Source organism: Dendropsophus ebraccatus, chromosome 4 (assembly GCF_027789765.1).
Source record: "Dendropsophus ebraccatus isolate aDenEbr1 chromosome 4, aDenEbr1.pat, whole genome shotgun sequence".
NCBI classification, from domain to species: domain Eukaryota; kingdom Metazoa; phylum Chordata; class Amphibia; order Anura; family Hylidae; genus Dendropsophus; species Dendropsophus ebraccatus.
The window spans coordinates 103,947,231-104,232,359 of record NC_091457.1 but is presented as its reverse complement, the minus strand read 5'-3'; the positions used below and the strand labels follow the sequence as shown (position 1 = coordinate 104,232,359).

General features: G+C 45.3%; 4 protein-coding genes, 1 long non-coding RNA gene, 1 other non-coding gene and 1 pseudogene across 9 annotated transcripts; 3 read left to right on the top strand and 4 right to left on the bottom strand.

Moving 5' to 3' along the window:
- Positions 1 to 10,551: 10,551 nt before the first annotated feature.
- On the bottom strand, positions 10,552 to 16,912 carry TMEM115 (transmembrane protein 115). Its single transcript, XM_069968682.1, has 2 exons — positions 15,667 to 16,912; positions 10,552 to 11,346 (listed from the first exon to the last, which is right to left on the bottom strand). Exons 1-2 carry the CDS (start codon positions 16,506 to 16,508, stop codon positions 11,169 to 11,171), a joined length of 1,020 nt encoding a protein of 339 aa, XP_069824783.1. The 5' UTR covers positions 16,509 to 16,912; the 3' UTR covers positions 10,552 to 11,168.
- A 126-nt stretch (positions 16,913 to 17,038) lies between these two features.
- On the top strand, positions 17,039 to 56,650 carry LOC138789837 (caveolin-3-like). 3 transcript variants are annotated; one of them, XM_069968681.1, is made up of 3 exons: positions 17,039 to 17,105; positions 54,503 to 54,742; positions 56,243 to 56,650. In XM_069968681.1, exons 2-3 carry the CDS (start codon positions 54,656 to 54,658, stop codon positions 56,579 to 56,581), a joined length of 426 nt encoding a protein of 141 aa, XP_069824782.1. In that variant the 5' UTR covers positions 17,039 to 17,105; positions 54,503 to 54,655; the 3' UTR covers positions 56,582 to 56,650. The 3 variants fall into 3 exon arrangements, with proteins under 3 accessions (XP_069824782.1, XP_069824781.1, XP_069824780.1); XM_069968680.1 differs by lacking the exon at positions 17,039 to 17,105 and adding an exon at positions 43,700 to 43,782; XM_069968679.1 differs by lacking the exon at positions 17,039 to 17,105 and adding an exon at positions 44,107 to 44,185.
- A 17,912-nt stretch (positions 56,651 to 74,562) lies between these two features.
- LOC138789836 (caveolin-3-like) lies at positions 74,563 to 77,356 on the top strand. The gene is made up of 2 exons (XM_069968678.1): positions 74,563 to 74,649; positions 77,018 to 77,356. The coding sequence occupies exons 1-2, from the start codon at positions 74,563 to 74,565 to the stop codon at positions 77,354 to 77,356; spliced, it is 426 nt and encodes a 141-aa protein (XP_069824779.1).
- A 3,968-nt stretch (positions 77,357 to 81,324) lies between these two features.
- On the bottom strand, positions 81,325 to 274,372 carry CACNA2D2 (calcium voltage-gated channel auxiliary subunit alpha2delta 2). 2 transcript variants are annotated; one of them, XM_069966573.1, is made up of 39 exons: positions 274,203 to 274,372; positions 234,893 to 234,974; positions 177,821 to 177,937; positions 134,287 to 134,346; positions 119,808 to 119,852; positions 119,590 to 119,728; positions 116,788 to 116,919; positions 116,558 to 116,615; positions 113,239 to 113,289; positions 112,212 to 112,311; positions 111,915 to 112,073; positions 110,718 to 110,825; positions 110,551 to 110,629; positions 110,418 to 110,467; positions 110,111 to 110,200; positions 109,943 to 110,026; positions 109,505 to 109,588; positions 109,276 to 109,350; positions 109,028 to 109,099; positions 108,882 to 108,953; positions 108,697 to 108,758; positions 107,402 to 107,478; positions 106,421 to 106,441; positions 99,190 to 99,250; positions 97,854 to 97,951; positions 97,516 to 97,606; positions 96,900 to 96,962; positions 96,547 to 96,650; positions 96,110 to 96,208; positions 95,224 to 95,318; positions 95,053 to 95,103; positions 94,752 to 94,823; positions 92,622 to 92,774; positions 91,479 to 91,531; positions 88,114 to 88,169; positions 86,581 to 86,704; positions 86,387 to 86,496; positions 85,051 to 85,133; positions 81,325 to 83,991 (listed from the first exon to the last, which is right to left on the bottom strand). In XM_069966573.1, exons 1-39 carry the CDS (start codon positions 274,301 to 274,303, stop codon positions 83,869 to 83,871), a joined length of 3,354 nt encoding a protein of 1,117 aa, XP_069822674.1. In that variant the 5' UTR covers positions 274,304 to 274,372; the 3' UTR covers positions 81,325 to 83,868. The 2 variants fall into 2 exon arrangements, with proteins under 2 accessions (XP_069822674.1, XP_069822676.1); XM_069966575.1 differs by lacking the exon at positions 106,421 to 106,441.
- Positions 98,147 to 98,355, bottom strand: LOC138790164 (U2 spliceosomal RNA; annotated as a pseudogene).
- LOC138790409 (U6 spliceosomal RNA) lies at positions 102,876 to 102,983 on the bottom strand. Its single transcript, XR_011363066.1, has one exon. It is a non-coding gene; the product is annotated as a U6 spliceosomal RNA (small nuclear RNA).
- On the top strand, positions 212,431 to 243,691 carry LOC138788565 (uncharacterized). The gene is made up of 3 exons (XR_011362617.1): positions 212,431 to 212,562; positions 216,260 to 216,599; positions 243,244 to 243,691. It is a non-coding gene; the product is annotated as an uncharacterized lncRNA (long non-coding RNA).
- Positions 274,373 to 285,129: the final 10,757 nt, after the last annotated feature.

Genomic DNA, 285,129 nt, shown 5'->3' with positions numbered 1-285,129 from the left:
TACGTAGTGTGAACCCAGCCCCAAGGTGTAAAATAAAGGGGGAGGGGGTGTTTTTTTTTTTTTAATTCAAACATTTCATTTTGTTATTAAAATTTTATTATTAAAAAAAAAAAAAAGTTTTTGAATTGTCTACTACAGCACGGCGCTTATGAATACAGTCTCCCCCGCTCCCAGCATCTAATTACAGATGCTGTCCGGGCGCGGGGGGGGCTCCGGTACATGCATTCCATAACGGATCACGGAACGTGGGAATGCAGCCTAAGGGTTTCATCCAACTTCTTCAGCCACTGGTAAATTCAAAGCAGAGAGTTCAAGTTCAGATGACCGCAAACGTACTTAAAGTTTGCTCATCTTTAATGAAGAGGCATGTGCTGCAAGTCTTGGCCTAAGTGTCAACACAGTACAACCTCTGTTCTGGTACTGTTACTGTTTAATATTTCTTATAGGTTGCCTTCTAGGTCTGACCTGCCCTACTCCTGAAAACAGCCACCACTAATCAAATGCAGAGTGTTTAGCTTTGAATCCCAGTGTGCTCGAGGTTCCTCTACAAGAAACCAGCTAGCTAACAGACAACCAGCAAAACTGGATGTTTAGGGCTGGGGTGTAAGACCACATTCAGGAGATACCTTGGCAGAATGGTATGCTGACATATTTGGTGGCATACCGACAGACTATACTAGATTCAGTGAGCTGAAAGTTGTCTACTAGTGACTACATTTAATCCATTTTTAAGAGTGTACTGTTTTTTGTTTTTTTTTTGGGGGGGGGGGGGGTTGTTGTGGGACTAAAAAGCAAAAGTGGCCTGGAATATATGCTTGGAAATGGACTGAAGAAAGTGCCTAATTAACTACATTTGGCCTGTTGAATTTAATGGACCTAGCATCATCAGTGATCTGCTAGTATGCTGATGCATCCCCCCAAACATAGGCTATTTAAAGGGGTTTTCCCAGGTTCAAAAATAATGGCCTCCTTGCCACCTCCAGCCTGTTTGCAGCCACCAGCAATGGGTGAGAAGCCAATATTAGCAATGCGCAATTTGCATAACTCATATTGATGTAACTGGGAGTTATGTAAATGTTGTAGCCATGCAAGCTGTCGTGTTTGCAAAACTCCCAAAGTTACGTATATTTCACATTACTGTCCATAAGAGTTCCACAAATTGTGTAGGGAACAAATTAATGGTGTGAACATATCCTGAGACAATTCATCAGAATATTGTCATCTCTTTAATTGATTAAAAAAAAAAAAAAAACAGCTACTTTCCTGCAAAGACGGCATCACACCTGTCCTCGGGTTGTGTGTGGTATTGCATTTCACCTACATTCACATCCATGGAACCGAGCAGAAATTGTAAGACCACACCCAAACTGAGGGCAGGAGTCTGGTGCACTGACAGCTAAAGATAACCCAAATTTATTAAACACACGTCATACTGCAGCAGACCTCTCCCTAAGGAGGCATTCACACAGTCCATGCATAGAAGATGTGTTATGGACCTCCATTGCAGAACTGTCGGCGGCATCATAATCCATTGCACAGGTGCCTGATCGGGTACGAACCACGGAATCCGCCAGAAATTATCTGAGCGGATTCCGTAGTCTGAAACCACCCTAAGGCCCAGTTCACACTGAGCAAAAACAGCGGAACCTCCAGTGTTATGGACCTCCATTGCAGAACTCTTGGCATCATGATCCATTATGATGCCTGGAGCTGTTAATCAATTTAAAACGACTCTGTACCCACAATCTAACCCCACCAAACCACTTGTACCATCGGATACCTGCTTTTAATCCAAGATCTGTCCTGGGGTCCGTTCGGCAGGTGATGCAGTTATTGTCATAAAAAAACAACTTTTAAATTTGCAGCCCCATTCCCAACGGGCGTTGCTTAGAATATCTGTGCCCTAACTTTGCACCGCTCCTCCGTCCCTCCTCCCCATTCTATTCATCATTAGGAATGGCACTGGAACATTTTCTCCTGTCTGAACATTGCACAGGTGCCTTAACGATACAGCCCATGTGCCGGGCTGACACAGGTGAGGAATAGGAGACAATCTGCCTGGAGCATTCCTGATGATAAAGAGGGTGGGGAGGAGGGACAGAGAGGTTGTGCCAGCCTAATGCATACACAATCTAGGCCACGCCCATTGGACACAGGGCTGCAAATTTAAAAGTTGTTTTTTAGGACAATAACGGTATCACTTGCCGAACAGACCCCAGGACAGATCTTGGATTAAAAGCAGCTATCTGAAGGTACAAGTGGTTTGGGGGAGTTAGATTGTGGGTACAGAGTCGCTTTAAATCTTTGTGCTGCAGTACTGACACAGCCGCACAGCATCATAATGGATCATGATGCCGGGGGTTCTGAAATTCTAGCCCATAGCACATCTTCCATGCAAGGACCATATTCATGGAACGTGTGAATGCCCCCTAAGACTGTTCACATCTTCATGCGCATTTCCGTTTTGCTGTTCATTCCTAGGAAAAAATAAAATGACGGCATTGCTACATCCTTCACAAGACAGACACCAATAGCAATGGCAGCATTGTCTCCGCCCGTGCCATAGACACCATTCCATGCACAGGCGGATTCCGCATTCTGCCGAAAGAACTGACCTGTTTCTTTCGTTGGAATGCGGGATCCGGCCAGCCACAGAATGGTGTTCATGGGATGGGCGGACAGGAGCGCCGCCGTGAACGGGTACGAACCACGGAATCCGCCAGAATTTATCTGCGCGGATTCCGTAGTCTGAAACCACCCTAAGGCCCAGTTCACACTGAGTAAAAACAACGGAATTCCGCGGAGTTCCACCGGGGAATCCTGCCGTGCTCAGTGTCCTGCAATGAGTGAAGGAGAGGGCACGCACACGTCCGCTCCCGCTGCTGTCTGCTCAAAGAATTGACATGTCACTTCTTTGAGCGGAGAGGGGAGGAAGGAAACGCAAGCGCGCCCTATCATTCACTCACTGCAGGAATTCTGCGGCAGAGCTCCGCCGTTTTTGCTCAGTGTGAACTGGGCCTACAGGCTCATGCACATGGGCAATAGACAAGGAATTGAAGAGGAATCTGCTCTTAATTTCTGCTTGAAATTCCTCCTTTAAAATATGAACAGAGCAATGTCTCATTGTGTTTAATGGGATTTCTGCTTTGTTGCTCACACTGCAGAATTTTTAAGCTGAATTTTCTGCTGCAGATCCGCTTTCTGCCCAAGGGCTCATGCACACTGAGCAATAGACGAGGAATTGAAGAGGAATCTGCTCTTAATTTCTGCTTTAAATTCCTCCCGTAAAATATGAACAGAGCCCCTATTCTGCCAGAGCTGAATAGGCGAGGAATTTCAAGCAGAAAACTTTCCTCTACAATTCCTTGAAAATTCCTCAGTGTGAACCTACCCTCAGAGGTAAAGGAGAAGAAGGAGAGCCAGAGAAGGATACACTGAAGGAGCAGTCAGAGAGGTAGAAGGAAAACTAGCAGAAAGCAGAGTCCTTGAGGCCAAGAGAGCTGAGCATGGAGAGGAGGAGCTGGTGGTCTACGGTGTCAAACATTGATAAGAGATCCCAGAGAATCAGCAAGGAGTAGTTTCCTTGTGCCTTGGCCTTAAGGAGATTGTTTGACACCTTGGTGAGAGCAGTTTCAGTGGAGTGAAGGGATCGGAAGCCAGACTGTAGGGGGTCAAGGAGAGAGATATCAGAGCTATAGTAGGTTAGGCAAGAATAGACCAGACATTTCAGGAGTTTAGAGATGAAAGGGAGATTAGAGACAGGTCGATAGTTGGCTGGACAGGATGGGTCTAGGGAAGGTTTTTTTTTCAGTAGTGGGGTTATTACAGAATGTTTGAAGGAGGAGGGAAAGCTACCAGAGGAATAGGTGAGTAGTGAGAGCAGGAGAGAGTGTGAGGGAATAGGGTCACTAGGAAAGGTAGTAGGACGAGAGTATAACAGGAGCTTGGAGACTTCTTCCTTTGTCGTTGGATCGAAAGCCGAGAGTGATGTAGTGAGAGAAGGAATAGGATCTATGGGACTTCGGGGCTGGGAGGTGATGTCAGAGGTGATAGTGTCAATTTTAGATTGGAAGAAGGAGGCCAGGTCTTCAGCACAGAAGTTAGGGTCCATTTACACAGAAAGATTATCAGACAGATTATCTGCCAAAGATTTGAAGCCAAAGCCAGAAATGGATTTGAAAAGAGGAGAAATCTCAGGCTTTCCTTTATGACAATCTCCTGACCCCCCGTTAGATCCCCCTATACTCACCTAATCGCTCCGGGTCCCGCTTTCTGATGCTGTCGGGTCACGGAGATTTCAGATCCCAAAGCCTGGTGCGCACGCGCACAGCAGAGTCCGACGCTCATAGAGAATGAATGGGGAGTCCGATGCTCCGTCATTCTCTATGAGCATCGGACTCTCCTGTGAGCGCACGCGCCGGGCTTCGGGCGCTCATATCTCCGTGACCCGACCGCATCAGGAAGCGGGACCCGACGCGATTAGGTAAGTATAGGGCACTCTAACGGGGGTCGGGAGCCTGTCACCCTGGCACGGGGGGTGACAGGTATCCTTTAAGAGAGTTAAAGGTATCGAAGAGGTGCTTTAGATTGTTGGGCAGTAAAGAGAATAAGGTCCCCATACACCTTCAACTCTAGTCAGCCACATCCGCTGCTTGGGCTCTCCTGACTGACCACTGACAGATGATGTTGGTGGTGATAGGGGTAGGGCTACAAGGGGCTCAGTGCGAGTGCTAAATAGTGCCCCCTGCCACTGACTACACCAGTATCTCAAGTCTGTGGAGCGAATACAGCTTGAGGTCATTCAATATATTTGTTGTTTTTCTGTTCGCAATTGCAAACAGGATACAGACCTATTCTGTGATGACATATACACATCTGTATTTTCTTTACGGATCTGTGCAGGGATGAAGGCTGCATGAAAATGGACGTCCTGTTTTTGTCCAAGCCTATAGACTTAAGACTGTATGGTTTGTGATTGAAGATGGTCACAAAGATTCATCCGTGTGCTTCCTGCAATCATGGACCATGGATTACAGTGGTATACACAGATGGGGGAGCGTGGCCTTAGTTATTTAGGTAGATTCTATGAGAGAAAAGATGCTAGAATCTAGTTTCATACAACACATAATATATGGAAGGAACATAGACCTCAGATCTCACCATGGTTTATCCAGAACAGCATTCCCTGTGTGGTGAAGATGACGTAGAGTCGATGACGTTGAGTGGACCAAGTTCTGTCACCAGGTATTCCAGTTCTGGAAGCTTGGACTACATGTCACAGTTCTGCATTTTGGGGGTTTTCTTAATGAACTGCATTTTTTATGTTACTGCACAAGTTCTCTATGGGACTGAGGTCACATGTCTTTTTTTATTTATTCAACAACTGGACTTTGTGGAGAGTTCTAGCTGGTAAATTGGTCAACGGTAGCAGTACTCACTGGTAATTTCACATCTTCACAGATCTTTCTGGAGGTGATCATTGGCTGAGCCTAACTAAACAGTAGTTCCCCGCCTTCTTTAGCATCTTTCACGTTTTGCTTTCCACTTCAAGGCTTTTAAGATCATTTTAGCTGATCAGCCTATAATTTTCTGCACTTCTTAATATGTTTCTTCCTCTACAATTAAAAAAAAAAAAACCACAGACACACAGCATATATACTTACCATCCCTCCCGTGTCAACACCGACCGCGTCCCCATGATCCTCATCTGCCGTCCTCGGATCTCCCTCACTTTCAGGTTGCAGTGCAGTGAATGCAAGTGCACCAGCAGCCTTTTCCTCTCACATTCACTGCCGTGGAAGACAGCAAGGAGGAAGAAAACCAGGTCCTACCCCCCCCCCCCCCCCCCCCCCCCCCACTCTGATGACATCGACCCAAGATGGCACCCAGGAGAGGAGGACGGAGTCAAGAGTGATTTGGTTTTGTACCTTATTTAACTTCCAGGGGGGATCCCTGCAGTGGAGAATCGGCTGTACTTCCTCTTGCACATGACTGCTGAGGCCTTTGGCTGGCCATGCACATTGCCCATGCAGTGAATATTAAAGAGTTTATCCAGCGCTAGAAAAACATGGCCACTTTTCCCTCTACTGTTGTCTCCAGTTCAGGTGCGGTTTGCAATTAAGCTCCATTTACTTCAATGGAACTGAGTTTCAAAACTCCACCCAAACTGGAGACAACAGTAGGGGGAAAGTGGCCATGTTTTTGTAGCGCTGGATAATCCCTTTAACATCACCTATACACTTCTGCCAGGCAGTTTGGTCCAGCGGCAGCACAGGCCTAGAAGCAGCAAGTGGGTTGAGTATTTTCTTTTTTTAAATCCTACCTTTCACTGCTAGCGAGACCATTTTGTTTTATAAAGGGCTGGAAAACCCTATAAAGGTATAACAGCAGTGATGTGATTGGTTGTAGCCAGGGCAGGACTGTTCATGGAAGCAGCAGATAACATTCTTCTGCTGTCTGTTTATTGCCTCTGGGTCAAATTATAACTGGAATGTACAGACTTCAGCATGGACAAGGTCGCGCAGCCATACAGGAATACCTGGAGGAAACCAACGATGAGATGAGTAATTGGTATAAAACTCCAGTCATCCAAAGGCTAAGTTCACACAATGTTTTGCAGCCATATTTTTGAGGGCAAAATACAGCTGTATTTTGGTCTCAAATTGATAGCTGTCCAAAAATATGTTGTGTGAACAAGGCCCTTGGCCAGATTCACATGCTGTATTTGTTAGCAAGACAACGGCCGTTGTTGCAGCTTGCAACACTGACTGTTGTTACAATACTCTTTTGTTTGATGTGTATAGAACAACGGCCGTGGTGTATACACCCTGTATACACTATGGCGGTTGTTCTCTGCGGCCGCATAAAATAACTGACAGGTTAGTTCAGTAAACAGCGTCCATACAAAAAGCCTGTGTTCACAGTGTAAAGTACAGCTCCCGGTCGCACTTTACACTGTGGTCTAAGGTAAATTGAAGTCCGGGCACACCCGAATGTGCCTGTGTTCAAACAGAAATCGAATGATGTTCATCCTGCCAATACTGCAGCATCTGCTGGGTGAACATGTCAGACAGCGGTCGTTGTCTGACATGGCCTTGTCAAACAACGACCACTGTTCTTACAGAATCTGAACATAGCCTAAAGGTGCATTATACTTCTAATCCTGCAATATTCTATGAGTACATTGTCTAGGTACAAACATTACTTATCTAGTACTGATCCAAATCACAGTCTGTATTATAACTCCAAAGCTTAAAGGGGTATTCCCCCCAAAATTATTTTTGCATTAATACGTTGCTCACCCGTAGCTTTCCACCTTTCCAATATAGTTATTATGGATTCTGCACAGTTTTGCTCTTATCTAGGTGCCCCCACCCCCACAGAATGCATAGAATCATCAGCTCTCAGTCCACTCCGACACACTCCCTGCTCCTAGCCCCGACCCTCCGAGACGGCATCACGTGTCCTCAGTCTCTTCAATGGGCCGGGTTAGTGCTTCTAACCCAGCACACTGAAGAGAGGGAGGGCACTGAGCCAGTGACAGCAGCTGCTGCTGAGCACTGTCACCCTCTCTGACAGCAGAGTGTACCCTGCCCCAAGCTCACCCCACTGTGTGCCCCCCCATCCCTCCCTCAGTAGAGGCCGTGGCGGCGTTCGCCCGCCGCTCTTGTGCACCTGCGGCGGTGTCCGCCGCTCACCAGCCACTTGCCGGGAGCTCCTGTAGGTGATCTCCCGGTGGCCACCCGCCGCTCACCGGGAGCTCCTGTGCGTGATCTCCCGGTGGCCGCCCACCCCCCGCTAACCCCGGAGCTCCTGCCACTCATCCGCCGCTCGCCTGCCCGCTCACCCGCCCCCCGCTCACACAGGAGCTCCTGCGGCGCCCGCCCAGTGCTCCTGTGCACCTGCGGCGGCGGTGCCCGCCACTCACCCGCCGGGAGCTCCTGTGAGTGATCTCCCGGTGGCCGCCTGCTCAGAGCTCACCCGGCCCCGCAGTCCCCCCCATCCCCCCTCATTAGAGCCCACAGCAGCGCGCTCGATCCGCAGCTCACCGGTGACTGCAGCCCCCCCCCCCCCCAGTAAAGCACCGGCCCACCCAACATCCGCACCCCCTTGCAACTCACCCAGCCCTCTCAGCTCTGCTACATCGCCCTCTCAGCTCTGCCACATCGCCATCTCAGCTCTGCCACATCGCCATCTCAGCTCTGCCACATTGCCCTCTCAGCTCTGCCACATCGCCATCATCAGGCAGAAGCATTGCATGATGGGAAATGTAGTTTCCGATCTTGAATATAGAACATCTTTTAGAAAAACTTGTAACTCGGGAACGGCAGCAGCTAGAAAGATGGGAGACGGCTCAAATTACTCAGGGGGACTTGGTGAGTAAGACCAGCTAGGTTTGGGAACATTAAATTTTTTTCGCTCTTGGGGGGGAATACCCCTTTAACTCATTATTTTACAGGTAGTGTCACCATACATATCTATTACTTATACGGTACTGATCCAGAGTTAGATCCTGTATTACACTTGAGTGGAAATAAGCATGCTGTTGGCATCCAGTTCCAACCAGCACAATAGTGAGTACATTTCTAAACAGGGTGTAACTCAGGATCAGTATAGCATAAGTAACATATGTACACAGCGAGTCCTTCTACATATGTTGAAAGTGATTTCCATTGGTGACATGGCAGACGTCTAGGTGGTATTTCGTTTCTGTCCAGAGTTGTGCCAGCATATACTCGGATAAGTACTCCACTGTCTCAGTGATTTGATGTCTCTGGTCATTCAGATGCTTGTGGCTGGGGGGCTGATACACTTGATGTAGCCCCACAAAAAAGTTGCAGGGTTTTAATGGCATAAGCCAGGGTTGGGGAACCTCCAGCCCTTCAGCTGATACAAAACTACAATTCCCATCATGCCTGGACAACCAAAGCTTGGCTGAATGTTCCCCATCCCTGGCATAAGCCATGTTTTAACATGTTCAGACTGAAGCAACCAGTGACGGTATCCCTGGCAAAAAAAAGAAGGGACTGTAAACCTTGTTCATTGCACAGATCGCTTTTTCTTGTTGAGTCCCTCATGTGCTCAATTGGCTTAGATGTTTTTTCTGAGCCTCATATTGTAACATTGTGGCAATCGACCTACCAACTGAGGGGAGAGTAAGGGTACTATTACACCAAGCGATTTTTTGACAACTAACAATAAACAATCTCAAACGACCGCTATGGAAATCAGCCCAAATACACAGAGCGATGATCGTTGGTCGTCTAATCGTTGTCTGCTATTACACGAAACGATTATCGTTTAAAGCCGAACAATTTAACGATTTTTTGGAACGATAATTGTTCCATGTAATACCACCCTTAGCCTGATCACTGAACACTAGCCTGTCCCTTCCCATTTGGCCCCTCAAGTATGTGCAGAAGTCAGTTTCTCACAATGCAGACATTTTTGTAAGATACTCCATAGAATGGTTTGTGGCACCTGTAGTTTTATACTAGTCAGCTTTCTAGAACTACACTATGGATGGGTGCAACTTGAGCATGTTCGTTGAGTCAGATCGTTCAGCATTTGAATACTGATGGCTGAAGAAGTTGGATGTCTGGGAAAACATGGGCTGTATCCAATCTTCTTCAGGCAGCCTTAGGCTGCATTCCCACGTTCCATGATCCTAACGGATCACGGACGTGGAATGCACGTACCGGAGTCCCCCCGCGCCTGGACAGCATCTGTAATGAGATGCTGGGAGCGGGGGAGACTGTATTCATAAGCGCCGCGCTGTAGTAACAGCACCACGCGGCTGATTCATTACAGCGCGGCGCTTATGAATACAGTCTCCCCCGCTCCCAGCATCTAATTACAGATGCTGTCTGGGCGCAGGGGGACTCCGGTACATGCATTCCACATCCGTGATCCGTCAGGATCACAGAACGTGGGAATGCAGCCTTAGGGCTGCATCTAACTTCATCACCCCTTGGTATTTAAATGCTGAACTATCAGACTCTAGCATACTTGAGTTGAGCTCATCTTTCAACATTTAAAAAAGCTTTTTCTTGCTTCGATATTGCAATGTAAGCAAATTTCAGATTTGGATCTTGTTAATGCAAGCTCTGCTGTGATTGGTTACTATGGGCAGCTAAGCCAGTTTTGATTTTCAGTCACAGGACATTTACCACTGATGTTACATAACTACAGGCCTGCACTTGTGCCCCATCCTTTTGGATCACCCTGGATTTCTCCTCCCTGCTGGATCCACTTCTGGATTTGGTATAATTAAAACCTGTCACAAAACAGTATGTGTGACATTACTGTAAATCAAGATGGAAAATATATACAGGATAAGAAATGTAATGTGACTGCTTTAGGTCTCTTCTGCACTATATACCCTCCTCATGACATGGTCGGGCCTGTGCAGAATGTAGACCCTATGGACCTTTTAAAGGTCTGCTGTGTTTAAGGGTCTGAAAGCAGCAGCAGTGGAGATCACTATACATAGCTGATAAAATGAAGCATGTCATTGCTGGCTTGTCAGACACACACACATATATATATATATAATTTCCCAAAAAAGTTTAATCCAGACAGAAAAATATCAACATTTACATCCCCCGGACCAAAAAATGTATATACTCAGAGAAAAAAAAAAGTCTTTTCCAAGGTCCAGCCAATCACTGCCCTCTCACGCAGAGCAACCACGCATGTCTCCAGCGAGACTCACCCATTTTTGGATTTACTGTCTCCAGGAACACAGAAGTAGGAGGGAGGGGGTTCTCAACAGTGATGGCACATTCCATATAAAGTGCTGCTTTATCCTGCCCAGTGATGCCCCTGATACCTGCTGGTAGTGTTTATTAGTGGGCAGAGGGTATTGGGGGGGGGGGGGGGGGTTGCTGTCTGTATATAGCGTCAAGTAAGCTTGGCTATGATGTGAAGTGTAGCAGGAGCAGAGCTGACACGATAAAGAATCGAGACAGATGGTGGAAGGGTCCCATGGGGTGCCTGAGGTTTCCACCGGGCAAACAATTTAATACCAACAGTGAGGGTAAAGGACCCTATGGGGTAAGACATGTAGTGTTTCCATGGTTCTCCTCCTCCAGAGCAGCAGGAGGCATCCACCACATGCTGGGAGATAGATCAAGGCTGGCCAACAGTTGACAGCATCCGCAGGTGTATTATACGATGGGTGTTGCGGCACTTGTCTCGGTGGCAGCAGACATCTCTGCTTTACCACCGCTGCTGAAGGATGCCTCATGTGACACATCATCTTCATCTTCCTCCTCCATGCTCGGCCATGATGTCTGGTCTTCTACTCGCTTCAACCGTTCATTCAGAGCCTTCAGAGCCAACTGCCTGCAGAGGAGACAAGATAGGAGGTAAGAGCAGTCACCTAATCTCATCTCTTCTTCTAGTAACAGAATTGTCCTGCTCAGCACATCTTCTAATAATTACACTGACCCCTTTAGGACAGCGCTAAACAATTATTCACTAAATAACACACATTACAAAGTTATACAACTTTGTAATGTATGTTATGTTAGTGAATGGCCCCCTTCCCCGTGTTTCCCCCCACCCACGCCAGACCCGGAAGTGTAGTGCTCTATACTCACCTGATTCGTGTCGACCCGCACCAGCCCTCCTTCATGCCGCCCCCCCCTCTGCGTCGTCGTCAGCTGCTCAGCAGCGATTGGCTGAGCACCGTTATGCTCAGCCAATCGCGGCTGAGTAGCTGATGATGCGGCAGAGGGGGGCCGGCATGAGGGACGGTCGGAGTGGTTCGGCCAGCCTCCTGAAGATTACATCATTGTCACCAAGATGGCGGCTGGGGTTGACACGAATCGGGTGAGTATAGAGCACTACACTTCCGGGTCTAGCGTGGGCGGGGGAAACACGGGGAAGGGGGCCATTTACTAACATAACTTGTAATGTGTGTTATTTAGTGAATAATTGTTTAGCGCTGCACTACCTCTTTCACTCCTCAGATCTTGGGTGGCGGAGAGGGTAGCTACTACTGGAAGAGGTGCGAAGGGGGTCAGTGCTGCCAACGCTTTCCACTGCAGTGAGTGGTTGAAAAACCTGTGAGATCACGGTCATGTGACCGTGACGTCATCATAGATCCCTTACCCATTGTATGTCTGGACACTGGTAATGCAAGGCTGGTATTATCCCTATAGTTTCTTCTACAGAACCCCTGCTGTGTGCTGATGTCAGGCACAGGTAGGGACCCTGTGCTTCACCAAACAGCAAGACGCGGCTACTCTAGACCAATATACCAATTTTGATCCAGTCTCGATGATGAATAATTTTTTCCCCATAACTTCCCCTTTAATTGTACCTATCTCACCCTGACATATATTAAACCCACCAGTCTGCGAGCAGTGGCCGTACTAATATGGCTGCGGGGACTATGAGCTGATGCTTTCTTGTGAGTTCTTTCTCTTCATTCTGTCTGAAGGGTGTTTAACCAGTCCCCCCACCCCCCAAACACTGGGACACTCTCTTATTAGGCAGGATATGCTGCAGGGGGCGCTGACAAACCTTATTAATCATCAGCATAACGGCCTCATGCACAAGAAAAGATCATCCCAACCGTGAAGCAGACACCCCCGGGCTCCCACCAGCAGAGGGGACTTCAAGTTGGCAAAATGCCAATCCTTGGCCCTTGTATCTGTGGTGCTGAGTCAGGCAGAGCACGCAGAAGAGTGTCCCAAAGCTGTCCTCTTCTGTCTGCTTCTACAAAAGTTGTCTGGATTTGAATTGCAAGTCATGTAACAAGAAATCGGGTCTAGATTTAAAGTGATTTTCCAGAAATATTTTATTGTATTGATATCTCAGAGGTGCCGAGACCTTGTTTCAAGGTGTCCATTCGAGACAATCCTCCGTAAACAACCTGGCCTATATTAGGATTGCGATGTGATGCACAACAGTGAAAAAAAAAAACAAATGCAATCACAAACGGTTTTTCACAGTCCTTAAAATCACTGGACGTATGAATAAGGCCTCACACCAGGGCATACCTTCGTGCGTCTGTGTTTAGAGAACTGTCTAGACATATAAACTGTAAGAAGTATTAGACTGGGTTCACAAAGCCTTAAAGGGGTACGCCATAGAATTTTTTTTTCTTCAAATAAACTTATGTCAGAAAGTAATACAGATTTGTAATTTACTTCTATTTAACAATCTCCAGTCTTCAAGTACTTATTAGCTGCTGTATGTCCTGCAGGAAGTGGTGTATTCTTATCAGTCTGGCACAGTGCTCTCTGCTGCCACCTCTGTCTGTGACAGGAAATATCCTATGGGGATTTGATACTGCTCTGGACAGTTCCTGTCATGGACAAAGGTGGCAGCACGGAGCATGGTGTCAAAATAAAAATAAAATACCACTTCCTGCAGGACATACAGCAGCTGATAAGTAATGGAAAGCTTTCAATTTTTAAATAAAAGTGAATTACAAATCTGTATAACTTTCTGACACCAGTTGATTTGAAAACATTTTTCCCCTCGGGAGTACCCCTTTAAGCAGTGTCCATCAGACATATACCCATGACAAATGCCACTTAGGGTCCCATGTTAAAGGGTATCAGTCACAATGGTGACCAGTGCAAAATGGAGTGCGGCTCATGCTGGAAGATTGTGCTTCCCTGTATACGTCCCACACTATCTTATTTCCATGCACATGCCCTCCGCTAATCAACAGGGTCAGTGTGTGACATATCCAAGGCAACATAATCTTCTGGGGTCAGCTGCTCCTCTACCCATGGTGCACTGCTTTGCATCGTGACAGGCACACTTTACAAAAACACTTACCAAACTGTACAGTCACTAAACTTAGTAGTACACTTTTGGCTTCCAAGGCATATGTGGGGTTCTATGCATCTATTTTAAGGGTACAAACCCACACACCGTATACACAGCAGATACGCAGCAAAAACGCAGCAGATTTGAAGCAGATTTGGTGGTGCAGATTTGATGCTGTGTTCAGTTATTTAGATCTAATCTGCTGCGTATTTGCTGCGTATCGCAGCAGTAAATAAGCTGCGTATACGGTGTGTGGGTTTGTACCCTAAGGGTACAAACCCACTTGACGTATTTGCTGCGTGAATCAGTCTTAAAAATAAGCAGGCAAAACGCAGGTTGGCTTTATACGATTGTTCTGCGTTAAAATACGCAATTGCGTATTTTTGAAGCGTGAAGCTTGTTGTTAGCAAAGCATCAGTTGTTAAAATACGCAATTGCGTATTTTTGAAGCGTGAAGCTACATGCGTTTTTCGCACAGGTTGTTAACAACTGATGCTTTGCTAACAACAAGCTTCACGCTTCAAAAATACGCAATTGCGTATTTTAACGCAGAACAATCGTATAAAGCCAACCTGCGTTTTGCCTGCTTATTTTTAAGACTGATTCACGCAGCAAATACGTCAAGTGGGTTTGTACCCTAAGGGGTAGTTCACACAAAAAATCGTTGATTTTTAAAGCGAGATCGGCGCTGGCGGCGTTAGAATCAATGGAGCCGCGTTATAAAGGGGTGGGGGATTCCTCCCACTGGGGGTGGCCTGGCCCGTCTCCAGTGCTTCAGCCCAGGCCTCATGGATAGAACGGCGCAGTACACAGGAACCGGGCCACGGTTCAAAGAATGTACTGCGGCAACGGCTTCCCTGCGCCAGCTGATGGTGCCAGAGATTTGTAATTTACCTCTATTAAAAAATCTCAAGTCTTCCAGTACTTATCAGCTGCTGTATGACCTGCAGGAAGTGGTGTATTCATTCCAGTGTGAAGAGCAGGAGAGGTGGTTTTCTATGGGGATTGGCTACTGCGCTGGGCAGTTCCTGACATCCTGGCAGTACAGAACACTGTCAGCCTGAAGAGAATACACCACTTCCTGCAGGACATCCAGCAGCTGATAAGTACTGGAAGACTGGAGATTTTTTAACAGAAGTACATTACACATCTCTGGCACATGTTGGACAAGTCGATTTGAAAGAAGAATCTAACCTGCTGATGGCCCCCTATAGTGCACAGGGTGCTGAGGATGAACGCAAGTCTTTTACCTTCATCCTCTGTGCAGTTTTAATGTAATCCTGTGTCTGGTAAGGCCATTTGGAGGGCAGGGCCTAACCAGACACAGGATTACACTACAACTGCACAGAGGATGTGCACAATAGGAAGCTATGAGCAGATTACATTGGCCTAACCTGCTGCTAGTTCCCCTATAACATATGCACCTATAACATCCCTTATGCTTAAAGTGACTGTACCACCAGGCCCAGGCTGAAGCACTGGAGGCGGCCGACCCACCCCCAGTGGGAAGAAACCCCAGCCCCTCCATGACGTGACTCCATTAGAATCAATGGAACCCTATCATAGAAGGACTAGGGTTTCCTCCCACTAAGGGTGGGTCGGCCCACCTCCTGTGCTTCAGCCTGGGCCTGGTGGTACAGTCACTTTAACGCAGTGACAAAGGAGCAGATGCCTATATAAACCAACCAGGTTCCAGCTTTCATTTTTCAGAGGCTATTTTAAAAATGAAAGAAGCTATTTGATTGGTTACTATGGGCCACTGCTCCTCTATACATGTTTGTTACCTCTCAGCCTTTAGTATACTGAGCAGTTGTAGAACTTTCCGTTCTAGTGATGTCTGAGGACAGGGAGGCAGCTCCTCCCCATACACTTTACCTTCTCCTTTCAGCGTCTTGGGGATCAGTGCCCGGTAAGCTGATGGTGATGGAGGATGGTGCCCCTACATCGTATCTCTTGACGGCTCGCGGGCAGAGTCGCAGTTTCACCAGGCCAGCATGCGTTAGGGTTCCTAAAAGAGCAGCAGCAGGTTGCAGGGGTGCCGGGAAGAAACTGGCAAAGGAGAAGTGGTCAGACATATCTCCTCGTCCACGGCTGTGTCTCTGGTAGAAGCGCAGGTACACCCAGCCAGAGAGCAGGCCCAGACTGTACCCCACCAGCACCTGACCAGGGATCAGCCCGGCCACAGTCAGGACTGTGACCCCCAGCAGTGCCAGCTGAGGTAGGAGCCGCACCCAGCGCTGAGGCTCCGCCAGCCCATCTCCAATCGTCTGTTTATGTGCCACTAGGACGGCGCCAGCGAAGGCCGGAAACCCATGGACCTGGGCAGAGAACAGGAAGTTCAGGTCGGCAGTCGCAGCATAGGCCACCAGGAAGAAGAGGGAGCTGAGGACCCCCACAGACAAGCTGACCACTCCATAGAAGAGCAGCAGCTCCGGGGCCCCCCACAGCGGCTCCAGCCTGCGCCCGGCCCCCAGAGTCAGCAGCAGATTAGCCAGGACGTCCCATAGGTGCAGCTCCACCAGTCCATGCGTCACTAGAGTCCACAGCCAGAGGTTGGGGGGCAACAGTAGTCCAGGGGTGACGGCCAGGACGTGAGCAGTGTCCACCCAGAAGGAGAGAAGGTAGAGGAGCAGTACTGCCCCCCACAGGCACTTCACCAGCACACTGCTCCCAGACAGCACTGACAGCAGGCGGCTGGCGGGGATGGAGTGCAGCATGGTGGCTGGGGTATAATATGCTGGGAGCCCTCAGCACTGGTCTCTACATGAAGGTGTGCAGGCAGGAGGCTACAGACAGGGGGCGCCCTCCCCTACACACAGGCCCCACTCACCGTGTCCCCCACATACACCACACCTGCACGGAGCGGCTGTGGGAGCTCCCCGACAGCGTCACCAACTTCCCCTCCAGGGGGCCACAGTGTGACCGGCCCTGCCCAGCGCCCCCTACAGCCCGCTCCTATGGTCCCCGCTGGCTGTGAGCCCCTGTGGTCAGGTGACTTCAGGCTCCCCCGCGGCCGCCCTGTCTCTTCAGCCCCCGCTGCCTCTCTCCTGCTCCGGGTTCCGGGCTGTACAGGGGAAGGCCAAACACATCCACCCGACAACGTCATCAGCCGCGCAGCGTACAAACACACAGCGCGCATGCGCAGCCCCTACCGCGCAGGCCTCTGGGAGTTGAAGTCTTGATAAGAGGGAATGAGGGAGGTGTACATACACTCTCAGTGCTGAAGCCTGGGTCACAGCTAAAGCATTATAATAACAGTCATGAATGATGACTGAGGTATTGAGGAGTCAGAGGATAAGATCAGCTTAAGACAAGTAAACAACATCTTCCTAGTCACTGACTGCAAACACTGAGACTGCTAAACTGAGTCATTGGATTCAAAGTTATTATAATGGAACTGGAAAACCACTGTAATTGAGGCTGCATCACTGTGTGAGAGTCCTCAGCTGTGCCCTGTGTGTGGTGAGAGTCCTCAGCTGTGCCCTGTGTGTGGTGAGAGTCCTCAGCTGTGCCCTGTGTGTGGTGAGAGTCCTCAGCTGTGCCCTGTCTATAATGAGAGTCCTCAGCTGTGCCCTGTGTGTGGTGAGAGTCCTCAGCCGTGCCCCGTGTGGTGAGAGTCCTGAGCCGTGCCCCGTGTGTGGTGAGAGTCCTGAGCCGTGCCCCGTGTGTGGTGAGAGTCCTCAGCCGTGCCCCGTGTGTGGTGAGAGTCCTCAGCCGTGCCCCGTGTGTGGTGAGAGTCCTGAGCCGTGCCCCGTGTGTGGTGAGAGTCCTGAGCCGTGCCCCGTGTGTGGTGAGAGTCCTCAGCCGTGCCCCGTGTGTGGTGAGAGTCCTCAGCCGTGCCCCGTGTGTGGTGAGAGTCCTCAGCCGTGCCCCGTGTGTGGTGAGAGTCCTCAGCCGTGCCCCGTGTGTGGTGAGAGTCCTCAGCCGTGCCCCGTGTGTGGTGAGAGTCCTCAGCCGTGCCCCGTGTGTGGTGAGAGTCCTCAGCCGTGCCCCGTGTGTGGTGAGAGTCCTCAGCCGTGCCCCGTGTGTGGTGAGAGTCCTCAGCCGTGCCCCGTGTGTGGTGAGAGTCCTCAGCCGTGCCCCGTGTGTGGTGAGAGTCCTCAGCCGTGCCCCGTGTGTGGTGAGAGTCCTCAGCCGTGCCCCGTGTGTGGTGAGAGTCCTCAGCCGTGCCCCGTGTGTGGTGAGAGTCCTCAGCCGTGCCCCGTGTGTGGTGAGAGTCCTCAGCCGTGCCCCGTGTGTGGTGAGAGTCCTCAGCCGTGCCCCGTGTGTGGTGAGAGTCCTCAGCCGTGCCCCGTGTGTGGTGAGAGTCCTCAGCCGTGCCCCGTGTGTGGTGAGAGTCCTCAGCCGTGCCCCGTGTGTGGTGAGAGTCCTCAGCCGTGCCCTGTGTATGGTGAGAGTCCAGGAGGCCCACCCTATATATGGCCTATCTCCTCGCTGGATATGGCGTCCTTTATCTTCATCCACAGGGACGTAATCTGCCGGCCCTAAAGCTGTTTCCTCTGGACCGTTCACATGTGGGCCTCCTGTATACCAGAAGATGCTATACATATATCATTTTTACATAAAGTAGAAAAAATAATCAGCGGCACTCACCCATTTGTGCAAGTTTATTTCAAGGTGCACAGCTGGAGGAAGTGTTAGTCAGACACGAGACGGCCGTTGCTGACCTGCACTCCTTGCAATCTCTCTCCCTACTATGTGACTAAGGGCCCTATTCCACCGGACAATTATCGTTCAGATTATTGTTAAATCGTTTGAATCTAAACAATAAATGTTCGGTTGAAATGCAGTTAACGATTAACGACAGAACGAGAAATCGTTGATCGCTTTATAAGACCTGGACCTATTTTTATCGTTGCGCTTTCGCAAAACTTTGCAAATCGTTCGCATTAAATGAGATGTTGTTCGGTCATTCGCAGTAGATACAAACGCAATAGCGAAGAAAAAAATTATCGCAAATACGATTATAAGTAACGATTATCGTTCCATGGAAATGAGTGAATGTTTTCAGGTCTTTCGCAATAGCGGTCGTTTGAGATCGTTAATCGTTAACGATTATGTGAACGATAATCGTCCGGTGGAATAGGGCCCTTAAGGGTACTAGGGATGGTCAGAACCTGAACTCTCGGCAATGATTCCCTCCGTGGAGCGGGTGGATACAGCCGGAGGACCGCCTGGAGAACTGGGATACAGCCTATGGCTATGGCTGTATCCCAGTTATACAAAAAATCTTCTTTAACCCCTTAAGGTCAAAGCCTATTTTCGTTTTTGCGCTTTTGCTTATTCCATTTTAAGTTTAAAAGTCCATAGTGCTTGCATTTTTTCACCTAGAGACGTATATGAGCGCTTATTTTTTGCGAAACCAATTGTACTTTGCAATGACAGGCATTATTTTTCCATAACATATTCTGCGAAACCGGAAAAAAATCATTTGCCCTGTCAAATTGAAAAAAAAACCAATTTGTTTTGATTTCAGGGAGTTTTGCATTTACGCCGTCTGTCCTATGGTAAAACTGACTTGTTATGCATGTTCCTCAAGTCGTTACGATTACTATGATATATAACATGTATAACTTATATTGTATCGGATGGCCTGTAAAAAATTCAAACCATTGTTAACAAATATATGTTCCTTAAAATCGCTCCATTCCCAGGCTTATAGCGCTTTTATCCTTTGGTCTATGGGGCTGTCTATCGGTACCTTGATTGCGCATATACGACTTTTTGATCGTTTTTTATTAAATTTTTTCTGGATTTGATGCGACCAAAAATGCGCAATTTTGCACTTTGGAATTTTTTTGCGCTGACGCCGTTTACCGTGTGAGATCAGGAATGTGATTAATTAATAGTTCGGGCGATTACGCGTGCGGCGATACTAAATATGTTTATTTATTTATTTATTTATTAATTTATATTTATAAAATGGGAAAAGGGGGGTGATTTGGACTTTTATTAGGGGAGGGGATTTTTTTATCAATAAAAGCACTTTTTTACTTTTTTTTTACTGTAACTAGAAGTCCCCTGGGGGACTTGTATATAGACAGCACTGATCTCTCATAGAGATCAATGCGGTGTATATACACAGCAAAGATCGATTAGATCGGTCATAGATTACTATGGCCTGCTGCAGGCCATAGCAATCTATTGCCGAGCCAGGATCAGCGTCATTCCGACGCTGAGGCCCGGCACGGGCAGAAGAACGGATCTCCCCCCCGCGATCGCATCGCGGCGGGGGAGATCCGTCCCACTAGACACCAGGGCAGTGTGAACACAGCATCTAAGTGCAGCTGTCAGGTTTGACAGCTGCACTTAGAGGCTTAATTAGCCGGCGCGGCAACGGGACCCGCGCCGGCTAATAGAGGCACTGCCTGGCTGCACGTGTCAGCCGGGATCAGCGCCGTTCAGAGCGGCACCATGACGTATCAGATACGTCATGGGTCGCTAAGGGGTTTTTAAAGCTTCTTAATTTATAATACTGAGCAGCTCCCTTCCTCTACCTAATAGTATAACTATATACATTGTTAGTTTCAGTAGCCTCTAGTCTTTGGTTTGTTTTTCCCTTGAGTTATTGACAAGGATATGTATAATTTATACCAGCTATACATATATAATTATATAAGGAATATACCTGGGTTATACCAGTTTAGCAGGTTGTTGCTGTCGTTCTGTGCTTTATACACCAGGTGGCAGTAAAGTTCCCTCAGACTCTCACATTCATCCTGTACATAGCAGGTGTGATGGGTTTATAATAAATAATACATGGACAAAAATATAAAACCGCAAAATACAGCTGCTTGGGATTGTGTGAGTGAAACAGTGACTCTCCCTCTCTCTCTTTCTAGTCTTTATTGTCATCATTCTCAAGTCAAAATACTATGGCAATATGGCATTGGCCATTAGGGTGTCCTTGGCAACAGTTGTTTTTTTTTTTGTCATTTTTTAAAAATGCTACCCTGTTACAAAGCCAAGAAAAATGCCAATGCTGCTCGTGGCGTTTCTTTCATGCGCTTGCACTTTTTTTTTGTATTTTTTCTATTCTTTTTGTGTTTATGTGTGTACTGTGCTTTGTGTGTCTTTGGCATTTTTCTGGTTGGCATTAGGACCCGAAGATGGACGTCATTGCTGAAGTCCATGTTTGGATCTTAATATTGACCCGAGCACACCCGTACCAGAAAGGAAGAGGTTCAGTGACCCCCTCTTTGCTGGGGTGAGCACCAGACCAGGCACACTAACTTATCTGTGTGCTGGGTTGCTGAGAGGAAAAGAGGGTGGTTTAAACTCTCTAATCATTCTACTGAACTCTATGAGAGAGAAAAACACCAAAAAAGTATGTAAGGCAGATTATAAACTTCTATTGACTTCCAGCTAACATCTGGACGCTGGAGTTTTATTTGGTGTTTTTGCCAAATTCTGAGGCAGTGTGAAAGCAGCCTTGGCAGAGTAGAACGATGCTACGCATAGCAGCTGCTGCTCTTTGGATTTAGAACTACTATGCGTTACATAATTAACAACTAATTGAAATGTGTGCCATGTAATAATCACTTGTGCAAGAAGTATGTACAGTTGCTGGAAGCTATCCTCATTAATAACAGCTCACGCAAGGGGATCCCCTTTAACCAATTACCCCGCCATGCATTCTAGGTCTTAATGCTCAAAAACATTTTCTGTTTTTCTATGGTCACCTTCAAAGCACTGTAACCTTTATTATGTTTCCTTTGACATAGCAAGATGAGGGCTTATTTTTTGCAGGACAAGTTTTATTTTGTGTTGCTTCCACTTTGGAATACATACAACTTTTTGATTATAATTACACTTCTACTTTTAATTTACTTTACTTAACCCACAAGCAGGGCCGGATTAAAGGGTGGGCACCTGGGGCACGTGTCCCGGGGCCCCCACCACATAGGGGCCCCCACCAGCCCGAACCCCGGAAGCAGGGTTCCAGTTTCAGGCTGGTGCATCTAGGGCAGGGAAACTCCATCCCGCGCCGCTCTGCCTCACAGGAGAGCGCGGTGCCTGACAGTTTCTGTGAGGCAGAGCAGCGCACGTCTTTTCTCTCAGGCGGGCCGTGTGCGATGACGTCATTTCATTGCGCGCCACCTGCCGGAGAAGACGTGCACTGCAGGAGATGACAGAGGACCTGGCTAGTGCAGGAGCGAGGAAAGGTGAGTGGAGTGTTGTTTTGTTTTTTTACCACCATCACTGGGTTACCACTGGGGGAAGGGGTGGGGGTCTGAAAGTGAACTACAGCTGCCAGCACACCACCGGGGGTGGTTGGAAGAGTGAACTGCAGCTACCAGGACATCAATGAGAGGGGGGGGACTACAGCTACCAAGACACCACTGGGAGGGGGGAGTGAACGACAGCAACCAGGACACCACTGGGGGGAGGAGTGAACTACAGCTACCAGGACACCACTGGGGGGGGCTACAGCTACCAGGACACCACTGGGAGGGGGGACTACAGCTACCAGGACACCACTGGGAGGAGGGGGGGACCACAGCTACCAGGACACCACTGGGAGGAGGGAGGGGGCAAAGCTACCAGGACACCACTGGGAGGAGGGAGGGGGCAAAGCTACCAGGACACCACTGGGAGGGGGGGACCACAGCTACCAGGACACCACTGGGGGGGGAATACAGCTACCAGGACACCACTGGGGGGGGGGGAACTACAGCTACCAGGACACCACTGGGAGGGGGGTGAAATATAGTTACCAGGACACCCCTGTAAGGAGGAGGGAGGGACTACAGCTACCAGGACACCACTGGGAGGGTGAGGGACTACAGCTACCAGGACACCAGTGGGAGGGGGGGGGGGGCTACAGCTACCAGGACACCACTGGGGGGACTACAGCTAGCAGTACACCACTGGGGGAAGGGGGGGACTACAGCTACCAGGACACCACTGGGAGGGGGGAACTACAGCTACTAGGACACCACTGGGAGGGGGACTACAGCTACCAGGACACCACTGGGGGGGACTACAGCTACCAGGACACCACTGGGAGGGGGAGGGGAACTACTGCTACCAGGACACCACTGGGAAGAGGAAGGGGGACTACAGCTGCCAGGACACCACTGGGGGGGGGGGGGGGGGACTACAGCTACCAGGACACCACTGGGAGGGTGAGGGACTACAGCTACCAGGACACCAGTGGGAGGAGGGGGGACTACAGCTACCAGGACACCACTGGGGGGACTACAGCTAGCAGTACACCACTGGGGGAAGGGGGGGGGGGACTACAGCTACCAGGACACCACTGGGAGGGGGGAACTACAGCTACTAGGACACCACTGGGAGGGGGACTACAGCTACCAGGACACCACTGGGGGGGACTACAGCTACCAGGACACCACTGGGAGGGGGAGGGGAACTACTGCTACCAGGACACCACTGGGAGGAGGAAGGGGGACTACAGCTGCCAGGACACCACTGAGGGGGGGGACTACAGCTACCAGGACACCACTGGGAGGGGAACTACAGCTACCAGGACACCACTGGGAGGGGCGAGGAAAGCTACCAAGACACCACTGGGAGGGGGAGGGACTACTGCGACCAGGACACCACAGGGAGGAGGGAGGGGGACTACAGCTACCAGGACACCACTGGGGGGGGACTACAGCTACCAGGACACCACTGGGAGGGGAACTACAGCTACCAGGACACCACTGGGGGGGGGGGGGGCTACAGCTACAGGGACACCACTGGGAGGGGGGGGGGGGCTACAGCTACAAGGACACCATGGGGGGGGGGCTACAGCTACCAGGACACCACTGGGAGGGGGGGAACTACAGCTACCAGGACACCACTGGGAAGGGGGGGGACTACAGCTACCAGGACACCACTGGGAGGGGAAGGGACTACAGCTACCAGTACACCACTGGGAGGGGGGGACTACAGCTACCAGGACACCACTGGGAGGGGGGGGGACTACAGCTACCAGGACACCACTGGGAGGAGGGAGGGGGATTACAGCTACCAGGACACCACTGGGGGAGACTACAGCTACCAGGACACCACTGGGAGGGGGGGCCACAGCTACCAGGACACCACTGGGGGAGACTACAGCTACCAGGACACCACTGGGAGGAGGGAGGGGGATTACAGCTACCAGGACACCACTGGGAAGGAGGGGGGGGGGGGCTACAGCTACCAAGACACCTCTGGGAGGGGTGGGGGACTACAGCTACCAGGACACCACTGGGAGGGGGGGTCTAATACAGCTACCAGGACACCACTGTGGGGTACTACAGCTACCAAGACACCACTGGGAGAAGGGAGGGGACTACAGCTACCAGGACACCAGTGGGGGGGGGGGCTACAGCTACCAGGAAACCAGTGGGGGGGACTACAGCTAGCAGGACACCACTGGGAGGAGGGAGAGGGACTACAGCTACCAAGACACCACTGAGGAGGGGGAGGGTTATTACAGCTACCAGGACACTACTGGGGATGGGGGGGGGGTTAACTACAGCTACCAGGACACCACTGAGGAGGGGGGTAGGGTAATTACAGCTACCAGGACACCACTGAGGAGGGGGGTTGGGTAATTACAGCTACCAGGACACTACTGGGAAGGGGGGGTTAACTACAGCTACCTGGACACCACTGAGGAGGGGGGAGGGTTATTACAGCTACCAGGACACTACAGGGGATGGGGGGGGGGGGGGTTAATTACAGCTACCAGGACACCACTAGGGGTTGACTACAGCCCCCAGTGGGAATCACTGGGGGTTAACTACAGCTACAAGAGCACTACTTAAGGGTTAAATATATTGCTTGGGTCATATGGTGGCACAGCAGGAGGCATTATTACTATATGGAGGGCACAGCAGGAGACATTGTTACTATATGGAAGTACAAGAGGGTGTATTATTATTTTATGGAGGCACAGCAGGGGGCATTATTACTTATATGGAGGTACAGCAGGGACATTATTACTATATAGAGGTACAGCAAAGACATTATTACTATATGGAGGTAAAGCAGAGACATTATTACTTTATGGGGGCACAGCAGGGGCATTATTACTATATGGAGAGGCACCGCAGGGGGCATTATTACTATATGGGGACAAAGGTACTTTATAACTGGGGCACAGCAAGGGGCATTATTACTATATGGGGACATAGGGAATTTATAACTATATGGGGGCACAGCAGGGGATCCCACATACAGGGGGCAACCCACATACCTACTTACTTTACTGGAAATCACACCAAGAAGTGGAATTACTACTGTTTGAGACCCTATGCGTTGGAAAAAGGGAAGGAAGTTGCTGAAAACTTGCGGAGCCTAAGATGTTTGTCTGACAGGTTCTAAAGAGACGAATTGTTGCTGCAAAAAATCATCACAGTGGTCTGGGCCAGATGGAGAGGAAACGGAAAGTGACACTTCAAATCAAAGAAGATGTCACCTGTGAGTCACTAAATGACATTTCTTTTGTATTTTTTTGAAAATTATTTGGTAGGGGTGCCCCGAGTTTAAACCAAAAAAAAAGGTTAGGCTATATTGCTCTAAGCCATAATTCCCACACTGTTTCTTCCTAGCAAAATCCCCCCCATTAACTAATCGATGTATTTCCACATGTTCAAAATCATTGGCCACCGGCTGTACATCGCTACGTTTAATAGTTATGTGCGACCGATGGCTGATCCAGCCTTATAATAGGCTCTGTAAGCGAGCGCCAATCTAGCAGAACAGCAATGCTTACCCAGGATATGAGGCCGTGTAATATGGCCCTAACACAGTAGGTAAGAACGCAGAGAAAGTGCTGGGTTTTCACATTGCATTGTTAATACAAACACAATGTGAGAACACAGGGCTGTGAGTACTCAGCCCTCCCCGCTCCTGTCTCTAGGGACTGGCATCTTCCTCTGCACTGCAGCCTCTAGTGACCATCATGTGCATAACAGAGGATGAAGCTGAGCCACACCGCCAGGAGCGAGGAGGGGTCTGTGCTAAGTCGCCTACAGCAGGCATGTCCAAAGTCCGGCCGGAGGGCCATTTGCGGCCCGCGTTCCGAACTTTTACGGCCCCCCAGGTATCCAGCTTGCTATTATCTGCCTGTGTTATAAAGCATATAGCATGTAGCATGTAAAATGGTCGGCCCTCGCACATGTTCACTTCATCAAATTTGGCACTCTTCGAAAAAAGTTTGGACATGCCTGGCCTACAGTAAGCTGACATCTGTATAGATCACGATATAGTAAAAAAAAAATATATATATATATTTTTTTTTTTGGGGGGGGGGGGGGGTTGTTGGGGGCCTCCACCAACCTTAATCCGGCCCTGCCCACAAAGGGACTCTGACAACTATCAGCAGATCACTGCTGTGATGCAATGTACTAGTCCCCTAGTGCCGGGTATCCTGCCTGTCAGCAGTGAATCTTTGCCTGAGGTGCAGGAAAAGCTAGCTCCACCTAAAGTTTTAATTATGTTTGGTATTTGTGCTGCACATATCCCCCATATACAGCCCAAATGAAGGTAGAAAGACTGTAGTTCCTAGATGACATATCTCAAGATTTGTATTTTCTATTTCTCTCCTATAAACTAATTTTTTCCTCTACTCCTTAAAAAAAGATAGTGAAAGAGCTTGATAGATGGAACATCCTGCCCCTATTTCTCATTGGCCGAGCTCAATAAATAAAGATGATGAGTTGTTCAAAGATGTTCTGCCCCTACAAACCATTCCCCTCCTTCTTCATCACCATGATGTATGACTTCTCCATCCAGCTTTTGTATGATTTTTATGAGTGTTCTCGCATTGCCTATAATAAATGATGTCTTCCTAGTATAGGAGGTAGGACTCTAAATGTCAGATATATTAAGTCTCTACAGTTTAGCATCCTTATTTAGACATCTTAAAGGGAACCAATCAGCACAATATGGATATGGATATGGTTCCCAGCAGCAGAGTATAGATCTATTGTGCAGCAAAAGATGTTTTATGACGCTGCGCAAAGCCAGGAGAGGGACAGCAGCTAGTCATCTGGGCGGGGAGTGGCCAGTGTGCAGTGTGGGAATGATTGACAGGCAGAGAAACCCATTTGTGGACTCTCTGCCTGTCAGTCATCCCCTCACTGAGCACTGACAGACAGAAAGCCGTGACTAGTCAAGGGCAACTCCCCACCCAGATGACTAGTTGCAGCCAAGAAACAGCTGTTAGGCACTCACCAAACGTGCATGTATGTTATTCACGTATAGTGAGTGCCCAATGGCTGTTCCTTTGTTTCATTGTGTGATTCGCCTTTCTATTTATTGGAGCACCTCCACTGTTGCAATAAGTCTGTACCTGGGGATACCTTGTGCGATGCCGACTGTCTTTCTTCATTTCATCATATTACTCCTAACATTTTTATCATCTATTGCTTTACCCATTACTCTTGTAATGATATGTTACATCGTATCTTGTATTCCAGTCCCCTCCAGAGCTGTAGTTACTATCTGTCTGGCTCTCACTAGGAGTCTGTCAGCGTTCTGCTGACAGACACTCCCCCTGCCAATGTATTGCATTGTGGGAGATGTGTTATCACCTGCCTGTTACCATACGTGTAGCTCCTGGCACGTCTTGCAGTGAGTCACCTAATGATGATTAATTACATTTGTGCTATTGTGACACATTGTGACTTCGGCAGAGTCTCGGCTTTTCAGATGTTATTGTTTGTTTTCACTTTTCTAATCATGAGGTGCGGGGAACACGGGATAAATGCAGAACATCATTTAAATCGCTGTGATTGGTTTCTATAGTAACCAGCATCCCGACTTTAGCAGTACATAGAGAAGGTGCCGAGATGATTGCTGGTTGGGGACATTCAGTAAATCGGCTGGCGGTAATATGGCATACATAAAATAACATCACAGCACATGTGAGCCATTAAAAGCCGACTCCAGTCAGTACTGATATTTAGGCTGGATCTCCTCATTTGCATTTAAGGACTTCAGAGAAAACACATTGAAAAAAATGGATGCTGGCAAAAGGCTTGACAGTGACAAGGATGGTCCAACACTCCAAGAGGAGAATAACATCTTCTGTATTCCTTATCTGTGGATTCACAAGTACAAAGTACAAACAGCGTTTCCTAGACTGAAGAAAGTTTGATTGTATGGGCCAATGAGTAGTGTATGTGTAAGCAAGTGCTGATCTGCTAGAGACTATTACACGGATCGGAAATCGTGCAGCCCTTGCCTTAAAGGGAACCAGTCACCCGGAAAATCAATGTAAAGACAAGGATATGTGCTGATAGATCACCCAGCACACTTCCCAAATATGCCCCTGTAACCTCTGTGCCCCCCTCAATTAGACAGTAATCTTACTTTGTTCAGGTCACGCGCTGTATGTAAATTTTTGCTAAGTAGTCCTGGTGGGCGTATGTAGTCCTGGTGGGCGTATGTAGTCACGGTCCGGGGGCGTATCTAGTCACGGTCCGGGGGCGTATCTAGTCACGGTCTGGGGCTGTAATCACGCCCAGAGGGGCGTGATTCGGAGGCTTGCGGTCCAGTGACGTCATCCGGCGGCTTGCGTTCCGCGTCGCGGCCGCGCTGACGTGTTCGGGAACCCGCGCATGCGCAGTACGTCAGTGTCGTCTCCCGCCGTACTGCGCATGTGCGGGTTCCCGAAGACGCCGGCGCGGCCGCGACGCGGAACGCAAGCCGCCGGATGACGTCACTGGACCGCAAGCCTCCGAATCACGCCCCTCTGGGCGTGATTACAGCCCCGGACCGTGACTAGATACGCCCCCGGACCGTGACTACATACGCCCACCAGGACTACATACGCCCACCAGGACTACTTAGCAAAAATTTACATACAGCGCGTGACCTGAACAAAGTAAGATTACTGTCTAATTGAGGGGGGCACAGAGGTTACAGGGGCATATTTGGGAAGTGTGCTGGGTGATCTATCAGCACATATCCTTGTCTTTACATTGATTTTCTGGGTGATTGCCCTTTAAGTGTAAAATAATAAACTGTATACATACCTCCCACTGTTCTTTTAGCTTCTCCCCGCAACTACTTCTCTGAAGTGACAGGCCACTCAGCCAACCACTGGCTGTGGTGTTGTCCCGTCTCAGCCAGTGATTGGCTGAGCAGCCTGTCACTGCAGAGACCGGCACAGAGGTTCCACTGGTGGCTGGCGGAACCCTGGGAGCGTGGACAGGTGTGTATACAGTTTAGTTTAATTTTTTACATATTCATCAACCTCAGCCGCGTATAACTATTATATGTAGCCGATGATATTTAGGCAGAATTTTTATTGGATTGATCATTTTCATTGGCTGATCATTGTCTTTATTGTATGGAGCAATAATCTGCCGAATAAACTTAATTCCTCAGATTATCGCTCTGCGTAATAGGGCCCTAAGACATCCTGAATATTTCATGACCTGCGTGTCTGCATTCAGTCCACCCGATAATCTCTGGCCATGCCTCTATCCACTCATATAATAAACTATATAGAAGATGGTAAATAAATTAATATTATTTAGATCTAGATTTAGAAATTAGATTTGGTTAAGGTAAGTGTGTTATAATCTATAACAGGGTGTCAAAGTCAGATACACAGTGGGCCAATATTGAAAAATTGGACAAAGTCACGGGGCAACTATGATATTTATTGAAGCGTGCAGATCGGCGTGCGGCCCTTCCAATGTTGTCGCACATAGTAGCCAGCCCTACCATTAGTTCCCCATAGAGTAGTCAGACGTCACAATAGTGCTCTATAGAGTAATAGTACTCCCAATATAATAGTAAGCCCTTGCAATAGTGCCCCACTTAGTGGTCAGTCCTCTCAGTAGTGCTCCACATAGTATTCAGCTACAACAATAGTTCCCCCTATAGTTGTTAATTACTACCCCCACTGGAAGACTGGGCTGGATCTTGGGCAGGACCTGTGTGGTGATGTCACCACGCTGCCCTAAAATGTGTTTCACTCACTTCAAGGACACAGGCTTTAAAACTGGTCTGAACGGCCATCCGGACAACCCAAATAATAATCTGCTGTAACATTGGTGGGCCAGCTCTAGGAAATCAATTGATGTCCTTGGGGGGGCCAAAAATAATGACACTGGGGCCAGATTTGGCCCGCGGGCAAGAGTTTGACATGTCTGATATATAATGAGGTAATAGTCACCTGGCTCAATATTTGTAGTAGTTACACTGATGACCTTGGTGGTATAGATGGCATAGATGACTAAATATACATTAAAGCACAAATATTTCTCCTTTAATAGGAATTTTTTCCTTTGAGTCCAATTAGGGGCAAATTGGGGGAATAATCCTTATGGAACTATTTTCCACTAGTATGGCCAATCGTCACTAAGTTTAGACTCTTGGGGGGGGGGGGGGGAGAGAACACAGGAAGTGCCGTATTTTCCATGATAACCAAAAATTTATGTAAATTACAAACTTGATTTATATCACATCTACTGCTGCTTTAGATTTTTAAACTTATAATGACAGGGACACTTTAAGATTTCACTATACAATAGGCAAAAATCGCATTTCTTTCATTGACATTTGCAACCAATTAATTCTATGTAAAGTAACCACATTCACATTAGCTCCACTGGAAACACTATTCTACAGCCACTAGTAACCACCCAAACATACCGTTAAACCCATTGCAAACAATAGGGCATTTTAACATAGAGAACAGAGTTGAAGAATAGGCTCACAGCTTGTGGGTTTCCTGGTTGGACATACAATAGACCTAGAATATAGTATCTAAAAAGGAGAGAAATATGTTGCTGGCAGGAATGAAGGAAATACAGCAAGGCATCTCAGAAATGTCCAGCATCCAACCTGGCAATTACGTTTCTGTGGTCTGTAGCAACAGATACAATCAAATAGTAAATATCAGAGGGAACTTTTCGATATTGTTTTATGGTGACACTCCAGTTTTTGAAGAGAAGGAGGCCCAAACATCTAGGCAGTTTTAGATGTAGTTTGGGAAAGTGTCAGCTATGTCTGTACAACCTCAAAACTCAACCATAAGATATTTAACCCCAGTGATGGCTCCTCCATATATTAATCCCAAACTATGACACTAAGTACGTAGGGCACATGAAGGAAGGTATAGCATGCAGTGTCACATATAAGGGCTCCACAAGTAAGAAATGAAATGGTAGAATATCAAACATATTTCCCAGTCCTTGAATATGGAATACACAACCCCTTCATGTGCTGCCAAACATTTCTTAGTGGTCCAGGTAACGTTAGCACTTGTAGTTATATGGCATTGAACCATAGTGGGGGTCGTCGTAGGTTCCTAATGCACAGAGGGGCCTTTTGGATGTATGTACAAATATGCACTTTCCTTTTGGTCTGAATAGAAAATGGATTTCTTAAATTATTAATAAAATGCTGACTCTGGAATAGGCATGAGTATATCAAATTGGTTTATCAAAGGGGTATTCTAAGTTATAATACTTATAAATATTTGGTTTAGAACAGAATAGGGAGTTGTGCATTCATGTTAATTCTCCATTCCTTGTCCATGGAGCTGCTGGAGACAGCTGAGGACTGTATTTTATCTAAAGCAGTTCCATAGACAATGGCGGCCACTAAAATCCTTTGGACTCACAGTCTTATTAACATGGGACCAATAAAGTAACAGTTTTTCATCTTATGTCGACCAAGTGCTCCTTTTGTGGCTATAACTTTGTATATACTTTTATTTGTGTTTCAGTTTCTCACCATTTTCAAGATTTCTGCATAAACTTGGTTGTGTGCCATATGTGGCCAATATGTGTCCAACTCTAAAAGTGTCCTGAAGTTTTTATACCAATTCTGTCTTGGCTTATAATGCACCCATTGTGCTTCCTGGTAACGTGCAAGTGTCGTGTGCTAATATGAATTATGGTGCTGGTGCTAATATCACAACCACATACTGTACCCGTCTGCATCATGGCCCAAAGGGAATTTCAGCCTACCCTCATCTGGGGTCTGGTGTCAGGGTATACAGGCTGAAGATAATGCCTACTTGGTGTCATATTGTATTGATATATGTGGTGTATTCTACGTGCTGTTGTTGTGTCCCACCAAGGGTGTTACCTGTCTGTACACGATCTCGCAAAATCCTGTACTTTAAAGTTTTAGTGGCAGTGAAGTATTACTTACGTTTCGCCAATGATAATTGTAGGGATCTTCCCGGGGGATGGTGTGTTTGGACACAGTTCAGGCAGCAAACTTGGGCTCATAAAACAGCTTTGGGTGTTTATTTGTAGCATAAACAGTCCAGTAACATAAATACGGCAACACTGTGCAGTGAGAATAAACAAAACAAAAAGTCCTGCCCGTCTGGGCGCTTACTAATACAGCAGGTTACCTCTCTGGCACTTCAGTGATCAGTATTGCGGGGTGTGAACAGGCCCCAGCAGCGGCTGTCTTCCCAGCTCTCACCAAACAGCATGCAGGCTGTTCACTCCTGGCTGAGAGAGAGAGAGCTGTACACTGAGCACAGCTTTTGCCTTCTCAGGCTGATTGGGATCAGAGCTCACCTGATCCCAAAACCCACACTGGATCGAGGGGGAGGGAATGGCAAGTCCCACTACCAAAACCTACCTGCCATTCCATGTAAGTCCAGGCCCGGCAATAATAAATAATAGCTCAGCAGCATAACACTGCTGAGCACAGATGCCTCCTGGACTCACCATCTCACACTGTGTATCAACCTGGGTGAGATGTACATCCCCTCGAGCACTTTACCAGTGACATGTCCACATATCCCCCCCCTCTTCTTCAGACCGGAGGGCTGAGCGTATTGTCCCCACAGGCAGTGTACCCTTGATAGGGCGTCAGCATTTGCCTGTAATTTCCCTGGCCGGTGTTCCACAGTGAAATTAAAGTTTTGTAGGGACAGAAACCACCTAGTCACCCTTGCATTCTTCTCCTTGTTTATTTTCATCCATGTTAGGGGGGCATGGTCTGTCACTAACTTAAACCTCCTGCCTAGTAGGTAGTACCTCAGGGATTCTAGGGCCCACTTCACTGCCAGACATTCTCGCTCAACTATGGCGTAGTTTTTCTCGGCCGGGGATAGTTTCCTGCTTAAGTACATCACCGGGTGCTCCTCGCCATTCACGACCTGTGAGAGGACGGCACCTAACCCTGTGTTAGAGGCGTCTGTCTGTACCAAAAACTCTCGCCTAAAGTCAGGGGTAACTAGCACAGGCTGTTGGCACAGGGCAGACTTGAGGCTTTGAAAAGCCTTCTCGGCCTCTGGAGTCCATGTCACCATTGCGGACTTCGCACCCTTTGTCAGGTCAGTTAGTGGGGCTGCAACTGAAGCAAAATTTGGCACAAACCTACGGTAATAGCCCGTAATACCCAGGAAAGCTCTGACCTGTTTCTTTGTGAGGGGTTGAGGCCAATTCTGTATTGCCTCGATTTTATTTAGTTGTGGTTTCACTAACCCCCTCCCAATAATGTAGCCCAAGTATTTGGCCTCCTCTAAGGCTAGTGCACACTTCTCTGCATTGATGGTTAACCCCGCATCACTTATGGCATCTAACACCGCCTGGACCTTACAGAGGTGACTTTCCCAATCCGGGCTAAAAATGACCACATCATCGAGGTAGGCAGCGGAGTAATCACGATGTGGTCGCAGAATCAAGTCCATCAACCTCTGAAAAGTGGCAGGGGCTCCATGTAACCCGAATGGCATCACTACATATTGGAAGAGCCCATCAGGGGTGGAGAATGCAGTCTTCTCTCTAGCCTTAGGAGTGAGTGGGATCTGCCAGTAGCCCTTAGTGAGATCGAGGGTAGTTATGTACCTGGCATTACCCATCCTTTCTATCAACTCATCTACCCTGGGCATGGGGTAGGCATCGAACTTGGAGATCTCATTTAACTTTCTAAAATCATTACAGAACCTCCAAGTTCCATTGGGCTTTGGGATTAACACAATCGGGCTGGACCACTCGCTCTGGGACACCTCAATGACTCCTAGGTCAAGCATACGTTTTACCTCGGATGATACCGCCTCCCTCCGGGCTTCTGGTATCCTATAGGGCTTAAGGTTTACTCTGCTTCTAGGCTCAGTTTCAATATGATGACTAATGAGATGCGTACGCCCTGGTAGGTCAGAAAACTTGTTTTTATTTTTCTGCAGGAACTCCTTAGCTTCCTGCTTCTGAGATACTGATAGGGTGTCACCAATCCTGACCGGAGGGATTGGTGGTGACAGATGACCAACAGGCTTTGTCGCCACCAAGGATTCCCTGTCTTTCCAGGGCTTGATCAAGTTTATGTGATAAACTTGGAAAGGCTTCCTTCTACCTGGTTGGTGTACCTTGTAGTTGACCTCACTGATCTTCTCTACAATTTCATAGGGACCCTGCCACTTTGCTAAGAATTTGCTTTCTACCGTGGGAACAAGTATGAGTACCCGGTCACCTGGGCTAAATGTCCTGATTCTTGCAGAACGATTGTAAATTCTGCTTTGGCCCTCTTGCGCCCTCTGGAGGTGTTCCCTTACTAGGGGCATTACAGTGGCTATACGGTCCTGCATTTGTGCTACATGCTCTATAACACTCTTGTATGGGGTGGACTCACTTTCCCATGTCTCTTTCGCTATATCCAATAAACCCCTAGGGTGACGACCATAGACTAATTCGAAGGGAGAGAACCCTGTGGACGCTTGGGGTACTTCCCTAATAGAAAACATCAGATAAGGTAGTAAGTGATCCCAATCACGACCATCCTTTTCCACCACTTTTTTTAACATATGTTTCAGGGTTTTATTAAACCTCTCCACTAACCCGTCTGTCTGTGGGTGATATACAGAGGTACGTAGGTGTGAGATTTTAAACAGTTTGCATAGCTCTTTCATCACCTTTGACACAAATGGTGTACCTTGGTCAGTCAAGATTTCCTTGGGGATCCCCACCCTGGAAAACATATAAAACAATTCCCGTGCAATTGTTTTAGAGGTAGTGTTTCTTAGGGGTACAGCCTCAGGATAGCGGGTCGCGTAGTCCAACACCACTAGAATGTACTGGTGTCCCCTAGCCGACTTTACAATGGGACCCACCAAGTCCATTGCGATCCGGTCAAAAGGTACCTCTATGATGGGGAGTGGGACCAAAGGACTGCGAAGATGCGACACTGGAGCGCTAAGCTGACATGTGGGGCACGACTCACAGTATTTTTTTATGTCAGCATAAATTGCAGGCCAATAAAACCTCTGGAGGACTCTCTCCTGTGTTTTATCTGTCCCCAAGTGTCCCCCAAGGACATGATTATGGGCCATGTCGAGTACCTGACGCCGGTACGACTTAGGCACCAGAAGCTGTTCCACCACCTCATCATTAATTTTAGTGACTCTGTAGTAGAGATCATTAGTCATAGAAAAATGTGGAAATTTTTTCTCAGCTTCTGGTTCCTGAGGTACCCCATTCATAACAGTGACCTGCTCTCTCGCATTTTTGAGAGTGGGGTCCTGTAATTGTGCAGTACCAAAATTATCCCTAGACACCTCTAAGTCTGGAACATTTTGCGCAGTGGGAGGAGCCTCTTCCTCACCAGCCAGGACCTGCAAAGGAAAAGCATCATATTCCTCCTGTACATTTTTATCATTTACCGTGGGTAATGCAATAGGCTTAGGGGTCTCCTCACTCCTTTCAGGGGATTGTTGTTTTCCCCATAGAGCCCAGAACAAAGGAAAATCACGCCCCAATATAACATTATGCATAAGGTTTTTAACCACACCCACTTCATATTGTACAGCGCCTAGTTCAGTCCCGACATTAGCCCGTACTATAGGGTAAACCTTTGTATCGCCATGTATGCATACCACACTCATATGTCTTGCTGGCACAAAGTCCCCAGTCACCAGGCTGGCATGCACCAGGGTGACAAGGCTTCCTGAGTCCAGCAACGCCTTAACAGGAAAGTCATTTACAGTAATGTTGCAGACTTGTGGTTCAGTCTCTAGTCCAGTGACTGCAACAAAAGACGGCTCCGCAAATAGCGACTGACGCCGGCTAGCGTCACACTCCATGGGCTCAGAGGTAAGAGGGCAATGGGCAGACATATGTCCCGTCTCGTGGCATCTCCAGCACTGGATAGGGCCTGGTCTCCTTGGCAGGGAGTCCTTTTTAGGGCCACTTAGCCACCGGGGTCCCCCACCAGTCTTTTGCCCCTGAGACACCTCCTGAGCGCTCTTCCCTCTATCAGCACCCCTCCACACTCCCCCAATAGATGGAAGTCTCTTACCAGATGATGGCACAGATCTGGCACTCCGGGGAGGTGACGGTGCTGCAGGAACATCACGGAGGTAGTCCTCGGTCGCCTGGAACCTCTCCACAAGGCTGACGAGTTCGTCGGCACTCCTAGGGTCGCCTTGTCCCACCCAGCGTTGAAGATCAGCAGGAAGGGCACGGAGGTAGCGATCCATCACGACCCTCTCTAGGATCTGGGCAGGAGTAGAGGTGTCTGGCTCCAACCATTTTCTTGCCAGATGAATCAGGTCGTACATCTGGGACCTCGCTGACTTGTCCAGACTGTAGCTCCAGTTGCGGACCCTCCGGGCACGGACAGCAGCAGTAACTCCTAGTCGGGCGAGTATCTCTGCTCTTAGCCGAGGATAGTCCTTGACCTCTTGCTCACTGAGGTCATAATAGGCCTTTTGAGGTTCGCCTGTTAAATAGGGAGCAATGACCTCTGCCCACTCAGTGGAGGGTAACTTTTCTCGCTCAGCCACACGCTCAAAGACAGTTAAGTAGGCCTCAATATCATCATCAGCAGTCATCTTTTGCAGCGCACGCTGCACAGCTCTTCTCACAGACAAAGTCTCTGGCGCGGCTGCTGCCACCAGCTGGGGATTAGCACCTGCAGACGCCTCTTGCTTTGCTATCAGGTGCTCAATAAGTCTCTGTTGTTGAGCCATTGCTTGCTGATGTGCAGCCATTGTCTGTTCATGGCGCAGATTAGCGGCTGCCTGATCCTGTTTAGCGGCTGCCTGAGCCTGTTGTTGTGCGGCCAATGCCTGTTGTTGTGCGGCCAATGCTTGCTCATGGCGTAGGTTAGCGTCTGTCAGAGCCTGTTGTTGCTGCATATTCACTTGCATTAACTGCTTCATCATCTCCTCCATGTTGCTTGACTGTTTTTGGAGTGAAGCCGCAGCCTTCACCCAGGACATAAGCAGCTGTAGCCAAGTTGATGCACACCGTTGCCCCTAGCAACCGTTTTGCCCGCTCCGCAGCACCAATTGTAGGGATCTTCCCGGGGGATGGTGTGTTTGGACACAGTTCAGGCAGCAAACTTGGGCTCATAAAACAGCTTTGGGTGTTTATTTGTAGCATAAACAGTCCAGTAACATAAATACGGCAACACTGTGCAGTGAGAATAAACAAAACAAAAAGTCCTGCCCGTCTGGGCGCTTACTAATACAGCAGGTTACCTCTCTGGCACTTCAGTGATCAGTATTGCGGGGTGTGAACAGGCCCCAGCAGCGGCTGTCTTCCCAGCTCTCACCAAACAGCATGCAGGCTGTTCACTCCTGGCTGAGAGAGAGAGAGCTGTACACTGAGCACAGCTTTTGCCTTCTCAGGCTGATTGGGATCAGAGCTCACCTGATCCCAAAACCCACACTGGATCGAGGGGGAGGGAATGGCAAGTCCCACTACCAAAACCTACCTGCCATTCCATGTAAGTCCAGGCCCGGCAATAATAAATAATAGCTCAGCAGCATAACACTGCTGAGCACAGATGCCTCCTGGACTCACCATCTCACACTGTGTATCAACCTGGGTGAGATGTACATCCCCTCGAGCACTTTACCAGTGACATGTCCACATAATATAGATATACTGTACTGTAAGTTTTGCACAGCTGTGGTGTCTAAAGGATTATTGTTTCTGTTTTGTGCACCAATGAGAGCACTTTCTATTTTTTACCTATCTCTAACCTTTTCTTTTTTTTTTTTTTTTCTTCTCACCTACTCACAGCACCTTTTACAGATGCTGTAGGAAGTTGTCACATGGGGAGAGTAAGAGACGGGACACACACAACTAGTCCAGCGTAGTGTAGTGTAGTCTGAGGTGTGGTAGTGGACGCACGCCCATGGGCCAGAGAGCATTTATTTCTTGAAAGCAGCACTTCCATACACTATGCAGTGCAGAACGCACACTTAGGGTGCCTTTACACCTACCGGATCCGCAGAAGTGAGATCTCACTTCTGCGGATTCGCAGCGAGATCAGCTGCGGATCCAGTATCAATTCACCCCTATGATAGCACATACTCGCAGCGGGATTGACATCCCACTGTGAATATGTGCTTTAACCCCCCCGCTGTCCGCAGCCCTGCCGCATCCCCCATCCCCGGCCGCATCAGCCCATCCCCGGCCGCATCAGCCCATCCCGGCTGCATCCAGCAGCCTGCATCCCCCATCCCCGGGCGCATCCCCTCATCCCCGACCGCATCCCCCCATCCCCCCATCCCCGGCCGCATCTTGCAGCCTGCCGCCGCCCGTATCCCCCCATCCCCGGCCACATACCCGCATCCCCCCATCCCCAGCCGCATCCTGCAGCCCGCCGCCGCCCACATCCCCCCATCCCCAGCTGCATCCCACATCCCCCCATCCCCGGCCGCATGCTGCAGCCCGCCGCCAAGAGCATACAGTACCTGCTCGGCGGTGCGGCTGCAGTGAGGCTGCCGGCTCCGGTCCCACTCAGATCAGCTGAGTGGGACCAGAGCCGGGAGCCTCACTGCAGTTGCGCCGCCGAGCAGGTACTGTACTGGTTTTGGCGGCGGGCTGCAGGGATGTGGGATGCAGCCAAGGATGGGGGGATGCAGGCGGCGGCGGGCTGCAGGATGCGGCCGGGGATGGGGGGATGCGGGGATGTGGGATGCGGCCAGGGATGGGGGAAGCGGCGGGCTGCAGGATGCGGCCGGGGATGGGCTGATGCGGCCGAGGATGGGCTGATGCGGCCAGGGATGGGGAATGCGGCGGCGGGGCTGCGGACAGCGGGGGGGTTAAAGCACATATTCACAGCGGGATGTCAATCCCGCTGTGAGTATGTGCTATCATAGGGGTGAATGGTACCGGATCCGCAGCGGTTCTCGCTATGAATCTGCAGAAGTGAGACCCGCTGCGAATCCGGTAGGTGTGAAGGCACCCTTAGAGAGGACAAGTCAGGGATCATCCCAGCCCACGTCGAGAACACATCTAAAAGTGCAGGGCAGTATCCTGAAGAAAAAGGAACTTATCAGGATAGGGTAAAGTTGCTAGAAGCCTACGTACTCTATCTCGCAGCGCGGATGTAACCAGAAACTTCTGACCACTCTGCTCATCCCAGGCAACACGGTGTGGGGCTTGTGTCACCCTCTAGGATGGGTCACCCAACACTGGTGGGCAATAGGTGGTGCAAAAACCAAAGAGTCAAAACACGGGCACAAGTATACTCTCTTCTTTCAAGTATTCTACTCATTCTATTTCTCAGGTTCCGTCAGAGCACAGTACTACTTTGGGTTGGGAATCTCTCGACATCCTCCTCTCTACTTCTCTGAACTTCTACCTCTCAGCACACAACTCAGCACGAATGTACTTCCTCTCAGCTCTCAATACCGATCTGGTCACTAAGGTCTAAAGTAACTTATCAAGCTGAAACACACTGTGCATTACTGTATCAAATATTCTGGCAGTAAAGAAGAGTATTTATTTTAACTGGACTCTGTGATCCTTATCCAAGCACTTACACAGCCATTGCATCTTTCTTGGGTCATCTCCACTTTCTGTGGGTGGCAGTACTGAATGTCTGGGTGAGTCACAACTCCACTCCTGACCACTGTGATAAGTACCCTAGGTGACCCTCAACCAGCCCGGCAGGTTACTGACTACAGGAGAAAGGGTATATTCAGCCTCACTAAAATAAAAGCAGGTGTGCCATCATACCGGTGTGCCCAACCGGCACTGGCGTCACAACAGCATAACACCTGGCTGAGTTATATCTTGACCACCCACTACACTAGTGGAGTCACACAGCACCATCTGGCAAGTAACCGGTCGCGCCTCTAAGCGGGGCGACACCACACTCCAGAGCAGAAAAAGTTTTCTATGAGGACTTTCTGCTGCTCTGGACAGTTTCTGTCTCGGACAGAGATGTCAAACTGAAAAGAATACATCACTTCCTGCAGAACATACAGCAGCTGTTTAGTGTGGGAAAACTTGAGATTTTTAAGTAGAAGTAAATGACAAATCTGTATAACTTTCTCAAACCAGTTGATTTGAAAGAAAAAGATTTTCACTGGATAACCCCTTTAAGCCTATAATCACCACTATCCATGAGACTATGTTCACATATAGTATTTAATTAGCAATATTTTTCCACAAATTGTGCAAATCGTAACAAAATAGCACTAATTAATGCTAATTAAACAATATATGTAACCGTAGCCTGATGTATCTGTCCTGTCAGCACATATACACAGAGAAGCAGCTGTGTGTCCATTCTGCTCAGGCCCGGCAGTCATGTCCAAGTATCTACTGCTCCAGTCTATTTCTTCACTTTACAACAGATAAGTATGCTGTGGTGAATTATCCTTAACCCATTCCCATCAGCAATCTGTATATATACGTTCCTACTGCACATACCCTGTGTATTTGGAATGTATGTATACGTTCCTGTACTGACAGGGGCTTCCTGATGTGAGCGGGAGCGCTGCAGAGAGAGCGATCCCGCTCACATCAGTGCCTGGGGCCGGAGGTAATAAGAGTCAGCTGCGATCCCGCAGCCAACTCTCATTAACCCCTTAAACGCTGCGATCTGCAGCGATCGTAGCATTTAAGGTGCTCAGTGACAGATCAAGCATCTGCATTGCATTGCATGTGCTGACAGACTGGGGTAAGCTCCTTACCTCCGTCCTGTCGGATCGGCGATCTATGTGTAGAGTCTGCTCTCAGGCAGGCTCTATACATAGATCGCCGATAACACTGATCTATGCTGTGCTATGGCATAGCATAAACCAGTATATGCAATCTAATGATTGCATATTTTACAGTGAATTAAAGTGTAAAAGAAAGATGTAATAAAAAAAAGTTTTTAAAAGTATTAAAGCTACTCTGTATCCACAATCTGCCCACCCCAAACCGCTTGTACCATCAGATAACTACTTTTAATCCAAGATCTGTCCTGGGGTCCGTTCGGCAGGTGATGCAGTTATTGTCCTAAAAAACTACTTTCAAACTGGCAGCCCTGTGCCCAATGGCCGTGGCCTAGAATAGTGTGCCCTAACTTTGCACCACCCCTCCGTCCCCCTTGCCCGCCCTCCTCATCATTAGGAATGTTCCAGGCAGGTTTTCTACTATTCCTCACCTGTGTCAGCCCGGCACATGGGCTGGATCGTTAAGGCACCTGTGCAATGTTCAGACAGGAGAAAATGTTCTAGGGGCATTCCTAATGATGAAGAGGGTGGGGAGGAGGGACAGAGGGGTGGTGCAAAGTTAGGGCACAGATATTCTAGGCCACGCCAATTTGACAAAGGGCTGCCAGTTTAAAAATTGTTTTTTAGGACAATAACTGCCTCACCTGCCGAACGGACCGCAGGACAGATCTTGGATTAAAAGCAGCTATCTGAAGGTAAAAGTGGTTTGGGGGCGACAGATTGTGGGTACAGAGTCGCTTAAAAAAAAAAAACTGTATAAACCCCCTCCAATAAAATTTCAAAAGACCCTCTTGCCAATTATAAAAATAAAAATATAAAAAAAGAAAAAACATATTACATATCGTAGTATGCAGAATTGTCCGATCTATTAAAATATAACATTATTGTTCCCGCACAGTGAATGGCGTAAACTGGGGGGGGGGGCGGGGGAACGCACCGGGATTGCTGATTTTATTAAATTATATATCACAAAAAAATTAATAAAAAGCAATCAAAATGTTTTTGTTGCACCAATATGATATTACTAAAAACTAGAGATCATGGCGCAAAAAATGACACCCCAACCAGCCTTGTCGGTGGAAAAATAAAAGCGCTATGGCTCTTAGAAGGCGGGGAGAAACATTGCATTTGTCTGACCCAGACTTTTGTGCATCAAAGGGCTCTGTCTTGAAGGGGTTAAATAGGGACTGTCGTTATAAATAAATAACATAAAATCAGCATAGGAGGTGATATAATACATCTTTTCAATTTACATAATTAATTTTTCTGCCTGTTTTCTATGGCTGTGTTCACACATATTATTTAATTAGCAATAATTATTGCTATTTTGCCCCTAATTGCACAATCTACGGTGAAACACTTATTTTTGTTGTGATTTTGACAGGGATGCGGCAAAAGTAGTGATATTTTACCGTAAATTAATGCAAATTAGTTAAATTAATTATTAAAGACTATGTGTGAACATAGCCCTAATGAAATACAATGTTATACATTCAGCCCCTAGGTGTCTCGCTTTGTGGAAAACTACAGTCGAGGCTCCGTCATTAAGGCCCTTTGGTCTTTAGTAACAGCAAAAAAAGAGACTAAATGAAGGCAGTGGTCAGCTGACTCAGCGAGGATGAATGCTGATTGGCCAGCAGCCATGCATTGCTGCAGATGCGTAAACTGACTGATAAAAAGGCTGCCAGCTTACAGAGATATACAAAAGCATGGGCAGCACAACGCGGCACTAAACAGGCCGCTGGAGCAGCATAATTAAAATAAAAAAAGACAGCATATATATTGCAAGCATTAACTATACATTTGCTGAGTTGTTTTTTTTCTTTTTACTTGTCACGTCATGTACACTTTTAGGCTGCGTTCACACTACGTATATTTCAGTCAGTATATGTATATTTTAGTCAGTATATTTCAGTCAGTATTGCAACCAAAACCAGGAGTGGATTAAAAACAGAGAAAGGATCTGTTCACACAATGTTGAAATTGAGTGGATGGCCGCCATATAACGGTAAATAACGGCCATTATTTCAATACCACAGCCGTTGTTTTAAAATAACAGCAAATATTTGCCATTAAATGATGGCCATCCACTCAATTACAACATTATGTGAACAGAGTCTTTCTGTGTTTTCAATCCACTCCTGGTTTTGGTTGCTATACAGCCTCACAAATACAGCCTCAAATATACATAGTGTGAACCCAGCCTTAGGCTGCGTTCACACTACGTATATTTCAGTCAGTATATGTATATTTTAGTCAGTATATTTCAGTCAGTATTGCAACCAAAACCAGGAGTGGATTAAAAACAGAGAAAGGATCTGTTCACACAATGTTGAAATTGAGTGGATGGCCGCCATATAACGGTAAATAACTGCCATTATTTCAATATAACAGCAGTTGTTCTAAAATAACAGCAAATATTTACCATTAAATGGCGGCCATCCACTCAATTTCAACATTGTGTGAACAGATCCTTTCTGTGTTTTTAATCCACTCCTGGTTTTGGTTGCAATACTGACTGAAATATACTGACTGAAATATACATATACTGACTGAAATATACGTAGTGTGAACGCAGCTAGAAAAGTAAGTCTATGGAGCTCATCTGGTGCAGTGAGCAGGGAAAGGCAGTGTACTTCTCTTAGCTCTATGTACAGATTGGATGAAGTCTGAACAAGGAAAGAAGGATGTCTGGCTCCAGATATCCAGTCCCATAAAAGCAAACTTTATTTGAAGATGAAACAGATACTCCTAGTCCAAAGGATCGACATGTTTCCGGCTGCATGCCCTTAAACCTGATACACAGTCACAATGATAAACCCCATTTAAAAATCTGTCCGGCGCGATCACATGTGTAAGCAACGATCTAATGACAGGGACACTAATCCACAGTCCTTACATATAACATTCTGTGGAAGACTTGTACTTTAATGATGATTCTCATCTATGGGGATTTGTTTCTCACATAAACAGAATATACAGACACTTGGACGCCGTTGCCAGAGAACATAAAATGTTTACATCAATTTACTGTTTTACAAGTCAAGTGCTTAACAACAGCTTGAAAGGCTCACACGTGTCTGCCATTGGCGTCCCAGGTATGCACTGACCAGACCTGCTAGCTGTTGACTCTTAGCTTTGGCTAGGGCAGGACAATTGCAGGAGTTAATTGAAGTTACGGGAGTAGCAGTTCTCGTATGACATTGATTTATTAACCCTTTTTGTACACCAGTACACATTTCTACAGTGTCTCGGCAACCAGGGGATATCGAGCAAGCACAGGATGTCTAACAATGTCTAAAGCAATAACAGCATGTAGGTAGTTATTTCACTTGTCTTTACAAATTGGGTCCCGTAAAACAATCGCAGTGTGCCAACCAGTTGCCATGGCAGCCAGATAACTTAGAAAGTCAAAGGGTGTACTAGGAGACTGCTGATTTGACAGTTCACTGCAATATAGTAGTATTGCAGTGAACTATATAAACAATCATAAGATTGCTGGTAAGTACATAATTCATAGTGTTGAAAAAAAGAGTCCATTAAGTTCAACCTATAACTCTACTGTGTTGATCCAGAGAAAGGCAAAAGAAACCTTATGAGGCTGATGCAAATTGCCTCCTTCTAGAGGAAAAGGTTCTTCTTGGTTTCACAGATGGCAATCAGAATAAATTCCTGCATCATCATCCCACCTTCAGAAACAGAAATCCATAGTAGCCAAAGTTAACAATATTATATTTATTAAGTATGCAGGCCCTTCTTAAACTTGTTCAATTAATTAAAGGGGTACTTCGGCCTGGGGGTATTTTTAAGCTATGGCCGGGTAGCGGGTGGTTATAGACGGCAGAGATCACTTACTTCCCCGATTTGAGCGCCGGGTCCCGGATTGCACCGCCCTGTACACCCATTGCATACACCCTGTACAGTTTAGCCTTTGTATATACAATGCCCAAAACTTTACATTATATTCCATTTACAGTTTTTTTTAAATATAGAAAAATCTCTTTACCTAAAAAAGTGTAAACAAACAAACAAACAAACCTACAATAGTATCGCTGCATTTTAAAACATAATGTGTTTGATCCTGTACTGTGAATGTTGAATGCAGAAACAATACCCAATTCCAGAGTTACTGATCTTTCATCGAATCACATCCCAGTAAAAATAGAATAAAAAGACATATAAGAGTTCCAAATATCCCTTAGTGATACCAATATAAAGCTCTGTAGATCTGGAAATAATAAAGTTATGAGTCAGGGTATATGACCATGTTCACACAACGTATCTGTGTTTTTGAATGAATGGAATAATGGCCAGAGCGTATACACAGAGTATTCGCCCCGGCCGGGATTCCAACCGGCCGCACAAAAAACTGACATGTCAGTTTTGTACAGCCACTATTCATTGAATAGTAGCTGCACAGAACTGTCAGTTCACACAATAAAGAGTGCAGCTCCAGCCACACTCTCCATTGTGGGCAATGGTGAATTGGGATGTGCACGCACACGGGTGCGCCCGCATCCGAATTCACCAAAAGTGAAGAACATCTGCCCGGTACTGTAGTGATGATCTTCACTGACACACTGTCATGCGGCGTGTGAACCTGGCCTAATAGAGCAAAAGAAAAAAAAAATAAGCATTTGTTTTTTTTGTGTGTGTGTGCACAGACGTCGTTTTTCCATAGACTTTAATGGTGCACATTATTATATTCAAAATGGTTGTGTTTTATACCTATTTTACCATCATATTTTGCTTTGATTTTACTGGGTGTAAACATATAAACACAGAGGGAGATAGACTATCCTGTATGTTTTACATCATAGCCAATTTGGAGTTGAGGTGTCACTGCTGTAGTCTCAAGCCTATAATGCTCTTGGGAAGCTACCATCATGTCCCACTGATGTATACCTTTCTCAGAAACATTAAACTTTATTTCATCCAGTTTTATTTTATTTTAACTTTTTTCATTTTATATATTCAAGTTAGTTTTTCTTATTTGTTTTTATTTAATATTTTAAGACTGCATTGACCTCCATACAACAAACATTCCCATACACCCACCACCACCAGGAATAAAAACACAAGACAAGTTCTTCCTTTGCTGGGTGGAGATCGGCCACAGCTTTTATTAACTTTCTTAACATTCTTCGTAAACCGGCACTCTCCAGTGCCAACTCAAAACCAAACTAGCAGCCGTGGTATGCCACCGGTGGACTCCCGCCGTACATGTCTGGCTGCTCCCAACCATCAATCAGAATATTCAGGCCAAGAAGGAGCCCTGTGACCCCTACACAGGGCTACGACCTCCACCCAACAGGAAGAGGGCTTGCTCGATCCTGTCCTGCAAACCCGATAGGAAAATGTCATGCCCAATTTCACTCAGGTGTACGCCATCCGATGACATCAAACCCCGATTATCACCCTCCAATTGGTGATGTCGGACAACAACCCCAGAACGGGACCGTACAAAACGTGACATTCTCGCATTGAGCGTCTGCCTGGAAAGCTCAATTGCCAGGGGATCCCTGGCGTACTGCCACACCACTCGAGGAACGACCTCTGACCACACCAAAATAAATTCCGAAAACAACGGACCAAACCTTAAAATGTCTGCACGCATAAGCGCCATAAGCTCATTGATCTTGGCGTGACAGAGGTCGTTCCCACCCGCATGCACCACCAAAATAACAGTAACCCCGGCAGTAGACATGACCTCCGAAAAAACCTGAGGCCAACGCAGCCCCCTGATGCCTCTCCAGAAAACTTCAATGTGACGAAAACCCAGACTCCTGCCACCAGGACGAATCTCAGCACGCTGTCCAGCCCGGAAGATATAAGAATGACCTAATATCCACACGGTCGGGGGCACCACATCTGAAAGAAAAACAGACATCAATTCACAGCAGCAAATCCGGCCTGACATAGCGAGCATAGCACGCCGAGCGCCAACGACCTATCCGCATTACCGCTGACTCGGGCAAACCTGCCCTCGCCGCCTCCGTCGGTGCCCCGATGCGGAAGGAGTGCGTACCATACTCCTTCGGAGACAAACCCAGCGCCAACAGCAATTTGCGCAACATATTTCTGAATTGAAAAATCGTAAGCGGCAAGCCATCCTGATGAACCAAAAAACGGTCAGAACTGACTCTAATTTTAACATAATCATCAATCAGGCGCACCGGGCAAACTGCGCCATCAACCGACCATAGCGGCAACCACGCACCCCGACCATATTGATCCGTTTTCGACCGACTAATTCTAATCCGCACCGACCCTTTCCCAACAACGACATCCTCGCTGCGCAAACCCCCCGGCTTCAACTTAGAAGGAGGTAAAAGCTCCCCAATCCGTAGTGCGCCAAAAAAGGCAAGACCGAAGGCCACGGCAAACAGAGCACTCTCATAGGGAGAACTGCAAGCCGCCGGGCAAAACTGAATCATGCGAACCAGTAACTGATAAGAAACTGGGCGCCGCTGATCAACCTTCACTTTCTCCTTTTTCCATCCCTTCAAGGCTTGCCTAATCAGGAAAGCCCTGGTAACATCCCCCCAACCCAAAAGCTTAAAGTAAAATTAAACCCCGGAAAGCTTACGCTGCACTACAAAGCCAGACGCCCCAGATGCCCTGAGAGCCAATACAAATTCAACAGTAACCTCCAACCTTACAGACTCGTCACCTGCTGCATCTCGACCCCGGACCAACGAGCACCACTCCTCCCACGCCTTACCATGCAATCTCCAGGTCGCAGGCGCCACTGAAGCAGCGATCATCTCCATCATCCGAGGTCCACTAGATTCCATAGCTGCTCCGGGCAAGGACAGCCCACCTCCTTGGCTCCAGGCAGGAGCGCTCTGAAATCCTGCCAATTAAAACGGGACAACGCATCAGCAATGGAGTTCTGAACGCCCGGTACATGACGAGACCGGAAGTAAATATTATAATCCAAACAGTGCAAAACCAAATGCCTTAGAAGACTAATGACCGGAGGAGAGGAGGAAGACAGGTTATTAATACATCGAACCACCCCCAAATTGTCCGACCATTGGCGAGGCGAGGGCCCCAGATTTCCACTGCCACCACGATGGGGAAAAGCTCCAACAAGGTGAGGTTTTTGCATAAACCCAACTCGCTCCACTCCACCGGCCATGCTTCCGCACACCAATCGTCACCTAAGACCACCCCAAAACCGGCAGAACCTGTAAATCAGTAAAAAGGGCCAACTCATCATTGGTCACTCTAGTACCCATTAACCTCTTAAGGACATATGACGTACCCCTACGTCATATGTCCTCACTTGCACTTCAAAGCTTTGAAGTGCCGCGATCCCGGGTGCCGCGAGTAGCCCGGGACCGCTGCTATTAGCGGGCACGGTCTGATCGCCGTGCCCGCTAATTAGCTAATCGGAGGCAGCTGTCAAAGTTGACAGCTGCCTCCGATTACCGGAGGCAACGTTTCCCTGGGGTCTAGTGGGGGAGATCGCTCCTCCGGGACCTTGTCCCGGTGGAGCGATCTCCGCTACTGATGCCGGCCGGGGACGCGTCCAAGATGGCGCCGTCCTCGGCTTGGCACTCGTTCGTTTTCGGCTGCAGCAGCCGAAAGCAAACGAGTGCCGATCTCATGGATCTCTGCAGCATATCTATGCTGCAGAGATCTCAATGAGAGATCCAAGTGTATATACTAGAAGTCCCCCAGGGGGGCTTCTAGTATATGTGTAAAAAAAAAAAAAAAAGTGTTGTTTATAGTAAAAAGCCCCCTCCCCTAATAAAAGTCTGAATCACCCCCCTTTTCCCAGGTTTTAAATAAAAGTAAACAAATAAATAAATAAATAAACATGTTTGCTATCGCCGCGTGCGTAATCGCCCAAACTATTAATTAATCACATTCCTGATCTCGTACGGTAAACGGCGTCAGCGCAAAAAAATCCCAAAGTGCAAAATTGCGCATTTTTGGTCGCATCAAATCCAGAAAAAATTTAATAAAAAGCGATCAAAAAGACGTATATGGGCAATCAAGGTACCGATAGAAAGATCACATCATGGCGCAAAAAATGACACCTTGCACAGCCCCATAGACCAAAGGATAAAAGCGCTATAAGCCTGGGAATGGAGCAATTTTAAGGAACGTATATTGGTTAACAACGATTTGAATTTTTTACAGGCCATCAGATACAATATAAGTTATACATGTTATATATCGTTTTAATCGTAACAACTTGAGGAACATGCATAACAAGTCAGTTTTACCCCAGGGCGAATGGCGTAAAAACACATTTCCCCCAAATAAAAGAAATGCTTTTTTTTTTTCAATTTCACCACACTTTGAATTTTTTTCTGGTTTTGCAGTGTACTTTATGCAAAAATTCAGCCTGTAATTGCAAAGTACAATTAGTGACGCAAAAAATAAGGGGTCATGTGGGTTTCTAGGTGGAAAAATGCAAGTGCTATGACCTTTTAAACACAAGGAGGAAAAACCGAAAACGTAAAAACGAAAATGGGCCCCGTCCTTAAAGGGTTAAGCAGGTGCGACCGTTGTATGAGCCAAGGAAATCCTTCCAGACTCTGAGGTCAGCCTTTAAAATGCCGGTGATGCGTATGTGGTGCTCAGGGAGGCAAATGCCCCTGGTAGCCAAAGACAGCCGCCTGCAGAAAATACGCCCCATCGGCATGATTCGGCATGCAAAAACAAGCAGGCCCAGCAAAGACTGCATCTGTTTAAGGGTAACCTTAGACACGACCAAAAACCCATCAATCAAATCCTCCAATTTCGCCAATTTGTCCTGAGGAAGGCGGAAAACGATGGCCACAGTATCAATCTCACTACCCAAAAAGAAAAGAACCGTGGCAGGGCCCTCCGTCTTCTCCAGCGATAAAGGGACCCCAAAACGTTTCATAAAAAACTGAAATGTAGACAACAGGAACTGACAAGAAGAATCATGTGGGGAACCTACAAAAAAGAAGTCGTCCAAGTAATGTATAATTGAACCGGAGCCAGTTTCATAACGCACCACCCACTCCAAAAAGGAGCTGAAAAGTTCAAAGAAGTGGCATGAAATGGAACATCCCATAGGCAAGCACATGTCATAGTAAAATCTGCCTTCCCACCGAAATCCAAGCAAGTGATGACAATCGGGATGAACTGTTAGCAGTCGAAAGGCAGATTCCACATCAGATTTCGCAAAGAGAGCCCCTCTACCCTCCCTCCTAACTAACATGACAGCCTTGTCAAAAGATACATAAGAGACTGATGCATCATCCGCTGAAATGCCCTCACTGACAGACGAACCTCTAGGATAGGACAGATGATGAATGAGTCTGAATTTACCTGGCTCCTTTTTTGGAACGACCCCCAAAGGGGAGATCCGCAGGTTATAAAAAGGGGGGGCATCAAAGGGGCCAGCGACCCTGCCAAGCGCAACTTCCTTGGCAATTTTCATACCTGTAACTGCCGAATGCTCACGAGCCGACTTTAAATTATCAGAAAACTGGGGTAAACTAGAATAATTAAACGGGATAAAGAAACCAAACTGAAAACCATCTAACAAAACAGAGGCATCCGAACTATTGGGGTAGCTGTCTAGCCAAGGGCGCATCGCGAGTACGCTCACCGGCGTCCTTGACCTCGGAAGGCGCTGTTCTATTAATCTGTCGCACCGAGGGCCTGGGACATCGCAAGGCAGTATGGGCTCCACCACATGAGGAACACTCATGCTTGTACTTGCACAATCCTGCGAAACGGCAACTGCCCTCATTAAAGAGCCAACAGGAACCTGGTCTGCGCACGGCCACCGATCCTGAAGCGGAAACTCCTCCGGGACCAGTGGCCGCGGCTGGAAAGGGCTGAACTTTCGGTGCCATCATGAGGCGGAGCCAAACATCTGTGGCCCTGACGCCCCAGCCGATCTCCGGCTGCAACGCCAGGCGCCGACAGAAGTGCTCATCGCACCGCCACCAGGCGGACCCCCCCATGCGATTTGTATGCACTGTAAATGCTGTCAAAATATACAAACAATTTCGTGCATCGTTCTGGGTGCTTCTGACCCATGACACAACCTAAAACCGAGAAAGTCTGAATCCAATTATTCATGGTCCTAGCCACTCGGGGCTTTCTAAATTCAGTGGCTCTATTGTTATCAGTGAAAGTGCGCCGTTCCTTATCCACCGTAAATTGGTCGGCTGAAATAAGGGACCAAATGTCCACATATTGATTCGCCCATATCTTCTCCCTAGTTTCCGCATCCAGATGCGCACCCAAAGGGCTGATACCACAGAAGAAGGCCTCCTTGTAGATACCAGCCCTAGGTGGGGGAGGCTTAGAAACCGTAGAAGCAGCCGGGACCACGCTCACGGCGGGTGGGGAAAGCTTACATAAAATGGACTGTAAAGCAGATAAAACTTCACTGTTACCTGACTCACCCGCACCCCAAGCTCCCGTGAAATTAAACTCACCGCTCCCCGATGCAACCGGGTCGGACAAAGGAACAGGCGGAGGAACAGTCGGTCCCACCGGGTCAGAAACGGGAATGGTCGCAGGAACAACAGCAGGCTGGGATGACCTCCTAGATGAGAGAGAATATTCCCGCCGTCTACGGTGACCCCTCGGGCTCCGACCAGCGACCTCTGAGGCGCTCGTTGAACCGTCAGAAGTCAACGGTGACCGCCAACGGGAGGACCTGGAACGCCTACGGCTTTTGGAGACCCTGGATCGTCGTCTTGAGGTGCGATAATGGTAACCAGACGACCTGCGGCGGTGGTAACGCCGCAGGCTCTGAGAGGCTGAGGAGGAGCGAGATCTGCGTCGGCTGGAAACACTCCTGCGGGACTCCGCTCAGGCAAGTGGGACTGGTAGCAGGGCCCCAGCATGGGGGGCTAGGCTGCAACCGGCAGGCTCAGGGGCAGCAGCCCCGCTGGCAGTGAGAGGGACAACTGACGGCAACGCGATTACACTAAGGGGAGGCTGGGCCTGGGCAGAAACAGCCATTTCACAAACTGCCGGGGTGCTGACCGGGGCAGCCTCTGGCTGACTATTAATGACCGGCTGCTCAGAGGGGATGGGGGCATCATCAGAGGATATACTGGCCGTTCCTCCCATCCTGAGCCAGGGAGAAGCTACAACCCGGCCAGAAAAGAAATCACTAGCAGGGAAATGCTGTGCAGCCGCCTGGACCGCACCGCCGGGATAGTAGGGGTTAATAGACTGCCGGCACTCCGGGGGGTGGAGGACAGCGCAGGCAGGGAGAGCTGAGGTCCCGGAGCGGGCGGGCGGGGGAAGGAGAACGCCGCCGACGGGAGGAGGAGCGGGAGCTAACCTGAGGCGGAGGGAGAGCAGATGCAGAGTGTACAGCAGCGCCGGCACGGCGGGACCTACCACGCGCCGAACCGGAAGCCGGAAGAGACAGGCTGGGGCTAAGCCGGTCGGGAGCACGTGTGCGCCTCGCAGAGCGCCGACCAGTCTCGGGGAGCGGAGGTGGAAGGGATACCGGAGGGGGACTGATCCCAGTCAGGAACCTGCTGAGCCAGCCCTAACCCTCCGTAGCGGCACGCGCCTGCAGCGCGGCCATTAAGAACTCATCAGCCGCAGCCATGGACGAACCACTTCAAAATCGCTAAGTGGTGCAGTGCAGTGGACCCGGGAACAGCTCTATATATACAGGTACCCTCCTCTTTCCCAGCGCAGCTTCCCATAGGCTAAAAAGACCGCCAAGGCCCAAGATTGGATACCGCAACAGTGATGAGGAAAGGAGGGAGGGAAGGAGAGAGAAAAACATTAGTTAGAACTTTTAACCCATTCCTGGCGGCAATAAGCATACAGCCTACAGAATATGGAGAATGGCACATGCAGTCCGCCTGCGCCCTTCTTAATCAGACGGGCACAACACATTCTTTGTTGTTTTGTAGATTTGTTTTTCATTTTTTTATTGTCATGTATTTAATTTAGTTTTATTTTTTGTATTCGTGTTTTGCCTAATGTGTACCAGTTATTTCATGGTTGTTTATTTGTATTTATTTTAGGTGTTTGTTTATTATGTTTCTGTTTTATTTTAGTTTTTTTATTTTGTTTATTGTCTCTATATACAGTAGATGTTTTCTCCATTTATGTTATTAAATTTGGATCGGGGAGCAGGTAAGACCTTTTCTGCTTTCCAGCCAACCCCTTTAATATGACAGGTCTATTGGTGCACAAGGGAATATAATGGGACAAAAATAGTCTAATAGTTTCCAAATGTGTACATTTTGGTCTACAATGTTTTTTAGTTCTGTAATCAATAAGTGTACGCTTGTGAAATATACCAGTTCTAGTCAACAGTAGGTTCTGTTTGGAATTTTTAAATCTATGAAAATGCTACAGTGAATGGCCACAACCACATGTCTTTCTTTGGCCGTCTTTTTGGATGATTTTTATTTTGTGGCCAAAAAACTAATTTAATAAAAGGTGTTATTTGGCTGCGAAATTACGGCTGTCCATAAAGACAGCTGTCAAGGTGCCAGACATGGCCTATCTCTGAATACCTCTTAGGCTATGTTCATCCAGTTTTATTTTATTTTAACTTTTTTCATTTTATATATTCAAGTTAGTTTGAAAGACCGGCCTTTCCGTGACCCGGCCTGGTCACGGAACTGCCGGTCTCTGCAAAGATTCATTGTGTGAACTGACAGGTCTTTCTTCGGCCGCAATTCACTGAATTCAATGAATTGCAGCAGCAGAAAACTGACATGTCAGTTCTTTGCGGCGCTGCGTGGGATCCCGGCCAGAGCGTATACTATGTGTAAACGCTCCGGCCGGGATCCCATAGAAGAATAGGCAGTGTTCCACCCCATACCAAGTGCGCCCATTGTTGCCGATGGCAACAATGGCTGTACTTTTACGTAGTGTGAACATAGCCTTAAACTGTATTTCAATAACCACTGACATAGCCATAAGATGTAATGTAAATGAGGTCCTACAGAGATCATTCATTCACAGTTTTAAACTTCTCGCTCTTCTATTGTTTGTAGACTTTGCACCAAGTAGATTCATGTGAGAGAGATGGATGTAGAAGTGTCACTAGTTCTAATGTATGTTAGTTACAGTCTCCTCCTCTAAGGGTGTGGGACCCTCTGTGTACTCAGAGATGTAACCAAGGACTCTACTGTGTGTGTGTGTGTGTGTGTGTGTATGTATGTATATATATATATATATATATATATATATATATATGTATGTTCCCACTATAATTTTTCCTCTCCGTTTGGTTTCCTGTCAGGGCAGTGACGGCTGTTGGTACATTATTCTAGTTTGGGTTACTAATTGCCCTTTGGGTGTGTCTTTAATTGAAAGTCCATTGAATTTAATAGTAGAAATGGTCAAAGAAAAACTGTGTGTGAACAACTTTAAAAAAAAAGTCCGGTGTTTGCAAAAGACATTTGAAAATAATTGTCATAATCAATATTTTGACTTCTGCGCAGAGAACGTCCGTCATTTTATACACTTTGTGCATTGGACGTTCATCATTCCATTGACCACATTTTTTTTTTTTTGAATGTCGTGTGAGCATAGCCATGGAGTGTATGTATTGTGTAGCATAGCCATAATGTAGTGAGCTTAGCTCAATAAAGCATTGAAGACTTCATTTTGTCTGGGAGCTGAATTCTCTTTTTCTATGAGTTGACCTGCTGAATGTAAGTGTAAATAATCTCCTCATTCTCCTCGCAGCAGATTATTTACGGTTAACCTTACATTACATCAATGCGGCAGCAGCTTTCAACATTTTAACCTTTTTCTTTGACCTCCGATCCCATTGTCATTGACTTTACTGACAACAGTTTCCACAACACCTGTTCTCAGGTACAGGGGAGTAACTATGGAAAGTCGCAACTTCTGCTGCTGTTTGATGCTCAGCCCCATGGAAACCTAAATCAGCAGCTTTATAAGAGGAGACGGAGGAATGTGGACACAGAGACTGATCTGACCTGACCGCAGAGAATTTCTCCAGCCATCATGGCCGAACCCAAGTCCATTCACAGTGAGCCCATGCCCCTCGACATGGATAACCGTGACCCTAACAACATGAATGAGCATGTCCGGGTAAGTGGTACAGAACAGATAATAGTGGTGGTGGGACACGTCCTGGGGGGTTCTTGTAGGTCCATAATAGGCCATTACACCTGTCATCTGTTGAGGGGAATGATTGTTTATAGCAGGGAATTTTGTAAAGAAGAAATTCTTAGCATTACAAATCATCTAAGGAATGTAAATTTGTAACTAATCGAATGTGTAACCTTCTAGTGAATGGCATCTTAATGTTTACTTTTTTTTTTTTTTTAATTTTTGCTGGATGTTAGCTAACAGGAATATCTTTGTTTACATGTTTAGGCCATGTTCACACGGCGTAAGAGACCGGCCGTTCCGTGACCTGGCCAGGTCACGGAGCGGCCGGTCTCTGAAAAGATCATCCCGGCCGGTACTGCAGTACCGGCGGGTGATCTTTATGGCCGTAGAGTTCTGATGCATCAGAATTTCCCACTGCATGTTATGAAGCGAGCGGCTGGAGCCGCTCGCTTCATAGAGTGCACTGACATGGGTTTCTGCGGCCGCTGTTCACTGAATAGCAGCCGCAGAAAACTGACATGTCAGTTTGCGGCGCCGCAAGGGATCCCATCCGGAGCATGTACTATGTGTATATGCTCTGGCTGGGATCCCATAGACAAATAGACAATGTATTTTTTCCTATTAACTACAGACGTTGTTGCAGTTGGCAACAACGGCCGTAGAAATACGAAAAAATGCATTGTGTGAACATAGCCTTAGCCTGTATACATCTGATCTCTCTCCTGCACTCATAGTTTGCTACAATGTATCAGTGCAGGTATCTGGACCTGTTTACCTCCCATACACACACACTGGTATTGCACTTATGTATTTTACCCTCTGCTATCATATGGGGCACAGGTGGCATCAGGGAGAGGGGCAGAAGGCTAGGAAAGCAATATTATGTACACTTAGAGGCTGAAAGTACGTATGGACCTAATACTTAAAAATAGCAGTTGTGAAAAAAGCCTTACATTTTTAAGCACAAGTTTTTAGGTATGTTTCAGTTTTACATGATGGTGCATTTTTGGGGTGTTTGACTTTTCTCAATTTTCAAGTGCATTTATGAACCAAAACAGCCCAAAAAGTATTACAATTGTGTAAAAAAAAAGTAGCCCCAAAAAGTACCATAAACTTATTATAGGTGATATAATAACAGCTGTAAGATTGATATGTGAACTGTCAAAAGTTTTCTCATTGAATTTAAAGGACAAAATGGACATAATATAGGCAATTTGTGAGGCATAAGATGGCTCCAAAACAAGAAAAAGGTGATTTTCCGCCTTCAAAATATTGACCGAATAATAAGTGTGAAAGGTCTGATAGTAAGGAGATATTGGTGACTATAAGCCAGATCTGTAATATAATAATATCTCCTGGGTCTTGGTAACCTCTTAGGATTACAGTCATGATACATTGCAATAAATAGACTGGACGTCCTGTGAACCCTCTGCTTATAGATCTTCTCTTTTCCTCTCTGTATCCTTTTCTCTCCAGGTTCTCTTTGAAGATGCATTTGGGGAGCCTGAAGGGTCTCACAGCATCCCCGGAGTCTGGGAAATGTCTTACAAAACCTTTGGTGGGGTGAAGAATTGCTGCTACATTGTGTTGTCAATCCTGTGTGGCTGTCCCCTGGCCTTCTGCTGGGCGCTGGAGTTCGCTTGTGTTCAGTGCTGTCACATCTGGTGTATCGGGCCATGTATAAGGATTTGGAACATGAACTTCTCCTGCATGAAGCTATTCTGGAGCTCCTGCATCCACTGCATGTGTGACCCATGTTGCGAGGCCTGCGGTTTGTTGTTCAGCCTTATCAGGGTACAGAACAAGAATGGATAACTCCTGCAGCCCCTCCAGGTCACCTGACACCTCCCACCCGGCACCTGATATAAGACTGATTAGCTACCCCTGCCCATATGTAATCATTGGTAAGCTCCAATTCATCCATCATCACCAAATACCAACCAAGGTCCAAGCTGCAGTTTCTGAAAATACTCTGTACATGAATAAAGAGGATTTTACACCAGACTCTGTTTTATCCATTGTATAACAAGACTTAAATATAACCAGCATCCCAATATTCTATGTAGCACGGTTTCCACCTTCGCAATAATGTCCCTGCTTTACTTACAGCAGAATAGGAAGGGGTAGCCATTTGTAGCAGAGTTTATCGGCCATGCTATTATCCACCTACAGACATAACACTATTGTGTCCTCCTCGTCATGTCTGCCTATTTTATATTGCCCCTATAACATTGGGTTTGCACACACAGTTTTCTGACCAATGAGACAAAACTTCTAGAAGTTGGACTTTGGGGGAGAACCAGTTCTCATCTTCTTGATCTGTTATGACCATCCTGGAGTTGTCTTTGAGATGCTGTTAAATAACCTGCAATTATTGTGATTGGCCCAGACATTAGGCATGGTCAGGTTTCCGACAGATGAGGCAGATTTCAGTCAGATCAACTAGCCATTGACTCATATCAATAAAAACTGACTTTGGTCTGATTGGACAGAAATTGGTCAGATAGGTCTGTATCTCACCTTGTTTTACTCACCTCATTGTACCTTCTGAGCCTCGGTACAGTAAACCCGCACATTTTTAGGTGACTTGTTAGAATAAGCCGTCATGAGTGAGTAAATGGGTAATAGCGCTATTTCTGGCCATTATATAACTTGTATATGGCATTTTACGATATGTGCAAGATAAGTAACAGCCAGCTCACCGGACACCACCGCTGCGCACGGTCCACACTCCAACAGGTGCTTGTGATTACTCCAAAACGATACACCGGACCAGCGAGTTGCAGTTGAATAGTTTATTTGTACGGACCCATAAGACCACAGGTATAACAGCAGTATTCACACACAGATGTCAACGCGTTTCTGATGCTATCGCATCCTTAATCATGACAATTGTAACTACGTGTGGAGCTAGCTTTTAAAGTCTAAGCTCCACCTCTCCCTGATGTCAGAGCATAATAAGTTACACATGTTGTATGGGTAAAGTAAATTAGAACCAACATAAACACTTAAAAACAATGCTACCGGAAAATACTAAACTAAAAGTGCCAAAAATTTACACTATTTACAAGGGGCTGAATTGTGTCTCACAGAATAATGCAACATTTGTCAACTTGTAACCATGTTAGATGCATAAGATCACAACAGTTATAAATTTAATAATACAAAAGTAGTTCACGTTTCAGGTTCAGGCCATTGGGAAAATAGGTTTGAAGCTGAAATATCCAAAAAGCTTCCCTCTGTTGTAGTCTGCTCCTTCTGTCACCACCCCTCGCTAGCGGTGGAACTTTTTCTATGGCATAAAAGCACATAGAATCTATTTTGCCCCCATGATTGTCCACGAAATGTCTGGATGCACCCGACAGATTTCTAGTTGTGCTGTGCCTAACATCATATATATGTTCTAGTATGCGTGTACAGAGACGTCTGGTTGTGCATCCCACATACATAATATTGCATACCATACAATATATGATGTATACCACAAAATCGCTATCACAGTTTAGAAATTTCTTAATAGCAAACCTTTGCTTATTGTTACTATCGCTGTAATATTTGCTTTGTGTGGCATACTGGCATACACTACATTTCCCACATCTGTAGAACCCCTTACATGAGAGCCATGTTTGTGGGGGTATGTTTGTCCTTGGCACTGAAGGGGAAAAAATATCCCCCAAAGTCCTAGCACGTCGTGAGACTACGTTGCACCCCTCTTTTAAAATCTCACCTAACACTGGATCCCCGTGTAGAATATAGAGATTTTTTTGGATAATACTTTTTATGTTGTTAAATTGTGGGCTGTACCTTGTGACCAATACTGGTTTGTTGAATCTCTTGTTGCATTCTTTTACCTTACTTCCTCTAGTTAACATGTCTTGCCTATTCGTACTGCTCGCTCTATTTCTGGCCCTTTGTAACATCCATTGTGGATAGCCCCGCTGACGAAGCCTAGCCTCACTGATGTCACATTCTTTGTTAAATGCAACATCCGTGCTGCAGTTACGCTTCATACGTGTCATTTCCCCAACAGGGATTGATTTGATCGTATGAAGCGGATAGCTGCTGTCAGCATGAAGAGTAACATTACCCGAAATGGGCTTTCTGTGAGTACTAGTAACCACCATCTTATTCGGGATTGCTTCTAATACCAGATCCAGAAATATAATCTGTGTATCATGATGTGTGTGGGTAAATTTTAAAGACCAGGGATTAGAGTTGGCATAATCCAGGAACTGTGGTATGGCAGGTACTGGACCGGTCCAGACCACCAGCAGGTCGTCTATGTACCTGCCATACCACAGTATATAGTCTGCAAAGGGGTTGTTGTGTGTATATATGTACTTTTCTTCCCAAAAGGCCATAGCTAGATTTGCCATAGAAGGTGAATGTTTAGCTCCCATGGAAACTCCGGCCAGCTGAAGGTAATACACGTTATAGCACTGGAAGTAGTTATGTGTCATCAGAAACCAAGCTACCGATTTTATAAATATTTGTAAATTTTCATCATAGAGACTATGTTTTCTCAGGTGGTGATCAAGCGCCTCCATTGCTAGGTCATGGGGGATACTGGTGTATAATGACACCACATCCATGCCCAGCCAATGGAGGTCACTTTTCCACTCAAAACCTGCAAAAGCCTGTAATACGGCCCCCGTATCCTTGAGACAACCTGGGGTGCGCTGGACTAACGGCTGTAACAAATCTTCTAACCAAGATGACAACCGCTCACCCAGCGATCCCCTACCTGACACAATGGGTCTCATGGGTGGTGGATTGAGGCCTTTGTGAGTTTTGGGGAGGCCGTACAGGGCAGGAGTAATCGGGTCTTTGGGACACAAAAATTCGACTTCTCTGTCATTTAATACCCCCAGTGCAGCCCCCCCTAGAACATATATATGATGTAGGCACAGCACAACTAGAAATCTGTCGGGTGCATCCAGACATTTCGTGGACAATCATGGGGGCAAAATAGATTCTATGTGCTTTTATGCCATAGAAAAAGTTCCACCGCTAGCGAGGGGTGGTGACAGAAGGAGCAGACTACAACAGAGGGAAGCTTTTTGGATATTTCAGCTTCAAACCTATTTCCCCAATGGCCTGAACCTGAAACGTGAGCTACTTTTGTATTATTAAATTTATAACTGTTGTGATTTTATGCATCTAACATGGTTACAAGTTGACAAATGTTGCATTATTCTGTGAGACACAATTCAGCCCCTTGTAAATAGTTTAATTTTTTGGCACTTTTAGTTTAGTATTTTCCGGTAGCATTGTTTTTAAGTGTTTATGTTGGTTCTAATTTACTTTACCCATACAACATGTGTAACTTATTATGCTCTGACATCAGGGAGAGGTGGAGCTTAGACTTTAAAAGCTAGCTCCACACGTAGTTACAATTGTCATGATTAAGGATGCGATAGCATCAGAAACGCGTTGACATCTGTGTGTGAATACTGCTGTTATACCTGTGGTCTTATGGGTCCGTACAAATAAACTATTCAACTGCAACTCTCTGGTCCGGTGTATCGTTTTGGAATATGGCATTTTACACCATACTTCTACTCCATAGGCTTCATCTCCAAGTTTAATTTTGTTTAGTTTTAAGAAGACGGTATCCTGCTCCCCTATATCTTGAAAGCATTTTTAGAATGAAGGCAACTACATTAGAAAAAGTGAAAGCAAGAAGAAACCATTATGGTTTACAAGCAATCTAAAGGCTATAGTAAAACAAGAAAAGTCTATACGAGGTATACAGAGATTGGGAATATAGCTGACAGAGAGGTGTTTAAAATTAGATAGAAGAAGGCAAAGCAGGATGAAAGAAGAAATGGACAAATCTGTTAAGGAGGGAAATAAAACCTTTCAGCTATATTAGTGACAAGAAACAGAAAAAAACCGCAGCATTACAAAGATAAGTAATGGGGAGAATAACTTTACTGATGGCGATAAGTTGGTCGCTGACTATTTGACTAGCTTCTTCTGCTCAGTGTTTTTAGAAAGAGGTTGGACATAGCATAGTATGGCTGGACACAGCATTGCCACCAGTTGTATGGATTATGCCCCAGTGTGGTCAGAGGCTGATGTTGCAGGAACTTGCCCTTTAAAGTAAAATTAGGTGATGGGTCCAGATGGTGTCCACCCCAGGGTTCTTAAAGAACTCCAATTAGTGATGGCTGCCCCCCCCCCCCCGGCAGATCTGTATAACCGATCCCTCCCAACAGGAGATGTTGCTGATTATTGGAGAACAGCGGATATATCCATTCTCAAGAAGGGGAGTAGAGAAGAGCCCAGTAACTACAGGCCAGTTAGCTCAATGCGGTGTCCCACCACAGGTGTTATTAGTTTATACACCCACCTTGCAAAAGCCTGTACTACAAGTTAGCTTGGTAATGAAGTGATACTTAAGTTTTACCACTAGATGTTGCTATTATCTGTATATGCACTTGTATATTGCACAGCTGTAGTGAAAAAGGGGTTATTGCTTGTTTATGATCTGTGCTTATGAGCTCTCTTCTCTTCTTCACCTGTCTCTATTCTCCTTTTCTCTTTACACTTTCTTCTCCACCACTCACAGGGGACATTACACCTCCTGTAGGAAGTTGTCACATGGGGAGGGGAAGTGCACGCCCACACTTAGTGAGTCTTACCCTAGTCTTGGTGGAGAGAGGACGCAAGACAAGACGGTCCCTGCAGTGGTCCAGCTGGGCCCTGGCTTTGCCAGGTCCCAACTCCAGTCAGTGTCCAGTGTAGTCTAGTCAGGAGTGTGGTAGTAGAGAGATGCACATGGGAGACAGAGAGACTTTCCTTTTAGACGCTATCCTTGGTCCAACTCTACAGTGCTAAACTGCTCAGGAGAGGACAAGTCAGAGATCACCCCAACCCATGCTGTGAACATCTCTAAAAGTGCAGAGGAACTGATCTGGATAGAGCAAAGTTGCTACAAGCCTACATATCTGGCAGCACAGGTGTAACCAGGTAATTTGGCCACATTGCTCAACTCAGGTAACAAGGTCTTGGGCTTGTGTCACCTGACACTGTAGGGCAACAGGTGGTACAGTGACAACAAAGGTCGAAAAACGGGCACAACTATACTTCTAAGTATTCTTCAGTATTCTACTTCTTCTTCTTCTAACGTTCCGGCGGAGCACACTTCTACCCTGGGTTGGGACTCTCAGCACAAACTCCTCTCCACTACTCTGAATTTGCAGCACAAACTTCCCTCTACTATTCTTGGCTCAATCTACTTGTCAGCACATAACCAGGTCAGCTCAGCTCTTCTGCTCCAAAGGCTCTTAACGCAGATCCTGTTCTGTCATGTCTGCAGTCTATGATCAGCTGGTGTACAAAGTATTCTTGCAGTAAAGAAGATTTTATTTATGATAACAGGACTCAGTGATTATTGTTCCGGCACCTACACAGTCACTACTTCACCCTTGGGTCATCTCCCCTTTCTGTGGGTGGCGGTACCAATAGCCCGGCTCCACTCCGGACTACAGTGATAAGAACCCAAGGGACCCCCTCGCAGCCTGGCAGGCCACTGACCACAGAGGAAAGGACATATCCAGCCCCCTTAAAATAAAAGCAGGTGTGCCTCCATACCTTTGTGCCCCACTGGCGTCACGACAGTCTACCACCTGGCTGTGTTATATCCCGACCAACCACCACTGTAGTGGCGTCACTCAGCACCATCTGGCAAGTGACTGGACGTTCACAAGTGGGCACCACATTAACATCTGTAGTTGTAAAAATGATGGAAACACGTCTAGAAAAAAAAAGATATCTGATCACCAAAAAATCAATTTAATGGATGGAAGCCAGCATGGCTTTACTGCGGGCATCATGAGATCATGTCAGACTAACCTCATTGATTTTATTGACTATGTCACTAAAGTGCTGGATGAAGGTGGTGCTGTGGATATCGCCAATCTGGACTTCAGCAAAGTCTTTGATACAGTTCCCTATAAAGAGCTGATAGAGAAGTTAGAGAAAATTGGACTTAATCCCAGGATAGTTCAGTGGATTTGTGGTTATATGGAGGCTAGATATCAGAAGATGCAGGGCCGGCCTTAATGGTACGCGACCTGTGCGGCTACAGAGGGTGTATCATCTCATTAATCAAAAGGGGGCTCCATCACTTGGCAAACCTGAGCAAGTGCTGCACCGACCCCTTTAACTATAAGCATATCGAAAGCTCTGTAACTCCTGCTCCTTTAAAAGTGGTGCTATTGAAAGCACGTCTAGTACAATGTGCAGGTGATGTCACCTGTTTGAAATTGGTTAAGAACTGGTGGAACAACCCCTTAAAGTAGTGATTCAAATGTGTATATATCTATGGCATAGCCATACAAAATGCTGTAAATGCCTGATAGGTGTGGGTCCCCTGGCCCTTTCCTTTGCTTACGACTTCTAAAGTTGTTTGGAAAGCCAAAAACTATCGAAAAGGTGGATTTATAAAGTTTACATAACTCTCATGGACAGGGGCGTAGCTAGGATTCATTGGGCCCCATAGCAAAAAAAACTGTACGGGGCCCACCCTCCCCTACGCACAAAACAAAGTACTGCATATATATATAGGCTCGGTGATGTGGCCAAAAACTAAAATTTCTTGTGACTAGAGGCAGAAGCAGCTATAAAAGTAACTGGTGAAGCAAAGAGACAATGGCTGTTGCTATGACAGTCCACTGTATTTACCTATAAGGGCCCATAAGGAGCAGGTATGGTTAAATACATTAGGTGCAGGAGCGGACTACCTTCTGCTTAACCCCTTAACGACATCGGGCGTAAACTTACGCCCTGGCGCCCTGGTACTTAGCGCATCAGGGCGTAAATTTACGCCCGATGTTTCCCCGATCGCTGCGTGTTCACACACAGCGGTCGGGGAAGATGGCCTGCTATAAATCATAGCAGGCCATCATAGCTTCTCGGCACGGGGGGTGGTTAACACCCCCCGTGCTTACGATCGCTGCTATAGGCTGATCAATTCAGATCAGCCAATAGCGCTGATCGGAACCTTTCCGGGTCATCGGTGACCCGATGACCCGGAAAAAAATGGCGGTCGGTGCTGTCCGAGGACGGCACCGACCGCCATTACTGTAAAAAGTAATGTTGATCGCCGTGCCACCGGCCCGATCGCCGTGAACGGCCGGCCGGCCGTTCACGGCGATCGGGCCGGTGGCACGGCGATCAGAGTCCCACAAAATAGTAAATACCTGCCCTGGACCCCTCAGCTAGGTAGCGGAGGGGTCCAGAGCAGGTATTTGTACATTACTCACCTGTCCCGGGCTCCTGATCGGCGGCTTCCGGGTTCGCAGCGTCCTCCGTCATTCCGTTCGGTCTTCGGGTCTTTCCGGCGGTCCTCGTCTTCTTCTTTCGGCTATTTTCGGCTCCAGCCTCGTCATTTTCCGGATTTTGCGCTCTGCTGCCCCCTAGCGGCTGATATGTGTAATACACTTATCAGCAGCTACAGGGATATTCAGAATATAGAAAAAAAAAAATTTTTTTTCCCAAATTTTTTTTTTTTCTATTTTCCGCACCCTATCGCCGCTGAGTGTTGATCAGCATCGCACGAAAGTGCGCTGCTAATCAGCAACTCCTCCTTTTTGGCGTAGGGTGTTTTTTTTCTATATTCTACTGCCACGGTCTGCTTATAAGTGCCGCACATAAGTGCGGCATTTATCAGCAACTCCTTTGTTGGCGTAGGTTTTTTTTATACTTACTGTAAAAAAAACACGTAAAAAACACTACATTACACCACACTACATTGAATAAAGTTTGACACTACACCACTACATACCCCATATACTAGTCCCCATATAAAGATGACCCCCAGGGTGTTTTCGGTGTCAGAGGGATACGTTATTATTGCCTCCGACACCGAAACAGCCAGTGAGGATGAATGGGGGGATCCTTCTTTCCTCCATTCATCCTCATCATCCAGTGACGTGTCTGGGGGTAGCGTAGCGTACGCTGCCCCCCAGACACGTCTTTTCCGCCAGTACCGTCCCAATAAGAGATGACGGTATGGTGTGAAATTCTACAAACTGTGTGAGCGTACCTCAGGGTACACTTACAGATTTAGGGTACATGCACACTGCGGAATGGCGAAGGATAACCCTTTGTGCATTCCGCAGCTGGCACCCGCCGGCGGACTGATGGAGGCGCGCGTCTCCACCCGTGTCATAGACTCCATGTTATGCACGGGCGGATTCCGTCGTCCATCCAAAGAATGAACACGTTGGACGGAGAGCGGAATCCGCCTGTGCATAGAATGGAGTCTATGACACGGACGGAGACGTGCGTCTGCATCAGTCCGCCGGCGGGTGCCAGCTGCGGAATGCACGAAGGGTTATCTGTCGCGATTCCGCAGTGTGCATGTACCCTTAGAGTGTATGTAGGAAGGAACACCTGAATCCAGCCCCAGATGCCCCCTCCCCCCCCATCCTCGGAACAAGTGGGAAGATCGTCCGGGAACTGATCTTCCCACTGCTGGATAAAGGTTACCACCTGTACGGGGATAACCTTTATACCAGCGCCCCCTCTTCCGGTCCCTCGCTGCCCTGTAGCTTGCGGCACGATCCGAACATATCAGAAGTAGTAATAGCGCCCTTATATTTAGCAGCCATGGAGCGGACCCAGCGCTTCTGGATATGAAGGACCCCGTATCGCACCAGGGCAACATTCTCCAGGTGACGTCCCCCACACTGGAGAACAGGAGACCCCAGAAGAAGTGCAGAGTGTGGCGTAACAGGGGAATCAGGAAGGACACCATTTCCAGTGTGACGCCTGTCCTGATCACCCCGACCTCTGCATACTGGATCGCTCCAAGGCGCACCACACGTCATCGGGGTTCTACATTATCTAAATTCTGTCCCTTATTCCTATTTCAGGGGTCACGTTGGTCCAGGGATTATTCTGATCGCCATTATGGAGTCGGGAAGGAATTTTTCCCTGTAATGAGGCTACTGTCGTCTGCCTCACGAGGGGTTTTTGCCTTCCTCTGGATCAACACAGGTTGAGTTTGATGGACACCTGTCATTTCCAACCTTATAAACTAATAATTGGCCTAATACCCCCAAATAAATCAGAATTGTCCCTTTTTACCAGCTAAATAGGTATGGCCGCCATTCCCATTAGAGGATGCCATGATGCAATTACAAAGCCTCTGTGCGGCCAGGACAGTAGAAACCCCCCACAAGTGACCCCATTCTGGAAACTACACCCCATAAGGAATCTAACAAGGGGGGCAGCGGGGATATGGCCCCCTGGTGACGGCCACATTTGGGACGTGAAAATGAAAAAAATTGTATTTTTTATTTTCTCGGCACATGTTCTACGTAAGTGCCTGTCACCAGTGGGGTCCATATGCTCACTTCACCCCTTGTTAGATTCCTTATGGGGTGTAGTTTCCAGAATGGGGTCACTTGTCGGGGGTATCTACTGACCTGGCAGCACAGGAGCTTTGTAATTGCGACATGGCCTCCATCCTCCATTCCAGCCTCTAAATGGCGCTCTGTCCCTTTGGTGGCTTGCCCTGTGCCCATATGGCACATTATGCCCACATATGGGGTATTTTCGTAATCAGGGGAAACTACCCTACACGTTTTGTGTTAATTTTCTTTTTTAACCCCTTGTGGAAATGGAAAAAATCAAGGCTAGACCAACATTTAGTGTAATTTTTGTAAAATTTTTACTCTAAATCATTAATCTTGTCATGATTTTTTCATTTTCACAAGGGGTTAAAAGATAAAAAAAACCACTAAATGTGTAGAGCAATTTCCCCTGAGTACGGAAATACCCCACTTGTGTACATAAAGCGCCATTCGGGTGCAGGGTAAGCCTCCGAAGGGAAGGAGCGCCATTGCGTTTTTGAAGGCTGGATTTGGATGGAATGGATTTTAAGGGGCCATGTTGCATTCAAAAGGCCTCTGTGTTGCCAAGACAGTTGAACCCCCCCACAAGTGACCCCATTATGGAAACTACACCCCTCAAGGAATGAAACAAGGGGTGTAGTGAGCATATGGACCCCACTGGTGACGGGCACAAATGTGGAACAATGTGGCGTGAAAATGAAATATTACATTTTTTACACTATAATGTTGGTTTAGCCTTGAATTTATCATTTTCACAAGGGGTTAAAAGAGAAAAAAACACACAATATGTGTAGAGCAATTTCCCCCGAGTCCGTAAATACCCCACATGTGGACATAAAGCGCCATGTGGGCGCAGGGCAAGCCTCCAAAGGGAAGGAGCGCCATTTGGATTTTGGAGGTTGGATTTGGCTAGAATGGATGATGAACGCCATGTCGCATTTACAGAGCCCTCGTGCTGCCAAAACACTGGAAACCCCCCACAAGTGACCCCATTCTGGAAACTGCACCCCTCAAGGAATCTAACAAGGGGTGCAGTGAGGATATGGACCCCTTGATGACGGGCACATTTGTGCCATGAAAGTGAAAAAATGAAATTTTTTACTTTTACGTCACATTGTTCCACATTTGTGCCCGTCACCAGTGGGGTCCATATGCTCACTGTGCCCCTTGTTAGATTCCTTGAGGGGTGTAGTTTCCAGAATGGGGTTACTTGTGGGGGGTTTCCAGTGTCTTGGCAGCACGAGGGCTCTGTAAATGCGACATGGCCCTTGAAATCCTTTCCAGTGAAATCCAGCTTCCAAAAGCCAATTGGCGCTCCTTCCCTTTGGAGGCTCGTCCTGCGCCCCCTTGGCACTTTATCGCCACATGTGGGGTATTTCCGTACTCGGGAGAAACTGCGCTACACATTTTGTGTCTTTTTTTTCCTCTTATCCCTTTAAGAAAATGAAAAATTGAAGGCTAGAACAACGTTTTAGTGTAAAAAATACATTTTTCTTTTTTCACGCCATATTGTTCGGAAAATCTGTGAAGCACCTGTGGGGTCCAAATGCTCACCGCACCCCTTGTTACATTCCTTGAGGGGTGTAGTTTTCTAAATGGTGTCCCTTTAGGGGTGTTTTTTAGGTTTTGGCACCCCAGAGCCTCTGCCAACCTGAAGTGGTACAGTCAGAAATGACCAAATATAACGGAGGCGTTGAAATTCACTAGGCGCTCCTTTGTATCTGAGGCTTGTGGTTGCGTCAAATAGCGCAATAGGGCCACATATGGGGTATTTCTATAAACTGCAGAAACGGGGCAATAATTATTGGGGTGCATTTCTCTGGTAATAGGTTTATAATTATGAAAAATATTGGATTACAATAAAATCTCTGCACAGAAAATTAAAATTTTCAAATTTCTTACACACTTAGCTTTTATTTCTGTGACTCCCCTAAAGGGTTAAAACACTTTATGGATATGCTTTTGCAGAGTGTGGGGGGTGCAGTTTCTGAAATGGGGTGCTTTGTGGGGCTTTCTAACATACAGGCCCCTCAAATACACTTTAAACCTGAACAGGTCCCTAAAAATATCTGATTTTGAAATTTTACTGAAAATTTGGAAATTTGCTGCTAATGTTTTAAGCTTCCTATTGTCTAAAAAAAATTAAAGATCATTTAATAAATGCCGCCAACATAAAGTAGACATGTTGCTAATGCTATTTAATATATAATTTATGTGGTATAACCACTTTCTGTATACGCAAAAAAGTTTCAAAGTTGGAAAAATGCAGTTTTTCACATTTTTTCACATTATTTGGGTTTTTTACATAAAGATTTGTTATGATTATCGACTCCAATTTACCAGAAATGTAAAGTACAATATGTCACGAGAAAACAATCTCAGAATCAGCCGGATAGGTAAAAGCATCCTGAAGTTATTAATGAATAAAGTGACACTGGTCATATTCATAAAATTTGTCTCTGTCATTAAGGCCATTTCAGGCTCTGTCCTTAAGGGGTTAAAGGACAAGTGCCATGAAAAACTTTTTCCCAGTAATTGAAGCACATTACAAAGTTATATAACTCTGTAATATGCTTCAATCACCTATCTGCCTCCCTTCCCTGCCTTTTCCCCCCTCCACCCCCCACCAGGAAGTGTCCTGACTCACACAGACCTAATGACTGCCGTCACTGTCACCAAGCTCTTCTCTCAGCTCCTTCTCCTGTTACACTAGCCTCCCCCCTTTCCCTGCCTTGTCAGGTGACAGGCTTGCTCAGCTCCCATTGGCTGAACAACTGCAAGCCATCACTTGTCACATCTCACTTGCTTATCTTCCCTCAGACTGACTCCGGCACATAGGCAGCTCCCCTCATACCCTCTCTCCCCCTCCCCTCATACCCTCTCTCCTGCTGCGTGGACTCAGTGAAGGAGTCATGTCACTAGAGAAGATAAGCTGAGCAAGCAGAGTCACCTGACAAGGAGGGGAGGGGGAGGCTGGTGTAACAGGACCTAGAGCAGCCCTCCTGCTGATGACTCATCCTCACAAGAAGGAGCTGCCTGGTGATGGTGACGACAGTAATCAGGTCTGTGTGAGTCAGGACACTTCCTGGTGGGGGGTGGAGGGGGGAAAAGACAGGGAAGGGAGGCAGATAGGTGATTGAAGCATATTACACAGTTATATAACTTTGTAATGTGCTTCAATTACTGGGAAAAAGTTTTTCATGGCACTTGTCCTTTAACCCCTCATGTACTGCAACTGTACTATGTAAGTGACCCAAATTTCACTTACATGCTGCAACACAAAAAACATAACCCCTGACTTCTGGCACATTTTCTTGATTGCAGCAGCTGGAGAGCAGAGGTCAGGGGTTATCATTGGAGAGAAGCAGGAGATCTTGTTCTCTGCATATTAACCCTTTTTAAGTTGCAGCATGTAAGAGAATACTGGGTCACTAACACATAGCAGTACATAAGGGGTTAAGCAGAAGGACACAGGAGACTTATCTTTTCTGCACATGCCTGGGGCCCCCCTCCTGCATGGGCCCCATAGCAACTGCCTACCCTGCCTCTATGGTAGCTACACCACTGCTCATGGAAACTACTGGGAGTTGCCCATTAACATGAATTGGAGCTAAGCAAATTGCTTCCTAACCATCTCTTGTGGCCGCTAGTAGAGAGTGGTGAATTTAACAAAACTTGTTTTGGTCTTATGGTCTCCCTCAACTACTTATTCATGTCCCCAGTGCTCTGCTCCTAAAACACCACTACCTATGGGATTGTACTTTCATTTTAAAGTACAGGAAGTTAAAGACTTGTTTTAAATAAAAATCTTACAGACCCCACTGACAACCCCCGCTAGGTTTAGTAACCAGTAAAGTTGAGCGTCTTTTTCTCATGGATTGGGCATGTTACAAATACTAACAAAGATTTATGGAGACACATTCAAATGCTGCAAATCAGGCATTTCTGGATTATTTCTTTGTCCAGGCTAGAACAAATGCAAAGAACGGAACTCCTCTGTATTTCGGTTCGTACATTCACACCTGTAAACAATTTGACAACTAATCCTACCCAGTACATCCTATTGTGCACAAGGGGAAAAATAGTGAGGTGCGGTGCTTCTTTCCTGATGATTGAGGATGAGGATGGAGGTAGGTATGAAAACTGAATAGGAGGATGCAGCCTAAGGGGGAAGATGGGGACATGGAGGCTAAAGAGGAGGACAACAAGGATGTGGAGGAGGAGGATGCAGAGGGCCAAGGAGCCTGAGGATGAAGATTGAGGAAATTAAGTTTAAAGAGCATAAGAAGGCTGGGGAGGAGGATGAAGGGAGGAATTAAGGCTCATAATGGATGGAGGCTGAGGAGAGGATGCAGAAGAACATTTTTTTTTAACTATTTCGATCTATTGAACTCATTAGTAAAACAGCATGTTTGTGCTCATATATGTATTGTATAGTTATAAAATTAAAGTTGATCTGTCAGCTCTGCACTAGGTAAGGAGCTGCATATCCAAGTTATCTCTGAAAGTGGATTGCAAAGGTGCACGCCAGCAGTTTAAGCGCTACTATTAATTCTTAGGTGAATTTTGCATACATTTATGACACATGTGCGCAGAAACAATATGGTGCTGGATCAGGAGCTGAGTCCACTCCACACGTGACAACTGCCAGCTGTGTTGGGGTTCATTCACACGTACAGGATCCACAGCAGATCCGCAGCAGATTTGATGGTGCACATTTGATGTTGTATTCAGTTATTTAGATAAAATCTGCTGCACATCTGCAGCAGAAAATCAGCTGCGGATACGGTGTGTGTAAAGCTACCCTTAGGGTGCGTTCACACCTACAGGATCTGCAGCAGATCTGCAGCAGATTTGATGCTGTGTTCAGTTATTTAAATGAAATCTGCTGCAGAAAATCAGCTGCATATCCTGTAGGTGTGAACGCACCATTAAACAACAAATGCCTTCCTACAGTGCCAGGATCAGAGATTACTGTGATCCCAGCCTTTTAACCCTTTGCATGAATAAAGTTATGTTTCAAAACATTGTGACAAAGCAATTGTTTTCTTGTTATTGTTTTTTTTTTCAAAAGAAAAAAAACAAAACAAAACACAGAAAATGAATTTGGGATTGCTGTAATTGTACCAACCTGCAAAATTTTACAAGGGCTCCAAAGATGCAATAACTGATACAGACACGTATCTGCTTCCAGAAGGGCAGGAATGAAATGCTTGTTAAAGATGGTTACTTACAGATTCAGTCTAATTCTAATTGTCACTGTCATTATAACTTTTAAAATCTAAATCAGCAGGGGATGTTATATAAAGCAAGTTTGCAATTTATATTCATTACTTTTTTTTTTACTTTTACTTTTATTTTTCATCATCTTTTTTTTACTTTAAATCTTTTTTATTGAAAAGATAAAATTCAAAAATAATTACACATAAACATGGCTACGCAGAGCCAAAGTGTAAAGAATAATGACCAATTAAAGATATAATAGTTGTATATGCATAGAAATGACAAATAGCATACACAGGTCAACAAGGGATGCCAAGATAGTTATTATGCTTTTTAAAAGGGAACCAATCACAGGTATAATGCATATAACACTGTTGGCAGCTCCTAATAGAGCTGCTAAAGCATTTTCTTACCATACTTTGTGTGCCGAACTCCTAGGGGGCATATAGAAGCAAACGTTCTTTTATTCTGGTTCGTAGTGCAGGGGAAGAGCCGTGACTAGTCATCTAGGTCGTGTCTGGGCAGTGACTAGTCACAGCTCTCTGACTGTCAGCTTGCTCTGCAGGGATGATTGACACGCAAAGAGGCTTCTAACAGGTTACTTTTCCTTTCAATCATCTCCCAGAATAAAACAATGTTTTATTACCTATATACCTATATACCTATTACCTATATACCTATATACCTCCTAGGAGGATACCTTAGCAGCTCTATTAGGAACTGCTAACAGCGTCATATGTGTTATTATAGCTGTGATGGGTTCCCTTTAAAACAAACCTTTAGTTACTTTATATCCTGGTCCAGTCTTCTGAAGGCAGCTTTTTTGTTTTGTGCTGGCTAAAAAAAAGAGACTAAATGCAGGAAGTCCCGGCCAGTACAGAGTGTCAAGGCTCAATGCGTCCATCAATCACATGATTGTCCTCTCTGTGAGCAGATGGCACTGACTTCCTGTGTTTAGTCTCTTTGTATCTTTGACAGACAGACAGAAAGAAAATAAATCTGTAATGCCAGCCACCCCCGGCATGTCAGTTCCCAGGGACTGTATGTTTCCTGGGACCACCAGTATTCTGGCTAAAAAGAATTTTTATTCTAGCGGTGCAGTCAGGTAGGGTGTCAATGAGGTGGGGCCTAGAGCACCTATGCACTAAGCCTGCAGGGGCGTGCTGAAAAATAAGAGGCACTACAGGCCTACGAATACTCTATGCCCCACCTCATTACAGTGACACTGAAACATCATTTCTTATTTACCTGATTAGCCAGAGGAGTATTATACACTCACCGGCCACTTTATTAGGTACACCTGTCCAACTGCACGTTACCACTTAATTTCTAATCAGCCAATCACATGGCGGCAACTCAGTGCATTTAGGCATGTAGACATGGTCAAGACAATCTCCTGCAGTTCAAACCGAGCATCAGTATGGGGAAGAAAGGTGATTTGAGTGCCTTTGAACGTGGCATGGTTGTTGGTGCCAGAAGGGCTGGTTTGAGTATTTCAGAAACTGCTGATCTACTGGGATTTTCACGCACAACCATCTCTAGGGTTTACAGAGAATGGTCCGAAAAAGAAAAACATCCAGTGAGCGGCAGTTCTGTGGGCGGAAATGCCTTGTTGATGCCAGAGGTCAGAGGAGAATGGGCAGACTGGTTCGAGCTGATAGAAAGGCAACAGTGACTCAAATAGCCAACCGTTACAACCAAGGTAGGCAGAAGAGCATCTCTGAACGCACAGTACGTCCAACTTTGAGGCAGATGGGCTACAGCAGCAGAAGACCACACCGGGTGCCACTCCTTTCAGCTAAGAACAGGAAACTGAGGCTACAATTTGCACAAGCTCATCGAAATTGGACAGTAGAAGATTGGAAAAACGTTGCCTGGTCTGATGAGTCTCGATTTCTGCTGCGACATTCGGATGGTAGGGTCAGAATTTGGCGTCAACAACATGAAAGCATGGATCCATCCTGCCTTGTATCAACGGTTCAGGCTGGTGGTGGTGGTGTCATGGTGTGGGGAATATTTTCTTGGCACTCTTTGGGCCCCTTGGTACCAATTGAGCATCGTTGCAACGCCACAGCCTACCTGAGTATTGTTGATGACCATGTCCATCCCTTTACGACCACAATGTACCCAACATCTGATGGCTACTTTCAGCAGGATAATGCGCCATGTCATAAAACTAGAATCATCTCAGACTGGTTTCTTGAACATGACAATGAGTTCACTGTACTCAAATGGCCTCCACAGTCACCAGATCTCAATCCAATAGAGCATCTTTGGGATGTGGTGGAACGGGAGATTCGCATCATGGATGTGCAGCTGACAAATCTGCGGCAACTGTGTGATGCCATCATGTCAATATGGACCAAAATCTCTGAGGAATGCTTCCAGCACCTTGTTGTATCTATGCCACGAAGAATTGAGGCAGTTCTGAAGGCAAAAGGGGGTCCAACCCGTTACTAGGATGGTGTACCTAATAAAGTGGCCAGTGAGTGTATATGCGATACCCATGAAAGTCATAATTCATGTCACTGTGTTGCAATGTTTTACTTTAGCAATATAAACTGAAACACTATAGTAATAGTATATTTGGAACTAGTGTTTCTATGTTATATATAGCCACAGCTCACCTTCTCTCAACACATCAATGTGTCTAGTATGGAAAAGGAGGATGCATCAGTGCACAGGTAAAGAAAAAAACGTCAGTTTTCCTTTGAAATTGCAATGGAGTGCTGCTTCCCTTTTCTTCATTTACATGAGTATGGGGACGCATTCAGGAGTCTATGTGACAACTCAGAGAAATATGCATCATCACCAGTAATTTATCAGGTTCATGCAAATCCATGCAACAGTAAAAATATTTCAGATTACATTTTAGTTGCTTCCCAGTATTTTATCTACATTGTCTGGACTGTTGGTGGTAACCACTGCCCTTATAGGACATAAATACAATACTGTCAGCTCACCCCCTATTATCTGTAGTGGCCTCAGACCCGAGCCCCCAGGCTGTGCTAATCTGCCCCACAATGACAATGGTTTCCAAAACAGCTGAGCTGTCTTCCTGTCTTCACCTGGAGGAGGTGGCTGAAGTGTTTGATGCTCTTTTTCCATGGAGACCAAATGACAGAAGGTATAAGAAGGAGATAAAGGAAGGCAGAGGGGCCAGAAAGAAATTGAACTTGATCCCACACAAAACATCTACTCAACATGGCTGAGTTCAAATCTGTCCCCAGAGAGCCTATGGCCCTTGACATGGAACACCGTGACCCAAACAATCTGAATGAGCACGTGCGGGTGAGTACTGAGAATATAGAGGAAATGAGACAGGGTTGTTTCATTTAATTAGTAATTTAATCATAATTCATTTTCCTGCACATAATGCTTCATCACTGTGTGTATGTTTCTAATAGACAGTGTTCTCAAGATCTCTGCTTGCTGTTAGGGAATGGGAACATTCTTGTATACATTCCGAGACTTCCTGCCATAATACGTCTCCCAGCTGTGGGATGGTTTTTGGTTACCTAAACCATCAGGGGCATGTGTGGCTATGCTCCCACTTTGGGAATATGGTGGGGAAAGCAGCCGTCTCGAAATATATATGGCTGCTATTAATGATCATAATCATTATTAATGGCCGTCAATTTAACTAGAGGGACGCATTTGCCTGATATTTTTGCCTATTATTGCAGATAAAACGTCTCTGCCTATGTTCACACACAGTTCATATGATGTGGCCAGCTCAGTACCTTGGTGTAGCAAGCCGCTCCGCACGAGCCCCCACTCCAACAGCGTGTAGGTAACAATGAAGAAAAATCACCTGGGCTCAGCGATGCAGTGCTTCAATATACTTGCTTTATTCAAGTGATCCAAGAAAACAACGGAGACATATAGTGCGCTCTCTCAGACCCACGCCAACGCGTTTCCGCGTTTCCCGGCTGAGCCATGATTAAGGGTACGTGACGTACCGGAAACGCGTTGGGTTGGGTCTGAGAGAGCGCACTATATGTCTCCGTTGTTTTCTTGGATCACTTGAATAAAGCAAGTATATTGAAGCACTGCATAGCTGAGCCCAGGTGATTTTTCTTCTATGTTCACACACAGTAGAATGAAAGCGAAATATGACATTAAAATAGCTGTAAAACACAGTATTACTTTTAAGCTAATGTGCTGCATTATAGTCTATAGAAAAATGTCTGTGCACATTACAGAAAAATGCATATATATTTTTACAATATGTGCAGACTGACATTTTTTTAAAGACTTAAAAGGAGAAGTCCCACAAATTGTAAAAACAGCAGGCAGGCGGGGATGGGTGAGAAAATAACAAACAAGTGAACCCATCCCCATGCCTCTGTACAGCCGCTCCCGGGTCCTGTTCACATTAGTCGGGATTCTGCAGCAGCAACGCCTCGACCCCGGCTGAGTAATTGCCCAGCCAGCCAATCAGTGACTGAGGCTGACAACTTATTTTTTGCCACAGTCTACATATAAAAAAAAAATCCATAAACTGCATTGAAAGTGTGAACTAGTGTCTCCATACCTCCCAACTTTTTGGATGGCTAAAGAGGGACACTTGTGGTTCAGTCTAGGAAAATTTTACGGACATTTCTATACTTTTTAATTCAAGGATGCAGTCACACACACAGGATCCGCTGCAGAGTTATACATTTAGTTACATTGATATCTGCAAATCTGCAGCAGATCCTGTATGTGTGACTGCATCCTTAGGTCTCATTCACACATAGGTAACCCTGTCTGTAATTACAGACCTACAATTGCGGACAGGTAAAATGATTTATTTGCCATATGTCACATGTGTGAAATCATGTGTCAAAAGGGCCATCATGTCACATAATTCATCTGAATATAACAATTATTAGGATCCAACTTGCACCACAGCAAGAAACTAGACACTTTCTAGAGCAAGATAGAAAGTTTATTAATTCAAATCTAATTCCTAGTTCAAAAAGAGGGACATATAAGGGGCCACACAGCGACTGTATAATAGTTCTATAAAACACTGACATGATGCTGTATAGTACTATTACATAGATTATGTGTAATATGTAATGTATTAAGACTGGTGTATAAGTACTCCAGTCTAGCATAAAGCCCTGCTCCCATGCCGGATTTACTAAGAGGTGTACACCTCTCAGTGAATCCAGCGAATCTGCAAGCACAAAGATGTCCGCCTGCTTCCAAGCTGGTGGAGATTTTTGCCTTGATTTATGCTGGCTAGCATTTTCCAAATGAATTCTGGGCGCAAGTTAGATATATTCCTCCCAGTATGGTAATACCATATAGCTGTTATAGAGTTCTAATAGATGGACACTACTGGGATCAGTATATAGACAGTATATAATGTATTTTGCTAATCTTCTTGTGGAAGCATTATCCCATAAGGATAGTGAAACACTTTGGGAGGGTGAGGTGTATTCATTTGGGCAGGCTCTGATTTACAACCCTGGACTGTTGGACACTTCGCACTTATAATTATGGATGTGCATTTGATTACATTTTTGATTCACTTTACCATAGGAGATGGCTTAAACCAATCTGACCTAAAAATGTTTTAAAAAATTCCCCCGTTTTTGCCCTTTAGTGACAGACTGATCTACTTACCTATAATAAAATGTCATGAGGTCACTTCTTTTCTCTCCAGGTTCTCTTTGAAGATGCATTTGGGGAGCCTGAAGGGTCTCACAGCATCCCCGGAGTCTGGGAAATGTCCTACAAGACCTATGGTGGGGTGAAGAATTGCTGCTACCTTGTGTTGTCAATCCTGTGTGGCTGTCCCCTGGCCTTCTGCTGGGCGCTGGAGTTCGCTTGTGTCCAGTGCTGTCACATCTGGTGTATCGGGCCATGTATAAGGATTTGGAACATGAACTTCTCCTGCATGAAGCTATTCTGGAGCTCCTGCATCCACTGCATGTGTGACCCATGTTGCGAGGCCTGTGGTCTGTTTCTCAGCTTCATCCGGGTACAGAACAAGAACGGATAATAGAGTGCAATGATGTCTGTGGTTACTTACCAACCTCCAATCAATGGCCACAAGAAGATAAAGGTTAAAAGGAATCTTTAACATGGACCCATAACTGGATCCGCTTGACTCATCCCACTTATATGTTTCTTTCCAACCTGATCCTTATCCATGACTTGTCTTCATCCACTACACTTCTGATACCTTTCAGGCCACACAGACAATGTTTAAGTCCCAAAATTCTTCACAAGAATGTTTTGCTTAGCATTTTTGGCTTAAACCTTCCCCCCCCCACACACACACACAAATACAAGTGCACTTTTTTAGTTATGTTTAAGTCGTGATCATCGATCATGTCATCTGAGGGTGCGTTTACACAGAAAGATTTATCTGGCAGGTTTTTGAAGCCAAAGCCAGGAATGGATTTGAGAAGAGCAGAAATCTCAGTCTTTCCTTTATGACCTGTTCTCTGTTTATAGTCTGTTCCTGGCATTGGCTTCGAAGATCCGTTTGATAAATCTCTCTGTGTAAATGCACCATAAGGATTTTCATTTAAAAATGTGAAATAGTGCAGAAAAATGCTCCACAAATACTGTCCCCTCCCCAGAAAAACATAATGTATAAAACCACCGCAATTGACCATAGTTATTACTGAGCCATGACTAAGGACTGTTTGAAATGCGTAAGATGGAAGATTCAAGCTGATTTTACTCAGAAATATAACCTTAAAGGAGTTGGCCACTTTATAGTAAAATAGTTCAGTGTACAGTATTAGTAAGTGTACTCACTGCACTTACTGACAGTGGCCAACCCCTTTAAGCTCCTAGATCCAATGCAAAATCTGGACTAAAGGCCCTATTCCACGGAACGATTATCGTCCATATTCAGCCGATATCGGCCGCTACAGTCGATAATCGTCCCGTGAAATAGAGTGCAATGATCAGCCGACATCGTTCATGTCGGCTGATCGTTGCAGCCGCTTGTTTTTCAACATGTTGAAAAACAAGCGACTGATACAGCAATGATCTGCTGCCATCGCTCCGTTGAATAGGAGCATCGGCAGCAGACGCTGCTGTATCCTATGGGCTGCCCGGACGATCAGCGATCCCCGGGGCAGCCCCCCCCCCCCCCCCCCCCGCAGCTCCCCGACGCCCCCTCCTGCACTCACCTGCTCGCTGCTGCCGCTTTGAATAGCGGCGGCAGCGAGCGGGGAACGAGGAGCAAACGAGCGCTGAGAGCGCTCGTTTGCTCTTCTAAACGACCCGTGAAATAGGGCCTTAAGTGACCAACACTCCACCTGCAACGAAAACTTTGGGCCTCCTAAAACACTAGAGCCAGGGTGCAACTGCTATTTCTATCACCCGCCCCATAGGTGTGCTTGTGATTATCTGTGGATTTGTTAATAAAGATTCCTGTATATCTTTCTTTCCTTATTTAAGAGGAGGAGAGCCCATAATGTATTTGTAGTGTCAGGTCTCTGAAATTACTATTTTAAATTAAGTAAAAGGACTTTGCATTAGACGAAGGTATACCTGTCTCCCAGGTATTACCTGTGCATGCCCTGTGGGAAATGTAGAAACTATGATACACCTGCACAGGTTGGACACAGTCCCGATAGCCCCTATACTCCTTATAATATGAGGGGGGGGGGGGGGCTATGTTTGGTGTTCTAAGCTTGGTCGCATAGTTAAAAAGGTTAAAAAAGACAAGAGTCCATCAAGTTCAACATAGAGAAAGGCAAAAACCCTTATGAGGCAGATGACAATTGCCCCATGACAGGGAGCAAATTCCTTTCCGTCTTCAATCGTACTACTCTTATAATAAAGAATCTGCATCTGTGCTGATGGTGAAACCTTCTTTCCTTTAGATGAAGATTACCTTACATTTATCCACATGAAACTTAATTTGACATTTATCTGCCCAAGCCTCCAGCTTCTCCAAATCCCTTTGTAATATTATATTATCTTTATTATCTTTAACCCCTCCCCTCCTGGGCATATTTTTGTTTTTGCATTTTCGTTTTTTCCTCCTCGGGTTTAAAAGCCCATAGCACTTGAATTTTTTCACCTACAGACTCACATGAGCCCTTATTTTTTGTGCAACTAATTGTACTTTGAAATGGCAGACTTAATTTTTGCATAAAATATATTGCGAAACCAGAAAAAAATTATATGCACAGTAAAATTGAAAATAAAACACAATATTTTTTATTTGGGGTGGTTTTGTGTTTACGCCATGCGCCATATGGTAAAACTGACTTGTTATGCATGTTCCTCAAGTTGTTCCGATTACAACAATATGTAACATGTATAACTTTTATATTATTTAATGGCTTATAAAAAATCAAAACCTTTCAAAAAAACCGAAATGTTCCTTAAAATCGCTCTATTTCCATGCTTATAGCGTTTTTATTCTTTGGTCTATGGGGCTGTGTGAAGTGTCATTTTTGTGCCATGATGTGTACTTTTTATTGGTACCTTACTTGCGTATATGCAACTTTTTGATCGCTTTTTATCACAATTTTTCTGAATTTGATGCGACCAAAAATGCGCAATTTTGCACTTTGGGAATTTTTTGCGCTTACACCGTGTACAGTGCGAGATCAGGAATGTGATAATTTAATATTTCCGGCGATTACGCACGTGGCGATGTCAAATATGTTTGTTTATTTATTTATTTTTATTTATAAAATGGGAAAAGGGGGGTGATTTAAACTTTTATTAGAGGAGGGGATTTTTTATTATTAAAAACACTTTTTTTTCATTTTCACTCATAGAAATTAGAAGCCCCTGGGGGACTTCTATATACACAGCACTAATCTCCCATTGAGATCAATGCTGTGTACATAATAGAGCACCGATCCATCAGATCGGTGCTCTATTATAATGGTCTGCTGCAGACCATCTAAATGGCTTGCCAGGCCGGGATCAGCGTCATTCCGACCCTGAGCCCCGGCCGGCCCAGTACACCGGATCTCCCCTTCGTGATCGCATCGCGGTGGGGAGATCCGGCCACTAGACACCAAGGAGAGGGGCACACAAGGCAGTTAGAGGCAGCTGTCATGTTTGGCTGTCCTAATTAGCGGTGCGCGGCCAATCGGCGGCACTCGCTAATAGCCGCGGTCCCGTGCTGCAGCGCGGCCCCTCTCTGAACCTCCCCCCCCCCCCGCAGGACGTGCCGGTATGTTCTGCGGAGGGAAGGGGTTAATATATAAAAAGAAGTGGACCCAATACGGACTCCTCCATGGACTCTCTTTTGCACATTCATGTTTCCCAGGGAGCAATGCACCTAGGATTTTACTGTATTCAGCGCTTTAACCAACAGTGTTATCTTTGGCTGGTCTCCCTGAGATCAGTGATCTGTTTCTTGTTCTATTTTCTGTGGCATTTTTTGCTTCTTTTATTTGTTTTGCTACATAGTCTATTCTTCTGCCTATAATTGTTCAATGATTCCTCACTACCTCCTTGTTTTATTAGTCTGAATGCTTGTTTTATTATCATTTATTGCATCCCTAACAGCTCTAAGAAACCACATTGGTTTTCTCCTACTTCCACTACTTTATTCCCATATGGTATGTGTCGTTCACAAGATCTACCTATGATGCTCTTAAAAATGCCCCATTTCTCTAGTGTACTATTACTTCTGAGGGCAGGTTCACTTGATCACACTGGGTGAAGATCATGTTGAGGGTTTCTAAAAGCTGACATTACACCAACAGATCTGACGACAGATTATCTGCCAAAGATTTGAAGCCAAACCCAGGAGTGGATTTGAAATGAGAGGAGAAATCCAGTCTTTCCTTTATGACCTGTTCTCTGATTATAGTCTGTTCCTGGGTTTGGCTTCAAATTTTTGGCAGATAATCTGTTGTCAGATCTGTTGGTGAAATAAGGCCTTAAGATCTGATTAATATGACATCTTCTCTTATAATGTTTATATCAGACAACCAATATGGAAGAAAGGCACAAGAATCAGGGAAGAGGCCGAGATGAAGTGAAAATATGCACATTATTTATTAACTGATTCTTTGTAATAAACCATTTGAAAATATTTTACAGGAATCACGCACGAAATCGTACAAACTTTCTGTCACTTGTGGAACTTTTTCTGTACAAATAAATAAATAAATTTTGCTCCAGTCACCGGATAAAAGCCACTAACTGATGAGGAGAAGTCGATGACCTCGCGCCGCGTACGGGATATATATAATATTTATAGATATTTATACCTATTTATAGCTCTCTCGTTCTGGAATGGAGGATTGAACTAGAAACGCGAGCGGACGGACGCCTGGCGCACACACATCACCCAACCCCTCAGCACATTCCCAAAACAAGATCCAAACACACAGCGAAGCTACAAGCAAAGAAAATGACCATTAAGGGGTTCAGTTTATGACTCCTGACCGACCTGACCCTCCCCCCCATCCCCGACCTGTGGCATCTCTTGGCAGAATGGGGGTTTGTGTAGAAGTGATGGCACCTCCCCTCCCCTCCTTGTTTGTACAGGTTTGGCTGTATCCAGAGCTGCAGGGAGGTGGTTTCATCACTGGAAGTGAACAACAAGCAAAATGAGAGCATGAATGAGACATAGACGAAGATGAGGATGGATGCCAGAGAGGCAATAAAAGGAGGAAAGTCCTCAGACTGGATCACCTTTCCCTATGCTTCCCAAATCATAAAATCCCCAGTAAATCTTAAGTTTTTCTGTTTGTGGAAAAGTAGGGCAATATCCTATATAGCCACCATTACTGTTCCTACAGTTGTCATTTAGCTTCCCCAGACTCTTGAAGGGACAAGCTACCTAATCATGCAACAATATGTGGACAAGGGCTATATTGCTGTATAACTAGGCCAGCGTGCCAGTCAGGAGCCTGGCAAAGCTTGTTGACAACCCCATGGGAACTGCAAACAAAGGATAATAACTGGCATCCAACTTTTCCAAATACTGAATAATATTATTGGCTGAGGCCAATTTAGGGAGGGGGGTGTTGTCTAATACTGTGGGGAGGTCATAGTAATTGGAGGCTTTGGCGATATGTTAATACTGGATTCATGGATCCTTCAGAGATTCAGTTGCACGGTGCTGGTTCAGTTGAAAACGATCTGGGCTGAAGGGCAGAGCAAGTGAGGCCCCTCCCCCTATTGTGCTATGATTGGGTATCGGCCCAACCTTACTTGTGCCTTGTAGAGTGTTGACACAGTGTGACAGTTGTGTTCGGTTTTTGGGGTTAGCAGTTCCCCGTGTGCTTGTGAGATGATTGTGCTCTGTCCTGGGATTATCACAGCTTTTATTTCAGCAGCAGCGCAGCGTCTACACACTCGCAGAGTGGAAAAAGATAATTTGAGCAATGCGCCATTCTGAATACATGGATTGGCTGAAGAGAGGGCTCTCTTAGAGACACAGTAACCTGTTGAGAGTGAATTAGGTCTTCATCTTCTGCATTGCAATAACATGTTGAGTAAGTAGACTGGTGACAGCAACGTCACAAACCTGATTCTTTGGTGCAATATATATTTTATGATGGGGGGGGGGGGGGCTGACTGGGCACGGGACGGAGCTGGTTGTCCCCAGGACCAGAGGGTGAAAGGAGGAAAACGCAGCTTTGGCACTTAAGCTGCAGAACTGCAAAACCGTGAGAATCTGGAAGCTGCAGTCCTGCAGGACGGAGTGTCGGAAACTATCCAAGATGCTCTATGATACTTTGAAGGGCAGACGCTGCCGGGTGTCTTATTGTAAGAGTCACTGTTCATTTTTTTGCTAAATGTTTGTCCTGATAAATTCCCCCAGTATGAGATAAACTCCAACTCCTTTGTATATGAGAATGATATGGAAGGTCATGAAAAGATGATAAAGGGTAGCAATGACATCACCATGGATAGCTGTATCATCATCACCATGGACAGCTAAGATGTCATCACCATCCACAGCTATGACATCATCATGAGTAGCTACGACATCATTGCCATGGGCAGATATGACTTTGTTACCCTGGTAGATATGACATCACTGTGGGTATTTGCCATCACCCTGTGTGCATATGATATCGTCTTTATGGGTAGCTATAACATCATCACTAAGGGTAGATATAACACCATCTTGGGTAGATATGAAATCATCACTACAAGCTACGGCTCAGTACAGTAGCTGTAGAAATGGACAAGGATGACAAAGAGTCACTGACCCTTTGACACCCACAACTTATAAGACAGAAATTCAGGTGAATAGACAGTATTGAACCATGGAGACAGATGAACAGGAAACAGGAAATCCTTTGAGCTGCCATGGCTCCTCCCGCTCACAGGGTAAGTGCTGCTACTTTGCCATGATACTTTGTTTTCCAGGTTGCCATGGTAACTTCTGATGACACTAAAAAAGGTCTCCTTGTTGTCGCCGTAAAATCATCCAAATCAAGTAGTGGTTGTCGTGGTAACTCAGCCCAACGCGCAAGAGAGGCGCTCGCCTGTTTGTCATGGTAACCACGTCACTAAACAAGAAGTGGCCTCAGGAAGGAGGGAGGAAGTGGGGCAGGTTTAGAGGCCCCGACCCACAGAGGACGAGGTGCAGCCAAAGAGCAGAAGCAGCAGCTGCAGAAATGCCAGCAGGAGCCAAGACGGCCGGAACATTGAGCCTCTTCCACAGTCTGAGGTATCCTCCTAGAAGAAAGAAAGACTAAGGCTGAGAGGCTGAAGTAAGGACAACCACATCCAATCACAGAACTGATGCAGTAAAGCCAAGCATGATGAGAAGTCGTGTTACACAGAACTGTGGGTTACATCCACTACAAATGAGCGAGATTGAAACTGCCGGTTTGCAGGGCCTTTACATACCATGACAAATCGAGCAGCTGGGCTGCATCAACGTTCACTGTATCATTCGTGCAGCCCTGGAAACTGAAAGCACAAATATGTACATATCTGTGCTGTCAATTTTCAAATAACAAGCAGTGTTCACTTAAAAGCACGCAGCTTGTGATCCGGCATCTCGCTTCTCCAGTCCTATATTCAGACCCCTGCTTCCTCAGGCTGTCAATCATTTTGGAGGAGCCAGCGTCCCAAAGATACAGACGTGCCAAAGATCTGGAGAAGCGAAATGATGGATCACCGCAGCATGGTAAGTATACATTGCTTGTAATCTGGAAACTGACAGCACAGATATATACACATCTGTGCTCTCAGTTTCCCTTTATCAGCCACATATAACCCTGTTTACACAAAAGATGTATGGCCAACAACAATAAATCTAAAAGCCTGCTCAAAAGACCCCATCAGCTGAAGATCGGGAATTTTCCTGGTCCTCAGCAGTTTGCTGTCACATTTACACAGCCCGATTATTAACCACAAAAGCATTTCTAGCAATGCTCCTGGCCGAAAATTGCCCAGTGTAAAATGCCCTTGACGCAGGATAGCAGGTTACATCTATCACATTGTTAGTTATCACTATACATTGTCTGTGTGTTATATAGGACTGCAGATAACACCTACAACATTATGGGGGAACATTTATGAAGTTCGGCATTCTGCCCGATTCACTAAGAGCTGCACGCAGGGGATACGACAGGTGTACACCAGGGAGAAGGGCGAATCTGCACCTTGTCCCTAGTGTACGCCAGCAGCGCAACAATAATAAATGTCCCCCTATATGTATTTGATGACAAATTAAACTCTGCTAAATCTGCATGTCATCTATGATAAATAACACAAACAAATCAGTACCATTGGATTGTAGTCAAAGCAGACGTGTGGACCTTTACGATATCGGGGCATCTGCACAAGCTCACACTGCTCCGGACCCTCAGCTGTGTTTAGGAGTTAATGGAAGAACAAGTGCAAAAAAAAAGTAAAAACATAAATGATTTAAAACTGCAATAAAGAGAGACCTCAACAAGGTTCTCATCAGTTATCCAACTGAATAACAAATGAATATTTCCATCTTGCAAAGTATCATTAGGATATGCCATCACTTTATGATTGTTGAGGGGCTAATCTTTAGGACCCCAACTGAGAACTGAGAATGAAGTCACTGCATCACTAATATATTGCCGCATTTCCGCCAATATTTTTACCTGAAAAGTGCCAAAGAGGAAGACCTTCACAATTCTATTCAAATGAATGCAGTTTCTTAGCATCAGTGGGGGACTTAATGGCTGGATCGCCAACAATCTTGTTGTGATGGGATAGTCTAGCCATCCATTAACAAGATTGAAATAATCACCTAAAAAAAATCATGCTACAGCTCCTTCACAGTTCATAGGGCTAAAAGTAGAATCAAAAGATTTTGGCAGAGTTTGTCGGAGATAAATAAAACTGTGTGCCAAAAATCTGTTACAATCTGCACCACATTTTAGATGTATTATGGACACTTAAAGTGTACCTATCATTATAAAAAACTTTTGACATGTCATCGAGTGCTAAGAGCGGTACCAATCTGGAGATAGAACAAGGAGAGGACCGCAGCTACAGCGTGTCTGCTCCCCGCTCTGAAAAAAAAAAAGGGTCACGCTCCATAGGAGGCCATTATAGGTCTGACACTTTTTTTAAATTCAGAGTGGAGAGTAGATGCACTGAAGCATGTCTTCTCCCTGCTCTATCTCCCGATCGATATGGGTCTGGGCACTCAGACCCGGACTGATCAAAACTTTTTACATGTCTCTGACACGTCAAAAGTGTAGGTACACTTTAAGTACTAAGCTTGACAAAGGGGTGTGGCTCCTCTGAAACGAGTGTGGCTTAATATGAAAATTTTGTTGCAAATGTTTGGCACAAAGTAAGCCAACTAACAGAATGAGCCACTTTGATAATTCTAGTGCAGTTTTTAGACTGATAATTTTATTTATGTGCCCTAAAGTGATTTGAATTCTTATTATTTTCATGATCTCTGTTTTCAGTCAGTGAACAAAGAATAAGCCTGGGACCAGGAGGAGTGCTGTGTATATCTCTTGTTTGCATAATGCACTGAAATATCAGCAGTGTGAGCTCATCACTCTGGATTGACCCTCCCTGCTTCTAGTCAATATGCCTTTTACCAATTTAATGTCTAATGAAAGGATACAGCGTGTCTCTGCTTGGTCCAGCTTTATGGAGTCACACTGACTACAGAGCATCGTCTCAGCAACCACAAAGAGGAGATTCGTGTTTGAGAGTCTCTGGGCATGGAAATATCTGTCAAAAAAGAGAGTAAGACCCAGAGGTTAATTAACCCTTAATAACCTTCCAACTATCTTCCTCCCCCCAGACCTGACTGACCGGGAGCAGGGTCCACAATCAATGACCGATGAGTAGGTGGAATTGATGTTGCTGAAATAATACTGTGTCTGCTTCATGATACAGCTGGCTTCTCTGGGCTCCATGTTCTCGGCCATAGCGTCCTCTGTGGAGAAAGACAAAATAAGACAATAGGGTTAGAGGTAATATGGCTACTACATTGCTGAACATTTTTATAATAGAATCCTCTTCAACTTATTTTTTGCCTTTTTCACCTTTTGTTCAGTTTTACATTTTAAGGCTATGTTCAGACGTGGTAAGACAACGGCCGTTCCGTGACCCGGCCGTGTCACAGAACGGCCGGTGTCAGAAAAGATCATCCCAGCCAGTACTGCAGCACCGGCTGGATGATCTTGACTGCCGCTGAATTCTAATGCGGGTGCATCCATGCGCACCCGCATCAGAATTCCCCACTGCTCACAATGGAGCGTGCGGCCAGAGCAGCTTGCTCCACTGTGTGCACTGACAGGGTTTTCTGCAGCCGCTATTCACTGAATAGCTGCTGCACAAAACTGACATGTCAGTTTCCGGCGGCGCCGCTAGTGATCCCGGCCAGAGTGTATACCATGTGTATACACTCCAACCGGGATTCTATTGAAGGCAGCACTACGTAAGCTACGTAGTGTAAACATAGCCCCATAGTTAATGGTATAGATGCCATCAGTAAGTAGGCATTAGCAATTCTTGTGGTAGTCAGACTATATAAATAATAATGTACATGAATCCATCGAAAGATTCATCAACAGTAGCTTGATGATTCCAAATAGTAGTAATTTTTGGGAGGTATCTTCCCTTTAAAGCGAATGTACCATCAGGTACATTCGCTTTAATATGACCCACGGTAGATCAGCACAGGGAAGCCGGTGCCGCGGTCCATTTTTTGAACTGCGGGCCGGTTTCCATGTATGGCGCCGTTCTATCCATGGGTACCGGACAGGGGCTGAAGCCAGCTCCGTTAGAGCCGCGTCTTAGAGGAGTGGTGGGGCGGCCTGGCCCGTCTCTAGTGCTTCAGCCCCGGCCCGGTACCCGTGGATAGAATGGCGCCATACACGGGAACCGGCCCGCGGTTCAAAAAATGGACCGCGGCAACGGCTTCCCTGTGCCGGACAATCCGTGGGTCATCGGGCACATTTGCTTTAAATCAATGATTGGTTCCTTTAAAAAGCTTAAGAAAGAAACTTGGGGTTTAACAAACAAAGAAACTCTTCCAAAAGGGAAAGATACCTACATACATTACCATTACATTACCATCCCTTGGTTCTTCTGGTTTATTTTTGTGAATGCCTAGTAATGTTTTTAAAAGCTTCTTAAAGGAGCCAAGCAATGACTTGAAAGGAGAGCTACTTTGCATATTCTTCTTCCCATAACTCCCAGTGGAGCATGAATGGCCTAAAAGTCTTCACACACATTTTGGCGCTATAAAAACTTCAGAATACAATATAGAGCAGTGATCCCCCACTCTGTTCTCCTATAGTAAGGTCTACACGACAACAAGGAGTCCTTTTTGGTTCTCACCTGCTTGCATCCAGCTGGTGTACATCAGACTGACGAACAGATGCTGCAATAGTGACCTGTGAAGAGAGGGATAATAATATGATACAGTATACATTCAGATAATTATATTTCCCAAATGGTGCAAGACCTGACTACATATTCCAGCATTTACTGGACACTGCATTGGAGAATTAAAGCAGTTTTCAAAGTTATGAAAGCACATACAGCTATATGAAAGGCATCATGTGTCTGCTTGACCTAAGAGTTATCTAAAGTAATAGTGCTGACAGATTTACTTTAAAAGAAATCTGTCACTCGGTTTATGCTGCCTTAAATGAGGGCAGCATAAACTAGTGACAGAGATGCTAAATAGAACGGTGTATTAATATCCATTATTCTGTTCAGCCGTTCTCCTGACATGCTGCCTCACTTCCTCCACCCTCCAGCTGCAGACAGCTGTATGCCTTTAGAGTACGTTCACACTTACCGGATCCGCAGCGTATTTTCTGCTGCGGATCCGCTGCGGATCCACGGCAGATTTCATTTAAATAACTAAACACAGTATCAAATCTGCACCATCAAATCTGCTGCGGATCTGCTGCAGATCTGCTGCGGATCCTGTAGGTGTGAACGCACCCTTACACAGTATACACTCACCGGCCACTTTATTAGGTACACCATGCTAGTAACGGGTTGGACCCCCTTTTGCCTTCAGAACTGCCTCAATTCTTCGTGGCATAGATTCAACAAGGTGCTGGAAGCATTCCTCAGAGATTTTGGTCCATATTGACATGATGGCATCACACAGTTGCTGCAGATTTGTCGGCTGCACATCCATGATGCGAATCTCCCGTTCCACCACATCCCAAAGATGCTCTATTGGATTGAGATCTGGTGACTGTGGAGGCCATTTGAGTACAGTGAACTCATTGTCATGTTCAAGAAACCAGTCTGAGATGATTCTAGCTTTATGACATGGCGCATTATCCTGCTGAAAGTAGCCATCAGATGTTGGGTACATTGTGGTCATAAAGGGATGGACATGGTCAGCAACAATAGGTAGGCTGTGGCGTTGCAACAATGCTCAATTGGTACCAAGGGGCCCAAAGAGTGCCAAGAAAATATTCCCCACACCATGACACCACCACCACCAGCCTGAACCGTTGATGAAAGGCAGGATGGATCCATGCTTTCATGTTGTTGACGCCAAATTCTGACCCTACCATCCGAATGTCGCAGCAGAAATCGAGACTCATCAGACCAGGCAACGTTTTTCCAATCTTCTACTGTCCAATTTCGATGAGCTTGTGCAAATTGTAGCCTCAGTTTCCTGTTCTTAGCTGAAAGGAGTGGCACCCGGTGTGGTCTTCTGCTGCTGTAGCCCATCTGCCTCAAAGTTGGACGTACTGTGCGTTCAGAGATGCTCTTCTGCCTACCTTGGTTGTAACGGTTGGCTATTTGAGTCACTGTTGCCTTTCTATCAGCTCGAACCAGTCTGCCCATTCTCCTCTGACCTCTGGCATCAACAAGGCATTTCCGCCCACAGAACTGCCGCTCACTGGATGTTTTTTCTTTTTCGGACCATTCTCTGTAAACCCTAGAGATGGTTGTGCGTAAAAATCCCAGTAGATCAGCAGTTTCTGAAATACTCAGACCAGCCCTTCTGGCACCAACAACCATGCCACGTTCAAAGGCACTCAAATCACCTTTCTTCCCCATACTGATGCTCGGTTTGAACTGCAGGAGATTGTCTTGACCATGTCTACATGCCTAAATGCACTGAGTTGCCGCCATGTGATTGGCTGATTAGAAATTAAGTGGTAACGTGCAGTTGGACAGGTGTACCTAATAAAGTGGCCGGTGAGTGTATATACCCAGTATAGATAGACGGTGGCTGGTGAGCAAAGGGAACTGGTGCTGATAAATATCAAGGACTACTGAGCACACGCACATAAGGGAGTAAGCGGTCCTCAGAGTCCATGCTATTGAGGATGATGTCTTTGAATTAATTACACAGAACACTGTAAGTGAAACATCATTCTGTTCAGCTTATCTGTCACTAGTTTATGCTACCATTAGATAGGACAGCATAAATCTACTGACAGTCTCTTTAAGGTTCCTTATTAGAGATGAGCAAACCAGGTTCGTGTTGGAGTCGATCCGAACGCGAATGATCAGCATTTGATTAGCGGGGGCTGCTGAAGTTGGATAAAGCTCTAAGGTTGTCTGGAAAACATGGATACAGCCAATCACTATATCCATGTTTTCCACATAGCCTTAGGGCTTTATCCAACTTCAGCAGCCACCGCTAATCAAATGCCGAAAGTTCAGGTTTGGATGGACTCGGACATGCTCGAGGTTCGCTCATCTCTATTCCATATACATAGGAAGATATCATGTCTCTAATAAGCATCAACTGACGATAAGAAAGTAAATTGATTCTCAGTTTCTTTTAATCACACATGCCAAATATAAGGAGGGGTTAAACAAACAATTTTCCATTCAGGCGCCTCTGCTCACAGACATAAGGTACATTATTTGTTGGCAGTATATTCACTCTTTGTATGGGCAGAAGTGCTGCAAATTGTTACATGGGCCAATGACTGGGAACGGACAGGTAAAGCAGCTTTTAAAAAACATGGACATTGTTTGCTGGCTGAGAGTCTAGGAAATGAGGGCAGGGTATGTGGAGCTTTGGGATACCTAAAAGAGATAAGGTAATGACAACCCCCTTTTTTTTTCTTAGGCTACGTTCACATCAGCGTTTGACCATCTGGCACCATTCCGTCTACCTTTTCCGTTTTAGAGTAAGCATAATGGAAACTGTCGGATCCGTTAAATAGATTCCCATGCTATTTTAGTGTGCTCCGTTTGCCCTAATTGTGCTCCGTTTGCATGCAATCCGTTCAAGATCCGTTTTTTTGAACGGAAGAAAAAATAGTGTTTGCAGTATTTTTCTTTCCGCTTAAAAAAAACGGATCACGAACGGAAAGTGCACTTCCATTTTTTTTTTTAAATTGTAGTCAATGAGGACGGATCTAAAACGGAAGGTATTTCCGTTCACATCCGTTTTTTTCATCCGTTTTTGCACTGAGCATGCGCAGAAGCAGCAAGAAGAACCAAAGAAGAAAAATAAACGTATAGAAAAACGGATGCTGACTGATGCAAATGGATGCAAACTGATGTACAAAAGTCAGTTTTTTTAAGCCAAAATACAATGGACCATTAAAAAAAGATGAACATTTTGCAATCAGTTTGCATCAGTCTGCTCATCAGTTTATGCTCATCCGTTAAATTAATATAGACGGATCCGTTAGAAACAAAGAAAAACGCTAGTGTGGCTGAGCCCTTAGCATCACAGATTTTTATGCATTTATAACACTCACCAGGCAGCAGCAGACGACAACCAGGCCAGATTAAGCATATCAGCAATTGTTGGCTGTAAAGAAGAGACAAAGTTTAGCAAAGTAAATTCAGATACATGTTTTTTTCATATTCTAGTCACATCCTGAGTTGCATTAAAGGGGTTATCCAGCGCTACAAAAACATAGCCACTTTCTTCCAGAGACAGCACCACTCTTGTCTCCAGTTTGCATGAGGTTTTGCAACTTAGTTCTATTGAAGTGAATAGAGCTTAATTGCAAAGCACACCTGAACTGGAGACAAGAACGGTGCTGTCTTTGGAAGAAAGTGGCCATGTTTTTGTAGCGCTGGATAACCCCTTTAACACAGATGCACCCTAACAGACTTAAGGCCCTATTCCACCAACAGATCTGACGACAGATTATCTGCCAAAGATTTGAAGCCAAACCCAGGAGTGGATTCGAAAAGAGGAGAAATCCAGTCTTTCCTTTATGACCTGTTCTCTGATTATAGTCTGTTCCTGGGTTTGGCTTCAAATCTTTGGCAGATAATCTGTCGTCAGATCTGTTGGTGGAATAGGGACCTAAGACTAGGTTACAAAAAAGCATTGTAATAAAGAATAGAAAACACTACTTTTTTGTCTGGTTAAATGACAGACTAGTGAAAAACTGTATGGGCCACAATGACTTTAATAAAGGGTTTCCGTCATGTTGGTCATTGGGGGGTTGTTGTACAGCCAGCTTACTTTTTTTGTATAGTCACATCACAAATAAATAACAGCACTCACAAATTTGTTAAGCTTTTATTATGGCATGGGTATACAGAGGCAACCTTTCATGTGGACTGTCGGGGTTATAAGGTAGGGTCTGTGGTCTTTTATGTCTGGAATATTGTAAATTTTTTGTTCTACTTCGAGAGCAAATGAATGAAAATGCAAATAGAACTTCCACACGGATGTGAACCTACTGAACCTGCCCTAACCCAGTTTAAAGAAAGTACTGTGCTTTGTAGTTTTTGTTCTCACACCTTTTGGAGGGGTAGGCTCTGTGATGACGTACAACCTAGGGGAAGACATGAAGTCTGAGCTTTTAAAGCTCTCGTGGGCTGCTAAGGTTGTATTACCCCCTAAAAAGCTGGATGGCCTAGCTTTTGCTAAGAACACTTACCACAAAGATACCCCTGGGGGCTGCGCCTTTGTTGCTCTCAGTTTTGGGGGCACATAATGACTGGTAATCATAGGACTCCTTCCTGGTGAAGAATGAGCTGTTATACAGTGCAGACATGAGGTTGGGGTCCACCTCACTGAAGAACTTCCCAACCTAAGATAAACACACAGGGTTAAGATGATGAAGAAAATAGGAGAGACACACAGGACTGGAGACTGACATTACAGATTCTCAGGCAGCTACAACTCCCAACTTGACACCCTTACTAGTAGGTTGACAATAGTTTTACAAACAATCCACTTTACAAAAAAAAAAAAGATTTCTCTCTCCAGAACCAGCCTTATCATCTCAATGGCTGATGAGTTAGAGAAAAAAAATTCTGAGTGTTCTCACTATAATCTGCTTTACACTCCATGTGACTTGAGATTGTACTCGTCATCATTTACTTACAGCAGTGTTTTCCCTTTGCTTCTTTTGCTTCTCAAAATTCTGATTTCTGAATTTCCAGAGCTTTCACACAGCAATTACAGACACAAATGCTCTATGAAAGGGCAATTACCCTCTGCAACGAGGCGCAGATTTATGTATAAGCAGCGGCATGACAACATGAAACGACATCATACCGCTCAGGGTGCTTATACAACGCAATGTGTGTTTATGTATTTAGCCTGTTTTATGTGTGACTGAAACAACTGGCATGATAGTAAAATGAGAAATCTAACACGCTGCAACAATCTGATCTATGTGAACTGTACAACTGTAATCACCATTCACAGGCAAGATACAGGTATAATTTAGTAACTGTTTGCGCATACATGACTTAACTTAAAGGGGTAGTGCGGCGCTCAGAAATTATTCACAGAATAACACACATTACAAAGTTATACAACTTTGTAATGTATGTTATGTCTGTGAATCGCCCCGTTCCCCGTGTCCCACCACCCCCACCCGTGTACCCAGAACTGTTGGTGCGTTATACATTACCTGATCCGTGTCGAGGGCCGTCCGGCATCTTGTGCCAAACGTCATCTTCGGACGGACGGCCGAGTCGCTGCCGCCCGTCCCCCCTCCGCCACGTCACAACTGTGCTCAGCCGCAATTGGCTGAGCACAGTTATGCTCAGCCAATCGCGGCTGAGCACAGTTATGCTCAGCCAATCGCAGCTGAGCATCGGATGACGCTGCAGAGGGCGGCCGGCATTCGGGACAGTCGGAGCTGTTCGCTGGCCGCCCGAAGAAGACGTCACTCGCTGAAGATCGGAGACGGGTGTCGGCACGTGACAGGTATACAGGAGTATAGCGCACCACACTTCCGGGTACACGGGTGGGGGTGGTGGGACACAGGGAAGGGGGCCATTCACAGACATAACATACATTACAAAGTTGTATAACTTTGTAATGTGTGTTAGTCTGTGAATAATTCTTTACCGCCGCACTACCCCTCTAACCTGTATTAATTACAGTGTACCTGTAATACACTCATTATATATGTAGAGGATAATATTTATCCTTTACTGATCCTAAAATCTCCTAGCATTCTATAAAGATGATCCTGGTTCACAGACCATGAATAGGACATTCAGAATTGAAAAAATTCTTTAATAACTTAAAGGTGTTGTCAGGGGAGCAGAAGATTGCTGAAGCTTTCTGCTCCCCAGCACTTCCTGTGAATCCACATCTCGTAAGTAAAGGCCCTATTCCACCAACAGATCTGATGACAGATTATCTGCCAAAGATTTGAAGCCAAACCCAGGAATGGATTTGAAAAGAGGGGAAATCCAGTCTTTCCTTTATGACCTGTTCTCTGTTTATAGTCTGTTCCTGGGTTTGGCTTCAAATCTTTGGCAGATAATCTGTCATGAGATCTGTTGCTGGAATAAGGCCTTAAGCCTTTCGAGATGTGAGGGGGCAGTTGCATATTCTGATCATTGTGGTTAAGCCCAAACACGTTGTACAATAGCTGCAAGATGTTAGCTATTAGACATTTGGCCATATGTGATAATTAGGATATTTGTCCCCCACACACACGTGTCTCAGAAGGCACACTTCCGAGACATGGATTAGCAGGAAGTGAGGACAAGGGAGCAGAAAGCTAATAGACAACCCCTTATAGAGAAGAGACTTCCTTTACCTGAGACCAGTGATCCTGCTGGTTGGACATCACAAGGAATCCACCATCATCAATGAGAACGCACAGCAAGTCCTGCAAAGAAGAGACACAACCGATATATCATCTCTAGAGAACACAGAAACAAGGGAATGTCAGAAAGCTCTAGAGTAGAGGAACACTGGGTGACTCAAAGCCAGAAGTCCATGGGGTACCACACTACTAAAGAATCGGGGTATTGGGTGTATTGATGAACATGTAAAGGAGGAGTCTTATAATATTATTGCTTTGAACAACAGTGAATGACTGGAAAGAGGCCACTTACCTCACTGTTGATGTCACAGTCCATCTCGCAGCTACTGGAAGGACTGCATTGCTGGAGACAAGGGGAGAAGATGATTCAGATGTCATCTACAAGACTTGAGGGCAACATCTGAACACAGGGACGAAGCCATTACAGAACACACAGAAAACTGCACAATGGCTGGGGGCTTACCTTGCGTGGTCCTTGTGGGTTTGCTTCTGAATGGTTACTGGCCAGAATTTTAAACTTTTCCACCCAAGCCTCAAGATCCAACTTTACTCCCACAACTAGAGAAAAGAAATGGAAAAAGAATGATGGTGAAGCTCCGGTAAAGGTCATAACATGGAACATGGATCTGGAGTATCTGGATCAAAGAGATGTCATATATTTGAAATACCGTATATTAGCCCGGACCATACTTCTTGAAGTGGAATCACCACTATATCACACATGACTTTCACCAGATACCTTCAGTACTTTTCATCAGATAATGTGAACTGACTCTCAAATGCCATCCTTGACTTGATGAAAAACACACCTTTATTCACACTTACTGCTACATGTTTTGGCCGCATATTCCACTGGAGTCTTAGAATGGAGCCACTACGGTGGAATATGGGGCTGAAGTGTGACGCAGTTAGTGTAAATAAAGATGTGATTTGGAATTTTCGAGTTAGTTTACACTATTTGATGAAAAGTACTGAAGTTATCTAGTGAACGTCATGTTCACCCACAAAGTGTGAAATGGTGGGAATTCCACTTCAAAAAGTCTGGTCCGGGCTAATATACAGTCTTCTACTTACGTTTGGGAGAGGAGGATCTTCCATAGGCAAATTCACATGGGAGCAGCATTGACATATATGCAATTCTTAAAGTTGTGCCTAATGTTTAGCACAACCTTATCAGGCGAGCATCACCTTATATGAGATTACTATCTTCTACTGTCTACAATACTACACTAGGTAAGCCTCCCTCTTTTGTGTTGGTGTGCCTCTTTTCTTCGGTATATATCTGAAATGAACAGTTTGACCTCAAACAAGATATGGGTCCCCTCCACAGCCCAAGCCTCTGAAATTACCTGCAGGTTTAAGTTTCTTGCCATCAATCTCCAGGTCCACAGCTGTGCTCACCAGAATCCCCACAGTGTTGTTCTCCAGATCTGATGGTCGGTATCCAGCTGAAGAGAGACAGCAGAGGATTAGAACTCCTGTTCCTAGGCCTATCCCTCCTTACAAGCCCCATTTTCTTGTACATATAACCTGTGTTGTCACCCGCCGTAATCTGACCCTTATCCTTCACCTATGTCTTCACCTCCTATGTTCCTCACTGCTTTACTACTCTATCCAATCCCTCAATTTTTGTTTCTGGCTTACCTTCACATACCAATATCCTCTTATAACTTATGTTGTGAATTGCAAAACCACACACAACCGGACAGTGATGGCGCTATTTAAGTAACTGTGTTTTTTTTAGTCCTGGGGTCCTACCTGTGGATTTTTTTTAGTTATAACTTACGTTCTCTATAAGGTGCTCGAAAAATATAGCCTTTGTTATCAAGACTTCTTCTGTAAAATGTGGCATTATGAGGTTCCATGTCCTCCATCCAGTCATCAGCAGCCCTGGAGAAAAGGAGAAGACATGAGAGACAGGGCACATGAGGCAGCAGAGAAGATGCGGGGAATAGCAGAAAACATATGTAAGTGCAGAGAAGGTTCAGTAACTGAGCCCAAGGTAGTTGTGCAAGCCTCCCAATAATGTACAGCAAGAGTAAAATATTTCCTGAAGCCAAAACTCTATACATAGAATTTATAATTTTTTAGAATTAAGAATGTGAAATTTCCAGAAATGCTTTAAGCATAGCCACTTACTTGTTAGGGAACACTCGGGTTATGCCTCCATCTGTAGCTGAAAACACTGCAAGAAGCCCGTACCTGGGTTGAGTAAAAAGTACATGAGGAGAATATGAAGTTCCTGGAGTTATAGAGAGCAGGAGGGAATAGGTGTCATCTACATCATGACAGTCACCAACAATGTCATAGATGTAAAGCAGTCCCTACTGAGCTGCTAGCTGTTGTCTACAGTCATTGTGGGATGTAATACTGTGAACACAGTTAAGTAACCCATATGAACAGCAAGGTAATAAACAGCAGCAGAGAAGTCAAGCTGCTGCTGAGATGAGAACCAAGCCTTCTTCCATCTTGTTGTCTCTGTTACTAGAGACAGACTTCCACTAACACACAGTGGACAGCAGATTGCAGAGAAGGGAGACACCCTTTTTTCTGCAGTAAGGAGTCATTTTAGTAATTAATGTGATTTACAAAAATGTTAGGAATTACATAAACAAGTGGAAGGAAGTTGTTTGAATTGACAGTGACCATTTTAATCCTAATAATCTATTCCATACTGGGTGCATCTGTTAAGGTTGTCCTGTGAATTTATAGCCACTACCTGGTGGGCAAAGTCAGTCATATTTATTGTCCTTACGTAAGGAGGTCCTTATCCTTCCAGACTCGGTCAGCAAGATCCCGTGTGATGCCTGTATCCAAGATCAGGTTATGCAGGAGGAAGCTGTCACCTGCAGAAAACGACAACCATGTTATTTTCTATCCACATCAACCTTCACCATCAGCTGTTCTGATTAGCAACCCCCGCCTCAATCTTCATTACATTGGCCTCCACCATCATCCACCACATCAATCCAACAGCCTCCATTGTCATCACCATTATCCATCACCATAATCCACAACATTAGTCTTTCCTATCATCACCAGTGACCATTGCCATCATTATAGTCATTCTCCTAGTGTCTCTACAATACTCACACTGCTTGGAGTCTGGTGTCACTTTTTCCATTAGAGAAATGAAATTCAGCAAGAACTCTGTGTTGTTTTCTGACTGTTCCAAGTCCTGGCAGTACTGCCTACAAGCAATTATGGAGACGAGGTGGGAAGAAGAACATCAGACAGGAGAATGCCAGAGAGAACACAGAACAGTAGGAATCAAGAGGGGGAAAATCAGAAGCGCAGGATGAATAAGGGCTATATGATACTCCTATAGCTAAATAAGTGGCATCCAATAGAATGAAAACGCTCCAACCCCTGACAACCTAAAATATGAAGGGTACACTGAACCTGGAAGCACTGAAATACCAGGTCAATGCCTGGAGAGGACAGAGCAAGCTCTTTTTCCATCTCCCTGTACTAAAAATGGATATATTTATACAATTTATATGAATAAAATTTGATATATGGTCCCCAGATAGGGGACGTATACTGATAAGACCAGATACTACAATTGATTTTAGCCAAAAGTCTGAGAAGAGATCCATCACAGTTTTTATGCCTAGTTAAGAGTGAGGAACAGGTCTCTACATGATTCTTAGGAGTCAGGGGTGGTGCTCTAGTTTCCTTATTTGCCTTTCATGGGACAGTATACAATGGGGAAAATAAGTATTTGATACACTGCCGATTTTGCACATTTTCTATCCTACAAAGAATGGAGACATTGGTAATTTTTATTGTACACTTCACCTGTGAGAGACAGAATATATAAAAGTATTCCAAAATGTATGATTTTTTAAAAAATAATTAACTAACATTTTATTGTATGAAATAAGTATTTTTATAAGGAACTAACAAACAAGAATTCTGTCTCCCACAGACCTGTTGGTTTTTCTTTAAGAAGCTCCTCCTACTCTGCACTTATTACCCATATAAATTGCACCTGTTTAAACTCATTACCTGCATAAAAAGAAATCAGACATCACGTAAAACGCTCATTGGGGTTGACACCAGGACAGTGACAATGTGGGTAAGATTAAAAGGGTTATCAGCATTAGAAAAACATAGTCATTACCTTCCAGAGGCAACACCACTCTTCAGTTTAGGTGTGGTTTGCCATTAAGCTCCATTTACTTCCATGGAATAGAGTTGGAAAACCCCACCCAAAGTAGAGACATGAGTCGCGTTGTCTCTGGAAGAAAGGGGCTACGTTTTTCTAACACTGGATAACCTCTTTAACTAATTTCGGCACAACTACTATTAATATATATTTAAAAGACTAAAAGACTAAAAATGCAAGCAAGCATACAGAGAAAGGAAGCAAGAAAGTGAAAATACTTGGAGGGTCCATTAAGATTTCCAGTGACTGTCAAGTTACCTTGGAGCCAAGAACACTCGTCCTTCAGACTCAAAGGTATTCGGCATCAGAGACTCAAAATCTGTAACAGATAAAAAGAATTATCCAGCAAGTGAGAGGAGAGATCCTTCCTGTCCACATGTGGGGCTTACGGAGGCGAGTGCTTCTCCTATAATGGTGGTATGTGGGGGAACCTTCGATTTGTGTGCTGGGCACCATAATCTGCTCTGCAAGATATATGGGATGAGTGGGATCTGGCCACAAGGTTTAGTAAACAACCTTCAGTTGAAACAATGGAAGTCAATGAAGTGGAGAGAAAATAAGAAGTAAGAATTGCCCGAATGTTGAGGAATGTGTCTTTATAAAAGAGGCAAACAACCTGGGGCTCTCCAACTGAGTCTGTTAAGGCATGCTGGGACTTGTGGTGACAGTTGGAGAGTCACAGAGTGCTGCAGCTGAGATGATGGTGCATGGGGGATGGTGTAAGACTTTGTATCTCTGAAGTGGGAAAAAGCCCAGCCCCTCGTACTTAAAGAGCCACCAAACCTGAACTGTAAACTCGTATGCTTCTATAAACCTGCTAAAAAACCTAAAATATGCAGCTACTCAATGACCAGGTTCATTTCTCTAGTAATATAGATGGGCACTGGACAGTGCCACACAGTGTGTTTAATGCGACTAAGACTAAGCCAAGGAAATGCTAGAGAACCTGCAGTTTCGCTTCTGTGAGATAATTTGCTTTCCACCATATTGAGCAATATTCTAATACTTTGCTGGTGTCTACCCTGTGCACAAAAGGACTGGTTCAGGTTTCTATAGCTTTGGGTGCTAGTCACCCAAGTTTACAGGATCTTTGTGTAATCAATGTTCTTAAGGTCCTCGAGTGTCGGCACTGGAGTCTCGCTCACCTTCATGACTTGTGTCCTCAACACAGTTTGCTGTACATAGCGCCGCAGACACAGACTTATAGCATTTACCTTCTGACCCACTGGAAAAAGCCAATGTGGAAAAAAGCGATGTGAGGAGGAAGCAAGCGCTGACCTGTCAGGTTAGCAATCGCTTTCTCCTTGTTCCCCGCTTACTTCCTGTGCTATTACATGCACAGACAGCAAGTTGAAGCAGCAGGAGGTGCATGTCAGCTGATCACTCCCTTTTAACATTACTTATTATACCAAAGTTATTGGCCGGAACACCCAGTAAAGGTCAGATTACACGACACAATACTAGGGGAAAGCGAGTGCCAACCAGTCAGGTCACCGATTGCTGCCAGTGCTATTACATAAACAGTCAGCGAGTGGGGAGCAGTGGGAGGGGCTGCCTGGACGATCCTTAAGCCCCTATTTCACGGAGCGAAGCAGAGGAGCAAACGAGTGCTGTCAGTGCTCGTTTGCTCCTCGTTCCCCGCTCGCTGCCGCCACTATTCCGCATATCAGCGGCGAGCGGGTGAGTACAGCTAGGAGGCTGCCCGGGTGATCGCTAGATCGTCTGGGCAGCCCATAGAGGATAATGGAGGTTTGCTGCCGACGATCCTATTTCACGAAACGATGGCAGCATATCGCTGCTATCCTAGTTGCTTGTTTTTCAACATGTTTGAAAAACAAGCGAAGCAACAATCAGCCGGCATAACGATGTTGGCTGATCGTTGCCCTTTATTCCACTGACTATTAGAAACATAGAAGATTGTCGGCAAAAAAAGACCACTGGGTCCATCTAGTCTGCCCTTTTAGTATTTTCTTTCTTATTATCTTAGGATAGATATATGTCTATCCCAGGCGTGTTTAAATTCTGTTATTGTAGATTTACCAACCACCTCACCAACCATCTACTACTCTTTCAGTAAAATAATATTTTCTCACATTGCTTCTGATCTTTCCCCCAACTAACCTCTCACTGTGTCCTCTTGTTCTTGAGCTCAGTTTTTTACTAAAAACACTTCCCTCCTGAACCTTATTTAGTCCTTTAACATACTTAAAGGTTTCAATCATGTCCCCCCTTTCTCTTCTTTCTTCTAGACTATACAGATTCAAATCTTTAAGTCTTTCCTGATATGGTTTATGCCTTACACCCTCCACCATTTTTGTAGCCAGTCTTTGGACCCGTTCAATTTTATTAATGTCCTTTTTTAGATGAGGTCTTCAGAACTGGACACAGTATTCCAGATGTGTCCTCCCCAGAGCTCTATACAGCGGGATCACAATCTCCCTCTTCCTATTGGTTATACCTCTAGCTATACACCCCAGCATACGATTTTCTTTCCCCACCCCCTGGTTGCACTGGTGACTCATTTTAAGGCTGTCAGAAATCACTACCCCTAAATCCTTCTCTTCTGAAGTCTTTTCCAACACAGTACTGCCGATCTGATACTCGCAAATGCAGATGTGTAGTCAAGCGACTACAGGACCAAGGATCAAATCCACACCAGAATACGGTAAGCGCAGGAGTATACACAATTTGCACACAGCGGTGCAGCCAGAAGTCATCCAAGAGTAAATGGCGTAATAAGTAAATGTTCTTTTATTGCAACGCGTTTCGGCCCTATATTGTCCAACATGGGCCTTTATCAAGCTTTATCAAGCTTTATGATGCTTGATAAAGGCCCATGTTGGACAATATAGGGCCGAAACGCGTTGCAATAAAAGAACATTTACTTATTACGCCATTTACTCTTGGATGACTTCTGGCTGCACCGCTGTGTGCAAATTGTGTATACTCCTGCGCTTACCGTATTCTGGTGTGGATTTGATCCTTGGTCCTGTAGTCGCTTGACTACACATCTGCATTTGCTTCTCCCACCGTCGGTGGTGACGTCCCCCAGTACAGCTGCGGAGTACCTTCCTTCATGCTGCATTTAGAGTTGTGCCTAATATTCGCACAACCTACCCAGGTGAGTGGATCCCTGTCAGATCTCCTTTCCATCCACCTGGCCACCTTTTATTACACGAGGAAGCGCCCCCTGTCTCCCTTCTTTTCAGATCTGATACTCGGATAGAGGATTCCTCCTCCCCAAGTGCATTATTTTACATTTGGAAACGTTTCCACTGTTTGGACCACTCATCTAGCACAGCTAAATCGTTTTCCATATTACTGACACCTCCAGGAATATCAACCCTATTGCACACTTTTGTGTCGTCAGCAAACAGACAAACTTTACCTACCAACCCTTCTCCTATGTCACTTACAAACATATTAAAAAGAATAGGACCCAGAACAGACCCTTGTGGCACACCACTGGTAACCAGTTTCTGGTCGGAATATACACCATTAACAACAACCCTCTGATATCTATCGGCCATAACAGCCGATATCGGGCCGAATACGCCTGATAATCATTCCGTGGAATAGGGCCTTTAGATTGTCCAGGCTGCCCATTGAAGTCAGCGTCGGTCTACTGCTGCTCCTGTGAAGCAACGTGTAGCAGACCGTCGCTGACATGGTTATTGCGTTTCAGTATTCTAAAAGACCACTATCAGGGCCCTGAGATCCAGCACTCTGGATCAGGTTTTCATTATAAATGTTTTTTGCTCCATTCAGCTTTCACTTAACATTGATCAGTTTCCCTGTTCAAGATGCTGAAAAACATCCACCACTACCATGCTTCACCGTAGGATGGTATTCGGCAGGTGACAAAAAGTGCCTGGTTTTCTCCAGCCATGACTCTTAGAACTGAGGCCAAAAATATGATCTTGGTTTTATTAGACCACCATCATATTTTTTTGGAAAGTGTCACTAATTTGCGTGTCATCCTTTCACAGGGGCCATGCTTCTCTAAATCATTCCAATTTTATTATATGTGCTGTCGAAGCCAAAGCAAGCACAGACCAGTGAATCTTTTTTCTTAGTTTGATAGCCCTGACCTTCTGGACGTTTCTCCTACTGTATTTGCTCACATGATCTTTGGACCTCAGCCAGAGTGACCATTGGGGTCTTGTTCACCTTCTCTTACCAAGGCTTTCTCCCCAATTACTTAGTTTCAGGGAAAGTCCTTGTTGTTCCAAACTTTTTAAATTTAAGAATCATGGAGGCCCCTGTGTTCCTGGGGACTTCCACACAATCCTATCTCTGAGCTCTACAGGAAGTTCTTTTCCCTGTAATGGCTTAGTTTTTGCTCTGATATGAATTGTTAGATGTAAGACAGGGCTGTGTCTTTCATAACATGTCCAATTATCCAAATTTACCACAGGTGGATGTGAGTCAAGTTGTAGCAACATCTCAAGTAGAGATGAGCGAATATACAGTAATATTGAAGCAAATGGCTTTGTTGGCTTGTCAATCGGCTAATCAGCCAGTTGCCTTTTAAGGACCTGTTCACACTGAGTAAAACAGGCAGAAATTCTGAGCGGACCCTGGCCTCAAACTCTGCTCGCAATCCTGCCTGCCTCAGTGTTTCAATGTAATGTGTTACATGCCTCTGCTCTCCGCCACTCTCCTCTCAAAGAATTGAAAGGCAGAGAGCGGAGGTGCTCAACATATTACATTGAGACACTGAGGCAGGCGAGATTCAGAGCGGAGTCCGCGGTGGGGGTTCCGCTCAGAATTTCCGCCCGTTTTACCCATTGTGAACATACCCAAACTCAGTGACGCTCCAGGTCGCGCCTTCCCAGGTGCCTGTAAAAGCTGGTTACAGTCCTGGGAAACTCCCAGTTTCCCAAGACTGGATCTAACTTTTCCTGGCAACCGGAGCACAGCAGCACAGAGTTTAAAGGTAACCTGTGGATAAGCCGACTGCCGAGCTAACAAAGCAATTTGCTTCATTATTAGTGTATATTCGCTTATCTCTAATCAAGCATAATCAAGGGAATGGGAGACCCCCAGAACTAAATTTCAAGTTTTACAATAAAGGGTCAGACTACTTATGTCCATGCAAAGCTTTAATTTTTTTCTTCTTAATAAAATTTTAAAATTTTTTAGTGAAAGGGTCTGAACATTTACTGAATTTATTGAATAGAGGATTGCAGCCTATTCATACTTCTTTTATCTGATAAGACTCCAAGATGATAATAGTATTTTTGGTTTCATTAAAGTGAATGGACCTATTTGAATAATGTAAGACCAGTTTCAGATGAGCGGTAAGTGCTGCAAGTCCAGTCGCAAGAGCTGCCACAGGTCTAATGCCCTGAACTGAAAGCATTACTGGAAGCTTTTGCTTGTAGTGCATGCATGACATAAGAGAAATGTGAAGTATATGTCTGTCTGTAAGCCTCATTTTCATACAGAATAATTCTACAGTGAGAGCGGAGTCCTGTACATTCTCTTGGATCACAACTTTTATTTTATTCCAGAGCTGCACTCACTGTTCTGCTGTGTACCTATACTATACCACTTACCACATACTTATCCTCAGTTACATCCTATACTATATTACAGAGCTGCACTCATTCTGCTGGTAGATTTGCTGTGTGAATCATACATGAAATGATTTATATTGTTCTGATCCTGAGATACACCCTGCATTACACTTAAGAGCTCCACTCAATAGTCTACAGTCAAAGGTTTATGCTATACCTTATTAGTATAAGCAATATAACTAATGAATAGTATGTGCACAGTCCCTCTGTTTATGGAGACTGATTTTATACATACGTGTATGTATACGTGGGGTTCTAGCTTTTAGAGTTTGTGACTGTCTCTTTGTAAAAGTCAGAGTTGGTGCTCCTTAACATCATAGGAATGAAGATAACTTACCTCTCGAGTCTGTGGTAGTCATGGTGTCATGGTTTCAGCAGTGTGTATTACATTCACTGTGTGGTTGCATGTGTGTACATACAGGAGTGACAGAGCTCTTTTCTAAGCTGGTAGGTGGCTGGTTCCCTTGGATCTTAGTAAGTGCCCATTACACATGCATTAAGTACTTTAGTGCTAAGTTCAAGAGGACCATTTAGGGAGCACAGAAATACTGTGTTCAGGCACCTACAAAGCCACACTGAGATACCCAGCAAGTCAGTCCAAGCATACGAGCCACCCAGACAGGAGGCACAGTGCATTGTGGGGGACTGGGGAGGCACAATACATTCTTCTCATAAACACAGGTACAGACATGGTAACCAGTTTAGATTGGAAACAATTAAGTCACGAATGCAAAATATTTGATTCACTTTTGCAAGTAGATTGTTCTTTTCTTGCTTTATGATTTGAAATTGCCACAAATTTACCACCCACAATGCACTGGGGTGCACAGCTGTGGGGTGGCCTGGAAACACGCAACTGATTGGACTGTTACCTTCTAATAGGGGTTAAGGTGGGGGAAGGGCAAGCGATGACAGGAGTGGTGGTGGTGGTGGTTGGGGTAGAGTAATATTACAGAACACTACCATTGTTTCATCAGCATTGCCAATACAGGATCACTAGGAATCAGGCAGAAGCTGCAGGGGTCCGTGCTGGTTTGGACAGGCACTTCCTATTGAACCAAGTACAAAGTGATTGAATGAAAACCCTCTCCCCAGAAAATCCAATGATCCCTGATATGGTCTATATATCAACTCAGCACGGCCACCTCCCAGCTTGTGCTGAAAAAAGAGAAGGTGGAAGGAGTGAGAGGAATGGGGGAGACGAGTGTAACCAAAACTAATACCCATTCATGATAACTAGATGAAGGCCACAACTCCATTGCAAGTGGCCATACAAGGAGAGGCTGCAAGGCAGATGAGGTGTGAAGTGGACAGAGACACCCGGTAGGGATGGGTAATAAGACATTTGTACAGAGAAAAGGGAGGATGGCTAAAGGAAAACAGGTGGGAACTTACAAGGAGACAGAAGGGTGATGGGGGGAACAAGAAAAGAGAAGGGGCGGAGACATCTGGAGAGAGGAGGTCAGAGAAGAGTAAGGAGCAAGAGGGATTGACCATTACTTGCCTGATTTAACCCCTTAATCACCAGAGCAACATTGGGCCTAGAACCAGCTGCCGCCATGTGCACTCGCATTCCCTACATATATATATATAGGCATAAACATATATATATGTAGCTGCTGCCGGCAACCCAAAACTTATCACTGAGGGGATCAGAGAAGGCAGTAATATAAGGAGGACGGATGCAGGAAAAGGAGGGTGAGGAGAGATGGACGAGGGTCCCACTTCATCCTACGTGGTAGAGATCACAAAGGAAGGTCTGGGGGACTGACAGGAGGGTACAGACAGGAGGAGGAGTGACAGGTTCTGTGAGGTGGTAGTAGGCATTACGGGCAGGGTGACGGGCAGGCAGGCGGGTGGGTGGTGGGTTGTGGGGGCAGGAAGATCTATTGCTGGAATATACTTGCCCTTAGTTTTCTTGTTTGGATCTGTGAAAATCCACCAGAGAGGCAGAAAAACAACACAAAGAAAAAGAACACAAAAGAAAAAGAAGGAGGAACGGGTGGAAAGGAGGAGGCATTACAAACAATATTTTATTCAAGAGCGGATTGAATAAAAATATTGTATCTCATAATTGTACTGAAACCAAAACAGAAAAAAAATCTTGCAAGAAACACCATGAAACATAAGCAGCAAACGATAAATGGAGAGAAAGAGAAGAGAGGTAGAAGAAGACAAAGAAATAGGTAAAGGAGAAAGTAAAATAAGTGGAGAGTAAGAGAGAAAGAAGAACTACGGAAGAAAAGAAGAGCAACAGAAAGGAAGAAAAAGAAGAGAGGGAACAAGAAATACAAGTAAGAAAAGGGGAGAGAAAGTAGAAAGAAGAAAAGAGAAAAAAAAGAAAGCAAGAAGAAGATAGAAAGAGGATGCTAGAAAGAAGAGGCAAAAGAAAGAGGAAAGAAGAAGAAGAGTTGGCAGAAGAGAATGAGAAGTGTTAAAAAGGAAGAGACAGCGCTGCTGCCAAAGAAAGAACTTAAGAGTGTTTGTAAGGAAAGACAATTGGAGAGAGAGTGTAAGAAGAGAGTGCGGTTGAGAAAGGAGCAGTGTAAGGGTGCTGTTGAGAGATGTGGAGGTTGTGAGTGCTGGTGAGAAAGGAAGAGAAAGAGGAAGGAAGAGATAAGAGGCAGCATCTGATTCAGAGATTTATCTGAATGAATCAAACTGAAAGACATTCATTATGATTCAGATGAACAGAGAAGTCTCATGCACACACCTCCCGGGCAGCAAGTGTCTGCCAGGCTCCGCATGCTGCCAACTTCTGCCCTCACCCCCAGACATGTCCCCCCTCAACAATGACAAATTCAGGGGGATGGCCGGGGGGCAGGCGTGAGCTGGGGGACAGGAAAAGGGGACTCAATGGGAGACACACAAGCAAAGGGGAAACTTACACTGCACCTGGAGGATCTGATCACTCAGATTAGCACGGAGGTAATAGGAGCTGTACAGAGGCAACACCAGACCCAGGCTGCCGGCACCAGGAGAGAGAAGGTAGGGGAGAAGGAAAAGAGGAGATGGCGAGTAAGGAGAAAAGGTAAAGAATGGGGGGAGAGGGTGACATGGGACAGGGATTGTTAGTGAGCATGGGAGTAAGTAGGGAGAGTAATGGAGAGAAGGTTAACAGTAGAAAAGCCAGGTAAAGGGGTAGGGCAAGGAACAAGGGGAAAGGGGAAAAGAAAATGTTACTAGAGGTTCAGAGCTCAGCAGCCAAATACCACATGTTACTGTGCACACTGCACTCCCACTACATCCTTAAAGGGACACTGCCCTGACTCTGCAGTGGACAGCAGTCCTGGTCTCTGCAGTAATAATTCTATTAAGTAATTTTTTTTGCTTTATTTCTGGGAGAGCTGGTTGACAAAATAGTTGACCCCATAGGGGTCAACCAGCTTGCCATACTTCTGTAGTTCCCAGCAATTCAGGTCCCTAGAAAAGCTGGGTGGCAATCTCAAGGCAGCCACATAACACCCAGCTTTGACAGATGAGGACTCCACAATTAAAAGGTACTGTTTTTTTCCTGTTAACAGGGTTATCCAAGCTTAGAAGAACATGGCCGCTTTCTTCCAGAAACATCACTGCTCCTGTCCTTAGTTTGGGTGTGGGTTTTGCAACCCAGTTCCCTCTGCAGTGAATGGAGCTAAATTGTAATACCCTACATGAACTGAGAACAGGGTTGGTGCTGTTTTGCAAGAAAGTAGCTGTTTTTGTGATTGTGTCCCTAGAAAGCAGTAGTCAGAGGAAGATCTATTAGTCCAGCAAGGACTTTACATTGCAGGATGAGGAAAATGGTTGGGATGCTCTCTTGCTGATGTCAGGTCACATTCAGAGATGGTAACAAAGCACACTCCTCACTACACAACCATCTGTAGACTTGGATCTCCAGAAACACTGCTGACATTTACTGTCAGGTGTAAATTCAGCTGTAAAGAAGAATCTTCTGGACAATGTCCCCCACCCCAGACATTAATGACATTATAACTAAAGACTGCCGCAGTCTGCAAGGCTCTGTCATGTACCTATACTTGCCCACAAGATGGCAGCAGCACACTTAATCTTTGCATATAAAGGCAACATGGAAGCGCTGTTCTTTTTTGGTCTTTTACCAAGTCCACCAGAACATTGTGACATCTTCAGCATTGATATGGCCACTTGTTATGTGGCCCCTGAGAGTCTATACCAAACTCACCTGTAATTTGTGCTGTGTATTGGAGCGTAGGTGTAGGTTCGCTCTGTTTCATCAATGTACCTCTGAGAGAAAAATAACAGATCAATATGACAAAATACCCAATCTAGCAACTCACCTCTCTATCCCTGCCCCACATGTCCTAGTGCCTGAGTACACCATTACCAGGCCTTGCTCCCATATCCTACCTCATCTAGCGATTTTACCAATGTCCGGATATACTGGTGTCCTTCTAACCCATCAATCATTCTCCTTCGGATCTGGTAAAAGATGGAGAGATGATAAATGTAAAGATAGGAGGTACACACACAGCACACATGGGAAGACACCTCACCTCCTCTTTATTGTCATCCTCCAGCTCCGCATCCAGGAAATCCAGGGTGACCGGCTCCTGGAAGTTAATGACCTGTGAGAAAAAAATACCTGAATGTAACACCACAAAAGCTCAGTAAAAGAACATCATCTTACAACTCACACATTATCTCCATTATAATGTATATATAAATACAGACACCAAGCTACTAGGTGTAGATATATATGCAATGTTCCTTTAATACAGGAAACACATCTGCATTATCTTACTTGTGGCTTTAGGTTGGGATGGAGAAGGACGTAGCCGTTTAGATCAATAGCAAACATGTAACCATTTGCCCCCAGCTGTGGAGAGAGAACCTAGTAAGTTACAGCAGGAAACAATTTTACCCACATGGCCCTGAGTATTTACTGATCCTAGCATCAGATTCCCACAACGTCAACATTTACATCTATCCCCATAGAAGTCTTTTAGCAGTGTCCCTCACTCATTACTTACACTATATCGCGGCATCAGCCTCTGGATATCAGCTAAAGCAACGTCAATGCCCATAACACCAAGGATTAGTTGGTTCTGCCGGTTCTAAAAGGGAAACAGAATGGATCATGAACAGGAAAACTAGAACAGGGGTGACCTCATCCTGGAAGATAAGGGACATTGAAACGAATGCCATGTGACATTATCCCGGATGATAAATAAAGCAAAGGAGGTCTAACAGCACCACAGTGAGGCCTTATGGGTCAACAGTGTTTATGGGATGCACAATGGTAAATCAGTAATCCCAGTAACTGATCCTCTTAAATATTCCAAAGACAGAGTCCAATAGCATCCGCCTGAAGTTCAGAGACTTAATATACTAGCATTCAAATGCAAAAAGTGCTCATTGACAAAGACCCACTGGGGAGGAAACGTTGCACTTGTCTTATGGTTCCTTACCTTACTGGGGTTTCCTGACTCATCAGGTCCAGAAGCTGTCAGGTTGAATACAGGCAGTGTCCCGGTCACCACTAGACCTAGGCCCTGAGAAGAACAATCAAAGTGAGGACAAACAGGACGAGTGGGGAAAGGCTAAAAGAGACTGGACTGAGCCTGTGTGCTCCTCACCAGCGCATCCTGGTAGACATTTGTCCATTGAACCTGCTTTGCTTCATTTCCAGCTAAAACCATTGGACGCCCGAGAACATCAAGATATTCCTGGGTTTCCCCAAAAACAAAAAGGAAACAAAACCTATTTAACAGCCATCACAATAAACAGTAAGGAAGGGACACCCTAAACATATAAAAGGCATACATTGTGGGTTGCATTGGTTAACCTTACATAAATTGTACCTCAACATATTAGAAAGAACAATGCTAAGATGTAGGCACCCCAATGTATCCCCAAGTGCATGACGTGAAGATTCCGTTGTACCTGAGTATTTATGCGAATCGCTCCAATAGATGGAATTTCAAAATAGTAACCTGCAAAAATGAAGATGGCGAAATGAGATGCATGTAGGTGACGCCATATAGAATTATATACAGTAGTTGTGTCGTACACTCACCCTTGTTGGCGCAGGCCATCCACTGAAGGGGAGTGACATCATAATTGTGCTGCCCGACTGAGAACGTGAAAACCCGAACCTGCGAGGAAAGGGCAGTACACGTGTCTCAAATTATAATGTGCAAAAGTACTTCTTTAAAATAGGAGTTTTTTCTTTTTTACACTTACAGTCTTGTTTGGCCAGTTGTACTTTTCAAAGACGTCCTGCACTCGGTCCTCACCTCCATCAGTGAACATCATAATCATCTTATTACAGTTTGCCCGTGTGACATTTGTCTGCAATAGGAAACCAGTAAAGTGACACCTGATGACAATAATGTACTCCATGTGATAGTGACACCTGCTGGTGACAGTATTGAACTCTACGTAACAGTGACACCTGCTGGTGATAATGATGTACTGTACATGTCAGAGTAAGGTTTTTTTTTTTAGACAGCCCCATATGGGGCTTTCTACAATGAGATTGGCTCTTGTTCACAGTACCTTTACAAGGCACGAATATTCACTGTATCACCTGTGTGTCCATTTATACACATTGCTATCATCTGCACGTATCCTGTTTACACAGAAAGATGTGCGGTTGATAGCAATGATTTTTAGCACCGTACAAAAGATGTGACAATCTGATGAGTGGGTGTTTTAGGCTGACCGCTGTTACTTTTTCATGGGCCAAATATCGGACAAATGAGCGCTTCTAGAAACGCTTGTAGCTGATAATCGGACTGTGTAAAAGACCTTAACAGGTGCTGGTGACAGTAATATACCATGAAATCTCCCTAAATGACCACCTCCTTTAGAAAATATTTTTTTTCCAGAAGACCACCAACTAGATACTAGAAAATTACTTTGCAATGCAAATTTAGGCAGTTGTCTCAAGAAATAAAAAGGGGTTATCCAGGCTTACAAATACATGGCTGCTCTTGCAGAAAGAGCATTACACTTGGGTTACAGTTTGGGTGTAGGTTTTGTAGCTCAGTTTACCTCAAGTGGATGGAGCGGAATTGTAATACCACATACAACCTGGGGATAGGTGTGGTGCTGTTTCTGTAAGCAAGTAGCTGTGTTTTTGCCAACCCTGGATAACCCTTTTTAACTCTATTGCATGTGAAAATGACACCTTTGCTGGTATTAAAAGGGTTATCTGCTTTCTTCCAGAAACAGCACCACTCTTGTCTCCAGGTTGGGTGGGGTTTTGCAATGAGGCTTATTCACCCCCTCCCCCAAACTAGAGACAAGGGTGCTGTTGTTTCTGGAAGAAAGCAGCCATGTTTTGCTAACCCCTTTAATGTAATGCATGCAACAGTGACACCTGCTGATGACATCCAAGGTTCCTGGTGAACGGAAAGCCTGCTTTTGTTAACTCACATTCTGTAGCTGGCTGAAGGCATATTCAAATCCAGCCTTGTAGTCTGTCGTTCCTCGCGCAACCATGTCCTGCACGGCTTCTTTGATCACCTTTTTATTTCTCACATTGGCCTGCACCAATTGTCGGAAGCAGGACACAGGCTCTGCCTTCTCATGAAACTATGGAAAAACAAATTCTTATTGTTACCATGTATGGGAAAACTTCAGTTCCATAAACAGCCAGACTTCTGTGGCCTACACTTCATGGTGACTGGTACATGATGTGCAATACTGTACAGAGAATGTGGGGACACTTACTGAAGCCACTGTCACATAGTCATCATCAGACAAAGTATCCAACATTTCCATGACTGATGTCTTCATAAGTTTGAGGGTGAGACCGCTCACGCTTCCGCTCCTGCAGAACATACATATATCATATATTCACCTTCTAAATCCTATAAATGCATCATACAAAGTAGAAGCCTCATTTAGCCCTATATGCACTGTGCACTGAAAATATATGAGGGATTCTTTTATAGACATAACCGTCTTTCGTATAGCTCTGAAATTCTATTCATGAGCCATAGGCCCCTGACAGATAGTGTAGTGCTGCAGTGCATGGAATTCTGGGAGGACACAACGACTATAAATGATGAGTTGAATCCATAATATAATCAAATCTGTGTGATCATCCTCAGCAATGACTTTACATCTGTGGTCGAGATCTGTAAAGGTTTTAATGGCTGTCACTAGATAAAGGCATCTTCATGCAGCTCATTACATTCCAGTCACTACACTCCATGCCCCACATTACGTAGCCACACTGTGCCAGTGAGGCCTGTCATGACGTTACTACATTATTGGCATGCGCTGCCAACTGCTGTGACAACAAACTGCACACTAGAATTGACAAATAAATTGATTCAGAACGAAATACGTGAAGGTGAGTGGACACAGAGCGGAGGAATGTCTGCTCCAGGGTTAACGCCTGACATTCAAACTGCTAGGAAATAACACTTGGGGAGATGGAGGACTGTGTGAAACTTGCTATGCTCATGTTAAAGGGCAATTCCACCAAAAATACATAAACTCTTTTACACCATAGAAATGTTAGATAGTCATCACACATGAGATCTACACACCTTATACTTCAATAACAGCTGATAAGCAGACTTTATATCATGTCTGACAGGTTATCACAGCCCCATCGCCTGTTACTAACATCAATGAATATACTATAGTATATATCATCTATAATAATTATCATCTATATGTCTATCTGATTGTTTTGATATATTCTTTCAGGTCTGCTTGGATGATGACATTCAGACACTGTACTTACACATCTACTATGATCACCATGTCCTTTGGTGAGGATGCTCCCTGTATGTACCTGAAAGGCATAGATCATATTATGGTATCAGAGCGGCAAAGACAATTTCAATGTGCAAAACATTTAAAACCTGATGGAATCCGCATGAACAGGATTTAAAGGGAATCTGTCAGCACCCAGGCCCTTCCTGAGGTGCTGACAGTGTGCTGTAGCATGGTACCTTTTGGTAATTTGTCTGTGCAGTGGATTGTGTACAATCTTGCGTCTCCTACTGTAATGAAGAGTCAAAGAGGAGTTGTGGCTCAGCATTTGTGCTGCACTCTGGCATGCCTCACCACTCCATCCTCCTTCCTCTCTGTCTCTGTCTCAGGGCCAATTACCCCAAAGGTGGGACAAACACATGTAAAGCTGTTAGTCACATGCTTATTAGGCCAAAAACTATAACTCTTCCATACACATGAAGACACATGAGGAGAGGGGAATAAGCCACTGTCAGACCTGTGCTTCCCTTCTAAACTCCTTTGATGGTGACAACATGGGTTCTGGCATACTGGAATACAACAGCCTATTATCTGCTGTCATGAAGGTCAGGACATCTCCACACGTAAGATATTCATCTAGTCTCACTGAAATCCAAAATAAGCTGTTTAGCCGACGAGATCTTATGATTTTCCACACAATGACAAAAGGGATTGTAGAAATCTGATATATCCACATTGGGAACTTCCTGTAATGCCAACAGGATTATTATGGGTACATTTTTGCAGAGATAATATAGCCATAAAGAGCATGTGTTTTGTGTTTCTCCTCTACTTGCTGTGAAACCATGGCAATCTGTGGTAAACCATGCAATTTTGACATGTGGTTGCCTGTAAACTCAGCTTTATGGTGGCCTTTCATATGACCATGCAAACATGGTCAACCTAATTTTTAACCAGTGACTGTCACTGATCAGCTGAACTAAGGTCCCCATACACTTTATGCTTATATTGGCCAAACCCGCTGCTCACCTGGGTCTCCCAAGACTCCATAGACAGATGTGATAGGGGTTGGGCCTGATGGAATAAAACTGCCTGACCCCTTTGTTCTTTGAGGGATTAGCCACTGCCAGGACTGTCTGGCTGCCTCTTACCCCTCCCCACAGAGAACTCAAGAACATAAGGCCTTGCCAGCTGTTCATGTGTATGTGGAGAACAGGAGAGATAATGGTTGATCATTTGTCGTACAGCAATCCTAGATGTATGGCCACCTTAACAACACTTTTACTGTTACGATGGAAGATAACATAGAGCAATAGATTGTATTCACCTGCACAGCACATGGATTGCTGGGTGTGTGTCTCTTTAATAGGAAATCTGCAGCAACTAAGATGTAAAATGTGCTAATTAGGAATCAGCATCCCCTGGGATAGGTGTAATAACACGGCCGGAATAACCGTATAATGATTTCGCGGTATAATGTTCTGTTAATCTTATGGTGATTGTTAAGCATCACATAACAACTTCACTGTTTGTACACAGCGTTCTTTTGCTGTATACATTCCCAGTATACAAGGCGCAGCACCTCAAACATCTGCTGCGGCTGTCGCCAGCTCCTGGGTGTGGTTAGGCGACACAGGCTGCTTAGCCTTTACTCGGTGTCATGGAACTTCTTGCAGCTAAATGCAGCACACGTTTCACAGTTGCTTCTATATTCGCGCCTCTCGTCTGTCATACATAGGTTGATACATCCCTCAGACCCCCACCCCCTGACAAACATCGCTAAGTGTTTACCAACTTAATCGCACTCTTCTAATAAAATCACGAAGCTGGCGCGGCGGCGGTAGAACATATACATAACAATGTACACACGAGCGGCCTCCAGGTGCCTGCGTAGTTATTTGAGGCATTTTCCAGCAGCGATGATGCGTGAAATGAAAATTGGACAGGGGTGCTCAGAGGTGGGAGAGAGGGAAGGAGACAGCGAGCCGCCGACAAAGACAGACTATGAGAGGAAGAACGAGGGGAAGATGGAGAAGCCACAGACAGAGGTAGGCACACGGAGGGACATATATACACTGACTGCTATATGACACCTATTTATCAGTAAATTGCAGTACATTTTTATGAAGGAAAGGAGAGTGGCTACAATGTTATCTGGTCAAAGAACCAGCAATCTATACACAAATATATCTGCACCCCCTAAAGGAATTATGCTCTAACCACAGAATATGGGATCAGTATAGGATCAAAGGAGGTCCGACTACTGGAACCCCCCCCAAACACAAGCCTGGAGGTCCTGAATGCCCCTGTTCAAATAGAGGTGCAGTGCACATGCTTCGCAGATGTTCCAGTCACTCTCTATAGAACGTCCATCTTTTGGATGTCCTATAGTTTTAATCTTAGGACAAACACTTATTACATGATTACAGCACAAGGAATATGTAACAATGAGATCTGCAACTTTCATGTTGCATTTAAATTTAATCTCTGCTTGCTTCTATTGACAGAAAGCATTCTAGCGCACACCCTGTGGCTGCAAAAACTTCTTCTCACTGTTGAGGGTTTGTTACAACTGAATCCATTCTAGATAATCCTCTGTGGACTCCACAATAATACATGCTAAAGGAGAAGCCTGCCAAAATTTTTTATTAAAGTATTGTATTTCCCCCCAAAAGTTATACAAATCACCAATATACACTTATTACGGGAAATGCTTATAAAGTGCTTTTTTCCCTGCACTTACTGTTGCATCAAGGCTTCACTTCCTGGATAACATGGTGATGTCACGACCCGACTCCCAGAGCTGTGCGGGCTGTGGCTGCTGGAGAGGATGATGGCAGAGGGATGCTCAGTGTCCCTCCTGTGCCCTGTGTCCCTCAGTGTCCCCATGCCATCATCCTCTCCAGCAGCCACAGCCCGCACAGCTCTGGGAGTCGGGTCGTGACATCACCATTTTATCCAGAAAGTGAAGCCTTGATGCAGTAGTAAGTGCAGGGAAAAAAAGCACTTAATAAGCCTTTCCCATAATAAGTGTATATTGGTGATTTGTACAACTTTGGGGGGGGGGGGGGGGGGGGGGCAATACAATACTTTAATAAAAAATTTTGCTGGACTTCTTTAAGCGCAGTCACACATTAAACAAACTATCAGAGATTTTAGCAGCAGATATGTTTGTGCTGATTGGACTGCAGACAACTGTAACAAACCCTCAGATATGAAAATATTAAATTAAAATGATTTCATTCACTGACATGAAGGTGAAATATTGGAAATAGTGAACAACTGAAATGCACAGTCTACAAGGTTGCAGAGAATAGATCAGTTGAGATGTCATTGTCTATACTCACCATGGCCTCCTGCGGACATCATACAGGTCAATCTTGCTGGGCGCTCTCCACGGGGTTGCTGCAGTAATATATAGCACAGTTAGTGTCTCTTCCACATCTCTCCATTGCTAGTAGAATCCACCCACCCTATCTGTGCTCATTCACCAATCAACCCGTAGTTGCTATTACATTCCCTGTATCTAAGTTCAGTTGTTGGAGTCGATCACCAGGGCACACAATGCAGCTCTTACCTGGGTAATATCGGGTCACACCAGTGGCACTGCCAAACACCTGCCACAGCAGTGTGGGATCCTCCTGACGATTCTGGATAAAAACATTTTCTAAGGCATCCGTCCAGTTCAGCTCATTCAGGATGACTGTAGCTGGGGAGACATGGGGCAGCAGGGGGGGAGAGGGGTCAGCAGGGGTCTGCATAGAGGATTAATGCTCAGAGGAGAATAACAAGGAGCAAAATAGAAAAACAAAACAAAACAAAAAAGAAACATCCAGGAGGAGGCAGGGTTAGAGAGGGAAGGGAGAGCAACATTTTGGGGTTCACATACTAAAGATCAAGTAGATTCTTAACCTGACCTAAATAAGTCAATGTAAAAGTCTAGTCTTCTGTGCATCATGGATTATCATTGTGTCATTTAAAAATGATCACACCTTGTGCTTCAATGCTTAAGATCTCTGCCTGCTGTCAGTGAATGGGAACCTCATTTTATTTGGCTACTTGCACTCTGCAATTGAAATGTACTTGTTACTAAAGATTAGCGAGTAGTGAAATATTTGAAATTTGAACTCAAATTCAAATATCAAATCCCATTAAATCCCAAGTCTATGGGAGAAAAATGCTCATTCTTGGAAATCAAAATTTGACTACACCTCTGAAATGCAACTGAGGAAGCATGCCTGGGCATATCTGACACACCAAAGTCGCAGCATTACGCCACTATCACTGCCTCTCAACTATACACTCCAAACACAATATAACCTCTAAGTAAAGTGGAAAAACTACATGGAAACCTTCTTTTCTTTACAGTAGTATGGATTTTAAGCAAAAGAAACCTTTTGATGCACCTATTTAAATCACTTTGCCTATAACAATCACAGATGGCATAGGCAAGGGGTAAATCCAACAGTCAGACACGTCCTCTTTAAATTTTCAAAGTCATCTGCGACTTCCATAAGCCCTAAATTACACATAAGGGAGTGTACCTGTATACCCGAAGTTTTTTTGAATGCCTACAGGCAACAGGGAACTGGTTTCTGTTACGCACAGAACGGAAAGCAGTAGTACCAAACTTTTTTTTTTTTTTTTGCACACTAGCAGTATACAGCTGTATATCCTATATCTGAAGTTCTGAGCAAGTAGATACACTGCAGCCTATTCCTCACAGTGCACTCCAGCTGCCTATCTGAACACACTGATGTGTTGCTAGCCGGTTTAATAGCTGTATATCTGTTGCTAAAGCTCTGCTGTCTATAGTTTTAGCCCTAACAAGGGCTTTTGGGGGTCCCTCCTGCCTAAAATCACCTAATACCTAACTGTCCCTGCTACACACTGTCTCCCTGTCTAGCTCCAAGTAGCATCTTAAAAACTGAATGTTAAATTCCCTATTCTTTTACTCTGGAGGTCACATGGTTTAGCCAGCCAATGAATGTAGATGCTTTTTTTTTCACTGTTTGTGTGCTCTTAGTGCCTGTCCCCTGCAGTTATTGGTTTTAAAAAAAGCGCCAAAGAAGGTGGGATGGGAATCTAATTTTTTACTATGTTTTTGGTCGAATACTCGATCAAAAATGAGTTTTTCAAATAGAGTACTATTCGATTAAATATCTACTCGATCAACCAGTACTCGCTCATCTCTAGTAGTTACTAAAGTACCCCGTTAGGCTTCTGATGATAAAAAAAAAAAAGTACCCATTCAATGACAACAAGCAGACAACATGAAAATGGTAAAGAATGAATCATTTATTAGTTTCAAACATTTTTGTTTTTTGTTGTTGTTGTTTCTGCAATCTGTGTGATGTCTCCACACTCTGTGTAAATCACTCTGATAGGGTCCTATTCCACGGGCCGAGGAGGGCCCGATCAACGATGTACACGAGCGGCGATCTGCTAGATCGCCGCTCGTTTACTGGGCCTATTCCACGGCCCGATGATCATTGAGCATCGTTACCGATGTCCTTGCAGCCCTTGCACCAGTATACATTACCTGCAGGGCTTCTTCTCCGCGCTGTCTTCATCCCCGGGTCCCACGCGCTCTATCTTCTGAATGGCCGGTCAGCTGACAGGCCACACTCAGCCAATCACAGGCCGCGGCGCTCCTGCCCTGTGATTGGCTGAGCACTCTGTCAGCTGACCGGCCATTCAGAAGATAGAGAGCGCGGGACCCGGGGATGAAGACAGCGCGGAGAAGCCTGGACAGGTAATGTATGATGATGATGCTGCTGCTGTCAAATCGTCGGTCGCCTGCCGCACACCGCTATTCAACCGTAGCGATGCGCGATGGGGGAACGATCATTTTAGGTCTGGCCCTAAATGAACGATCAGCCGATGACATGATCGGCTGATCGTTCTCTCTATTTCACTGAACGATAATCGGCCGAATCGAGCCAAATGGGCCCGATCCGGCCGATTGTCGTTACTGTGGAATAGGGCCCTTACTGTTGTAGAAACCGGTGTGGATTGTCTACATTCGGGTTGTTACCTGCGCCCTCCTTACATGGATGTCCGGACGGACGAGTGATATATATGTGACCGTGGCTCTAGGTGGTGTAGGTGTCCCAATTGCATCTACTATCATTGTGTGAGTTCTGTTTCTTTTTTCTTGGATGAGCGCTACTCTGTATTATTTCCTTTGTTACTGTTGTAGGATAGGAAATTACAACGCACTCCCTTCCAGCTGTTCAAGAACTACAACTCCCAGCATGCCCTTCCAGTTTCTATTAGTAAACCCTGGGGATAGTGTTACCTGCTGGATGAGGAGTCACATGACACCTGTCAATAATTTCTATTTACACTGGGGAATGTTGGGGTTCTGCATACTCACAGCCCTTGTAGATGTCAGTAGGGATCTGCACTGCAGTGTAGGAGTAATTCACTTTTGTCTTAAAGTTTGGATCGTCTGTGAATTCCAATTTAAGGGAGTTGGAAGGTTCCCTGGGTTCCTCCTCGCCCTCTGGATCATCCTAGAAGGGGAAAAAAACAATGAGTACAGGATGGGGTGTGACAGAACCACAGATCACCAGGAGACACCATGTTACTCACATATTCGGTATCAGCCTTGGAATCATAATATTCAATGTCCTCTTCCTATGAAAAAAGCAATTATAATGTCAGGTATGGAGAGGATGGGACATCATGAAAATCTTGCTTCAAAAGTCCTTGATATGCCCCCCCCCCTCAAATTCCCTCCATTATGTAACTCTCAGTCTGTAACTTAGCACAATCAATCCTCCCCTAAAACACTCTGTGCTGCTGGGGGCGACCCTATTCCCTCTTCTATGCAGCTTCAATTGCAACTTCCCACAAGCTTACCACAGTCCACTCCTGAAATACTTTGTGCTGCTGTAGCATCTGACTAGGGCTACACACAAACTTTATTTTAGAGTGTGATTTGCAACACAAAAAGAAATCCCAAGCATGTTGCAAGTGAATTATAGTTGCATGAGACTTACAATTAAGTTTATGTGGCAAAGTTGTGTGTGACCTACGACCAAAAGAGTCAAGCAGTTTTTAGAATTCTTGTGGCATGGCACTGCAGTTGCGGTATTTCGCATGTCACAATGAGACCACTCTCACAAATCTTACATTGCAAACTTCACGTCAATAAAAGTGAAGCCACTGTGTAGCACCGCTGCTGACATATTGTGTAAATCTGGGAGCCCCTGCCATTACTAGAGTGGGGTTCATTGTTTTATGTAATTATGTGCCATATACATGCCTATAAGTGTGCCACAACATGGTGTGGGGCGGAATGTGCATTGGTTTCCCCTCTCCCATTCTCTTACAATTTATCATTGCTACATAAATGCAGTGAGCAACACTGAGGGGCCAAGTGTATGTCCCTTACCTTGAATTATACCAGTGATTATAGAAAAATCCACCTCCCCCTCCCCATGAACGTGGCTCGGACATATTTGTATAAACACGTCCGTCTGTGTGCTGACAGTAACAGATCATCGCGTCTTTCAGGCTGCACAGTCTCGCTTCATCTCTGTCTGTGGCAGCTCCATTCCATTGCTATTCCAGTCATTCATCCCCCTATTCCTGCACCGTCTCCCCTCCTCCTGCTTGCCGTCTCCCCATCTCGCTGACCCCCCTCCTCCCCTCCCTCCTCTCATCGCTCCTAGTTGCCCTCCCCTCTTTTCCTCTCCTCGCCCTGGAGCGTAATGAAACCTGACATTATATCAAACATTATAAAGACTCTCATTTGATGAAGATCATTCGTCAACACACAAACCTATTAACCAGCAGAAAAATCTCGCTGTGCGCCTCTCCCTCAGCACGTGCTGTGTGTATCTGAGAGCGACGCACCTCACGCCGCAGACTGATTTAGACTGCAAATCACATGCTCTGCCTTCCCTGCTACCAACTTTCAGGTGAACTCGGCCCCAAGGTCATTGCCAAGGACGAGAGCGACAAATTCTTTTCTTGAACGACTGCACTTTGCTTACTGGAAAGGTAAATTGGCGCAACTGCACATTAATCAGACGGTCTAGAGAGCAATATTGAAGGGGCTGCTGGATATCTGCATCTCTGTATTTAAAACATGGAAGATTTACAGCCAAGGGATCAAGAAGGGAAGCTTCAAATAGTTCTTAAAGGGGAACAACAAAAACATGGTGAAAAGGATCATCTTACATACGGGGCAGTATTATAGTAGTTATATTCTTATACATAGGGGGCAGTATTATAGTAGTTATATTCTTGTACATAGGGGGCAGTATTATAGTAGTTATATTCTTGTACATAGGGAGCAGTATTATAGTAGTTATATTCTTGTACATAGGGGCAGTATTATAGTAGTTATATTCTTGTATATAGGGAGCAGTATTATAGTAGTTATATTCTTATACATAGGGGCAGTATTATAGTAGTTATATTCTTATACATAGGGGCAGTATTATAGTAGTTATATTCTTATACAAAGGGGGCAGTATTATAGTAGTTGTATTTTTATACATAGGAGGCAGTATTGTAGTAGTTATATGCTTATACATATGAGGCAGTATTATAGTAGTTATATTCTTATACATAGGAGGCAGTATTATAGTAGTTATATTCTTGAAAATAGGAGGCAGTATTATAGTAGTTATATTCTTGAAAATAGGAGGCAGTATTATAGTAGTTATATTCTTGTACATAGGGGCAGTGTTATAGTAGTTATATTCTTGTACATAGGGGCAGTATTATAGTAGTTATATTCTTGTATATAGGGAGCAGTATTATAGTAGTTATATTCTTATACATAGGGGCAGTATTATAGTAGTTATATTCTTTTACATAGGGGCAGTATTATAGTAGTTATATTCTTGTACATAGGGGCAGTATTATAGTAGTTATATTCTTGTATATAGGGAGTAGTATTATAGTAGTTATATTCTTATACATAGGGGCAGTATTAAAGTAGTTATATTCTTTTACATAGGGGCAGTATTATAGTAGTTATATTCTTGTACATAGGGGCAGTATTATAGTAGTTATATTCTTATACATAGGGGCAGTATTATAGTAGTTATATTCTAGTACATATGAGGTATTATTATAGTAGTTATATTCTTGTACATAGGGGCAGTATTATAGTAGTTATATTCTTATACATAGGGGCAGTATTATAGTAGTTATATTGTTATACAAAAGGGGCAGTATTATAGTAGTTATATTCTTGAAAATAGGAGGCAGTATTATAGTAGTTATATTCTTATACATATGAAGCAGTATTATAGTAGTTATATTCTTGTACATAGGGGGCAGTATTATAGTCAGGGCCGTATTTACCACTAGGCACCCGTGGTCCAGTGCCTAGGGCAGCACCGTGACATACAGTAAATGTGGGAACGCAGCCTAAGACTGATCAGATATTAATATGATGTTCAGAAACTAGAAAAGCATGAGCTAATTGGTGAGTGAAGATGGGGCGTCTGCAGGTTTAGTGCCTAAGGCAGCAGCAGCTGTTAATACAGCCCTGATTATAGTAGTTATATTCTTGTACATAAAGGGCAGTATTATAGTTGGCTGGGGCTTGCATCAGGGAACAGGACTGTGGAGGTCTTCATGGCTGTAACCCCTCTCTCATACGGACAGAGAGTGCTGCTATACTGTGCTCACATCTGCCCGGCTCATTCCTTCATGCTCCCTGCACTCTCTGTCAGCCCTTGTGTTCCTCTCCATTCCTGCTATATTGTGCCTGCACTTAAACTCAGCTATACACACTGCTGCTATAATGTGCCTGCACTTACACTCAGCAATTCACACTGCTGTACAGAAAGGTTCCTGTCACTGTCCTCCTGCACAGCTATGTAATTCTTACTTCCTGATTGGTCCATGCTGAACACACATCCACTTCCCCATTGCTGTCATGTGACCACACAGACATCTAACAGCAGACCTGCTTCTCTATTCTAGCCTGTTGTACTACACTAGCGCATTGTGGTGATCTGCAGTTCCATCCTGTATCTACAAATTGCTGCTGTATTTTTCAGGTGTATGCTCTTTCTATATATTATACACCACATGCTGTTTGTTATACTGTACAGTAACTTATAATATGACATATTAATTTGTTTCTAAATGTTTGTTTCATTAGTTTTACCTGCAATTCAGAATAAAAAAATATTTTTGGGGTGTAGAACCAATTGTCTACATTTCAATGATTTCTTATGGGAAAATTTACTTTAGTTAAAGAGTGGATTTGGATTATAACCACAGTTTAGGAATGAATTATGCTAGTAATCCAAGGGACCAGTGTAGTTCTTCTACATCGAGTGCAGTATTATAGTAGTTGTAGTATTATAAATAGAAGTGATTTGGTAGAAGTTACATTATTATAGATAGGAGGGAGTATTATTGTAGTTATATTCTTGTATATAGAAGGCAGTATCATAGTAGTTATATTCTTGTACATAGAGGGCAGTATTATTGTAGTTACATTATTGTATAAACAAGGCAGAATTATTGTAGTTATATTCTTATAGATAAGGGGTCATTTAATATTTGTTATATTCTTCTATATAGGGGCAGTATAATATGAGTTAAATGCTTGAACATAGGGTTGGTATTTTGCTAGTTCTACTCTTGTACATGGGCAACAGTATTATAGCAGTTTGATTGTTGTTCATAGGGGGCAGTAGCACAGTAGTTTTATTCTTGAACATGGACAGCAGTAACACAGTAGTACTTTTCTTATACAAAGGAGCAGTATTATAGTGGTTATGTCATTTTATAGAAGAGACAGTAAAATTTCAGTCACATTTTTTTTGTACATAGGAATGGAAACACTGTTGTGGATGAGGTCACACAATGAAGATATGGGGTGCACAGGGCAAAGACAAAAATCTAGGTCTGGCACTTGCCAATGTTTCAGCAGGGAATCTTCAATTTATTGTGCACATTAGAAAGAAGGAGAAGGTGGAAATCAGGCACCACCCTGGAGGCAATAGTTTTGCACTTACCGTGCTTAACATACCGTGCTTCTGATGTTGACAATAAATTGAAGATGCCCTGCTGATAAATTGGTGAGTGCCGGACCCTTTGTCTTTTATGCCTATTATAGCAGTTATATTCTTGTACACGGGGGCAGTATTATAGTAGTTATATTCTTGTACAGGCGTGTCAAACTCAAGCCCTCCAGCTGTTTTAAAACTACAATTCCCGTCATGCCTGCACAGCCAAAGCTAAAGCTTTGGCTGTCCAGACATGATGGGACTTGTAGTTTTGCAACAGCTGGAGGGCCTGAGTTTGACATCCCTGTTCTTGTACATAGCAGTATTATAGCAGTTACATTTTGGTATTCAGGGGTTAATATTATAATAGATATATTCTTACATACAGGTGGTTGTTTTATAATAATTATATTTTTATATATAGATGGGCAGTATAAAAGAATTTAAAGGGGTATTCCGCTCAAACATAACTTTTGATATGTTGCTGCCCATAGTAAGACTAATAATTCATTTCATACTTATTATCTATTTAGTCTCCTTCTCCCAGTTCTGAGCTGCTGCTTTCTGCTGAAAACACAAAAATCTGTGTGAGCTTTTCTCTCCGTCTCCCTTCCCCTTCTGAGACAGCGGAGGTAAGCAAGTCCCTAACTGGCTTTATCTACAACATTGTAGCTTCTTTGTAATGCCTGGAGGGTTATTCTGAGGTCAAGCTGCTAATAAACTCACTGAGATTAACCCTCCCAGCATTGCAAGGGAGCTACAATGTTGCAGATATGCAAGTTTTGTATGAGCGGAATACCCCATAAAGAACAGAATTATAGTGTTTGTATTTTGGTACGTGTCAAGAAAGGATATGTAAAATAGCTCTCACAACACTTTAGCAGAGATGTCCCTTCAAGTCAAGTCTCACTCAGTCAAGGAGTCAAGATTGACTGGGGATTTTATGCCAAGCCAAACAATCTCTCCAAAAGGAAAGATTTCCCATTTGCAGACATCTCTTTGCTCAAGAGGTGTGAGAGATATTTTGCATATCCTTTCTTCCCAGAAGGAGCAACAGTGGAGCAACAATGGTCTAAGTCTCCACACATCCTTGTGATGGGCTCTCCTTGAAGGGGAAGTCCAGGCAAAATAATTTTAAGATATGTTCTTGCCCAACAAAAGTTACGAAAGTTAATAATAGACACTTATTATGGGAAACACACCTATAGCACATTTTCCCTGCACTTACTACAGCATGGAGTGTTCAGATCTCTGTAAAGATGGTGATGTCACGTCACATAAACTGCCGACTCCTGCTGCTCCAGTCTGCTCTACCGCTACAACAGGTGTCGACAGTTTATGTGACGTGACATCACCAACTTTACAGAGACCTGAACACCATGCTGTAGTAAGTGTCTATTAGTGATTGTCATAACTTTTGTTGGGCAATAAAATATCTTAAATTTATTTTGCCTTAATTTATTCCCCTTTAAGGAGAGTCACTACCTCTTTGCCCTCTATTGTAGTACGTATAAGATTTATTATGACTTGTTCCCTTTCCACAGGGCCCCTCTCAGATCTCTAGATTGGCACTGCCGCTTCTTTGTTTTTAATGACCCACCAATGGATAGGAGACAAGTAATAATACATCGGAAAAACCTTTACATTTTTGTACATAGGGATAGTATAATAGTTATATTCTTGTACATAGGGGACAGTATTATAACACTTACTTGGTAACATAAGTTATCTTGATCCAGCGGGGTTCTTATGCTTTATATGTTCTAATATTGTGATGTTACTTTCTCAGGACAGAGTTCACAGCATTTCATCAGACAGATTTACCCCACAAGGACCCTACAATGTCTTGTCCTGTATTGCAGATCATTTGAATTGCAATAAATGTCACATTGGGAAAGTGAATGGTTAGACCAGCAGTTCCCAACCGGGGCACCGCGGCACACTGGGGCGCTATGAGAACCCACCAGGGGTGCCACAGGATCCCGGTGGGAATTGTGACACTGTTAGCGTCCTGCTCCTACATTCAATCCCATGGGCTGTCGGCACTTCATGCCTATGGGATGCCGGGATGTGATCTCTCCAGCAGGCGTGATGATGTGATGTCATCACGCCTGCCAGAGGATCCTTCCCCGTAGTTCAGCCCAGATTAGGCGAGTATTATGTTTGTTTTTTTATTGGTGCATAGTGGATGGTGGGCACAGCATGAGGGACATTATTACTAGGAGCAGAGCAGAGGATACATTATTACTGTGAGGCAAAGCATTGGGAACAATATTACTAGGAGCAGAGCAGGGGGTACATTATTACTGTGAGGCAAAGCATTGGGAACAATATTACTAGGAGCAGAGCAGGGGGTACATTATTACTGTGAAGCACAGCATGGGGGACATTAATACTAAGATGGGCAGAGCAGCGGGGATATTATTACTATGGAGGCCAGAGCAGGGGGGCATTTTATCAGGGGTATAGCAGGGGGCATTGTTACTTTATGGAGTGCACATTAGGGGGCATTATTCCTGTACCAAGGACATTGGACATTATTACTATGTGGGTGCACAGCATGGGGTATTATTACTATATGGAGGGCACAGCAGGAGGCATGATTGTATGTTGGTACACAGCAGGGGGCATTATTGTTCTATAGGGGTACACAGCAGGGGGGATTATTAGTATATGAGGGAACAGCAGGGAATCCTACATACAGGGGGCAAATCAGGGGACATTATTATTGAATGAGGGGAATAGCAGGGGGCAGTGTTACTATTAGAGGGCACAGCAGGGGATACTACATACAGGGGGCAACTCACATACCTACTCGCTTTACTGCACATAACACCAAACAGCGCAGTTACTACAGTTTGGGAGATAATAAGAGGGAGAAAAAGAAGCAAGTTGCTCGAAATGTGCGAAGCCTAAGATGTTTGTCTGGCGGGGTCTGCAGAGATGAAATGTAGCTGGAAGAAATCACCATGGTGGTCTGGGCCAGATGGAGAGTAAAAGAGAAAGTGACGCCTCAGCTCAAACAAGACGTCACCTGTGAGTGACTGAATGGGGTTTTTTTTGTAATTTGTAGAACATTATTTGGTAGGGGTGCCCCGAGCTAAAAATTTTTCTCAAGGGGTGCCCCGAGGTGGAAAATGTTGGGAAGCACTGGGTTAGACTCTAATATAAGCCCCACATTGGCTCGCACCACAGACGCATACAAGGAAGGTGTAACGATTACGTCTAAAGTAGAAGTCATATGTCACTCTTGCTGGGCACAAGTCACCCAGAGACAGTTGCAAACTTCTATCTGTATTTATCTCTACACACTGGCGCAGTGCAGACTACAAACGAAAATTCCTCCTAAGCTGAAGAGATGTCAGACCGCACATCCCCACCATTCTGTGAGCCTGGCACATACATCCAGACAGCCGCCATCTGCTCTTCTGAGCCAACTGTCTGGACTATGTGCCCAGTGTGCAGCCCAGTTTTCACAGGAAGCTTCAAACCAGGGGGAACCTCTCATAAAAGGAAGGACAGGTGACCCCAAGGCTGGGGGGGGGGGGGGGCGTTGGGGTAAATAACTGTAGCAAATGCTCTGTTTATTGCTCCTAGCTGAGTGTAATGCAATGTCGTCAGGATTGTGACCACTCACATAATGCTTTTATTTTTAACTATATTATTTCATTATGTCTGGTGTTCCATTCACATTCAGAGCTGTATTCACAATTCTGCCTGATGCAAACTGGAATCTGTTAGCATAGTGTTGCCAGACAACCCTAACAGCTCAGATGGGACTGCACTGCACTGATGCAATACATTATAGGGGTTGTAGTTTCAGTACAGCTGGATAGGCTACACAGCGACTTTGGCCACAACACGGGTCACGCAGTAAGTTATAGCTATGTCACACTGCAGGGATCGTTCTGCATCACAGCTTATATGTTGTGACATGTTGTGACCCACAAGTAGCCATGACCTGAGAGTCACAAGACATCCATCCTTGTCGACATCCCTGAAACAGTCAGTTTGCAGATGCAGCCACTTGTCACAACTCCATTCACCTACATTAGCTGTTAGGTAGCAGGATCCCTGCAGTGCAGGACAACATAGTTTAGTGCATGACCCATTTTATAGTCACTATTTAGTCCTAGACTTAAAGGGAAACTAACAGCAGGTTAGAAGTCCCCAACTTGCTGTTATGTCCCCTATAGGGCAAGAGATGCTCAGGAAGAAGTTTTCTTACTTCCATCCCCTGCACAGTTTTACTGCAATCCTCCTTTTTATTAACATGTTAATTCGGTGGCTGATACTGTCACCCCCTTACTATACGTGCGAATCTCTGCACCATCCACAAGCTTAGATGCTGCACATTTAATATATACCAGTATAAAACTTGCCTGTGTCTTCTTTCTGTGTCTGTGTCTGTAAAATTGCTCAAAGGTGGCCTGTCACCCCGACTGCCGGGGTGAAGCCTGCCCAACCCCCGGTGGAGCCCCTTGTACTTATCCCCCTCTCGAAGTCCCGGACCCCAGCCCGCCGCCGAGAAATCCCCATCGGAAGCCCCGTGGAGCAGTCATTCTCTATGGGCGTGCATGGGGTAAGGGGTAAGTATAAGGGGCTCTACCGGGGGTCAGATGGGCTTTACTACGGCAGCCGGGATGACAGGCTTCCTTTAATTTTATCTATAGACAGTGTCACCAAGGCGGGGCTTTTAGACAGTGGAGCCCTCTCCCCAGCTGGGACATGGGGCCCACCTGCCATGAAGCCCCCCAAGGTGACACTGTCCCCCCATTATATAAAGTGATTTTACAGCAAAGAGAATATACAGTCACTCCATTCTAACAGGAGACTCACAGGAAGGTTCCAGTAGTCAGACTCGCCCGTGATGGGAATGTTATTACCTATCCTGATGACAGGAGATCACTTGTAATCATGGACAAGCATTTCTTTCCTATGAAAAATAGGGCTCAAGCATGGAACCCACATTAACCTGAACTTCTATCAGCAGCTGTGTCTGCACATGGAAGGTTAGAACTATAACAGGTATGCGTTAAATGTCTGGCCTTGAACTCCTTTCTTTTTTTTTTTTTTAAATACCTATCAAAACATATAGTTGTACATATACAACAGTCAGCATGTTCCCGATACAGAGAGACAAATGCCTTGCAGAGACATGGTTACACTCTGTCTGCCTGCAGCCAACACAAGTGGGAACCTAAAGGGATATTCCTATTTGAGAAGTTCATGGCATACCCCTTTAACATCCTACTGTATACATTGAAAGGGAAACTATTAGCAGGTTAGACAAATCTAACCTGCTGATATCTCCCCTTTGTGCATGGCATGCTGAAGAAGAAGGTACATTTCTTACCTTTATCCTCGGAGCTATTTCCATGTAGTTACATCCACAGTAGTTAGTAGTTATATCCACAGGCTAAATGGGTGTTTTGGAGCGCTGGGAGTGGGACTACTGGGAGTGCTAAATCGGACTACTGAGTGAGCCCCCAGTGCACCAAACCACCCAATTAGCCTACGGATACAACTACTAAATACATGGAAATGATGCAGGGGATGAAGTTAAGAGACTTACCTTCATCCGCAGTGCCCTGTGCACAAAATGGAGATATCAGCAGGTTAGATTCCCTTGTTTGATGATAGCTGCCCTTTAATAACTAGTATGCTGTAATCTCTTAAGCTCCCTCTAGTGGTTGCTGCAGAGAGACAGAATTCTATCATGTAACTCTAGGTCTGCAGTGATTTTTAATTCTATATGAGAAATGTGGACATCTGACTGCTATAAAGATATGTTTCAAAACTAATCTGCCCAGACACCTGGTATGAACAGATGGACAACTCCTATAAGGCTGCGTTTTTGATGTGCTGTTTTGCTCCTATAAAATCACACCATTTTTGCTGTGATTTCATAGAAATCGCAGCAAAAATGTAACAAAAAAAAATCCACATTGAAAACGCAATGTGTGAAAACAGCCTAAAGCCAAGGACAGGAAAGAATCATTATAAATGCAGCTTTAGATATAACTAGATAAAAAGGTATAAAAGAAATGACAAGATGATGTATTACAAAGTTTCTCTTTGTTCTATGTAAATTACAACCTGGTGACGCCTTCCATTCCACGTGTGCGGTTTATGAGGCTTTCAGAATGGAGGAAAGGTAATGACGAGTGAAACGTTTTCACAAACAGTAAACAGAGGGAGCAGTGCAGGAATGCATCTCAGAGATGGACAGACGGCTACAGTAATGCCATCGTCATTAAAATCAACCCCTTATTTGGCGACCCAAGAGAGAAACACAGCCCAAGTCTTCCTCGAGGACGGGACTGACAGGAGGAGATTGAAGCTTGTCTGTGAAAATGGGCGTTTACCGCAAGATTTGTGTGGATAACGGATCTGCTGTGGTTTATGTAAAATACATACGTGTTCCCTGCAGAACACAAGGGCGCCTAGGGGGCAGAGGACCACGCTCTATCCCTTTCTTAACAACCTTGAAGCAATCAGTGAGAAGCCATGCAGGGGGGTGTAATCAAAAAGAGGGGGGCAGACAGGAGGCGCGAGGTGAGTATACGGCTCTGGGCTGTGTCACACATAACACCTCTTGGCCATCTGTCTGCACTGAGCAATGAGAAAACACAGGGACAGTGCTGGCAGGATCTGCATTATGATCAGTGGAGGAGGGGCACAGGACATCTGGATGAAGCCTCAATCAGAGCTGGAGAGGGAGGGGACGGCAGCCTGCCAAGCCAGCTATGAAATGACTGCTCTAATCGTGCCCTACACAGCCAAAGCAGGGCAAGGGGGTAGTAATGTCATGGCATCCTTGGCGGTGACTGAAGGAATGAACATTTGGTTTTCTACTTGCATACACAGCTTCCTTTCTAACAATAAGCAGTCGTTGCACTACAAGTGCCAGTACTGCCTACTACCCATACTCCAGTCACATCCGAAGCTGCATTTACAATTCGGCAAGGCTGCTGTTGGTTCTCTTGCTGAAAGAGCTCATATCTTCCTGCACTCTGCTACTTCAATGTCTGTGCAGAATATGCTCTTAGCTGTGGGATATATTGGGGTTCATCCCAAATACTGCGCAGTAGTAGTCACATGTGCACCATATTCCCCAGTGTAGTGCACATCTATTGAAGAATACATTGTACACTACAGAACACCACCAGATGAGAAAAGATAATGTCATCCTCCCCTCCTGTTTGATAAAGGATTATAACTCCCAGAATGCAATGAAATTAAATTTAGTATATTATGGTACATAGGGTACAGGAGTTGAGCCTGACAGCAAAGTACTGATAGGTTACTGGTAGCAACCAGTAGAATTATAAATGCAGCTCTGGATGTCACTGGAGTATAATAAATAGTATGATGCACTGTGATAGGATTATTATAAGACCCCCGTAGGTCTCTGGTTAACGACCCTTACACCGGTGGAGCGTGCGCTGAATAATAATACGCAGAGACCGCTAGAACTTTCATTCATTTTAGTTTGCGCGGTCTGCCAGCGAGACGTATGTGTGTTCCAGTAGCGCACGCTTATTAGGCACTTTATATTGATGTGTGGACAGCAGACATTGGCAGATAGATCCTCATAATTGGGAGGGTAACTAATGGGCACTAATTTATCAGTTCCAGCAATAAGCTATTGTTCTAGATAGCCATATTTACTGCTGATTTCACTGATCTTTAACCCAATGTTGGCTGGATGGCAATAGCTGCTCCATACAGAGGACTAGAGAAAGCACTCGAATGACGGGAACATGCGTTATTACTATATTAACATCAAAGGATGTAAATTATACGCTGGTGCAAACTGCCCACAGCAACCAATCACAGCTCAGCTCTCAGCTCTGGTAAAATGATAGAGGAGCTGTGATTGGTTGCTGTGGGCAGTTTGCACCAGTCTTTATTTTACACCCTTTAATAAATCTGCCACAAAGTGTTTCTCTGGCTTTGAACAATATCTAACTAAGATGTGGAGTGCTGATCAGAGCTGCACTCACATATCCTTTGGCCGCTGCCTGAAATATGTCAGCTCTGTACCGACAAATGTACTTCGAAGAATATTTTCGCCCCCTACCCCCACAAAAGTGGGTCATTTGGTGGGTTTTGCTGGATGGAATAATGTGGGTCTCCACACTATTCCAATAAAGTGGATCCAGTAGAAAAACATGTACCACATGGTGTACATATTTTCACCATGTATAATGGGCACCACTAAGTGGCCTCTGTATACACTGCATATATTTTTGCAAAAATCAGAGCTTGCACAAAAATACACAGAGACAAGAGTAAGCAATAGCGAGACATAAGGGACTTTTACATGGGCTGACAGGTGCCTCATGTTACCGAGGTCCAAGATAGCGGTTTGTTTATTCCCTGAGGGTACAAACCCACACACCGTATAAGCAGCGTATTTACTGCTGCGATACGCAGCAAACACGCAGCAAACACGCAGCAAATACGCAGCAAAAACGCAGCAGATTATATCTAAATAACTGAACACAGCATCAAATCTGTACCAACAAATCTGCTGCGTATTTGCTGCGTATTTGCTGCGTATCTGCTGCATATACGGTGTGTGGGTTTGTACCCTGAAACTTAGGAGCCAATACAAAGCCAACAAAGCTTTAGATTTGACTGGAGGATAGGAACTCAAGGTCAGTACAAGACAGTAAAAGAAAACATCTTACCCAACACCAAGACTTAAGCTGTAGATACGCTTAGGGTACAAAACACACACCGTATACGCAGCAGATACGCAGCAAATACGCAGAAAATACGCAGCAGATCTGCAGCAGATTTGATGCTGTGTTCAGTTATTTAGATCTAATCTTCTGCGTATTTGTTGCGTATTTGCTGCGTATCGCAGCAGTAAATACACTGCACATACGGTGTGTGTGTTTATACCCTTGAGCTGAGATCTCCCCCATTCCATTCCATGTCCACCTAAACTCAAAGGGACCATCTTCCCTTATAGAAGGAGCTGATGTGACTGCTGCAGATTTTTTTTTCTTCCTTTACTCTGTCCGCTCTCTGGTGATGCAGGACCCTCCATGCCTACAGCTGTCACATTGTAGCAGCAGCTCCCCTCACCCCCTGCTTCTTGTGTCCAAGCTCTGACACTGGGCAATGACAATCTGATCCAAATTACCTCTTTCACTTTCATTAGGTCTGGCAGGAGTTGGGGAGAGCAAAGGAGAGAACCACTAGCAAGCTCGAAAAATGAGCTAAGGAACCATACACAGGTATAATTAGAGGGGAAAAAAGAGGGGGAAGGAGGAAGAAAATTAAATAAAAATACGAAGAAGAGGTGGAGGAGGAAGAGAAATGAGAAAAATAAGAGGAATCATAATAATTAGGAGGAGGATGAGGGAGGAGGATAAAGCAAAGGAGTAATGAGAGGAAGTAGAAAAAGAACTAAGAAGATGTGAAAGAGGAAGTAAAGAAATAAGAAGAGGTAAGAGAATGAGGAAGGGAGAAAGAAGAGAAAGAATAATAATACTTGAAGGAAGAAGATAAATGGGAGGAGGAAGTATGGAGAACATGAAGAAGAGAAGGAGAAGAAAGAAAATCAGAGGGAAAAAAGAGGGGGAAAATGGAGGAAAAAGAAGAGGAAGGCAAAGAGGAGGTGAAGGAAGTAGTAAAGGAATAGGAGGAATGATGAATGAAACAGGAGGGGCAGAAGAAAAGGGGTATGGAAGGAAGGGTAGAGGAATCTTAAAACAACTAGAGTGAGATGTCCTGGGGAGTGTGACAGGTGAACACAGAATGCTGAGGATGATGTTACAAGGAGGGAAATGAGTGAGGTGGCAGAGGAAGGTGTGAGCAGTGTATATGGGTAAAGAGAAAAGGGCCCCGCAGGTTGCTGACAGAGCTCACTGTGCCACACTGGAGACAGTATCAATGAGATGATGGCATCACGTGATTCCTATCTCTGAATATAATGGTATATATAAACTGAGCTCAGATACAACTGTGTGGGCGTGAAGATGTCTGTGGATCCTGCCGCGCACAGACAGAGAAGCTAAACACTAGGGTGGTGAGGGAGGACTGGGCACTGAGACAACACTCACCCTGATGTTATCCTGCCAGCGGTGATTCTTCTGGAACTCCTCCGCAGCACGTGCCAATCTCTGCAAGACAAGAGCCACAAGACTATCAGTACAACAGAGCAAAACAATGTACACAAGACATCACAAGCACAAGAGCATTTCAAGTGTCCACAGAGGAAAGAGATGTTTTTTGACAACCACTTATGGCAGCCATTACTGTACCCAAAGGGGTTTTCACCCAGCTTTCTACATATTCTGAGAGGCCTAGGATGCCCCTGGCCTTTTCCACATAGGGGACAGTATTGAGAAGATGTAAAATATACCCTGGGATTACCATCAGCAACAATCCTGCGGCTGTCACAGCTTTACCTAGGGTCTCATGGAAAGCAGGAATTTTAATTATACCTGTGCCACAAAGCAAGACCACTTCTACTTGACCACTTGTACTTGACCACAGTTTACTCCCAGCCTAGTCTACCACAAAAACAAAATATGCCTAATAGCACAGAAGTTTGAGCAAATTTCAGATTAAGGCCGGGTTCACACTACGTAAAAAACACGGCCGTATTTCATAACAACGGCCATATTTGTGCAAACAATGGCTGTTATTTGCAACATAATGCGGCCGTTGTTATGAAGTACGGCCGTGTTTTTTACGTTGTGTGAACATAGCCTAAGGTTATTTTTACACAACATCTCTTTTCTATTTGACAGACGTAATTTTGAGGCCAAATAGCTTTATTTTATAATAATGGCCATGATTGTACAAATAACAGCCGTCATTATGAAATAATGGCCGTTATTTGGACTGAAAATGACTGCCGTCCTAAAAGACAGCTGTCAAACAGCTCTAAAAAAAAAGACATTGGGGGACATTTATGAAATCCGGTGTTTTTTACGCCGGGCTTATAAATGTCCCCGCAGCTCCGGAGCTCATGGGATTTATGTAGAGGCACATTGATAAACGCGGCGCACGCAGAGGCCGCATGCCCTCTGCGTGCTGCCGCACCGTCCCCCCCCCCCCGTATCACCCTCTTTCTGCCCCACTGGCAAAGGTGCCGCAGATCTGCCCAATGCGAATAAAATATTCGCAAAAAGACCTTTTGCAAATATTTTTATGCCGATTGGGCCGATCTGCACCGAAAAAAGGCATTTTCGCTTTTTAATACATGTCCCCCATTGTTTGAGCATAGCCTTAATATGTATAAAAAGTTGCAGTCATTTTCAGAGTCCAGTGGATGGAGCTGCTTTACTGGGTTCACACTATGTATATTTGAGGCTGTATTTGTGAGGCTGTATAGCAACCAAAACCAGGAGTGGATTGAAAACACAGAAAGGCTCTGTTCACATAATGTTGTAATTGAGTGGATGGCCGTCATTTAATGGCAAATTTTTGCTGTTATTTTAAAACAACGGCTGTTGTATTGAAATAATGGCAGTTATTTACCGTTATATGACGGCCATCCACTCAATTTCAACATTGTGTGAACAGAGCCTTTCTGTGTTTTCAATCCACTCCTGGTTTTGGTTGCTATGAGGACCTGACTTGAGGACCAAATACTGCCTGAAGTATACAGTGTGTGAACCCAGCCTAATTACTGTGTATCTAATTTAAACTTCAAAGAAACTTTATTGACAGGTCCATAAAGCAAATCATAATTAAGGAATGAGGAATTAAAACCAATCCAGCATATGGAATATAGAAGCCCATAGCATGTTGTGTTTCTCTTAGTCTATGGCATGCACTAACACTATGCTGCTATGGTCACTGTGTTATCTTCCTCACCCTGCAAGAGTATGTTCACACTGAGTAAATGTCAATTCTTTGCACGGATAGAGGCTGGAGCGGAGGCGTGCAAGCCCTCCCATAGACAAACTATGGGACATTGAGGCAGGCGGGATCCACCACATTTACTCAGTGTGAACATATCTCAAGTTGTAAAGTTTTTGTTTCCGCCTCCTTGAAACTGAAATCCAGGAAGAAATCAGAGGCAATGTCATTTAGGGTAGCTTCACACATACCGGATTTGCAGCGGATTTTACGCTGCGATTTGCAGGGAAATCCGCTGCAGATCCTGGTATAGTGAAGCTCTATGGGGTCACATACCCACAGCGGAATTTTAATTCCGCAGCAGATATGTGACCCGGCCCCTTAAACCCCCACCTGCAGCCATGGCCCGGAGTATACATTATCTGCTTGGCGCCGCGGTTGTGCAAGGCTCCCCTCCCTCCATCAGTGCATAGCAGCACTGATTGGCTGATGAGGAGCGAGGGGAGCCTCACACAGCCGCGGTGCAGAGCAGGTAATGTATGCTCTGGGCTGGGGCTGTGGGCGGCGGGATGAGGGGGGTTAAAGGGGCTGGGTCACATACAGGCAGCAGACTGAAAATTCACCTGCGGGTATGTGACCCCATAGACCTTCACTATACCAGGATCCGCAGCAGATTTTGCTGCAAATCGCAGCTTGAAATCCGCTGCGAATCTGGTACATGTTAAGGCACCCTAAAACAAGATTTGTGTAGATCAATAGTACAAACATAAAAACATTGTGATATATATTTTTTAAGACAATAATGACTCCTTCTCCCAAGCATCTTCCCGCTCGCCCTCTCTCCCTGCTAAACCCTTGTTCACTCTAGAAATTCAGCTTAGCAACGATTATTGTTTACTGGTTGACTTATAACACCAATTCAATGAATATAATATTCTTTACTGTCTTACAATTATAAAAAAAAAACAACACACAAGCGCCTAATTAAAAAAAAATGTAAAAAAAAAATCACATAGGGGACTAATATATATATAATCACAATCAAAAAGTACATGTATATATACACACCAATCATAGTCAAGGTGCATGAAAGGTGTAATGCAAAAGTACCAAGTGTCCATGTGCCCAGTATAAACGATAAATGCAATATAAATAAGGTACAAAAAAGTGACAAGTGCTCTTGGTAATGGAAAGATGGCAGTGGGGAAGGTGCACTTTAATGTTTACTGTGCAGATGTGTCAAAACATGACAGCACATGAAGAACAAGGAACCTCAGAGGTAGTCAGCAGCAGAGGGAGGGGATCTGGACTGATGTATGGGAGACGGTGGGTATTTCCTGGCTGAGAGAGACTGCCAATGAGACAAGCATACACAGAGGTGTTAAAGCTATTTATTTATTTATGTATGTGTGTGGCTGGCTGGCCACAGCTAGGGGGCGCTCTGAGCTGTATGCTGTTGTGATTTAGATGTGCACAGTGGGCAGGTAACAGGTTGCACTTTTAGTACCTGAGCTACAGATACAATGGTCCATGTTTGGGACTGCAATGAACATATAAAGGGGTTTATTTGTAATGAGACTTACTTTGACTTTGTATATTACATTCCTGTTTGTTATTGAATGCCTGCCCCTTTCAATAATGTGTCTACAAGAAACAAGGTACTTTGCATGTAAACACTGATTCCCTTAGTAAAGAAGCTTCACAAAATGGGTGTAATGGGAATACATCACTCTAGTGTCAGCGCATCACCTGGCTCCATGGAATCCATACACCAATTTAGGCCTGTATTCAATGAGAAGGTGGATCCTTGGCATAGACACCACAATGACATCACAAGTGTCTCTGCTGGGCCGCAGGCAGCTGAGGGTCAGAAGAAGCCTGTGATAGGAGGCTAAAAGAGTTCTTTTTTTTCTCCTCTGTCAAACACATTTCAGGAACACTCTAAGCAATAGGGAGGGAGCAATATTACTGATTCGGGAACTCTGGAGGGGCGTTTACTACTACTGGGAACACTCTAGGAGAGCTGTCAGAACTGGCAAGCACAGATTGGACAGAGACAGTGGGCCCTGAATCTGAACGCACCCACTGACCCTACCTACTTGCCTAAACGGTCGCGGACAACCACGAAGGCGTTCCCTATGCTGCGTAAGTGAAACACAGAACAAGACGGACAGATAAACACAATATAGAATAGTGGAACAATCTGGGTCCAAACCACACGGGCAACACAGTACAAAATCAGTAACACAAGGGAAAGTCAAAAGTCAGGCAGAGAGGAATTAGGACAGGGTTCGCAGGAATAGGACAAGGGGAGCTGGGATCAGAAGTGAACCTCATAGCCAGCAATAAACAACTGGCTCTGACTTTACTTTATACTGGATCAGGAGCCCGGACCAGACACTGATTGGTCCGGTCTCCTGATTCCAGCAACAATACAGCTGCGGCGCTGCAGGCCGAGTGGCAGAGCGATCTGTCACTCAGGCTGCACAGGAGCCGCATCAGCTGTGCCGGCCGCCGGAGCCGAGCCAAAAGGAGACACTGCAGGAGCCAGGTCAGGTAAGTTCCTGACAAGAGCATTATTACTCATATGGGTACTCTGGAGGAAATTTACTACTACTGGGAACACTAGGAGAGCATTATTACTAATATGGGTACTCTGGAGGGACTTTACTACCACTGGGAACATAAGGAGAGCATTATTACTAATATGGGTACTCTGGAGGGACATTTACTACCACTGGGAACATGAGGAGAGCATTATTACTAATATGGGTACTCTGGAGGGACTTTACTACCACTGGGAACACTAGGAGAGCATTATTACTAATATGGGTACTCTGGAGGGACTTTACTACCACTGGGAACACTAGGAGAGCATTATTACTAATATGGGTACTCTGGAGGGACTACTATTACTGGGAACACTAGGAGAGCATTATTACTAATATGGGTACTCTGGAGGGACTACTACTACTGGGAACACTCTAGGAGAGCATTATTACTAATATGGGTACTCTGGAGGGACATTTACTACCACTGGGAACACTAGGAGAGCATTATTACTAATATGGGTACTCTGGAGAGACCTTTACTACTACTGGGAACACTAGGAGAGCACTATTACTAATATGGGTACTCTGGAGGGACTACTACTACTGGGAACACTAGGAGAGCATTATTACTAATATGGGTACTCTGGAGGGACATTTACTACCACTGGGAACACTAGGAGAGCATTATTACTAATATGGGTACTCTGGAGAGACCTTTACTACTACTGGGAACACTAGGAGAGCATTATTACTAATATGGGTACTCTGGAGGGACTACTACTACTGGGAACACTCTAGGAGAGCATTATTACTAATATGGGTACTCTGGAGAGACCTTTACTACTACTGGGAACACTAGGAGAGCATTATTACTAATATGGGTACTCTGGAGAGACCTTTACTACTACTGGGAACACTAGGAGAGCATTATTACTAATATGGGTACTCTGGAGGGACTACTACTACTGGGAACACTCTAGGAGAGCATTATTACTAATATGGGTACTCTGGAGAGACCTTTACTACTACTGGGAACACTAGGAGAGCATTATTACTAATATGGGTACTCTGGAGGGACTACTATTACTGGGAACACTAGGAGAGCATTATTACTAATATGGGTACTCTGGAGAGACCTTTACTACTACTGGGAACACTAGGAGAGCATTATTACTAATATGGGTACTCTGGAGGGACTACTACTACTGGGAACACTCTAGGAGAGCATTATTACTAATATGGGTACTCTGGAGGAACTTTATTATTATTAGAGACACTGGGGAAGCAACATTACTACTAGGGGCCCGATGGTGAGCATCATTACTAATGGTGGCATTATGAGAACTATACTGTTGGAGGCACTATGAAGGATCTTCTGGCACAGTTTACTTTGGGGCAAGAGAGGGGGCATGACTGAGGGCACTTTTCAGGGTATTCTGGTTGGTAGAGTTAGATTTGTTGACTAATACTGTGGGAGACACTCTGATTGGCACACATTCTTAGGGTACTATAAGACAAAGCGATTTTTTGTTTGTGATTATTAACGATAAGCGATCACGAACCTGAAATCGTTCACCATAACACAGAGAACGATAGTCGTTAGTTACAATCGTAATTAAGATGGCTACTACAATCTTTTACTCCTTCTGATCCCAGCAAAAGAACAAACAATGTGTACATAAACAGGACGAACAACAGTGATTTTAGGGCAGCTTAAAAGATGGGATCAACAACAACAATTTTTCAATTGTTGCCTGCATACACACAGAAAGATTATTGTTTAAATTCAAACAATATCATGATTTTTTGCACAATTATCTTCCTGGGTAACAGGGTGCTTAGAAGCACTGCTTGGGCATTACTGGGCTTTATTACTGTCCAGGACACTTCCAGATTGGCACATTTATTTTAGAAGCAAACTATGTCTGTGGCAGTATTAGAATGTGTAATTTTAGCCAGAATTAACCCTGAATGGCAATGGTATTTTCAAATCTGAAAGGCACTGGCACTGGTAAATCTGAATGAGACTGGTATTTTCAACATAAATGGGGAGTTTGTGTTGAGAAAATGGGGAGAGTCAGCCAGGGCTCTGTCTGGACTCCAAACGCAGGCTGTGGCTGGAAGAAACAAGATGGCAGTCTGGCCATATGGAGAGGAAGAAAAAGAATGTCTACAAATGGAGAGGATACTACTTGTATGGCAGTAGATGTAACTGGTGTGTACTATGTCCATGACTCATCTCTGATCAGAACAAAGTTATATGCATTGAGGGCCACTGTTTATTAAGATTCTGGCAATGGGTACCTGTGTCTTATCTACAGGTGAACTTGTGTATTGAGGAAAGACACCAATTCTGTATGGACTGAATTGGGGACACTAAGCTACCAAGAGTCCTTTACTTTTTCGGGCATGTACAGTTTCCTTAGGGTGCCAAATATCTGAATAACGTCTTACTGATGATCCATTTATTTTTCCTTACCATTATGAAATTAATATGCTACACCGAATCAGGACAGTGCTATCTTACATATGTCTATGTGACAAAAATGAAAGCTACCTACTTATTACACAACAAAAGGTCTCTCACCGAAAGTTTATATATCACTGGGATACTCTATGAACTAATATTCCTGCTCAGTATTTAATGCCTCCTTTTGCATTTTTTGATTTTGGGCATGGTGGCAATCCTCAAATAATTTGAATTGAGGTCATGTAAATATACTGCATTATAATACTCAGATTGGAGTGGACGTTTGATAGTATTTATGTGCAGGATCATCTCAAGAAATTTTAGTATTTCTAATTATTCAATAAAAGATGAATCTCATCTCTTTTATATCCATAAGGAGCACAATCGTTCTTAAGGATGGGTACATCCCCTTTGGAGAAGTAGCTAAAACTAAAAGCACTCCAAAATTATTGACAACGATGATGATGATGAAGTGATCTTTGTTCACCCTTATGATCACATGTAACCTTTGGGTCGCTCAAGCTGTGTGTACAATGTACTACACAGACAAATATAGTGCATTGTAATAACTGCCCATTAACGTATCAATAAAATATATAGAATTCATATGAGAATAAAGTACACAGAAGTCTCGCGGCATGTTATTAGTGATATGCCATGGTATAAAATAAAAAATATCATCTAGAAAAAAAAAAAGTGCTCCATGGTATTTAAACGTATCCAGGCGTCTACCATCCCTATGTCCTTGCAGCATGTTGCACACAGATGAGAATGCTCAGCATGTGCGGCTCATGTAATAATTGCGCAGTAAAAGCTCTACCTGAAAGGCGGATATTCTGTGGGCGGAATAAGTGGCGGAGCACAGCAGGAGCTGCCAGTGACTGATGGGAGTGGTAACCCCTCCACTGCCAGAGCACTTACCACCACACAGTACTGCCACCTACACTATAAACAGTACTGCCAATTACAGTACACAGTACAGGCACCCACACAGCACTGCCAGATGAACAATACACTGTACTGCAATATATAGAGGCAAGTTTGTCAATTGGCACAACTCATAATGATATTGGTTACAACCAGTGGCGTTACGTAGGGCTGCAGGTAATCCTTACTACAATATTTCAGGAAGTTATCACTGTGTGATATTTGTGGTGTTAAACAGGACTGCAGGTGATGCTGCATTATCCATACTCCACTCTCAGTGTGTTAAATCTGTGCTGTTATATAGGACTGCAGGTAGTCTTAGAGAGTTGCTGTAGTACTCAGAGAGGTAAACACCAAACTCAGCTCTGCTACATTTGTATTACATGGTGCTGCAGTGTAGGCGCGTATTCTTTTCCATTCCAGGCACACGGCACCGGCCTCACGTCACGCGTCTCCTCATCTCTGGCTCTGCAGCTGTATTAAAGCATTTAGAAGAGATCAGTGAGGGGTTAGCAGACTTAACACAGCAAGGTGGAGGCGCGCAGCGTTCTGCAGACCGTACATGGAACAGCGCAGATAATATTCTTAATCCAAATATATAAATAAAAAGAAAATAAATCATACAAACAGCCGCGGGCGCAAACTATCAAGTCGCTGGCGTTTCTTCAGCTACACAGAATGTGACCTTTTCCAGCCCAATCTCTCGTGTTCCGGTGGCCGCGCTGATGGAAAAATTAATACAATAGATTTTATTTAAAGGGAAAAAGGTCAGAGAGAGAACGGGGGAAAACTAATCTCAGGTTGTAGGAATCAGACCTTTCCATAAAATAATTGTACCCCTCTCCCAGAACCCTGCCCCCACACTATAGCCCCCATATAGGTGTTTTAATCCACATATTCGTTATGGAAGTGACAATTCTGCAATCTCCTTCCATGCTGCACAAATCCTGCATAAAAATTATACTACTGTCTTGCATTGACGGAAAGTTCTCAACCTTGGGCACACGTATCAGCAGGAGAGTGGAGCATGGGTTAGTATGGGCACATCTATGGGCAAGGGCATTTACAAGCAGCACTATAGACACATCCATGGGCAGAAATCTCAGCACATCCATAAACAGCTTTATGAGCTCACCCATGGGCAGCGGCATGGGCACATCCAGGGGCAATGGTATGGAATATCCGTGGCATGAATTAGATAGTTCTAAATCTATGATTCTTAAGTGACAACTCAGGTTCCATTGCCCGGTACATGAGGGTAACCATGTCACACTGATGTGGACAGAGCTGATTACACGCATCGGTGGTGGATTTCTGCTGCTCAGACACCACTCCACTATCCGCACTGCCTGTCTATAGTGATGAGAAGACATTAAAGGACACACAGACCCCTGCACTGTATTATTAGCGAAAACACTTCCTACAGCCTACAATCATACAACAGCATCAATAAACCACCTCCTCAACCCCCAGTACCTGCAAAATACACAGTACAATCACCTCCCCATCAGCCAATACAGGATCCCACACAGTATAACCACCAGCACAACAGTGCACCCATCACATCACTATAAAATATAAAACCCTGCAAAAACAGAGTGAAAGAAAACACACAATATAAAGGTCTGCCATCTGTAAAAACCCAATACAGAAACCCACACAAAACAATGTAAAACAACCCACAGCATAAAAGGTACTGCACAATACACCATGTCACCACACACTACACACAGAACCACCAGACACACAATACACTCTATGCACAGTGCCACAAAACAAGATAACAAAATATACAATATCATCGAAACACAAACACACAAAAAATTCACCCAGTACCACCAAACACCTAATATGCAATAACACCACACACACACACACACACGCACGCACAAGACAGTAATACCACATACAATACACAGTGCCACAGACATACATTAATGCCACACAGAAAGTACACAGTGCCACTAAACACATAATACTCAGTACCACACACATAATATGCCACAATACACAAGTGTCACCACACACAATATACAATACACAGTACCACCATACATACTTCACAGTGTCACCAGACACACAAAATACATTGCCAAACACACACAAAATCATTTAATCCCACACAAAATAGGCAGTACCACCACGCACACAATACACAGTGCCACCATGTGCACACTATAAACAGTGTCACCACCAGACATTTCTATTATCAATGTGACTCATAGATCTTGGAATTGACAATGGCGCCTTACGCATAAACACGTGGGTTGTCAGCATAATCATGTGGATTTGCTATAATGATGTGGGAAATGTTGTCTTTCCTCCCAGAATGCTTTGTGAGACTTGCAGAATTTTGCACACACATATAAGGAAAGTTTCCCTCACAATTATAACAACCATCAGGGAGGGATTTATCATTTGAAAGCCTATTCACAAGGGCAGGAGGGAGATCTGGGCGCTGCTTTGTTAGTCTGGGTTCACACTGCGTTTTTGCAATCCATTTTGATCTGGGTTTTTATTTTTTTTTACGATGTCAATAGAAAAACGGATCAACACACAATTGTATCTGTTTTTCCATCCATTTTTTGCAAAAACGCAGTGCGAACCAAGCCTTAATTCCCTATTACACAGAGCGATTATTGTTTAAAAATTCGCTATAACAACCGAAAATGAGAGATTATCTGCCCGTGTAATAACACCCAACAATCAAATGGCGAACAAAAAGTTGTTGACAGTTCTTTTTTAACTTGCCGGAAAATCATTGCTGATTGTTCACACATCTGTTCGTCTAATAGGTAATTCATAGACACATGTTGTGTGGGTTGTCCTGAGCGACGATTAGCGTTCATATAGTAACACACAAATGACCCTTCATAGCAGCAATCAGTGAATGTAATAAAATAAGAACCTGTTTGTGCTCGCTTCGCGGGGTTGGCAGTCGCTGACCGACACAGTGTGGAGTTAGTGTAGGGACCCATGTGAACCAGGAGACCGGCACGTGGTACATGAGGCAATATGGTTTGATTAAATTATATACCAACATCCTGGCGTTGGTTTTTAAATGTAGTCGAGTGGCATTAATGTCAGCCATAGGTGTGATTTGCAGCAGCTCCTTTCTCTCTGTCGTATAACCTCAGAACTGTTTGCTACTAAATAGGCATAGGCTCCGTTCATGTCTATGTAGCAAACACGGTGACAAGGTGTGGGACATTTACTGCACATACACAAATTTTTATTCAGACTCCGTGTGGTATGAGTACAGTGTGTGTACAGTACCTGCAGGAAATGACCCAAGCATTGTCAAAGCCGACTACATTTAGGCCACTGACATAAATTGGGCCTGTGCGAGTCGATGCATAGATACGCCAGTACTAGATTTAACTGGTTACTGACACATGCATGAATATGAGGGTGAACTCGTGGAGTAAACCTTCCCTTATGCTACTTTTACACGGAACGATTATCAGCCGAAATTTCGCGATAACGATCGAATTCGAACGATAATCGTACGTGTAAACGCGGCAAACGATCGATAAGAGATCATGTATCAATGCATTTACACCAGTCTTCTGCTGTATTTACAACTAAAGGAATAGATCATGTCTGGTGTAGTTATCACATGTATCACACCTTCTGCCAATCATTTTCATTAAAGATGGGAAAATGGCTATGGCCCTCCTGTTATGTGAAGCTTTATATTGTCTGCTACTTTTCAATGTGGAGATGTACAGCTGGTGAAGTCCGGCACTGCGCTGTAGTGTGTGCTCAGGTTGGGTGATATCAGAAATGTTCTGCTTATAACCGTACTGAGATGCATATTGGGATTTCTAGTCTGAAGAAAAAAAAGAGGTGTCAGTATGCCAGTCCCTAACATGAAATTGCCAGTGTCCCATTCATTCACACAGGACAGTGTACCCTTTTAGGAGGGACAGTTCCTGCCTGTGTGTCCTTTAAAAGCTAGTGTCCCCCTTTAGCGGAGTCAGTGATCTGTATATATCACTTCTGCAGGCAGCAGGTGCCATGACGCACTACAGCCTGGGGCATTTTTCCATGAGCGCTCAGACACAGCTGAAATAGCATGATATTGGAGATATCTAATGGTGTCAAATTGGAGAAATTTATCAAGACTGACATGTCATACAACGGTCAAAATAAAAAAGATAAGTTGAAGAAAGATGCCCTAAACTTATTAAGAAGATTTGGCACAGCTTCATCTGTCTGAGACACATGCATTAACCTATGCCTGCTCATCAATTCCTGCTATAATTTATACAAGGCTGTAAATAGGCCAGGTGGTAGGAGGCCCACTAAGCCACACCCACTTATAAAGACAGATTAATTGGGTTATCTGGGAACATAACACTTTTTTTGTTACATACATTAATAATGCCGCGCCGCCCACATTAGGATGTTACCTAGCGGCAGCACATCGCTTTCGGGGCCCAGTGGGCCCCTGAGTAATGTTCTGCTGTAGCGCCGCCCCCTCTCTCCGTTTCCCTGCCTGGTGGCTGCGGGAACTTCCCCTCTGTCCCGGGCGGCACCTGGGCCGTTCCCGTGCTCCTCCTGACCCGGCGACTCCTTTCCCCTACCGTAGAGAAGAAGAGTCACTGGGCCAGGAGGAAGACGGGATCGGCCGGCCCGCAACGCTCCAGCCACCCCCAGTCTGATGTGCGGACTTCCGGTACAGAGAGCGCACACATTAGAGACGCTCTCTGTGCCGGAAGTCCCAGCCCTGGCGTACAGGGAGCTCTATGATGCGCGCGCTGCCGGGGATAGGATGCGACACCCTCGGCAGCCGCACATCGGACGGGGACAGACGGAGGCTAGAGAAGAAGAGGAAGAAGAAGAGGATCGGCGGGGGAGCGGGTTGTTAGGTGAGTTTTTTTTTTTTATCTGCTTTGCACGGGGGGGGGGGGGGGGGGAGAAGAGAGAGGGGGCCATCTATAAGGGAGGGGGGAGAAGAGACAGGGGGCTATCTTTAAGGGAGGGGGAAAGGGAGAGGGGGCCATCTATAAAGGAGGGGGGAGAAGAGAGAATGGGACATCTATAAGGGAGGGGGGGGGGAGAAGAGAGGGGCCCATCTATAAGAAAGGGGGGATAAGAGAGAGGGGCCATCTATAAGGGTAGGGGGGAAGGAGGGGCCATCTATAAGGGGGGAGGAGAAGTGTAGAGGAGGAGGGTGAGGAGGGTGTAAAGGGGCCAATACAGATGTGCAGTGTGTATAGAGATGAGGATGGTGTCTAAGTGAAGAGCCTAATATGTCTGTCTGGCAGATTCTGTGGATTCGTGGCTCGGAGAAGTTCTCATGATGGCCCAGGACAGATGAAGATGAAGAGGGAAGAACGCCGATCAGAGAAGACGCCCCCTGTGAGTCACCTGATGTAACGGCACTGTAATGTATATGGTGTACAGAACCTGTGTGTAGCTGGGTACCTCTATATGACTGTATGAGGTGATAGTGATCTGTGTACAATGGATGTTATTCAGTAGCAGCGGCGGTATTAGTCAGTATTAGTGGTGACATTAGTCAGTATGCGGTGGTGTTAGTCAGTATGTGGTGACATTAGTCAGTATGCGGTGGTATTAGTCAGTATGTGGTGGCGGTGTTAGTCAGTATGCCGTGCTATTAGTCAGTATGCGGTGGTATTAGTCAGTATGTGGTGGTGTTAGTCAGTATGTGGCAGTATTAGTCTGTATGTGGTGACATCAATGCCAGCACATACGGACTAATGTCAGCACATACTGACTAGTCAGTATGTGGTGGTATTAGTCAGTATGCGGTGGTATTAGTCAGTATGCAGTGATATTAGTCAGAGCAAAGGACCAGATGAGGTGGCAAGATGTTTGTGGGGGGAGGTTGGATGGACAGCCCGGTGCCCAGGGTACATTTAATCCGCCACTGGTGAGGGGTCCTAACAGTTGGACCCCTACAATCTGATACTTATGTGATGAGTGAATGATCGTGATTGTTTCGTGTTCACCAAACTTTCACAAAGAACAAAGTACAGTAGAAGCGTACATTTTGATCACACATGCGTACAGATTATCAGGTGCAAAGTGTAAAATAACAGCGAAGCATTTACGAGGTGCGTAGCATTAGTGTATCTTTAATTTGAACGTGCAAATATATACTGGCAATCACGGGCACACAGCAGAGCCAGAAAGAAAGAATAATGAAAAAATATATACATAAATTAACCCTAAAAAGGATTGTTGTGTTAAGTTTTTTTTTTTTTTTTTAAATTCTAAGTTTTATTCAAATTTTCTAATTTTTAGACATAACAAGACAACACAAAACAGAGCCAAACATACAAACAAAAGAGTGAGCAAGGGTCCTTGGCGTCTCGCAGGGCGCTGGGGCCGTTACACTTACACTAGACTGCAACTGCAGCCGCACAAAACATTAAACCCGCGCAGGTGATCCCCAACCCCCACAGAGTAGAATGGTTCTGCACACATGCATCATGGGAGGGGGGATGGGCCAGCGCTCAGCCAGGGCTGTACCAGAAGCCAACAGAGGAAAGGTAGGAAAAAAGGAGGGAGAGAGAGAATGGGGTGGAACAATGAAGAAGGGAGAGGAAGAAGGGAGAGGAAGGGCGGGAGGGTGGGGGGGGGGGTTTGCAGGCCAGGGGGGAGGGATAAACGGGAGAGGACTGGGGGATCAGTAGCTCCTCACTGAGCCAACAGAGCCTTATATTCAGGGGAGTCAATATATTGGTCCCAATAGAACCAAGTCCGGTAGAAACGGGAGTTACGTCTGGAGCTGGGCAGTAAGGTCCTCCATTCGTTTGATCTCTTTCACTTTCCGGAACCACATAGCAAGGCTTGGGGGGTCTGGCTGTCGCCACAGGGCCGGAATACAAGCCCGGGCCGCGTTGACCAGATGCCGGAGGACCGAGGAACGATAGCTTCTGAGAGGGATGTCGGACACGTGCAGGAGGAAGAGAGCAGGAGTGTTAAGTTTTTTTCACCGAGGACGCCTGGTCACTACAGGGTTAAAAAATGATTGCCTATAGTGCGAAAACGCTGGATTTTGTCACCCTCCCTACACTAACAATTTTATAAGGTTCTGATTAACTACCACTGTGGATATTGCTGCCTAACTAAATTCAGATGCTGTCCCTGCCCGTTTCACTCTCCCTACTGAACAAGAATCAGGGAAAGACTGAGAAAATTACCCTCAGTGTTGCGTTTTTATCACATGTACGTAACATACGTAATGTCGCTAATCGTACAGTTTTACCTGATGTGTCCTTCCTTCTCCACACATTCATTGGCTCTTTCAAATTGGAGGGAGGAAACTTGCACAGATGGGTACATCGCGAGATAACTGTTTGCATGTTCAAATATGTTCAAAAATGATCAGTATAACCTTTCCAAACATCGAACAAATTCTTCATGTACAATACGAACATACAAACATTTACAAACATATTTGCTAATCACTACTCAACAACATAGCAACTTTTATTACTGCTACGGCTATAGTTACACCCAGACTACCTAAGATCCCAACCTACGCCTTCACCACAAATTCTCTAGGAACCCTAAAAGCCATTAACTCTCCTTTTTTCACAGTATCTCAACTTACCTATTTTTTATTTCTTAGTGTGACAAGATCCTAAATGTAACTACATACCAATTCCATTAAGACCTAATGTACTCCTTCCGCGATGACTGATTTCAGTACCCACCACTAAAGTATGCAGAGCACAGTACCAAAATAATCCACACCAGCTTGTACTGTATCCAGGTAGATAATTCATGATTGACTCGGGTGATCAATCATATATACATGCCATGAATTGGGAAGTAATGTGCACTACTGTTCAGATAAGATGAAAATAATTCACATCAAATATCACAGCCTCATATCAGACAGACAATAAATAGACTACTCAGGGCAGGCTACTTTCACACTGTATTTGTAGGGCATGCTTGCAGTATGCAAAGGAAAACCATGACAGACCGGAGTGCCTTGGCCCACCAGTGGAAGTGACTCATGGCACATATTACCTTCAAGTGATTATTTTTATTAGTTTATTCACCGTTGCGTGCCATAATGCATAACTTTATATTATGATGTCCAAGTATAAGGGCTTGTTTTTCAGCCAATGGCACCATCTCAGAGTACACACTGTGGAGCTCCGGTAGCTGGCTCCATACTGTGCAGTGGGGAGTTCTGATGCGGGCGCGCACGGATGCGCCCGCATCAGAACTCAGTGGCACAAAAGATCACCCAGCCGATACTGCAGTCATGGAATGTCCGGTCTCTTACAAGGTCTGAACATGGCCTAAGGGGGTGATTTATCAAAGGGTGTAAAATATAGGGTGCAAACTGCCCACAGCGACCAATCACAGCTTCTCCATAATTTTACCAGAGCTAAAAGCTGAGCTGTGATTGGTTGTTGTGGGCAGTTTACAACAGTGTGTATTTTACACTTTAGGATAAATCTGGGCCATAGCTTTTATTAAGTTACTACAAACAGACACATCTGACATCACACTATGAATGTATTCCACACTACTGTATTGTTGTCATCCTGAATGCTGTATACTTTATACCAAAAACAGATTGGAAACCCATCAGAGGTAAAAGGATATCCCTTCCTTTCCTTCATTATAGTATAAGCACAGTTGAGTATATCTGCATTATGGCCACATTAGACCTGTCCATGTTCTGAACCAATCAGAGAGTCACAGAATACATATTACACCCAGTGTTGTACAGGGTCCTTCCTTCTCCATCACGCTCAGCTCTATGCGACAATGTCTCCACATAGTTGTCTCCACATGGCTGCCCATATAATGTTATCCTCTTGTCTCTGGAGCAATTACCACCCTCTATAACAATACAGAACCCCCATAAACTGTCATCCAGCTGCTATCACCAATACTGACCATGCTGTGCAGCCTAGTACCCCCTGTGTACTATCTATATCATAAAAATGAAAGTCTGTCTGTCTGTCCTCAATAGACTTCCAAACACCTGAACCGTTTGACCCCAAATTTGACCCACAGATACATTGGGTGCCCGGGAAGGTTAAAGCGAGGGTCCTGTCCTTACCAGATGTACAGGAGGGGAGAAGGGTGGGGGGTGGAAGAGCGCCCCATAAAGATTAATGGGAGAATCTCCACACTGCGTATAGAAAACAGCAAAACCGCACTATATAAGTATCCAGTAAATTCTCACTTCCGGGACCTCCACTCCGTCCCACACATTCAACATCTCAGGAATAATAGTGAGAAAAAATAATTTGGTGTATCACCACCTGTACCTTAGCCCCTCCGGACAGCCGTCCTTTGTATCTCCGGACTCTTTAAGAGAAAGAAATCCCCGAAGTCTGGTCATCAATCCATAACTTTTTTTATTATTCAGGGTGCTGGTACAAACAATGCTCACAAGGCTGTTTCATTCACCCAGCGTCCACCTGTTGTCTTGCGGACGTTTCGGAGGATAAGCTCCTCCTTCCTCATGCCTTTAAGGCCCTATTCCACGGGTCGTTTAGAGGAGCAATATCGTTCGTATTCGGCCGATATCGGCCGCTGCGAACGATATTCGTCCCGTGGAATAGAGTGCAACGATCAGCCGACATCGTTCATGTCGGCTGATCGTTGCAGTCGCTTGTTTTTCAACATGTTGAAAAACAAGCGACTGATATAGCAGCGATCTGCTGCCGTCGCTCCGTTGAATAGGAGCATTGGCAGTAGGCGCTGCTGTATCCTATGGGCTGCCCGGACGATCAGCGATCCCCCGGGCAGCCCCCCCAGCAGCTCCCCGCCGCCCCTCCCGCACTCACCCGCTCGCTGACGCCGCGTTGAATAGCGGCGGCAGCGAGCGGGGAATGAGGAGCAAACGAGCTCTAATAGCGCTCGTTTGCTCCTCCAAACGACTCGTGTAATAGGGGCATTAGCAACCAATAGGATTACTACTTTCATTTTAACAGGGAGCTGCCAGCTGCCTCAACATCCACAGAAATAAATACAATAAAAGTACAAACACACTGGGCGAATTCTCAGTGAGACCCGCTGCAGTTCCCTGCCCTGTGCACTCAATGGCAGACAAACTCGCAGCAGGATGCACATCCCGCTGCGAGTTTGTCAGCAGAACGCCCCATTAACCTCCTGCCGCCAGAGCATATACATCACCTGCTCCCCGCTCCGGCTTGCTTCGGGGCTCCCAGCGTCTTCATGTCCCACTCAGCCAATCAAACTTCTTCCCATGACCCCTTTCCTCACAAATACTGCTCTGCAAATCCTCCTCTTTCACATATGCTGTATTTTCTCCTCACACAGGTGACAACATACAACATACAGTATCTGCCACTGGTATCTGTAAAGCTTTTTGTGACTTGTCCATTAAACAGATGCCATTATTGCCTATGGGTGACAGATTTGTTAAATAGATGGCTTACAGTGGTGTTCAGCAGCCACGGGCAAAAACGGCATCTGTTAATTGGATATGTCAAGAAAAAGCTCACAAGATCCCATTAAAGCGATCCCACATCACTCGGCAAAGAATGCTACTGTTGGTCGGTCATAGCCTCCGTATAACGTTTGTTCCAAGAAACTTTACTGATGAATATGTTAAATGGAGGGGGGGGGGGGGGATACGAGGCTCTTGAAAGTGACAGATATAACACAGTGGCACCCCCATGCAACAAAAAGCATTTGTTGACCCTTTTGAAACTGTGGAGTTTTTAGGAAGAGCAGGGTCAGGCTGATGAATTCTCAGTGGCTGTGTATAGAGCTGGCTATGTGCTGATGATCCGCTGCACAGGAGAAGCTCCGCCAACCAGTGCGTATACTGCAGATGGGAAGCATTGCTTGTTTCACTAACTCATTTGATGTGTGGCCTGTGTGCTCCACCCTCCTTCTTGCCTGAAACATGCCTCTATCTATCTACCTCATATATATCTATATTTAGATAGATATATCTGCATATATAGCATATATATCTGATCATTGGTTGGATGGGCCATATAGTAAAAAACACCCCTTGCCCAAAATACCTTTCCCTATTGCCACCCCAGGCAAGTTGCTGCCCTAGGATTGGACCATCAGTGCCTAGGGGTATAATGCCCTGATTATAAGAAGTATAAGGCGGGATAGGTTTGCAGTATTCATATATAAATATACTATACTACATGTTAATATACTAGTAAATAGTCTGGTCCCCCCTCCCCAGAGTAAAGTATTTAACACTTAAAGTCACATTGTCTGGCACATTGTCTCAAATACAACCTCCCACCCAGCGCACCCCCAAGGTGAGTCCTGTCTCAGGGGGTTTGGCATCTTGTGTCCTGTCCTGTGTTGGATTCCACAGGGACCCAGCTCCTAAAATATCCCACATGAGAGTCTCCTTGACTATATTAACATTAGCAGTCTAATCAGCAATCAGGCATCTCATAATTTTCTGATTAGCTCTGATTAAACTCCCGGCATTGCCAGAGCACAAGGAAAAACTCAGGAAGCAGCAACACAAACATGGAGCCTGGGCCCCAAACATATCACAATTTGGGGTCTGATAGAGAATAGGGTTGGGAAGTTGAGTGAGGGCTAAGGACGGTGACTGGGTATTGGAAGACAACAGATAATGATGGGATCAAACTGCAATTGCAACCCAGTGACATAGAATGAAGATTCAGTATTGTTAGCAAAAGGGGGAGGGGCTTTGACAACCTCCTAGTCATAATACAGCCTGGTTGTCAGCAGTAATAGGATAGCTGTAATTATAGTATAAGGTGTGCGGATTTTATGTCTTATTACTATTATCTCCAGTGATGTCAGTAAGGGTGGGGCTGTGACAACCTCTAAGACATGACATAGGGGCTGGTTGTCAGCAGGATACAGTAGAGGAAATTGCTATTACTGTACTACAAGGTATGAGGATTTGACAGATGTTTGATCACAATTACACCTTATCCAATTATGTAAATACAAGGGGGCGGGGCTGTGACAACCAATTAATAGACCAAATAGCTGTTTCTGAAAGAAGATGATCAGCCTCCTATTGATTATTGAGTCAGCTATCATACTTCTTTGATATCACATGGCGTTTGGGATAACATTCTATGAATTTTGGTGGCTGAGATGCTATTGTATCAGTCAGGACCTGCAATGCTTTATACTCAGGTCTCAGTGGAGATTTTGTCACATTAGCTGCGGCATTTACAATGGTTGCTAAGAGACGCGCTCGGATAGAATGTATACGTGTCATTACCTGGGCTGAACAGGAATCCGGCTTCTTAGGGTATGTGTGATATATAGGAACAGAAGGTACAACGCCCACCGTAACGCCACGACGCAGGGTAACTACAGTGGGCTCGAGTGTTATGTGACTATTGGAACAGGAGCATTGTGTGACTGTATAGCTAGGATCTACCCACCATTGTAATATCAATAATTACTAGGGCTACATTTATTACCACAAATGATCCCAACAGGTAGATGAACAGTTACCTTCCCTCTGATATTGGTGACCACACAGTAATCATTCTCATTGGTCAAGGCAATTGGACATTTCCTTGTTGCTGGGCATTTTTAAAGGGGTTCTTCAGAGGAAAAAAAAGTGTTTTCAAATCAACTGGGGTCAGAAAATATACAGATTTGTAAATTATTTCTATATAAAAAAACTCAAGTCTTCCAGTACTTATCGACTGCTGTATGTCCTGTGGGAAGTGGTGTATTCTTTTCAATTTTATATAGTGCTCCCTGCTGCCACCTATGTCTGTGTCGGAAACTGCCCAGAGCAAGTAGCCAATCCCCATAGAAAACCTCTGTGGACAGTTTCTGACAGGGAGAGGTGGCAGCCTTTCCCTAAAGCTCGATAACGGCATTGTAAAATGAATCTGCAACATGGAGTTGGGGTGAAACCACTTGATCAGGTTGTGTTGTATTTCCATTGAAGTTTGTAACTGTGCCACATCACTTATGGTCACCAATAGTAATATAGTATGTCATATTGCAACCCAATTGTGTGTTTCCACCCTTAGACTTTGCAGAAGATTACTTAGGCTGGTGTTTTGTATGCCAGTCTAAAATACAAGGCTGCTGGAGTAAGAAGCATTTACTTCTTAGTAAATTTGGCACATCTGTATCTGTGCTCCACAAGCTGAAATCTTCGCCAGCTAGAGCTGGCTTAGATTTCCACTACAACTAACAATTCCTGGCATAAATTATAATAAATCTGCTTTCAATGGCTAGCCCTATCCCCTCCATCTGATAACCAGTTTTCTGAACAATGGTAAGAGTAGCGGAAAAACAAGCGAGCACCTACATTTCTGCCTATCAGAAAACTGGCAGTGCCTCTTGCCAGTTCCTTGTCATTCTGCTATCCGTTAGTTAGGGCCCGCTCATACCGAGTAAAACAGGCGGAGTTCCGCGGCAGAGCTCCCCACCATGGAATCCCACCTGCCTCAGTGTGTCAATGGAAGGCCTTGTGCCCCTCTACAGCTCTCCGCTCAAAAAATTGACATGGCGCACGAGCCATCCCACTGACACACTGAGGCAGGCGGGATTCCGCAGTGGAATTACGCCTGTTTTACTCAGTGTGAACATACCCTTAGTGTGAAGTTTCATATTTGCATCCAGCTTGTATAAAGATCCATGCTGAGAAGAGAGCTCCCGTAGATCTCTGATAAATTCCCATATACCAGGCAAATGGAGGTGAGTGGGGTCAAAAGTGTTAAAAAGAAATGGCTGCAATGTGCTGTCACCCAGAGGGGAGCTATAGTACCCCAGGGTCCTCACTTCTGGGGCACAAGTAGATGTGAGGCTGTCAGTCAATATAGCTTTGATCAAGAAGCCTGGCTCACTTTTAGGAGGCCATTGGGCCAACCTACGTACACCCATGATATCACTTCCTTGTGCATTAGTGTACCTGACCACCATCAGTAGCCCATACCATAGCCACTGATAACAACAGATACTACAGTTACACGAGCGACGGTAACAAACAAATCAGGACAGGAGAGATCTGTGCTGCGGATGCCCTTGCCTCACGGAGGATTACATGTTTGATGCATACAGACCACTCACCAGCACGCACTGTGTGTGTTGAATATAGGTGCCTGTGTATATGGGGGCACAGTGTGTGCAGGGTACACAGTCGTGACTTGGTTATGATGCGGGTATGTAATTAGCCAGGGGTGACCTCTAACAAAAAACACTTCAATGTTAGCGAGAAAATCTCTCCTAATGTTATGCAAATTGTCAGAGAGGCAATCAGACTGTGCAGCCCGTTAGCTAGGCCGGCTACTGCTGGCGTACAGCAATTTGCATGCAATTACCCAGAGTGCCCTGAGAGTACCCCTCCCAGGCCCTGGAAGAGGGACATGATCTATGCACACACACAGGACGGGGGAAGGGGGATGAGCAGGTGAACAAGGTGCCCAATGATAGGGACAATGACCAGGCGGCACATTGCGGCACAGAGCGGTTACCTCTAATTAAGTCTAATAGCAGATTATACCTAGAAGCATCCCAGCCAGCACTTCAGACGGCCGCAGCTAAACTCAATGAGATTTATACTACAGAGAGGTGATGCCAGGTAATGAGAGGTTATAGGGAAGAACTAATAGAGTCATTTATAAAGGGATGCTATACAAAGCTGGAGGGAAGGGGGGAACCAAACATTCTCTAGGTTCAATTCTAAGAATATATTGTGGCAAATTTGACCAAAATTGTAACAATCATCCATCCTCATGCTTGAAAAGGTAAATTCCGTACAGGGGCAGAGAACTAGAGCAGCATGTCACAGATACATTGACCGCTGTCATAGATAATTGTAATTTAATAGGAATAGGAATAATCTCAATGTATACCTCTGATTTGTATATTTAAAAAAAACGTGAACAGAGCCATATGTTTAGGGACAAAAAACCTGTACATGCCTTATACCAGTTTACAGCATATTTTTTTTAACTATATATTCAGTCTAGGTATAGTATAGTTTACAGATCTGACCATAGCAATAAAGACGTCAGGCTTCACATAAGTGATTTTCTGCGTCTGCATTATGGACGCTTGTGCTGTCCTAACTGCGGGTCATCCGGGCCTGATCTCATGGGGAAGCCGGGACTTGTGTCCATAATATAGACAGAAGAATGCACTTATGTGAGAGTGGCCTAGGCTGGGGGCTGTGTTTAGATGTCCACATTAGCTCTTTATGCTCCCTGGTCACACATTTGGACGGTTCTGAACTCTTCATTCACCCGGTACATGTGCATCTATATAACGTCAGAGACCCTTGCAGCAAGATCAGACAGACACACTCATACCTGTATTTACCTCACTAGTAATGTGATTATACAGTTCCAGGGTACAGCCATTGTATGGCAGTGGCAGTCGGAGTGCACACATTGGAACGCATTTGTGACTGTGCACAATACCAGCCAGTGCCCTTCACCTTCACACAGTCTAATGTATTTCCATTCAGCAAAGTTCCTCTGATCTTGTAATTATCTTCCATTTCCAAAAGAGCAGCAATAGTGACACAAATAACCCCCATCCGATCGATATCTCACTCAGGTCCGCCGCTATTGTGTGGAGGGGTCGGACCATTTCGATCCAGGCAACAGCAAGAAGAAAAGAAATCAGACAAGCAGGGCTGGGTGGCAAGTCTGTAATCATTAACCCACTCACTCTATCAGATGTAGCGTGTCTCTCAGGGCTGGCATCCCATCACTGGCTGCTTGATGCCACCCTGATGCCAATCTGTTTGTGCCAGAGTCAGTCTAGCAACAAGTTATTGTCACATACCACAGGGCTGTATGTCAGCCCAACACTCTGTAATGCCTGTGGCACTCTGCCACAATAAAATGTCTGTGCCACCCTTACACACTGTAAAGCCTGTGCCACCCCACAAAAATATGATGCCTGTGTCAGTCTGCAGAAATGTTATGCCAGTGTCACTCTGACACACTGTAATGCCTGTGCCAACCTGACACACTGTTATGCCTGTGCCAACTTGACACATTATATTGTCTGTACCATCTTGACAAAATGTAATGCCTGTGTCACTATGGCAAAATATTTTTGCCTATGCCAGTCTTCCACAAGGCTATACCTTTTTTCCACTGCCAGAATGTAATACCTGTGCCATTCTTGCACTATACAGTACCTGTGCCACACAGGCATAATTTTATGCCTGTGCCACCAAGACACACTGTATTGCTGATGTAATGCTGCCAATACCTCCAATAATCTCCTCTCTGCTGCTGCCTCTAATGATTCCTTCTACTAACAGTCTATAATGATGCCATGCACTGTGCTCCTGTGCCCCTATACACTGTCATCTGATCACAGCTAAACCCACATAGCCGTCATCCACATTAGTATCACTCATCCCTGTGTGCGCCACCCTCCATACCGACTATGTGTCACATTACACAAGTGAGGCGGCACCTGCCTTCAGCTTGGCATTGCTGACTGTGGTGATCAGTGACTAACACCTGTCATTCCTCTTCTCAGACACCTGTGCCACCCTGCACCAGCTGTCACCACAATCATCCACCTGTCACCACCACCAGCTGTGTCACCCACACTCAAAGCCTAGGAGGGTCCGCATATCCCACTTTTTCTCACTATTAATCAGATACATAAAAAATCCTCTAAAATCCAGAAATCCCCAGTAAATAAAAATCCTTCTATCTATCCTTTTTATTTGTTTTAGGAAAGCTGGGTGACAACCAGTATGGCTGCTAGTACAGCTACCACAAGGTTAGTAGACATTTCTCCCAACTTCCTGCACAGCAGCAAGGTATCACTACATAACTAGATGGATTCAGCTTTGAAGTAAACCCACTTGTGTCAATGAGGCCTAAAAAAGTGAGAGTGGATGTCCTCATCCAAAGAGCTGACACTCACATGTAAGTGACATTATTTAGCAGGCACTGGATGGTACACAACACAGCGCTTGTCTCTCGCTGACATTATGACTCACAAGCTTCATTAAGTGACAAAAGGACAAATTAGCTCCTTTCAGATGTGACTGACATCTAATTGTCGCATAATTTCTCCATCGCGCCAACATAACTTCCTTCGTCGCAGCTCAGGATTACGCAGTATCTGTGCCTGTCGCTGCAGAATAGGGGGCAGTAGGGATGGTGACATTACGACAGAGGGAAGATCTCCCCCCACCACTGCCCAATGTGTCTTCTGTCCCAAATAATCTTCTCCTCCTAATTATAATGATAATGGGAATGGAGGTTTGCGCTGATGTACATGACTAGGATTCTTAAGGGGGCACCTGCTAATCCCACTACTATAGACCCATACCTCTAAAAAACACAAACACATCTTTGGCGGAAATTGCAGCATACGCTGCACTTTATTTAACATTGTAAACATAAACGGGGAGGCCCGACACAAATCACGACCTTTCAGCCAGGAAACTAAGAGCGACCATTTACTGAGGGTAGCTAGGAGGGTTGCACCAACAACCCCCAGCATGACGCAGCCTCACGGAGACGTCAGCACCAGCTGCACTCAATGAGACTCATCCCTGCTGTGGGCCCAAATCTACAGAAATAGAAATGTCACTTCACAGGCGGTGGACTAGGAGTTCCATTCATGATCTCCCTAAACTAGGAGTCCGAAAATTTGATTTCTGCGGTTAACACAATAACACCATGTACATAACAGATGTCATTATCAGACATATCACCTCTGCTTTATGCTGACATCACTGAGAATGCAGCCTATTACATCACTAGAGTGGCAGTGACATCACTGAGAATGCAGACTATTACATCACTACAGAGTGGCAGTGACATCACTGAGAATACAGATTATTACATCATTACAGAGTGGCAGTGACATCACTGAGAATACAGATTATTACATCACTACAGAGTGGCAGTGACATCACTGAGAATGCAGCCTATTACATCACTACAGAGTGGCAGTGACATCACTGAGAATGCAGCCTATTACATCACTAGAGTGGCAGTGACATCACTGAGAATGCAGACTATTACATCACTACAGAGTGGCAGTGACATCACTGAGAATGCAGACTATTACATCACTACAGAGTGGCAGTGACATCACTGAGAATGCAGATTATTACATCATTACAGAGTGGCAGTGACATCACTGAGAATACAGATTATTACATCACTACAGAGTGGCAGTGACATCACTGAGAATGCAGCCTATTACATCACTACAGAGTGGCAGTGACATCACTGAGAATGCAGCCTATTACATCACTACAGAGTGGCAGTGACATCACTGAGAATGCAGACTATTACATCACTACAGAGTGGCAGTGACATCACTGAGATTGTAGTTTTCAATTCACTACTGGTCTCCAATAAATGGATAGGCTGTATTGTCAGTGATGTCACTGCTGATCACTAGTAAATGGATAAACTGCATACTCAGTGATGTCACTGCTGATCACTAGTGAATGGATAGGCTGTATTCTCAGTGATTTCACTCCTGATCAATAGTGATTGGATAGGCTGCATTCTTAGTGATGTCACTGTTGAACAGTAAATGGATAGGCTGCATTCTCAGTGATGTCATTGCTGAACAGTAAATGGATAGGCTGCTTTCCTAGTGATGTCACCACTGATAAGTCGTGAATGGATAGGCTGCATACTCAGTGATGTCACTGATGATCACTAGTGAATGGATATGATGCATTCTTATGCTGGGTTTACACGGAGCGATAGTTCGCCCGATCGTACGATTAACAACTTTCAAGTCGTTTTTCTTTTATAACAATCAGCGTTTGGATGGAATGATATATCGTACGGAAAATTCTTTTTGCGATCGCTTAAGCCTATCTCGCACATAGGTAAAATAGGTGAACGACTGTTTACACGGAACGATCTGCGAATTTTTTGCAAACGACGATTTAAGAACATGTTCAAAGATTAAAATGAACGATTTCTCGCTCGTCGTTCGATCGTTCGTTGCGTTTACACGTACGATTATCATTTGAATTCGATCATTATCGTGCAAATTCGCACGATAATCGTTCTGTGTAAACGCAGCAGTAGTGATGTCACTGATGATCGCTAATGAATGGATAGGCTGCATTCATTCTAGTCAATGGATAAATGGCATGCTTAGTGAAGTTATGCCCCGCTCTTAAAGGGACTCTGTCACCTCCAAAACACCCCCTAAACTAAAGTTATCAGTAGATTATACATCAGTAGCAGGGGCGTAGCTAATGTCTCTTGGGCCCTGGTGCAAGAGGTCAACTTGGGCCCCCCCCCCCCCTTTCTCGATGCTATTGGTAGATATATATCTCAAGACTGATATTACCAATAATACCAGTATACAGGAAATATTATCACCGTACATATTACCGCCATACTGTTACTAAACAAATCCTGTTTACTGAGACCCATATTACCAGTACACAAGGGGAAATATTACTGCCATACCACAACCATCACCACCATATTGTTACTGACCAAACCCAGTATACTAAATCCAATAAAACACAGTACCAGATAACAACAAATAATACCACCACATACTGACTAACACCACTGCTGCTACTGACTAATACCACCACATACTGACTAACACCACTGCTGCTACTGACTAATACCACCACATACTGACTAACACCACCACTGCTACTGAATATAATCCTCTGTACATAGACCAATATCACCTCATCCAGTCATATAGAGGTGGATGCAGCTCCACACAGGCTCTATACACCATATACATTACAGTGCAGTTATATCAAGTGACTCACAGGGGACGTCTTCTCTGATCGGAGTTCTTCCCTTTTCATCTTCTTCTCCATCTGCCCTGGGCCATTATGAGAACGTCTGAGCCACGAATCCACAGAATCTGCCAGACAGACATATTAGTCTCCTCACACTGACACCATCCTCCTCTCTAAACACACTGCACATCTGTATTGGCCCCTTTACACCCTCATTTAGTAGCTAGCCCTGACACTATGTGATCCCCTTATAGTACATATCCCCCTCTGTGCATGCCCTATTGTATACACCCCCCATGTAGTCCACCTTATAGATGGCCCCCCAATGTTTCCCCCTTATAGATGCCCCCCCATGTTATCCCCCATATAGATGCCCCCCATGTTATCCCCCATATAGATGGCCCCCCATTTTATCCCCCTTACAGATGCCCCCCATGTTGTCCCCTCCTCCTGCCCCTTCATCACCATACTACTACCCCTTTCATCCTCCTGCCCTCCATCATCATACCACTACACCCTTCATCATCCTCTTGTTCCTTCATCATCATACCACTACACCCCCCATCATCCTCTTGTTCCATCATCATACCACTACACCCCCCATCATCCTCTTGTTCCATCATCATCATACCACTACACCCCCCATCATCCTCTTGTTCCATCATCATCATACCACTACACCCCCCATCATCCTCTTGTTCCATCATCATCATACCACTACACCCCCATCATCCTCTTGTTTCATCATCATACCACTACACCCCCATCATCATACCACTACACCCCTCATCATCCTCTTGTTCCATGATCATACCACTACACCCCTCATCATCCTCTTGTTCCATGATCATACAACTACACCCCCATCATCATACCACTACACCCCCATCATCTTCTTGTTCCAGCATCATACAACTTCACCCTCATCATCCTCTTGTTCCATGATCATACAACTACACCCCCTTCATCATACCACTACACCCCCCATCATCCTCTTGTTCCATCATCATACCACTACACCCCCCATCATCCTTTTGTTCCTTCATCATACCACTACACCCCCATCATCCTCTTGTTCCAGCATCATACAACTACACCCCCATCATCTTCTTGTTCCAGCATCATACAACTACACCCCCATCATCCTCTTGTTCCATCATCATACCACTACACCCCCATCATCCTCCTTTTCCATCCTCATCATACCACTACACCCCCATCATCCTCTTGTTCCATCATCATACCACTACACCCCCATCATCCTCCTTTTCCATCCTCATCATACCACTACACCCCCATCATCCTCTTGTTCCTTCATCATACCACTACACCCCCATCATCCTCTTGTTCCTTCATCATACCACTACACCCCCATCATCCTCTTGTTCCTTCATCATACCACTACACCCCCATCATCCTCTTGTTCCATCATCATACCACTACACCCCCATCATCCTCTTGTTCCACCATCATACCACTACACCCCCATCATCCTCTTGTTCCATCCTCATACCACTACACCCCCATCATCCTCTTGTTCCATCCTCATACCACTACACCCCCATCATCCTCTTGTTCCTTCATCATCATACCACTACACCCCCATCATCATACCACTACACCCCTCATCATCCTCTTGTTCCATCCTCATACCACTACACCCCCATCATCCTCTTGTTCCATCCTCATACCACTACACCCCCATCATGTCCTTTAAAACAAAAAAATCTTTACTCACCTGAATGGTTCCTCTAGTCTTCTAGTCACGCGCGCTGGCGGGCTTCTCGCGGCGGGGGCGGGGCTTCCCGCGGAGGGGGCGGAGCTTCGCGGGAGCTGTCTTTTTGCCTACCTGATGCTCCCAGCCCCGCACGTCAGCCGGCCCCGTCCCAGCCTCCTCTTGTGATCGCAGGCAAAACATTGCTTGCGGTCACAAGAGGGAGTGGGAGGGGAGCAGTGCAGTGGCAAGGGGGGGCCTCGCTACGCCACTGCAAGCCACTGCAAGCAGCTTCGGGGACACAGCAAGGTGGCATGGGGGGCCCAGCCGGGCCCCCCTGGCTGGCGGGCCGGGTCGCAACTGCGACCGTTGCGACCCCTGTAGCTACGCCACTGATCAGTAGAGTATATAACTGATCCTATATCTGCAATTTTTATCTTTGTATGTTCTGGCATTCCTTTGCTATAAGCCACAAATGAAGGAGTCTAAGTAGTCCTCTCCATTATATTCCTGAACTAAGTAGTCCTCTCTATGCATCAACATGTCCAGTTTGTAGGCTCAAAATGGTGAAATACAAAGAAGTAGAAAGCTACAGATTATAGATTTGGAATCAGCATCCTTTATCCTACTTACAGATTACTTTAGTTTCGGCTTTTGAGGAGGGTGGTTTGGAGGTGACCGAGTCCCTTTTAAATCATCTTTACCATCAAACATTCCCAATATAGTTTCCAGTATATTAATATCAACGTGATAGATGTAAAAGTCCTTTTAGATGGCCTGATATAAAGGCACCTATGGAAGCAAGCGAGTGCCGATCAGCGAGATCTGCGCTCATTTGCAGTGCCTTCAGAAGGCATGATTAATCACGCTGCCGGGTTGCACAAACTATCACTGTATCAATCATGTGGTCATTTAGATATAATGCTGTCAGCCACACATCTCCCGTTTACAGGAGATAGCAATATATTTTAGCATTGCACAAAAGATTTGATCAGCCAACGTTTACACAGGCCAATTATTGGCCGAAGGAGCGTTCCTAGCAATGCTCCTGGCCGATAATTGGCCCACATGAAAGGCCTTTTAGGCAGTGCTGCATGGGGAGCACACGAGTCATAAATTAGTAGGATGACCATACACAGGGCACTGCACATATCTGCAGTACACCCTTGTGGCATTGTCCGGGCATCCCTGGCACAGACTGGGTTAATAGTTCTTCTGTGCATTTAATGCGTCTGTAAGATTACTCACTGGCATATTAAGCCCCCCACTCTTGTGACACAATAAATACAGTGATTTGTAGCACTCTCCCTCCTCTTACACTCAGCCCCCCACAGGCAGTACCTCTTGAATTAGCTCATATACATAGCTCCCAGAATCCTCTGCTCAAACATTATGGGTAAAAAAACAAAAAACAAAGGCGTGTGGGACGAAAAAAAGTAGGATGGAGATTAGAACAATTGTGAAGTCAGAAGAAGTAATGTCAAGAAAAAGCAGCAGCAATCCTTGGGCATCTGAGCTCCTTCAATAACATATTACTATCCCTTAGTTTCTTATATCTTGCACAATCCAAAATGCCTGTGTCCACCCTGGGGAAGCTTCAGACTGTTCAATCATGTGTCACCTCAAAGTCTACGTAACCGCCAATGTTTAATATTTGGGCTCATTACAGGGACCGGCTCCACTAAGTTCATAGAGACAGATGGAGCGCTGAGCTGGGGAGTGATGAGTGATGAGTGATGGTACAGTATGCTTTTCCCAGCTTTTTCTAGAGTTCAGTGGGGCTCAACACTTAGATCCAGACTGATGAAAACTTTTGACAGGCCAGTAACACTTTAGGCTTAGTCATGCTACAACTTTTATTCTGCAGACCAAAAAATTGCTTGCAGGATTTTTTGTCCGTTCAGACCTGGCAAAATAAATGGAATTTGCGACTGAGCTCCCTGAACGTAACTCCAAGTGTGAACCTAGGCTAATGATGACGTGTCACCAAGATCATACATCAATGTCCACCCTTTAGTTTTTTTCCAGTGTTTTTCCTGTTCTGCACATTAAGAAACTACTACAATCACCAGAGGCGTAGCTAGTCTTTCCTTCACCCGGAGAAAGATTCAGTTGCCCCACCCCCCTTCGCTGGATGCTGCCCTACCCTAGGGTGGCATCCAACATATGCAGCCTCAAAGAATGAAAAACATAGGAGTGTTCGGCTAACCTAGTGCCAGTATAGTGATTACAGTCCAGTTACATCCAGTGACTCACCACAGGAGACGTTTTCCTCTCCATTCAGTCCAGGCCATCATGAAGACTTCTTTTAGCCATGACGTCCCCACAGCATCTATTAGACAAACATTTTAGGCTCCACATGTTTCCAGCACCCTTCTCTAAGTAGTGATAATCCCCTCTTCTGTGCCCCAAAGTAGTGATAATCCCCTTGCCTGTGCTCCCCAGTATGTGAATATCCCCCAACCTGTGCCCCAAAGTAGTGATAATCCCCGCTTCTGTGCCCAGAAATAGCAATAATCCCCACTTCTGTGCTCCCCAGTATGTGAATATCCTCCTACCTGTGCTCCCTGGTAGTGATAATCCCTCTTTCTGTGTTCCCCAAGAGCAATAATCCCCCTTCCCCTGTGCTCCCCCAGTAGTGATGATCCCTCTCCCCCTGTGCTCCCCCAGCAGTAATGATCCCTCTCCCTCTGTGCTCCCCCAGCAGTGATGATCCCCCTTCCCCTGTGCTCCCCCAGCAGTGATAATCCCTCTCCCACTGTGCTCCCCCAGCAGTGATGATCCCCCTTCCCCTGTGCTCCCCCAGTAGTGATGATACCCCTTCCCCTGTGCTCCTGTAGTAGTGATAATTCCCCTTCCCATGTGCTCCCCCAGCAGTGATGATCATCCTTTCCCTGTGCTCTCCCAGCAATGATGATCCCCCTTCCCCTGTGCTTCCCCAGCAGTAATGATCCCTCTCCCCTTGTGCTCCCCCAGCAGTGATAATCCCCCTTCCCCTGTGCTCCCCCAGCAGTGATAATCCCCCTTCCCCTGTGCTCCCCCAGTAGTGATGATACCCCTTTCTGTGTTCCCCAATAGCAATAAACCCCTTTCCCCTGTGCTCCCCCAGCAGTGATGATCCCTCTCCCCCAGCAGTGATGATCCCCCTTCCCCTGTGTTCCCCCAGCAGTGATGATCCCTCTCCCCGTGCTTCCCCAGCAGTGATGATCCCCCTTCCCCTGTGCTCCCCCAGCAGTGATAATCCCCCTTCCCCTGTGCTCCCCCAGTAGTGATGATACCCCTTCCCCTGTGTTCCCCTAGTAGTGATAATTCCCCTTCCCATGTGCACCCCCAGCAGTGATGATCCCTCTCCCCCTGTGCTTCCCCAGTAGTGATGATCCCCCCTCCCCTGTGCTCCCCCAGTAGTGATGATACCCCTTCCCCTGTGCTCCCCTAGTAGTGATAATTCCCCTTCCCATGTGCACCCCCAGTAGTGATAATTCCTCTTTCTGTGTTCCCCAATAGCAATGATCCCCCTTCCCCTGTGCTCCCCCAGCAGTGATGATCCCTCTCCCCCTGTGCTTCCCCAGCAGTGATGATCCCCCTTCCCCTTTCCCCCCCCCTCAGCAGTGATGATCCCTCTCCCCCAGTGCTCCCTCAGCAGTGATGATCCCCCTTCCCATGTGCTCCCTCAGCAGCGATGATCCCTCTTACCCTGTGCTCCCCCAGCAGTGATGATCCCCCTTCCCCTGTGCTCCCCAGTAGTGATGATACCCCTTCCCCTGTGCTCCCCTAGTAGTGATAATTCCCCTTCCCATGTGCTCCCCAGCAGTGATGATCCCTCTCCCCCTGTGCTCCCCCATATGAAGCAGGGAGTCCGGCATTACGCTGGAGTCCCTGCTTCTTTACGTGCAACGGAATATGTGTACAGAAGTAGAGACATCAGTGTATTGCTTCTGTACTGCAGTGAGTGGTCATGCATATAATATATGCATGACTGCTCACTGTCTTCCCAAACCCCTCAGGAGGCACCCTGCACTTCCTCCCTGTGCAGGAAGGATGCCCCCCCTCCCCTCGCTACGCCCCTGACAATCACTGTTACTTGGGCCTCAAATTCCGCTTATGGCCTCTGCCACAGGTATAAGTCAGAATATCGGCATATTGGTATAAAAACTGATACTATGGCATACCTGCAACATAGCCATATGCTTCAATAGATTAAAGAGGTATTCCCCCCGAAATAATTTCTCTTAAATAAATTCCCCATCCATAGCTTTTCAGATTCTGCACAGTTTTGCTGTTTTCTACGTGCACTCATCCCCTCTGGCTGCATAAAATCATCAAAACTCTTACACTGCTCCCTGCTCCTGGCTCCCACCCTCTGTGTCGGGCATCACGGGTCCTTAGTCTCTTCAATGGGCAGAGTTAGCGATTATAACCCTGCCCACTGAAGAGAGGAATGACAGTCTTCCCCTGAAGAGAGCGATGACAGCTCTGTTACTGCGCCGGCAACCCTTCTCCCCCCCATTCCTAGAGGCACACAGCTGGCCTGTCCTGCTCCGTTTTCCTGCTCCCCTTATTCCCCCACAGGCACGGCATACATATGTTATGTTAGTTATGTTACTCTGCTGGCGCCGTCAACCCTCGGCAAACATGTTTCTCTGCCGGCACGACCCAAACCCACCCGCCCCATGGGCGTATATAAATGGTAGCCCCCTCTACCGACACCCATTCCCCCACCCCTGGGGCATAAATACATTTCTCTGCCCGTGATCGCACCCCCACCCCTAAACCCCCTCACCCGTGCAGCATACCATTCAGCGAAGTGCCAGCTCTATTACCCACTGGAATTTCCCCGACTCCTGCTGCTGGACAAAGCTGACTGTGGACTGTGCTATATTGCGATGTGGATGCATAGCAGCTTGCTGGGACCTGTAGTTCTACACAATAAATAAGGTCACAGAGCTTCTGTAGAACTACAGGTCCCAGCAAGCTGCTATCAATACACATCAGAAGCTCTGTGACCTGATATATTGTGATGTGGATGGATAGCTGCTTGCTGAGACCTGTAGTTCTACAGAAGTTCTGTGACCTGATATATTGTGTAGAACTATAGGTCCCAGCAAGCTGCTATCCATCCACATCACAATATATCAGGCCACAGAGCTTCTGTAGATCTACAGATCCCAGCAAGCAGCAATCACAGAAAAGCACTGCATAATGGTTTCCTGGCCACTGCCATCTTGGTTATAGATTGGCTTTTAGAAAAACTTTAACTCAGGAATGGCAGCAGCCTGAGAGACTGGAGACGGCTCAAAATATTCAAAGGACCAGTTAGGTTTGGGAGCATTTTATTACTTAGCTCTTAGGGAGCAATACCCCTTCAAATATAGCTTACTTGTGACTATATCTATGTATGGTCTGCTTTCGCTATATGATTTATTTGAGGGATGAAAAAAAGGGATTGTTTTGGGGTAAATACTCACAGTGAAAACCATAAAGATGGGGTCTTACTTTGACTTGTACCTGTTATGATGCCCCCCCCCCCCCCCCCCCCAGTTCCCCCAATCTACCAGAACTGAACATCTGACACATTACTGGGTGATGAGATTCATGACCTGTGAGCTGTGTGGTTCATGAGACAAGTAAGTGCCCCCCATCTCTTCAGTAGTATCATGCTGCTGCATACAAACCGGTCCCATCACAGGCTCAGACTGTCTGAAGTTTCCATGGTCCCCCCTCCTGCTTTGCACGTTCTCTTCTTCAAGATGCTATAGCAGATGGTGTTGACATATACACAATCTCACTCACCGCTGCACCAGACGGTATTGTGGGTAAACCCATGGAAAGGTGCCCTCCTCCCGCGTCTGGCACATTTAGTGCCTGGACTCCCAGAGAGACAAGCATTTGGCAAAGAGATAACTTGGCAGCCAGCAGGGAAGTGTTATCAGCTTCATACCGACTACCCCATGTAACAGCTAAGACCAACCACGCAGAGCCTGCGCTATGGGCACGAGAAAGCAGCCTTTGCCAAAGACACAAAATTAACCCTTTATTCTCTTCTCAAAAATGAACAAGAAGGTTAGAAGCTGAGAGGTAATAGACAAAGGACTGAGAGGAATGGTAGGAATGGTGGAAGCTTTCTCTGTGACAGTAACCAGTAAGTGGCACAGACATACAAGGTTTTACATCTACAATAGATCTGTGAATTCCAGATTTCCTGTTTGAAGTCATAAGAAAGGCAACCTCTTGACTCACTGTGTTAGACAATGGCGGCGCCATCAAATGGTGAAAGAGGAGGCACACAACATCAAGGACCTCTTCAACTTCCACTGGGCCCAACACCTAGGCAGCCACTTTATCAGCAAGACACATAAAGGACATCACATTTCAATGTCCAAGCAACTGAAGTGAGGCACCAGCCGCCTCATACCACAGTCCTGAGTGAACTAGTGATGGATGTTGGACATCTGTTGGTGCTATACAACTATTATTATTCTAATACTGTCATGGACTATCATGGACAATTTGACACTGGTCTGCAGCAGGTCCCTGAACCACCATCCCAAATACCACACTATTAATCACCACAAAACCCATGATCCATGCAGAGAAAGAGCTCTAATCCAGAGCCGCAGTGTGGTCTACCCTCCATGGGGCAAGCAGGGACTAATAACACTGGCAGGGCAGGGGGAGGGGATGACTGTAATCAGCCTGAAGTAGAAGCATTTGGAGCAGAAATGCCCCGACCGTGCCGCCTCACCCTCAGGATTCACTCCTAATTGGCTCTCAAAGCATCTATTCAGTCTCCAAGAAATAGAAATTATAGGTCAAGATTGTCTAATGCACAATAATGGATCCTAAAACACAATTATCCAGCCGAAGCAACATCCCATGGGTACAGCAGAGAAGGCCACAGATGCTGGGGGCAATGCTATGGCAGGGACAGGAACGTCAAGGAGGACCTGCAATAATAAATTGGGGAGGGGCTGTGAAATTAGGAGCTGGTCCTACAAAGAGATGACTAATAAAGACATTAACGTCATTACGTGATGAAGCCATCACCATCTGACACGTGTGTGCAACCAAGCCACAATCCTCTGGTCAGGAACTCTTCTAGGATTCTTCACCTTTCCCAGCTTGGCAAAGAGACTCATGAAGAGAAACTGGGACAAATAAAAAAAGGGGGGAGGGGAAGATAGGAAGAGGAAACATGAGGAGATACAAGGAAACTGTATTCAATGCAGATCTACCTGCCAGGACCGTCCCAGTCACACAGCAAGAATCAGCAAAAATTCTGCACCAAAAGCTGCAATAATTCCACACTAAAAGGTGTCCCATCATCCTCTTATTAATCTTTTCACTGAGATTTGCTGAACAAATGAAAGAATATACTGATGAAATAAAGATACACCAACAAAATAAATGTACCAACTAAATAAAGAATATACAAACTGAATAAAGATATATAAACAAAATAAAAGATATACCAACAAAATAAGCGAGCAGCGGAATCCCCGAAGAGCTATCCACTACCTTTATTACCTTTACCTTTAGTGTGCATATACCCTAAGGCCTTATGCACACGTTCAGTAATTTTTTCTGATTCTGAAACAACCCGCTAAAATTTACGGATTGGACATCTGTATTGCATCCGCATTGCATCCGTATTTCCGTAAATCGATTTTTACTACTCCAATGCTTTTCAATGCACTTCATCCGTATTTTTTTACGGAAATACGGATGCCAACATGTTACAATCCGTAAACAATTGATTTCAATGAGAGGATCCGTAAAAAAAATCAGGGTCCGCACCGGGTCCGTACTAGGACATGTCCTTTTTTTTTCAGGATTGATTTTCATCCATTTCTGCTACTGATAGTGTGAATAGCCCAATAGACATAAATGTGCACTAACTCGGATCCGTAAATACGGATCCGTAGATTACGGAACGTGTGCATAAGGCCTAAAAAAAGAATCTCCATGAAGTTGTCCTGGTGGCCATGATGGCCAGATATAACAGATGACAACTCAAGGATTTTTCTGAGAATTCCAGATGGCAGCTGTACATGGATACATGGTAACATACTGTATCCCCACCAAAGTGACAAAAAAACTAAAAAAAACTAAGCAAACCAAAAACATAGCCAGTGTGCAACTCCCTCATACACTTGTGCTTTATTTCCACATAGAGTTGAAAATCTCTGCTAGCTGTCAGTAGATGAGAACATTATTATTTACATTCAGGAGCTTAAAACCTGCAGAAACCAAATCCACACATGAGGGATTGTTGGACTCTTTTCACACTGTGTTTTGGGAGCCCATTTGCCGTATAAATCAGAATAAACATATCTATAAACCCTCATCAGCCAATGAAAGACAAAAGTATATCATTTTAATTTACTGCTGTAAGAAATGGAGGAATCGACTGAAAAAATAAATAGAAAAAAACATGCAGTATATATAGTCCATCAGCTACTCACTGGGGGTATATGCTGGCGGGGTTCCTCTGACGTACACCTGCAACGTACACTGCAAGACGCAGTGTGAGAAGAGTGGAGCAAGGCCCTAGTCTACACAATCCTCTGCTGACATCACCTGCGTTATAATGTATCAATACATACAAAGTGTATCAGCCTAGAGAAGATGACTGGTGTCTAGAGCAAACCATCAACTCAGGTCAGGATGTCTCCAAGGGTTCACACACTGTGTTAAGTCAATCGTAGAATCGTAGGGAGGGATGATGACCTATACCAGGCATACTGCAGGTGGCCCATTCATTTTCATAGCCTTAACATAGTCAACTAGTGACTAGGTCTAGTCACTACCTGCACGTACACGTTTTTTTTAATGGGACTTAAATGCACTAAAAGATATATATAATGTGGCAAGTGTCCTGAATGTAGTCCCTGTTTTTTTGTGTTTGGGCCCACTGTAGTACACTTTCATACACGTTGCCGTCCATTTTATTCCAGTATGATGGACACTTGGTGTAAATCCAGCCTAGGCAGTTCTGCTACAACTGTATTCTGTCCAGGCAATCCTCTGAAATCTCTCTCCTGTCCTACGATATGTTACAGTGTATAAGTGCAGGTAACTATCAGTCTAGAGTCAAGGCTGTTTACCTAACAAAATACTGATAAGCCTGGATACAACTGTAACGAACCCTCAGCTGTAAGAAGTATGAGGCAAAGACAGGATTTCGGCCATGAGATATAAATAAAAAAGGTTCCATTTACTGACAACAAGCAGAGGCTTTGGCCATGGTCATGAATTGAATTAGAGAGTTGCAGAATATATAGTTATGCGAGGATTATTTTATTTACTGGACACCGGCCCTTTAAAATGAAACTAATAAACATAAGAAGAGTGCAGAGAAGGAGAATGAAAGCTGGAAATATACATACATAAGAGCGAGTGGGTCGGCTGCTGGTATCTGTCTCCCGCCTGCTCTGTCTCCTCACTACAAACACGCGGCTCCAACACAAACAATACAAATAAATAAAACGCGTCTGGATTTGAAGAATTAAAATTATAATTAAAACAAAGCTACTAACGGGTAATTAGCGAGGCGGGGGAGGGGGCCGCATTGTCATTATTAATTACCCCGCGCAGATTAAACCTGAGAGGATTTACTGAACTCTCCGCCTTTGGAGTTTGGTAAAGGATTTGTGCTGGGGAGCGCCGGCCGCCATTCACTCGCTCTTGGCTTCAGGGGGGTAAAATTGCTGCACGAAACCCATCAAGCCTGTGCTGGGGGGGAGGGGGTGTACAACACGACCAAATGTCAATGTCAATCAGTCACATACAGTGCTCTGGACTGCTGAGAGTACAGATTGTCGCTGACACGACCACTGGGGAGAGGCAGCAAACTTCCAGACGCTGGTATTTATTATCTGGGGTCTGGTACAAAGCTCTGGTTACAAGGAACTGCTAGAAGATGTGTATTAAATCCCACCGTAAGCAAGACCACAATGGGGCCTCCAGACAGTTCAGTGTACTTATAGGGGCACCAGGCTTTCTACCAAAGAGTCCCACCTTATGTTTCGTTCTGGCTAACACGGTATCATACTATTATTTTCCTTCTAGAAAATGAAACGTTAGATCCTGATTGGCTGCTAGGAAGCTCATCACCCCAAAGAGAACCCCACGCTGCCAACAAGTGTTATTATGGGGACATTGCATAGATGTAAGTGCAGATATAGAATAAAAATTAAAAGAGTCAATTATACATTGACAGATAATTCCCCTTTAAGGTGGTTGTCCACTTTCTGAAACCTATTTTCATATATCCTATTAGGGAGTTCATTGTTAACCATTTCAGAATCCTCATCTTTTGGCTACAAACTAGAGGATGTGTCATGTCCGGCATTACACAGACAGCACAGCTGACTGATAGGAATGGACACTGTGTAATGACGTATCTGTCCTCTGGTGAGGCTGCAGGAGAACAGAGTACTGCTAAGCTTCCCCCAGATTACAACTCATTGTTGAGGGTCCCAGCAGGGGGGCACTTGGTCATAAGTTTATTGTCATTGTATCTTTCTAAAGGCTCCTGAACATATTAGATGTGTCAGCCGATCCTGACGAATTCAGCAGGGCTGGCCAACCATCCATGTGAATGTGGGCTTCATGACTGTCCCCAAACAGGTGAGGTTGGGAGAGAGAAGGTTCGACTACCTTGATCCTTTATTCTAAAGGAGATAAACTACCACCAGAAGAGACCAGAAGAGAGATGGCTTACTTTCCTCTCTCTCTATTCTGAACACAAGAACACTCAGTCGAGCAGAGTTTTTATGTTTAGGGAGTGTAGTCGTTGCCTGACGGGTTTCGTATGTGTATGGCCAGCTTAAAAGGAAGCTCTTTATCATGCGCAAAGCTTCAGATGGTTTAAAAAGTTATAAAATCATGTTTTCCTTACAAGCTCAAGTGTCAAAGAGGCAGTGCTGAGATGCAGTATGAACAGTCGCCCCCCCCCCCCCCCCCCCCCCGGCTTCCCTGCTTGTCTTCCAGCACTGAGCCCTGTAAATCTAGGAAGCTAGGGGAGGAGTGCTGCAGCTTAGAAAAGACTCTTTTACACTTGAGGTTAGAAGGAAAAAATGATTTATCTACCCAGGGGCGGATTAACTTTACCATAGGCCCCGGGCTGTTCACCAATCCTGGGCCCCCCCACCCCACCCCACTGTAACTATGGCGGCACTAGCCTGGCGTTCATAGTACAGTATAGATAATGTCATGATGTCCTGATTTGCGCAAAATTGCCATAAAAAAATGTGATTTTTAGCAAATCATGGCGGAAGTGTAGCCAGGAGAGAGTACACCACTGAAAGTATAAGTCTTTTTGGGTGGTCATGGGCCCCCCAGGAGCTCAGGGCCCCGGGCTGCCGCCCGGAACACCCCTATTATAATCCACTACTGTATCTACCCATCAGCTACCTTCCAGTCTGAGCATGACAGGCTGCTTTAAACAACTCAGATTGTCCTAAGTAGAGAACCCCTTTAACTAGCAATTCCCAAATATAATACTACGGGAAGTTTTTGGTCACTCTATTACTAGTGATATCATCAGGGAACAGGGCTGTCCATGGTGGCCCCTTGCAGGTTCATCAAGGCCATTTCTAGTAATATTTAAGGGAAAAACAAATTAGGCAATTTCTTACTATAAAGTCACATGCACCTACCTGTTGCTGAAACAGTCCCATTCAAGTGAACAGAACAGATTTTAGGCTGTTAAAAGTGTCTGCAATAACTATACTATATATGAATATTTTCCCCCAGTCAGATGCATACATTATAAACTTATATAAATGCTTCTAGCTACCTCTGGTGCATGCGTTCTAACAATTGTGTGTCACATTGTTCTAGGCATGCAGCGTATTATCAGTCTGTTTACTGCTATGGATAGGAGTGCGCTAATGATCGCACACGCGTGCTGTCACATCGCTGTCAGCGCCCCTCCCCCACACAGGGATTAATGTCTTCGTTAGCTAATCTGCTTTACTGCTGCATTTTTAATCCAATTAAACCTGTCAGCCCCAAGTGATTGAGATCAGAAGCCGCTCAGGACTGGAGGGACGGTGAAACTAATGAGGTGCGGGGAAAGCACCCTGACCCTGCGCCGAGGCCCAATGATCTGATGCTCATACATCAGTGCCAGTCTATACAGGCATGGCCACCCACCGACACGGCTGCTAATCTAGCCACCGGCACGGTTACCAAAATGCATCACAATGCAGAAGAGCGATGAACAGACCCCTGGGCCAGATTCACATTGTATTTTGTGTTTACATTTCACTGGCTTCTTTTTGATATTGTCTTTTTTTCTCTGTAAGAAATAGCGTATTAGTCTGTGCTACTGTACGGCATACAGCTGAACACAAATTATGCATTCTTTTGACATATACATTTTTATCAGTTCCAAGAGTATAAAATGTATACAATAAACATAAACAGGAATGCAGTGTGAACACAACCTCATAAAAGAACGTCTCCCAAAAAAACAATCATGACAATCTGACATTTATTTCCACAGAAATGATGGTCTTACAGTACACTGAGAGCGTAACCCAGCTTTCCACGGACCCTGAAAGACAAGTGAATCCCTCCCCCAGTCCATTATTGTGACACCATCCCAGAGAAGTCAACCTGTGTGACATAGTGTACTAATACTTGGCTCTACTGTGGGTGACTGGGTTCTTCTCTCTGCTCTTGAGTTAATCGTGTCATGTCTATAATGTCCACAATTGCTGGAATTTGTGATAAATTATCCATAGCACATGGAATTAGAGAAAAGCATTATATGGTAAATGAGGCCTGAACCACCGATGTGCGCCATTACTGATACATATCCCCTGTTATTTCATCTGGGGCTCCTTTCTTTTCTAGTTTCCTATCGAACAATGCAGGTCACATGACATGTGAGGGGAGCGCTCGGCTGCAGACTGGAATACACAGAGGACACGAGCAGAGGACGCAGCCGCCAGGAGACCTTTCGCAGCCATATTTCACGGGTGGTTTTGTCTCGCTGCGTCCCATTTGAAAAGTAATGAGAAAAGAAAACGCTCGTATGGACGAACTACTGGGGCGAATGGAGCAGAAGATAACGCCAGGTGAGACCTGACAGAGAAGCCACAGGCGAGGCAAAATCTGAGGAAACTGCTAAAACTATAAAAAAAAAATATGCAAAACACATAGGAGAAGATTTATCAAACATGGTGTAAAGTGAAACTGGCTCAGTTGCCCCTAGCAACCAATCAGATTCCACCTTTCATTTTCCAAAGAGTCTGTGAGGAATGAAAGGTGAAATCTGATTGGTTGCTAGGAACAACTGAGCCAGTTTCACTTTATACCATGTTTGATAAATCTCCTTCCAACTGTATATAAAGGCATATTAGGGGCAGTACACAAGCTAAATCTAATCTAGAGCTTTCTGGTATCTGCCATAGGACAGGTGACTTCAATCTATTGTCTTCTGTTATCAGCCATTTGAGGCCAGGAGAGGCTGACTGTATGACTGGTGGCCCGTATCTCAGTAGTGATCTGTTCCCCTTTAAATGCCTTTTCTAGGAATTTTCCAGACAATGTGATTCCATTGTACGGTTGTGTACACACTGCGGAGTCTATAGATGGAGAGTGCAGATAGATCGCTCTTGGAGGTTTGCCACTCCAGCTTATCGCCGCTCCTTACAACACTCTCCATAAAGTCCTGTAATTGAATCTTTCTTAATGTCCCCAAACAATTGATTCAAGGAGCAACAAACAAAACTCTGAGAAGTCAGTAACAATTTCCCTAATGAGATGAGATCAGCCCTGGCTATCAGCACCATTCTATGGTGGTTGTTTATTTATTTCTGCCACATCCAACACAAAGCATGCTTTCTGCAAAGGGTGCAGATACATTTATTAATTGTCACTAAATATGTGTGCAACAGTGTAAATGTTCTGCACAGAAATCTGCAGTGGAGAATCCATAGCATATCCAAACTGTGTGAGGGATTTTAAAGGGGTTATCCAGCGCTACAAAAACATGGCCACTTTTCCCCCTCTCTTGTCTCCAGTTCAGATGTGGTTTGCAATTGGTCTATTTATCATCATGGGCATGGTGTGGTTCACTGTGCAACACCTTTTTGTACATGTGGTGTATATGTATATTTACTGATGTGAACTGCTCTAGCTACACCAGACACGTAACTGTCTGCTTATTTTTTAGCCCTGCAAAATACATTTGGAAAATAGGACAAAAGTGTCGCTAGTTGACTACATTCAGCTGATTAAACTGAATGAGCACGCTCTCCGTACAAAAATGTATATGCCGAAAAAGCAGGACAACGTGGAATGAACTCAGTCCTAAACACACAAACAGCAGAGCTGGCGGGAATATGGGAATCCATAACACAGTCACCATGAGCTCGGAGTGTATTTTCTGCTTCCATGGTTCACTCACCTTCAGAGCTCGCACTTTTTTGGCAAGAAGGGTTTCAATATCGCCTGCTACTTTCTCCACCAGCTTGCGGGGAACGTTCTCCTTCACCTCGAATAGATTCCGCTTTTCTCTGTAGAGCTGCAGGAAGACAAGAAAACAAACAATCATCAGGAAATAAGGCAACTACCAGATGACACACATGGCTGTAGTGGTGCGACTAACAACCCACACACCGTATACGCAGCTTATTTACTGCTGCGATACGCAGCAAATACGTAACAAACACGCAACAAATACGCAGCAGATTAGATCTAAATAACTGGACACAGCATCAAATCTGCACCACCAAATCTGCTGCGTTTTTGTTGCGTATCTGCTGTGTATACGGTGTGTGGGTTTGTACCCAAGACTGTTCTCTGTGTCATGAGACTTGATTATTCAATCTGTATAAAAAGCCTCAAGTGGTCCCTGCTTTCTGCAACTCCTGAAAAGCAAATCTACAGAGCTGAGAGAGAGTGGGAACCTTATTGGATGTTATACAGCTTCCCACCAGGAGAGATATAGGTGATCTAAACTGCCTGGACTGCAGATACACTAAAACTGCACTGATACACTGTAGCAAGCCCATCAGTCAGTATAGGAGCAGGGCCTTGGGGAGTGAATAAAACATGTTCTCTATCAGTAATAGCAAGTAAGGACCCTGAAAATGACAAGGAACAGAAGCACAAAGTCTGATAGAAAGTTTAAGACTTAATTTGCATAGGACTGCCTGATCCTTTAAATGAGACTGTTGGCTCCCAATATTCCATCCCCAGTAGGATGACTTCCAAAGATCGAGCCTTCTCTGCCATTACTCTACATCTCTAGTCCTGGGTTTGCTGAGCTCAGCTACTAGTCTGCCGCTCCCACCGGACCCCTCAGCTGCAGCTGCTGCGCTCATCACCGACTGTCAGAAGATTACAGGAAGGGGATTGAGCTCACACTACATTGCGGTGCTCTGCTGAGTCGGCATCTGACAACCGCAGATATTAAATCAGATCTCCATGTGCTGAGTCTGGGAGATCTGAGCAGCAAAATCCCCAAACCCCAGCAGAGTCCGTGCTCCTATAGGGGGAACCGCAAGGGTCTGGAGACAGAGCTGGAGAAGAAGTTGTGCTATCTCTTATAGAGACCCCCAGAGAACACATGCAGAGATGATGAATACACAAGGTCTTCTCTCCAACACCATCAATGTGCCATATAGATATAGATATACAGAGAATATTTTAGAAAGAGACTGAGAAGTTTAACTATGGTTCACATCCATATAAATGAGATGGTGGGGCCAAAACAGTAGGTTAGAGATGTCAGTAATGTATAATGGGTAAAATGACCCTCCTCCACTATTTATAATAAAGAATATTAGAGGTCACCTCCGAGCTTTGTGGCTATATGGCGCCAGTACCTTATAGTAGTGCCTGTATATAATGCACAGTAGGTAGTAACCTATAATAACCAGCATACGCAGAGCTCCTCCCACAACGCTTTTTTATTCCCAAATCTCTCAATTACTCCAAGAAGCTGAAACTTCTTCCTGCTCGGAGAGGGAAGGCATCGATCTGTGGTATCATCCTCCCTGGAGATCTGCAGAGCATCGCTCCCCGGCGCGCACCTCACATCACGGCTGCGATTTATTATTCCGGAACATCTGTCAGGCTTTTATGGAGGCAATTACGCCCAGAAATTTTAAGGGATGTTCTGAGATGAGACGCGGTGGGAAAGATGAGGAAAAACATAATCTTCTGATTCATAGATGTCACGTTGGTGCTTTGTGTTTTCGGTTTTATTGTCACTTCCATCCCCCAATGATCACCAATAGTCGTGTTATCTATGGAGATCCCGTCAGTATAAGCCCTGAAGCCTTTTCTTAAAAGTATCAGGGAAAGCTAGGTAACCACCAAAGCTGCCATTTTGGCTGCCACAACTGTTTTCATTCAGCTTTCTCAGGCTGCTAAAAGGCAGATCTACCTTGTTATAAAGCAAAATTGGGGAAGACGATGTATCATCACATAACACACTCAGAAGTCTGGGAAAGCTGGGTAACAGTAATAGATGGCCTTATTGGCTGCAACCAAACAGCAATAAATTGCTAATGTTCAGAAGAGCTCATTCTGAGAAAATACCCACAATCCTACCTGATGTTGAGCCATTAACTCAGCACAGCTTTACAATCCAGAAATATTGCACCAGATTTACCGCTAATATCTAAAGACATAATTAAAAAACATCTGCCCCGTCCACTCAAATCTGCTCTTTACAATCTCTTCTTGTTGTCAGTGAATGGGCACATTCCTGTTTGCTTCCAAGAATACCTAAAGGGTGCTGTATAAGTCTTTAGGCAGTCAGCTCCCCCTAGTGGTGGCTGCAGGGAGACAGACTTTCATCAAGTACCGTAACTCTATTTCCATACAGGACATCTGGCTGTAATCCTTATAATTTGTTCTTGTTTAGTACTATGTACTATACTATACTCCAGTCACATCCAATGTTGACCGCACTGACAGACAACACTCATGTCTATACTGGGATCCCACAATGCAACGTCTTCCTGCAGAGTGGCAAACTTTGTCTACAAACTGGTGTAAAGTGAAACTGGCTCAGTTGCCCCTAGCAACCAATCAGATTCCACTTTTCTTTCCTAATAGACTCTTTGGGAAATGAAAGGTGGAATCTGGTTGCTAGGGGGCAACGAAGCCAGTTTAGCTTCAAATCAGTTTGATAAATCTCCCCCTGAATATCTATATAGTGCTGGGCATAAAAACTACATCTCTAAGAATAAAAGACAGCAGTGCACACACTGTACAGATGCTACCGTAGCAGGAAGAAGAGAGGGCCTTCAACCTGAGAACTAAGAGATAACAACAAGCTGCTTTGGATGTAACCAGAGAGTATTTGGAGTATTCCCTGAGATGGAAATGATGCAGATTTGTTGGGTTAAACACACACAGAGATAAAGATAGACAGACAGAGAGACAGACAGACAGATAGATAGATAGATACTGACCCGACCCATATTATGTGATGTGCGGATCATTCTATGTATAATTCTACAGTCATGGCCTAAGTGACAAGTTTATTGATTCTCTGATGAGCGGGTACATTTAAGGAACATTGGCATTCCTCAGGCGGGAGGATGGCACAGCCCCTGTGGGCACCGCACCTGCGCTCAATATAATTAGTGCATTTGTTCTGCATGATCACATGAGGAGAGAATGGAGAGAGCCGCAGCACGGAGTGGAGGCCGGGGTGCTGGCGCCTTCCTCCATGTAATGCTATGGGATCCGGGGCTGGCAGGAGGGTACAGGTGGTAACCTTATTAAAACACTTGCTGCAATTAATGAGCAGAAGAAAACGATTTTTCACTGGGTCAGGCGGCACAATTAGCGCACAGCGCGGAATATTAATAGCTGTGGCTGAATATGAGCGGAGGAAACATCTCACACAAGGAAGTTATGAGATCTGCACCAGTTTCCCATCTTTTCTCATCTTAAACCCCTACTCTCACCATTCCCAATAATACAGTTGATAAAGGTTTTTATTCACACTACACCTCATAATGAGCGTAATGCCAATGGATTTAAGAGCATCAACCATGGTGGTGCACTTGCTGTGACCTCTGCAGATCATTGCGTAGTTACACTGATCTCCTGGGGTCTCTGCTTGGCCACATGGTGGCACACTGACTGTTATGGGCAACCATGCTGCCTCTGAGCAGGGCGAACGAGGAATGAGGAGACACTGTGATCTTCTGGTGAATGTTAACCGGATATTGATGGCAAATCCTAATCCTCTTTAAGAATCAAATGAAATAAATCAGATCACTTCAAAATGTTATTCTGAGCAGGGCAGAGCTATGGGCAATGCACTGGCAGCACACAGGGCCAGCCACAGGTGCTGCAGTGGGTTTCAATGACATTTTACATCACAGATCCATTGGGGGGATATTACTAATACGGGCAGAACATACACCACGCTGGTCATGTAAATAATGGTAAATCTGACAGAATCTTGTGGCCACACTTATGCTACACTCTGTCCACTTTTCTGAAATTGGTAATCTGGGTGCAAGGCCGCAATATGTGAACAACTGAGTGATGCACAAAAATCTTGTTTTGTATGTAAAAGCTTTATCACTTCCCCCTATGCGTATAAATTCATAGCGGTGATTGGTGAATGCTAGTATCTATTCCCCAACCCTGTAGAGAGGGAAAGGATCAAAGACAGGTGGGGTGCATTATGTGGCATTAAGGCCCTAATACACCAACAGATCTGACGACAGATTATCTGTCAAAGATTTGAAGCCAAACCCAGGAGTGGATTTAAAAAGAGGAGAAATCCAGTCTTTCCTTTATGACCTGATCTCTGTTTATAGTCTGTTCCTGTGTTTGGCTTCAAATCTTTGGCAGATAATCTGTCGTCAGATCTGTTGGTGTAATAGGGCCTAAGTTTTCCTGATGTGTTTGTGTACTACTGTATGTGGCGCATGTCCCTTGGTAAATGTTGCGCATGTTGGTTAGGTTTTGTCAGGCAGCAATGTTTTTTGCATTGTCGTGCACCACATTATGTCTCCCTTGTGGCCTAGGTGGAGTAGCTTTGCTCCCTTTTACACCAGTTTCATTTTGATTTAACTTATATGTGCAACTAAAACATCACAAATAGTAAATGTGGCCCTTAGCTTGTCCTCCACCTCTGACACGCTATCTTTTTTTTAACGAAATGATTGTTGTGGTAAGCCAGTTGGCTAGCAATCTTCATTTATGTGTTCACTTTGTAAATCTGTTGGCTTATCCGTGCACCAAAAGGTGACTACAAAATACACTTAAAAAGGTGTACAATTGTAAATTTCAGCCTATGTGTCACTTCCGACCCTCATCCTGCTCCATTATCAGGTGCATGGACATGTTTGTCATGTGTACACAAATCAACCGCAGCGGGGAACATGAGGGGGGAGGGAAGAGGGGAGGAGGACCCCCAAAACCAACAATCTCACTGTCCTCCACTCACAGAAATTATGAGGCTGCAAAATGGATGAAATTACAGCCTGCAGACAATAAAGCGCGGCTTCAATCTCCAATCTGTAGCGCTTTGCATGGGAATTAATTGCTTCATAACTGACCCCGGACAGCTGGAGATCACAGGAACATTGCACACATGGGGCGAGAGGCGCAAAATTGAGGAAGGAGAGAGAGCGGATGAGCGAGAGATGAGTGGCGCCTTCATCACGGCATCAACGTATAGCACTGAAAAATGGAGAATGAAAATGATTCCAAAGTACTCCCAACCCGCCGAGCCCCTACTGACTGATATATCCTCTCCCAAGCCCCCCATATACACACATGCTACACTTGACTGAAGGTGCATGTATTTTTACCGGGTAGAGGGGAGAAGGCTGTTGCCAGATTGCTCTCACCAAGACCCTAAGGCATGGGTCTCCAAACTGCGGCCCTCCAGCTGTTGCGAAACTACAACTCCCATCATGCCTGGACAGCTAAAGTTTTGCATTTGGCTGTCCATGCATGATGGGAAATGTAGTTTTAGAACAGCTGGAGGGCCGCAGTTTGGAGACCCATGCCCTAAGGATTGTGCAGTTAAAATCTAGTGTGAACCTAGCCTTATTCTGACTATTGCCCCACTGATTTAGACGGAAAAGTCAAACTTTACTGGACTTTGAGGATGATTTCCTTTCCGCAGTTGTAAACTACAACTGCAGAATTAACACTGCTTTTCTTTCTTCAGCTTCAGAATATTCAACCTCTCTATGACCTGATGCCAATGTGCCGCCTGGTGTGGAATTCACTGTGGAAATGCTGCAGATGCTCCACTAGTACCAGTACTAGGACTGAGGCTTAAAAGGGAAACTAACAGCTGGTTAGAAGCTGGTTAGACCTGCTGTTATGTCCCCATAGGGCCAGGATGCTGAGAATGAAGGTCATTTTCTTACCTTTATCCACAGCACTGTTTTTATTAAATCTTTAGCTTTATTAGAATGTAAATGAGGCGGTTTGGTGCACTGGGGGCGGTACTACAGCCTTCAGTGCCCTGTTCCACCTCTCTGGTCTTGCGGGGGATTGTGGGGCTATGTCGTGCTGGGCAGACACTCTTGGATTTGCCCCGTTGGATTCATGACATTAAACCGTAAATCCATTCGGTTCCATTAATGTAAGCACAGATGCTGGGAGTTGTAGTACTCTAGGCAATACTGTAATCCTCTCTGGATGGGAGAGTGCACGGTGGGCCGGCTCAGTTGCATGGGTCATTGTTGTTTACTGTTTTAATCTGTTATCATGGCTTCGTCTAAGAGGATTTCTCCGTACAGACGAGATTTGCACAAATTCGCTCTGTGATAAATATATTCATTTAATGGGTTTATCTCTCTGCAGACGACTCATTTGGGCTGGAACATATTGTCCACAGACAGCAATAAGTAAGAGAGGACCTGACCGAGGCAAAATCAGGAGCCATATTGCGTAATCACCCCGGAAATCACTAAATCCCCAGTGAAGATAAACCTGAGTCTCCTCCATCTGTCAAGATGTTCAAAATTATTAGGAGCTGTTTCTTAGTTATATTATTATTATTTTTAGGAAGCTTGGTGACAAGCCAATAGGCCCGCAATTGCCTCTCCCAACTGGGTCATCAAACCTGAATGGCAAACCTGCCTAGTTTTATATGAATACAGAAGGGGGAGTAGAATTATAAAAAAAGAGTACAAGATGCCACTCAGAAGTCTGGGAAAGCTGGGTGTGATCAGTTAAAGCTAATTATCAAGTCCATTGGCTTGCTTTTATTCTGTTTTTGGCGTATCTGGGTAATAACCTGTGGCTACCATCAGGGCCGGCGTTGGGGGGGGGGGGGGCAAAGAGGGCAGTTGCCCAGGGCCCCCATTCCCCAGGGGCCCCCTGCCCCAGTTACAGTGAGTGTTAGGTGCAGGAGCGCACAGACAGCGTCCTGCAGCCTCTCTCAGTGATCCCTGGCTGCAGCTTATGGCTGCTATCAGGGGTCACACAGAGGCTACAGGACACTCTGCTCCGGAGTGTGTATCTTCCCCCTCCCCCTCCCTTCTGTACCATGTGATTTCCTCGTCTTCCTGGTGAGACTGATGTGGCAGTCGGGACGATGGAGGAGAGGGCTGCAGTGTAAGGAGCAGAACCTCCTGCTGCTGCTGCCATGGACAAGGACAACTACACCCAGCATGCTGTTAGAGGGGGTAAGTATACTGTACATGTAGTGTGTGTATGAATGCTATGTGTATAATGGATGAATGTAGTGTCTGTTACATGTCATGTGTGTAGTGTGTGGACTGGATGGTTTGGATTTGTATAATGTGTTTTCATGGATGTGTTAGTGTGTGTGTGTGTGTGTGTGTGTATATATATATATATATATATATATATATATATATATATATATATTTATTATATATATATTAGTGCAGTGATTTTCAACCTTTTTTGAGCTGCGGCACACTTTTTATACTTAAAAAATCCTGGGGCACACCACCAACCAAAATGACACTAAAACAGTACATATTATACATATACAGGGCTCCAGATGGCGACCAAAATGGTCGCCAATGCGACTGACATTTTGCAAATGGCGCCCAGATTTATTAATCTGGGCGCCATTTGCGGCTGGCCCCGGCGGCGCGCTGTCTCTTTAAGTCCGGGCCCCCGGCTGATGCGCGGCTGCCGGGGGTGTCCCATCCTATCCCCGGCAGCGCGGCGCATCAGTGAGCTGCCTGGGGCCCTGACTTCCGGCACAGGAAGCGCACGTCATAGAGGGGGTCATCTATAAGGGGAGGGGGTATCCTTTAAGGGGGGGAGAAGAGGGGGGTCATCTATAAGGGGAGGGGGTATCCTTTAAGGGGGGGAGAAGAGGGGGCATCTATAATGGGGGGGAGAGGGGGCATCTATAATGGGGGGGAGGAGGGGGCATCTATAATGGGGGTAGAGGGGGTCATCTATAAGGGGAGGGGGCCATCTATAAGTGTAGGGCAAACTGGCTGCAGACACTGGGAGATAGATATATGCACAATTATTATTATCAGGGCCCCTCAGGTGTCTGTATTGTAGGGGGTCACTTGCATTAGTCACTAGGTGAGAGATATATCTATTTATATACACATCTTGTGGGGGGTCACTATGGCTGCAGTCATAAGTCTAGCTCAGTATGTATAGACTGTTGCAAGCTTTTAAAGGGAACCTGTCACCCCCGGTGACGGGGTGACAGGCTCCCAACCCCCCGTTAGAACCCCCTATACTCACCTCATCGCGCCGGGTCCCGCTTCTGAAGATGGTCGGGTCACGGAGATCTCAGCCGCTGCAGCCCAGTGCGCACACTGAGAGATGAGTCCAACGCTCATAGAGAATGACGGAGCGCTGGACTCTCCCGTCATTCTCTATGAGCGTTGGACTCATCTCTCTGTGACCCGGCCATCTTCAGAAGCGGGACCCGGCGCAATGAGGTGAGTATAGGGGGGTTGGGAGCCTGTCACCCCGGCACGGGGGTCGACAGGTTCCCTTTAAGTTCAAGTTCAGAAGAGTAAGCCTCATTAAAAGCCAATGAAGCTGAAGTACTGAGTCAGACTGTATATGGTTGTCAAGTTGCAAGTTTCCATGTTGAACGTTTTCAAACTAAGAAAACTAAGAAAGTCCCATTTAACATAACATTAATTTTACATGGTTTAAAATGTTGGCGACCAAATATTCTATTTGGCGCCTAAATTTTTCAGGTTAGGAGCCAATGGCTCCCAGGTAAATTTTTTAGTCTGGAGCCCTGATAATAATAATAGATAATAATATAGATTCTAAATGTATTTATACTCACTCAGTGTGAAACCTGGGCCTGTTTTCTTCTCCCCCCTGTGCTTCTCTCCACCATACTTCTCCCCCCTGTTTCTCTCCCCCATCCCCAGGTTTCTCCCCCCCCCCCTTCCTCCTCACCACCTCCGAGATAGTCGCCGCTGCTGTCCGCCTCACCTACTGGCCGCCTGTAGGGCCCGGACGTGCTCCTTCAATCAGCGGAGACCGGGAGTGTGGTGCGCTGCGGTGGGCCGTAGCGCACACGTCGATTGGATGCATGCATCACGGCCCACCGCAGCGCACCACGCAACCACCCACATTATAATCCACCACTGAACAAAACACAGGGGCACCATAGTTTGGGGAACTTTCCCCGCGGCACACCCGACCATGTGTCGCGGCATACTAGTGTGCCACGGCACACTGGTTGAAAATCACTGTAAGGGTACAAACCCACTTGACGTATTTGCTGCGTGAATCAGTCTTAAAAATAAGTAGAAGAAGATAAGGGTGCACAACGGGTGTTGGTTGTAGGTGCTTTTCACGGACGGGTTGGTAACCCCAATATATAGTAATAGAAAAACTCCGTAGCACTCTTTTCATGCAAATTATTTTATAGTTTATTAGACAGCGTGATGGGAACAAAGCCAGGCATATACACAATATTAGTGCAAAAGCAAAAATAGCTTATTTTAAGGCGACTGGTTGCCTTAAAATAAGCTATTTTTGCTTTTGCACTAATATTGTGTATATGCCTGGCTTTGTTCCCATCACGCTGTCTAATAAACTATAAAATAATTTGCATGAAAAGAGTGCTACGGAGTCTTAAAAATAAGCAGGCAAAACGCAGGTTGGCTTTATACAATTGTTCTGCGTTAAAATACGCAATTGCGTATTTTTGAAGCATGAAGCTACATGCGTTTTTCGCACAGGTTGTTAAAAACTGATGCTTTGCTAACAACAAGCTTCACGCTTCAAAAATACGCAATTGCGTATTTTAACACAGAACAATTGTATAAAGCCAACCTGCGTTTTGCCTGCTTATTTTTAAGACTGATTCACGCAGCAAATACGTCAAGTGGGTTTGTACCCTATGAGTGTGTGTGTATAAAATGCACTGCTGACTGCTGAAGTGTTGAGGTGAATAGACTGTATATAGGAGCTGCAGCCATTCTCTGGTGACCACTGAGGCCGATGATTGGCTGCAGCTCCTATGTATAGTTTATGATGATGTCACTAAGGCAACACGGTGTATTTTATTGGGAAAAAAATAAGGTGGCGGTCACTGTATGGTGGTAATATTGGTCCGTATATAGTGTATATAGAGTCATTATGCAGTGGTCAGTCTATGGCAGGGCTCCAGATGGCGACCAAAATGGTCGCCAATGCGACTGACTTTTTGCAAATGGCGCCCAGATTTATTAATCTGGGCGCCATTTGCGACTGGCCCCGGCGGCGGCGCGCTGTCTCTTTAAGATGCGCGGCTGATGCGCGGCTGCCGGGGGTGTCCCGTCCTATCCCCGGCAGCGCGGCGCATCAGTGAGCTGCCTGGGGCCCTGACTTCCGGCACAGGAAGCGCACGTCAGAGACGCTTCCTGTGTCAGAAGTCACAGCCCCGGCGTACAGGAGCTCACTGACGCGCCGCGCTGCCGGGGATAGGACGGGACACCCCCGGCAGCCGCGCATCAGCCGGGGACAGCGTCCGAAGAAGAAGAGGATCGCCGGGGGAGCGGGTTGTCAGGTGAGTTTGTGTGTTTGTTTTTTTTAAAATATTGCTTAGCATAGAGGAAAGGGGGGGGGGGGGGGCATCTATAATGGGGGGAGAAGAGGGGCCATCTTCAAGGGGGGGAGAGGGGGCCATCTATAAGGGGGGGAGAAGAGGGGGCATCTATAATGGGGGGGGGAGAGGGGGCATCTATAAGGTGAGGGGGTATCTATAAGGGGGGGAGAAGAGGGGGCATCTATAATGGGGGGGAGAAGAGGGGGCATCTATAATGGGGGGGGGGAGAGGGGGCATCTATAAGGTGAGGGGGTATCTATAAGGGGGGGAGAAGAGGGGGCATCTATAATGGGGGGGAGAAGAGGGGGTATCTATAATGGGGGGAGAAGAGGGGGCATCTATAATGGGGGGAGAAGAGGGGGTATCTATAATGGGGGGGAGAAGAGGGGGTATCTATAATGGGGGGGAGGAGGGGGCATCTATAATGGGGGGGGGAGAGGGGGTATCTATAATGGGGGGAGAAGAGGGGGCATCTATAAGGGGGGGAGAAGAGGGGGTATCTATAATGGGGGGGAGAAGAGGGGGTATCTATAATGGGGGGGAGAAGAGGGGGTATCTATAATGGGGGGGAGAAGAGGGGGTATCTATAATGGGGGGGAGGAGGGGGCATCTATAATGGGGGGGAGGAGGGGGCATCTATAATGGGGGGGAGGAGGGTGCATCTATAATGGGGGGGAGGAGGGTGCATCTATAATGGGGGTAGAGAGGGGGCATCTATAAGGGGAGGGGGCCATCTATAAGTGTAGGGCAAACTGGCTGCAGACACTGGGAGATAGATATATGCACAATTATTATTATCAGGGCCCCTCAGGTGTCTGTATTGTAGGGGGTCACTTGCATTAGTCACTAGGTGAGAGATATATCTATCTATATACACATCTTGTGGGGGGTCACTATGGCTGCAGTCAGAAGTCTAGCTCAGTATGTATAGACTGTTGCAAGCTTTTAAAGGGAACCTGTCACCCCCCGTGACGGGGTGACAGGCTCCCAACCCCCCATTAGAACCCCCTATACTCACCTCATCGCGCCGGGTCCCGCTTCTGAAGATGGTCGGGTCATGGAGATCTCAGCCGCTGCAGCCCGACGCGCACACTGAGAGATGAGTCCAACGCTCAGAGAATGACGGAGCGCTGGACTCTCCCATCATTCTCTATGAGCGTTGGACTCATCTCTCAGTGTGCGCGTCAGGCTGCAGCGGCTGAGATCTCCGTGACCCGACCATCTTCAGAAGCGGGACCCGGCGCGATGAGGTGAATATAGGGGGCTCTAACGGGGGGTTGGGAGCCTGTCACCCCGGCACGGGGGTCGACAGGTTCCCTTTAAGTTCAAGTTCAGAAGAGTAAGCCTCATTAAAAGGCTAGCCAAGTGAGGCTGAAGTACTGAGTCAGACTGGATATGGTTGTCAGACTGTATATGGTTGTCAAGTTGCAAGTTTCCATGTTGAACGTTTTCAAACTAAGAAAAGAAAGGATCTAAAGGAGGAGGCTGCTGCCGTGGCCTCTGCACACAGTAAGTCCCATTTAACATAACATTAATTTTACATGGTTTAAAATGTTGGCGACCAAATATTCTATTTGGCGCCTAAATTTTTCAGGTTAGGAGCCAATGGCTCCTAGGTAAATTTTTTAGTCTGGAGCCCTGTATGGTGGTAATATTGGTCTGTATATAGTGTGTATAGAGAGTTATTACCGCCATAGAGTGACCGCCACATAATGACTCTATATATACACTATATACAGACCAATATTACTGCCATAGACTGACCGCCACATAATGCATAATGACTCTATATACACACTATATACAAACCATTATTACTGCCATAGAATGACCGCCACATAATGACTCTATATACAGAGCAATATTACTGCCATAGATTGACCGCCACATAATGCATAATGACTCTATATACACACTATATACAAACCATTATTACCGCCATAGAGTGACCGCCACATGATATTGGTCTGTATATAGTGTATATAGAGTCATTATGTGGTGATCACTCTATGGCAGTAATATTGGTCTGTATATAGTGTATATATAGTGTCATTTTGCAGTGGTCAGTCTATGGCGGTAATATTGGTCTGTATATAGTGTGTATAGTGTCATTATGCAGTGGTCAGTCTATAGTAGTAAAATTGGTCTGTATATAGTGTAGGGCTGGGCGGTATACCGTGAAAATACCGATACGTCTATATCGCCGTCTGAGCCGTGAGCTGCACAGGTTGGATGATGTCATTAGAGATGAGCGGACCGCATGTTATATGTGCTGTGTGTGCAGGGAAGCACAGACAGCGCATAGGAGACTGGCACTGTGTCTAAGCGCCCCTGCCACCCCCAACCCCCGCCCGGCGTGTCAGAGCGGCCCGGTCGTCTCAGTCCGCCCCAGCGCCCACCGACCCAACACGGCACAGCACAACCCCCCGGCGTGTCAGAGCGCTCCACATCACCCGCCCGGCACACCGCCCCTGCTCTTCTCAGCCAGTTACAGAGGCCCGGCACAGCGGAACCGCCACCCGTCCGTCCCAGCGCCCCCCAACCTGCCCGGCGTGTCAGAGCATGAGCAGTTACTACTGTGCCGCTCTAACATGCCGGGCAGGTTGGGGACGCTGGGACGGGCAGGTGGCAGCGCTGCTGTGCCGTGCCGGGTTGGGTGTCGCTGTGTCGGGCCGCTGAAACTGTCTGAGACAAGCAGGGGCCGTGTGCCGTGACAGGTAGGTGATGCGGGGCGCTCGGGGACGCTGGGACGGGTGGGTTGGTTGGCGCTGTGTTGGGGCCCCTGAGTCACTAAAAATCAATCACTAAATAAAAAATCATTAACCGTCATTCAATCTTCCTAAAATCTCCACCGTAGCCTGATCACTATGCACGCAGCTATCAGGGCGGACAGTAAAGTTCTCATTAGCACCAGGGAACAGTCAGCAATAGATTTATTCACAATCCATGTGAAAAACAGGTGACGTTTCTGACCACAGAAAAGTCACCTGTTTTTCACATGGATTGTGAATAAATCTACACGTTTTTCATTCAATTGGAGTGCTGCTACCTTTTGGACACAGACAGACAGAATTGATAAGAATAGAAAGATAGATATCTTCACAGCGTGTCAGCACAGTGCCATCTACAGCCCCCCTATAATGTGCCACTCAGTGTCTCCATAACTGAGCCTTTGTACTGTCACCTATACATAACATACTGTATACCCATCATATATACTGTATGTCCCTGTACTCTGGGTCCCTATAGTACATAGCTATATACCTGCATATACACATCCTGTAGTGTGTCCATCGCTGTATACCTGTATATACACATCCTGTAGTGTGTACATAGCCGTATACCTGTATATACACGTCCTGTAGTGTGCACATAGCTGTATGCTGTATACTTGTATATACACGTCCTGTAGTGTGCACATAGCTGTATGCTGTATACTTGTATATACACGTCCTGTAGTGTGCACATAGCTGTATGCTGTATACCTGTATATACACGTCCTGTAGTGTGCACATAGCTGTATGCTGTATACTTGTATATACACGTCCTGTAGTGTGCACATAGCTGTATGCTGTATACTTGTATATACATGTCCTGTAGTGTGCACATAGCTGTATACCTGTATATACACGTCCTGTAGTGTGCACATAGCTGTATGCTGTATACCTGTATATACACGTCCTCTAGTGTGTCCATAGCTGTATGCTGTATACCTGTATATACACGTCCTGTGGTTTGTACATTCTGTATACCTGTATATTCACGTCCTGTGGTGTGTCCATAGCTGTATACCTGTATATACACATCCTGTAGTGTGTTCATAGCTGTATGCTGTATACCTGTATATACACATCCTGTGGTTTGTACATAGCTGGATGCTGTATACCTGTATATACACGTCCTGTGGTGTGTCCATAGCTGTATGCTGTATACCTGTATTTACACGTCCTGTAGTGTGTACATAGCTGTATGCTGTATACCTGTATATACACGTCCTGTAGTGTGTACATAGCTGTATACCTGTATATACACGTCCTGTAGTGTGTACATAGCTGTATGCCTGTATATACACGTCTTGTAATGTGTACCTAGCTTGGGTTGCTGTTCATTGAGTTACTGTACTTTTTTTTAACTTTATTGAAACAAAATATCCCTAGTTTTGCATGGCCAAATGGGTGTGGCTTATAAAAAGGGGCGTGTCATATTCATCGTCCAATTATCATTACCGCAGCTACATATGCGATAAACCGCGATATTGATTTAGGCCAATATCGCCCAGCCCTAATATAGTGTATATAGAGTTATTTCCGCCATAGAGTGACCACCACATAATGACTCTTTATATACACTATATACAGACCAATATTACCGCCATAGAGTGACCGCCACATAATGACTCTATATATACACTATATACAGACCAATATTACCACCATAGACTGACCGCTGCATAACAACTCTATATACACTATATACAGACCAATATTACTGCCATACAGTGACCGCCACATGATATTGGTCTGTATATAGTGTGTATATAGAGTCATTATGTGGTGATCACACTATGGTGGTAATATTGGTCTGTATATGGTGTATATATGGAGTCATTATGTGGTGGTCATGGTGTGTGCTGGTCTGTATATAGAGTCATTATGTGGCGGTCAGTCTATAGCGGTAATATTGGTCTGTATATAGTGTGTATATAGTCATTATGCAGTGGTCACTCTATGGCAGTAATATTAGTCTGTATATAGGATCATTATGTGGTGGTCACTCTATGGCAGAAATATTGATCTGTATATAGTGTATACAGAGTCATTATGCGGTGGTCAGTCTATGGCGGTAATATTGGTCTGTATATAGAGTTATTAAGCGGTGGTCAGTCTATGGCGGTAATATTGGTCTGTATACAGTGTATATAGAGTCATTATGTGGTGGTCACTCTATGGCAGTAATATTGGTCTGTATATAGTGTATATAGAGTCATTATGTGGTGGTCAGTCTATGGCGGTAATATTGGTCTGTATATAGTGTATATAGAGTTATTATGTGGTGGTCACTCTATGGCAGTAATATTGGTCTGTATACAGTGTATATAGAGTCATTATGTGGTGGTCACTCTATGGCAGTAATATTGGTCTGTATATAGTGTATATAGAGTCATTATGTGGTGGTCAGTCTATGGCGGTAATATTGGTCTGTATATAGTGTATATAGAGTTATTATGTGGTGGTCACTCTAAGGCAGTAATATTGGTCTGTATATAGTGTATACAGAGTCATTATGTGATGGTCAGTCTATAGTAGTAATATTGGTCTGTGTATAGTGTATATAGAATCATTATGTGGCGGTCATGGTGTGGTGCTAATATTGGCGTGTATATAGTGTCATTATGGGGCGGTCACTTTATGGTGGTAGTATTGGCCTATACATAGTATGTTTTCATCAATAACGGTATGGAGGTAATATTTGGTCCTGAAATAGTGATTTTTTTTATTTTATTTTTTAAAACAATGCATATAGATAGTTTTTGTGTTTACACCACTAGCGGCGGTCCTGACATGTAGCGGCAGTCCCGGCATGTAGCGGCAGTCCCGGCATGTAACCTTCTGAATTGACTCAATGTGACTAAGGGCCATAATACACCGAGCGAAAATTGTCCTAATCCGTCCGATATCGCTCTGTGTATATAGAGACAACAGTAATTAAATGATCATTGTCTTTTGGCAAGTGTAAAAATCATTGTCTGATGATTGTGCGTATAACATAATAAAGCTGGTACTTACCTGATCACGTTCCCCGGTGTCCTCAGGCCTTGTCTGTTTGTTACAGCCAGTGATTGGCTGAACGGCCGATCACTTCAGAGAGAGGACCAGAAGTGAGAGCTGGGACTGGGGGATTCCACAGACAAGGCCTGAGGACACCAGGGAATGTGGTCAGGTAGTATATATCTTCATTGTTCACTATATACAGCAAGGGCTGCACACGCATCACTAATGAGATATATATATATATATATATATATATATATATATATATATATATATATATATATATATATAAAATCTCATCTGGCCCCATCCTCCCCATACACAGGAATGTTCGGCACAGCTGAACCCACCACGAACAGCAGGTACCACCAACAAATGTATGGGAACCTTAAATTGCTGCTACAATATTTCAGCATTTGGGGCCCCACCTTCAACTTTGCCCAGGGCCACATTTAGTCTAAAACCGGCCCTGGCTACCATTTCAAATTGCCCAGAATCCTGTCTCAATAAGTATTAATGCTTTCTTATATGCTTTATTTCAATTCAGGGGTGTTACAATTATTACCGGTCTAAATAAACTGTCCGGTAAACAGCCTGGACTATAGTCAGATAGTTGTGGGGGGCATTCACATTGGGTTTGGCTGACTGCCACAGATATACAACGGATTACCATCAAAAAGATATCCAGACACTTACCACAGCTCGGCCGTAGACTTTAATAGGCCATATGTCATCTCCCTGTGACTAGGTCTGGTCTGCACAGGAGAGAGATTTGTGCTGCTGATGTCTCTACCCCATACAGGACTGTCTAGACTGGGGCGATCAATAGCCTGGAGAAGGATGGGGATTTAGGGGGGGGGGGGGCGGGGACACCTCATCAAGGGAGAAATTCCCATAGTTACTTGTGGGGGATGAAGACTGGATCCTTCATTATTGAAGATGAGTGAACCAATAGCATGAATGTTGGATTCCTTATGCGGTCCTATTCACACGACAATTTCTGCAGATGACCCTGGTATGCAGTATGTTACTGGTGGGCTCACAATTTACCTGAACGTAGCTGTTCCCACACACAAGAACAGAGGAAAACTGGAGTGTACAACCAGCTCTCCATTCATTCTCTACTGGGCTTGAGCACCGAACTCAGCAATCTTTAGAAGCCCTATAGAGAATGAATAAAGCATTGGCTTTGCATGAGCGCTGTGCTCCATTCATTCGGGGACAATTGCCCTCCATTCTCATGATCACACCGATCAGTTTGTTATTCCTATCCTGTGGATGGTGATTAGATGAGAGGTAGAAAAAGGAGGGTTATATGTGAACTATAGCTGCTGCAGAGTCACTATAGGCATATAAAACACATTTTCTACCTCACATGAAGATCATAATTGACTGAAATGTGATGTTCTAATTTTACATTGCTAGATACTAAAATCACATATAAACCCATATAAAGACTTTCCAGGATTAAAGGAGTGGGACCCTGCTTGAGTACCCGACCCAATTCCCTGTGTGCTGTAGTTGTCTTTTATATCTGGCAGATGGTGGATAACTTTTGGAGTTGGAAATACTCCTTTAATGCCAATGGGTCGGCCAGGAAGAGTTGTGACGTTTATCTGCAACATGCGCACAAAATGTGGTGTGATGGCCCTGTGGGATACATGGGGGAAAATTCATTTCTCGTGGCTGAGGATCAGAACTGAAGCAAAGAACAAATGATGTTTGGAGCCATCAGAGCAATAGATACATTGTTATAACATGAAGCGCCATTTATTCCCATGGGAAGCAATGTATCACTTGCCGCTCTAGATGTGCTGGCTTCCCAGGGGCATCAGTCACGTGATCAGAGTATAGCGGCCGCTTCATCCGTCATTACCTGCCTGATAACCAGCGCTAACGTGCAGCTAATTTGATGACAGGCAGTGCTGCCTCCTCTGTGGCTTCAGATAAGCAAATGAGATGTAAGACGTGTCGCCCATTATCCGTACAGTGCACAGCAACACAAGCGTCCTTCAGAGCGTCCATCGTTATTCTGCTGCACGTATTCACTGCAGATCACTCCAATAATGTGCCATTAATAGGAGCAGAATTCTAGTTTTTTTCTGGACTATGGGACTGATGGCAATAGGAGGAGAGGAGCATATGAGCAATATCCACAAAGCCTACAGTGAGAAGCTTTATGTGACAGCTAGCCCCAGACTCCAGAAACACTCAGACAGCAAGTCAACCTCTAAACAGTGCTGCAGAATCTGGTGATGCTATATAAATGAATACAATATAAAGGGGACCTGTCAGATCATCACCTGATATTATTAAGGGGAGACAGTTTTTCATAGGCTCTTGTTGTTGTCACTGCAATGTCACTGGATTGCCCAGGATAGCCACAACCAACATGATGTGAGTGGAGCGGTAATGGTGCTCATATTGAATGTTGTAACCCAGCTTTCCCAGAAACAGATTTTTTTTTTTACAGACATCCTGACTGAACTGATGTGGAGGTCGCAGGGAGTCTGATCTAAGCCGTGATGGAGGAAATAACTGGCTGAAGATGGATAGAAGTTGGAGGTGATTTCCTTTCCTATAAGCTGAGTATTGATTTCACATTGCGTCCTGAGGCGTGAGGGCAGGACACGGAGAAATATCCTCCTGAGAAGATGAACGGGCCTATTAAGGAGGAGACACACTGTATCCTGTGCTAATACCAGGGACAGTACAGGTGGGAAATGGAGAGAAGTCACTGCAAGGAGGACAGAGTGTCTTTCTTCATTATGGCTGGACTACAACCCTCAGCAGTCTCTCCATGGACTTCAATTTACCATCAGGGAATTCAACCTATAGTCAACATTGGCTGAGCAGTGAATACAATCTGTGAATCTCTGTTATCAGAGTATAAAATTGGTGAATACAATCTACTACTCCCTGTTATCAGGCACTATTCTTTCTGACTGTAGCATTGGCATAAGTGAGAGCGTGGATACCTCCCAATCCCTAAAGGGGTATCCCATTGGAAGAAACTTTACCCTATGCACATAAATGGGAATATCTGGCTGATTTATGCTGCATCTCAAAATGACCATCCGCATTTGAGGTATACATCAATGGACTTTCCAACATATACATTCAATGTATATCCATGATGGACACCCCTTGGAGGAACCCATGATACACACTGTTCCATATATATGGAACTGTGTGTATCATGGGTTCCTCCGAGTGGGTATATAGGTATGTCCTGTGGTATACATTTTTTGACTGTATCTGTCTCTGTGTGTGCTCTTCCATCCAGCAAAACCTCATATGCCATCCAAATAGGCCAAAATAACACTTGTGCTCTCCATTGACTAATGAGGGTTTATCGATACCTTTACCACTTTCACTTGGATCTAATATGCACTGAGAACACAGTGAAATTAGGCCAAGAGCACTATTACATAGAGCGATAATCTGCTGAATCAGGCCAATTCGACAGATTATGGCTTTGTGAACTAAAGAAAAAGATCAGCCGATGACAGCCAATGACAATGCAAATCACTTTGTGTAATAGCGATGTGCGGACGACAGCTGAAGAATTTGTAATGGAATAATAAGCTGTATACATTGCCTCTCTATGCTCTTAGATGTATTTGTGGGTTCTCCACATTCCCTGCAGCCACTGGTACAACTTCAGAGCCGCTCTCTGAAGTGAAGGGCTGCTACGCCAATCACTGACCGGGATGGGACAGCAGCAGCCAGGGATGGGCTAAGCAGCCTGTTACTTCAGATACCGGTTCTAAAGTTGTACCAGTGGCTGCGGGGAGTGTAAAACCTATGAAGATACCGGGGAGCGTGGAGAGGCAATGTATACAGTTTATTTTTTACTATATATGGCAAGGGCTGCACGAACATCACTAACAATGTATATACAGCCCTTGCTGAATGATAATCGGGCTGTGTAATAAGCTCGGAAAACGAGCGCCTATCTAGCGGATGGGCGCCCGTTCACTAAAGTGGTCGAGCTGTGTAATACAGCCCTAAAGGCCCTATTCCACGGGTCGTTTAGAGGAGCAATATAGTTCGTATTCAGCCGATAACGGCCGCTACGAACGATATTCGTCCCGTGGAATAGAGTGCAACGATCAGCCGACATCATTCATGTCGGCTGATCGTTGCAGTCGCTTGTTTTTCAACATGTTGAAAAACAAGCGACTGATATAGCAGCGATCTGCTGCCGTCGCTCCGTTGAGTAGGACCGTCGGCAGCAGATGCTGCTATATCCTATGGGCTGCCCGGACGATCAGCGATCCCCCGGGCAGCCCCCCCAGCAGCTCCCCGCCGCCCCTCCCGCACTCACCCGCTCGCTGACGCCGCGTTGAATAGCGGCGGCAGCGAGCGGGGAACAAGGAGCAAACGAGCGCTAATAGCGCTCGTTTGCTCCTACAAACGACTCGTGGAATAGGGGCATAAGTGTTCTTTTACACACACAGGCATCTGATTTTTTAAGCCAAAACCAGGAACAGACTATAAACAAAAACGGATCTTAAAAGAAAGCCTGCGATTTCTCCTCTTTTCAAATCCATTTATTGCTTTGTCTTTAATAATCTATCAGATATCTGTGTGTGTAAAAGGACCATAAGGCTCTTTTCACACCGTGTTTTTTAGTGTCCAGCGTAGGATATACATCCAATCTAGACAGGGATCCTGTCTAGATTATAGCAGAGATCTGCACTACTTTATCCAGCACAGAAATGGAAAAGCCACCAGAAACTATAAGGGGTATTAGATAGAGTGGCTCCTCTAATAAAACCCCTTCACCAATATAAGCCCTGGAGTGTAATGTTACTGGTCCTTGAAATATTTCTATGGGACCACTGTGCTGTTTAAGGGTGCCTTCACACCTACCGTATCGCAGCAGAAAATCTGCTGCGGATCCGCAGCGGATTTGACAGTGCGTATTTAATGCTGTGTTTATTCATTTAGTTAAATCTGCTGCGGATCCGCCGCAGATTTTCTACTGCGATACGGTAGGTGTGAAGGCACCCTTAAGGTTCAGACTTTGGGGTAAGTGGTCAGACTCTGTATATAACTGTTGATGACAGCTGTCTCCTGGTAGGCAGCTTCATCTTTTTTTGTGTATCAGCTTATATTAAAGATCATCAAGGGTCACCACTGAGCTACGTTACCACCACCCTCCCCATCGCCGTCTTGGTGTTACAGCAAACAGCCGCGCGTGGTCAGACACAGATTTACAGGAGTCTATGCAGCTGTCAAAACTGAGCAATGACGGTCAAGGACCCCAGAGATCAGCAAATGGACGTCCAATCTCCCAGCGCAATGAATCTTCTCTCAAGTACAGGACGCCAGCGGAGGGGACAGCAATGGCAGTGGCGAGAAATCCTTAATAGTGAACAATCAAAGGCGAAGCGGAGGGATGGCAATGAAAAATGTGGCTCATGTGTCAAGCTGTTTATGACAGGGATATGGCACCAATAAGTCTGAAAATATGGCACTGGAAACGGCGTTCATCACTGGACATGACAAAGACTGAGCAAGCCACAAGTTATTGTATAAAAATAAAAATACATAATAGCGTCCAGGCATGACTGAGCAAACATGTCATACAAGTCTACATGCAGCAAATGATGGGAATTTAAGAGATGTATCAAGACCCAACATACTGTATATTCATCAAGCTCTAGTGCCAATGACCGTTCATGATGTTATGGTAGACTGGACCAAGTGTCTCTCCACCAGAGCCAGTAATATGTGCACACTAAGTATTTTGTGACCTGTCCGTCATTAAAATACATTGTATGAATAAATGTGCCTCATCTGTGGATCTGTGAGGCAGCGACAAATATATATGTATATACACACACACACACGCACACACACAGAAGAGCTGTGTCGCTGCTTCTTGATGTGATGTAAAATGGCATCACAGGGGCCATGGGCAAAGCCAAAGCGCTGCACTCAGCACATCCTCCAGATACAATGAGCCGAATGACTACAGCCGCACTCCCAAAACAGAGCACATGACTCTAGGGTTTCCTTGCCAGTAATGCCCACTATCTCCACCACCATGAACCAGGCACTTGGCTCCTAAATGCTCCAGTAGGCACATAGCGATAGAGCACAGGAGCTAACACTCCATCACTATTCGGCTGAGATTCTGCAGCGCGGTGAGCTGGCTCTCAGGAAACAAGCTGCTGACTAATTAACTCAAGGCTTTGATGTGTCTAATTAATCAGCGAGTCCTCACTCCTCCTTCTACCAGCTACAAGCACTGGCTGCAAGAGTACCAAGCTGAAAGGGACTAAGTGCTCTTAAAGGGCCAGAAACTGCACAGCCCAGAGAGGGTGATGTCAGTGACAAATCCTTATCACTCACCTCACAGAAGAATAGGGATAAGTGAATTTACAGTACAAACGAAAAACATCGCTTTGTTGGCTTGGCAATCTGCTTGTCAGTCGGCTGCCTTTGGAGTCTGTGCTGCTCTGCTAAGGGTGTCTGGAAAAGCTGGATCCAGTTATGGGAGAAGTTCCCCAAGTCTGGATCCAGCTTTTCCAGGCACCCGGGGTGCACGAGCATGGAGCGGCATGGGCCACAAAAGCAGCCAGCTGATGAGCTGATTGCAGAGCTGACAAAGCGATTCGCTTCATTTGTACTGTAAATTCGCTCATCTCTACTGAAGAACATTATTAATGGCTGATAACAGGGAGCAATAGATTGTATTTAGCAGGATACCAAATAGGCTGGTGGCTTAATGTTTTTATGTGTTGTACTTGTTACTCTAATAAACCTTACTGGTGTACAAATTCCCACATAATGTGTGTAGTAACTCCTCGATCCTACGTCTACCACTTTTGCCTTACCAATTTTTTTTCTCCAACAGCTTTCCCTACCTCAGATAACTTTGCAGGATGCAAATCACCCAAGCAAAGAACAAGGAGGCAATAAACAAGCAGGTCTGTTGGGAGATTTCCACTCTAAGGCTATGTTCACACTACGTAAAATAACGGCCGTTGTCTGCGCCGCAAAACTACGGCCATTGTTTTGAGGTTCCCTATAATGACTGCAATGCAATGTAACTACGGCCGTTGAATTCACACTACGTATCAGATAACAGCCGTTGTTTATACAGCCCCGTGAAAAATGAACATGTTAATTATTACTGGCTGGTAATACTGCAACAACGGCTGTGGATTTCAATGCGGCCGCGAACGTAAAACTTATATCTGCCGAATTAAACTTGATTTTGATGTAAAAAAAATTCTGAGTGGTTTCTCGGGCTGGGCACAGTATTTAAAGTAAAATTACCTGTTTCATCCCGTTTATAATCATGCAAGGAATCAAAATTAAACAATGGCCGTAGTTTCACGACTAGCCCGTACGATAGTAATTCTACGGCCGTTGTTTTGGCCTCAAAATAACGACCGTTATTTTACGCAGTGTGAACATAGCCTAATGGTGCGTTTACACAGGCAGATTTATCTGACAGATTTTGGAAGCCAAAACCAGGAATGGATTTGAAAAGAGGATAAATCTCAGTCTTTCCTTTATGACCCGTTCCCTGTTTATGATCTGTTCCTGGCTTTGGCTTCAAAAATCTGTCAGAGTAAATGCACCATAAAGCCTAAAGATTAGGGAGAGCAGTTCTGGAATGTTATCCAGCATGGGTCTCCAAACTGCAGCCCTCCATTTGTTGCAAAACCACAATTTCCATCATGCCTGGACAGCTAAAGCTTTGGAATTGGCTGTCCAGGCATGATGGGAAATGTAGTATCACAACATCTGGAGAGCTGCAGTTTGGAGACCCATTGTATACAGCATGTAACTCAGCATCAGAATAGAAAATGTAGGTAAATAGAGGCTCCATCAGTAAAACGGTGAGTTCAGCTCTGAAGTATAATAAAGGCTGTAACTCAGTTCAAGATAGGCAATAAATGACTGTGCATACAAATGCATCAAAGAAACGACTTGCAAAAACGCAGTGTGAACCCAGCCTTATACAGGATATAACCATAGATCAGTATATGATAGATGTATGAATATTCCAGCAGCAGAATGGGTGTAGCTGAGTGTAGCTCACAGTGAAATACATGTAACTCAGTATCAGCACTGGATAAGTAATGTAATATGTGTACACAGTGACTCCACAAGCAGAATAGTGAGTTCAGCTCTGAAGTATAAAACAAGATGTACACAGTGATGCCACAGTTAAGTAGATCCATACACTACGTAACAATACTATGGCGCACAGAGGTGAACAGATGCTTTAGGGCTTACTGTGAGGTACAAGGTTCAGGGTACCTCCAGCCTGATTTTGCATATATAATGTTCACATATTTTACATTACTTCAAAGACTTCTAACAGGATGTTAATATGAGTCCTTGCCACCTGCAGAGCTGCCTCGGGCACAAACACACAGGCCAAGGCCAGTATCACAGGGAGCCAATTAACCTAGCAGTATGTTGTTGGGGACACGTGAAGAACATACAATCTCCATGCTGATGCTTATGTGCTGGGATTTCTGCCCTGGGACTGGATGCAGCTACAGCCAGTTATCCATCGCCACACTGTAATAAGGCGGAGGTGGAGATTTCTTCCACAGATCTCCCATTTTTCTTGGTGATGATCACAGGGTTAAACAGCATCCTCCCACAATTCCATGCTCTGCCGCTCTCCCCAATATAGTAGGGAACCTATAGCTCGCTTCAGCTTTCTGCTTTATGAATAGAATGGCTTTACTGAAATGATGACTGTAACCAGGCTATATATAACACTGCCATAATTCAGAAGTGTTCAAAGCTGTGTGACAACTTCTATGGTTTTCAGCCTTCATGGGTCACCAGTGTAAGAGGATGGCTGTATAGAGGGCGACTTGTGGCCTGGGACATGCGGAAGATGAACATTATTTATTGGATTGTCCATGTGCCATTAGGTTTGCTCTCCAGGGACTGTGTGTGTGTGTGTGTGTATATATATATATATATATATATATATATATATATATATATATCGCTCCTGGGACATTTTCTTTGCAGTGCAGACACAACAGAACAACGTCAGCCGCAGATTAGCGTCTCTGCTGTGTGAGCTAGACAGATCATTTAGGCACCAAGCCGGTCAGGGACTTAGCCGCTAAATGAGCTGTAGCCTGTCACATTTCTTATGCCTTTCATTTGACAGCTTCTGCTGTGGATCTAGGTATGCAGTAATATCCTCCACTGTGTATAGTCCATGCCCCATTAGTGGTAAAGGAACTACAAGTATCACAATGACCTATAGATTATAAGGAACTATGATCCCCTTTATGTCCTAAAGTGTATGGTATAGATTTATGGTATATTTTCACACTATATTGTGACACCTACAGCCCTGCAGCACCAATACACATGTGCAACTATAGCTGAAATCTATGATGCTTGGCTTCCTGCGATGTCACCAGATGACTACACACAGCCACCCATCTTCCCCTCAGGCTATAAATCCTGAGCAGGAATCACACGACTTCACATATAAAATATACACAAGAACCATACTGTAATATTCATATATGCAACACACAGGTTTTATACCACCTGGGAGCCTCTATAACAGGGGTAGGGAACCTTGGCTCTTCAGTTGTTGCAAAACTACAACTCCCATCATGCCTGGACAGCCAAAGCTTTAGCTTTGGCTGTTCAGGAATGATGGAAGTGGTAGTTTTGCAACAGCTGGAGAGCCAAGGTTCCCTACCCCTAGTCTATAACATATTTGCAGCGCTAGTAATAGGAAAAAATATACTTCAGAGCCCAGAATTCATGTTGTACAGTACATGGCTGAAATTTGTGTCACCAAGTGATCTCCTCTGCGGCAGAATCATTTCTGTTGTAAGATGGTATTTTAGTCTATTCTGCATCATAAGACTGTGTATTCTGTGCCAGGCAATCATTTTCCATCATGTGTCAGAGAACAGTATTTTGTGTTAAAAAAAAACAAAAAAAAAAACTCGTCCACATTGATTTATATGCGACAAAAATGTATTGAGTGTTACAAAATGATATTCTGTGATATCCATTGATTTATGTGTCACAGAAAGGTATTCGGTGTGACAAAGAGGCATTCTGTTCACATTTCCCTTCTATAGATCCCCCTCTTCCATCCATACAGCCACTTCTCTCGGTAAACAGTCAATGTGTACATGAAGAAGCTGGAACGGTCGCCCGAAAGACACAAAATCCTCCCCACATCATTATGTATAGATGTCTACATGGAGCGTGTAGATGTAAATCTAATCGTAGGTATATATGGTGCAGGCCACAGACCTCTCCCGGCAGCCGTCACTAAAAATTAGGTCACATTCACTTGTGTCAGGAAGGAAAAATTCTGCAATCGGTAGAAAATGTGACATGAACTTCCCAAAGCGAAGAAACCGCAGTTCTTATTATCCTTAGTGTGACAGATTCACAGGATTAGGCAGCTGGGCCTCTTGGCAATGGAGCTCACAATCTAATATAAAAACATGAGATAACCTACTCCACCAGCTCATTTTAACATTTCTTTACATTACACTTACATGACATTACATTTGTGGCAATGGTGAGACAAATAAAAAGAAGTCTGTGGCTTGTCAGACAGCAATTTGGTCATCTCCATCAACACACCAGAAAAAAAGCAGACAACCTCTACAGCCAAGTGACACATTCGGTACTTGAAGTAGGGATATAGGTCACATGATCACAGGAAGAATAGGCCATTTTTTATATTGGATGAATCTGAGCTTTTGGCGGCCAATTGGTCATTCATAGAGATGAGCGAACCTCGATCATGCTCGAGTCCATCCGAACCCAAACTTTCGGCATTTGATTAGCGGTGGCTGCTGAAGTTGGATAAAGCCCTAAGGCTATGTGGAAAACATGGATATAGTCATTGGCTGTATCCATGTTTTCCAGACAACCTTAGAGCTTTATCCAACTTCAGCAGCCCCAGCTAATCAAATGCCGAACGTTCAGGTTCGGATGGACTCGAACCCGAACCCGGTTCGCTCATCTCTAGTTATTCAGTCAGTCTATTTTAGTCTATGGCCAGGATAGTGGCGTAATGGTGGACTCAAACATTTCCTCACTACCAGCCTTACAATCCTCCACATATAGCCTGGCTGCAGGGTGGAGGTAGCCTGTGTAATCCAGGCTGTAGCGGTGTCGCCCCTCCGCCCGCTGCTCTCCCTCCCATCTCCTACACATGAAATCTGTGCACACAGACAAGGAACAGGTAATTTTCCGCCGTTCCACACTGCATCCCGCACTCTTGTCCCAGGATCCTCAGGTTGGACAGATTAGCGTTTAGCAGATTGGATACTGGGGGAAGGGGGGTGAAGAGAAAGGAAAGGGGGGGGGGGTCATTAATATTCAGAGCAGAAACAGTCTCCAGAAGTCAAGAAGCCAATAAAATAAACTATAAATAGGATAAAGCTGATGGTTAAGCGGGATGAGAAGCAGAGCGGCGTTTAGTCATTGCGGTGTGTTGTGCGTTGGTTCTTTATACCGAGCCTCCATTTTCCGCACAGAACACTGCGCCACTCTCCAGAGACACCATGCACCTGGTTATATTTAATTACACCATACCGTGACCTCTGGGGAAATGGAAAAAAAGGTTTAATTGTTTTATTTTTTGAAAAATAAAACTTTTTAAACAAGACTTAAACTATAATCTGGAGCCCACTAAATCCATACTGGCCTCCTCCATCAGTTCTCAGACATTCTGTTCAGCCAATTCTATGTTACACTTGTTCGCCTGAATGATAAGTCTGCATAGTCACATAGCTATGTAAATTCTGTGTGACCAGCATGGGAGACATTCTGGCATGGCTACCCAGCTTTCCTCAAGATTGACAAACTTTATCTTGTTATATAACCAATATGGCCAACATCATAGCTCTCACTCTGGTGATCAACGTTCAAGACTCCTGAAATCTGCCTACATTAATGTGACTACTCGACTGCAACCATGGAGGACAATACAGCACCCTTTGGGTGATGAACCAACTTTCCCAGACTCCTGAGTGGTTAATCTGCCTAGCTGTAAAGTTCATTAATAAAGACCATACAAATTGTCTGACAACTAATATGTCACAAGTAATACAGCAGGCAGTCACCCAACTATTTTGGCTTGCTGAATGGCAAATCTGCCAAGCTATGTGATGATATATCGCCAGAGGATAACTAGACAGATGTGGAAAACTTAAAAAGCTTGGCGCACCCTATGAGGACTCAGGGAAAGTTCTGTGACAACAGTTCTTACAGACGTTCTCAACATTGCTTTAAAGGGGATTGTAAATAGAGTATAGAAAAAGTCACACTCACCCTTCCGGTTCCCTGACACTCCTGCTCACTTACTTCCCAGGTCCCACTGTTCTCTGTACTTTCATACCAATTATGACAGACATGCAATCCCTTTAGTCAATCACTGGTCGCAATGGCGACTGGCTACATCCAGTGATTGGCTGATAAGATCATATCTCTGTGTCAGGTAATACAATAATAAGGTATGACTTCTTTTATTCTTTTCTAAAATTCTGAGCTTTTTTAGAATCTAAAGGGGTTGTCCGGCGATAAAAAATTATTCACAGAATAACACACATTACAAAGTTATACAACTTTGTAATGTATGTTATGTCTGTGAATGGCCCCCTTCCCCGTGTTTCCCCCCACCCACGCTAGACCCGGAAGTGTGGTGCATTATACTCACCGCATGTCGTGTCGTCCACGGTCTCCGATCGTCAGCAGTGACGTCTTCTTCGGGAGCTTGGCGGATCTTCCCGAGTGCCGGCCGCCCTCTGCAGCGTCATCCGAAGCTCAGCCGCGATTGGCTGAGCATAACTGTGCTCAGCCAATCGCGGCTGAGCGGCTGATGACGCGGCCACGTCATCAGCTGCTCAGCCGCGATTGGCTGAGCACAGTTATGCTCAGCCAATCGCGGCTGAGCTTCGGATGACGCTGCAGAGGGCGGCCGGCACTCGGGAAGATCCGCCAAGCTCCCGAAGAAGACGTCACTGCTGACGATCGGAGACCGTGGTCGGCACGCGACAGGTAATGTATAGCGCACCACACTTCCGGGTACACGGGTGGGGGTGGTGGGACACGGGGAAGGGGGCCATTCACAGACATAACATACATTACAAAGTTGTATAACTTTGTAATGTGTGTTATTCTGTGAATAATTTTTTATCGCCGGACAACCCCTTTAAACGGCCAGAAAAACCCATTAGATTACCAAAACAACATAAATATACTATATATCCCATATTTCTTATAGGACAACACCTCGATTTCACAAGATCCAAATTCTTTATTCATATAAAATGTTCAGAAACATACAGCAATAGTACATATATCATGGCACTTACAGGAACACAAGTTCCATGGCACCATGGAACTTAAAATCTTCAGTCAAACTTTATTGCTCCGTTGCTGGAAATACAAACGGGAATACACACTCTAATGCTGCGTTGCACAGAGCGATAATTCGCCCGATCGTCCGATTTACGATTTAGAAGTAACGATTTTTTTTTATAACGATCAGCGTTTAGATGGAACAATATATCGTACAGAAAATTAGTTTTGCGATCGTTTTGCGATTGCTTAAGCCTATCTCGCACATAGGTAAAATAGGTGAACGACTGTTTACACGGAACGATCTGCGAATTTTTTGTGAACGACGATTTAAGAACATGTTCAAAGATTAAAATGAACGATTTCTCGCTCGTCGTTCGATCGTTCGTTGAGCTTACACGTACGATTATCGTTCGAATTCGATCGTTATCGTGCAAATTCGCACGATAATCGCTCCGTGTAAACGCAGCATAATACTGACATATGTTTCAGATCATGTTCTGATTTGTCAAGGTATCATCACATCACATATATCGACAAAAGAAATAATCCGATGAAAATAACCATAAACCACAAATTCAGAAAAGCCATGTGTCTCTGAAACCACTGAATTAACAAGGCCACCAGCAGCCCCATTATCCGGCTGCTGGATATAAAAGAGGAGCATCGGCTCCGGCAGGGACAAAACGACCCAATAATAAATGTGTGTACACACAGACATCAAAGATCCGCACTCCTCCCCATCCATCGTGTGCAAGGGCCCTGGGCAGACCACGCACCGCAGAGATAAATATTTTAAATAGTGACACTCCGGTAACACACGGTTCTGCCAGACGAGGAATAATTAGAAAATAAATTACATTTTTTTCCTCTGCCCCACTGGATGAATTAGATTAGTGGGAAAAGTGTGGGCTCTGCTCCCCCTCCCTCGCCGCCAGAACCTGCAGATAAGGCCGCGCTGGTGTGTATGCAGAGAGAGAAGCCGCGTAGACACCACTTCAAGCCACGTTCACACATCTACAAGACGCACGGCCAAAACGTGTCATGCCAAGAATAGACAATCGTCCTTACAGGCTGCACACAAAATATAAAGAGGCAGACGTGACATGGTGGAAGAGACCAATGGAGATGTGACACATGAGATAGATATAAGGAAAGCTAGTTATATAAATGAGAGATAAGAGACAGCTAGTGATACAGGGTAAGTATACCTGAGATATGAGACAGCTAGTTATATAAGACAAGTATAAAAGCTATCAGAGACATGCAGTTATATAAGATGAGTAAATGGGAAGGAAAAGACAGCTAGTTATAAAAGATAAGTACATGAGGAGCATGAGAGACAGCTAGATATATAGAAGCAAGTAGTTATATAGAACAAGTATATAAAAGATAGAGACAGCTAAGTTATATAAGAGGAGTATATGGGATAACAGGCAGCTAGTTATATAGGATGAGTATACAAGAGGGATAAGAGACTGTTATACAGGATGAGTATATGAAAGGGATAAGAGACAGCTAGTTATATAAAAGTAAATGAGAGTGATAACAGACAGCCAGTGGCGTAGTGACCGCAGCGGTTGCCGCTGCGACCAGGCCGCTACCAAAGGGGGGCCCGCGAGGCCCCCCCTTGCCACCACACTGCCCCCCTCCCTCTTGTGACCGCAAGCAGTGTTTTGCTTGCGGTCACAAGAGGCTGGTCCCCCGTCTGAGGCGCGGCTCGGTCCCGTTCCCGGCAGCACACGCGTCAGAAAGCTCTGTGCGCGCCAGGGAAGTACTTCCAACACAGGGAGCATCTATAACAAGCGCCCCTGAGACAGAAGTTAGAGAAAAAGAGAACAAAGACAGCGCTCCACGTGCAGGACCAGATGCAATGGGATGTATAGAATTTCAGTACCGGAGTGAAACCGGCTCCCCTCTCACCTGGCTAAGTTGTGCAAGCCTTCCTGCAAACCCACACCAGGGCCGTAACAAGATGCAGACCTCCTCTCCAAATTCTAGCAGGTTAAACAGGCGCAGCCACTCCCAACAGACGATGTGCAAAATTGCTCCACTAAAATAATAAAAACATGTATAAAAGGCTCAGCATTACGCGTTTCTAGACTGGACTGGTCTCTTTATCTGATGAAGAGACCAGTCCGGAGTAGAAACGCGTAATGCTGAGCCTTTTATACATGTTTTTATTATTTTAGTGGAGCAATTTTGCACATCGTCTGTTGGGAGTGGCTGCGCCTGTTTTACCTGCTGGAATTTGGAGAGGAGGTCTGCATCCTGAGACGGAAGTAGCATCCCCAGCGCACACAGAGCTCACTAGTGTGTGTGCTGCCGGGGACGGGACCGAGCCGGGGAGTCAGGAGCCGAGCCTGCAGAAGAGAGACACGGCAGGGGAGCGAGTTGCAGGTGAGTGTTTTTTTTTTTTTTTAATCTGCTTTGCACAGGGGGGGCGCCATCTATAAGGGGGATTCATGGTGGGGCATCTATAAGGGGGATACATGGGGGGCCATCTACAAGGGGCATTCATGGGGGGACCATCTACAAGGGGGATAACATGGAGGCCATCTATAAGGGAAATACATGGGGGGGGCATCTAAAAGGGGGATAACAGGAGGGGCATCTATAAGGGGGATAACAGGAGGGGCATCTATAAGGGATATACATAGGGGGGCCATCTATAAGGGGGATAACAGGAGGGGGATACATGGGGGGCATCTATAAGGGGGATAACATGGGGGCCATCTATAAGGGGGATAACATGGGGGGACAAACACAGAGAGGGAAATCTATAAGGGGGAAACATTGGAGGCCATCTATAAGGGGGAATACACAGCGGGCATATACAATAGGGCATGCACAGAGGGATGCATGTACTATAGTGGTCTACACAGAGGGAGGTATGTACTATAAGGGGGAACACAGAGTCAGCCTACCCACTAAATGAGGGCACAAAGGGGCCAATACAGATGTGCAGTTTGTAGAGAGATGAGGATGGTGCCTAATGGAGTAAGGAGCCTAATATGTCTGTCTGGCAGATTCTGTGGATTCGTGGCTCGGAGAAGTTCTCATAATGGCCCTGGGCGGAAGAGGAAGATGAAAAGGGAAGAACTCTGATCAGAAAAGACGTCCCCTGTGAGTCACCTGATATATTTGCACTGTAATGTATATGGTGTACAGAACCTGTGTAGGGCTGGGTCAGCCTCTATGTGACTGGATGAGGTGATAGTGATCTGTGTACACTGGATGTTATTTAGTAGCAGCGTTGGTGGTGTTAGTCAGTAGGCGGTGGTATTAGTCAGTATGTGGTGGTAATATTTGTTGCTTGTAATCTGGTACTGTGTTTTATTGAATTTAGTATACAGGATTTGGTCAGTAACAATATGGTGGTGATGGTAGTGGTGGTAATATTTGCCCCTTGTGTACTGGTATTATTGGCAATATTGGTCTCAGTATACAGAATTTGGTTAGTAACAGTATGGCGGTAATATGTATGGTGATAATATTTCCTATATACTGGTATTATTGGTAATATCGGTCTTGAGATATACCAATAGCATCGCTTGGTCGAGGAAGGGGGGCCCAAGTTGACCTCTTGCACCAGGGCCCAAGAGACATTAGCTACGCCTCTGTGTGAAAGGGATAAGAGACAGCTAGTAATATAGGATGAGAATAAGAATGCAATAAGAGCTAGTTATAGAGGATGAGTATACATGAGGGATAAGATACATCTAGTTATGTAGGATAAGTATATGAAAGGAATAAGAGACAGCTAGTTCTAAGATAAGTATAAGAAAGGGATGAGAGACAGCTAGTTATATTAGATGAGTTTATGAGATGGATAATAGACAGCTATTTATATAGGATGAGTACAAGAATGCAATAAGAGCTAATTATAGAAGATGGGAATACATGAGGGATAAGATACAGCTAGTTATACAGGATGAGTGAAGAAATGGATAAGATACTGCTAGTTATATAGGATGAGTATATGAAAGGAATAAGAGACAGCTAGTTAAATAGGATAAGTATAAGAAAAGGGTAAGAGACAGCTAGTTATATAGGATGAGTGTGTGAAATGGGTAAGAGACAGCTAGTTATATAGGGTGAGTATGTGAGATGGATAATAGACTGCTGACATCATGTGACCAATAACATGATACTGCGAGGTTGCCACATGACGACCAGCCCTTAGATATTGTGCTGATCTCTCCTCTGCACAGCAGAAGGCATCATTTGCCAGTCATGGGTAAACATGGCAGACTCAAAGGGGTGGTGACACAAAGAACACTAAGGGGGACATTTATTAAGTCCGGCGTTTTTTACGCTGGACTTATAAATGTCCCCGCATCTCCGGCGCTACGGGGATTTATATAGAGGCAGACTGCCTCTACATAAATCCTGTGCGCTCTGGTGCGCACCGCCGAAAACCTACGCCAGCTGAGGACTGGAGTAGGTTTTCGGCGTATCTTTTTGCGGAACGGATGGTGAATCGCGCGGACTCTGAGTCCGCGCCCTCCGTTCCACCCCCTTCACACCCCATCCCCGCCCCTCAGCATAACGTGCCGATTTGCGAATATTTTATTCGCAAATCGGCCATTTGCGAATAAAATATTGCGCAAATTGGCAATTTCCGCCGAAAACCCCCGGAATGCCAGATGATACATGTCCCCCTAGGTCTATAGTGATGCATTATGTTAAATGTAACATATTTCAAATTTCCAAGCATTTTTTTTAGATTTATTGTTTGCGAGATATAGACTCTCTAACCCTCCATGTGTCTGCATTGTTTGATAACCTGTTGCCCTTAGTAACAGCCCCTCAGTCATCCACTATCTTGGGACACTCATGCTCAGTTCAGTCACATGATCTGTTCCATTAGCAGTGACAGTTGGTTTTAACTTCACATGCAAGCAAGAGGGATTGTGGGAAAGTGTCTGCACTGTTGCATGGCAACCGCAGAGTCACAGTTTAGAGAGGAAACCAGGAAGTGATCAGATGCAGAGAGAAGAAACTTAGTTCAGTGATGTAAGCGTCTAACTAAAAACAGCACATTTGTTCTCTTTTACATATATGTATGTGGTACACGTCTGCTTATACCTTCTGTGATTCGCGACACCACTAAACTACTTTTAGGCTATGTTCACACAATGTATTTTCTTAAATGGTCACGGCCGTTGTTGCAACTTGCAACAACTGCCATGATTAATTCAAAAGATACTTTGAATTAAAAACGAATGGAATCCAGGCCGGAGTGTATACACACAGGGGGACATTTATGAAGTCCGGCGTTTTTTTTACGTCAGGCTTACAAATGTCCCTGCAGCTCCGGAGCTCAGGCGATTAATGTAGAGGCGCATTGACTCTACATAAATCCTGATCCTGTCCGTGCGAAAATTTTGAAACCTCAGAGCTGGCGTAGGTTTCAGTATAATTTTTTTACTGGAAAAATGATAAATGCGGCGCACGCAGAGGCCACGACCCCTCCGCAGGCAGCCGCTTCCCCCCCTAACGCCCCCTCTCTGCCCCACTGGCGAAGGTGGCTCAGCAGGGGCAGATGCGGAAAAAGTATTTGCAAAAATACCATTTGCAAATATTTTTACGCTGATCTGCCCCATCTGCGCCTAAAAAAGGTATTTACGCCTTTTCATACATGTCCCACATAGTATACACTCAGGCCGGGATTGCAAGCAGCCGCACAGAAAACTGACATGTCAGTTTTGTGCGGCTGCAATTCATTGAATAGCAGCCGCACAGAACTGTCAGTTAACAATAAATAACTATATTTCATTTCCATCAGGGGACTCAAACCAATGAAAACAAACTGGTGCTGGTTTCTAGAGAGGTGATTTACCCCTAGACCACAGCTCCTACACAGGCTACAAGGTTCAACTATGTCTGATAGCAGATCAGTCCTCTGTTGGCAAATACTGACTGACAGCAAGAGCAAGCAGGAGGTCGGGCAGCATTAATTATTAATGAAGAAGAGGCAGGAGGAAGGAGTGGTGGGGCATGCCAGAGTGTGGCACAAACTCTGAGGCACAACTCCTCATTGACTCTTCATTACAGTAGGATATGTGAGAACATAATCCACTCTACAGACAAATTACCGAAAGGCAACATGCTCACAAGGGGACTGTAAGCCACAGCACACTTTGGGTAGGACCCGGGTGCTGACAGATTCCCTTTAAAGAGAATGTACTAGCGGTACATCGCTTTTCTGTTTTTACCATGAATAGACCATCGCCAGCACAGGGATTCCGGTGCCGCTGTCCTTTTTTTGAATCGCAGCCCGATTCCCACGCATATATATATATGCTATAGCAATATACGCAGCAGCCAGACAACTGCTTTAAACTGCCTAAAACAAGCTGTAAACAATAAAAGGTGAAGAGCATCATATCAGGAGAAGGAGACAAGTTTGATAGACTAATGTATTTGCATAAATATTTAAACTGACAAGTAAAACAATATTAGCTGAGATGGAATAAGAGAACTGTGACTAGATGAGTGCCCACAGACCTTAATGCAATGAATCATTGTGTGAGTATATGACTTTCCATTTTCGCATAGTTTGTTAAATCCTGTCCACATTTTCCTTCTTGCTTTGCTCTTCAGACCCAGGTGACAGCAAATATCTTCATCTTCCTTTTGACTGTGGACACCTGGTGCTCTCGTGTGACCCATCCTCCTGTAGACGTTGTGCCAGTCTACATGTTTGCCACTTAATTCCACCTGACAACTGACAACGTGTCCTGACCCATCCTACCCTACATGTTCTTGTTACTGCTTTTCCCTCTTCCTTCTCACTGATCCTGACGTCTCCTGGGCCTCACACTGTCTCCAGTGACAACCGTCCCTTTCTATTGTATCCCGTTATTTCCAGTTATGTATCTGTCACTTGAACAGTCGTCTTTGGCCATGTTCTCATAAATATATTGCAATTTTTCAAAAAATTTTAAATTCATTCTGAAAACTGTTCTGTAACATTGTAATGGTCTTCATGCCTGAAATTCTCATTATTTTACAATAATAGGAACGATCATTGTTTATGTCCTGGGAATGGAAACCTGTACAAACCTAAGGGTCCTATTACACGGGGTGATTATCGTGCGAAAAATCATTCGAATTTAAACAATAATTGTTCTGTGTGTATGCAGACAACAATAGAAAATTTCTTATACAAATAACAGCCGTCCAATAAAAAGGTTTATCATTTTGAAGGTTTGTGAACATAGCCTAATGGTGCGTTTACAAAGACAGATTTATCTGACAGAATTTTTAAGCCAAAGCCAGGAACAGACTATGAACACAGAACAGATCATAAAGGAAAGACTGAGATTTCTTCTCTTTTCAAATCCATCCCTGGCTCTGGCTTCAATAATCTGTCAGATATCTATGTGTTTTAAAAGGCTCCTAAATCCTGGGTTATCCAGGATTAGGGAAAACACTGCTATGTTCTTGCAAAATCAGCACCAACTCTGTCCTCAGGTTGTATGTGGTATTAGAATTCAGCTCCATTCCCTTCAATGGAAAGGATGTGCAAAACTGCAACCAAACTGTAGTTAGGTGTTGCTTCTAGAAGAAAGTGTCCATGTTTTTCTAAGTCTAGAAAAACCATTTAAAGGGGTAGTGCGGGTAGACCAGTGCTGCAGAACATGCATACAATTCCTATCATGCCTGGACAGTCAAAGCCAAAGCTCTGGAGGGCTACAGGTTGTGCACTACTTCATTTGGGTCCTTTTATACATATAGATAAATCTGTAAAGCAATCATTTAGCTAATGAGGAGGGATGATTTGTTATCTAGAACAATAGACATTAAAGGGGTACTCCAGCCAAGTTTACTTTGTACGCAGCTCTGCCACTGGAAGTGTGACATCACGGCACGTTCCAGCCCTGCCATTCTGTGTTAGCCATTACGTCAGCTGCAGTGGGTGTCTGCAGTAGGCGGCTGTGCCGCCCTCCTCTTCAGACAAAGGGTTGTGCCGTACTCTTGCGGCAAGTGAAAGTACAGCCGACAGAGCAGAGCTGCACAGTACGGCACAGCACCGTGTCTGAAGGGTGGCACAGCCTGGAACAAGAGATGCCCACTGCAGCCGACGTCATGGCACAGACATGATGTCACACTTCCAGCGGCAGAGCTACGTACAAAGTAAGCTTGGCCGGGGTACCACTTTAATATTAGCTTTTTAAATTTGTTGTTTTAATATAGATTCATAAAGAAGTATTGTATTATCGTAAAGTGTACTTCCACTGACCCCTACAAAATATTTGTTTACACCAAAAGATTTGCAAAAGATTAACAATGATTTTTATGTCAGCACAAAAGATCACAAACTTCTCATGTGTACTTCGATGTCTGCCGTGTTCACCCCAAAGGATTTTCGCTTAAATTTTAACAATATTATGATTTCTCACAGTATTTGTCCCGTGTAAAAGGGCTTTCAGACTACAGTCGGCCCCAACTTTTGCAGTGTATAGTGATATTTGTAGAGAGTACTTTTAGGTGTGTTAGGTTTCAACTGCCTGATCCTATTGTTCTGGGAAAGATAAACTGCTGCCAGAGCTGTCTGGATGCAGCTTAATTCCCTCCTCCCAACTAGAGAAACATGAATGTTTGGCATTCATGTGTGTGCAAGGGGTCGGGAGAGATAATAGGGAATTACTGTAATTGACACTGTCTACATCATCTTCAATTGACCCTGGATGTTTCTCTTTTACAGGAGACCTTATCCTACCAAAAAGTACGAAACTGATGCCAAACTGTTCTCTACGCTCAGACCTGCTGAAACATACACGTGAGAGAGATGTGAGCTGCCTGTGCGGCCCCTTAAGCCGCATCCTGATACCAGTTGCTGGATCCTTCTTCTGTTCAGAGGTTTCCTTTTCTCTCCATCTCCCTGCACTAAATAATTAATAGTGATCAATATTTCACACGCTGTGACTGAACCTTATTAGACTCAACAAAGGAGGAGCGGTACAGACACTGATCCCGCTACATGCCCGGCATCAGCAGCACAACCCAACCCTGAATCCCAAGAAACATTTGTCCAATAACAAGAGGTAAATCTAGCCTTCACCTATCATGTCTATGTAACATGCAGAAAAACTAAAGTAGTAACACTTTAGAAAAAAAACATACTACAAAGTCAGGTCCATATTATTGGAAATGTGCTGAGTGCAGTTGTCAGTTCCCTTCCCCCGCTCTAACACCATAGAGAAAATAGGCTATGAAGTGTGGGCACCGTCCTGAGGCTGATGGCTGAGATAGTCTGAATAAATCTATATGTTAGATTTAATTCATCCAGTAACTGAGGAAGGGTCCCAGTGGATATTGATATCACCATTGACTGGAGATCACTGGACTGGAATACAACCTGATAGAAGAGGAGGAAGGTGAGACCTGGTGCATTCAATCTCATGGTTTTCTAGTCTGTTAAGTGTCGGCGTTAATGATGAGTGTATTAACCTAGGTGCCACTAATCTGCTGCCTAATTATGTGCCCCCCCTCCTGGCTGGCACACTCCCGCCACACGCTGCTGTCTCTTTATAGTAACACTCTGCAGAAGGCGGAAAAAAAAAATCTCATTCCTATGACTGTCAGAAGCCGCCCACCTCCTCTCCTAGAGAGACAGGCGACGCGCGAGCCCAGCGAGCGGCAGACGCCTTCAACCCTGATCTGTGCAACCGCAGCGACAAGGAGGCTCAGATTCATCTCTTCGTATTAAGGCACCTAGAAGAAAATAATAAAGCGCACTTGCATTCACCGCTAACGAGATTGAAAACAATGCAATTTTATGGCTGTGTAATAAGTACCCGCTCTGCATTATAAACGCAGCAAGCAGCCGCCAAAGAAGCAGGGTCACAAACCATCGCTCAGAGATTTAAAAAAATAAAATAAAAATGGCCGTCGCTGCTGCTGTCAAGAAGGATGAAGATTTTGCAGCCTAATGACAAGCATCCTTGCTCACGAGATTACATACAAAATGCAAAGTATTTTCAGCGAGCTGCAGCCAGCTTAAACACAGCTGGGCAAATTTCCTTATCTGGTCTCCCCCCCCCCCCCCAAAGGTCAGCAGGACAATGACAGGAAAACCTTCTACTGGTTAAAGGGGTACCCTGGCCATTTAAAAATGTTGATATATTCATGCTTTTGCATAGAGCATAAGATCCTAATGGAATAAAGGAATATATCAAACATATCAAATGCCCAGAGTACTCCCCTAATTCTGACAGAAATATACCTTCAGAAGATGGCATCTGATGGCACCAAAGAAACAGACAAAATATCTAATGGATTTTACCTGGAGACCAGAAATACCTGGGACACAAATGTGCATTTTACCAAAAAAATTAAGGATCCTAAGGCAAGGACAGGGTCAAGTCATCACAGGACACATACCTTCTGCCTCCCACAGACTGTAGCTACACATGGGGACTCTGTACCTTCAAAATATGGAGATATGGTGGGAGGAGGATGGGGGACATTTCCTGTAATCCCTGTGCAAAATGATAATAATCAACCCTTAAATCCATAAAATCCTACTTTTAAAATAACTCCTGTGCTTTATTCACTGCTTAGAGTGCTCACTACTGCTCAGTACTGCTCTGTAATGTCCTCCATGCTATTGCTGCTTCTGAGGGTGTGCTACAAAGCTATGGCAGAGAATGCCCCCTCTTCTGTGTGCATGCAGTATATAGGAGCCATCACATAGATTAGGCTCCACCCAGCAACCCAGAAAATTAAAAGATTAAAGTTATATAATGGCCAGAAATAGGACTTTTCCTTATGAACACATAAAACAGCTTACTCTGAAAAGCTACTTAAACAATAGGTAGGGGGCAAATGGATATTTAGTTTAAGAAAAAAAAAATATTTAGAATCATCTCCAAGAGTTTAGATGCAAAAGTACCATTTTACTTTACTGATGTTCTAAGAGTTATTTTTGGCTGCCATTTTGAATGATCAGATAAGATCATACAATCATTGTAGTGATCACTAGAGTTGAGTGAGCATGCTATGTCCATGTTTGTATCCATGTTTTCCAGGACTACCTTGGGCTTATCCCGCTAATCAAATGCCGCACACTTGGGTTCGGATGACCCCAAGCATGCTCAAAGGCTTCTCAACTCCTGTGGTGCAATTTTTGAGAAAATTATGTCAAATAATGATGACAACTGGAAAAGAAGCAAAACATAAGGGTAAGAAGAGATCAGCCAGTGGTGGGCACTGCTCAGCAAGAGCATGGTACTTCCCACCTGTTACACAGCAATGAAACCTACCCAGAGGCATCATGGAGCTGAACCTTGAGGCCATGGACCAGGCCTCAGGGGCAGTTTGGAGGCAGCTTGCACCAGAATACGGCACATTATGGCGTTCTTATCTGCTGCGTTCTTGCTCTAGTTTATAGCCTAATTATCATGATGAGTTCTGGGAAGCTGGGAGCCTCATAAAAAAAAAGAAAAATTGGAGCGCGTTGTCCGGCCCATTAGATGGTCAGGCCTGAACAGACATACCTCACAATGGCTATAAGAAAGCAGAGGGATCTATAGGATGGGCGCATTGGTCGGCCTCATGAAGCTCTCCTATCTAGAGTCATGAACGACGAATTTCACATACTGCAACTAACGAAAAACTAAATTTAAGAGCCACATAACTTTTCTGTACGTGACAACTGTTCCTCACTTTATCATCAGTGACGGGAAGACATTGCTTGGTGTCATTCTTTAGCGGAGCACAGTCAATTGCTAGGGTGTCTGTCACCCTGACTCCCTGCCCGCGGGAAATAACAAGCAGTTTTTTTCCTTCTCTTCCCCGAGCTCCAGCGATGAAGTGGTCGCTGGGATTTTGCACGCCTCGCACTTATCTAAGATCTGCTATTTCTGGGCCCTAAATTAGTAGCTGCTGGATAAATTTAGCTGCCCACCTGCAAGTCACGTGAGAGGAAGGAGCGGGGGGCAGGCCCACACATCACCCAGACGTACACCAGCAGCTCTGCGCCATGCTGAGTTCCGATGATCAGGAACTGATCTGCACCTTCACGCTGCCATGTGCACAGGCAGACTGAATAGGGCAGTGAGCTGCATTGCTGATGACATGGGTCAAACACATAGGATGGGGGCACACAGTCTATTTGGCTTCTTTGCCCGATCACCTTCTCCAACCCCAATTACTACTTCATTGTCCATTTATTCCGTCTCATTTCACTTTCATACTGCGACAATTACTGCATTGAGAGTAGATAACTAAAGAAATCAGTGCCCATGACCCATCCCTGACCAAAAGATCTCCCCCTCTGAACCTGGACACAGCAGGTGGCAAATACAGATCCAAAACCCTCATCATCATCACCAGGGACTGCTGACAACATGAGCGGCCGCACAAGGAAACTAGTCTATAGACACTAGAATAAACTTTCATTTGTTTCTTTTTTTATTATATTTGAAGATGTCTGCTTGTTGCCAGTGAATGGAAACATTACAGATCCAATACTCACAGCAGGAATTTGTTACAATGGTTTCAGCCCAGACAATGCTCAGTGAACTAAACAACCTCAGAGGTTTTTTCTTACACTGATACATAATATTAAGGGTGCCTTCACACGTACCGTTTCGCTGTGTATTCTCACTGCGTGTTTGGTGCGATTTTTACAGGCGAGTTTTGATTTTCATATGATTTACACAGGCGAGTTCATCACCACAAAAAACTACTTTCATGCGAGTTTGATGCGAGTTTTGGGCAAGAAATAAGCAGCGATACGGTACGTGTGAAGGCACCCTAAATAGAAGAACTACAAAATGTGTATTGTCTCCAGCTTCCCGACTCCTCCCTCTCTTCGTAGACAACGCATCATCCTATGATGTCATAGGAGGCTTGACTGAATCTTGTCTCTGATTTGTAGCCTAACCCTCTGAGTGATGTCATCATCTCCCTGTCATATACACAGATTCATATATACTGGGACATTTAGGGATCACATGCTGTGATTACAGCATGCTGCAGCCTTATGATGAATGAGGCTACTGAAAGAGCAGAAAAGGAGTGAACACGGCAGGTGCTGCAACCTCACTCATTGTGCGCTATAGCAAGAGATATGCAGAAATATACCATTACATGGACCTGCTTGACTACATTGCATTCTATTTATTTCTAGTGTTAGGCTGGCTTCACACTGCATTTTTGCAGTGTGTTTTCTGAAAAATTGATCTACTTGTTTGAGTCTGTTTTGACCCGTTTTTCATTGACTTCCATTATAAGAAAAAAAAACACATTAGTTTTTTTAGCGTACCCAAGAATGTGGTTTATCATATCTTTGTGTATGCACAAAAAAAACTGATGCGTTTTGATCCGTTTTTTTTAATGGAAGTGAATAGAAAAATGGATCAAACCGGATGCACACAAATAAATCAGGTTTTTTTGCAAAAGGATAAAGGATAAAAAAAACTCACTGCAAAAAAGTGCCAGCCTAAGTGTCACTTTAGGAGATTTATTATCATCCTTATAATTGATCCAGATATAAGGCCTCAATATCAGCCATATTTAGAGATGAGCGCAACTCAAGCATGCTCGGGTCCATCCGAACCTGATTACCGGTGGCTGCAGAAGTTGGATGCAGCCCTAGGGAGTCCTGGAAAACATGGATACAGCCAGTAGCTATATCTAGGTTGTCCAGGCAACGTGGGGCTGCATCCACGTTCTGCAGCCACCGGTAATCAAATGCCACACACTCGAGTTCAGACTGATCCGGTGTAGCTCAGATCCACTGAAGTGAATGGACAGAAGGGTCCTATTACACAGCTCGATCATAAACTGTAAAAGAGCGCTAGATTGGCACTCATTTACTGAGCAATTACACGGGTCAACTAGCGGGCAGCCCTTGCCTTTAGTGTAAAATAGTTAAGTAGTAACTTGGAGCTTACCAAGTCCCCTTCCCTAGTCTCTGCCTTCTGTTCTGGTCTTTACACTGACAGTCCGCCGGCCGCTCAGCCTGACACTGGCTGCAGCCTGTCTCGGCCAGTGATTGGCTGAGTGGACGCGGCCTGTCTCAGCCGATGATTGGCTGAGTGGCCACAGCCTGTCAGTGCAAAGGCGGGAACAGAAGGCAGCAGAATGCAAAGCTTCAGAGACCAGGGAAGAACCCTAAGGACACGGGAAAGGTCTGAGGACACCAGAGAACATGGTAAGGTAAGTTAATAGTTTATTATTTTATACTACAATCATCAGCCATCGACCTCACATTGCTATTACATGTAGCTCGTTTCATCGGCTGATCGTTCTCTCTATTACACAGAGCGATAATCGTCCAGAGTCGGACGATTATCGCTCTGTGTCATAGGGCCCTTAGTCCTAATACCACAGACAACCTGGAGATAGGTGTGGTACTGTTTTTGCAAGTACGTAGCTGTGCTTTTTCTAACCCTGGATAGCTACTTTAACCCCATAACTGGGGCTGGCATCATGGTTAGATGTGATGAGATACAGTACGCAACAAAACTCCATTATCTCACCAAACACCACAATCTGTCCAAGAGGTGAAGATTATCAGCCAATCACAGCGGGCAGCGACTGATTAATGGTGTGTCCGCTCAGAACCGCAGCGTTACACGAGAAAACTGCCAACATCTGGACAGTTTACACACACACACACAGCCCTGCAACATGACAGAGGGAACAAACACCGAGCACTGCAACCGTGAGGTGGACGCTAACCGGAGGCATAAAGACAGACACAGTGTGACAAACAGCATAATGCACACTCCACACAAGAAGCAAACATATTATAATCTACAAGGAGGAACAACAAAACAATAATGGAAAGAAGAATGAATAATCCCTTCATGAGTCCACATCCTCTATTACCCGTGGGGGACAGGAGTAGAGTAGTTATATTCTTCTACATAGGAGACAGTATTAGGATACACTCACACAGCAAATAAAAAATATAAAAAAATACTGGAAATTCCATCAAAATCAGCTCTATATCTGCCAAACGAATTGATTTTAATGGCAATTCAAAGAACTGTGCAGAAGTGATATGTGGTCGAAGTCATGTCCTAACAGCCTATACATTCAGAAAAAAATAACAGAGTCACAATTAGACTCAGTCCCGTCCATTAAAGTCATGAAGGAAGCATTACAGTAGTTATATTCTTGTACATAGGGGGGAGAATCATAGTAGTTACAGTGGTTTGCAATAAATTTGAATATCAACAAAAACATTTTTTCCAGTATTTCAATTCAAAAAGTGACCTCATATATTCTATAGAGTCATTACATACAAAGTGAACTTTTTCTAGCGTTTATTTCTGTTAAGGTTAATGATTATGGATTACAGCCAAGAAAAACCCAAAAGTCAGTATTTCAGAAAATTAGAATAATTAACCCAAAACACCTGCAGTGGCTTCCAAAGTGTTATAAAAGGTCTCTTATGCTACGTTTACACGAAACGATAATTGGCCTGATCGTACGTTTTTTTTTCATAACGATCAGCGTTTAGACGGTACGATATGTTGTACGGAAAAATCCTTTTGCGATCGTTTTGCAATCGCGCGCCCGCAGCCCGGCTCCCCGCTCGCAGCCCTGCCCCCCGCTCATCCGCAGCCCGGCCCCACAGTCAACCGTAGCCCCCTGCGCTGGCCCGATCGCCACCCCTGCCGCTCCGATCGCCACCCCCGCTCCGATCGCACACCCACCACCCGCCGCCACCGCTCCGATCGCCCCTGCTGCCCCGGCCAATCAGCACTGAAGAGGGGAGCCGGGGATTTTGAAGACCTGCTACGCGGAGCAGGTAACGTATGCTCGTGGCAGGGGCGTCGATCGGAGCGGCGGCATAGGCGGTGGGGGGGGGGGGGGCGGGGGTGTTGTCAGGGGGGAGGCAATCGGAGCGGCGGTGGCGATCAGAACGGCGACGAGGGTGGCGTTCGGGGTGGCGATCAGAGCGGCGGGGGCGGGGGGTTGCTTGGTGATCAGGGCGACGGGGGTGGCGATCGAGCCGGCGCAGGGGGCTGCGGGCTGCAGGACTTTTGCGCGACGACTGTTTACACGGAACGATCAGCGAATTTTTTGGGAACGACGATTTAAGAACAAGTTAAAAGATCTAAATGAACGATTTCTCGCTCGTCGTTCGATCGTTCGCTGCGTTTACATGTACGATTATCGTTCGAATTCGATCGTTATTGTGCAAAGTCGCACGATAATCGTTTCGTGTAAACGCAGCATTAGGCTGCGTTCACACTACGTATATTTCAGTCAGTATATGTATATTTTAGTCAGTATATTTCAATCAGTATTGCAACCAAAACCAGGAGTGGATTAAAAACACAGAAAGGCTCTGTTCACACAATGTTGTAATTAAGTGGATGGCCGCCATTTAATGGGAAATATTTGCTGTTATTTTAGAACAACGGCTGTTATATTGAAATAATGGCCGTTATTTACTGTTACATGGCGGCCATCCACTCAATTTCAACATTGTGTGAACAGAGCCTTTCTGTGTTTTTAATCCACTCCTGGTTTTGGTTGCAATACTGACTGAAATATACGTAGTGTGAACACAGCTTTAGGGTGTGTTTACACAGAAAGATTTATCTGACAGATTTTGGAAACCAAAGCCAGGAATGGTTTCACAAACCGGATAGATCCCAGTCTTTCCTTTATGACCTGATCCCTGTTTATAGTCTGCTTCTGGTTTTGGCTTTAAAGATCTGTCAGGTAAATCTGTCTGTGTAAACGCACCATTAGGCTATGTTCACACTTCGTATAGAGATCGGCCGGTCACGGAACGGCCGGTCTCTGCCCGGATCATCCCGGCCGGTACTTGAGTACCGGACAGATGATCTTTCAGCCGCAGGGTTCTGATGCAGGCGCATCAGCACGCGCCGGCATCAGAACCTCCCATAGCCCACAGTGAAGCAAGCGGCCGGAGCCGCTCGCTTCACTGTGTGAACTGACAGGTCTTTCTGCGGCCGGAATTCACTGAATTTCGGACGCAGAAAACTGACATGTCAGTTGTTTGCGGCGGTGTATGGGATCCCGGCCAGAGCGTGTATGATGTGTGTACGCTCCAGCCGGGATCCCATAGCTTAATACGCTGTGTTCCGCTGCACTAAAACTACGGCCGTTGTTGCCATCGGCAACAACGGCCGTAGTTTTAGGTAGTGTGAGCATAGCCTAAGTCTGGTTCAGTATGCAACACTATCAAAGGGAAGACTTCTGACTTGACAGATGTCCAGAAGGCAGTCATTCACACACTCCACAAGGAGGGTAAGCCACAAAAGTTCATTGCTAAAGAAGCTGGCTGTTCTCAGAGTGCTGTATTAAAGCATATTAATGAAAAGTTGAGTGGAAGGAAAAAGTGTGGTAGAAAAAGGTGCACAAGCAACCGGGAGAACCCCAGTCTTAACAGGATTGTATTGAAAATGCCATTCAAAATTTTGGGAGAGATTCACAAAGAGTGGACTGCTGCTGAAGTCAGTGCTTCAAAAGCCACCACATACAGACGTCTGCAGGACATGGGCTACAAGTGTTGCATTCCATGTGTCAAGCCACTCCTGACCAATAAACAATGCCAGAAGAGTCTTGGGCCAAGAAAAAGTAGAATTGGACTGTTGATCAGTGGTACAAGGTGCTGATTTCAGATTAAGGGTACAAACCCACACACTGTATACGCAGCAGATACGCAACAAAAACGCAGCAGATTTGATGGTACAGATTTGATGCAGTGTTCAGTTATTTAGATCTAATCTGCTGCATATTTGCTGCGTATCGAAATTCGAATTTTGCATTTCATTTGGAAATCAAAGTCCCAGTGTCTGGAGGAAGAGTGGAGAGGCTGTACACAATCCAAGCAGCTTGAGGTCTAGTGTGAAGTTTCCACAATCAGTGATGGTTTGGGGAGCCATGTCATCTGCTGGGGTAGGTTCACTGTGTTTCATCAACACCAAAGTCAACTCTGCCGTCTAGCAGAAAATTTTAGAGCACTTCATGCTTTGCTGTGCTGAAAAGATTTTTGGAAATGGAATTTTCATCTTCCAGCAGGATTTAGCACCTGTCAACACTGCCAAAAGTACCAATACCAGGTTTACTAACCACAGCATCACTGTGCTTGATTGTGCAGCAAACTCGCCAGACCTTAACCCCATAGAGAATTTATGGGGTATTGTCAAGAGGAAGATGAAAGACATCAGACCCAACAATGCAGATGAGCTGAAGGCCGATATCAAAGCAACCTGGGCTGTAATAACACCTCTGCAGTGCCATCAGCTGATCCCCTCCATGCCACTCCGCATTGATGCCACCATTCATGGAAAAGGTGCCCAGACCAAGTATTAAGGGCATTTACTGTACAGACTTTTCATTTGATCGACATTTCTGTGTTAAAAAACATTTTTTTTGGTTGGTTTTATATAATATTAAAATTTTCTGAAATACTGACTTTTGGGTTTTTCTTGGCTGTTATCCATAATAATTAACTTTAACAGAAATAAACGTTTAAAAAAGTTCACTCTGTATGTAGGTCACTTTTTGAATTGAATTACTGAAAAAAAAAAAATTGTTGATATTCTAATTTATTGCAAACCAGTGTATATTCTTGTACATGGGGTAGTATCATGGTATATTCTTGTACATAGGAGCAGTATTATAGTAGTTATAATCTTGTACATAGGGGGCAGTATTATAGTATTTACAGTTAGGGCCAGAAATATTTAGACAGTGACACAATTTTCGCGAGTTGGGCTCTGCATGCCACCGCATTGGATTTGAAATGAAACCTCTACAACAGAATTCAAGTGCAGATTGTAACGTTTAATTTGAAGGGTTGAAAAAAAATATCTGATAGAAGATGTAGGAATTGTACACATTTCTTTACAAGCACTCCACATTTTAGGAGCTCAAAAGTAATTGGACAAATAAACATAACCCAAACAAAATATATATTTTTTTCAATATTTTGTTGCGAATCCTTTGGAGGCAATCACTGCCTTAAGTCTGGACATCACCAAACGCTGGGTTTCCTCCTTCTTAATGCTTGCATGTAGGGCTGGGCGATATGGGCAAAAAATAAAATCTCGATTTTTTAAAATTTTTTGACGATTCTCAATTTAAATCTCGATTTTTTTCCTTTTTTGCTAAATAAACAGAACATTTTCTCCCTGCAGCATCAGATACTATTTTAATATTTTAGACAACAACTGTATTGATTTCCAGTGTAACAGAGGCCCCATATAGTATAGGAAATCATGTTTGTGCCTCCATCTACGTAGGGTGTAGTAGTGGAGGTATAGTGGATAGGGGGTGTAGGAGTGGAGGTATAGTGGATAGGGGGTGTAGGAGTGGAGGTATAGTGGATAGGGGGTGTAGTAGTACAGGTATAGATGAGGGGTGACTGGGGTGACACTAAAGGGGACTGGGGGACACTAAAGGGGACTGGGGTGACACTAAAGGGGACTGGGGTGACACTGGGGGACACTAAAGGGGACTGGGGGACACTAAAGGGGACTGGGGTGACACTGGGGGACACTAAAGGGGACTGGGGTGACACTGGGGGACACTAAAGGGGACTGGGGTGACACTAAAGGGGACTGGGGTGACACTAAGGCTACGTTCACACAGAGCAAAAGGAGCGGATTACGCAAGGAAATATTTCCGCCTGAAATCAACTGACACTGAATTCCGAGCAGAATATAAGCAGAATGCAAGCAGAATCCCTGCGTATTCTGCTAGGAAAGTGTTCAGCTCGTAATCAGCTCTTGACAAATTCAGCGCGGAATACTCGAGGAATCCGCGCTGAATCCGCATGCATTCAGCGCTGAAATTCAGCGAGTATTTGGTGAGTAAACTAGACTATACCAGAACATATACTAGAATCCTCCTCCCCCCCCCTTTTCCCCATTTCCACGCTGATTCAGCGAGTAATTTCCGCTTGTATTCCGCTTGTATTCCGCGCTGAATCCGCGCTGAATCCGCGCTGAAACAGAAAATCAGAGCCCCATTGATTTGTATAGGCTTCCGCTAGCGGAAGAATGAACATGTTCATTCTTCTGGCGGAAAGCGGATTAGTTCAGTGCGGAAATTCCACTGTGTGAACTGCAGAGCAGAATTTCCATTCAACACAATGGAAATTAGCTCTGCACCTATTTTAACGGCTGAAATTTCAGCGCTGATTCAGCGCAGAAATTCAGCTGCTTTTGCTCAGTGGGAACGAGCCCTAAAGGGGACTGGGGTGACACTGGGGGACTGGGGTGACACTGGGGGACTGGAGGGACAATGGGGGACACTAAAGGGGACTGGGGGGACACTGAGGGGACTGGGGGGACACTGAGGGGACTGGGGGGACACTGAGGGGACTGGGGGGACACTGAGGGGACTGGGGGGACACTGAGGGAACACTGAGGGGATTGGGGGGGGGACACTGAGGGAACAATGAGGGGACTGGGGGGGACACACTGAAGGGGACTGGGGGGGGACACTGAAGGGGACTGGGGGTTGACACACTGAAGGGGACGGGGGGGGGGACACTGAGGGAACAATGAGGGGACGGGGGGGACACTGAAGGGGACTGGGGGGGACACTGAAGGGGACTGGGGGGGGACACTGAAGGGGACTGGGGGGGGACACTGAAGGGGACTGGGGGGGGGACACTGAGGGAACAATGAGGGGATTGGGGGGACACTGAGGGGACTGGGGGGTGACTGGTGCAGCTGGAGGTGATTGGAGCAGGAGGGCACATACATCTCCTCCTCCTCTCACCATCACACACACGCTCCCCTCCCGGCCAGATATGGAGGTCCCGGGTCTGTGGAGGAGGAGGCCGCAGGGACTACAGTAGGTGGTGATCGCATAGCTGCGGGTCACGGAGCTATACAGCGGGAACGGGGGTCTGCAGCGAGCCCCCCGTTCCCGCTGTATAGCTCCAGGACGAGCAGCGCCGCGATCACCACCTACTGTAGTCCCTGCGGCCTCCTCCTCCACAGACCCGGGACCTCCATATCTGGCCGGGAGGGGAGTGGGACGCTCAGTGGAAGGGGCGGGGGCAGATCAGCGGCGGCGCTGTCAGTGGCTGGAGGCCGCCGGCACTGCACCGCCCCTCTCCAGCCTGGCCACCCAGCATCTTCTCCCCGCTCACCCACACCGCCCCTCTACGGCTCTCCCGCCGGCCTGCACCGCAACCCCCCTTCTCTCAGCTCCTCCCCGGCACCGCAGCCCGAAATGATTTTTTGTGAAAATCGAATTTACGATTTTCACAAAAAATCAAATCGATTTCAACGTTCTGGACGATTAATCGAATTAATTCGATTAATCGCCCAGCCCTACTTGCATGTTTGTGGGTCTTTCCGTCTTAAGTCTGGATTTGAGCAAGTGAAATGCATGCTCAATTGGGTTAAGATCTGGTGATTGACTTGGCCATTGCAGAATGTTCCACTTTTTTGCACTCATGAACTCCTGGGTAGCTTTGGCTGTATGCTTGGGGTCATTGTCCATCTGTACTATGAAGCGCCGTCCGATCAACTTTGCAGCATTTGGCTGAATCTGGGCTGAAAGTATATCCTGGTACACTTCAGAATTCATCCGGCTACTCTTGTCTGCTGTTATGTCATCAATAAACACAAGTGACCCAGTGCCATTGAAAGCCATGCATGCCCATGCCATCACGTTGCCTCCACCATGTTTTACAGAGGATGTGGTGTGCCTTGGATCATGTGCCGTTCCCTTTCTTCTCCAAACTTTTTTCTTCCCATCATTCTGGTACAGGTACAGGATCTTTGTCTCATCTGTCCATAGAATACTTTTCCAGAACTGAGCTGGCTTCTTGAGGTGTTTTTCGGCAAATTTAACTCTGGCCTGTCTATTTTTGGAATTGATGAATGGTTTGCATCTAGATGTGAACCCTTTATTTACTTTCATGGAGTCTTCTCTTTACTGTTGACTTAGAGACAGATACACCTACTTCCCTGAGAGTGTTCTGGACTTCAGTTGATGTTGTGAACGGGTTCTTCTTCACCAAAGAAAGTATGCGGCGATCATCCACCACTGTTGTCTTCCGTGGACGCCCAGGCCTTTTTGAGTTCCCAAGCTCACCAGTCAATTCCTTTTTTCTCAGAATGTACCCGACTGTTGATTTTGCTACTCCAAGCATGTCTGCTATCTCTCTGATGGATTTTTTCTTTTTTTTTTCAGCCTCAGGATGTTCTGCTTCACCTCAATTGAGAGTTCCTTTGACTGCATGTTGTCTGGTCACAGCAACAGCTTCCAAGTGCAAAACCACACACCTGGAATCAACTCCAGACCTTTTAACTACTTCATTGATTACAGGTTAACGAGGGAGACACCTTCAGAGTTAGGGTCCATTTACATAGAAAGATTATCTGACAGATTATCTGCCAAAGATTTGAAGCCAAAGCCAGAAACAGACTATATACAGATATCAGGTCATAAAGGAAAGCCTGAGATTTCTTCTCTTTTCAAATCCATTCCTGGTTTTGGCTTTAAATCTTTGGCAGATAATCTGTCAGATAATCTTTCTGTGTAAATGGACCCTTAATTGCAGCCCTTAGAGTCCATTGTCCAATTACTTTTGGTCCCTTAAAAAAGAGGAGGCTATGCATTACAGAGCTATGATTCCTAAACCCTTTCTCCGATTTGGATGTGGAAACTCTCATATTGCAGTTGGGAATGTTCAGCCCATATTATATATATAATTGTATTTCTGAACATGTTTTTTGTAAACAGCTAAAATAACAAAACTTGTGTCACTATATATATACCAAATATTTCTGGCCCTAACTGTATATGATTGTACATAGAGGGCAGTATTACAGTAGTTATATTCTTGCACATAGGGGGTAGTATTATAGTAGCTTTACTTTTGTACATAGGGCAGTATTTTAGTAGTTATATTCTTGAATACAGGAGGTAGTATTGTAGTAGTTATATTATTTTGTACACAGGGCACAATATTAAATTAGTTATATTCTTGTACATTCTTATAATACTGCTTGTAAAAGAACAGTATTATAGTGGCTTTATTTTTGTATATGGGGGAAGTATTATAGTTGTTATATTTCTGTACATAGGGGGGACACTATTATCGAAGTTATATTTATATACACAAAGCACATTATTATGTTACATTCTTGTACATAGAGGGCAGTATTATAATAGTTATAAGTTTTGTAAGAAACAGTAAGCTGGCACTAACACTGTACATTTCACCGGAGTTCACCATACAACAGCTCTTGACTACTGCCCAGACTGAAGGTAACAAACGGGGTGCTCGGACCAATAGTGCAGCAGTTATGAATGAACAGTGGAAGAACAACAAAGTCCAGCACTCACTGATATCCAGCAACAGACTTAAAGAGTCACTGTCGTGAATTTTTTTTTTGCAGAAATCAATAGTCCAGGCGATTTTAAGAAACTTTGTAATTGGGTTTATTAGCCAAATCTGCCATTATCTGCATGTAAAAAGCCTTTTCCCAGGTCCCCCCCTCCTTCCTCTTTTTCATCCACTCTGAAAAATGTGAAAATTGTGACTTGTTGCAGGAGACGTCCCCTGTCTGCTCTAGGGAGAGGGGAGGGGGGAGGAGGAAGGAGGGAGTTAGCCGGCAGCAGAAAGCAGATAACAGAGGATTACAGGCACGGAGCTGGGTGACAGCTGTAATCTGAGCTCAGACAGGTCACTGGTGATGGTCAGAAGAGATATCCCGTGAGGGATTTGTAGATTAACTCTTTGTTGTCCTGTTTTGGTCTTTTCTTTAGCTCTCTCCATAGGAGAACAATGAAGACAGAGGGGAGAGCTTCAAACTGCTTTTTCATGATAAAAATGCATTTTTCGGATAATAAACCCAATTACAAAGTTTCTTAAAATCGCCTGGACTATTGATTTCTGCAAAAAAAAAAATTCACGACAGTGACACTTTAAGTTTATTCCATAGATGTAATGGTGCAAGGGCGAGAAGCTTGTTGCCCTTCAGCCCTCTGGGTGAGTGCTGGACTTCGTTGTCCTTCCACTGTTCATTATAGTAGTTATATTCTTGTACATGGGGGCAGTATTATAGCAGCTTTCTTGTTGTATAAAGAGGGCAGAATTATAGTAGTTATATTCTTGTCCATAATAATTATATTCTTTTCCATGTAGAATCCAACCACCCTAAGGTGGTTAGATAAGAAAATTAATGACAACTAGAGATGAGCGAACCGGGTTTGGGTTCGAGTCCATCCGAACCCGAACGTTCGGCATTTGATAAGCGGTGGCTGCTGAACTTGGATAAAGCTCTAAGGTTGTCTGGAAAACATGGATACAGCCAATGACTATATCCATGTTTTCCACATAGCCTTAGGGCTTTATCCAACTTCAGCAGCCACCGCTAATCAAATGCCGAAAGTTCGGGTTCGGACGGACTCGAGCATGCTTGAGGTTCGCTCATCTCTAATGACAACTGATTTGTTAGCTTCAGAGCCATTCACAATTTTTGCGGTAAATTCACAAAAATTTATAAATGAAAATGTCAGATCAGTGGTCCATAAATCATTCTAGAATTGGTTAACTGGACTGGATGGATACACGTGTTCTTCCCTGTGCAGTATTCCTGATACTTCACAAATCTGCTCCATGTGACGGTCCCCACATCTTCCAATAAAAAACATAAAATTCCAGTGTGGTGCATTGCATCTGGTCTCCCATGGACATTATATCCACACTACAGCAAGGGAGACGATTTCCTGCTTTCTCAGTCCACTAGTTTGTCTCTGGTCACCCGAAGCCATGTCACTCGCCCATCAGAGCAGAGCGCTGGCCCCGGGGACAATTCAGAACGAGTGATTTAATGCTAATAACAGGATTAGGCGGCCACCTCCTCCCCGGCCTCTGTCACCCACAAGTGTCACCTCCAGGGACAAGAAATCCAATCAAGATCCGCCGCTGTCTTGAGGAAGCTCGCAGCCCAAAGCACGGCGCAGATTGCCAAAAAAATCCGCTAGCAGCGCCGGGCGCACATTAATCACCACCCGGGGGGACAGGTCCCAGCCACATTCATTTGTCAGACGCCGCTCCACATAAGTTATTGTAGACACATTAGCATCTCATTTGCATGTCATTAGTGGAGTGTGCACCGGGTGTTTATGGGACGCCGTATACAACGCTAAGAGCACCATCAATAGCTGGAACCGGCTCTCCGAATCACAAAGCTGGAAAAGAGGAGGGGGAATATGAGGGAAGCATCTAAATTATTCCACCCTGCATGATTTAATACAGCTAAATGGCTGCATTACTCCCTGTAAGTGCTGCTATCATTTAACCTCTCCCAAAATGGCTTCTTCCAGCCACACATAATGTTCCCTGATTGCTCCACAGAACGCGGCCAGCGATGACCTCTGACTCCCCAGCTGTTGTCAGGCTATGGAGTTCAGCAGAAGCCAAAATTAGCTTCCAAGGTTCTCTATATAAGGTCTGGCTATATGGGTCCTGCATGAGTGGATCCTAAACCACAATACTAGAACTTATCATTCTTGCAGCAAACATTACCCTACATTGAAGCAACTCCATCAACATGTTCATTGTAATAATGCAGCTGCCATAACAATAACCACATCCAGCTTTCCCAAAAGGAAATCTAGGAAACCTCTTTGACTGGTGTAATAGATGCCATTCTGATTGACACTCTGCTTTCCCAGCAATCTGGGTCATGATTGCTGTACTGAGATTTGTAGTTCCCTGCAATGTTGATTCTTGGTTGTGGTGCTAAATAGATAACATGGATCTAGTGACGACGACATTTCCAAAAGCACAATATCCAGCCATCAGAAAGATAAGAAAGATGCTTCTGCTGGTGCTCACAGCAGATACAGCGAGATAGCGCCAGGCCAGCTCTTCCTGATGCAACATTAAGACGCTGCTCTTAATTAAAATAATAAACAATGTATCAGTGACAGTGTGACACTATCCGGAGGAGGCCACCGCAGGCAGGACGCACATGTATTATTCATGAGAGGCGGCCTCATTATGCAAATTCATTAAAAGCCACAACATATGTTTCTACTAGATGTGAAGAGGTGGGTGCTTCTGGGAGAAAGACAGATGAGGAGAGAGTCATTCAGCTTTCTCAGACCCCTGAATGGCAAATATGGCCACAAATGCAATGAAAACTAAACATTTAAGCTGACTGGCAAATTGCAGTGTTACGGTAGCCAACTTGGTTGCCACACAGCTTATTAAAAAAAACTGCAAAACAGCAACTTTATTGGAGCAGCTACTTTGTTACATCGATCATCTTAAAGGGGGTTGTCCATGCTAAGAAAAATATGGCAACGTTCTTTCAGAAACAATGCCACTCCCGTCCTTAGATGGGGGTGGCTTTGCAGCTCAGTTTTATTGAGGTAAATGGAGCTGAATTGTAATACCACACCCGACCTGAGAACAGTGGTGGTGCTGTTTTTGCATGAATGTAGCTGTGTTATTTGTAAACCTGGTAATCATGTACTGTGAGAAAGAAACAAAGGCGTATTTCTACCCAGGAGAGATGATGCACAGTTGCCAAAACTGAAGTACATTCTCTAAGGGTCCTTTTAGACCTAAAGATCTGTCAGCCACAGGGTCTTCAAACAAGCGCCGATCGGCAAGATTGGTGCTCATTTGCAGTGCCTTTACACAGCACAACAAATCGATCGGCTGGGCTGCATGAACAACCCTATCCTTCGTGCAGCCCTGGAAACTGACAGCACAGTTGAGCATATATCTTTGCTGTTCGTTTCCAGATCACACAGCAGTACATACTTCCCTAGTGCACTGCTGTGATCTGGCATGCTCTTTTCTGGCTCTCAGGAAATGTTGTCAGGAAATGTTGTTTTATTTTCATTTAGACACAGTGCTCTCTGCTGACATCTCTGGCTGAGACAGGAACTGTCCAGAGCAGGAGAGGTTTTCTATGGGGATTCATAGAAAACTGAGACAGAATTCCTGTCTCGGCCACAGATGTCAGCAGAGAGCACTGTGTCAGACTGAAAATAAAACAACATTTCCTGCATGACATACAGCAGCTAATAAGTATGGGAAGACTTGAGATTTTTTAATAGAAGTAAATTACAAATCTATATAACTTTCTGACATCAGTTGATTTGAAAGAAAAAGATTTCTGCTGGACAACCTCTTAAAGCCAATTCTAAATTGTCCAACAAATTACAATCTGATTGCACAAACAATGTTCAGAATCTGGAGAGAAAAGAGACCATAATGGCAGGTGACATTGGATATGAATGAGGTAAATGACCATTCAGACACACACGGAGCGAGCAGGTTTTAAACCTGACACACATCTACCAGTTAGTGGCTAAGGTAACCAGATGGATCAGCAGTACTCACCCCTTGTAACTGCTGAGCACCAGCAAAGTTCCTCATAACTTGGTGAAACTCTCGCTCCAGCCGTGTGGCCCAGTATTGCATCCTGCAAGAGAGGACATATAAGGGCAAGTCAGAAATAGAGAAGATATGAAATCTGAAGATTTTTTTTACAGTTGTATAAAGCTTCATAGGTAATAGTTTTGGAATATCTTGAGTTTCAATGTTTCCAAAATATCTAGCAGGTCTGTGTCTAAATAAACAAGGTAGAGCTGCTTGTTAATGCCCATGCTTTACTAGTCACTGACAGCAGGCAGAGATCTTGATAATATTGAATTAGAAAATTTCTAAAATAATTTTGCATTATTTACAGTGGAATAAAGGCAGCATTTAGCGTAGCCAATCAGATGACAGATATTTTTACCTAATAATCAATAAAACATAAAGCTCCTCTATCACGTAGTGACACGAGCGGCGGTGATAAATGACTGTACTGGTGCGAGCCGTAACGCGCGGCTAATAATGAAGTGCTATTAATGGTGGTAGCAGTAACCGTCATTAAACACTAAGCACAGGACCTGTCCCCCGTGCACCTTCTTTATCAATGTAAACTAGGACATCCGGCTCAATCAATAGGGTATTATCAGCGTGTATTGGCGGCATCCGCACCACAGGGCAGCGTCCCCATCGTGTCTCTATCACTCAACGAAGGGACCGTGTAATAGGGTTAACCCTTAGAATTCACCATTAAGAATACACAAGGGTACTTCAGATATTAGCGAAAGAAAAAAAATGCTGATTTTTTTTATGTAAGACTGCAAGTTCCAGCATGTCACAGCATTCAGGCCTCTGGTTCACCGCTCCATTACTGTCAGTAGACTGTGTAGACCCCCTCCCCGGTTGCCAGACATAGTGCTTTTACTCTTGATAGATATGTCTACTGCTGAACCACAACTCCCATCGTGTCCCATTCAGATCAGTAACAATATGACAGCAGCTCTGCATTTATCCTATGATCACTCGCCAGTTGTCAGACCCTCAAGCTATCACAGATATGTGATCATTTCCGGCCGAGCGGAGCAGCAGCAACAGCGTCCTTGTTAACCAGGCGTGTGCTGAGAGGCGGCGACCCTGAAAGGGTTAATGGCTCTCATGACATCATGATCTCTTTTTTAGTTAGAATAATGGCTTCCTTCACAGGCCGACAGATTGGAAATTACCTGTGAAATATATTTCCCCAGGCGCACAATCGGCAGCCATATAAATTACCCAGTTTAATGGCCTTTGGAATTTTTCTCCCACTAAATTCCTGTCAGGGTCTCTTCCCTCCTTATTGTAGAGAACTTTGGAATAAACAATGAAATGCAACTAATGCCACAAAAGCACAATCCAGTGGGAATCGGCCGAAACCGGCAGACTTGGATACACCAGCCATATGGGACAGGGGCTACTCCAGTAATGTGAGGCAATGGCTACTCCAGTAATGTGAGGCAATAGATAGACCAGTAATAAGGGGTAGGGGGTTACATTAGCGTGAGGTGATGGATACACCAATAATACGGGCTGATGGATACACCAATAATACGGGCTGATGGATACACCAATAATATGGACTGATGGATATACCCTGGGATATTCTAGTGGAAAATTTATCAGTATAGCCGCAGAAGATGGGGTGGGGGTAGAGGTCCATTAATATGGTAGCAACCAGAGTGCTAACTTAAAGGGGTTATCTGGGTAACAAAAATATTCTAAACAATCCCCCTTCGCTATTTTGCAGCCTTTCCCTGTTTTTTTTTCTCGTTCTTATCTGCTCTGGATGTCTAAAATCCTCTACTCTGGGTCCACTCTGACCACGCTCAGCTCCCTCTTCCCCCCTCCCTTTGTAGTCACAGGGATCTCCTCTCTGGGGGCTGGGTTAGCTGTCTATTGACTTGGCAACCCAACCCCCAGGAAACATAATCTTCATCATCATCATCATAATATGAAAAGTCAGTGAAAAAAACAGTCCTGTGTTTAATGTGCAACAGTAATGACAGCAGTGGGCAGGAAAGAAAGGTAAGGGGGCAGCAAATGGACCAATCAGGGAAATGCATGATGGGAAATGTAGTTTCCTATCTTAGTTATAGACTGACTTTTAGAAAAACTTGTACCTCAGGAATGGCAGCAGCTAAAAAGACAGGAGACGGCTCAAAATATTCAGGGGGACTTGGTGAGTAAGACCAACTAGCATTGAATTTTTTCACTCTTAGGTAGATAACCCCTTTAAAGCAAATGTATACAGAGACCCACAACTATCAGATATCATAGGTCAAATACTTTTGAGCCCCTCAGACAGGGCCTAGGTGTGACTGCAACCCCTACAGTAATGCCCCTGCCAGGCACAGTAACAAGTGTGTAGAACAATTTAGATTTGGAGGTCACAACATTGTTGATACTTAAAGTGTGACTATCATTTTTAAAACTGACTACCATTTTTAAACTTGTGACATGTCATAGCGACTTGTCAGAGGTGCTGATCGGTCCGGGTCTGGCTGCTGAGAACCCAGTTGATTGCTAGAATGAAGGGGATGCTGTGCGCTCTCCCCCTTCATCTCTGCTACAGGGAGGTGAATTCCGTAGACTGCTAATACGAGCAGAAGTTTTTAAAAATGATAGTTACACTTTAAAGAGGGTGACCTGAGCCGGAAAGGCATAACTGCATTTTGTCCTAAAACCGAGCCACAACTCTCCACGGGTTGTATGTGTGCTATTGCAGGTCAGATCTATTTACTCCAATAAAGATGAGCAGCAATACAACACGTAACCTCTGAACAGGTCTGACCCTGTTTTTGGATAAAAGGAGCCACGTGCTTCTTATAGCCCTATTACACGGGCAGTTAGAGGAGCAAATGAGCGCTCTCGGCACTCGTTTGCTCCTCGTTCCCCGCTCGCTGCCGCCGCTATTCAACGCGGCTGCAGCGAGCGGGTGAGTGCGGGAGGGGGCGGCGGGGAGCTGCCGGGGGGGGGGGGGGATTTCTGCTCGGAGGATCGCTGATCCTCCGGGCAGCCCATAGGATACAGCAGCGTCTGCTGCCGATGCTCCTATTCAACGGAGCGACGGCAGCAGATCGTTGCTGTATCAGTCGCTTGTTTTTCAACATGTTGAAAAACAAGCGACTGCAACGATCAGCCGACATGAACGATGTCGGCTGATCGTTGCACTCTATTCCACGGGACGATTATCGTTCGTAGCGGCCGATATCGGCCAAATACGGACGATAATCGTTCGGTGGAATAGGGCCTTTATTCAGTCTATGTGTGCAGCGGCCATTAGTAAATGGCCATTATAGAGTAAACAATTCCCCAAATCAGCCTATCAGAGGACAGGAAATTGCTCTGTGCCGGGGATGGTGGCAGCTCATTGCACGTGATGAGGCACCACCAGAATTATACGTCTCACTGCACAACTCCAGACAATTTCACCTCCCAGGCGTCCTCCGGCAATCATTACCACAGGATAACTACAAAATGGGAGCCTGACACAGCACACGTGCGGATGGAGAACCAACAGCGACCCTGCCAAGTCCCAGCCGCTCCTTGTCTTCACCATGGCAACCGCGATCCACCATCTCCCAGTTTACCTGCACTTAGCACTGAATGTAGACATAAACAAATATATGTACAACAATCAGCTATAACATTTAAGGGGTATTCCAATTTATCCAGGCCTGTGTTTAGAGCTCATGCTGCCCTAGGCACTTTAAGTGTTGACACCCCAAAGTAATGCCCTCGAGAGTGGGGAGAGAGAAGCGTTGGGCTGTGTTACTACGTTGCTTTTATGTTAAAAACACAATGTGGGAACAAAGCCTTTTAGCACTTTGTGGGCGCCCATCGCTCAGCCAACACAGCAGGGAAAGTGACCGCCATTTACTAAGGTTTCCCCCCCCCCCAGATACTGGTATCCTAAGGACTACGTCAGATATGGTAGACTATGTCGATGACCAGCAGATTATTTCCCACTAAAATTGCCAATGAGGAGTATGGGGGTGCTTTTTTATTTTAATTAGAATTTTCTCTGGAGTATTGTTGGGGGGGGGGGGGGGGGAGTTACTCACTTTACAAGCTTATTAGTGGGAGCTGTCTGCCAAACGCAACCACTGATTGGCTGGGTGGGAGAGCGGGAAGCCGGGACCCTGTGCAGCAAGGAGACAGGTAATGTATTGTATACAGCAAGAGCCAATTAAAGGCCCTATTTCACGGGTCGTTTAGAGGAGCAATATCGTTCGTATTCGGCCGATATCGGCCGCTACGAACGATATTCGTCCCGTGGAATAGAGTGCAACGATCAGCCGACATCGTTCATGTCGGCTGATCGTTGCAGTCGCTTGTTTTTCAACATGTTGAAAAACAAGCGACTGATATAGCAGCGATCTGCTGCCGTCGCTCCGTTGAATAGGAGCATCGGCAGCAGGCGCTGCTATATCCTATGGGCTGCCCGGACGATCAGCAATCCCACGGGCAGCCCCCCCAGCAGCTCCCCGCCGCCCCTCCCGCACTCACCCGCTCGCTGACGCCGAGTTGAATAGCGGCGGCAGCGAGCGGGGAACGAGGAGCAAACGAGCGCTAATAGCGCTCGTTTGCTCCTCCAAACGACTCGTGGAATAGGGGCATTAGGGTGGGTGATTTACATACATAGAAGTAAATATTTACAGGGACCTGCCAGGACCTTACATCGTAGCGGATCTCACTGCAAAACTGGCAGCGAGATCTCTGCTGCGATACATCCTGTGTGAAGGCACCCTTCACCCTAGGGTGCCTTCACACAGGACGACTTGCAGCGAAAATCTCCCTGCGAGTTTTGCAGCGAGATCCGCTACGAGGTAAGGTCCTGGCAGGTCCCTGTGACTACATTCTTTCATACCGCTGCCAGTATGTAATTCACCTGCCCCCTTAACCGGCTCCCGCTGTCTGTATACATTACTTGTCTCCTTGCTGCACAGGGTCCCGTCTTCCTGCTCTCCCGCCCAGCCAATCAGTGTGTTGCCCAGCTGCAGCCACTGATTAAAGGGGTTATCCAGCGCTACAAAAACATGGCCACTTTCCCCCCACTGTTGTCTCCAGTTTGGGTGGGGTTTTGAAACTCAGTTCCATTGAAGTAAATGGAGCTTAATTGCAAACCGCACCTGAACTGGAGACAACAGTAGGGGGAAAAGTGGCCATGTTTTTGTCACGCTGGATAACCCCTTTAAGGGATTAAGGGGGCAGGTGAATTACATACTAAGACCGCTGCGAGTATGTATTCACAGGGGCCTGCCAGGACCCTACCTTGTAGCGGATCTTGCTGCAAAACTCGCAGCGAGATTTCTGCTGCGAGTCGTCCTGTGTGAAGGCACCCTTAAAGGGGTTATCCAGTGCTACAAAAACATGGTCACTTTTGCCCCACTCTTGTCTCCAGGCCAGGTGTGGTTTGCAATTAAGCTCCATTTACTTTAATCGATCTGAGTTTCAAACTCCACCAAATCTGGAGACAAAAGTGGTGCAAAAGTGGCTATGGTCCCTCCATGTGATAGGCCAAGTGATTCGTAACATTTTTGTAAATCACAGAATGTAAAGTGTCTGCATGTAATCTATGGGATTAAAGTCTACTGGGTGGCAGACAAGGCCGATATTATTATAAATCATGCATGAGCAGGAGGCGGGCTGTGACAACCTCTCATAGATTGTATAGAGACTGGATGTTAGCAGTAATAGATGGGAGGGCTGTTACTTTAGTGATAGGTGTGTGGATTCCTTGGACATCCAATGACAATTTCATTATATTATACTGGTATTTTATACAGTGACGTCAGTGACAGAGGGCAGGGCTTAGACAACCTCTGATACAGGGGCTGGTTGTCAGTAGTAAGAGATGTAATAACCGTATACTGCTTTTAAATCTTACAGATGCCTTCTTCCTGTCCTTCATCTTCCAGCTGTATTACTGTCACCCATGTCTCCTCTTTTACGGCACATTATGGCACAGTACTAGATATTACAGCTAGTGACCAAGCTCACTACAGGCACCAAGCTTCTACACGCCACTTCACTGCTTTGGCGTCTGGCTGAGAGGACATGGCTCATCTGAAGCAGACGCCGTGACCTCTTCCAGCATGATCCTTCCCCACAGCAGCTAAACTTTGTATCCCTTCTCCCATCACTGAAATCAAGGAGATGATAGGTCATGGACTCTGTTTTGGTATCTCCAGAGCCCCCTTGTGTCGGCGGCAGCAGCATTTTCTATAGTCATGCTAAATATAGAACTTTATGGCAGATACAAGAATCTTGGCTGAACTCGAGTATCCCCCTTCCCTGTCCGTAGCAAGTCTAGTAACACACCACTAAATGATCTACCTCTTCTGTCTTTCTGCTGTAAATTGTATTTGGACGTTTCTTATTTCCAGGAAAATCTGGATGACAACCAAAAAAGCCGATGACTGCTTATCACTCAGCTTCCTCAGAAGCCTAAATGTCTAAGACCACTTAGGGCCCTATCACATGGGACGATTATCGTGAAAAAAATCGTTAAATCGTTCGAATTCAAACAATAATCGTTCTGTGTAATTGCAGGCAACAATCGAAAAATCGGACATATTACGTTGATATAGATCTGAACCTAAAATTATCGCTAATCGTTCGCTAATTGTTCACTGTACTTCCACATTTGTTCGCTCAAGTTCCGCATTTTTTCACTAATCGTTCAGTGTAATAGCACATTGTTCACTGTTTTTCTGGGATCAGAAGGAATAAACGTTCATAGTAACGATCGCAATAACGATCGATGGTGAACGATTTCAGGTTAACGATAAACAATCTCGTTTGCGATCGTTTATCGTCAGACGTTAATTGTTAAAAATCGCTCAGTGTAATAGGACCCTTACTCCACCTTGCCCACACACCAGTAGTTGTCAAACCCTTCAAGCTATATGACATCTGACCTCACAGTCACCTACAACTACTCAGCTCCATTCTGCATGCATTACTGGAGAAAACAATTGAAAATATATTTTTAAACTTTTAATAATTTTATATTGTTAAACGTTTTACCTTTTTATTTTATTTAGTTGCTTGATTGTTATTGTGCCTGATCATGGTCATGCTTCTGGCAGGGCCTAGTAGGAGTGCCAAGATGGCAGACCTGGAATGATATTTAGGTTTTAAAGGAGAACTCCGTGCACAGTTGTTTTTTTCAAAACTGCCGGGGGGGGGGGGGAGGTGGGTGAACAAAACAACATGCACCTACCTACCTGGCTACAGCACAGGGGTCTGCTGTCCTCTACTCCAGTCTACGGCCGCTTCAAAGTCTGAGTGGGATTCAGGACGTGTCAGGGCCAGTCAGCGACCAAGGCGGGACACTGCTACGGCCCCTGACTGGCTGAGCGGGCTTGGAAGGCCACGTCCCAAGTCCCCTCTCTAGACCAGGAAGTGACCAAGGACCAGAAGACAGCAGACCCCTATGCTGGAGCCGCAGTTTTGAAAAAAAAAAAAAAAAACTGTGCCCGAAACTCTCCTTTAATGTTTGATGTGAGGTACAATGAAGGGGCTGCAGTGCTTCTGCAAACATGAGACAACTGGGAAAAGCTGAAGTATCCAGGCAACCATTTAGGATGAGCCAGTAATGTAAGGGTCCTTTTAGACAGACAGATTTCTCAGCTCCCGGGGCTACAGCGAGATTGGTGCTCATTTGCAGTGCCTTTATACAGCACAATAAATCTAGCAGGCAGCCACCAACAATAGTTATTACGGGAAACTGATCCTTGCCCGGGGTACGTATATATCTGTTCTGTCAGTTTAATGATCACACAGCAGTGTACACTTACCATCCACACTGCTTGTGATCCAGCATCCAGGTATCTATTCTTCCAGGAGGCGGGGCCTGAAGATACAGTCAACAGCTAGAGGATGGGACACCTGAATGCTGGATCACAAGCAGTACAGGGGTAAGTATACACTTCTGCCTGTTATCTGGAAACTGACAACACAGATATATACATATGCCAGAACCCAATCTGTCAATTTTGTTTTATTGTTATTGTCATTGTTACATGGGCCAACACTCCTGGCCAATAATCTGCCCATGTAAAGGGCCCTTAAGGCTACGTTTACATACAGTATTTTGGTCAGCATTTTTTGCCAAAACTGACAAAAAAAACTTTTTATTTGTTTCCAACCCACTCCACTGCCATACCTACGGATGAAAGTCTACTTTCCCTTACACAGATATGGAAGTCTATAGGTGACTTACACAAGTGTTCCCCCTCTACAAACCCATATGGTTTAATAGAGCACACAGTATTAGGTTACTTCTGGAGTATAATGTCCCTTATTACTGTATTTTTTTTCCTTTTCCTTTCCAGACACCCCACTTTTTCTACCATTTTTCTTGCACAATGAGTCAGGTTTGGAATCCGGCAAATAGTTCTATTGACTTATTATAGCTTTGGTATAAAATCCAAAGAACTAGAAGGCGACATCCTTAAGAACAGAACCTATATCCAGAAGCCGCCGTGCCCTGCTGTCCATCCCGGCTGCTGCCACTCCACATTCCGAAAGGGTCACTGCTCAAAAAGGGCAAAGCATAATAGGAAACAAAGCAACCGCTCAGAAAAAAATGAGCCCTTGCCACACGGTGCAGCCGAGAATAATCATAATAAGCTGCGTCCAGCGCCAGACCGGAGCAGAGAATACGAGATGGATCAGATCTACCTCTCGGCGAGCGGCATAGAGATACTGGGAATGTATAGAAAGCACAGAGTGTCACAGTGATGTATGGCACCGTATGTTATAAATAAATAAAGCGTTGCGTGCTGCCTGCAAATATAGAACTGCCTGCTTTACATATGTGGAGCCTTTCTTGGCGAGAGAGCGCGATCCACTGGTGGCAGCTAAACAGGAAATGGTTAATGCGCTGGTGGGTGTCACAATCAGACAGACAAGGATCCGCCGCAGACCATTAACAGCTGCTTGTGTCAACATCCCACCGCTACACAACTTAATACCCAATCAATAAGCTATGAACTGCCGCAGGGCCGTGGGGAATGTAACCCTTTCCGTCACTTGGCGGCAGCTACAGCACTCAGTCCATCATTTATAACCAATCTTATAGCTTCCCAATAAACTGGCCACATAAAGGGCCAAAGAATAAAGAGACTGGAGGTGGATGAGAGGACTATGGCCACCATTACCACTCCCACAAGGTTTGTAAACCTGCTTTTCTAAAGGCTTCGAAGATAGCTCAGCTTTCAATGCCAGGTGGAAATCTAACTGCAGCCATATTGTCACCCAGTTTTCGGGGGGGGGGGGGAATCTGCATCTAATACCTGACGATGTGAACATGGCCATGCTGGAGATGTCTTAACTTATTATTTTCGGATACTGGAAGAAACGCTGGATGTGACTGAGGCCTCAGCACCTCCTATGGAGATTGTGAAATGTGACAGCTGGAAATGCTGACTGGTGACTGGAGATAGCAGGGGCATGTCTCATATGGAAATAGCAGTGACTGAGGTTGAAAATGTTTGCAAAGTGGTATCAGTTGCATCCTAAATAGTATGTAACCCCACCATGTAGTGTCCCCCTCCCTCCAGGGTACAAGAACAGACTCAGGCTCATATTTATCGTTTATTTTTACAAGATCACATCCCCCACGAGTCCCTGCCGTCCTTCCTCTATAAATGCCCCCTCCCCCACAGTGGATACACTGGTCGCACAGTATTTACCTTGTACATAAATCCCAGGTTCCCTGCAGTTTATCTGAATATAATCGATCAATAATCACAGAAAACACAAACTCTGCGCACATTGATCCTGTCATATAAAGGATGATGGACGGCGGACACCGGGAAACACAATATTCCCTGAGTAACAGTATACTGGACTAGATATTTACTGTGCAAAAGTCTACATATCCTCCTAGACATTGCCTATTATTGTCTGTCACATTGAACGATTTCTGATTTGAAAACAGAAGGTAAAACTAGACAGAGGGCCTTAAGTGATCACATGGGAGCTATGATAGACGATCTGCGGAGGGCCTGCATACTCTCATTGTATCCATGACTTCAGCATGAAGAGGACAATGTAAAAGAATGAGAAGGCAATGTTCATAAGGATCTGTTACAACATCTTATATATAATGATAGTGAACGTGAGTTTATTACTATTATATATACACTCTTAAACCAAAGCAAATTTTTCCATAAGAAATCATAGAAATGTAGACAATTGGTTCCACACCCCAAAAATCATTTTTTATTCTGAATAACAGGTAAAACTAACAAAACAAACATGTAAAAACAGCTAAATATGTGATATCATAAGTTACTGTACAGTATAGCAATCAGCATGTGGAGTATAATGTATAGTAACTGCATAAACCTGAAAAATCAGCAGCAGTTGTAGATACAGGATGGAACTGCAGATCCCTGTAATGCAGTAGCGTAGTACAACAGGCTAAAATAGAGAAGCAAGGCTGCTGTCAGAGGTCTGTCTGGTCACATGACAGCAATGGGGAAGGGGCGTATGTTCAGCATGAACCAATCAGGAAGTGAGAATCACAGAGCTGTGCAGGAGGACAGTGCCCGAAACCTCTTTATAGAGCAGTGTAAATTGCAGGCAGGAAGACTGCAGGGAGCATGAAGAAATGAGCAGGACATATGTTGACATATACATGCAGCGCTCTCTGTCCTGTCCCGCCGCAGCCTGGAGTGGATGTGCTATGATTTGGAACGTGAGGGAGACCTCCTGGGTCAGAGTACAGGGCTGTACACCCCGCTCCCAACTCCCCCTACCACCCAGTACAGGGAGATCTTAAACCAAAGCAATGCTCTTAAACCAAGTTACAATTTTGAAAAACTGTGCTCTTCTTGCAAAACTTCTTAATTCAAGTTACTCTTAAACCAAGGTACAACTGTATATACACTCACAGGCCACTTTATTAGGTACACCTGTCCAACTGCACGTTACCACTTAATTTCTAATCAGCCAATCACATGGCGGCAACTCAGTGCATTTAGGCATGTAGACATGGTCAAGACCATCTCCTGCAGTTCAAACCGAGCATCAGTATGGGGAAGAAAGGTGATTTGAGTGCCTTTGAAGGTGGCATGGTTGTTGGTGCCAGAAGGGCTGGTCTGAGTATTTTAGAAACTGCTGATCTACTGGGATTTTCACGCACAACCATCTCTAGGGTTTACAGAGAATGGTCCGAAAAAGAAAAAACCTCCAGTGAGCGGCAGTTCTGTGGGCGGAAATGCCTTGTTGATGCCAGAGGTCAGAGGAGAATGGGCAGACTGGTTCGAGCTGATAGAAAGGCAACAGTGACTCAAATAGCCAACCGTTACAACCAAGGCAGGCAGAAGAGCATTTCTGAACACACAGTACGTCGAACTTTGAGGCAGATGGGCTACAGCAGCAGAAGACCACCCGTTACTAGCATGGTGTACCTAATAAAGTGGCCGGTGAGTGTATATTTATACACAGTGGGGAAAATACGTAATACACTGTCAGGTTTCCAAGTTTTCCGACCTACCAACAATGAAAAGATGAGTAAATTTTATCGTAGGTAATAATAATTTCTTTAATTGTATAGGGCCAACTGGTTCTGCAGCATTTTATATAGTTTTTTAAATTTTGGTCCACTTCAACTTTGAGACACAGAATCAATAAAATCCCAGAAAATCAAATCACATTGTATTTTCATAGTTTTTATCAGGGCTCAGTTTTGGCAGGAATCGGAAAAACTAAACCGACTGACTCCAGGTTTAAAAAAAAATCTTTCAAAATTTTTTAATTGAGTTTTCATATGAATTTTATAAATGTTCTCCATTAATATAGTTTATGTTCTACAAATCTAAGGACCTATATAGAAATCATATTTATTGTCCCCATACCCCCATAGTGCAATGTCATGGCTCATGGTCCCCCACTGGGATCCCGATCCTGTGATGTCACGGTCCCAGGGATGCCCACTCAGCCAATGGTTGAGTGGGTAGTTCCTTTGGGGCCCGCAATGCTTCAGGAGCATGGATACTGACAGAGAGTTGATAAATCTGAGCCTATGTCGGACCTCTATATCACAGGTATCTGGCATTGTTAGCAGTTTTCCTTTGTGTATGGTGAATATTTAGTTAGAACCATAAGAGATTGTCAGCAAGAAAAGACCACCTGCTCCATCTAGTCTAGTTCTGAGTTGTGCAGGACAGAGGATGGAGACTGGCTGCACCCACTGCACACACACAGGAGGAGGGCCATTTATGAAGGAGCTGGGGTCAGAGTCGGTCCCTGATAAAATTCAGGAGTCAGAGCTGTGGCCCTAGTTTTTATTTTATTTCTACGCATGCAACATAACATCCAGTCACATCCAGAGCAGAACTCACAATTCTGCTACCTGGATCCTGTCATATCTGAGTACACTGACACAACCCTTAGCCAGGACCCCAGAATGTATTCTGTCACACATTTGCACTACTGCATAATACATAGCATAACCACTACATGCAGTACAACAGGGAACATACAGTCACTCAACCAGAATCCTGCAACCTGAGAGCTATCAGAAAACTGGCAGACTTGTGAATGCAGCTTTGGATGTGACTGGAGTGGATTGGTTTAAACTACTGAACAATTCCAAGAGTTAATGTTATAAAGCAGGAGGGGCTGGGCGGAGGGTCTGTGTAGCTGTGTGGTCAATCTGAGCTAAAGAGTCAAGAGGGTGGTCCTGCTCAGTGACTCATAGCTGTCTGTATAAATGTCAATATAGAGAGCTGACAATCACTGATTAGGAATCCATCTACCATGCACACACACACACATATATATTATATATATATATATATATATATATATATATATATATATATATATATATATATATATATATATATATATATATATATATAACACAAAACAACAAGTTATCCTAGAACTTTCCTGTTCTATACTATCACGCAGGCAGATTATATTTTCAACATGACAGGTTCCCTTTAAAACAATCTGTGGAGTAATTATCGCTTTCTGCACAAAGATCATTTCATGTATCAGACGCTGAATCTGTATGAGGCTGAAATAAGAATGTGTTAACAGATCCACAAGGAGACACAGGATGACAGGAGCAGCCTTTCCCATTATCAGCTCTTATCTCATATGACCGGGACATTTGCTGCAGTAATGTCCTGGACTGAATGTGTCCTCTATACATAGACTGCGGCCTAGTGACCATGGCTGTCAGTGTGTGTGCACTGCGCCAATGTTCACCACCATGAAGCAGGGAAGATTTCTGAAGAGCAGGATCAGCTCTGAGCCGCAACCACAATCATTGTGTTATTGTTCTTTAATATCCCCATTACAATCAATGAAAGTGATCCGCCACAAAACATGCAGGAGACAATATCAAATGTCACCACAATGTAACATCTAACAACCACAAAAAAACAGAACAGCCACCTAAGCTGCATACACTAGCATTACAATCTATACAATAGTAGCCATATTTTTATAGAAAAAAAAAAAAAAAAAGAGCAGTATTAGGCTGCGTTCACACTACGTATATTTCAGTATATGTATATTTCAGTCAGTATTGCAACCAAAACCAGGAGTGGATTAAAAACACAGAAAGGATCTGTTCACACAATGCTGAAATTGAGTGGATGGCCGCCATTTAATGGCAAATATTTGCTGTTATTTTAAAACCACGTCTGTTATATTGAAATAATGGAAGTTATTTACTGTTAAATGGCAGCCATCCACTCAATTTCAACATTGTGTGAACAGATCCTTTCTGTGTTTTTAATCCACTCCTGGTTTTGGTTGCAATATGAGGACCACAATACTGACTGAAATATACGTAGTGTGAACCCAGCCTTATAGTAGTTATGCTATGTTCAGACCCTGTTCTTTGAGGACTGTCCTGTTTTCACTGCCATCCATCTTTCCATCAATGCTTTCAGTTTTCCAGTCCTTGCAGTTAAAGGCATCCCCCCCCCCCATCATGATGCCGCCACCACCATGCATCACTTGGGGTGATGGGAAGTGTTGGGCTTGTGCCTCGGCCCTATTAAATTGAATGATTATTGGCCTCGATTTGCCAAATTTTCAAAAGTTGTTTGGTTCAGAAATAAAATTATCCATTTTTTAATGATTTTTATGTGCAGAATTCAAATATAACAAGGAAAAATGTTAATTGGCTCTAGTTTCTATGATATCGAAGAGTTGTACACGCTCCGGCCGGGATCCCATACGGGGCCGCAAATAACTGACGTCAGCTTTCTGTGGTTGGAATTTAGTGAATTCCAACCGCAGAAAGACCTGTAAGTTCACACAGTGAAGCGAGCAGCTCCAGCCGCTCGCGTCCCTGTGCGCTATGGGAAGCTCTGATGCGGGCGCGCGCTAATGCGCTGGCATCAGAGCTCTGCGGCCGGAAAGATCATCCGGCCAGAGACCGGCCGTCCCGTGACCCGGCCGGGGTCATGGAACAGCCGATCTCATACGACATGTGAACATAGCCTAATAGTCTACATATTTATTACTTCAGCAATCATAAGGAAGCAAGTTTACTGTTCATAAACTATTTCGTTATATATGAAATCAACTACAATTTACAGGCATATCCAAGAATTTTTACAAATTAGTTATGTTTATTGAACTCTGGAATGTAGGTCCTTATTCAATGGCTACTCGGTGCTTTTACACATGTCTTTTGTATTCATACATGGGATTGTCTCTGATAACTGTCCAACAGTAATCTGCAAGCATTGATGGGTTCCATGAAGGCTAGGTTCACACTGCGTTTTTGCAGTCCGTTTTTTTGCAAAATGCTGATGCATTTGTGTGCATCCTTTTTGATCGATTTTTCCCAAAAAAAAAAAAAAAAAAACGGATCAAAACAGATCCGTTTTTTTTTACGAACACAAAATTTTTTTTACATGGAAGTCAATGGAAAAACGGATCAAAACAGATGCACACAAATGCATCCGGCGGAGGCGATCGGAGCGGCGGCGGCAGGGGGGGGGGGCAATCGGAGCGGCGGCGGCGATCGGAGCGGCGGGGGCGGTCGAGCCGGCGCAGGGGGCTGCGGATGAGCGGGGGGCCGGGCAGGGCTGCGGGCGGCCGGACTATCGCGCGACGACTGTTTACACGGAACGATCAGCGAATTTTTTGCGAACTACGAACGATGGTTTATAAACATGTTAAAAGATTAAAATGAACGATTTTTCGATCGTTCGCCGCGTTTACACGTACGATTATTGTTCGAATTCGATCGTTATCGCGAAAGTTCGCCCGATAATCGTTCCGTATAAACGTAGCATAAGATGATGCAATATACCAGTTGATGATGCAATACTTATGATGCAAACTTTTTCCAGTTTTGTATCACAGGCTGTGAGAAATATAGAAAGTACATATATATCTTGAAAATTTGAGCCAATTTCAAAATTTGAACATCATTTTCGATCTCAGCACCCCAAAATTAGTTAAGATCAACTGTTTTCATGTCAGAACTTTTTTGGCTGTTGACCAGTGTTATCGACTGTTCAGGCCAATCCTCGTTGTGGGGAACGATCAGCCAAGAAGTACGATGTTGGCTGATTGTGATCTTTTAACATGTTAAAAGATCAGTGATTGCTCTTTATAATATGATTGTCGGCAGCAAACCACCATTGATTTCAATGGGCCATTCAAACAATCTCAAGGCCCTATTACACAAAACAATTATCGGCCTTTTTCGCCAGATATCAGCCTTGAACGATGTTGTCTGTCGTTGTCTTTTAACATGTTAAAAAAAAGACAAATGACTAAGATAGCAGTGATATGCTGCCATTGCTACCCTCTATGGGCTTCCCAGACGATCTAGCGATCACCCGGACAGCCCCCCTGCAGCTCCTCGCGCACCCGCCCCCCTGCCCCACTCTTACCCACTTACTGCTGATGCGTGTAATTGTATCGGCAGCGAGCAGGGAACAAGGAAGCAGCGAGCGCTAAAAGCGCTCGTCTGATTCTCTCCATCGCCCCATGTAATAGGGGCTTAAGGATTGTTCAGGCGCCCCCTCCCGCTGCTCCCTGGTCACTGTCTGTGCGTGTATTAGCACAGTGCAGTGAGTGGGCAATAAGGGGGAAGTGAGCGCTGACCTGACAGGTTGGTGCTCGCTTGTGTAAAATATCTAGAGTTACAGTTGTGCTTAAAAGTTTACATACCCCGGCTGAATTTTTGCTTTCTTTCTTTTTTTCAGAGAATAAGAATGATAACACAAAAACTTTTTACCCACTCATGGTTAGTTGTTGGGTAAAGCCATTTATTATCAAACGACTGTGTTTTTATTTATTTTCTCAGATGGTAAAGCTGCTCATTCTTCTTGGCAAAAAGCCTCCAGTTCATGTACGTTTCTGGGCTGTCTTGCATGAACTGCTCGTTTCAGGAGACTGAGATGGCCACTCCAGAACTTTCACTTTGTTCTGCTGTAGCCAATGACAGGTCAACTTGGCCTTGTGTTTTGGATTGTCGTCATGTTGGAACATCCAAGTACGTCCCATGCGCAGCCTCCGGGCTGATTAATGCAAATTTGCCTCCAGTATTTGCTGATAACCTGCTGAATTCATCTTTCCTTTGACTTTGACCAAGTTTCCTGTGCCTTTGTAGCTCACACTTCCCCAAAACATCAGAGACCCACTCCATGCTTTACAGTAGGAATGGTGTTCCTTTCATCATAGGCCTTGTTGAAACCTCTTCAAATCTAACGATTATGGTTGTGGTCAATTTTGGTCTTATCACTGCAGATGACCTTGCTGTAGAAGTTTTGAGGATTGTCTCTGTGCTGTTTGGAGTACTGTAAGTAAGATACTTTTTGGCATTTGCGCAGTAATTACATTACTCTGTCGACTTGACCTTGCGCCCATTTTTCTTCAAGTGCCTGACTGTGGTTTGGTTTGTACAGAGCACCCGATTTTCCATTTGTTAATCACAGTTTGAACACTCCTGGCTGGCATGATCAATTCCTTGGATATCTTTTTGCATCCCTTCCTATTTTATACCGTTCAACTGACCTTTCCCGTAGATTTGTTGACAACTCTTTTGCTTTCCACATGACTCACAATCCAGAAACATCAATGGCTGGATGGAAGATGCAAGAGTCTGTCTGGATCCCAAAAACTCACTCAGCTTTTATGCACTCGCAGATTTCAAGCAAATAGGTCACAGATGAGGATGTCACCTTCAGTAGCCGTTTTTGGTTGTCATTATGATTTCAAAAGAGAAAACAAAGTAGCTTGACAATAAATGGCTTCACCCAACCACTAACCATGAGTGGGAAAAAAGTTATTGTGTTATCATTAGAAATGAGCGAACCGGGTTCGGGTTCGAGTCCACCCGAACCTGAACGTTCGGTATTTGATTAGCAGGGGCTGCTGAACTTGGATAAAGCTCTAAGGTTGTCTGGAAAACATGGATACAGCCAATGACTATATCCATGTTTTCCACATAGCCTTAGGGCTTTATCCAACTTCAGCAGCCACCGCTAATCAAATGCCGAAAGTTCGGGTTCGGATCGACTCGAGCATGCTCCAGGTTCACTCATCTCTAGTTATCATTCATATTCTCTGAAAAAAAGGACAAGAAAGCAACTGCATAATAGGGCCTTTAGTGTTAATGACGGCTAAAACGTTCAATTCTATTCTCATCTGACCAGAGGAGCTTCATCCATGTGTTTGGAGAGTGCAATATATGACGACTGGTAAACATTAAACATAACTGTAACGTTTGTTGATGTGTCATATTGTTTCCATTTGGTTAAGATGATGAAGTTTGGGGTATTCTCTTTCTTCCCAACCATGATCTATACTTCTCCACAACTTTGTTTCTCTGCTGTCTAGATGCTCCTTGGTCTTTATGTTGGCTGCTAAGTGATGTTACCTGCTCAGGGTCCTTTCTGGACAGGTGGATTTATCCTGACATCATGTGACAGATCATGTGACACAATGATCACAAACAGGGGGCTGCAGAACAGAGGCCGAATCAGACCTTTCTTAGCAAAGGAAGTAATAACATAAGCACTGGACTATTTGTCAGGTCCACTACAAGTTGTGATGCAAGAAAACAAGAAAAACACCAAATGGGTGAATCATTTCACAGAACAATGTATAAGGCAGTAATATTCGAGGATTTTCTTTATGCTTTTACAAAGATAATAGTATTATACTAGTTATATTCTTATATAGGTACAGTGTTATAGTACTTATGTTCTTATAGAGTTACAGTATTACAGTAGTTACATTCTTATACACAAGAGAAGTATTATAGTACATACATTCTTCTACACAGGGGCAGTATTATAGTAGTTATATTCTTGAACATAGGGGGTAGTATTATAGAAGTTATATTCTTGTACATAGGGGCAGTATTAGGCTATGTTCACACTACGTAAAAGTACAGCCGTTGTTGCCATCGGCAACAACGGCCGTACTTTGTACGCCTGTGAACACTGCCTACATTTCTATGGGATCCCGGCCGAAGGGGATACACATTGTATACACTCCAGCGGGGATCCCATGCGGACTCGCAAATAACTGACATGTCAGTTTTCTGCGGCCGCAATTCAGTGAATTGCGGCCACAGAAACCCTGTGAGTTCATACAATGAAGTGAGCGGCTCCGGCCATTTGCTTTATTGTGTGCTGTGGGAGGTTCTGATGCGTGCCGTTCCATGACCGTTATAGTAGTTATATTCCTGTACATATGGAGTAGTATTATAGTACTTATATTCTTGTTCATAGGGTTCAGTATTATAGTAGTTATATTCTTGTACATAGGAGGCAGTATTATAATAGGTATACTCTTTTACATAGGTTGCAGTATTATAGTAGTTATACTCTTGAACATAGGGGGTAGTATTATAGTAGTTATATTCTTATACACAGGAGCAATATTATAGTAGTTATATTCTTGTACATAGGGTCAGTATTATAGTAGTTATATTCCTGTACATAGGGGGGCAGTAGTGTTATAGTAGTTACATTCTTGTTCAAAGTTGCAGTAATATAGTAGTTATACAGAAGGTAGAGAAAGGTGACCCACACCAATCATGTGCATAGGCAGGAGTATAGCAGATGGCAATAAACAGCTTCAGTTGAGCACCCTGTTCAAGAAAAGCATCCAGAGGAGGTGCTAGGATAGGTATGGAGAAAGCCTTGCATATTAATTGGTTAGTGCTGGATATTTTTTTAACTACAAACATTATAGTAGTTATATTCTTGTACATAGGAGGAAGTATTATAGTAGTTTTATTCTTCTACATAAGGAGGCAGTATTATAACAGTTATATTCTAGTACATATGAGCTAGTATTACGGTAGTTATATTCTTGTACATAGGAGGCAGTATTATAGTAGTTATATTCTTGTACATAGGAGGCAGTATCTTAGTAGGTATATTCTTGTACATAGGGGGCAGTATTATAGCAGTTATATTTTAGTACATATGAGGTAGTATTACGGTAGTTATATTTTTGTACATAGGAAGCAGTATTATAGTAGTTATATTCTTGTACATAGGAGGCAGTATTATAGTAGTTATATTCTTGTACATAGGGAGCAGTATTATAGTAGTTATATTCTTGTACATAGGGGGCAGTATTATAGTAGATATATTCTTGTACATAGGGGCAGTATTATAGTAGATATATTCTTGTACATAGGGGGCAGTAATATAGCAGTTATATTCTTGTACATGAGGGCAGTATTATAGTAGCTATATTCTTGTACATAGGGAGCAGTATTATAGTAGCTATAGTAAGTAGTGAAAAAAATCCAGCACTCACCGTCAAGCTACGGCCGTTACGGGGCTTCATCCCCTTTTCCTGGAAGGAAGGGGCAGAGCCCCATAACAGCCGTAGCTTGAGGAGACGCGTCCTACACCCCATACCATCCCCTCCCTCCATTTAGTCCGTAAGACGAATAAACTTCAAGCCTGCTATTTTTCACGGTGAGTGCTGGATATCTTCTCTACTTACTATTCACATTGATGTTGTACCCGTACAGAATCTAGCACCCTGTTTGGCTACTTTATTGCTAGTGGGACCGTCCAGAGTGGGAGCCTCCCAAGACACAGCGTGTCTTGAGCAGTGGTGCCAGTGCACTGTCTGCTTTATACTAAATTATTCTTGTTCATAGGAGGCAGTATTAGGTTAAGTTCACACAACATATTTTTTCATTTAATACTGGCTGTTGTTGCAGATTGCAACACTGCCATTATTAAATGAAAAAATACATTGCACTGATTTCAATGGAATCCTGGACGGAGTGTATACACTCCGGTTGGGATTCCTTGTGGCCGCACAAAAAACTGTCATGTCAGATTTGTGCACCTGCTATTCCTTGAATAGCGGCCATGCAAAACTGACAGAGCAGACAATGTAAAGTGCGGTTTCGACCGCGCTTTACATTGTCGGCTATGGTGAATTGGAATACAGGCACACCAGAATACGCCTCCATACTAATTCAGAAGAAATTAAGTTCATCCGGCCGGTACTGCAGTGGCGGCCGGGATGAACTTCACTGACAGAGGCCATTCTCTAACACAGGCATGTAACAGAACGGCCACTTTCATACATAGTGTGAACCTGGCCTTATAGGAGTTTAATAATATTTTTGTACATAGGGGGCAGTATTATAGTAGTTATATTCCTGAACACAGGAAGCAGAATTATAGTAGGTATGCACAAAAAGATAAAGAGGCGAGCACTCACCGGAGGAAAGATCAGCTGTAGGTTTATTGCCAAAATACACCGGAGACTTCAGCTGGGAGGGGGAGAGATGTTACGCAGGTGTGCCGCTAGAGGTGAGTGCTCGACTCTTTATCTTTTTGTGCATTTACAGTATTCAATTTTTTTGCTGTGTGCACCCTGGAATAGTAGGTTCCTATACTGCTACATTTAGCTTCTGTCCCCTGCTCTCCAGCGTCTAGTTCAGTGTATTCAGTCCACTGGTGCCGGCCGAATTGTTCTTACCCACTGCATTATAGTAGTTATATTGTTGTACATAGGGGGCAGTATTATAATAGTTATTCTCATACACAGTAGTATGAGTAGTAGTAGTAGTACATAAAAGAAAGAATTATATTTTTAATCACATTTATTCAGTTATAGGCTATGTTCACACTACGTAAGTGCCGCGGAAATCAAGGCCATTGTTACAACAGCCGTGATTCCTGCGGCACTTACATGGTGCTGCAGCCTGAGGGAATCCCGGCCGGAGTGTATACACATAGGGGGAGATTTATGAAAGGGTGTAAATATACACCTGGTGTAAACTGCCCACAGCAACCAATCACAGCTCAGCTTTCATCTGTGATCAGGATCTGTGATTGGTTGCTGTGGGCAATTTACATAGTATAGTATACACTCTGTCCGGGATCCCTAGCGGCACCGTAAAAAACTTACATGCTCCGGCCGCTCGCTCTATAGTGAGCAGTGGGGAGTTCTGATGTGGATGCGCATGGATGCGCCCACATCAGAACTCTGCAGCCCGAAAGATCATACTGTAGTACCGGCCGTGATGATCTTTTCAGAGACCAGCCGTTCCATGACCCGGCCACGAAACAGCCAGTCTCTTACAAAGTGTGCACATAGCCATAGTCAGTATATTCTGCAGCACTTTACAGTTCTGATAGGACATGTACAAGAAAAATCAGACATTAGAGCAGCAAACCATTCAACAATTCAAACAGAGAGTGAGAGCCCTAGCAATGTTTAATAGTATTCCTTTTACATATAGTTTTATTCTTGTTCATGGTGTGGGAGATTAGCTCTGTAGAGCCGGGCAGACAGCAGGATTGGCAGTCAGAGACAGTGACAAACTTTTATAAAACAGAGATGCCCGTTTGTTTATTGAAACCAAAAGACCAAAAGAAATTCAGCCTTACATACAGGCACAAAGTAAAATAAATCCTGCTCGTCTGAGCTCTAACTAACACAGCAAATCCTAGCTATATAGGTGACTTGCTACCAGTCACCCAACATAAAACAACATCAGTTGGTACAATACCAGTGTGGCTCAAAGTCCCAGCAGAAGCTTTAGCAGCCCTGACACTCTCCACAGCCAAGTAGTTTGCTACGGGTTTTAACTTTCCTGGATTCCGCCATATTTCACCCAGCTTTCCCTGGATGAGGTATGGACTTTCTGGAACCTAGTATTCACATATGACAGGTACCTCAGGGAGATATAGCGATTCCTAACCACAATCCCTGTCACTGTCTCACAATGGGTACATTATAGATAACAGTTTTTCTTGTACATGGGGAACAGTATATTAGGTGCCAGTATATTCTTGTACATAGGGGGCAATATTATAGTAGTTATATATAGTTATATAGTAGATAGGTCCACAGCCAGAAGAAGCATCACGTGACGCGAAAACATTTGTTCGCTGTTTGGACGCGGACCTGCACTTCACTCCCTCCCCCATGAACGCATGGATTTTCATATGAAATAAAGGATCACATCTACAGCCAGTGCGGTGAGTGCGCTTTGCTGTTTCTACTGTTTTGTATATACATTGTCTTACCTTAAGATGCAGCCCGCGGCATAATCAGATACACATTGCTGAACTGTCGAGTCACGTGTTTCCTAATTCAGAGTGCCCGGACTGAGTTGCGAGTGTGGTGCCAGTCCTATCTGTCTTCAGTTGTTATTATAGTAGTTATATTCTTGTACATAGGGGGCAGCATTATAGTGGTTATAATCTTGTAGTATGTCACATAAAGAACTCAGCATGGGTAACACTGAGCATAGAACATGGAATCTGTACTGCATTATAAGGCAGGAGTGGAGAGATATTACAGGGAATCCATCAGCTTTAGTTCAAATTTTCTACTGACACTGTTAGGCTATGTTCACATAACGTAAGTTTTGTATTAAACACGGCCGTTGCTGCTGATTTGCATCAACAGCCGTGATTAATACAAAACTTACATTGTATTGCAGTCAGAGGGAATCCCGGCAGGAGTGTATACACATAGGGCCACATGTATCATCCGGCGTACGGATGATTTTTGGCGGAAAGTGCCAATTTGCGTATTTTTTTATACGCAAATGGGCGATTTGCGAATAAAATATTTGCAAATCGCCACTTTCCACCGAGTACGCCAGGGGGGCGGAAAGGGGGCGTGTAGTGGGCGGAACGGAGGGCGCGGACTCAGAGTCCGCGCGATTTACCATCCGTTCCGCCCAAATATACGCCGAAAACCTACTCCAGTCCTCAGCTGGTGTAGGTTTTCGGTGGTGCGCACCAGATTTATGTAGAGGCAATCCGCCTCTACATAAATCTCCGTAGCGCCAGAGCTGCGGGGGCATTTTTAAGTCCGGTGTAAAAAACACCGGACTTAATAAATGTCCCCCATAGTATAGGCTCCAGCCGGGATCCCTAGCGGCTGCGCGTAAAACTGACATGTCAGTTTTTTGCGGCCGCTATTCATTGAGTAGAGGCCGCACAATAGAGAGTGCGACTCCGTTCTCAGTTCACAATTGAGAATTGCGGTACTGCGGTACTGGCCGGGATAAACTTCACTGACAACGACCGTTCTGTGATACTGCCGGGTCACAGAACGCTCTGTGTCATACGTAGTATGAACCCGGCCTCAGATGGCTTAAAGATGCTTTTCAAAGCTCCTGATCTGCTACAAGCTGGAATGCTTGAGTAAGGAGGTGTTACAGCTTGCTGCAGATCAGGAGCTTGGGAAAGCCTCTTCGATTTTTTTAAAATAATTTTTCTATATTCTGGAAGCACAGACTGACCTATAAAATATATCATGTGTCTTCTTGACCTAACAGCTATCTAACAGTGTCAGCAGTATGGAGCGTGAATTGCTGCTGACAGATTCGCTTTAAAAATGTTTTTTTAAAATAAGCCCTAGTCTATAAATTATTACTACAAGTGACCTGGGGATGGTTCCTGCTGTACACAGTATGTATAGTTTCTCTCTGCCATCTCTCTACATGGAATCTTACAGTAAATGATCCATTATTGTACATGCATATACCACTTTACACACTGTGCTGGCGGCAGCTTGTATAATCCTATATATTTGCCAGTGAGGCATTGTACGGAGGGTTTATTTTTTGTGCCCACGTTCCGTGAACAGTCCTCGGGGTATAGAAGCTGCCAGGCTGCTTTTTGGCTTAAGCCAGGTTTCCATTAACCCATGTGTGACCCCTCAGCTCATATCACAGAAGGGGGGAGCGCAGGATGAGGAGGGGAGCGCTGCGTTCGCAGCACGTGATAGTGATCTTGTGAACCTGATTAGCGGTTTATGGACCAGGACAGCAGAGTGAGCGCAGCTTTCATCTGTCCGCAGCTCCATTTGTCAAGAGGGAAAAGAAGAGGGGGAGGGAGAGAACGACAAGAGTGCGAAGAAAGTTCTGCAGAGGCTGAGATAAAGCTGAGACGCGGTGTTCCGAAATTAACCTACTTCTGCGCTGAAAAGGAAATCAAGGACCTTGTTATGAAATGAGGTCCTCTTTAAGATGTGGGAGATAGCAGCCAAGAAAGTGGCCACAAAAGGCACAAGAGTCCGAGACGAGGGATTATTAGCGGCGGCTAATTCTCCAGACTCATCGTTCATGATTGGAGGGGGAGCTATGGGGAGAGTTATCTGATTCAGGGCTGTAAGGGCCCTATTCCACCAACAGATCTGACGACAGATTATCTGCTAAAGATTTGAAGCCAAACCTAGGAGTGGATTTGAAAAGAGGAGAAATCCAGTCTTTCCTTTATGACTTGATCTCTGATTATAGTCTGTTCCTGGGTTTGGCTTCAAATCTTTGGCAGATAATCTGTCGTCAGATCTGTTGGTGGAATAGGGCCTTACGGGGGCAGTGTAGATCCCATCTATGGACCACTGCTCTGTGATGTCGTATAGGAGCGGCACCTTACATCACATGGTGCAGGATGATAAGGCTATGCCAGGCACATGAGACCCATACCATACGTATAGGCTCAAAGGAAGCCATTTCTAGATTGTCCAATGATTTGCATGGAGAATGACAACACATACACACACGGCCAGTTCTCCACTGGGCATTGCTGTTTGGAGGAATAGGGAACAAATGGTTGGATGAAGACACTTTAAAAAAGATATTTATATAAAGATTAAATATAAACAGATTTGTAGATTACCTCTGTCTTAAATAAATTCAAGCTTTCAAATACTTACCAGGTGCTGTATGCTCAAGAGGAAGTCTGGGACACACAGTGCTCTCTGCCAACTCTTTATGGGTCAGGAACTGTCCAGAGTAGGAAGAACACCAGGTTTCATCTTTTGGATTACTCCAACTCTAGACAGTTCCTGACATGGACAGAGGGGGCGGCAGGGAGACTGAAAAGAATACACCACTTCATGCAGGACATACAGCAGTTAATAAGTACTGGAAGAAGAGTTTTTTGTAGAAGTAATTTACAAATCTGTACAACTTTTTGGAACCAGTCAATATGAAAATATTCTTTTTTTCCTCCAGAGTACCCCTCGAATATATCCATATTATTTAGGAAAACATACAGCACTGAATGACTTTACAAATATTTTACCTATCGAACCTTACAGCTTAAAAAATTTCAATTAACATTACAATTTTAATGCACACTAAGCATATTCAAACACATTAAGTCATATACATTAACTATGCATTAAAAAAAAAAATTTCCTTTGTCCTGTCCTTTAAAAAAGTTGTGGAATTCAAATCCTCTTACTGTGCATGATGGAAAATAAAAACCTTACATTAAACCTTAAATACATACAATTGCCATCAACTTGTAAAGAAAATGTGTGTCAGATAGCTGTTTTTTTTTGTGGAGGACGTTACTTCACCAATCTATTCCACAATAGAAGTATACAGATGTAAACAAGGCAAAACAGTCAAAAATATACTATAACTTTAACACTATATTTTTCCAGTTAAAGTCTATGCGTATGTGATGCCATGTTAAAAAAAAAAAAACATACCATGTAGCACACCCTGTCAGGTAATAAGGGGGTCTACAGATACATTTACCATATGCACCAGATCTCCTGACGCACACAGCAAACCTTTACCACACACAGTGTATAAATAGCATTAGCTCTTATAATTCAAGACCTCACTGCTGCCCCCTGCTGATCCACATTCTGCACAGAGCAGGCCCTACCATAGACGCAGTATTTCCAGGCTTTGTATACAAAACTAGAACAGTAAAAGATTGTGCCTAATAATCTGTACCAGTTACATCATGTCTTCCCAGTTCTCCTCATTTCCTGTTAGCTCTCAGGTTGCAGGATGTGTTCCCTGCTGTCAGTATGTAGCATGTTTTGCTGTGATGCACTGTGGGATAATCAGTGTTTACATCATAAATGGCCCTGTCGGAAATAAGAAAAGAGCCCCCACCTTCCCGCCAAGATTTTCCCTAACTCCCAGAGCTGAAAGAAAAATGGTCACCCCACCCTAAAAGCACAGGATGATCTTTGCCCTGGTTTCTGCAGGGGGATTTGGATCCTAAGGGCCAAACCCAACTCAGTGTGAAGGGTCTTTCCGTAAGGAGACAACATACTGTGAGATCCTGCCAGCCTGCCCTAATAACAAACCATATTCATGAAGTGAGATCTGTTTTCACTTGGAGGAATATTTCAAGGGGGGCTCCATCTGATAAAAATCTTATGACTAACAGCTCTGAATGGCTCAGGACTCACAATGTGCAAAGACACAAGGTCAGGAGAGATAAGGTGGCAGCCAGGCATGGAGTGGAGTAGACAGGCACTCTCTGCATTCTGTCCATGTCTTGTTTTTCTCTGGCTTGTGCAGCACAGGTGGCAGGAATGCTAAGAGGAAGCCTCACTGGATTCAATTAACATGGAGCAATTGCTGCCACTCTCCAGTCTGACCCTGCTCATCCACCAGGCACCTGGCAAGATAACGTATCACCTCATCAGCATCAGGACAATACTTGCCGATTTAAAGGAAATCTCCATTAGACTCCGGCACCACTTGTCCTCTGCCCTCCACTTGACACTGCTAAAAATATGCTAACACTGAGATGGGTCATACTGCAGACAGTCACCAAGATCAGTCCACTGCCAAAACCAGGCTACCAGCCCCAGTCATGTGAACCAACGAACAGCTGAAATAACACAGGAACTAGGCTATTTTGGGGGCCTATTCACAGTCCCTACTGAAAGATGCACCACTATTCACTATGGCACTCAATAGGCCACCTGTAATGTACAACGTTGCTCCTGCCGGAACATATAGGGCACAACGATGCTTCTTCCGGAACGTCAAGGGCACAACGATGCTCCTGCTGGAACATTTAGGGCACAACATCGCTCCTGCTGGATCATCTAGGCCACAACGTCTCTCCTGAATGAACGTCTAGGGCACAACTCTGCTCCTGCTGGAATATCTAGGGCACAACATCTCTCCTGCCGGAACATCTAGGGCACAACGTCGCTCCTTACGGAACGTCTTGGGCACAACGTCTCTCCTGTCTGAACGTCTAGGGCACAACGTCGCTCCTTACGGAACGTCTTGGGCACAACGTCTCTCCTGTCTGAACGTCTAGGGCACAACAACGCTTCTGCCGGAACATCTAGGGCACAACGTCGCTCCTTACGGAACGTCTTGGGCACAACGTCTCTCCTGTCTGAACGTCTAGGGCACAACATCGCTTCTGCCGGAACATCTAGGGCACAACGTCGCTCCTTACGGAACGTCTTGGGCACAACGTCTCTCCTGTCTGAACGTCTTGGGCACAACGTCTCTCCTGTCTGAACGTCTTGGGCACAACGTCTCTCCTGTCTGAACGTCTTGGGCACAACGTCTCTCCTGTCTGAACGTCTTGGGCACAACGTCTCTCCTGTCTGAACGTCTTGGGCACAACGTCTCTCCTGTCTGAACGTCTTGGGCACAACGTCTCTCCTGTCTGAACGTCTTGGGCACAACGTCTCTCCTGTCTGAACGTCTTGGGCACAACGTCGCTCCTGACGGAATGGCTAGAGCACAACATCGCTCCTCACGGAATGGCTAGGGCACAACGTCGCTCCACCCTGACCTCTACCTTTAGCCTCTTACATATAACATCAGGAGCCAATTTCTTTGGTTGTACGTGTTGTGTGACGATGACAGCACCGCCACAAAGATCAAACAGCCTCAATGTGCACAGTTGTACTACCAGGTCGGCGCTATGATGTTAATATGCATGGCGCAGAGCGTGTTGTTCGGCTGTACAGGCCATTATAATTCAGCAGGCTAAGGAGATAAAAGAGAAATGAAATTGTAGCCGTGGAGCCCTCCCCCACCTGCGCCCCTCCTGCATCCAAGCCATAAACTGGATCTGCTTCCGATTTAATAGCCCACTAAAGCGTATGTCGGCCTGAATCCTGCGCCAGCCTACAGCTTTATCTCTCCCAGCCGCAGCACCGGCCGTCCATGGCTCCTGAGCAGGGGCCACTTAATCCTATAATAAAATAGTCTTTCTGACTAATAAAGACACCTGACAATTATCCTGCCCACCGCACGAAAACCGCACAAATGCTGAACAAGATGATGAAGAGAGAAGTGGTTATAGAAAGTCCAATCATGTGGGGGTTATAGTCTGAAGTTACCATAAAACTTACTTTAACATTAAAGGGCAACTCCAGTGGAAAGAAAATTCTTTCAAATGAAATGGTGTCAGAAAGTGCCAGAGATTTGTAATTTACTTCTAAAAAAATCTCAAGTTTTCCCATACTTATCAGCTGCTGTATGTCATAGACATAGATATAAAGGACATGCAGCAGCTGATAAGTACTGGAATACTTTTTTTTAATAGGAGTAAATTACAAATCTCTTGCACTTTCTTACAGATTTGAAAAAAAGAATTCACTAGAGTTGCCCTTTAACACAAGACACACAGACACTTTACTATGACCTTCAATGCTTTATCTATCCTTATTTAAAGGGGAGTATGTTATCAATACATTTTGGGCATACACAAGCGCCCTTAACAATGACTATGTTCACATTCACAAGGCAATAAACACCTCAAACAATGCCCCCAAAAAGTGAAAAAGAAGTCACATTTTTCAGAGAAGTTCTGTTTGGAAGATCACATTAAACTCAAAGAAAGCTTGAAAAAATGCTTAAAAAACACATTAAATTCAGCACAGAAAATTCCACACTGAATTTGAGATTTTTTTTTTTTGTGTCTTCTTTGAGCATATGTTACAAGTGCTAGCACGTGGCTGAAATGTCTTGGTGACATAAAATGGATCAATAAAGAATTGACAAATTTTATTTTGTCTAGGAGTTGGATTTTCTTCTCCTTTGTATCTATCATGTGTAGGTAAGCAGTGTTTCTTGCATTTTCATGGATTTTTTTTAATTTTTCTATGACAATTGTGATGTGAACAGGGAATTTGGCCTCAAAGTCATATAAACTAAAAAAAAAAAATACTAATTGCCAAGTTATCTGCAGATTATATTATCTGTAATGAGAGTGATTACTGTTATTTATTGGTGTTACATAAGACTGCCGGTAATACTACTGCATTATTTGTGCATCACTATGGCTGAATTAGCTGTGGTGTTACATAGGACTGCAGGTAACGTCCACTACGTGATTTTTGCTCAGAGTGATCACACAGATGTGTTCTATCTGTGACGTTACATTGGGTGCTTCTTAGGGTGCGTTTACACAGAAAGATTTATCTGACAGATTTTGGAAGCCAAAGCCAGGAATGGATTTAAAAAGAGGATAGATCCCATTCTTTCCTTTATGACCTGATCCCTGTTTATAGTCTGTACCTGGTTTTGGCTTCAAAGATCTGTCAGATAAATCTGTCTGTGTAAACGCACCATTACACAGAGAGATTTAGCTGACAGATATTTGAAGCCAAAGCCGGAAATTTATAGTCTGTTACTGGCTTTGGCTTCAAAAATCTGCCTCTGTGTAAAGGCACCCTTTTACTATTATCTGTACTTTGCTATCACACTACCATTACCAATACCAATTCAACAACGGAAACAGTGACTTCAGCTCTGCTGCACCTATCACAGCATCTGTTCATGGTTGTGTATCTTCCATTAAGCCCCAGCAGTGGCCTCTGGCACTGAACAGGTTAACAATAGGATGGAAGGAAAAACAAGAGAATTAGAAGCGGCATATAATGGAGGCCATTTCCTATTTTCGTGATACAAAAGCCCTTTGTTATCTCCCAGAAAGGAATGTTTTAAGGCCGCTACTTACAGGGCAATTTTTAATTGGCACAAATATTGCTCCAGCCTACTCTTATCTCGCAGGGGTCGGGATATCTACCGCAGTCGAGAAAATTACTGGGATGCAGAACAGAAGGTTGTAGCTTTTGGCTGTGGCAGAGATTGTGCCCCTGCACCCCCACCTTTCCCTGAGCTCAGGTGATTGGGGGGGTGATGGACCAGTCTGCCCTATTATTACTTGTGATGTTAAAATGTGCCGCCTGTCAGCGTAAGTCACACACACAATCGCCAAATGCATCTGCAATCCATAAAAACATTGCTCCCTCCCGTCCCCCGTTAATGTCACCGCAACGCTGCCCCAGTAATGTCATTAAACCTTCAGCCCGGGCACAAGAGAGAGAAACAATTTGCCGGGGGAACAATGTGAGGAGAAAGCCGCCTATTTGTGAAGGGCTTTATTACAGGAGAGTAACATTCCAGCTTAGAAGGACACATATCATCTCCGGATAGCAAAACTGCTGCTGCCTTCCACCCCGAATTAAGGATCAAATTGCCGGCTCAAGACATATATCTAAGACTGAGTCCCCTGTACCCTGGGGCTAAGGATGAGTGTTATGGGAAAGACACGAGACCTGCATGAGAATGAGAGCTTCTTCCCCTCAGCCATCCCTAAATCCACCGCGATGGCGGCTCAGTATAGAATTACGCCTTCCCCAATAGAAAGACACAACTTTACTAGTAATGTTATCAAATGTTCCACAGAAAAATATCATTATATATTGTAAATAATATCACATACTGCACCTCCTGCTTCTTGAAGTTACCACCGATACATTTGAAACCAAACCAACAATACCATTCTTACCAACCTGGCCATGAGTAGTGATGGCCAAATATCAGGTCAAAACCACAGATCCACAAAAGGCGACCCAGTGTAATGCTGCGTTTACACAGAACGATAATTAGCCCGATCGTCCGATTAACGATTTCGAAGTAACGTTTTTTTTTTATAACGATCAGCGCTTAGACTTCACAATATATAGTACAGAAAGATCGTTTTGCAATCGTTTTGCGATCGCTTAAGCCTATCTCACACATAGGTTAAATCGGTGAACGACTGTTTACACGGAAAGATCTGCAAATTTTTTGCAAACAATGATTTAAGAACATGTTCAAAGATCAAAATAAACGATTTCTCGCTCTTCGTTTGATCGTTCGCTGCGTTTACACGTACGATTATCGTTGGAATTCGATCGTTATCGTGCAAATTCGAACGATAATCGTTCCATGTAAACGCAGCATAAGGATGAAATCAGGGTGGACAGATGGTAACCATGAGATCTGCCCAGTGTTTAACATTCCCATCCCTGGCAATAAGCTACCAACTGGTAAAAAGTGTTCACCAGCAACCAGTATGACTGTTTGCACCTAACGGTCTACTAAGTATAAGTGGTGAAGGACCATTTGGTGCCCTTCCCTACAGATGACCATAGACACTAGTGCCTAAAGGGTGCCAAGTCGCTGGCCAACAAGATCAGCAATCCAAGATTTCCCTGTCCCACCCAACCATGGCACAAACATCCAGATGTCTTCTTTATTGCCAATAACTACTACAGACGTCCCCTTATCTCCAGCATCGGGCCTTGATTTGTGCTTTCCTTACGATCAGTTTAGCCTTTCATGACTAGTCCAGTCTTATCTCCATAAGATTCAATCATTATACAATGAGAAGTACATCTAAAGGCACCTAATTACGGAACAATTACCGGCCGTATTTGGCCGATATCGGCCGTTAATCGTCCAGTGGAATACAAGCCAACGATCAGCCGACATCATTCATGTTGGCTGATCGTGCAGTCGTTTGTCTTTCAAGCATGTTGAAAAACAAACGACTGATACAACAACGATCTGCTGCTATAGCTCCGTGGAATAGGAGCGGCGGCAGCAGACCACTGCTGTATGCTATGGGCTGCCCGGATGATCTAGCGATCACCTGAGCATCCCCCCCGCAGCTCCCGCGGCCCCTCCCACACTCACCCGCTCGCTGTTGCTGCGTGGAATAGCGTCGGCAGCAAGCGGGGAAAGAGGATAGCGCTGATAGCGCTCGTTTGCTCCTCTGCATCGCCCTGTGGAATAGGGGCTTAATAGACTGCATTCCAGTTCTTCCCATTTTCAAGATCTCAGCTTATGGACAGTGAAGGCAAAGATTGTTGTTTACATGTAGAGCAGAAAACTGGTCCTGGTCTAGTCCTACTCACACAGCTGAGGGATTGTTACAATGAGATATAAACACAGTGGCAGAAAGTATGTCTCTTCTGTTCTGCACTCCTACTTTGATGTCCTATCACTTTTTTTATGTGTTCACCACCTATGAAAGCCAAAAGGCCCTCTTACACATTATTGGCAGTATTCTGCCGTTAAGGCCAAAATTCATTTTGTGCAATAGAATACAACGATCAGCCGACATGCACAATGTCGGCTGATCGTTGTCTTTCAACAGGCTGAAAAGGCAACAATCAGCTTGGCAACGATCTCCTGCCGTCGCTCCGTGTAATAGGCCGCTGTCTCCTATGGGCTGCCCAGACTATCTGACAATCACCCAGGCAGCTCCCCGCGGTTACCCCGACTCTTACCCGCATGTAATTGCACTGGCAGTGGGCGGAGGGACGAGCAGCAATCGAGCGCTGACCTGACAGGTCGGCGCTTGCTTGCTCTCCGCATCGGCCCGTGTAGTAGGGGCTTAAAGCGACTCTGTACCCACAATCTGACCTCCCCCCCCAAACCACTTGTACCTTCGGATAGCCTGGGGTCCGTTCGGCAGTTATTGTCCTAAAAACAACTTTTAATCCTGCAGCGCTGTGTCTAACGGCCGGGGCTTACATTTGTATATGCATTAGGGTGCGTTTACACAGAAAGATTTATCTGACAGAATTTGGAAGCCAAAGCCAGGAATGGATTTGAAAAGAGGAGAAATCTCAGTCTTTCCTTTATGACCTGATCCCGGTTTATAGTCTGTTTCTGGTTTTGGCTTCAAAGATCTGTCAGATAAATCTGTCTGTGTAAACGCACCATTAGGCTGGCACCACCTCTCCGTCCTTCCTCCCCACCCTCCTCCCCATCATTAGGAATGATCCAGGAACATTTACTGCTGTTTGAGCTTTGCACAGGTGTATTAACTATCCAGCCCATGTTCATTATACACACAGGTAGGGAATAGGAAGCAATCTGCCTGGAGCATTCCTAATGATGAGGAGGGTGGGGAGGAGGGACGGAGAGGTTGTCCCAGCCTAATGCATATACAAATGTAAGCCCTGGCCGTTAGACACAGCACTGCCGGATTAAAAGTAGTTTTTATGACAATAACTGCATCCCCTGCCGAACGGACCCCAGGACAGATCTTGGATTAAAATCAGCTATCTGAAGGTACAAGTGGTTTGGGGGGGATCGGATTGTGGGTACAGAGTCGCTTTAAGGCAGCACTAGTATCATGACTAGAGTGTGTGTGTGCGGGGGGGCGGGGATATGGCACCACATCTAAATCTGGTTCAGCCTAACAGACTCCACATAAGGTCAGTGCAAACTCAGCTGTGTGAGTCCCTGCAGCCACATTACCCCCCACCCCCCAAGTGACTGTTATCACAGCTGTCAGTGCAGCACACCGCAGGGTGACATCAGCAGGGTCTGTGTCATCAGCTTACATAGGGTCTTATGTCATTTAACACAGTGCATGTGTCATGCATAAATAATACTGCCATCCATTGCTTAAATATGAAATGGTTATATCCCTGGTGATCCAGAGAAGTGAAAGTCTAAACACTTCATTCCCAGGTTGTACCTGGGTGTCCAGTTGTTAGGAGCTACTAAGGAAACAAGGGCCCTAGGCTACTGCCCAGTTTGCTTCTCCCCTATAACCAGAGCCTTAGTAAAAGGTAGAACAGTACAGTACTTAGTATTTACAATGAGGGTTATAGCAGTCATTTCTGTTATTTGGTGTGGGGTCACTATCGGATTTACCATGCACCCTATAAAGCACCCTATAAAGCCACCACAAAATAATGGCAGTAGTGGTTCTCACTTCTTTGCTATGCCACCAGTTCCTAGTGATTAAACCACATCAGCTTCCCTTCTAATACCGATGCACCACAATATGACATCACCCACCTACAAAGTCTGAATGTGACCCTTCCTCTACCCATCAGCCATATCCAGAAGCCTGTAAAGTAGGATCCGCTGCAGGGGGACAGTCCTAGCTGAGGTCTCACAGTTTCTCATCCAGATGGCACAGCAGCATACTCAGGATGCCATGTAACTGCCATGAAGCTATGTAGACTTGGCTGATTTTAGTAAACAGGTACCAACCAGTTGTCTGGCCTGCACATTTTTTTTCATAGATATGCCCAAGGAACCCAAACACAAACCTTCCTCGCTCCCCCGCAATCCCTAGAATCCGCTTAGCCAATCGGTATCTGTAGCGGTGTCCCACCTCAGTTACTGACTGGCTGGGCAGGCCTCGAATGTATTGTCTACAAACCCGGAAGCGCCATGCAGCAGAGAGCTCAGCCATGTTTTGGGGTTTTTTTAACCCACACCTCCTTGGGAATATTTATGAAGAATATGTGCAGGCCAAACAACCCCTTTAAGTCTCATCTCCAGATCTCCAATGGGGCCACATATTCATATTTACTGCAGGGGCCCCTTTCCTTAATGTCCATTCCTGCTCACAAGTACTGAACACTGGGCTGTATCTATCTCCTGATATAACCCATCTGCACAAACTAGTACTCAGGGTAACAATCCCAGATGCCTCTGCATTCACTGCTCCTCTCACACTCTTTGGACTCTGTCTCTCTTTCGTACCTCTCACATCTCCCTCTCACTTCTTTCTCTCTTTTACCTGCACTCCTTTATGTCTATTTCTGCATTCTCTGTCATCCCTGCTTTACTTTCTCTCTGCACTCTCTTCCTTACTGCCCCCTCCCCGCTCACTGGACTCTCTCCCACTTATCCCCTGCTCTCACTGTCTCCCTCTTCTGGCCCTGTTCTCCTCTCCCATCCTTTCTCTTTCTCCCTGCACTCTTCTCTTTTTTTCTCCCTTTTCTCCTTCAATTCTCACTCACCCTCTCTCTGCATCACTGTCCGAACACTCTCTCCCCCATCCTTCATTTCTGCACTCCCCCCCCCTTCCCTACACTCTCTTCCACCCTTTCCTACACACTTACCCCCCTCCCCTCTGCACTCTCTTCCCCCTCCTCCCCTCTGCACTCTCCCCCCCCTCCTTACACTCTTTTCTCCCCTCCTCCTCACTGCACTCTCTTCCCCCCTTCCCTACACTTTCTCCCTTCCTCCTCCTCCTCTCTGCACACTCTCTTCCCCCATAACCCTCTCTTCTGCACTCTCTTCCCCCTCCTCCTCTCTGCACTTTCTTCCCCCTCTCCCTGCACTCTCCCCCCTTCTCCTCTTTGCACTCTCTTACTCGTCTCCCTACACTCTCTTCTCTCCCCCCCCCCCCCCCCCCAGTGGCACTCTCTGGCTCTGTCGCTCTCCTTTTCTCTCTTAAACTTCCATTATCACATTTTGCAGGAGTCTCAATCCTCCAGAGAGCGCCTGACGATAATTATCTTAATTGACTTTAATATTTCCCTTTGTAGTGTTAGGAGGTTTTTTTTGTAATTAGCCGCCATTGCTGCGCACGTCTTCCCAACCCCCGATGCACGGAGCCGCACCGTCCAGCAGGGGATGAGCCCCCTTCCCTCAGGAGGATTCAGCTGCTGCGTCCCAGAAGGACAGTGTTTTATCGGCTCCTGGAAACACCTGTCACCCTATTAGCCGAGGAAATATGGCAGCCTGGAAATGAGAACTTGAGGCATTACATAACTGAGAGTCTGTGGAGAGCATCGCTACCTGCTCCGTCTAACATAATAGAACCATACCCCCCCTCCCCCCACTGCCGAGGAATTATCTGCTTCAGCTTTAAAATTTAATAGCTACAAAGAAAAGATGGCCAAGTGAAAATCCTATATGTACTCATAGCAACCATACTGATGTAGCAGAGCTGAACTTGTCAATGTACTACAGTTTAGTCCAGAACGACTCATTTTAGATTCACATACTGCATCACTGCACTCAGAGAGTTATGATTGTGTCTGACCTGTCCTGTGTTGTTACATAGGACTGCAGGTAACACCACTGCATTACCTGTACTTAATTTGTACAGTGTGTATCAGTGGTGTTACATAGTACTGCAGGTAACACTACTGCATTACCTGTACTTAGTTATCACTGTATGGTATATGTGGTGTTACATAGGACTGTAGGTAACACTACTGCATTACCTGTACTTAGTTATCACTGTATGGTATATGTGGTTATACATAGGACTGCAGGTAACACTACTGCATTACCTGTACTTAGTTATCACTGTATGGTATATGTGGTTATACATAGGACTGCAGGTAACACTACTGCATTATCTGTACTCAGAGTTACCACAATACAATATCTGTGGTGTTAAATAGAACTGTATCTACCACATTATCTGTACTCAGCTACATGGATATGCCTACTACATCCTCTCTATTCACAGTTATTACTGTATACGTATGGTGTTACATGGGACTGTGGGTATCATTTCCTAGGTTATGTGAACTAAAACAGTTATCCGTGTGTTATCTATGATTTTACATAAGACTGCTGGTAACATCTATTCTACTATTGGAATTGATTACTGTGTGCTTTCTGTAGTGTTACATGGGACTGCAGGTAACATCCACTACATTATCTGTTCTCACAGTGCAGAACTATTACAGCTTCAAAGGGTTTAACACACATTCAGATCTGCCACGCTGCTACCATATGTGTAATCATAATCCACATTGATAAGTAGAGGCCCAGAACCCCCATAACTGCGACAAGGCCCCCAACACCAGAACCTCAAAACAAGTAAGAGGCAGGCTGAGTGGTGAGGACAGCAGTCAGTATGGCAGCACACAGTATACAGCTCATATGCTGAGTACTCAGGTCATGAGCCCAGTCCTATATATAGGGTGCAACAAGATGGAGGCAAGCACTGGGATCACTGAGACACAACACAGTCCCATGGCTCTGCAGTCACAGCAGCTGAAGACATGCATCCATCAAGTGTAACTAAGGAAAGGGGAGGGGCATATTAAAGAGGGCGAACCGGGAAGTTCCTGCACCTTACTGATCCAAAGGAGGGTACAAAATCCACAATGTTAGGGCCACAGGGCCTACCACAATAATATAAGGGGGAGGCACCAGGGCCTGGCCAGCACTCACATTCACAGACGTCAGCACCCTATCATATCTGGGGGGCACATATAAAGTTTAGGGTAAAGGGGAGATTTAGGGTTAGGACAATGCACTGAAGGGGAAGGGGGCACAATATGGAATCACAGGGCTGGTGAGCAGGGCATGATCACAGCTATTGGGGGAGGGCTGAGAAGAAAAGGATCTTTTATTGGGAGCAGATCGGGGGCTGTGGGGGTTTATAATGGGGGAGAAGGTGCAGGATCAGGAGTTGGGTTAGGGTTATTAGAAGGGGTGGTCATAGGTCAAGGGGTAAGGATTGAGCCAGAGATGCCAATGCAGGGTCACAACTGCCTGGAGGGGCAGAATGATGGGGCAGGGGTTATTAGGTCAAAGGTTCTCGGGGGGGGGGGGGGGGGATCACAGATACTGGAGAATGAGGTATCAGGCTACAGGCTACAGTAAGGGGGTGTCAAGTGATGATGGGGACAGGGGGGGACAGGTCACAGGTGCTGGGTACAGGGGGTGTCAGGTCACAGGTGCTGGGTGCAGGGGGTGACAGGTCACAGGTGCTGGGTGCAGGGGGTGACAGGTCACAGGTGCTGGGGACAGGGGGTGGCAGGTAACAGGTGCTGGGGGTGGCAGGTCACAGGTGCTGGGGACAGGGGGTGTCAGGTCACAGGTGCTGGGGGTGTCAGGTCACAGGTGCTGGGTACAGGGGGTGTCAGGTCACAGGTGCTGGGGACAGGGGGTGTCAGGTCACAGGTGATGGGGACAGGGGGTGTCAGGTCACAGGTGATGGGGACAGGGGGTGTCAGGTCACAGGTGATGGGGACAGGGGGTGTCAGGTGCTGGGGGTATCAAGTCACAGGTGCTAGGGACAGGGGGTGTCAGGTGCTGGGGGCAGGGGGTGTCAGGTCACAGGTGCTGGGGGCAGGGGGTGTCAGGTGCTGGGGGTGTCAGGTGCTGGGGGCAGGAGGTGTCAGGTGCTGGGGGTGTCAGGTGCTGGGGGCAGGGGTGTCAGGTGCTGGGGGTGTCAGGTGCTGGGGGTGTCAGGTCACAGGTACTGGGGGCAGGAGGTATCAGGTGCTGGGGGCAGGAGGTATCAGGTGCTGGGGGCAGGAGGTGTCAGGTGCTGGGGGTGTCAGGTGCTGGGGGCAGGGGTGTCAGGTGCTGGGGGCAGGAGGTGTCAGGTGCTGGGGGCAGGAGGTGTCAGGTGCTGGGGGCAGGAGGTGTCAGGGGTGTCAGGTGCTGGGGGTATCAGGTGCTGGGGGCAGGGGTGTCAGGTGCTGGGGGTATCAGGTGCTGGGGGCAGGGGTGTCAGGTGCTGGGGGTATCAGGTGCTGGGGGCAGGGGTGTCAGGTGCTGTGGGCAGGGGTGTCAGGTGCTGGGGGTATCAGGTGCTGGGGGCAGGGGTGTCAGGTGCTGGGGGTATCAGGTGCTGGGGGCAGGGGTGTCAGGTGCTGGGGGTATCAGGTGCTGGGGGCAGGGGTGTCAGGTGCTGGGGGCAGGGGTGTCAGGTGCTGGGGGTATCAGGTGCTGGGGGCAGGGGTGTCAGGTGCTGTGGGCAGGGGTGTCAGGTCACAGGTGCTGGGGGCAGGGGGTGTCAGGTCACAGGTGCTGGGGGCAGGGGTGTCAGGTGCTGAGGGTGTCAGGTGCTGGGGGCAGGGGGTCTCACCGGAGGGGGCTCCTGAGGGGCAGGGTGAGGACACACGGTGGATACAATATATCACGATAGCATCAGGCGGCGGAGGGGGCACAGGGCCGGCCGGGGGCACAGCTGCGGTCGGAGACGTTCAGGAGATCCGGGAATACATAGGAAATACGGGGGCACTGCCCGGTACTCACGTGTGCTGCTGCGGGAAGCTGTAGCCTCCGGCCCCGGGGAGGAGGGTGAGGCCGGTGTGGAGCAGGCACAGGGCCGGGAGCAGCGGGCAGATCAGCACCATCCTGCGGAGCTCGGAGACGAGAGATGCTGAGGCTGGAGCCGAGCTCTACACTGCCGGGGACCGGGGGAGGGAGGAGGGAGGCAGTGCCCAGAGACAGCCCTATATCTGAGACTGCCCACCCTGCAAAGAGACTGCCCACCACAGAGAAAGAGAGAGACTACCCACCATACAGCGGGAGAGACTGCCCACCTCACAGAGGGAGAGACTGCCCACCTCATACACCCAGAGACTGCCCACCTCACACAGACCGCACGCCCGAGAAGGCTGCCCACCTCACAGTGACAGGCTGCCCATCCCAAGACTGCCCACTAAACCCAAAGCCTGCCCACCTCACAGGGAGAGAGCTGCCCACCCGTGATAACAACAACCCACCCCTAAAAAGGGACTGCACACCTCACATACCCAGACACTGTCAACTTCAGAGAGACTGCCCACCACTGCCATTGAGGCTTCACAGAGAGACTGCCCACTGTAATGATACCTCACATACACAGAGACTGCCCACCTCAGTGAGACTACCAACCTCACAAAGGGATCCACCCTACATACCTAGAGACCTCCCTCCCAATGCACACATAGACTGCCCACCCTAGAGATTGTGACAGACTGTCCACCTCCACCCAGTGACAGCCCACCCTATAACCTGCCTACCTGTCCTAAATCCCCCAAGAGACTGCCTATCTTATATAGAGACGGTCTCTGCTGGCTGCATATGGCTGCAATACCACCATACCCCTACCCCCCTGGAAAAGACACCAGATTTACTGGCAAGTCTGAATGGGAGGAAAAAATTAGTTTTTTCTGTCGCCCTGCTCCCTGGTACTGCCCCCCTGCAAGGTGCTGCCCTAGTGACCGGACCACGGGTGCCTAGTGGTAAATACAGCCCTGATTATAGTCATGGAAATCAGCCAATTCCTCTGTGTATGGTCACCTTAATTCAGAGCCTGCAAACTCTCCACACACTTATGAGCTTAGAGTATAAAGGAGACCACTGACTACACAGGGCAGAAGATCCCTGGGTATAAAGGAGACCACTGACTACACAGGGCAGAAGATCCCTGGGTATAAAGGAGACCACTGACTACACAGGGCAGAAGATCCCTGGGTATAAAAGAGACCACTGACTACACAGGGCAGGAGATCCCTGGGTATAAAGGAGACCACTGTCTACACAGGGCAGGAGATCCCTGGGTATAAAGGAGACCACTGTCTACACAGGGCAGGAGATCCCTGGGTATAAAGGAGACCACCAACTACACAGGACAAGAGATCCCTTAGTATAAAGGAGAGCTCTGAATTCACAGGCCAAGAGATCCCTGGGTATAAAAGAGAGCTCTGACTACACAGGCCAAGAGATCCCTGGGTATAAAGGAGACAGCTGACTACACAGGGCAGGAGATCCCTGGGTATAAAGGAGACAACCGACTACACAGGACAAGCGATCCCTGGGTATAAAGGAGAGCTCTGACTACACAGGCCAAAAGATCCCTGGGTATAAAAGAGAGCTCTGACTACACAGGCCAAGAGATCCCTGGGTATAAAGGAGACAACTGACTACACAGGGCAGGAGATCCCTGGGTATAAAGGAGACCACTGACTACACAGGGCAGGAGATCCCTGGGTATAAAGGAGACCACAGACTACACAGGACAACAGATCTCTTAGTATAAAGGAGAGCTCTGAATACACAGGCCAAGAGATCCCTGGGTATAAAAGAGAGCTCTGACTACACAGGACAAGAGATCCCTGGGTATAAAGGAGACAACTGACTACACAGGGCAGGAGATCCCTGGGTATAAAGGAGACCACTGACTACACAGGGCAGGAGATCCCTGGGTATAAAAGAGACAACTGACCACACAGGGCAGGAGATCCCTGGGTATAAAGGAGACCACTGACTACACAGGGCAGGAGATCCCTGGGTATAAAGGAGACCACAGACTACACAGGCCAAGAGATCCTGGGTATAAAGGAGACAGCTGACTACACAGGACAGGAGATCCCTGGGTATAAAGGAGACCACTGACTACACAGGGCAGGAGATCCCTGGGTATAAAGGAGACCACTGTCTACACAGGGCAGGAGATCCCTGGGTATAAAGGAGACCACCGACTACACAGGACAACAGATCCCTTAGTATAAAGGAGAGCTCTGAATACACAGGCCAAGAGATCCCTGGGTATAAAAGAGAGCTCTGACTACACAAGCCAAGAGATCCCTGGGTATAAAGGAGACAACAACTGACTACACAGGGCAGGAGATCCCTGGCTATAAAGGAGACCACTGACTACACAGGGCAGGAGATCCCTGGGTATAACCCTGGGTATAAAGGAGACCACAGACTACACAGGCCAAGAGATCCCTGGGTATAAGGGAGACCACAGACTACACAGGCCAAGAGATCCCTGGGTATAAAGGAGACCACCGACTACACAGGACAATCGATCCCTGGGTATAAGGGAGAGCTCTGACTACACAGGCCAAAAGATCCCTGGGTATAAAAGAGAAATCTGACTACACAGGCCAAGAGATCCCTGGGTATAAAGGAGACAACTGACTACACAGGGCAGGAGATCCCTGGGTATGAAGGAGACCACCGACTACACAGGACAAGCGATCCCTGGGTATAAAGGAGAGCTCTGACTACATGGGCCAAGAGATCCCTGGGTATAAGGTGGACTGCTGACTACACAGGGCAGGAGATCCCTGGGTATAAATGAGAGCAATAACTAGACAGGGCAGGAAATCCATTGGTATAAAAGACACCACTGACTACATAGGGCAGGAGATCCCTGGGTATAAAGGAGAGCTCTTACTACACAGGACAGGAGCGCTCTTGTTATACAGCAGGGTTTGGTTATGGAGGGGAGCAGTAATAGAAGAGATATGAGGTTATAGAGGGGGAAGAGGTTATACAGGACAGGAGAGTTCTGCTTTGGTTATAAAGGAGGTAAAGTTCTATATACAGAGCTAGGTTCAGACTGTGTTAGCAGTGTCTGTGAGACATATATGACACATAGCTATGACAGGTTCCGCTTAGTGGTATCTGCTATACATAGATCTCATGTTAACAAAAAACAACTGCACCGTATACAATTTTTTCATAGGGTCCAGCAAACCCGGACATATATACATCACGGACAGAGGCCAAAATAATAAACTTTTGGTGATTGGGGGCTCTATAGATCTGTTTAACACTTGCCACCAGTGCTTGTGATAAACGCAGGCTGCAGGATCACGGCTAGGTTCACACTGCATTTTCAGCATCCGTTTAACTGATCCGTTTTTTGCAAAAAACGGATGCATTTGTGTTCATCCATTTTTGATCAGTTTTTCCATTGACTTCCATTATAAAAAAAAAACGGATCAAAACGGATGCGTTTTTTTTACGCACAATAAAGTACTGTTGACACTACTTTTTTTGACTGTTAAAAAAAACGGATCCGTTAAACGGATTGCAAAAACGCAGTGTGAACCCACCCTAACATAGCTTAGAGGTGCCCATACTCCTTAGGGTGGGTTCACACTGCGTTTTTGCAATCCGTTTAACGGATCCGTTTTTTTTAAAGGTCAAAAAAGTAGTGTCAACAGTACTTTATTGTGCGTAAAAAAAAAAATCCGTTTTGATCCTTTTTTTTTTAATGGAAGTCAATGGAAAAACGGATCAAAGACGGATGCACACAAATTAAAAAAAAAATTCACACAAGTCAGTTAAAAAATGTGAAAAAAAATTTACAGTTCTTAGAATATAGTAACATGCAAACATGATTTTTTCTAAAGAAAAACAAAAAAAAATTACAAATTAGGTATCAACATAAAGGAGCATTCACATGTTTGTAGTGTGGCCCATGATTGCAGATGGTCCTGCAACCGGCTGCTCTATGAAACGCACATCAGTAGTACTTCATGTTTACAGAGCACTACATTAAAAAGAGCGATCCGTGCTGCAAAGTCGGGTCCACACTAGGACCTGTGCTTTTTTGGCAGGACACGGATGATTGCCGTAAAAGGTGGTGTGAAGAAGGTCATTCTAATGGCATTATGTTCTGCCTGGACATAACCATGGATGTGTGAACAGGGCCGAACAGTACTAACCTGCAGAATAAATTTAACATGTCAGTTAGATTGCATGGAGAATATTTGTAAAAACAAATAAATAAACAATGCCAAAGGGGTTTTTTTCCGCTGCGAAAAAATTTAAATAAAAAGCCACTAGAGCATCAAAAAAATATTTTTGGAGTTGTACACACAATAAATACTTTGAGGGGCACACTTATCAAATATGTGCCCCTGGCGCAAAACACAAAAATCTGCACCTTCTCTGTGGTGTACATTAGACATAAGTTGTGCTTACCTGATGAGTAGAAAGGGGGGCACAGCAAAGAGGTGAGGAGGCGTGGCCTTCTCCTATACCTCATTTACTGTGGTTTACGGCTGGAAACAGGCTGAAACCATGACAAAAAAATGTAAACCTACTCAGGAGCAGGCGTAGATTGTTGCCAGATTTACTAAATCAATGGAGCCGCATCACAGAGGGGTGGTTTTTTTTTAAGTGTTCGCCTACTCACAATAAATCTGTTTTATTCACCTTACTAGGTGTTGACTTTTATGTCATGCATTCTTTTTCTTGCTTTTGATCGTATTGTAGTGTATTGGCATCAGTAGCTCCTTGGTTTCTCATATCTGAGTCTACATTTTTGGTGCCCTCCCATTCTTTTATGATTTTTTTTCATCCAACACAAGACTAAAAAGCTGCCTTTAGGAGACTGGACCTGAATACAAGTATTACTTTGTAATCTTTGTGTCTGACGTGGGCTTGAGACGTGACGTTTCAAGTCCGCACAGCCTGCCAGTAACAGAGGCGGGATCCAACCTCTGTCAATGACTGGCTGAGCGCACTTGAAACGTCACGTCTCAAGCCCACGTCAGACACCAGGAAGCGGCCAGGCAGCGGGGACTGGAGCGCCGCGCTACGGGGCCCGCCGCTGGAAAGGGGAAGTTAGTGGACGTCGTTGCCCTCAGCCACCTCCTCCCGGCCATATAAAAAAAAGACCCCAGGCCAGAGTACACCTTTAGGCTGGGTTCACACTATGGGAGGCATTTATTAAGTCCGGCGTTTTTTACGCCGGACTTAAAAATGCCCCCGCAGCTCCGGCGGTACGGGGATTTATGTAGAGGCGGACTGCCTGTACATAAATCCTGTGCGCGCCGGTGCGCACCGCCGAAAACCTACGCCAGCTGAGGACTGGAGTAGGTTTTCGGCGTACATTTGGGCGGAACGGATGATAAATCGCGCGGACTCTGAGTCCGCGCCCTCCGTTCCGCCCACTTCCCGCCTACTTCCCGCCCCCTTTCCGCCCCCTGGCGTACTCGGCGGAAAGTGCCGATTTGCGATTATTTTATTCGCAAATCGGCCATTTGCGTATAAAATAATACGCAAATCGACACTTTCCGCCAAAAATCATCCGTCCGCCGGATGATAAATGTGGCCCTATGTATATTTGAGGCTGTATTTGTGAGGCTGTATAGCAACCAAAACCAGGAGTGGATTGAAAACACAGAAAGGCTATGTTCACATAATGTTGTAATTGAGTGGATGGCCGTCATTTAATGGCAAATATTTGCTGTTATTTTAAAACATTATTACCGTTATATGACGGCCATCCACTCAATTTCAACATTGTGTGAACAGAGCCTTTCTGTGTTTTCAATCCACTCCTGGTTTTGGTTGCTATGAGGACCTGACTTGAGGACCAAATACAGCCTGAAGTATACAGTGTGTGAACCCAGCCTTAAAGGCGTTATCCAGCTCTACAAAACATGGCCACTTTCTTCCAGAGATAGCTCCCCTCTTGTCTCCAGCTTGGGCGGGGTTTTGCTGCTCAGTTCCATTTAAGTGAATGGAGCTTAAAGGGGTAGTGCGGCGCTAAGCATTTATTCACAAAATAATGTATGTGAATGGCCCCCTTCCCCGTGTTCCCCACCCACGCTAGACCCGGAAGTGTGGTGCATTTTACTCACCTGATTTGTGTCGACCCCCGGCCACCATCTTGTGACAATGATGTCATCTGCAGCCGTCCCTCATGCCGGCCCCCCTCTGCCGTGTCATCAGCTGCTCAGCTGAAATTGGCTGAGCATAACTAAGCTCAGACAATCGCGGCTGAGCAGCTGATGACGCGGCAGAGGGGGGCCGGCATGAGGGGCGCGTCATCAGCTGCTCAGCCGCGATTGACTGAGATTAGTTATGCTCAGCCAATCGCATGGGGGCCGGCATGAAGGAGGGCTGGTGCAGTCCGGCCGGCCTCCCGAATACGACGTAATTTTCCCCAAGATGACGGCCGGGGTCAACACGAATCAGGTATGTATAGTGCACTACACTTCCGGGGGTGGGGGGAACACGGGGAAGGGGGCCATTTACTAACATAACGTACATTACAAAGTTGTATAACTTTGTAATGCGTGTCATTTATTGAATAATTTTCTTACGCCGCACTACCCCTTTAATTGCAAACAGCACCTGGAGACAAGAGTCGTGTTGTCTCTGAAAGAAAGTGGGCATGTTTTTGTAGCACTGAATAACCCCTTTAAATGTACTAATGCACGGTTGGTGGTTGACAATTTTTCAACATGTTGAAAGACAACGATCATCTGATAACAGTTTTTTCAGCTGATCGTTCCCTTTATAAGGGTGCGTTTACACAGAGAGATTTATCTGACAGATTTTTGAAGCCAAAGGCTATGTTCACACGTTTTTTCAGCTCCGTTCAAAATGACATCCGTCATTTTGAGTCTAAAATAACAGGCGTCATTTAGCAGCCTGGCCTCCCTCTAGTGCACTGACTAGTGTTTGTACATTATTCTAGTTTGGGATTACTACTTTGGGTTGGACTTTGGATGCGGCTTAAAGGGGTTAAAGCGCTACAAAAACATGGCCACTTTTCCCCCTACTGTTGTCTCCAGTTCAGGTGCAGTTTGCAATTAAGCTCCATTTACTTTTATGTAACTGAGTTTCAAAACCCCACCCAAACTGGAGACAACAGTAGGGGGAAAGTGGCCATGTTTTTGTAGGGCTGGATAACCCCTTTAATTGAAAAGTCCATTGAATTTAATAGTAAAAATGGAGAAAATGGAGTGACAAAACAAAAACTGTGTGTTAACAACTAATAAAAAAAATGTCCACTGTTTACAAAAGACGTCCGAAAATAATGATCATGTTCAATATTTTGACGTCCGTGGTAAAAACTTCCCTTATTCAATACATTGTGTGCATTGGATGTTTGTCTTTCCATTGACTTCAATGCATTGTCATTGCAGTCAGTTAAATCGTGGCAATCAGGCCCGCTTCTGCCATGAGGTGGAATGAGCCTTCCGCCTCAGGCGGCAGATTTTGTGGTCCGGCAGGGGGGCGCCATTATGTCCCCCTGCTGTAATTTTTGTTAAGTATCACTTAACAAAAATGACAGCGGCCGCTCACCTGTCCCGTCGCCCGCGCTCTCCACATCCCGTCAGGTCCCGCGACGTCACCCTGCAGCTGTCACGGAGCTCCAGGCTGTGGTGAGTGCCCGGGGTCGGTGGGGGACGCGCTGGGGTGATCGGGTCTCGCGGGGCCGCCCCCGCGCGACCCGATCACCCCACTCACTCACCACAGCCTGGAGGTCCGTAACAGCTGCAGGGTGACATCGCGGGACCTGACGGGATGTGGAGACAGCGGAGAGCGTGGGCCGGCTGCGGCGTGGGACAGGTGAGCGGCTGGCTGGGGGGGGGGAGGGGGCGATGCTGGCCATCACTCGGGGCAACCGTCTGAGGTTTGCCTCAGGCGGCAGAGACCCCAGAATCAGCCCTGGTGGCAATAATGGATGGTTTTTTTTTATATCAAAATCTGCCCCCTTTTCTCTATTTTACATGTTGTGTGAACATAGCCAAAGCCAGGAATGGATTTAAGAAGAGGAGACAGGCAATTTCCCCTGAGTTGCGACATCATCACAACTGGGGGGGGAAGACTTCCGGTGGGGGTCCCAAGGCAAGTCCCACAGCTCACCGGGGGCATGAGGAGAGGTAAGTGCCTACTTGCAATCAATTTCCCCCCTCCCCTGCAGGCTACAGGATTTTATCAATCGCCGGACTTCTCCTTTAAATAGAGGGCTGCTGAAAATAGATCTGTACAGTGTTACAGCAAAAGGTGACCAGTGGATAGCAAAGACAACAGCATCTCAGCCTCCCTCTCTCTGTGAAATGACCCATGCTCAGGTCACTGCTGGTCTGGAGAAGTTCATTGTGTCGATGAGGGTTGCCATACAGAATGTCACTAAATGCTAAACAGCTCAGGCAAGATGACTGCCCCCATAATATTATAATAAAAAAAAAATTACAATGATATAATTGGAAACAGGAAAAAAAGAACATTTTAGTATCTGGATCTAATAAGTAAAATCAAACAAGGTGATACATTAGGTTTAAATAGAAAGAGGGAATTCTATATAAGATGCACCAAGGAGCAGGTACTGAAGTGGGATGTGCGGCAGCAGGACATAAGATTATATTTGTATAGATAATATTCAGGTGGCTGCTCTTCCTCCGTCATCCGTGTAATCTCTATCCATTGTCATATAGTGTAAATATTAATGATTATACAGAACAGGAGAGCCCTATAAATACAAGACAGGAGAATTCTTGTTATACAGGACAATAGAGCCAATATTATACAGCACAGGAGAACTATTGGTGTATATTATAGAAGGAGCTCTGGCTACACTACAGAAGGTGTCTGGTTATACGGGCAGGAGTAGTTCTGGGAGCTTTGGTCATATGGGTCAGGGGAGATCTGGTTATATAGGACAGGAGAGATCTGGCTTTACAGCACAGGAGAGATCTGGTTAGGGGCCTATTCCACAGAGTGATAATGGGCTGAATCGGCCCAATTCGGCCGATTACCGCTCTGTGGAATAGAGACAACGATCAGCCTATGATTGGGTCATCGGCTGATCATTTATTTAGGATCAAATCTAAAATCATAGGGCACCCACCGTGCATCACTGCATGAAATAGCGATGCGCGGTGGGCGATTTCAGCAGCACCATACATAACCTACACATGTTGCAGGTGTTCTCCTGCGCTCCTCTTCCTTCCTTCCAATTACTGACCAGGACCGCCGTGGCCAGTGATTGGCTGAGTGGTCTGTCAGCTCAAACGGGCCGCACCGAAGCTGCTGCTGCGCGCAGAACCGGGCGAAAGAGGAGCGCAGGAGAACACCTGCAACATATTTACGTAATGTATAGTGTTTAACAAGGGCTGCAAGGACATTGGTAACAACAGTGTCGGACTGGGGTACCTTGGGCCCACCGGGGAATTTAATTCTTGGGGCCCACACTACTTACACCAGATATAACCAGCGTCATACCTTTCACATTACTATAGCGACTTTGCACCACACTGTGTATGTGACCGTTGTTGGACTAAGATACCTGGGGCCTGCCAGAGGAAATTATCCTGGCTCCCACCAATAAAGAACCAGTGAGAAATGACATGTCAAGTTCTGAGCTGGGGGCCGACCGGAGGATCCTCTGGTCCTCTGGTGGGCCAGTCCGACACTGTATGTGACCAGCGATGCTAGCTCACTGCTAGTAATTTGTCACTCACTCTATGCATACAGCATAATGTGCCACATAAGTATCTTGAAAGGAGAAGTCCCATGAAACTAACAAATCTCAGGCAGGCAGGGGTGTGTGGGAATATAACAACGAAAGTATACATACCCGTCCTGGTGCCCTCGTAGCGCTTCCTTAACCCCTTAAGGACCAAGCCCTCCTCATGTTTAACCCATAGCTGCACCAGGACGTTATTTAACGTCCTCGTGCCGCTATGGGAGTTCAGAGGGGGGTCGCGCGGCGACCACCCTCTGAACTGCCGCGATCCCGGGTGCCGCGTGTAGCCCGGGCTCGCGGCTATTAGCGGGCACGGTCCGATCGCCGTGCCCGCTAATTAAGTACTTAGAAGCAGCTGTCAAAGTTGACAGCTGCTTCTAAATACTTGCGGTTATACATGCCTGGTGGTCTAGTGGGGGGATCGCCCCCCTGCGGCGCGATTGCGGGGGGGGCGATCCCTGCATCCATACCGGGCCGGGGTCTGCTCCGTAATGGTGCTGATCCCGGCTCGGCATTCTATTGCTTTTGGCTGCAGCAGCCAAAAGTAATAGAACACCGATATCATGGATTCATGCAGTATAACTATACTGCATGGATCTCTATGAGAGATCAGAGTGCATATACTAGAAGCCCCCCAGGGGGGCTTCTAGTATATGTCTAAAGTAAAAGAAAAAAGTATTTTTAATAACACAAAACCCCCTCCCCTAATAAAAGTCTGAATCACCCCCCTTTCCCCATTTTATAAATAAAAATAAATAAATAAATTAATAAACAAACATGTTTGCTATCGCCGCGTGCGTAATCGCCCGAACTATTAATTAATCACATTCCTGATCTCACACGGTAAACGGCGTCAGCACAAAAAAATCCCAAAGTGCAAAATTGCGCATTTTTGGTCGCATCAAATCCAGAATAATTGTAATAAAAAGCGATCAAAAAGTCATATATGCGCAATCAAGGTACCGATAGAAAGATCACATCATGGCGCAAAAAATGACACCTCACACAGACCCATAGACCAAAGGATAAAAGCGCTATAAGCCTGGGAATGGAGCGATTTTAAGGAACGTATATTGGTTAACAACGGTTTGAATTTTATACAGGCCATCAGATACAATATAAGTTATACATGTTACATATCGTTTTAATCGTAACGACTTGAGGAACATGCATAACAAGTCAGTT

Bases quoted from the DNA above. Each gene is read 5' to 3' on its own strand.
- TMEM115 (XM_069968682.1), bottom strand. From the start codon at position 16,508: ATGCTGCACTCCATCCCCGCCAGCCGCCTGCTGTCAGTGCTGTCTGGG. The intron at 11,347-15,666 runs GTAAAGTGTATG...TCTCCTCTGCAG, and splicing joins CAAGACGCTGAAAGGAGAAG to GCAGTTGGCTCTGAAGGCTC.
- LOC138789837 (XM_069968681.1), top strand. From the start codon at position 54,656: ATGGCCGAACCCAAGTCCATTCACAGTGAGCCCATGCCCCTCGACATG. The intron at 54,743-56,242 runs GTAAGTGGTACA...TTTTCTCTCCAG, and splicing joins ACATGAATGAGCATGTCCGG to GTTCTCTTTGAAGATGCATT.
- LOC138789836 (XM_069968678.1), top strand. From the start codon at position 74,563: ATGGCTGAGTTCAAATCTGTCCCCAGAGAGCCTATGGCCCTTGACATG. The intron at 74,650-77,017 runs GTGAGTACTGAG...TTTTCTCTCCAG, and splicing joins ATCTGAATGAGCACGTGCGG to GTTCTCTTTGAAGATGCATT.
- CACNA2D2 (XM_069966573.1), bottom strand. From the start codon at position 274,303: ATGGTGCTGATCTGCCCGCTGCTCCCGGCCCTGTGCCTGCTCCACACC. The intron at 116,920-119,589 runs GTGAGTATGCAG...ATGTCTCCCCAG, and splicing joins TACTGACATCTACAAGGGCT to CTACAGTCATCCTGAATGAG. The intron at 85,134-86,386 runs GTATCCTTTCAT...TCCTAAACACAG, and splicing joins GGACCAAGCAGAGACACGCT to CTGAGGGTCCGGAGCAGTGT.